Below are 273,062 nucleotides of genomic sequence, written 5' to 3'. Positions count from 1 at the left end.
CATTTGGCTTGCTGGATCCCGGGGCAGGGGTGGATGAACGCATGCAGGGCTCTGGCTGACCCTCACAGGTCTCTGAATTTCAGGGGGTTTCAGCATCCTGATTCCAAGCCCTGGTCGCCCCCCAGCCATGGCTTAAAGACAAATCCTGCCTGCACTAAGAGCATGGGACTTTCCATGACTACGCTGGTGGTGACTGGGGAGCTGTGGGTATGTGCAGGGAAGGGCAATGAACTGTGAGGGGTCTGGAGCACAGGGCTATGAGGAACGGCTGGGGGGCTGGGATTGTTCAGTGTGGGGAAGAGGAGGCTCAGGGGAGACCTCATTGCTCTCTGTAACGACCTGAAGGGGGGTTGTAGTGAGCTGGGGGTCCGCCTCTTCTCTCGTGTAACTGTGATAGGACAAAAGGGAATGGCCTCCAGTTATGCCAGGGGAAGTTCAGACTAGATGTTAGGAAATCCTTCTCCAGATGAGTGGTCAATGCTGGAATGGGCTGTGCAGGGAGGTGGTGGAGCCACCAGCCCTGGTGGTGTTCAAGGAACGTTGAGATGTTGTGTTGAGGGACCTGGTTTGGTGAGAACTGTTGGTGCTAGGTGGACGGTTGGACTGGATGATCTTGTAGGTCATTTCCAACCTATGATTCTGTGAGCAAAGTGGGTCCTGGCTCCAGCAGAACATCAGAAAAGTCTCTGGGCAGGCTGGGCTGCCCTGGGCTGCTCGGTGATCCCAGGGTGGGCTTCCCCTCTTGCCCTTCCAACACACCTCAGCTCAGCTGCTTTTGCTGGTCTTGAGGCACCCAAAGCCACTGATAAAGCTCTGATGTCCATGGGACAGCACTGGGATGCTCCAGACATAATTCTGCTATGTGGTTTCCCACTATTTTTTCCTTTTGTAGGAATGAGGAAGGATCTATCAGGAAATGTGTCCAGTAAAGACGCTGAGGCGGGTCTAAAAAAGGAGGAAGCTGTGTTATTACGCACACGTACACTTTGTTTCTCTGGCGCAGATAATTTCTCTGTGATTTCCTTTCAGAGGAAGAGCATCCCTGCCACTGTCACTGCCCACTCCTGGAGAGCACTTGGCACGCCCTTTCCCTGAGTAGCTTGTTTTCCACTGTGTAGATGATGGAGTTGAACATGGGCAGAAGGAGAACACAGAGGTTGGCCAATGGGGGGCGGACGCGGTGGGGGATGCTGTGGCCGAAGGGAAGAGCGAAAAATGAGAAAAGTGTGAAAATGAGAAAAGTGCTGGTGTGTAGAATGTTAATACGCACTTTTTTCAGAGCTGCAGGTGCCAACTGCCTTGACCCGGGCTGCCTTGGAGGAGAGCCTGAAGATGGCCCTGAGGATGAGGCTGTAGGACACCACGATGAGCATCGTGTCCCTCCCCTGGAGATGTCAGCTCAGGGCAGGCAGGCGATGTGCTCACAGTAGGTGTGTGGCACAACACTGTGCCTACAGAACAGGGCTCTGGAGGAGGAATATGGTTGGGAACCTCACACAAGGGCTCTGGGATAGGGCAGCCAGCCCAATCTTGGCTCTCACCCCATGTATGAACACAGTGGTGTACGGCAGGGCGTTGCAGATGTCGGTGTAGAGGTGCAACACAACAGCAAGCAGAATGGTGACTCTGTATGTGTGAGAAGGACATCTGAGTGAGGCAGACATGGAAAAGCATCTCCTTGGAAAGGGACTGGAATATGCTCAGGGCTTTGGGCAGCGTGGAGGAGGACGACGTGAGATCAGACACCACCAGCATGGCCAGGAAGAAGCACATTGGCTTCTCTCCATAATGATGGAATACAGAAGGATGCTGAGGAGTGCCACAGAGGCAGAAGAGGATGGAGCACCTGGCATGCAGCTCCTGGCTGCCATGCCCAGCAGCAGGGAGGAGGCAGGCTGCATGCTGTGGTTGGCAGCTGCCGTGCTGGGGTGGTGTCTGGGCTCCCTGCCCTGTGAGCAGGAGCAGGGAGGGTGGGAAGTGCAGCTCTCCAAGTGTGAAAACACACCTGGGGTTTGCTGGAGCAGTTTGTTTCTCCAGATCCTGATGCTGTTTGAAAATATTATTCCCCTCACGCACTGGAGGAGCGTTCTTCGGGTACTGACTCCAAATCAAGCGATAAATTAAATTAAAAAGTGTGTCTCATAGACCAGGTGCTGAAATCCAGCAGAGGGATTTGCTGGCAGTCAGAAGTCAGTGCCAGGCTTGGCCGAGCACCCAGGAACCCACACCCCCAGGCTCTCATTGCCATTATTTATTGTGTTTTTGCTCTGTCGCACCCAGAAGACATGAGGCAGGGGACAGGTCCGACGGACTGATGCTGATTTCATGCAGCCCGCTGCTTTTTTCTGCTCCTCCCTCACCTCTCTCTCATTCCACTCTTTGCACGATGGCAGCCAGTGGTCCCTGCACGGCACAGTGCCCGGGGCAGCACGGTGTTTGCTGATGGCTGATCCAAGAGCCAGAGCAGAACAAAGCAGCGTGGAAGTGGAGCTCCACGAGTGCGTGATCTCAGGGAGCAGCTGCGTGCTGGGAGGCAGAGCCGCAGCTGGGCATGAAAGCAAACTTCAGAAGGAAAGGTCTGAGGCAGAGCAAGGCACTGCTCAGCATCCGCGACGTTTGCTCAAGTCGGTGCCCAAGGGCTGCCCCACGGAGCAGTATTTACAGAGCCCAGAGGGCGGCAATGCCCCAGTGCAACGCGTCCTGTGCTGCACCGCATCCTCTGCGTGGCCTCAGCTGTGCACCCTCCCAGCCCGGACCCTCCAGCAGCCAGATGTGTAGGGCCGATGTGTGCACGTTCCTCTCCATACAGAGTCCTCTCCGTGCACACCAGGTGCTGCTGCAGTTTTTCTCCTGGGTGCTGCCCTGGCACTGTGCTCCCACCTCCCCTGCAAGGGGTTGGCCTCAGAGCCTAAATCTGCTGTGTGATGGGGGGGGGGGTTCTACCTTCTGGCTCAAAGCAGGTCCCTCAGCAGCAGCAGTGTGCCCAGCAGCACGCAACCCACCCACTCTGTGACCGTGCAGAGGGCATCGCCCACGGAGGGACACGGGGTGGGGAGGCAGCAACATTTCTCATCTGCGTGCTGCTAGATGAAAACCGTGATGAAAAGCACGGCCAGAGTGAGGAGATTTGGGCTGGAACTCCTTCTGTGTGGCATACCTGGGGATTTCAGCTCGGGACAATGGCTCTGGGGCACAGGGACAGGGGGAGCAGGGTGGGACGGGATGGTGTGGGCACACACACATGAGCGGCGCTGACATCTTCCAGCCAAACCTACAGAGCTGTGCTCACTGCCTCCCTCTGCCCCCGAGGTGATTAATGCAGCGAATGTGTCTGCTCTGCATCAGGCTGCAGTTCCTGGCCTGAGCACTCAGCACTCTGCGAGGGCCCTCTTTGGGGACATAAAAAGGAAATGCAATATTAACAGAGAGCGGGGATGGGAAACAGGTGGGTGAGGAGAGAGGGGCTGTGGGGGAATGGAAAGTAATAAGAGTTACAAACCTGGGTGTCTTAAATTAAGCAGTAAATCTAGATTTAGTGGCTGAAATGAAACCCGATAGATTCTCTTAACTTACGTATTTTCTTTTCCCTTTCTTTGAGTTGGAAAAATTGTGGTCTGACATCATGGGAATGAACGTTTCAAAATTAGATTTTCAAGCTCCCCAAAATTGGATATTTGCAAGAATTCATTGTTGTCAGCTGTTGGCATGTGCACATCCAGCCCCAGCACAGGCACTGCAGCACTCAGCCCCTGGCTCTGGGGGAATCTAATACAGGAACACATGTGGTTAATTAAACAAGGACCTCGTGTCTCTTTCACCCCCCTGAGATGTATGCCTAACAGTTATTCTGATGCCTGAAAATCAGTTTTTGTTTGGTTAAACTGGCATTACCTGTCCCACACCTACCCTGGTGTGTGCTGAGCTCCATGCTGGGGGTTGGGGGGAGGCTCTTGCCCCCCAGCCTCGTGCTGGCAGGGCAGTGTGAGAAGCTGAAACATCCTTGGCTTGTGTAAGCGTCCGCAGGGAGCAGGGCTTGTGGCACTGCCCAGCACTGGGGGTTGGGCTCGATGATGTCTGGAGATCCCTTCCAATCCCTACAATTCTGTGATTTCAGGAGTTCCCTGTCCCTCCAGCTCAGGCCTCAGAAGTGGGCTCATGCTTCAGGTTCCGCAGCTGTTGGCTTTTCAGCCCAAAACACGCAGGCACACACAGCCTCAAACCCACGGATGCGCTCGTGGGCTGGGACACGGCTCCGTGCCCGGCATCCTTCAACCCACAGCCCCTCCTCTGCAAAACACCTCCAGGACACCACCCGGCCGAGCACCCTCACACGGAGACCTCGCTTAGAGCCTCGGAAAAATGCGGAAAGGAGGAAGAAAAGAAGGAGCGGCCTTTCTGGGAAGGTCCTGGCAGGGGACGCAGAGCCCACGGGGCATCTCTGGCGCGGGGCACCCGTGGACCCGCACCCCCCGGGGCTGTACCTGCCCCTCGCCACCGCCAGGGGGCAGCAGAGAGCCGCCCGGGGCTCCGCACCGCGCCGCAGTGTCCCCCCCTCCCACCCCCCTTCCCTCGCCCGACCCCCCCCGCAATACCCCCGCAAACCCCCCCGCAAACCCCCCGCAAACCCCCCAGCCCGGAGCCCGCAGCGTGCGGAGCAGCCCGGGCACGGGGAAGGCGGTAAGGGATCACTTTCTTCTGAACGCATCCCGCTGCTGTTTGAGCCTGCAGAAATCTTTTGGAGGGGAGGGGGTGTACAGGGGGAAAAGGCTTTAAGCTGAACGACATGTTTAGGTTCGGGGTTAGGAGGAAATTCCTCACCGTGAGGATGGAGCTGTGGAGCCCCCGGCATGCTAATTAGTGCAGCGTAATCAGGGAGTCGTGGTCATTTCCAGAAACCTGACGCTGCAGTCTGACCCGGGGAAATCGCTCCAGGCACAATAAAACGAAATAAAACAAAACAAGTGAGGGAAGCCCGCAGCTTTTAAAGAGAAGGCAGCGATTTTTCTTAATGTGTGGGAGATCTGTGTGTGTTTAACCCCAGGGGTGCACTGGCCACCACTTGCTGACACTTGGTCAGCACTTCATCTTTCCCTTCTGCATACATTTTACTTTCCACATATCCCTGCGCTGGCAGAAGTGCTGGGCACGTTCCCCTCTCCTGACTGCTGTTCCTGGGGTTGAACCTGGCAGGAGGCATTGGCAGTGACCTTCCTGTTGGCTTTAAGTGGCAGCCCTGGGCTTGCAGACCCTCCGTTGGCAGAGGGCCTCAGTACCTGTCTTCAGATCACTTTGGTTTCCACACTGCAAACAATGGGGTCAGGATGGGTGAAGTGGGGAAACTGAGTTGGCCGTGAAAGTGTTGGCCTGGGGTGACATGTTTGCCAAACCAGTGCAGCATGGAGAAGCAGATCTTGGGGATAAGGAAGAGCAGGACAGCACGGACATGGGAGAGGTGCTGAGGGCTCTGAGATGCTCTCTCCATGTCACAGTGCTCAGATCAGTCTTAAATATCAGAAGATAGGAGAAAAGGACAAGGAGATAGTCCAAATCCAGCGTGGAGAGGAGCACAAAAAGGCCACAGATGCTGCTGATCCTCGTGTCCAAGCCTGCATGTTTGATGGTGTCTGCATGCAGCAGGGATGGAAGAGCTGGCTGCTCTGGAGGAATTTAGCTGGAAAATGAAGGCTGGAAAAGCCCTCCAGGACCCCGATCCCAACCCCAACCCATCCACCATGCCCACTGACCGTGTCCTCTGTGCCACATCCCCATGGCTGTGTAACACCTCCAGGGATGGTGACCCTCCCACCTCCATGGGCAGCTGTGCTCATCTCTCCGGCTCCAGCCACAGCACCCTCAGTGTGGTTGGGAAAGCAGATGTGGACCACCCCAGGAGGAGTAGGTACATGGGTGAGTGCAGGCTCTGCTCTGCCTTAGTGCCAACAAGGACCATGCAGTTCCCCAGCAGCAGCAGGAGGTGCAAAGAGGAGATGACATCTGAGTGGTTTTCCATGGTGCAAAGACGCCCGGGAGGGATATCAGCACCCTGGTCTGACTGCTGTTGGTCCCAGGTGGGGTGAGACAGGGATGCTCCATCCCCTCCTTGAATGGCTGAGGGTCACAAACCACAAACAGACAGTGAGAAACACAAGGAGCCCTGAAATCCTTTGTCCTGAAGTGCTTCAGTCGGAGGCATCACCATCACCTGCAGCACTGTGACACAGTAGAGCCTGCCAGGATGAGTGTGCTCACCTCCCTGCGTGCACACACCAACACAGAAAGCAGGCAGTGAGAGGAAAGGACTGATATTGGGTCGGGCACTGAAATAGTGCAGCTTAGGAGCAGAGATGAGGAGATCTTGATTCTTTTAAACCAGTGAAACAACGTGCTGTGTACAAACCCACGGAGGGAAAGGTCTTCCTGAGCTGAAAGTGATTATTGACAAAGCGCCCTCTGGAAATTGACCGTGGGTAGAAGTGAACTGGAAATGATGGAATGATTTTCCTATTTTCCAATAGGAAAGCACCCGAGTGCTTGTGCCCACGGCTGATATCCACTGAAAAGAGGTGTGAGTAGGTGCTGCTGTGGACATGTGCATGTGAGCAGCTTCCCCTCGGAATGATGGCGTGACTCACGTGGCACCCATGGGTGCCTGCAGGGAGCAAGAGTTACAGTCAGGGTTAGGGTTAGGGCCAGCCTGGCCTCCCTCTTTCTGTTTTCCTTTTCTTCCCCCTCCCTCTTCCTTAAACCTGTGCCTCAGTTTCCTTTCCTGGAGAAGAGTGTTTGCTTTCATTTGCACCACGCTGGGATGGAGCGGGTCTGGGACCACTTGCAGCCTGAGCACTACTGGAAGTCCTCTAAAGAGGAGTGCATCTTGCTGTATGGCTCCTGTTGGAGATGAGTGTGGTTTGGCAGCAGTCAGCCACTCTGGGATCCCTTTCCTGCTGGGGACCTTGCCCTGCCTGGAGCATTCTGAGACCCTTGGGGTGAGTGATTGCCCTGCCTCAGTTTCCCCACAGCTGAACACCAGCCCCTAGCTGATCTGATGATGGATCAGGAGCTCTGCCAGCATGGGGAAGCAGGGGGCTCCCTGAGCTCCTGGGAGCTTTCCTGTGTGCAGGGAAGCAAAGTTTTGTGCAACAGAAATAGGAGAGATTCCAAAAGCAGCTGCCACGTTTCAGTCCTCTCCCCAGCACACAGGGTCATAGAATCATTGAGTCATGGAGGTTAGAAAAGCCCTCCGAGATCCCCAGCTCCAATCCCAACCCACCCCATCACACCTACTGACCACGTCCCTCAGTGCCACTGTTCTTAAACGTTTCCATCCCCAGTGACTCCCCCACCTCCCTGGAGAAGAGGGGTTGGCTGTCAGGACATGTCCCACTGTCACTCTGGGATATGGTCACTGGTGAGTGCCCTGGGATGGAGGACAGGACACGTGTCCGACCCTTGCTGAGTAACCAGGGGCCATGCCCTCTCCCAGCCCTGCTGGAAACTGCAAATACATAAAAGCAAAGCACTACGTGTTTTTTCAGTCTGCTGCTGCACTGCCTCAGCAGAAATATTTTCTGCTGCCTCAGAATTCTGACGCAGCACAAAAATTGAGCCAAGGGCCTTATCACTGCCCAGCCGTGCTCTGCCCCAGCTGTTATCACCCCATGGCAACCACGCACAACCGTGACTCAGCACGGAGCTCCTTGCACCAAAGATGAAAGCATCCTCCTGCAGAAAGAGGACTCGAGAGCCCAGCCGAGTGCCCTGCTGCGGGGCAGCACTGCGGTCCTCGAGGTGGGGGAGCCACCATTTGTGGGTGTTCCCTGTCCTCGGGTCAGCTCAGCCCCACGGTGCTGTGTGGGGTGAAAGGTGTCGTGCTGTGCAGTGGTGTCGTGTTGGGCAGTGGTCCCAGGCTGTGCCAGGGAAGGTTTAGATGGGCCATGGAAAAGAATTCCTTCGTGGAGGGGGTGGTCAAGAGAGGAATGCCCATGGCAGTGGTGGAGTCCCCATCCCTGGGGGTATTTAAAAGATGTGTGGACGTGGCATAAGGGTTTAGTGGTGGGACCTGGCAGGTCAGGTCGGGCTTGGTGATCCTGAAGGTCTTTTCTGACCTCAATGGTTCTATGATTCTGTGAGCTGAGAAAAATTTGTGACCGACTTCGGGTCCATCCCTGGTCCACTGCCAGCATTCACTGCTTCAGTGGCATCAGGGGAACATAACCTGTACAGAAAGTGCATTCCTCACCCAGCTGGTCCCATGCTGCAGGAGGAGGAGGAAGACCCTGCTCTGAGCACAGCAATGCACCTTCCTGGCCCCACAGGAACCTTTCATGGCCAGTGCCTGGGGCTGCACTGTCTGGGACACAGCTCTCGCAGTTCCCATTGAGTGCTGGGCGTTTGGGGGTGGGGGTCCTCCCCAGCTCCCTTCTTGCCTGGAGCTGGGGAACACAGTGTCCAGCCCTGGGCAGTGGTCTTGCAGCCACTTTCTGCTCTCCTGAGCTGACAGCTGTGAGTTTGGGCCCTGCACCCATACAACTCCCCAGAGGGAATTCCCATCTGAATGGGCACAAATCATCGTAGGGCACAGTGTGGCATACAGGACGCAGTGTGACCTATAAGACACAGTGGCACCTGTGGGACGCAGTGTTACCTGTAGGACACGACTGTCACATGCAGTCCACAGTGCCACGTGTAGGTCACATTGTGACATATGGGATTCAGTGTCACATATAGGACAGAACATCACCTGTTGGACTCAGTGTCATTTGCAGGAAACAGGGTGGCATTCAGGACACAACGTAATGTGTAGGACACAGCACCTCGTAATGCTTGAAGGCATTTTTGCACTGCTGCTCTCCTGCTCAGAGCACTCTAACTCACAGCACTGCCTCAGTCTGTGGCATTGTGATCATCTGTTTCAGCAGAATGGTCCCAGAAGAGCCCTTCTCCGTGGGTCTGATTCTTCCCCCTCCCTCCTCCCATGCTTACCTCCTGCACAGAGCCCCTGGGGTCACCTTCAGGAGCCCCACACTGCTGAAGGAGCAGAGGGGGCTAGCTCAGCTCCTTCCTGCCCCATCAGCTGTGCTGTGTTCACTTGGCACCCGTGTCAGTGTTTAAGAAGACCCTGAAATGCTCTGCTGCTCCACCTCCCTCCTCTCCCTAAGGAAAGCAATAAGATGAAAACTCAGTTTTCCCATAGATAACACAGCTGCACAGCAGTGTGGTCCTGGGAAGCAACCAGCAGCTGCTGAGGGCGGGCATGCCCATGAGTGCCAGCAGCAGCAGGCCGGACCCCAGCCCACTTTTGCTAAACCCAAGGGGAAAAAGCAGGTGGTGGTGTGGTGGGCGCAGCCTGGTGCTGGATTTATCTCGGGCTGCAGCCAGGGTGGTGAGGAACTATCTGGTGTGGGGCTTGCAGGGCGTGGGGCTGCGGGGGGTGATAGGGGGGCAGTGGGCAGCGGGCTGCATGGCAGCTGATAGGGGGTGTTGTGCTGTGGGGTGCTGCTCCAGGCACGGCAGGAAGGGCTGAGCCTGCTCCAGGACAGAGGTGCTGTGATGAGCCCTGACCCCATCCCTCTGCCCCCCGGGGAGTGCTGTGCTGCCCCTTGCAATGTGCAGCAATACATCCCACCCCACTGTTCCTGGGGCTCGGTTTGCTCCAAGGAAGGGGCTCTGGTGGGAGAACAGGGGCTGGAAGTCTTGGCCAGGGGTCTGCATCCCTGTGCGGATTAGATTGACACCCTGGCAAGGATCCCTGGCGAGGAGCAGCAGTGAGGGCAAACCAGCAGCCTGGTTAGAGGCAGGAAAAACCTTACCCCAAACGACACTGCCTCGGGACAGCTCCTCATCAGTGCAGAGCTGCATTGGTCCATTTCTGCATTGCTTCTGCCCAAGTTCTTGTGCTGAGGGACAACCCAGCAGCTGTGTAATTAAATCGTTCACTTCTCTCTGAATATCCTGGCTCTCACACCACACCTCGTGCCTCACATCCCCTCCCCTCGCTCAGCTCTGAACAGAGCCTGGAGAGTTCCCTTATGGGATATGGGCAGAGGGGTATGTGAATAGGGCTCTGTGCTGCAGTGCCCAGAGGTCCTCTGCATTTCTGTTGTGAACAGCCCCAAACAGCACCCTGAGGCCAACGTTTCAGACTGCTCTCTGCCCCTTGGAGTCAGGGCTAACATGCATGAAGCATTAAGCCTGGATCCCAGGATGAGACATCCAGGCTAGGAGTGGGCCCCTGAGCCCTGATGAATTTCACTGCACTCCTTACATCAACAGGAGATGGAAAGCCAGAACCGGTGCTTTGCTGTGGGTTGTTTGTTTTTTTTTCACTGATGCAGTCAGAAGTTTATTAACCATCTGCAATGCAGAAATGTTGTGTTCCTGACCTCTGCCGCGCTGAGGTGCCTGCAGCAGCATCCAGGCCTCTGTCCTTCACAGACCCAACGCTGGGTACCACCAGACGCTGTGGGAGCAGAGCAGAGCTCATGGAAGCCACAGCTCTATTCCTCCTTAGTTCATTGCACAGAAGCCATTTGAGCTGTGTTTAAGCTGAAGGCAGAGTGCTGAGGGTGATGAGGCAGGGCCCTGTTAGATGACGCTCCTTGCAGCAGTATCGTGGAGCTCTCTGCCTCCCCGCTGTACGGCTGAGATCTGCTCTGACTGCCCTGTGCCATACCTGTACCTCTTCTGAGTCTTTTCTGCCTCCTCTTCCCTCCTAAGGAAATGGCATCCTCAGAAATCCTCGGTGTTTGTGTTCAGGCATGGCAAATGTGTAAGTTATGGTGACTCAGGACAGCTGGTTGCTACTCTCATTTTCCTAAATTTGTCATTAAGTTCGTCCTGAGAGGGCCTGGAGCAGAAGCTCTGCTTGTCCCTTTGGTCTGTGGCTGTTCTGTAAGACTGCTCTGGTTCCCATTTTGGGGTTCGTCTGGGCAGCAGCCTGAACGCTGCTGTTGCCCCTGGAGCAGTTTTTGGCTTTGCATCAGCGTCATGGTAAGGGAAGGTCAGCTCTGCACCAAGTGAGCTTGTCTTGGTACAGCGAAGAGCACCTCTGCCCCTTTCCTCCGATTCCTCCCGCCCATGGCTCTCAGGACCACAGTTATCCACCTCATGGAGATGTGGTCCTGCTCCACAGTGCACCCATGAGAGCAGATCTGAGTGGGTCACGGTGTGGGACGGGGACCTGAGGTTTCTTTCCTCTCTGCCCACTTTTCCACAGAGTACAGAAAATCAGCATTTATTGACCACAGATCCTCATTAAGAGTAATACTGCAGTGCTCTCCTCTGAGCGCTGCATCTGATGTTCCTCCTTGTCCCAGCTTTGCACTCTGCCACCCCTCCCCAAGCTCACATGCAGAAGAAAAACATCATTATCTTTTTTTATTGAGAGTTCAGCTTCAGTGAGCTGAAAATGAGACTCCCATCACAGATGAGGCAAATGCATTGCTAATAATAAACCCAGATGTAGCTTGGATTTTATCCTCAGCGTGGGTCTGCCAGGCAAAGCAGACTGCAGGAAGACAAGTAATAACCAAGCAGTAAATGAGAGGGGCACACCAGGCTGCTCATTGTCCCCCAGCTGTGTGTGCAGCTGTCCTGGCCAGCTCTCTGCTCAGTGCTGTGCTGGCTGACACATGATGAGAATATCTGCGTGTGATTGCGGGTTGCACGTAATGGATTTCATTCTGAGTCTGAGTGAAAACTGAAGGACTTCTGTAGCCTTCAGATCTCCTCAGGAGCCACGGGCATGCAGCTCTGTCTGCTCTTTGGGTCCTTTAGCTCTCTTTAGAGAGCCGCAGCTTGCTGTGGCCACCTGAGTGATACACTTATCTGCACTGAGCAGCCCGTGCCCTGCATGGAGTTATCGGAGCCCTCCGGTGTCCGCCTCGCTGCTGGAAGGGGCCCGAGGGCCTTGCACAGGACTTCAAATAAATAAATACACAAATAAATAAATAGATAACCCAAAGCATTTCTCCTAAGGCGCTGCAGCAAGAACCTGTATCGTGGCTGCATCCATCAGCGATCCCAACTGGATCACGTTGGGATGTCCATGAATCGTAGAATGGTTTCAGGTGGACGGGGCCTTTCAGGACCTTCCAGTCCAATTCCTCTGCACTGAACGAGGACACCCACAACCGGATCAGGTGCTCGGAGTGCCCTGTTTGTGCCGCTGCTCAGAGTCACTCTGTGGAGGTCTGTGGACCAGTATTGATCTGTAACTGGTGCAGCTCAGAGGTCTGGATCATGGAAGCACAGAACCATAGAATCCTAAAGGCTGGAAAAGGCCTCCAGGATCATCAATCCGTCACCGTCATGCCCAGTACTAGAGTCATAGAGTCCCTGGAGTTGGAAGGGACCCTTAGAGGTCATCTAGCTCAGCTACCCTGCAATAGAATCGTTGAGCTTGGAAAAGACCGCTAAGACCAAGTGCAACCATCACCACCGTGCCCACTAACCACCTTCCCATTGGATGAAGCCTCTGGAAAGAGCCAAACCCCAGAGCCATGCAGGGTTCTGCATGCCTCCCACATCCTGTCTTTGTGTGCCCATGCACAGGGGCACTTTTTTGCCTGTGCTCTCTGGTCCAGGGAAAGCAAAAACCCAATTTAAAGGGAGAGTGAGAGGCAGAGCCAAGCAGGAGCCTTCGGTCAGGCTCTGAGCCAGGACGTGGCTGACCTGGTTGTAGAGTGGCTGGTCCTGCCATCTTTATGCAGGGACTTTTACTTTCCAGAAGAGAGAGCACAGTGGAGATTTAGACCGATTATAAGGAAGAAGTTGTTTACAATGAGGGTGAAGCACTGGGACAGGATGTCCAGAGAAGTGGTTGATACCCTGTCCCTGGAGACAGCCAAGCTCAGTCTGGAGGGCACTCCGAGCACCTGCTCGAGCCGTGGCTGTCCCTGTTCACTGTGGGAGAGCTCTACCAGGTGGCTTTTAAAGGTCCCTTCAGTAATTCTATGGTGCTAGGATTCTATGATCCAGACTTGCATAGCTGCAGCATCTCCGGACACTACTGCTGGGCACAAGGGCCAGGGAAGAGCCACCTGTCTGAGAAACACCCCCAGTTTTAGGGAGTAAATGCTGCAGAGGTGCCACCATTTGTGCACTGCAGGTGTGAGGCCATTCGGAGGCATCACACAGAGCAGGGTTTGGTGCCTTCTGTAGGGGGGCTATGAGCAGGGCTGCAGTGAGGGCGGTGAGATAAGGGCTGCTGTGTCCGGAGCTGCCTGTTAAGCTGGTCACTGGCTTTTCATGGAAGACCACGCCTTGTGCACACTGACCACCCCATGGACAGAACCCCCCAACGTGGACCCCCACCCATCCCAGCCAATGACCCCACAGCGTGGGGTGGGGAGGAGCTGTCAGCAGTGGATAAAAGCCCCCGGGCTCTGCAGCTCAGCTCCAAGCTCCGAGTGCTCCTGCAGCCGCACGCCAACCCCATCGCCACCATGGTGCACTGGTCCGCCGAGGAGAAGCAGCTCATCACCAGCGTCTGGGGCAAAGTCAACGTGGAGGAATGCGGTGCCGAAGCCCTGGCCAGGTAGGTGTGCTCCTGGGCACTGCCTCAGCTGCACCCTGGATTCTGAAACCGTTTTAGGAGGGAGCGCTGATGGTGTGTGCTTGTGTCCTCTGTCTCTCTGCAGGCTGCTCATCGTCTACCCCTGGACCCAGAGGTTCTTTGATAACTTTGGGAACCTCTCCAGCCCCACTGCCATCATTGGTAACCCCAAGGTCCGTGCTCATGGCAAGAAAGTGCTGAGCTCCTTTGGGGAAGCCGTGAAGAACCTGGACAACATCAAGAACACCTACGCCAAGCTGTCAGAGCTGCACTGTGAGAAGCTGCACGTGGACCCCGAGAACTTCAGGGTGAGCTGCACTGGGGTTGTCTGTCTGTCCCTCCATCCTGTGGAGCAGCTCATTGCCTGGAGGGTTCTGGGGGAAATGAAGTAGCAGGTATTGTAGGTATCGAAGAGAAAGGGGCTGGATTGGGTGGAAAGTGTGTCTGTAAGAGGGACAGGGAGGGCTGTGCAGATGATAATTTGAAGGAAGGGGCTCCAGGATGTGACAGATCTGGAGACACATAGAGGGAGATGCTCTGAGCTCCGGGAGGCTGGAGAAAAGTGGAAGCAAGGAGGGAGGCTGGGTGGGGCCAAGGGTCAAGGGGATGAGGGCCATGTGCAGCTTCTCCTCAGCATCCTCTTCCCTCAGGAGTGGGAGAACCTCACCCACTCTTCTTCCAAGTCTGACAGATATGGGAGGAAAGGGAAAAGCCAATGTGGGATGGAGACCCAGGGGTCACCAAGGGATGGGTGCTGATGGGGAGGGATCAGTAGGCTGAGATTAAAGACAGAGAGGTCTTAGTGTGGAACAAGGCCAGCAGATGAAGGAGGGGAACAGGAGGGGAGCAAAGGAGAGCAGGGTGCTGGGGCGGGCTGTGGCTGGGGGCTGGATGAGGCTGTTGCCTTCCATTCCTGTCCCTGCTTTGGGGATGCAGCAGGCAGACTTGGTACTGACTTGAGCCCCAGTTCCAGTAGGCATGGGGATTCACAGCAGGAAAAAGAAAGAAACAAAACTCAGAAAAGTTTTGGAAAACGCAGTGTAGAGGTTGGAGAAAGCAGGTGTGAGATAATGCAAGGATGGAGCAGGTGGATCTCGGTGTCTGTGGTGAACAACAGGACTTTTTCCTGCAGAAAGAGCATCTCTGAACCCCTCAGAGCAGTGGGGTTTTGCTGCATTCCCTGGGCCCTGTGCAGGGTGGGGGGTGCTCCACGCCGTGCTGACCCCATGGTTTCCCTTCTCCCCACAGCTCCTGGGGAATATCCTCATCATCGTGCTGGCCGCACACTTCACCAAGGACTTCACCCCGACCTGCCAGGCTGTCTGGCAGAAGCTGGTCAGCGTGGTGGCCCATGCCCTGGCCTACAAATACCACTGAGCGCCCAGAGCAGGATGCAGCTGTGAGAGTCAATAAAAAAGTGCATTTCCTGAACTGTTTGGTGTGCTGGTGTTGTGGGGAGGATGGGGGCGAGGGGAACCAGAGGGGAAAGAGGGCTCAGGGCTGCTGGGAGCCTCGTGGTCCAAAAAGACAGTCAGGTTTGCCAAAGGGGGGGACATCTGGGGACTCGCCCAGCACCTGGCACGTCCCAGCCCACCAAGCAGAGCCTGGAGTCTGCAGAAATGCAGGGAATGTTTCTGACCTATTCCACCCAGGAGGCAGAGCTGCAGGACCAGCTGCTTCTCAGCCTGCAGAGTGTGCAAGGATATGGATTTGGAGAGATACCCTTAAGACAGCTTAGACTGAAAAATGCATCCTCGGGAAGGTGATAAAGAGTGTTTTTTGTATCAGATAAAAATGCTCTTTCCAGGAGCCTTGGGCATTTTGAGCTAAGATGCTCTCTGCAGGAAGATGTAGATGTCTGGGGGGGAGGGGCTGAAGGCTGCTTTCACATAGGATCAGACCACTTTTAACTCAGATTGGTTTACCGAACAATGATTTTTCACTGTAATGGAAGCGTTCTGTCTAAGCACATCTGTCTTATTTATAAGTAACTTAAAAAAAAACCCAAAACAACAGGGAAGGATATGTCTGTCTCAAAATAATGAAATCCCCATTTTGTTTGATTTAGGAATGGGTTTTCTGCCTTCCTGCAGATAAAGCAGGGATTTGCACTCGTGACCCCTCTGTGCTCACATCCTGCCTGTCTGACAGACAGAGGATGCAGGAGGGGAGGGGGGAGGGAGGCAAGACACCAACAGAAACCAGTACATCTTCCCTACAAAGCAACACACTCCTTTCAGGCAGCAAATGGCATTTCAGCATTACTTTGGGAGATGGGACTGTTCCTGGTGTTGTGGATTCACCCTAGTTAGGGTAGAAGTCCAAACCCATGGGAGTTTCCACCAGGGAGAAAAGGTGCTCAGCGCTTGAGGTGGACCCTGGAGCCACACAATGATGTGGATGTGTTTAGCGGGGCGGAGGGACAGAGTAAGAACTCCTAATTGAATCCCTAGGGCTGGAAAAGGCCTCTCAGATCTTCAAGTTCAGCCCAGCCCACCGACCATGGTCCTCATTGCCACACCTCCAGGGATACTGACCCCCACTCCCTGGGCAGCTGTGCTGAAACAAAGTGGGAGCACTCCCAGGACCGACCAGCTTTCAACATAAACCAGTGTGTGTTCGGGAGGAGAGAGGAGAGCGACGGACTGGCGGGGCTCCAGCGGCGGTACACGCGGCACTGCTGCTGATAAGGAAAGCTTGGCGCAGGGTGCTGCTCGCTGCAATCAGAGTGACCAACCCACACTGCTTCTTTTGTGAAGGCCCAGAGCTGCCTCTTGCTGCCAGAGGGATGATTTATTCATAATAGCTTTGATATCTTCATCGGTGACATCGGCAGAGGGGTCGGGTGTGCCCTCAGCAGTTTGACCCCACGCTGTGGGGTGTGGTGACACCGCAGAGGGATGGGATCCAGCCAGGGGGACGTGGGCAGGCCGAGCTGTGGGTCCAGGGGAACCTCATGGGGTTCAACGAATCCAAGTGCAGGGTCTTGCACCTGGGAGGAGGCAACCCCAACTTCCAATGCAAGGTGAGGGATGGAAGGATGGAGTGCAGCCCTGCTGAAATAGACCTGAGGGAACTGATGGATGTGCCCTCACAGCCCAGAAAGCCAAGCACATCCTGGGCTGCATCCAACACAGCGTGGCCAGCAGGGTGAGGGAGGGGATCTGCCCCTCTGCTCTGTGCTGTGAGGCCTCACCTGGAGCACTGCGTCCACACGTGGAGTCCTCAGTGCAGGAGAGACACGGAGCTGTTGGAGAGCATCCAGAGGAGGGACACAGCAATGGTCCCAGGGGTGGAACAGCTCTCCTGCAAGGACAGGCTGAGAGAGCTGGGGCTGTGCAGCGTGGAGAGGAGAAGGCTGCGAGGGGACCTGAGAGCAGCTGTCAGTGTCTACAGGGGAGGGATAGGAAAGGAGGGGACAGACTCTTGAGCAGGGACTGTGGGGACAGAACCGGGGGAATGGCTTCAAGCTGACAGAGGGCAGATTTAGGTTGGATATAAGGAAGAAATCTTTTACAGTGAGTGTGATGAGGCACTGAGCAGGCTGCCCAGAGATGTGGTGGATGTCCCATCCCTGGAGACTTTCACAGTGAGGCTGGATCAGGCCCTGGGCAACCTGAGCTGCATCTTAGGGAGCTGCATGAGATGGAGTCACCCCTGAAGACCTCCAAAGAAGAGTGCAGGGTTGGGGCTGTCTGAGCTGTTCTTCGCTTTTTGCTGAGCATCCCTCCCATTTCACGTTTTGGCAGAAAGAGCTGAGTGCTTCTTGCCAGCCTTGCAGACACCTTCCAGTCTGAATCCACCTCACTGAGCTCTTCGTGGACCAGTGCCCACCTGCTGCAAGGTGCTGCTCAGACCTTCATGTGGAACTGAAGGATGAGGAGCAAAAGAGAAATCAGGTGAAGCTCAGCAAGCCCCAGGAGCTGATGCTTCTTCTTTTGGTATCTCACATTACACCTGGGTTGGAAATCTGAATCTGCCCTTGTGGGATGAAGCACCTGAGCTGTTCTGGTGCTGAGGGACCGCAGGACAGTGGCCCACATTTCCCATCCCACCCTGTTCACAACAAATCTGCAAGATGCTTCTCCAAGAGGGATTTGTTGTCATTACAGCCTCCTCATTTCGTGTTTGTACCAAATGAGAAAGCACATGCAGGAGCAAATTGCACACGCATCATTAGCATAACTGGAGCTGCCGTTGGTAACAGAGTGGAGTTTGTGGCCAGGTGATCACTGCAGCTGAAGCCACCAGGCAGGGCTCAGATCCTCACTGCCACAGGATACTTGCATATCTGAGTCCAGCAGTGCATCATTGCAATGTGACACTCGAAAGAGGGCTTTTCCTGGGTTTTGACAGCCTCCCCTGTTAGTAGGAGACACTTTGAATCAGTGGACAGCAACTATGGACAGTAACCATGGAGAACTACTAAGGACAACTATGGAGAACCACTGTGGGCAACACAAAGAACTATGGAGACCTCCTGTGGGCAGCAACTATGGACAAAAGCAAGGGACGACAGCTATGAAATTTTGTGAGTACTGTCAAGAAATGAGAACCTTGCAGTCAAAGGATGAGGCCTACATTTGGGATAAGCACTGAGCTCTTGTTTCCCAGAAAGCCCCCGATCCTTCAGTATGGGGCTGACGGTGCCTAGAGCGGCTCACGATGATTTCCCAGGAGTGCAGGCACCATCAAGAGTGAAAGAACAGCCAAGGCAGAGACTGCGAGCTCTTTGACATCACTACCCATCTCACTGGATCTCCTACATGAGTTCAGTCTCCAACCACTGGCAGTGATACTGGAAACCAATGGCCACGGAGTGGCCGTGCAGGCAGCTCCACCTGCACTTGGGGCTGCGGCTGTGAGAGCACGGCTGTGAGATGAAGCTGGTCCACTCAAAGGCAGAGGGGGAATGGGCCTCTTTTCCCCTTGGACAGCATCCAAATTTGCTATCTTTCCTTCTGCAGCTCATCTCCCTCCCCAGTCCCAACCAATGGCAATGTCAACTGAGATTAGGGCAAGCTGTTACTAGTGTATAAAAATCCATGGGTAGACTTTGTCCCCATTTCCAACTCATTGTTCAGGGAAGCCCAAAGCAAGCCCTTCCAACCCCATCGCCGCCATGGTGCACTGGTCTGCTGAGGAAAAGCAGCTCATCACCGGCCTCTGGGGCAAGGTCAACGTGGCCGACTGCGGGGCCGAAGCCCTGGCCAGGTAGGTCCAGCTCCTGGGCACCGGCTCAGCTGCACCCTGGGTAGAGAAATGGCTGCAATTGGAGGTGTGTGCTTGTGTCCTCTGTCTCTCTTCAGGCTGCTGATTGTCTACCCCTGGACCCAGAGGTTCTTCGCGTCCTTTGGGAACCTCTCCAGCCCCACTGCCATCATGGGCAACCCCATGGTCCGTGCCCATGGCAAGAAAGTGCTGAGCTCCTTTGGGGAGGCTGTGAAGAACCTGGACAACATCAAGAAGAGCTTTGCCCAGCTGAGCAAGCTGCACTGTGAGAAGCTGCATGTGGACCCCGAGAACTTCAGGGTGAGCTGTGCTCTGGGGAGAATAGGCAGGAGTCATAGGAGTGAGGTGCGGGAGAGGAGGGATGCAAGCTGGTGATCGGATGGGCACAAGATGTGGAGCAATTTATGTGCAATCTGCAGAGTGAATGGAGAGACATAGTGCCAGCCTGGAGCAGCAAGGGAGCAGAAGAGAAGAAACAAAGGCAGGATTTGAGGGGAGTAGAGCTTGGACATGAGGGAGTGGTTAATCCAGGAGAGGAAACAGACACAGCCATTTCAACTCAATGAGGGGATCTAAGCCAAAGGAGAGCCAGGGGAAACAGAGGGAGAGAATCAACCCACCCAGAGCTGAGAGGTGTCACTGGCACAGCTGGAGTATGGGTGGTGTTTGAGGAGGGGAATTCAGTGTGTTCTGATATCCCTATGAGTGCAGAGATGCAGGAACAGTGCTGTGTACGGGCTGCAGTAGGTCAGCTCTGTGCGTGGTGATGGATCTGTGTCACTGCCCCGGGCTGGCTGCACGGTGGGAAGGGACAGGGACAGCACCAACTGATGGCTTCCCTTCTTCCTCTTTTTCAAGCTCCTGGGGGACATCCTTATTGTCGTTCTGGCCTCCCACTTTGGCAAGGACTTCACTCCTGCCAGCCAGGCTGCCTGGCAGAAGATGGTGCGCGTGGTGGCCCATGCGCTGGCCCATGAGTACCACTGAGCCCCACAGGCACTTGGAGATGCTCCCGGTGTCCTCAGGGTCTGCTGGGCTGTAACTGCCAAATAAACACCACTGCTGCAGCCAGGACGGAGTCTCTGCCTCTCTGTGGGGTTGGGGTGGGGGTTGCCCTGGGGGCTGGGAAGGGAATGAGGTGCTCGCATACATGGTGCTGCAGGATGTGTCTCGTTTCCATACATTACTGCAGGTGAGATTTGTCTAAGCTGGGGAATAGAGGGAGCATTCAAGACCTGAACAAATAAACGTATTGCAAAATACAAATAGAAACACTTTGGTTCTGCACTGAGGCATCAGCCAGCATCCCTGCATTTAATGTTGTAACCTTCCACAGTTTGGGTAGAACAAATCTTTGGACAAAAATGTGCAATTGCAGTGAGCTGAGGTGTGCTGTTTGTAACGCCTGTGATGGGAGGAAGCATGCCATGGAGCCAGGAGTCGGACCCTATGGTCATTGTGGTCCCTTTTAACTCAGGATATTCTGTGATTTTCTGCCCTTGTCTAAATTGTTATCATTCTCAAATTATTAAAGGCGTTATGTAATAGTCACAGGAATCTATTACAGCAAAAAATATTCCAAGAATGATCATTCCACATTCAGAAAGGACAGCACTTGGTTTCACTGCCCCTACATCTAATTTCTCAGCAGCGAAATTCCCTGAGGTCCCCGTCCCCGCACTGCACAGAGGGCCATGGTGCTCACCGAGCTCCCATTCCCATTTTAGCCTGGCTGTGGCTCACAGTGTCACAGAGCAGCCCAGGGACCGCTCTGGATTCTGGAATAGTGAATTCCTGCCTGCACCCTCCTGTTCTGTTATCAGGGGGAAGGCAGAGGTCACAGCTGCAGCGCAGACGTACACTGAGCTCAGCTCTTCTCAGCATGGCCCAACCACCAAGCCCTTTCCAAAGCGAGTGTGCAGGGGAGAACTGGTGCAGCTTTGAGCACAAGCGTCACACAGCCCATGGCCAATGCCAGCGTCTTGCTCCATGGCCACCTGGACCACCCTGGGCCAGCGGGTGCTCTGTGAGCAGCAAGGTCCTGGCCCCGTTACATCCATCCCAGCTCCAGCCCCTGCTTGCTGGCACAGCCAGGCACCTCTCCCAGCATGCTGCCATGTCACTGGGTCAGGTGCTGCCATCCTGCTGCCAGCGAGGCTGTCCCTGGTGTACCCAGTGTGTCCCACCTCTCCTAGAGCATCTGTGAGCTGATGCCGTGCAGGCGATCCCTGCGTTCTGTGTTTCGAGCCTGCCTTGCTTCCCTCTGCCAGCAGGCACTTAGAGGCAAGAGCTCTGCAGCCCACTGCCTGTCGTTCACTTAACGCTACCCTGAAGTCAGCAAACTGCTAAATAGCCAGTGGGAAAGAACAAGGAGAACCCAAGCCTGGCAGGCCCTTCAGGAAGGGGAAGAGAGAGAAACCACATGCACGCAGCTGGTGTGTTGGGAGGAAGGACCCAACAGACCCAGGCTGCGGTCTCCTGCATCACGGCCATGCAGAGTGCTGTGCTTTGCACCGGGCGGGGGGCACCCAGCCTGGCAGGAGCTCTGCTGGCAGCACTGGGGTGTGCACACAGTGCCATGCCTGTACCGAGCACGGGGTTGTGTGGCACACTCCGGTATAGAGCTCCAGAACTGGGAACCGGGGCCGGGGGGGGAGCAGACAGTGGTGTGGCCACGGATCTGGGCACCTTGCCCTGTGCCCCACCCTGACACCGCGTCCCCTCCCCTGGGGTGCCAAGGATAGGGGCCCCTCCCGGGGTTCAGCCAATTGCGGGGTGCATGGGGAAGAGGAGGGGCCCGGCGGAGCGGATAAAAGTGGGGGCACAGACGCCCGCTCATCAGCGTGCGATCCCCGCGGGAGCAAGAGCCCAGACCTCCTCCGTACCTGCAGCCACACGCTACCCTCCAACCGCCGCCATGGTGCACTGGTCTGCTGAGGAGAAGCAGCTCATCACCGGCCTCTGGGGCAAGGTCAACGTGGCCGACTGCGGGGCCGAAGCCCTGGCCAGGTAGGTCCAGCTCCTGGGCACCGGCTCAGCTGCACCCTGGGTAGAGAAATGGCTGCAATTGGAGGTGTGTGCTTGTGTCCTCTGTCTCTCTTCAGGCTGCTGATTGTCTACCCCTGGACCCAGAGGTTCTTTGCGTCCTTTGGGAACCTCTCCAGCCCCACTGCCATCATGGGCAACCCCATGGTCCGTGCCCATGGCAAGAAAGTGCTCACCTCCTTTGGGGATGCTGTGAAGAACCTGGACAACATCAAGAACACCTTCTCCCAACTGTCCGAGCTGCACTGCGACAAGCTGCATGTGGACCCCGAGAACTTCAGGGTGAGCCGTGCTCCTGGTCGGGTCCCATCCCAATAAGTCTCCAAGGGGAGCTCCTCCCCGTGCCCCCCAGCACCCACGTGTGGGTGCTCCCTGTAGGTTTCCCCGTGCTGTTGGTGGAGTTAGGGGCTGGGGTCATGGTCAGAGGTGGGCGACACAAGGAAGGAAGGGAGCAACCTGCAGCATGGTGAGAAAGGAACAAAGGGGCTGGAGGGGCTGATGGGTGGGTGACAGTGAGGGTGCAAGGGAGAAGGGAGAGCAGGGAGGAGGTGGCTGCAGTGCAGAAATGCAGGGAAGAGCAAAGCAAAAGCTGTTGCTGGAGTGGGAAGAGGTCTGAGCCAAGGGGAAAGGGAAGGAGCAAGAGTGCAACGTGGCATGGAGAAGGGACAGATGGGTGAGGAGCAAGGGGCAGTGGCTGGATGCTGAGAGCCAAGGAGTGAGACGGGGAGTGTGGTGGATGATTTCCTGAGTGACATCAGGGGTGTGGATGTGCTGCCTGCTCCCAGGAGCTCCCACCTGCAGCCAAATGGAGGACTTCTGGCTGCTCTTCCCATAGCAGTAGCAGAGGGAGGAAGCATAGCCTGAGTGGGTGAGATGGAAAGCTGTGGGCCCGGTGGCCCAGGCCAGACAGGAGCTGGTGTGTGTTTTGCACACTGTCCATTTTGATGTTTAGAATGAACAAAAGGATTAATGAGTTGAAGTTACATCTTAAACAAAGCTCTAGTTTATAGGGTCATTTTTAAACCTCAGTAGGTTTCCCTGGCGCTGGTGCAAGCACTGGCACTGGGATGGGCCGGCTTCAGGGCACGGCTAACAGAGGGTGCTCCTGTCCCCACAGCTCCTGGGTGACATCCTCATCATCGTCCTGGCTGCCCACTTCAGCAAGGACTTCACTCCCGAATGCCAGGCTGCCTGGCAGAAGCTGGTCCGCGTGGTGGCCCACGCCCTGGCTCGCAAGTACCACTAAGCACCAGCAGCAAAATCCTGGAGCACCCTACAGCTATTGCATGCACCTGCAGAAATGCTCCGGAGCTGACAGCTTGTGACAGACAAATAAAGTTCATTCAGTGACACTCATCTGCTGTCTGTGTGTCCCTGTGCAGCTGGGGGCTGGGGGCACGGGCACTGTGGGAGCTCGGTGGGGCTTTGCGGAGCACTTTGTGGGGTCTTACGGGGTGCTATGGGATCTGTGAACCTGCAAGCTGCTGTCTGGGCAGGCACAGCGCTGGGAGGTTTGTGCTGGGGCTGTGTCTGTAGAAATGAGTTTCCTTGCAGACGCAGAGGGGTCATATATTTAAGAGGGAATAAACAAAGTGAAGGCTTTAATCCTCCCTGGCTCATTTCTGGCGTTCAGCCTCCCCAAAAGGAGCTGACTCATGCTAGCCAAGCAGCCAGCTGGGTGGGGGCAGGCTGCAGATAAACATTTTGCTATCAAGACTTGCACAGACCTTGTTTATGCACTTCCTCCCCCTGCACTGCCCATTCTGCTGTTCTGGGTCGGGGGAGGGAGGGGGTTAATCCTGCCAGCAGTGGTAGCTATTAATAATTAAACTCAATTGATGTCATTTGCACGCAAAGCTATAGAGGCATCCATGCACAGCACAGGGCTCCATAGGGCAGGGATTGCTCTTGGCATGGGAGAAACACTCACCCCATTGAGATGGGCACGGGGCAGCAGAAGCAGCTGCTGCTGGAAGGATGTGCTGCTCTTTAAGGGGAAACAGAGGGGACAAACCAAGAACCTCTCACAGTGCTCTCTTCCTTGCAGGTGTCTGGGCAGGCACATGGAGTCTTGTTCAGGTATCGCCATAAAAATGCAGACTGAGGAAGCTCTAATTCATGATTCAAACCTCCTCCGTGGTGAAAAAGAATGTATACAGCCAGAAGGGGAAAGGCTGTTAAAAGGCTGAAGGTCTCCCTCAGCATATATCTATTTTTTTCATTGTTTTTTCTCCCATTCCTTTGCTTTTGTGCGAGGCTGGGAGGACACTGAACAGGTGGTGCTCAGTGGGGTTGGATTTGATCTTTGTGATCTTTTCCAACCTTAATGATTCTATGCTTCTGTGAAGGAAGGCAAGCACCGGGCTCTGGGGAAGAGCTCAGTCCCTTTCCAGGTCTGCTGCAGCCACGTGAGCACTCTCCCCTTCTGCTGCTGCCTCAACAAGGCCCTGTGGCTCCTGGTTACCCCAGACCCCCTTGCAAGGAGAACTATTGGAGGGCAGCAGATTGCCCCGGGTGCCTCGGGATCGGGTCCGTAGCCCCTGCTCTGTCAGCAGGGATGCTGTTTCTTGGTTTGTTTTCCAGAGCTGCCTTGTTGTCTGAAGAGTGGATTCATCACCTGGTGTGCAGGAAGTCAATCATCACACACTCAGGAGAGGCACTGCTCATTTATTTCGGGATTATGCAAGCCTGGGTGCTCAGTGCTTTTGCACAAACACATCACGAAACCTCCATGCATTATCTGCAAGCAGAAGTGACAAAGTTTGTGACTTTCCAGTCCATTCTCCCCCCCGTGATTGATTAGGAATTCTCACTCTGTTAGAGGGATTCAGGGACCTTGATTAGTTTCTCCTCGAGGCCTCCTGTCTCTGAAAGATCCTTGTTAAGGAGGTGAAGTATTTGTTCTTCTGACATCTCCTACAATTATAATTCACTCTACTGGCTCTTGAGTGGATGTCACTGGTTAAGGATATGAAGAATTTGTTCTTCTGATACGTCATACCATGGTAGCTCCATTTGTTTAGAATTAGCCTTCAGTACTCTCATGCAGGGACGTTGCTCCTGGGGAGGGCACCCCAGCACCGTGATCTCAGGGCTATCACAGGAGAGCACTTCATGTGCAGTCCGAACAGCTCCTGAACTCGTTGCAGATGCAGTTCATGTCAGCTTGGTCATAGAATCATGGGATCATTTAGACTGAAAAAGTCCTCCAAGATCCCCATCCCAGCCCACTCCCACCATGCGCACTGCCCATGTCCCTCAGTGCTGCATCCCAACAGCTCTGGAACACCCCCAGGGATGGGGATGCCACCACCACCCTGGGCAGCTGTGCCACTTCATCACCGCTCTCTGGGAGAATAGATGTTTCCTAATATCCAGTCTGAACTCTCTTTGTTGGGTCAGGACCCAAAATGAAACCCCTGGGTCCCTGCTGTACACCCCAGAGCTGAGCTTTTATTACTTTCTGAGCCCACGTCAGGTGATGCAGAGACAACTCTGGAGTTCAAAGGATGTTTCTCCTGTCCTCTGTGGATGTGAATGTAAGCAGAGCTGGGGTAAAAGCGGTGGTCTTGTTCAATTCCTGTGCAGCAGCTCGGCATGTGGCCTGTCACCTTACAGCTGACGGGAGATCACTGGGGTGAGCTTTCCAAAATGGAAAGTGAATGGCCCAGGTCATGTTTTGTCACAGTGTGCGACGATGGGGTTACAGTCCATTACGGTGTTCGTGGTGCCTGTGGTGCCCCTGCTGCTGGAGCTCCCCTGGGCTGCATGGCCGCAAGCTGCACGTTGTCATATGCCATGGGGCAGCCCTGGGCACAGGGCACGCACCATGGAGCCCCACACACGTGATGTAAATGGAGGCACAGTGGCACATGCAGCCCTTCCTCTGAAAAGAGGCCCAGGTCTGGGCAGTGCTGGGGGAAGAGTCACTGCAGGGATGAGTGGAGGCCCCTTGGCTGCTGCCACACCCTGACCGCCCTCTCCTGCCCCCCCAGCGTGGACCCCCACCCATCCCAGCCAATGACCCCACAGCGTGGGGTGGGGAGGAGCTGTCAGCAGTGGATAAAAGCCCCCGGGCTCTGCAGCTCAGCTCCAAGCTCCAAGTGCTCCTGCAGCCGCACGCCAACCCCATCGCCACCATGGTGCACTGGTCCGCCGAGGAGAAGCAGCTCATCACCAGCGTCTGGGGCAAAGTCAACGTGGAGGAATGCGGTGCCGAAGCCCTGGCCAGGTAGGTGTGCTCCTGGGCACTGCCTCAGCTGCACCCTGGATTCTGAAACCGTTTTAGGAGGGAGCGCTGATGGTGTGTGCTTGTGTCCTCTGTCTCTCTGCAGGCTGCTCATCGTCTACCCCTGGACCCAGAGGTTCTTTGCATCTTTTGGGAACCTCTCCAGCCCCACCGCCATCATGGGCAACCCCAGGGTCCGTGCTCATGGCAAGAAAGTGCTGAGCTCCTTTGGGGAAGCCGTGAGGAACCTGGACAACATCAAGAACACCTACGCCAAGCTGTCAGAGCTGCACTGTGACAAGCTGCACGTGGACCCCGAGAACTTCAGGGTGAGATGTTGGCAGCCTGAACCCTTTCCCTGCATTTAGAAATGGGGGGGGGGGGGCTGCCCTGGCCATGCTGGCTGGGTACTTTCTGTCTGGTGGAGTCTGGGTCCCTGCATAATACACAGTAGAACTCTTTGCGGGTGGCTTTCAGGCTGAGTCTTTCCATTTTTTGTGCCAGCGTTGCAATGGGAAGGATAAAGTATTGTGAGACTGTAAGCTAAAGGAGGGACTTGGGTTGAGGAGAAATGAAAGCACACCCAGAGAAAGGTGGAGTCTGGGCTGGAGGAAGCAGAGGTGGACGGATGCTCAGCAGAGCAGTGAAGGAAGTCACACGTCCTATAGAATTGTATGAGCAGTTGTGAAATGACAGAGCAGGTTTCTGGTTTGTGCAGCGTGAGCTGCCTGTCTGGATCGGGGAATCAGAGAGCCACAGAATGGCTCAGGTTGGGAGGGACCTCGAAGTTCGTAGAACCATAGAATAGTTGGGTGGAAGGGACCTTAAAGCACCCCCAGCCCCACCCCCTGTGTTTTGCTGGGTGCCCCCAGCAGCTCAGGCTGCCCAAGGCCATGCCTGGGGCCTCCAGGGATGGGGCTCCCACAGCTTCTCTGGGGCAGAGTGAGCAGCCTCTCTTTCCTAAACACTTATAAATAAAAATGGGTAGATTCCCTAACTTACCAAAAGAACAAATAAATTGCAAGTGACATTTTGCGAAGTGGATGTCAGGCCACGTCCCAGGAATGGAGGAAAATAGTCTCAAGGCTTTTTCTCCACCCACTCTCCGTTTTTTTTTCTAAGGATGAAGCACACAACTCTTTTTTCCCCCCAGACTCAGTGCTTTCTAGGCAAGGAGTGAGCATTCAGCCCCAGCAGCCCCAGCAGCAAGCACTGAGGCTGTGCTGGGAGGGAAGAGGGGATGCTCCCCAGCCATTCCAGCAGCACTAACCCTTCCTGTTCTCCTCTTTCTCCTGCAGCTCCTGGGGGACATCCTGATCATCGTCCTGGCCTCCCACTTTGCGAGGGATTTCACCCCTGCCTGCCAGTTTGCCTGGCAGAAGCTGGTCAACGTCGTGGCTCACGCTCTGGCCCGCAAGTACCACTGAGCTGCAGCACAGCCGTGGCCACAGCCCCCAATAAATGCCTGGAATGCACAAAGTCTGCCTGTCTGTGTTGGGGGGGTACGGGGAGAGCGTCACGGGACTGCTGAGGTCGCATGCTCATCACTCTGGGGTCCACCCTCGTGTGTGCTCTGCCTTGGCATGCACATGGGGATGGGGGGGGGGGAACCCACACGAAGTGCTGGAGCACAGCAGCAGGAGGGCAGCATTAGGAGGGCGTCAGAGAGGGCTGCAGGAGGAACCGGGGATGGGGAAGAAATGCAAGCCTGTTCTGCTGACTCTACGTTTCTCAGAAAGGAGGTGAATCTGTGATCCCATGAGTCTAAGCAGTGCCTGGGCACTCAGCTCCCTGCTCCAGCCCACACCCTGCGGTCCCTGTGCTGCTCAGTGCTGGGCTACACGTCAGCCTCAGTTGTTCGTTCTTTGGGATGAGGGTTACAAGGTTGGCTTTCATCTGCTATTTTATTGCCCCCGAATGGAAGAAGTATAAAAGCATCCAGGACTCTCTTTATCTCCTTCCTACATCTCAGAATCATAGAATCTTTAGAGTTGTTGGGGACCTCTGAGGGCCATCTAGTCCAACCCCCCCGCAGTGCACAGGGACAGCACAGCTCCATCAGGTTGCCCAGGGCCTGATCCAGCCTCACTGTGAAAGTCTCCAGGGATGGGACATCCACCACATCTCTGGGCAGCCTGCTCAGTGCCTCATCACACTCACTGTAAAAGATTTTTTCCTTATATCCAACCTAAATCTGCCCTCTATCAGCTTGAAGCCATTCCCCCTGTTCTGTCCCCACAGTCCCTGCTCAAGAGTCTGTCCCCTCCTTTCCTATCCCTCCCCTGTAGACACTGACAGCTGCTCTCAGGTCCCCTCGCAGTCTTCTCCTCTCCACGCTGCACAGCCCCAGCTCTCTCAGCCTGTCCCTGTAGGACACCAGACCATCCTCATTCTTGGGGGCACTGATGAGAGGTATCCTGAGGACCTCGATGGAGGATGGCAGAGTGATAAGAGCTCAGAAGATGGTGGAGAAAATGTGGTTCAGGGCATAGCTGCTGCTGAACTCTGCCTCTGGAGGGCTGTGAGGCTGTGGGGGGATGGAGACACAGGGGATGGGGTGATCCAGAGTGAGGGGACATGCTTTGCACCTTCCATCAGGAAGGTCAACCTGGGGTTGGTTGTGCACATACCCCAAGACGTGTTTTGGTGCTCCTTCACTTCAGAGGAACCACAGCCCAGACTTGTCCAGGTCTTGCTTTAAAATGATGGGAAGACCCCGAGCCCCTGTGAGCTGCTGCACTGAATTGCTGGGAAGCTCTTCTCATCTTCTCTAGCAGGTTGATGGATGGCTCTCCTCACCCACAGCAGCTCCTCTCAGTCCTGAGGCAGAGCTGCCAACCTCTGATGAATGAACACACCACGCTGCTTCAGAGAGGAGTAAGGGAATTTCCACTGTGACAGCAGAGGAACAACTAAATAGACTGTGTGAGAGGACTGCTAAATTAGTTGGAAAAGACATCAGAAAGTAATAGAAACCAGTGAACAGGCCTGAGCTGTGGATGCAGTCTCTCTTTGCGTGATGTCCAACTCCAGGAGCTGCCCTCTGCAGACCCACCACGCACAGCTGTGCAAACACGGCGTGGAAGGGGAAGATCCCTGCTTGTCTCATAACAGCATGCACAGCTCTAGTAGGGGTTGAGGGAAAGGAGCAATCAAATGTCAGTGCTAGGATAGCTGATCGAGTGGGTGCCATAAAAAAGTTGTGGTGGCATTTTGATGCTGATGGGAGGAACGTCTGTGTTTGCTCCATGGGAACCTCCTGTAGGTGCTCAGCCCTGCTGGCTGCTTTGCACGAGCCAGGCTGTGCCAGGAGCAGGGCCACCATTTCTTTTCTGTGTTGCTGTCAAACTCTGATGTCACCGCAGCAGCAGCACTGCTGCAAAGAGCTGGAGAAACATGATTTGCATGTGAAGAGATTTTTGATCCGTTCCCTTCTGGTAACTTCGGAGGAATGGAGGTCTGAAGCCCCAGCGTGACTCCTCTTGATGGCTCTGCCTCATTTTTCTTCACCATTCCTTTTTTTTCACCCCCTCTGCTTCTCCCACCTCTGTTTAGTGCCCTTGTAGCCCAGATTTGCTCTAGTAGGAGAACCAGAGACATGCTTCTTTTCCATCCCAGAGCAGAAGCGGAAGGATATCACCACTAAGATGGTGATGTAGGAGTTTCTTTTCTGTATGCCAAGGACTCCTTTGGACAGAAGGACATGAATTAAACTCACAACCCAAGTTACTGTTCTTTCCATTAGGCAGTCTGTTTTCATGTCTCCCTGAACCTTTCTTTGTCAGCATAGCAGCTGTGCAGACACCCCATTGAAATGAGGCACTCCTGCACAGGGACCCAGTATTCACTACACATAAAACAGCAGCTGAGGACACTGATGTGATTCCGATGTGCCCACACCATCAAACAAGGTCTGGAGCAGCACCACCTTTGCCCATACAGAAGATGTGGCACCGTCTCACCATGCAGTGTATTCCTTCTGCTACTTGAGAGAAGGCAAATGAGGCAAGAATCTCCTGGGTGCTGCCCAGCCTCACTGTGGAGCTCTGCAGGTGCTGCAGGTGGACATTGTGCCCTCCCTCACCCACCCAGCTCTGGTACTGCTTCCTCCAGGCACAGCCACACACTGCTCGTGTGCCTCAACCCCCCATCCAGAGAGCTCCTGCTCCTGCTTTGCCCCATCTCTTCCTCCAGGGCAGAACTTCCAGTCACAGAGGGGAGAAATTCATTATGGAGACGTTTTCTGTGGGACATTTCAATGTGTTTTATTGACACCCTTTATTTTATGCATATGAAGTTTTCATATGTGTTTGGCAAGATGTTTGGCAAGATGACAGAGAAAGAAACACTTCCAGTGAGAAAGAAGGGCAAGATTACTGGTCTTGGCTCTTTCTTTGAGTTTCAGCCTATGTCTCAGATAGTTAACTTAGCTGAGATGAATGAATGTGAAACACAAGCATTGCCAGGCATGCTCTGGGCTGAAAACACTGCTGGATCATTTTCCATTGGCATCTTAGGACCATGTTCCAACAGAGTACTCCGTAGATACCAGCCCTGACCTTAACTTCTTCTGTTTTGCTTCTTTGCTTTGGTTACCCTGTCCATAACTTGGAGAAAAGAAAATGTACGTATCTTTAAAAGGATGCACTGGGATTCCCCTCCTGATGTTCGAAAAATGATGCGTATGTCACCACATGAACGTGCTTTTGCACAGCCAAAATGTAGGCTCAGCCACAGATCTCAAACATGGGGAGAAAGAATGAGACACCACTTCTGCCCTACAAGGCTTGGCAGGGATGTGTGTGTTTTTCCAGGGACACAAATACCTAAAGATGCACTATATTTTATCCCGAATTCAGGGACAAATCTAAGCAGTGTTTCCTGAGTCCCAGGTGACTCTCAGAGCTGCTGGGATTTCTTGTGAGTGTTATAAAAACAGGCAGCTTCTCCTACATGTGAAACAGCCAGGCAGCAGTGAGCCCCTCCCCCTCTGCCTTGTGTGCCAAAGGATTTCAGTCAAACAGAGGTAAGAGGGTCTGAGCCAGCCGTGTGTTTCCATGTCAGTCTCACTTTATCACTGATGACTTAATTTTGCAAATGTCATTTTCCATTCAGATTCCACAAGGGGAGTTCGTTTTGTTTCACAGCTTGCATATCTATCACTGAGGTTTCCTGCAGCACTTCCATACTTCCATATTTATCAGTTCCTCTGCAAAACTCTCACTTAGCCATCAGACAGCTACTGCCATCACACCCCTTGACTGCCTGCTTGCCCGTCTTTCCATTCATTCATACATCCATCCATTCACCCATCCATCTGTCCATCCATGCATCCTTTCCTTCCTTCCATTCATCCATCCATCCGTTCATCCACACATTCATCCATTCGTCATCAGAGTCACAGAACGGTGGGGGTTGGAAAGGACCTCGAGGATCATGAATTTCCAACCCCTCTGCCACAGACAGGACCACCGATCTCCCCATTTAATACTAGACCAGGCTGCCCAGGGCCCCATCCAAACTGGCCTTGAACACCTCCAAGGACGGAGCATCCACGACCTCTCCAGACAGCACGTTCCAGCAGCTCACCACTCGCACTGTAAATAATTTCCCTCTGACATCCATCCCTCCATCCATCCCTCCATCCCTCCATCCATCCCTCCATCCATCCCTCCATCCATCCATCCCTCCATCCCTCCCTCCCTCCATCCCTCCATCCATTCATCCATCCATTCATCCATCCCTCCCTCCATCCCTCCATCCGTCTCTCCATCCCTCCATCCATCCATCCATCCCTCCATCCCTCCATCCATCCCTCCATCCATCCCTCCATCCCTCCATCCATCCCTCCATCCATTCATCCATCCCTCCCTCCATCCCTCCCTCCATCCCTCCATCCCTCCCTCCATCCCTCCATCCGTCTCTCCATCCGTCTCTCCCTCCCTCCCTCCCTCCCTCCCTCCCTCCCTCCCTCCCTCCACGCAGATTTTCATCCCCTCTTCCCCTGCCTCCCCTCTGCTCTCTGCTGTCCCTGTGCCTCTTGCTGTGCTGGAGGAGCGCTGCAGGGATTCCGGTGCTGATATCCGCTGGAAGAGGGTGCGGACATTTCTGCAGCGCTCAATCCCCAGTCCTCTGATTGCGTATTTCAGACACGATTTAGGACTCTGAGAAGTGTGCTTTCTTCGTGAGATCTTTCACAAAACGCCGATTATGCCCCATCTGCTGGTGGGATGGTGCCTGCTCCTGCCTCCAAAGCCGCAGCTGCTTGGAGACGGGACAGCGCAGTAGGTGAAGCAGCCCTTCTGATCCTTGCATACCGTGAGCCTGGCGGATGGTGCTGCGAGACGCAGCCGAGCAGGCATTTCTCCCTGCTGGCAGCCTCTGTCCTCGGCCTTCTGGGCACAGGGCTATGCATCCCCCTGGGGATGCACCCACACCTCCCCCAGCACAGCGCTGAGCTGCTCAGCACAAACCCACCCCTCAGAACACAGACACAGCTCGCGTCTTCACCGAGGATAAAAGCTGAAGGAGGCTGGGAGGAGGGACAGGGAGATTCCTGCCCCAGGATCACCGTGGGGCAATCATGCTGAATAGCTTAGTGGGGCACAGGGTGCAGGATGGGACACGCAGGCTCTGGGTGCAGGGCTCCATCTGTGTCACGGTGCTATCGGGAAAGGGAAGCCTCTTTTCTCTCCCTTTTTTTGTGAATATTCACCCAGGACACCGCAGCTGACGATGCACAGAAGGAACAATGCAACCTTTCCATTTCTGTAGCCCGGAGCACGTTTCCAGAGGGATGATGAAAGTTAGGAACACGTTCAAGTCTGACCACGCAGATTCAAGTACCTAAATCTATATTTTCATGTCAAGGATAATTATAACGTCCTGGAAAGCTGAGTGCTCATTTAGCTAATTATTTATCTGGCAGAGCAAAGTGTGGAGGCACAGATGTCTGGGGCCTTGTCTGAGGCGTGGGGCAGTTGGAAATAGACTGCTTTTCATGGAATGTTAATGAATTTAGCCACATGCCCTCCAATTAAATAGCATCACACTCCTTGTTCACACAGGCAGATGGAGTGTGAGTTCCTTGAGTGCTGAGGGCTGGGAAATTTCTGCTCCTTTCTCATCAGCCACAGCAGCCCCTGGTGAGAGAGAGGCAGAGAAGCCAAGCAAGTGATCTGCACAGGATGCAGTGGTATTTTACATCCTTCTGTTTTACCTGCAACCCCAAAGTGTGCCCGTGCTGTATTCAGAGTTTAACCTTTTCAAGTTTTTGTGATTCTGCTTCACAAAGCACTGCATTTCCCTGAGGCGGCTGTGGGCTGTGGCTTGGGAGCTCTGAGCTGACAGTTCTGCAGAAGAAATGAGAGCTGGGTTTGAGCACGCACTGCTCAATCTCACCTGTACCTCTTTGCTTTTGAGGACATTCCTGCTAAGAATGAGAGGTGCTGTACGTATTGTTATTGCCTTGAATAGTTTAATCAGCTGTCACTAAGAATGACAACCAAAGCTGGAATGGTGGATCGTCTCGGAAGTGAAGGGAAACAATAACATTCTAAATTTGCCATTGCATTAATGAAGTTAGACTTATGGGAGCGACTGTGTCCCCTTCGGGGTCAGGACAGGCAACTTTCAGTAATTCCTTCTGTTTCTGTGGCTTCCAGGCACCCTCATGAAGGAATTATGGAATTCCAGGCTGGTTTGGGTGGGAAGGGTCCTTAAAGCCCACCCAGACCAACACCTCCATGGGCAGGGACACCTCCCCATAGCTCAGTGCCCACAGCCCCATCCACGGACTTGGGCACTTGAATACAGGAGCCCAGCCCTATTGATGCTGGTACTATATGGGCACAACACAGAGAAAAGAGCAGCCTTTTCTTCTTTCCCTTCAGCTTATGGGAAGGGTGAAGACAGCAAAGGGTGCAGGTGGAGGACAGGGGGACAAGCAAGACCACATCTCCCAGGAGCCTGGCCATGGTGGAAGCTCAGCAGCTGGGTGGAGGGCAGTGGCTGCTGCAGACAAGGCATCCTGCACTAGATGAAAGGCAAAAAATCTGAAAATCCAGCACAGAAGCTGAGAACTGGCTGGGAAAGTGTGCCTCTAAGCCAGGCCAGGGAGAGGGCTGGGAACACGGCCTGGGAGGGAGAACCCCACGAGGAGAGCCTGAGGGGGACCCTAATGGAGATGGGGATGATGGCATGTGGGTGCAGGAGAGCAGTGTCATCCATGGGGATCAGGAGAAGAGGCTGCAGCAGTGTCCTGGGAGGGATGTAGCCTTGCTGCAATAGATAATGTTATTTTCTGTCGTACAGGTGAGGAGCTGGTGGAAATGAAGCAGGACCAAGAGCTGAGCCAGGACTGCTCCGTGCGAGTTCCTGCTCTGATCCACCTTCGAGGGGAGCAGAATTGAGACCTGAATTCACAATGAGCCTTAGACCGTGTCCAGGCACTGGTTGATTTTCATTGCCCTCAAAATCTCATCCTCACTACCTTCGAACTGTTCATGAGAGTGGGATCTTTAGCCCAGGCTGGATATGTACCCCAGGAACAGTAGCCAAGCTTTGCCTTTCCTGCTGGCAGGCCTTCCTGGGATGGCTCAGTTCCACCCCTGGGTGCTCCTCCCTTTTGGTTTCTTGTATCTGGTTGCAGTGCTGGGAAATGGCACCATCCTGCTGGTTGTGGGAGTGCATCGCCAGCTCCACCAGCCCATGTACTATTTCCTGGGCCTGACTCTGTCCACCCTGCCCACTGTGCTGCGTGTCTTCTGGTCGGGTGCCATGGAAATCAGCCTCCCTGCCTGCCTCATCCAGATGTTCTGCATCCACATCTTTTCCTTCATGGAGTCTTCAGTGCTCCTGGCCACGGCCTTTGATCGCTACACGGCCTTCTGCTGCCCGCTGAGGTACTCCTCCATCCTCACTGGTGCCAGGGTTGCACAGATCGGACTGGGGATCATCTGCCGATGCACACTGCTGCTTCTCCCCCTGATCCGCCTCCTGACATGGCTGCCTTTCTGCAGGTCACATGTGCTTTCTCACCCCTACTCTCTGCACCAGGGCATTATACGGCTGGCGTGCACAGATGCCACCCTGAACAGCCTGTATGGCTTCACCTTGGTGCTGGTCGTGGTCCTGGACTCCGTGCTCATCATGTTGTCCTACGTCATGATCATTAGGACTGTGCTAGGCATCACCTCCAGAGAGGAGCAGGCCAAAGCCCTAAACACTCGTGTGTCTCACTTCTGTGCTGTCCTGATCTTCTACATCCTTTTGGCTGGCCTGTCCATTATACACCGATACGGAAGGAATCTTCCACCTATTAGCCACACTGTCATAGCCAATGTCTATCTCTTTGTCCCACCTATATTGAACCCAATCCTCCACAGCATGAGAAGCAAGGCCATTTGCAAAGGCCTCCTGGGGTTCCTAGGTCAGAGAGCAGCCTGGCCTGGCCGTGCCCAGAACTGTTAGAATCACAGAATGGTTTCAGTTGGAAGGGAGCCTTAAAGGCCAACTGGTCCCACTCCCTGAGATGAACAGGGACACTCATGGCTCCATCAGGTGCTCAGAGCCCCATCCCCTGATCTGGGGTGTCTCCATGGGCAGAGCACCCACCACCTCTCTGGGCAACCTGTGCCAGTGCCTCACCACCCTTATTGTGAACAACTTCTTCCTTATATCCAAACTAAATCTCCCCTGCTTTAGCTTGAAATCATTTCCCTTTGTCCTATCACACAGGCACTGTTAAAGTCTGCCCCCATCTTTCTTACTGCCCCTGTCGTCACTGAAGGTCACTCTCATCTCTCCTGATTAGGTGGGAATCTTGCCCACACGAAACTCCCAGAGGTGCCAGCCCAAACAGAAGCAGGAGGTTATGAGATCTGTAAGTCAACAGGAGTATGTTGCAGAGGGTGCTCAGAAAGCTGAATGTTCATCAAATGCATGAAAAACAGGAGTCCAGCTAGGAAATGGGTGGAGTGCTTGGTGACAGAGGATGAGAGCTGTACTTTGCAGCAGACAGCTCATAAGATAGTGATCAGTTTGAAGCTGGTACGGAGAGATTCCACCAACAAATGTCACTTCCATACATTACCTCCAGTACCAGGTGTTGCTCATGAGTCTGGAACAAAATTGAATGTGAAATTGCAGAGCTGCTGGGGGGTGGCATCACTATTTCAGATGGTCACCGTGCTGGAGGACAGGTGATTATCAATATTCCTTCACCTGCAATGGGGTTTCCATGGGATTCTCCCTGAGACCTACTGATCAGTGGTGCATGATTTCCACTCCTGATGAGATGACAGAGGTTTTGAGGGAATATTGTGAATAAGCGTACGAGTAAGCACATGTTTATCATCTACCAGGACCCCCAGGTCCTTCCCTGCAGGACCGCTCTCCAGGAGTTCCTCTCCCAGTCTGTACATGTACCTGGGGTTACTCCGACCCAGGCATAAAACCTTGCACTTTGCTATGCTGAGGCCAGGTGAGGCCTCCTGAGGAGACGAAATGGTTTAAAACTGGAAGAGGGTAGATTTAGGCTAGACATTAGGAAGAAATTTTTTACTGTGAGGGTCGTGAGGCACTGCATCAGGTTGCCCATAGAGTTTGTGTATGCCCCCCTCATGGAAGCATTCGATACCAGGCTGGATGGGGCTCAGAGAAACGTGGTCTAGAGGGAGGTGTCCCTGCCTATAGCAGGTGGGAGTGGAATTAAATGATCTTAAATGTCATTTCCAACCTAAACCATTCTATGATTCAATGATTCTTTGACTCATTGGGCACGTCTGCTTCTGCTTATTTTGGCCAATCCATAAATTCAAAGGAAATCATGCAACCATTTTCCCCTCAGTTCAAGAAAGACATTGAGGCAGTGGAGCATGTCCAGAAAAGAGCAACAAAGCTGTGAAGGGTCTGGAAATCAAGTCTTACAGGGAGTAACTGAGAGAACTGAGATAAGGAGGCTCAGGAGAGACCTTACATCTCTCTCCAACTCCCTGAAACATGGTTGTGGAGAGGTGGGGATCAGCCTCTGCTCCCAGGTAACAGCGATAGAACGAGAGGGAATGGCCTCAAGAAGTAACAGGTTAGATATTAGGAGAAATTTCTTCTCGGAAAGTCATCAGCCACTGGGACAGGCCTCACAGGGAGGTAGCTGACTCTCCATCCCTGGAGGTGTTCAGGGAAAGGGGAATGTAGTAATTCGGATGGAGTTTAGTGGGAAATATTGGTGATAGGTGGATGGTTGGACTAGACCATCTTAGAGTTTTTTTCCAACCTTAATACTTAAATCGTTCTACAATTAATACTAGTGGAAGTGAAATTCAGAGGCTACCATGGAGTTGCTTTAGGTTGGCACAAGGAAATAAGACAAACTAGAAATGTGGTCTGCAGTCAGGCAGAATGTGTTGTTCGGGAGACAGAAAGAACATTTGCAGGGATCCTCTCTGTGGGAGCAGTGAGATATGATCCTAATGAGAGGAGAGAGAGATGCTGGGAAGAACCCTCTGTCATGGCAGGATTGACCTCAGGAGATTGCCCCCTGAAAGCACTGAGCTGCCAACCCATCTATTCAGCTTTGTCCCTTTTCAGTCATGAGACCTTTTTTTCATTTTTAGTCTCAAAGCATCATCTAAAATTATATCCCTCTGTGAAACTGTGCTTAGTCCCTGGTTTTGGTACAGACTTCCGTGGCATTCCCACCACTTTGTCCTGCCGACTCACAAGAAGGGGCAGCACTTACTGCATAGATTCACGTCCCCTTCTCTCCCCAGGAACCACCCCACCCCTGCAGCACAATGATACAGATTTGAAAGCCAGCTCTATTTATTAACAGAGAAGAGAATCTGAGAGTAGGACCCTAAGTACTTGATACTCTCTGATACTATTCGATGGTGATGGCACTTGTGCACGTCATAGGTTGCAAGAAGTGATATGAATGACGAAGCCCCTTGACATGTATTTGGTCAACAAAGATCTGCTAGTGTCCTTTCAAGACCTTTTCCACTTCCACTGAATGATACAGGATGGTGGACATTGACCTGAGAAAAGGACAGCTCCCATGTGATCAATGAACATGAAAATAACCAGGGATTGGGGAAAAATGGGGAACATGCCTCACCAGAGAGGGTGTGGGTGGGCACCATCCCACGAGGAGCAGCGCAGCTCTGCTTTAGGGCAGCAGTGCTCTCAGAATGGCTTTTAGACAAACTGCAGTTGTGTCTCTGCTCCTGCCTTTCCCTGACTCTCACCTTTAATCTGAGAAGCACTGCTTCTGCACTGCCTGAAGAAAAGAATGAAGGGAGGAAAAAATTGAGTATTCTACAGAAATAGATCAGACAATATTTTGACTTCTTCTATCTGCTTCATTTCCCTATTGAGGCCCATCTCCTGCCTCTCCACTGATATCCAGCTTAGAGAGAGAGAGCAGGAATCAGAACCTCCCCGTGGGCAATGCCCATTGCCAGCACTGCTGCAGAGACAGAGAGCACTGAGGAGTGCCAGTCCAGGATGAAGATGTCCTCGACACAGCATAAACAGTTCAAATTTGTGGAGGTCTTCAGTAGATCATGAGAACCATTTGTGGCACATCGAGATGGGTCAGATTCCCTTCCTCTGGAAGAGGACAACTATCTTGTCCTTGAGTTGCTTGGTTCTCACCCCGTAAACAATGGGGTTTAATGTTGGGGGCACCACCATGTAGAGGTTGGCCACCAATATATGGATGTGCTGAGGGATGCTGTGTCCAAACCGGTGCGTGAGGAATGAGAAGAGGCCAGAGACATAAAAGGGAAGGATGACACAGATGTGGGATACACATGTGTTAAAGGCCTTGTGCTGAGATTCAGAGGATGACAGCCTCAGTACTACTCGTAGGATCATAGTGTAGGACACAACAATCACAGTAATGTCAAACACTGTCACTGCAAATGCCACAAAGATGCCATAGGCGGCATTGACTCTGGTGTCCTCACATACCAGCTTCACCACGGCCATGTGTTCACAGTAGGAATGGGAGATGACACGATGCTGGCAGAAAGCCTTCCTATGGAGCAGGAAGCATCCAGGAGCCACAAGGAGGACACCACGAAGCAGCACCAGGCTCCCGAGAGCGGTCACCACGGGCATGGAGAGGATGCTGGAGTGCCGCAGGGGATAGCAAATGGCAAAATAGCGATCCAAGGCCATGGCCATGAGCACACCCGACTCCACTGCTGAGAAGTTGTGGACGAAGAACAACTGAACAAGGCAGGAAACAAAGCCAATCTCCCCGGAGCCCCACCAGAAGATGGCCAGCATTTTGGGTAGCATGGATGTAGAGAGGACCAGGTCAGTGAAGGCCAGCATGGCCAGGAAGAGGTACATGGGCTCGTGCAGGCTGGACTCTGTCTTGATGATGATGAGAAGGATGATGTTCCCCAGCACAGCGATGGCGTACATGATGCAGAAGGGGAAGGCAATCCAGAACTGCTCCTTCTCCAGCCCAGGAATGCCAAGCAGGAGGAAAGAGGGAGGGTGGGACTGGGTGGTAGAGTTCAGAGAAGACATGGGTCCCTTCTTGTCTCTTGCCTTTTCAGATAGCTCTTGCGTCCTGTAAAAAAGCACCAAACAGCCTTGAGATGATGTGTTCAGCAGCAAACACAGGCTGCAGAGAGATGTGGTTTCAGAAGGGCAAGAGAGCCAGCCCAAAGTGAAGCTGCTTGCACTGGTTCAAGAGAGCACCTCTCCCACAAGTGTCCTGTCAGTTCCCACACACAAGCGTCCCTGTGTGTCCCCCTCCACCCACTGCTCGTGGAGCATGCAAAGCGGATTGCTCCTGGACTCATCTGAGCTGGGAGAGTGCTCCATGACATGCTCCCATCTCCAAAGCACGTTCAGCCCAGCACGCCAGAGGAGAACCAGCCCAAAGTGAAGCTGTCAGTGGGCACAGAGGCAATGCAAAGTCATTGCCAGCAACCGTCCCGCCCTGCAGAAGCTTTGTTCTGAAGCACGCTGCCTGCTCCTGTAAGCAGAGGCACGGGCTGTTTGCCATGGGCAAGGCACGTGCATGGTGAGTGAAAGCCTCAAGACCTGAAAAGCTCTGCACAAACCCCAAACACTCACCCGCCTTCTGCAGCTTTCCTGGCAGGGACTGGGAATTGCATGGACCAGGAGATATTTATAAGCTACCAGGCAATTCTTAGCAGAGTTCTGAGTTTCCCCTGACAATTAATATGCAATTAAGGTGAGAATAATAATAAACAATAGAAGTTAACTTTTAATCACCTCAGTGCTGGTGACATCACAGTCTGTGGCACACTTTGGTTAGTTTTATGTCTGTTTTCTTGCAGTATCTTGCAGAGTTATTTGAGTTACTTGCTCTACGGTGGCACACACTGTACCTCCCTGTGCTGTTGTAGTGGTGTCCATGCAATATAGCATCATTGCGTGGTGTGGGTTGGAAGGGACGTGTAGAGATCATCAGTGTCATGCCTCCCTGGCGCCATATCTGGGCTCCTGCAACTTTCTGTCCTCTCCCCACCAGTGTGCAACTTGTCCTCACATCCTTCCCTCCCTTGCCTCTCTCCTTATCCCACCCCTTCCCCTTTCTTCAGCCTCTCACATGTGTACCGAGTACTTTCCCCTTTCTCCTGAAGCCAGATGTTGCTCAGAGAGCCACATCCAACCCTGTCCATATTTTCTCACTATAGCACGGGGTTCTCCCTGAGTCCTACTGACCCATGCACCTATTTTCCTCTTTTGTTACCGTGGCAGAGGTTTTGAGAAAGAGTAGTGTGAACAAACAAATGTGAATACCTGCATGGTTTGTGACTCCTACTGAGTCAGCTGGGCTGCTACAAGGGGAAATCCTCCTACAGCAGCTGGGCTTCTCTGTGCTGGCTCCAGCTGGAGGGATCTGGGTGATATAAGACACCTGGATGTCACCAAGTGTTTGATTAAATGTTTTTAAAGCAATCCCTTTGTGAGGCTGTTGGAGGAAAGCCTCACCTTGGGATGGGAAGCTGATGAGTGAAGGGCAGGTCATTTTCAGCCCAGAGAGGAGTCAGTGGGATTTCCCCAGTGGATGTGTCCTTGAACATATTCTGTTCTACATTTCTACTGGCACTTTAGTCAAGGCAGGGAAGAGTAAATAGCAGGGTTCCTTGGTTTTCCTTGCTTCTACCATCATTGTCAGAAGGGAAAAGAGGAGCCACAGTGGTTCTTGGTCCTTCTCATTTGGGAGGGGACAGAACAGAGGCAGGTGACCCAAACTGACCAAAGAGATTCTCCACCCCATATGGCGACATGCTGAACAGTGAAACTGTTGGAACCTTCTGGTTGGAGCCTCACTGCTCCAGATCTCCCTGGGCGTCAGTCATCATATTCTGTGCAACTGCTTTGTGCATCACTTGCTTTGCGTGTACTATTACTATTATTGTTTCCAACAGCATTCCCTTCTTTCCCATGCAATTGAACAATCCATGTCTGAAGCTATGAGTTTTTCCTTTGTCTTTTTCTCATCTCCATCCACCTGAGGCAGGAGTGAGCAATCTGCTGTGTGGTACTGAGCTGCCTGCCAGGCTCAGCTACCTCGTCTTGTTGATGCCCAGCATGGAGCCGAAAGGGTTGAGAGTCAACAGAACCGACCAGAGCATGTCAAAACTAATTTGTTATAAGCTACGTAGGAGATGTTCCAGGCCAGGTTAGTTGGGGCCTGGGCAACCTGATCTGGTGTCTGGTGTAGTGGTTGGCAGCCCTGCCTGCGGCAGCAGGAATAAAGCAAGGTTACCTCTGAGATCTCTTCCAACCCGAAACAGTCTGTGCTTCTGTGATTCTATGATTAATAGTGTCTGGACACAGTACTGTTCTTTTGTTCTTGATGAGGTTTTCTTTGCTTTCAAGGTTGTATTTCTTCATCTCTTTCCTGTTCAGCACTTCTGAGAGCTGGCCTCAGCTTTTTCTATGGATTTTGAGTTTGTATTCAGTGTGTACTTCTGTTGCATAGATTGAGGACAGAGAATACAGCTGGGATGTTCAAACCTGCATGAATCTGTTGCTATGCCTCCTGTCTGTGTTTCTGGTTTTGTCTATAGTTAAAGAGCAATTAAAAAATACCACATAGAGGTTCTCCAGGATGGTTCCAGGTGGCAAGGTGTGTGGTAGGATATGGTGGGTATCCATCACAGTTGTCACTTCTGATGGGTTTTAATTTTCATCACACATCAACAAGTGTGGAATCCTAAAAATCCAATAGAATGTTTCTGAAAGGTATGGCCTGATCCTGTAAATTTTGGGGATTTATAACTCCTGCACCATGCTGGGGATGGGCATGTGCCTATCGAGTCTTATTCAAGGCTACTCAGCACCCTTAAAAGGAAGAAAACACCTCTGAATCTGATTCAGTTCCTGTGCCAGGCCCTGGAGGTGGCCCAACTCGTTTCACAGGCCCAGCTGCTGAAGCAGAGAATCAAATCATGCTCATACTCATGGCTTCTGTCCCCAACAGAAGGAAAGGATGCAAATATCAGCTTGCTAAGTAGGGGAAGAAACTCCTAGGGGGAAGGAAGAAGAGGACGATGAAGGCTACTGCAAAGCAGGGCCATTCACAAGGTAGAGGAAGAGAACAAGAAGAGTAGGCAGACTTCATAAAAGAGTTGGTAAAAATCCTATACCTATCCCTGACTGAGCCACAATTTATGTGACAAGACATCCATGTGCGGTGTCGTGGTTTTGTGAGTTTTGTTATTAGTATTCCACATCATAACATCATGTAGAGCAGTGGGAGTTAAAGAGTGAATGCTCCAGTTCCATGCACTGCTGAATTTATGGGTCCCTGGTTCTCAGAAGAGAACTCCATACCCCAGAGGACTTTGTGCTCCTGTTATGTGCTCAGAGAGAAAGATCAAACTGCTCACAAGTCACGAGATTGCCCTGCTCTCACTGGTCATCTCCATTGTGTGTGCTCCCTGACCATCTCAGCTTCAGCACTGTAGTAAGGCCTTTGGTTTTGGACACACACTCTCTCAATTCATTTGATTCATTACTTCATCCAATTGTATTGTATTATACTGTGTTATCTCACATTCCTCTGTCATATTTAGTAAATCAGTTTTCACCCTTAGTTTGTTGCCATTGTTTTGTGCTTAGGCACATCTCCCCACTTTTCCCCTCTTCCCTTTCTCCCTCTCCTGGGATGTGGGTCTGTGGTCCCTCTGCCCCATTAGTCCCGGAATCAGGCTGAACCAGCCCAAAAACCATGACACATGAGTTCTGTGAGAAGTGGTGGATGAAGCTGCCAAGCCGCTCTCCATCATACCTGAAAGGTCATGGCAGTCAGGTCAGGTTCTTGCTGACTGGAAAAAGTGAAACACAATCCCATGTTCAAGAAGGGAAGGAAAGACTACCCAGGAAACTACAGGCTGGTCAGCCTCACCTGTGTGCCTGGCAAGATCATGGAGCAGATCCTCCTGAAGGCCCTACTAAGGCGCATGGAAAATGGAGCTGAGGTGACTGATGGTCACCAGCACGGCTTCACCAAGGGCAAGCCATACCTGATGAACCAGGTGGCCTTCTGTGGTGGAATGACAGTGTAAGCAGACAAAGAAAGACTGGAAGGCATCTGCCTGGACTTGTGCAAAGCATTTGTGCCACACAACATCACGGCCACCAAGCTGGAGAAAAATGGATTTGATGGATGGACCACTCACTGGGCAAGGAATTGGCTGGATGGCTGCTCTCAGAGTATTGCAATCACTGACTCAGTGTCCAAGTAGAGGCTGGTGGTGAGTGGTACTCCTCAGGGATCGGTGATATTTAACATCTCTGTAGGCAGCAAAGACAGTGGGATCGAGTGCAATCTCAGCAAGCTTTCAGATGACTCCAAGCTGAGTGATGCAGCTGACATGCTAGAGGGAAGGGATGCTAGCCAGATGCATCTGGACAGGCTTGAGTGATGGGCCTGTGCCAACCTCATGAAGTTCAACAAGGCCAACAGCAAGGTCCTGCATCTGGGTCAGGGCAATCTCAAGCACGGTTGCAGAGTTGCAGGCTGGGAGAGCGTGGCTTGAGAGCAGACTTGAGGAGAAGGATTTGGGGCTGTTGGTGGATGAAAGACTCAACATGAGCCAGCAACGTGCACTTGCAGCCCAGAGGGCCAACTATACACTTGCATCAAGAGTAGCAGTTTGAGTTCACCAAAGTTGGAAAAGACCTTCAAGATCATCCAGTCCAACCATCCACCTACCACTCATATTTCTACTCTAAACCACATCCCTCAGCACAACATCAAAATGTTTCTTGAACAACTTCAGAGACGGTGATTCAACCCCCTCCCTGGGCAGCCCGTTCCCACACCTGACCACTTGTTGGGAGAAATAATTTTCCTGATATCCTACCTGAACCTCCCCTGGTGCAAATTGAGGCCATTCCATCTTATCCTATTACTACTTAAGAGGGAGAAGAGGCTGACCCCAAACTTTCCACAACCTCGTTTTGAAGAGCTGTAGAGAGTTTAAGGTCTTCCCTGAGACTCCTGCAGACTGAACAATCCCAGTTCGCATAGCCACTCATCATAAGACCATTCAGATCCACCATCAGCTCTGTTGCCCTTCTTTGGACACACTCCAGGACCTCGGTGTCTTTCCTGTAGTGAGGAGCCCAAAACTGAACACAGTAGTCGACATGTGGTCTCACCAAAGCTGAATATGGGGAGACAATGACCTCCTGATCCTGTTGGCTGCACAATTTCTGATATGTCTCTATAGCGTTGACCTTCTTGGACAACTGGACATGCTGCTGGCTCATATTTAACCAAATGTTGTACAGTATTCCCAAGTCCATTTCTTCTACACAGTCATAGAGTCACTCTGCCCCAAGCTTGTAGCATTGTCTGGGGTTGTTTTAACCACAGCATAGGACCAGGCACTTGCTCTTGTGGAGATCCCATCCCATTGGCCTCAGCCCAGTTGCCCAGCCTGTGCAGGTCCCTTTGCAGAGCCTTCCCACCCCAAGGCAGATCAACACTTCCTCCCAACCAGGTGTCATCTGTAAACTTACTGTGTGTGCACTCAGTGCCCTCATTGAGGACATCAGTGAAGATTTTTAAGAGGACAGGCCTCAGTATCAACCCCTGGGAACACCATTGGGTGAACGGCCAGCAGCTGCATGTGACTCCATTCACCACCACTCTTATCCAGTTCTTTAGTCAGTAAAGAGCATGCCTGTCCAAGCCAAGGACTATGTTTTCACCAGGAGAACACCGAGGGAGACAGTGGCAAAAGCTCTGTTGAAGTCCAGGTAGACTATGCCAACAGCCTTTCAGTCTTGTGCCAGGTGGGTCACTCGATCATGGAAGAAGACATTGAGCAGGTAGGGACACCTTTAATAAGCCCATGCTGGCTGGGCCTGAACCCAGGGTTGTCTCTCAAACATAGTATGTACCAGACAGCCAAATGGCCCCAACGGGGAGAGGTATCCAGAACCTGAGGCAATGAGTTGAGCTGAGGGTGTTCATGGAGCACAGTCTTGTCAGGATTGCCAGAATGGAGATACTCCTTGGTCCGCCTCGTACTACTAATATATCTGTAAGAGTTTCATTTTCCCTTTTACCCCAGCAGCCAATTTGAGTTCAAGCTGGGCTTTTGGTTTTCTAATTTTCAATAAATAACATATGGATATAATATAATAGATTATATAACGTAATATAGAGCACAACAACCAATTTTCTCAATTCCCTGTGCAAGGGTGGCTGTCATTCACATCTGAGTGCATTCACACAGCCCAGAGAACACTCTGCCTGATAGGGGCTGCTAGAGGGAAATCTTTTGGAGACACTCAGTCTTACAGTCAGACTGAAAACATTTGTAAATGTTTGCCAGCTCATGTTAAACGAATATTTATTTGCCCAATAGTGAAGGCATTTTAACACTGAGGAGGGTAAGTTGTGATGGATGCGAGTTCTACGTCGCCTAACAGTGTAAAAGCCAGAGTGAAAGTTGTTCTGACAACCTTACAAACACAGTACTAGGAAAAGAAACCCAAGCAAGAATGCTCACCATGTACTCCATGAAGGTAGGAAGGGCATTTCCTGGAACAAAGAGTGACAGCATTAACAGTTCCAATTTATGGAAGTCATCAGTAGATCATGAGAACCATTTGTGGCACATCGAGATGGGTCAGATTCCCTTCCTCTGGAAGAAGACAACTATCTTGTCCTTGAGTTGCTTGGTTCTCACCCCATAAATGATGGGGTTTAACGTGGGGGGCACCACCATGTAGAGGTTAGCCACCAATATATGGAAGTGCTGAGGGATGCTGTGTCCAAACCGGTGCGTGAGAGATGTGAACAGGGCAGGAACATAAAATGTAAGGATGACACAGACGTGGGATACACATGTGTTAAAGGCCTTGTGCTGAGTGTCAGAGGATGGCAGCCTCAGTACTACTCGTAGGATCATAGTGTAGGACACAACAATCACGGTAAGGTCAAACGTTGCCACAGCAAATGCCACAAAGATGCCATAGGTGGCATTGACTCTGGTGTCCTCACATACCAGCTTCACCACGGCCATGTGTTCACAGTAGGAATGGGAGATGACACGGTGCTGGCAGAAAGCCTTCCTATGGAGCAGGAAGCACGTGGGACTCACCATGAGGACTCCCCGCAGCAGCACCAGGCTCCCGAGAGCGGTCACCACGGGCATGGAGAGGATGCTGGAGTGCCGCAGGGGATAGCAAATGGCAAAATAGCGATCCAAGGCCATGGCCATGAGCACACCCGACTCCACTGCTGTGAAGTTGTGGATGAAAAACAACTGAACAAGGCAGGAAACAAAGCCAATCTCCCCGGAGCCCCACCAGAAGATGGCCAGCATTTTGGGTAGCATGGATGTAGAGAGGACCAGGTCAGTGAAGGCCAGCATGGCCAGGAAGAGGTACATGGGCTCGTGCAGGCTGGACTCTGTCTTGATGATGATGAGAAGGATGATGTTCCCCAGCACAGCGATGGCGTACATGATGCAGAAGGGGAAGGCAATCCAGAACTGCTCCTTCTCCAGCCCAGGAATGCCAAGCAGGAGGAAAGAGGGAGGGTGGGACTGGGTGGTGGAGTTCAGAGAAGACATGAGTCCCTTCTTGTCTCTTGCCTTTTCAGATAGCTCTTGCATCCTGTAAAAAAGCACCAAACAACTTTGAGATGATATGATCAACATCATCAAAGCGGATTGCTCCTGGGCCCGGCTGACCTGGGAGAGTGTTCCACTGACACCCTCTCATCTCCAAAGCACGTTCAGCCCAGCACGCCAGAGGAGAACCAGCCCAAAGTGAAGCTGTCAGTGGGCACAGAGGCAATGCAAAGTCATTGCCAGCAACCGTCCCGCCCTGCAGAAGCTTTGTTCTGAAGCACGCTGCCTGCTCCTGTAAGCAGAGGCACGGGCTGTTTGCCATGGGCAAGGCACGTGCATGGTGAGTGAGAGCCTCAAGACCTGAAAAGCTCTGCACAAACCCCAAATACTCACCCGCCTTCTGCAGCTTTCCTGGCAGGGACTGGGAACTGCACGGACCAGGAGATATTTATAAGCTACCAGGCAATTCTTAGCAGAGTTCTGAATTTCCCTTGACAATTAATGAGCAATTATGGTGATAATAATAATAAACAATAGAAGTTAACTTTTAATCACCTCAGTGCTGGTGACATCACAGTCTGCAGCATGCTTGGGTCAGTTTTATGTCTGTTTTCTTGCAGTATCTTGCAGAGTTATTTGAGTTACTTGCTGTATAGTGGCACACACTGTACCTCCCTGTGCTGTTGTAGTGTTGTCCATGCAATAGAGAATCATTGTGTGGTGTGGGTTGGAAATGATACGTAGTGTGGGTTAAAGATCATCAGAGTCGTGTCCCCTTGGTGCCATATGTGCCTCCTACGACTTTCTGTCCTCTCCCCACCTGTCTGCAAACCATTCACCCATGCTTCCCTCCCCTGCCTCTCTCTCCTTATCCCACCCCTTCTCTTTTTTCTGCCTCTTGCATGTGAACTGAGTATGTTCCCCTTCCTCCTGAAGCCAGCTGTGGCCCAAAGAGTGTACATCCAACCCTGCCCATATTTTTCTCAATACTGCATGGGGTTCTCCGTGAGACCTACTGACCTGTGTGCCCGATTTCTGCTCCTGGTAAATGCTATTGGACTTTATGGAGCACCAATCAGCACACTGTAGAGCACCCTGAAAAGTATGAAAACTCCCGTGGATCTCATTTTGTTCTTGTGAGTTGTGACACCCAACTCCTGGGCCTGAGCCATGCTGCCAGGACGTGCCAGCATTCATCGCCCATGTCCCCAAGAAGAAGCAACGGATGCAAATGTCAGCTGGCTTAGTAGGGGAAGAAATTCCTACTAGCAAGGAGGAAGACAATGAATGTTGTGTTTTTTTGGTTTTGACACCGTTATTCCACATCAGAGCATCATGCAGCAGTTAAGGAGTTAATGCTGCTGGGGAGCATCAGAGGGCTGGAGCTCCACACTGGACACCAGGATGCTCTCTCTTGGCAGCAGAGTGGAGATTCAGCACGTGTGCTTCCCCTGCAGTTCTTCCCTAACGTAAGCTCTCAGATTTGCTTTGGAAACTTCCTCTCTCAATTGTTTGATTTTATTAGACTTAGTAAAGTTACCCTTCCTTCTCAAATCATGCAGTTGTTGTTTTTATTTTTTTTGTAGACCCATCTATTTCCTTCGTTTCTCCCCCCGGAGCCCACGGCTCTGCTCGGATGGGGGGACACTGATGGCTCAGTTGTTTTTTTTTCTCTCTCTCTCCCTTCTCTTTTTCCCTTGTGTCACTGTCACAGATAACACCGTGTCAATGAAGAAGTCTACTTCATCACAGGGCCATTCACAAGGGAAAGAAGGAGGGCAACAAGAAGAGGAAGACAACGTAAAAGGGTCAGTAACCATCCAATACTTATCCCTGATGCAGCTGCAAATTTTGTGCAAAGATTTCAGCCAGTATTCCGGCGAGCCCCGTGTCTCCTGGCTGCTCCAGTGTTGGGAACATGGGGCCAACAGAGTGGATCGAGAAGGAAGAAGCCAGGCAGCTGGGATCCCTCTCTAGGATAGGGAATGTTGTCGGTACCACGGGACAAAGGGGACAGTCCCTCTCTACCTGGCAGAGTGAAGGAGAGGTGTCCTCATGAGGAAATTGTGTGGCAGCCAGGCCATCGGACAGCTGTGGAGAGAGATACTGGAGGAAATGAGCTCTCATGGCGGTAGTATATAGCACGCGGACAAGGAGCACTTATCTCAAAGTCCAGACAGCACCAAGCACACGTGTTCCATGAGGTGGAAGTTTGATGTGGAGTGCAATGCTGACAAGTGCCAGCACAGTGGCAGAAATGACGTGCAGTGTTTTAGAGCAGGGAGTCCTACTTTCAGCCTGGGCTGTACTGAGTGAGGAGGAATTGTCTCGGGCTGATGTTTTGGCTGTGGCTGAGTGATGGATGTGCACCCAGAGCCACGTGACAGGAGAGAGCTGCTGTCATGTTGGCTTGGCATCAGGGAATGAACCTAAGTTCTACCTTGTATAGGGCAAATGCAGTCAGCAGTCTACGGGTTGGCCTTGCCTGATGTAAAGGAAGAAATGGTGGATGAATTTGCTGACCTGCTCTGGCAATATTCCTGCCTCTCCACTGGTATTCTGCTCAGGGAGAGAGAGCAGTGACCGGAGCCTCCTCGTGGGCTGCCCCTGTTGTCAAGGACAGCTCTGAGAACTGCCAACCCAGGTTGGAGATGCCGTCTGCACCTGATAATACTGCTCACATTGCAAACAGTATAGGTCTGGAACAAGTTAGAGATTGAACACCTAAATGTGGGACCCCATCCGACCTTCACCACATACAACCTCCTTCCTTTCTCAAATACAGAGCAGTGATTAGGTAAATTGTGTTTCACGTCAACAGGGAGAAATTCTGCTATTTTTCCAAGGGTTTATTTTCACATAGTGCAGAGAACACCCTGAACATGAGACATACTGCTGCAGCTCCTTCTGAGATACTCAGGAACAGAGAAGGAAAAGAAAATCTAGCAATCTCTGCAAGAATGCCTTCCATGTGCTCCACGTATTAAAGTCAAGTTTCTCCCAGAACAAAGAGTCACAGCAATAACATGGTAAAATTACCAGGGTTCCCTATAAAACATGAGCACAGATTGTGGCATAGAGGCACAGGTCAGATTCCCTTCCTCTGGAAGAGGACAACTATCTTGTCCTTGAGTTGCTTGGTTCTCACCCCATAAATGATGGGGTTTAATGTGGGAGGCACCACCATGTAGAGATGGGCCACCAATATATGGATGTGCTGAGGGATGCTGTGTCCAAAACGGTGGGTGAGAGATGTGAACAGGACAGGGACATAGAATGTAAGGATGACACAGACGTGGGATACACATGTGTTAAAGGCCTTGTGCTGAGTGTCAGAGGATGACAGCCTCAGTACAGCCCGCAGGATCATAGTGTAGGACACAACAATCACGGTAATGTCAAACACTGTCACTGCAAATGCCACAAAGATGCCATAGGCGGCATTGACTCTGGTGTCCTCACATACCAGCTTCACCACGGCCATGTGTTCACAGTAGGAATGGGAGATGACACGATGCTGGCAGAAAGCCTGCCTATGGAGCAGGAAGCATCCAGGAGCCACAAGGAGGACACCACGAAGCAGCACCAGGCTCCCGAGAGCGGTCACCACGGGCATGGAGAGGATGCTGGAGTGCCGCAGGGGATAGCAAATGGCAAAATAGCGATCCAAGGCCATGGCCATGAGCACACCCGACTCCACTGCTGAGAAGCTGTGGATGAAAAACAACTGAACAAGGCAGGAAACAAAGCCAATCTCCCCGGAGCCCCACCAGAAGATGGCCAGCATTTTGGGTAGCATGGATGTAGAGAGGACCAGGTCAGTGAAGGCCAGCATGGCCAGGAAGAGGTACATGGGCTCGTGCAGGCTGGACTCTGTCTTGATGATGATGAGAAGGATGATGTTCCCCAGCACAGCGATGGCGTACATGATGCAGAAGGGGAAGGCAATCCAGAACTGCTCCTTCTCCAGCCCAGGAATGCCAAGCAGGAGGAAAGAGGGAGGGTGGGAGAGTGAGGTGGAGTTCAGAGAAGACATGAGTCCCTTCTTGTCTCTTGCCTTTTCCGATGGCACTTACATCCTGTAAAAAAGCACCAAACAGCCTTGGGGTGATGTGGTTATCAGCAAACACTCATCTGAGCTGGGAGAGTGCTCCATGACATGCTCCCATCTCCAAAGCACGTTCAGCCCAGCACGCCAGAGGAGAACCAGCCCAAAGTGAAGCTGTCAGTGGGCACAGAGGCAATGCAAAGTCATTGCCAGCAACCGTCCCGCCCTGCAGAAGCTTTGTTCTGAAGCACGCTGCCTGCTCCTGTAAGCAGAGGCACGGGCTGTTTGCCATGGGCAAGGCACGTGCATGGTGAGTGAGAGCCTCAAGACCTGAAAAGCTCTGCACAAACCCCAAACACTCACCCGCCTTCTGCAGCTTTCCTGGCAGGGACTGGGAACTGCACGGACCAGGAGATATTTATAAGCTACCAGGCAATTCTTAGCTGAGAGATCTTAATTTCCCTTGACAATTAACATGCAATTAGGGAGAGAAAAATAATAAATAACAGAAGTCAGCTTTTAATCACCTCAGTGCTGGTGACCTCATAGTCTGTGGCATACTTCAGTCAGTTTTATACTTGTTTTCTTGCATTATCTTCCAGAGTTATTTGAGTTACTTGCTCTATGGTGGCACACACTGTACCTCCGTTTGCTGCTGTAGTGGTATCCACACAATATAGCATCATTTCATGGTGTGGGATGGAAAGAAATCATAAAGATCATCACAGTCATGCCCCCCTGTTTCCATATCTGGGCTCCTGCCACTTTCTGTCCTCTCCCCCCCTTTGTACAATACGTCCTCACATCCTTTCCCTTCCTTTCCCTTCCTTTCCCTTCCTTTCCCTTCCTTTCCCTTCCTTTCCCTTCCTTTCCCTTCCTTTCCTTTCCTTTCCCTTCCTTTCCCTTCCTTTCCCTTCCTTTCCCTTCCTTTCCCTTCCTTTCCCTTCCTTTCCCTTCCCTTCCCTTCCCTTTCCTTCCCTTCCCTTCCCTTCCCTTCCCTTCCCTTCCCTTCCCTTCCCTTCCCTTCCCTTCCCTTCCCTTCCCTTCCCTTCCCTTCCCTTCCCTTCCCTTCCCTTCCCTTCCCTTCCCTTCCCTTCCCTTCCCTTCCCTTCCCTTCCCTTCCCTTCCCTTCCCTTCCCTTCCCTTCCCTTCCCTTCCCTTCCCTTCCCTTCCCTTCCCTTCCCTTCCCTTCCCTTCCCTTCCCTTCCCTTCCCTTCCCATCCATTCCCTTCCCATCCATTCCCTTCCTTCCCTTCCCACCCCTGCCTCTCTCTCCTTATCCTACCCCTTCCCTTTCTTCCCTTGTCCCCCTCTGCTCAACTTTGCTGAGGACTCATCTGGAGTACTGCGTCCAGACTTGGGCTCCCAGCACTAGAAAAACGTAGAGTCCTTTGAATGGATCCAGAGGAGGGCAACTAAAATGATCAGAGGGCTGGAGCACCTCTCCTATGAGGATTGGTTGAAGGAATAGGGCTAATTTAGCCTGGAGAAGAGAAGGCTCTGGGAGACCTCTCTGTGACCTTCCAGGATTTGAAGGGAGTGTATGAACGGGAGTGGGAATGACGGTTTTCATGGGTTGATAGTGACAGGACAAGAGCAATGGTTTTAAACTGAGATAGGGGAGAGTGAGGTTGGATGTGAGGCGGAAGTTTCTCACTTAGAGGTCGGTGTCGCACTGGAACAGGTTGCCCAGAGAGGTTGTGGATACCCATCCCTGGAGGCACTCAGGGCAGGGCTGGGTGTGGCTCTGGGCAGCCTGCTCTGGTGGTTGGTGACCTTACCCACGGCACGAGGCTGAAAGTCAATGATCTGTGAGGTCCTTTTCAGCCCAGGCTGTTCTGTGATTCTGTGACTCAGGGAGAGGGTGCAGGGACCAGAGGGTCTCCGTGGGCAGTGCCCATTGCCAGCACTGCTGCGGAGACAGAGAGGTCTGAGAAGTGCCAGCCCAGGTTGGAGATGTCCACTGCACCTGGTAACGCTGCTCTCGTTGCACACAGAGTAAAGATTTGGAACAAGTTAGAGATTGAACACGTGAATGTGGGTTCTCATCAGGCCTTCACGGCATTCAGCTTCCTTCCTTTCTCACGTGCAGAGCAGTGGTTTGGTAAACGTTTTCTGTTTTTGTGCACAGAAGTAGAGCATAATCCTGTGAGCAATTACCTCACAGAATCACAGAATCACAGAACTGTTAGGGGTTGGAAGTGACCTCTACTGATCATCAAGTCCAACCCCCCTGCCAAAGCAGGTTCCCTACACCAGGTCGCACAGGTAGGCGTCCAGGAGGGTCTTGAATATCTCCACAGAAGGAGACCCTACACCCCCCCTGAGCAGCCTGTGCCAGTGCTCCATCACCCTCACCGTAAAGAAGTTCTTGTGCACACTCGTGCAGAACCTCCTGCGCTGCAGTTTCTGTCCGTTCCCCCTTGTCCTGTCTCCACACACTGCCGAAAAGAGTCTGGCCTCGCCACTTTGTCCCCCACACCTCAGATATTTATAAACCTGGATCGGGTCCTCTCTCAGTCTTCTTTTCTCAAAGCCAAACAGATCCAGTTGACTTAGCCTTTCTTCATAGGGGAGATCCTCCAGGCCCTTCACCATCTTTGTGGCCCTGCGCTGGACTCTTTCCAAGAGATCCCTGTCTTTTTTGTACTGGAGAGCCCAGAACTGGACACAGTACTCCAGATGTGGACTCACCAGGGCAGAATAGAAGGGGAGGATCACCTCCCTTGACCTGCTGGCCACGCTCTTTTTAATGCATCCCAGAATGCCATTGGCCCTCTTGGCCACGAGGGCACACTGCTGGCTCATGGTCAACCTGTCGTCCACCAGGACACCCAGGTCCCTCTCTGCAGAGCTCCTCTCCAGCAGCTCATCCCCCAGCCTGTACTGGTGCATGCAATTGTTCCTCCCTAGGTGCAAGACTCTACACTTGCTTTTGTTAAATTTCATCCGGTTTCTGACTGCCCAGCTCTCCAGCCTGTCCAGGTCTTGTTGAATGGCAGCACAGCCACCAGGCGTGTCAGCCAATCCTCCCAGCTTCGGATCCTCAGCAAACTTGCTGAGGGTGGCCACTATCCCCTCATCAAGGTCATTGATGGAGATGTTGAACAAGACTGGACCCAGCACGGACCCCAGGGGGACACCGCTGGTCACAGGCCTCCAACCGGACTCTGCACCGCCAACGACAACCCTCTGTGCTCTGCCAGTCAGCCAGTTCTCAACCCACTGCACTGTCCACTCATCTATCCCACACTTCCTCAGCTTAGTTACAAGGATGTCATCGGAGACAGGATCAAATGCCTTGCTGAAATCAAGGTAGACTACATCCAGCGCCCTCCCCCCATCCACCCAGTCAGTGACGACATCATAGAAGGCCACCAGGTTGGTCGAGCATGACCTCCCCTTGGTGAAACCATGCCGACTACCCCTGATAACTTCCTTTTCTTCCTATTCTCTGGAGATGGCATCCAGAACAGGCTGTTCCATCACCTTTCCAGGGACAGAGGTGCGGCTGACCAGCCTATAATTGCCCAGATCTTCCTTCTTGCCCTTTTCAAAGACCGAAGCGACACTGACTATCTTCCAGTCTTCAGGTGGATCTCCCATTCTCCAAGACCTCTCAAAGATGATAGAGAGTGGTTCAGCAAACAGCTCCGCCAGCTCCCTCAGCACCCATGGATGCAATCCATCGGGTCCCATGGATTTATGAACATTAGCATTGCCTAGGCACTCACAGACCACCTCTTCCCTGACTAAAGGAAAGTCTCCCATTCCCCAGACCCTCTCAGTAACTTCCAGGGCCTGTGATTCCTAAGGGAGAGCTGTGATGGGTCACTAAAATTAATCTCATCAGTTAGAATGTTTGATTTTCATAAAGCGTTTACATTTACAAAGAACTTGATGAATTGGCTCATCTAGGAATACTTTGGATTTGTCTCCCACTCAAACACAAAATAAAAGGCGAAATATAGTGCATGAGATACAAGATTCCCCATGTCCTGTGCAAGGACAGCTGTCATTCACATCTGAGCACATTCACACAGCACAGAGAACACTCTGCCTGATGAGGGATGCTAGAGGGAGATCTTTTGGAGGCACTCAGTCTTACAGTCAGAATGAAAACATTTGGATATGATGAGTATTTATTTGCCCAATAGTGAAGGCATTTTAACACTGAGGAGTGTAAGTTGTGGTGGATGTGAGCTCTGTCACCCAACAGTGTAAAAGCCAGAATGAAAGTCATTCTGACAACCTTACCAACACAGTGCTAGGAAAGGAAAACCAAGCAAGAATGCTCACCATGTACTCCATGTAGTGGGTAAGGGCATTTCCTGGGACAAAGAGTGACAGCATTAACAGATCAAATTTATGGAAGTCACCAGTAGATCATGAGAACCATTTGTGGCACTTTGAAATGAGTCAGATTCCCTTCCTCTGGAAGAGGACAGCTATCTTGTGCCGGAGTTGCTTGGTTCTCATCCCATAAATGATGGGGTTTACTGTTGGGGGCACCAGGAGATAGAGATTGGCCACCAATATATGGATGTGCTGAGGGATGCTGTGTCCAAACCAGTGGGTGAGATATGTGAATAGTGCAGAGACGTAAAAGGGAAGGATGACACAGATGTGGGATACACATGTGTTAAAGGCCTTGTGCTGAGATTCAGAGGATGACAGCCTCAGTACTACTCGTAGGATCATAGTGTAGGACACAACAATCACAGTAATGTCAAATGTTGCCACAGCAAATGCCCCAAGGATGCAATAAATGGCATTGACTCTGGTGTCCTCACATACCAGCTTCACCACGGCCATGTGTTCACAGTAGGAATGGGAGATGACACGATGCTGGCAGAAAGCCTTCCTATGGAGCAGGAAGCACATGGGACTTACTATGAGGACTCCCCGCAGCAGCACCAGGCTCCCGAGAGCGGTCACCACGGGCATGGAGAGGATGCTGGAGTGCCGCAGGGGATAGCAAATGGCAAAATAGCGATCCAAGGCCATGGCCATGAGCACACCCGACTCCACTGCTGAGAAGTTGTGGACGAAGAACAACTGAACAAGGCAGGAAACAAAGCCAATCTCCCCGGAGCCCCACCAGAAGATGGCCAGCATTTTGGGTAGCATGGATGTAGAGAGGACCAGGTCAGTGAAGGCCAGCATGGCCAGGAAGAGGTACATGGGCTCGTGCAGGCTGGACTCTGTCTTGATGATGATGAGAAGGATGATGTTCCCCAGCACAGCGATGGCGTACATGATGCAGAAGGGGAAGGCAATCCAGAACTGCTCCTTCTCCAGCCCAGGAATGCCAAGCAGGAGGAAAGAGGGAGGGTGGGAGAGTGAGGTGGAGTTCAGAGAAGACATGAGTCCCTTCTTGTCTCTTGCCTTTTCCGATGGCACTTACATCCTGTAAAAAAGCACCAAACAGCCTTGGGGTGATGTGGTTATCAGCAAACACTCATCTGAGCTGGGAGAGTGCTCCATGACATGCTCCCATCTCCAAAGCACGTTCAGCCCAGCACGCCAGAGGAGAACCAGCCCAAAGTGAAGCTGTCAGTGGGCACAGAGGCAATGCAAAGTCATTGCCAGCAACCGTCCCGCCCTGCAGAAGCTTTGTTCTGAAGCACGCTGCCTGCTCCTGTAAGCAGAGGCACGGGCTGTTTGCCATGGGCAAGGCACGTGCATGGTGAGTGAGAGCCTCAAGACCTGAAAAGCTCTGCACAAACCCCAAACACTCACCCGCCTTCTGCAGCTTTCCTGGCAGGGACTGGGAACTGCACGGACCAGGAGATATTTATAAGCTACCAGGCAATTCTTAGCTGAGAGATCTTAATTTCCCTTGACAATTAACATGCAATTAGGGATAAAAAATAATAAACAATGGAAGTCAGCTTTTAATCACCTCAGTGCTGGTGATCTCATTGTCTGTAGCATGCTTTTGTCATTTTTATATGTTTTCTTACAGTATCTTCCAGAGTTTTTTCATAGGTTCATAGGTGCATTAGGTTGGAAAGGACCTACAAGATCATCTAGTCCAACCATCCTCCTATCACTATCCCTACCCAACTACTAAATTAAGTCCTTAAGCACCTCATCTAAACGCTTCTTGAACAGCGCTAGGGATGGTGCCTCACCCACCTCCCTAGGCAGGCCATCCCAGTGCCTGACCACTCTTTCAGAGAAAAAATCTTTCCTCAGGTCTAATCTAAATCTTCCCCGGCGCAACTCGTGGCCATTCCCTCTCGTCCTGTCGTTATTTATCAGGGAGAAGAGGCCTACCCCCTCCTCACCACAACCCCCCTTCAGGAAGTGGGAGAGTGCAATAAAGTCTCCTCTGAGCCTCCTCTTCTCCAGACTGAACAATCCCAGCTCCCTCAGCCGCTCCTCATAAGACTTGTGCTCCAGACCCCTCCCCAGTTTTGTTGCCCTTCTCTGAACACGCTCCAGGGCCTCAATGTCCTTCTTGCAGTGAGGGGCCCAAAACTGAACACAGTACTCGAGGTGCGGCCGTATCAGAGCTGAGTACAGGGGGATGATCACCTCCCTGCTCCTGCTGGCTACACTATTTCTAATACAGGCCAGGATGCTGTTGGCCTTCTTGGCCACCTGGGCACACTGCCGGCTCATGTTGAGCCGAGCATCAACCAACACCCCCAGGTCCTTTTCCTCTCTACATTCTTCAAGCCATTCTGCCCCAAGCCTATCGCTATATTTGACTTATTTGCTCTGTGGTGGCACATACTGTAACTTCCTGTGCTGTTGTAGTGGTGTCCACACCATACAGGATCACTGCATGGTGTGGGATGGAAAGAAATCTTTAAGATCATCAAAGCCATGTCCCCCTGGTGCCTTGTGTACCTCATGCAGTTTTCTGTCTGCTCCCCAAATCTGTGCAACCCGTTAACTCAAACGTACCTCCCCTGCCTCTCTCTCCTTATCCTACCCCTTCCCTTTCTTCTGCCTCTCGCATGTGAACTGAGTACTTTCCCCTTCCTCCTGATGTCTGTGTCACAAAGATTACACATCCACCCCAGTCCATAGCTTCACAACATTATATGGCAGAAATGACGTGCAGTGTTTTAGAGCAGGGAGTCCTACTTTCAGCCTGGGCTGTACTGAGTGAGGAGGAATTGTCTCGGGCTGATGTTTTGGCTGTGGCTGAGTGATGGATGTGCACCCAGAGCCACGTGACAGGAGAGAGCTGCTGTCATGTTGGCTTGGCATCAGGGAATGAACCTAATTGCTGCCTTGAAAAGAGCAAACGCAGTCTGCAGGCTATGGACTGGTCTTGCCTGATGTAAAGGAACAAATGGTTGGTGAATTTGCTGACCTGCTCTGGCAATATTCCTGCCTCTCCACTGGTATCCAGATCATCTACAAGAACTTCTACAAGCTTTTTTCATGATCCCTTAGCGCATCTTTCTCTTTGAATCAGAGAGGTATGGATTTGAAGGATGGACTGATGGATGAAGAACTGGTTGTCTGGTGACACTCAAAGAGTTGTTATCAACAGTTCAATGCCTGGGTGGTGGCCAGCCACAAGCGGTTGGTCTTGGGACCAGTGCTCATCAGCATCTTCATCAGTAACACAGACAATGGAACTGAGTGCACCCTCAGCAGGTTTAAGGACGACACTGAGCTGAGCAGTGTAGTTGATAGTTTGGAGGGACAGGAAGCCATCCAGAGGGACCTGGACAGGTTGGAGAGAAGGGCCCCTGAGAACCTAATGAGGTTCAAGAAGAACAAGTTCAAGGTGTTTCCCTTGAGCTGGGGCAACCCCAGGTATTGATACAGACTGGGGGAAGTCAGCACTATCACTTGCAGCCCTGAGCACCGAAGATATTCTGGTCTGCATTAAAAAAGGGATGGCCAGCAGAGAAAGGAAGGGGATTGTCCCCCTCTGCTCAACTTTGCTGAGGACTCATCTGGAGTACTGTGTCCAGACCTGGGCTCCCAGCACTAGAAAAACGTAGAGTCCTTTGAATGGATCCAGAGGAGGGCAACTAAAATGATCAGAGGGCTGGAGCACCTCTCCTATGAGGAATGGTTGAAGGAATAGGGCTAATTTAGCCTGGAGAAGGCTCTGGGAGACCTCTCTGTGGCCTTCCAGGACTTGAAGGGAGTGTATGAACGGGAGTGGGAATGACGGTTTTCATGGGTTGATAGTGACAGGACAAGAGCAATGGTTTTAAACTGAGATAGGGGAGAGTGAGGTTGGATGTGAGGAGGAAGTTTCTCACTTAGAGGTCGGTGTCGTACTGGAACAGGTTGCCCAGAGAGGTTGTGGATACCCATCCCTGGAGGCACTCAGGGCAGGGCTGGCTGTGGCTCTGGGCAGCCTGCTCTGGTGGTTGGTGACCTTACCCGAGGCTGAAAGTCAATGATCTGTGAGGTCCTTTTCAGCCCAGGCTGTTCTGTGATTCTGTGACTCAGGGAGAGGGTGCAGGGACCAGAGGGTCTCCGTGGGCAGTGCCCATTGCCAGCACTGCTGCGGAGACAGAGAGGTCTGAGAAGTGCCAGCCCAGGTTGGAGATGTCCACTGCACCTGGTAACGCTGCTCTCGTTGCACACAGAGTAAAGATTTGGAACAAGTTAGAGATTGAACACGTGAATGTGGGTTCTCATCAGGCCTTCACGGCATTCAGCTTCCTTCCTTTCTCACGTGCAGAGCAGTGGTTTGGTAAATGTTTACTTGTTTGGTGCACAGAAGTAGAGCACAAACCTTTGAGCAATTACCTCGCACTGACTGGTCACTACAAATAATCTCATCAGTTAGAATGTTTGATTTTCATAAAGCGTTTACATTTACAAAGAACTTGATGAATTGGCTCATCTAGGAATACTTTGGATTTGTCTCCCACTCAAACACAAAATAAAAGGCGAAATATAGTGCATGAGATACAAGATTCCCCATGTCCTGTGCAAGGACAGCTGTCATTCACATCTGAGCACATTCACACAGCACAGAGAACACTCTGCCTGATGAGGGCTGCTAGAGGGAGATCGTTTGGAGGCACTCAGTCTTACAGTCAGAATGAAAACATTTGGATATGATGAGTATTTATTTGCCCAATAGTGAAGGCATTTTAACACTGAGGAGTGTAAGTTGTGGTGGATGTGAGCTCTGTCACCCAACAGTGTAAAAGCCAGAATGAAAGTCGTTCTGACAACCTTACCAACACAGTGCTAGGAAAAGAAAACCAAGCAAGAATGCTCACCATGTACTCCATGTAGTGGGTAAGGGCATTTCCTGGGACAAAGAGTGACAGCATTAACAGATCAAATTTATGGAAGTCATCAGTAGATCATGAGAACCATTTGTGGCACTTAGAAATGAGTCAGATTCCCTTCCTCTGAAAGAAGACAACTATCCTGTGCCTGAGTTGCTTGGTTCTCATCCCATAAATGATGGGGTTTAATGTTGGGGGCACCAGGAGATAGAGATTGGCCACCAATATATGGATGTGCTGAGGGATGCTGTGTCCAAACCGGTGCGTGAGGAATGAGAAGAGGCCAGAGATGTAACAGGGAAGGATGACACAGACGTGGGATACACATGTGTTAAAGGCCTTGTGCTGAGATTCAGAGGATGTCATCCTCAGTACTACTCGTAGGATCATAGTGTAGGACACAACAATCACAGTAATGTCAAACACTGTCACTGCAAATGCCACAAGGATGCCATAGGTGGCATTGACTCTGGTGTCCTCACATACCAGCTTCACCACGGCCATGTGTTCACAGTAGGAATGGGAGATGACACGATGCTGGCAGAAAGCCTTCCTATGGAGCAGGAAGCACATGGGACTCACCATGAGGACTCCCCGCAGCAGCACCAGGCTCCCGAGAGCGGTCACCACGGGCATGGAGAGGATGCTGGAGTGCCGCAGGGGATAGCAAATGGCAAAATAGCGATCCAAGGCCATGGCCATGAGCACACCCGACTCCACTGCTGTGAAGTTGTGGATGAAAAACAACTGAACAAGGCAGGAAACAAAGCCAATCTCCCCGGAGCCCCACCAGAAGATGGCCAGCATTTTGGGTAGCATGGATGTAGAGAGGACCAGGTCAGTGAAGGCCAGCATGGCCAGGAAGAGGTACATGGGCTCGTGCAGGCTGGACTCTGTCTTGATGATGATGAGAAGGATGATGTTCCCCAGCACAGCGATGGCGTACATGATGCAGAAGGGGAAGGCAATCCAGAACTGCTCCTTCTCCAGCCCAGGAATGCCAAGCAGGAGGAAAGAGGGAGGGTGGGAGAGTGAGGTGGAGTTCAGAGAAGACATGAGTCCCTTCTTGTCTCTTGCCTTTTCAGATAGCTCTTGCGTCCTGTAAAAAAGCACCAAACAGCCTTGGGGTGATGTGGTTATCAGCAAACACTCATCTGAGCTGGGAGAGTGCTCCATGACATGCTCCCATCTCCAAAGCACGTTCAGCCCAGCACGCCAGAGGAGAACCAGCCCAAAGTGAAGCTGTCAGTGGGCACAGAGGCAATGCAAAGTCATTGCCAGCAACCGTCCCGCCCTGCAGAAGCTTTGTTCTGAAGCACGCTGCCTGCTCCTGTAAGCAGAGGCACGGGCTGTTTGCCATGGGCAAGGCACGTGCATGGTGAGTGAGAGCCTCAAGACCTGAAAAGCTCTGCACAAACCCCAAACACTCACCCGCCTTCTGCAGCTTTCCTGGCAGGGACTGGGAACTGCACGGACCAGGAGATATTTATAAGCTACCAGGCAAATCTTAGCTGAGAGATCTGAAGTTCCCTTGACAATTAACATGCAATCAGGGAGAGAAAACTAGTAAACAATAGAAGTCAGCTTTTAATCACCTCATTGCTGGTAATCTCATAGTCTGTAGCACGCTTGTGTCATTTTTATAGGTTTTCTTGCAGTAGCTTTCAGAGTTATTTCAGTTACTTGCTCTATAGTGGCACACACTGTTCCTCCCTGTGCTGTTGTAGTGGTGTCCACACAATACAGGATCACTGCATGGTGTGGGATGGAAAGAAATCTTTAAGATCATCAAAGCCATGTCCCCCTGGTGCCTTGTGTACCTCATGCAGTTTTCTGTCTGCTCCCCAAATCTGTGCAACCCGTTAACTCAAACGTACCTCCCCTGCCTGTCTCTCCTTATCCCACCCCTTCCCTTTCTTCTGCCTCTCGCATGTGAACTGAGTACTTTCCCCTTCCTCCTGATGTCTGTGTCCCAAAGATTACACATCCAACCCAGTCCATAGCCTCACAACATTATATGGCAGAAATGACGTGCAGTGTTTTAGAGCAGGGAGTCCTACTTTCAGCCTGGGCTGTACTGAGTGAGGAGGAATTGTCTCGGGCTGATGTTTTGGCTGTGGCTGAGTGATGGATGTGCACCCAGAGCCATGTGACAGGAGAGAGCTGCTGTCATGTTGGCTTGGCATCAGGGAATGAACCTAATTGCTGCCTTGAAAAGAGCAAACGCAGTCTGCAGGCTATGGGTTGGCCTTGCCTGATGTAAAGGAAGAAATGGTTGGATGAATTTGCAAACCAGCTCTCATGGTATTCATGCCTTTCCACTTGTACTAAACTCAGGGTGAGAGAACAGGGACCAGAGTATCCTCATGGGCAGTGTCCATCGCCAGTACTGCTGCGGAGACAGAGAGGTCTGAGAAGTGCCAGCCCTGGTTGGAGATGTCCACTGCGCCTGGTAACGCTGCTCCCGTTGCACACAGAGCAATGGTTCATAACAAGTTAGAGACTGAACACCTGAATATGGTCCCCATGTGACCTCCACTGCATTCAGCCTCATTCCTTACTCACATACAAAGCAGTGATTTGGTAAAGCATGTTTCACGTCAACAGTGAGAAATTCTGATTTTTTTAAAAGTTTTCATTTTCCAAATGTCAGAGAACACCCTTGTCAGCAGCTTATGGGCTGCTTTGGCCCAGTTTCGTGATGATTGATGCGGGGGACCAACAGACCCACACCCCAGGAAAGGGGTAGGGGGGAAGGGGAGATGGGCATAAAACAAAACAGTGGCAACGATCTGAGGAGGAAAGCTAATTTACTAAATAAGGTTTCGGAAAGCAAAATAACACAATAGGGTACAATATAATTGCAATTAAAGCTAATAAATCAAATAAAATGAGCAAGAGAGAGTGTCCGATGAACCGAAGGACTTATGCTAAATGTTGAAGTTGAGACGGCTGCGAGCACCCACTGCTGGGTCGATCCCAAAGGAAAGAGCATCTCTCGTGACATGCAAACAGTTTTTATCCTACCCTCTGAGTGGAAATACGTAAAAATACAAAGCAACACAAAGTCCTCTGGGGAACGTAGTCCTTCTGAGACAGGTACACCCATAAGTATCGATGATCCACGGAGCTGGAGCATTAACTCTTTAATTCTTAATGCACTACATGATGTGATGATGTGGAATACCAGCACCAAAAATCATAAAACCATGACATTTTACCCCTTTTTCCACATCACCGCATCATGCTTGAAAAATACAGAGGAACAATGATTAACATGCATTAAACACACACACACACAACATATAGACATGTATATACATGGAATTACTGACTGCACTCCCCCAACATCAAATTCCCTTGTGGTATGCAATGAACATCCCCATTCTTCTTCATCACCCACCAAGTAGACCCAGGTCCCTGAGCAAAGACAGTTCCCCAGAGAGGTTTGCCCTTTCCAGAAGCTGGAAGGACCCAAACTGCTTTTCCCTACAAGTTCTTCACATGTACTACAGGGACCTTATCTCCCTCTACAGTAGGTAGAGAGCTGGATTGGGCAGGACCATCGCGATTGATGGATCCTCGAGTGTTGACCAACCAGGTGACTTTTGCCAAATGCTTCACCCAGTGCTTAAATGTTCCGCCACCCATTGCTTTCAACATCGTTTTTCACAACCCATTGTAACTTTTAATTTTACCAGAAGCTGGTGCGTGATAGGGGATATGATAGATCCATTCAATGCCATGATCTTTGGCCCAAATAACCACAAGTGAATTTTTGAAACGAGTCCCATTATCACTCAATTCTCTCTGGAGTGCCATGTCACCACAGAACTTGTTTCTCGAGCCCTAAGATGGTGTTCCGGGCGGTAGCATGGGGTACTGCGTATGTTTCAAGCCACCCAGTGGTCGCCTTCACCATGGTGAGCACATAACACTTACCATTGTGAGATCGTGGCAAGGTGATATAATCAACCTGCCACACTTCCCCATATTTATACTTTTGCCATTGTCCTTCCTGCCAAGGTGGTTTCATCCTCTTGGCCTGTTTAATTATGGCACATGTGTCACAGTCATGGATAACCTGTGCAACGGCACCCATAGTTAAGTAAGTCCACCCCTCGGTCTCTAGCCCACTTATATGTTGCATCTCTTCCATGATGACCCGAGGTCTCATGGGCCCACTGAGACAAAAATAATTCACCCTTGTGTTGTCAGTCCAAGTCTACTTGAGCCACCTTAACTTCGGCAGCTCAATCTACCTGATGGTTGTTTTGTTGTTCTTCAGTAGCCCAACTCTTGGGCACATGAGCATCTACATGGTGCACCTTTACAACCATATTCTTTATTCGGGCAGCAATGTCTCTCCACAGTTCAGCAGCCCAAATAGGTTTACCCCTCCATTGCCAGCCATTTTGTTCCTATTGCTGTAGCCACCACCATAAAACATTTGCCACCATCCAATAGTCAGTGTAAAGATAAAGCACTGGCCACCTCTCTCGTTCAGCAATATCTAAGGCCAGCTGGACAGCCTTTACCTCTGCAAATTGATTTGATTCTCCTTTTCCTTCAGTGGCCTCTGCAACTCATCGTGTGGAGCTCTACACAGCAGTTTCCATCTGCAGTGCTTACCCACAATGCGACAGGATCCATCTGTGAACAGGGCATATCTCTTTTCGTTGTCTGGTAGTTCATTATATGGTGGGACCTCTTTAGCTCTTGATACCTCCTCTGCTGATGGTGTTCCAAACTTTTTTCATTCAGGCCAGTCCATGATCACCTCCAGGATTCCTGGATGACTGAGGTTCCCCATCCGAGCTCGCTGTGCAATCAGTGCAATCCACTTACTCCAAGTAGCATCAGTAGCATGATGGGTGGAGGGAGCTGTCCCTTTGAACATCCAGCTCAGCACTGGCAGTCGAGGTGCCAGGAGGAGCTGCGTTTCAGTACCGATTACTTCGGAAGCAGCTCGAACCCCCTCGTACGCGGCTAAGATCTCCTTCTCAGTTGGAGTGTAGTGCTCCTCAGACCCCCTGTACGCCCGACTCCAGAATCCAAGGGGTCGGCCTCGGGTCTCTCCAGGAGCTCTTTGCCACAAACTCCAAGTGGGACCTTCCTTTCCAGCAGCAGTGTAGAGGATGTTCTTTACATCCTGTCCCGTCCGCACTGGCCCCAGGGCCACGGCGCGGGCTATCTCCTGCTTAATTTGTTCAAAAGTCTGCTGCTGCTCAGGGCCCCACACAAAATCATTCTTCTTCCGCGTCACCCGATAGAGAGGGCTCACAATGAGACTGTAGTTTGGAACATGCATTCTCCAAAAGCCCACTACACCCAAAAAAGCTTGGGTCTCTGTCTTACTGGTGGGTGGAGACGTGGCAGTGATCTTGTCAATTGCGTCTGTTGGGATGTGACAACGTCCATCTTGCCACTTTATACCTAGGAGCTGGACTTTCTGTGCAGGCCCTTTCACTTTGTATTGCTTATTAGCAAAGCCAGCTCTCTGGAGGATCTGGATTATTCTCTCTCTTGGGAATTCTTGGGAACCCCCAGTCACCCCAGAAATACAGATTAACTCTGTCCCTTGGTGACTTGAGGGCATTAGAGTTCACTGTGCACCAGTGTCCACCAGTGCCTTATAGTTTTGTGGTTCTCATGTGCCAGGCCATCGAATCCACACAGTCCAACACACTCTGTTATCCCTTTACCCACCCTGGCTGGGGGCAGGGGCTATTGTGGCTGGTGGGCACCTCGCTCAGTTCCGTTCAGACAGGAGGACGTCTCACTCGGACTGGAGGGAGTCTCTTTCAGATTGGAGGGAGTCTCTTTCAGATTGGAGGGCATCTTGCTCAGATTGGAGACCATCTTGTTGAGACTGAGGGTTGTTGAGTGTGGACTGGAGGGCATCTTGCTCAGTTTGGAGGACATCTCTTTCAGTCTGGAGGACATCTTTCTCAAACTGGAAAGCAATTCGCTTGATCTGGAGGGTGTCCACGTTGGATTGGAGAGTGTCTTGGTCAGACTGGAGGCTGCCTAAACTGGACTGGAGAGTTTGCTAGCTAAAAGACTCTCCTTCTGGATCTGGACACTGTCCCTTTTGGCTCGGAGACTCTCTCGCTCTATTTCAAAAACTATGCTTCTCTTGGATAGTACTGAATAAGGTCTGATTGGCATAAGTCACACCCCAAATAATTTGGGCCTACTCAGATCTGTCGGAGCCCCAACATCCCTGTCTGAAATATCTGCTTAGGTTCTCAGGATCTTGCAGGTGTTCAGGAGAAAAGTCCCATGACGCCTGTGATGCCCGTTTCTCTAAAATCTCTTCTAAGTCCCAGTATGTTTTGAGCATTAAAAGGGAAAAGACAACGAAATGCAGTCCCGTCAAGAGCAGTTTTAAAAGAGAAAGCTTTTTAGCTTTTTGTTTTATTTTGTTTTCTTTACTAAAACAAGATGGCAGCACCCAAAAAAGTTGACAAATATCCCAGAACATCTGGCAGTACGCCTGGACTTCAAGGCCATGTTTCGTAGTACAGCACCTGCAGTACAGATCAGTTTGCTAACAAGAGACAGAGATCCACTCTAAAAGTATGTCTCTACTCAGCTAAGGCAGCCAGCTTGCCCCACGTTGGGCACCAGAAATGTCAATGGTTTACGGGCAGGTTCGGCCCGGTTCTGTGACAATCGGTGTGGGGGACACATGGACCCACGCCCCAGGAAAGGAGAAGGGGGAAAGGAAAAAGGGAAAAGGGATGGCCCTAGAAACAAAACAGCAATGCAAAGTCCTCTGGGGAACGGAGTTCTCTTCTGAGACAGGTATACCCATAACTATTGATCCACAGAGCTGGAGCATTAACTCTGTAACTCCCAATACACCACACGATGTGATGATGTGGAATACCAATACCAAAAATCATACAACCATGACAACTCTGCACTTGAGTCATACTGCTGCAGCTCCTTCTGAGATACTCAGGAACAGAGAAGGAAAAGAAAATCTAGCAATCTCTGCAAGAATGCCCTTCGTGTGCTGCATGCATTAAAGTCGAGTTACTCCCTGAACAAAGAGTCACAGCAATAACATGGTAAAATTACCAGGGTTCCCTATAAAACATGAGCAAAGTTTGTGGCATAGAGGCACAGGTCAGATTCCCTTCCTCTGGAAGAAGACAGCTATCTTGTGCCTGAGTTGCTTGGTTCTCATCCCATAAATGATGGGGTTTAACGTGGGGGGCAACAGGAGATAGAGGTTGGCCACCAATATATGGATGTGCTGAGGGATGCTGTGTCCAAACCGGTGCGCGAGGAATGAGAAGAGGCCAGAGGCGTAAAAGGGAAGGATGACACAGACGTGGGATACACATGTGTTAAAGGCCTTGTGCTGAGTGTCAGAGGATGACAGCCTCAGTACTACTCGTAGGATCACAGTGTAGGACACAACAATCACAGTAATGTCAAACACTGTCACTGCAAATGCCACAAAGATGCCATAGGCGGCATTGACTCTGGTGTCCTCACATACCAGCTTCACCACGGCCATGTGTTCACAGTAGGAATGGGAGATGACACGGTGCTGGCAGAAAGCCTTCCTATGGAGCAGGAAGCACGTGGGACTCACCATGAGGACTCCCCGCAGCAGCACCAGGCTCCCGAGAGCGGTCACCACGGGCATGGAGAGGATGCTGGAGTGCCGCAGGGGATAGCAAATGGCAAAATAGCGATCCAAGGCCATGGCCATGAGCACACCCGACTCCACTGCTGTGAAGTTGTGGATGAAAAACAACTGAACAAGGCAGGAAACAAAGCCAATCTCCCCGGAGCCCCACCAGAAGATGGCCAGCATTTTGGGTAGCATGGATGTAGAGAGGACCAGGTCAGTGAAGGCCAGCATGGCCAGGAAGAGGTACATGGGCTCGTGCAGGCTGGACTCTGTCTTGATGATGATGAGAAGGATGATGTTCCCCAGCACAGCGATGGCGTACATGATGCAGAAGGGGAAGGCAATCCAGAACTGCTCCTTCTCCAGCCCAGGAATGCCAAGCAGGAGGAAAGAGGGAGGGTGGGAGAGTGAGGTGGAGTTCAGAGAAGACATGAGTCCCTTCTTGTCTCTTGCCTTTTCCGATGGCACTTGCATCCTGTAAAAAACACCAAACAGCCTTGGGGTGATGTGGTTATCAGCAAACACTCATCTGAGCTGGGAGAGTGCTCCATGACATGCTCCCATCTCCAAAGCACGTTCAGCCCAGCACACCAGAGGAGAACCAGCCCAAAGTGAAGCTGTCAGTGGGCACAGAGGCAATGCAAAGTCATTGCCAGCAACCGTCCCGCCCTGCAGAAGCTTTGTTCTGAAGCACGCTGCCTGCTCCTGTAAGCAGAGGCACGGGCTGTTTGCCATGGGCAAGGCACGTGCATGGTGAGTGAGAGCCTCAAGACCTGAAAAGCTCTGCACAAACCCCAAACACTCACCCGCCTTCTGCAGCTTTCCTGGCAGGGACTGGGAACTGCATGGACCAGGAGATATTTATAAGCTACCAGGCAATTCTTAGCTGAGAGATCTTAATTTCCCTTGACAATTAACATGCAATTAGGGAGAGAAAAATAATAAATAACAGAAGTCAGCTTTTAATCACCTCCATGCTGGTGACCTCATAGTCTGTGGCATACTTCAGTCAGTTTTATACTTGTTTTCTTGCATTATCTTCCAGAGTTATTTGAGTTACTTGCTCTATGGTGGCACACACTGTACCTCCGTTTGCTGCTGTAGTGGTATCCACACAATATAGCATCATTTCATGGTGTGGGATGGAAAGAAATCATAAAGATCATCACAGTCATGCTCCCCTGTTTCCATATCTGGGCTCCTGCCACTTTCTGTCCTCTCCCCCCCTTTGTACAATACGTCCTCACATCCTTCCCTTCCCTTCCCTTCCCTTCCCTTCCCTTCCCTTCCCTTCCCTTCCCTTCCCTTCCCTTCCCTTCCCTTCCCTTCCCTTCCCTTCCCTTCCCTTCCCTTCCCTTCCCTTCCCTTCCCTTCCCTTCCCTTCCCTTCCCTTCCCTTCCCTTCCCTTCCCTTCCCTTCCCTTCCCTTCCCTTCCCTTCCCTTCCCTTCCCTTCCCTTCCCTTCCCTTCCCTTCTTCCCTTCCTTCCCACCCCTGCCTCTCTCTCCTTATCCTACCCCTTCCCTTTCTTCCCTTGTCCCCCTCTGCTCAACTTTGCTGAGGACTCATCTGGAGTACTGCATCCAGACTTGGGCTCCCAGCACTAGAAAAACGTAGAGTCCTTTGAATGGATCCAGAGGAGGAGGGCAACTAAAATGATCAGAGGGCTGGAGCACCTCTCCTATGAGGATTGGTTGAAGGAATAGGGCTAATTTAGCCTGGAGAAGGGAAGGCTCTGGGAGACCTCTCTGTGGCCTTCCAGGACTTGAAGGGAGTGTATGAACGGGAGTGGGAATGACGGTTTTCATGGGTTGATAGTGACAGGACAAGAGCAATGGTTTTAAACTGAGATAGGGGAGAGTGAGGTTGGATGTGAGGAGGAAGTTTCTCACTTAGAGGTTGGTGTTGCACTGGAACAGGTTGCCCAGAGAGGTTGTGGATACCCATCCCTGGAGGCACTCAGGGCAGGGCTGGCTGTGGCTCTGGGCAGCCTGCTCTGGTGGTTGGTGACCTTACCCGCGGCACGAGGCTGAAAGTCAATGATCTGTGAGGTCCTTTTCAGCCCAGGCTGTTCTGTGATTCTGTGACTCAGGGGGAGGGTGCAGGGACCAGAGGGTCTCTGTGGGCAGTGCCCATTGCCAGCACTGCTGCGGAGACAGAGAGGTCTGAGAAGTGCCAGCCCAGGTTGGAGATGTCCACTGCACCTGGTAACGCTGCTCTCGTTGCACACAGAGTAAAGATTTGGAACAAGTTAGAGATTGAACACGTGAATGTGGGTTCTCATCAGGCCTTCACGGCATTCAGCTTCCTTCCTTTCTCACGTGCAGAGCAGTGGTTTGGTAAACGTTTTCTGTTTTTGTGCACAGAAGTAGAGCATAATCCTGTGAGCAATTACCTCACAGAATCACAGAATCACAGAACTGTTAGGGGTTGGAAGTGACCTCTACTGATCATCAAGTCCAACCCCCTGCCAAAGCAGGTTCCCTACACCAGGTCGCACAGGTAGGCGTCCAGGAGGGTCTTGAATGTCTCCACAGAAGGAGACCCTACACCCCCCCTGGGCAGCCTGTGCCAGTGCTCCATCACCCTCACCGTAAAGAAGTTCTTGTGCACACTCGTGCAGAACCTCCTGCACTGCAGTTTCTGTCCGTTCCCCCTTGTCCTGTCTCCACACACTGCCGAAAAGAGTCTGGCCTCGCCACTTTGTCCCCCACACCTCAGATATTTATAAACCTGGATCGGGTCCTCTCTCAGTCTTCTTTTCTCAAAGCTAAACAGATCCAGTTGACTTAGCCTTTCTTCATAGGGGAGATCCTCCAGGCCCTTCACCATCTTTGTGGCTCTGCGCTGGACTCTTTCCAAGAGATCCCTGTCTTTTTTGTACTGGAGAGCCCAGAACTGGACACAGTACTCCAGATGTGGACTCACCAGGGCAGAATAGAAGGGGAGGATCACCTCCCTTGACCTGCTGGCCACGCTCTTTTTAATGCATCCCAGAATGCCATTGGCCCTCTTGGCCACGAGGGCACACTGCTGGCTCATGGTCAACCTGTCGTCCACCAGGACACCCAGGTCCCTCTCTGCAGAGCTCCTCTCCAGCAGCTCATCCCCCAGCCTGTACTGGTGCATGCAATTGTTCCTCCCTAGGTGCAAGACTCTACACTTGCTTTTGTTAAATTTCATCCGGTTTCTTACTGCCCAGCTCTCCAGCCTGTCCAGGTCTTGTTGAATGGCAGCACAGCCACCAGGCGTGTCAGCCAATCCTCCCAACTTCGGATCCTCAGCAAACTTGCTGAGGGTGGCCACTATCCCCTCATCAAGGTCATTGATGGAGATGTTGAACAAGACTGGACCCAGCATGGACCCCAGGGGGACACCGCTGGTCACAGGCCTCCAACCGGACTGCACTGCCAACAACAACCCTCTGTGCTCTGCCAGTCAGCCAGTTCTCAACCCACTGCACTGTCCACTCATCTATCCCACACTTCCTCAGCTTAGTTACAAGGATGTCATCGGAGACAGGATCAAATGCCTTGCTGAAATCAAGGTAGACTACATCCACTGCCCTCCCCCCATCCACCCAGCCAGTGACGACATCATAGAAGGCCACCAGGTTGGTCGAGCATGACCTCCCCTTGGTGAAACCATGCCGACTACCCCTGATAACTTCCTTTTCTTCCTATTCTCTGGAGATGGCATCCAGAACAGGCTGTTCCATCACCTTTCCAGGGACAGAGGTGCGGCTGACCGGCCTATAATTGCCCAGATCTTCCTTCTTGCCCTTTTCAAAGACCGAAGCGACACTGACTATCTTCCAGTCTTCAGGTGGATCTCCCATTCTCCAAGACCTCTCAAAGATGATAGAGAGTGGTTCAGCAAACAGCTCCGCCAGCTCCCTCAGCACCCATGGATGCAACCCATCGGGTCCCATGGATTTATGAACATTAGCATTGCCTAGGCACTCACAGACCACCTCTTCCCTGACTAAAGGAAAGTCTCCCATTCCCCAGACCCTCTCAGTAACTTCCAGGGCCTGTGATTCCTAAGGGAGAGCTGTGATGGGTCACTAAAATTAATCTCATCAGTTAGAATGTTTGATTTTCATAAAGCGTTTACATTTACAAAGAACTTGATGAATTGGCTCATCTAGGAATACTTTGGATTTGTCTCCCACTCAAACACAAAATAAAAGGCGAAATATAGTGCATGAGATACAAGATTCCCCATGTCCTGTGCAAGGACAGCTGTCATTCACATCTGAGCGCATTCACACAGCACAGAGAACACTCTGCCTGATGAGGGCTGCTAGAGGGAGATCGTTTGGAAGCACTCAGTCTTACAGTCAGAATGAAAACATTTGGATATGACGAGTATTTATTTGCCCAATAGTGAAGGCATTTTAACACTGAGGAGTGTAAGTTGTGGTGGATGTGAGCTCTGTCACCCAACAGTGTAAAAGCCAGAATGAAAGTTGTTCTGACAACCTTACCAACACAGTGCTAGGAAAGGAAAACCAAGCAAGAATGCTCACCATGTACTCCATGTAGTGGGTAAGGGCATTTCCTGGGACAAAGAGTGACAGCATTAACAGATCAAATTTATGGAAGTCATCAGTAGATCATGAGAACCATTGGTGGCACTTTGAAATGAGTCAGATTCCCTTCCTCTGGAAGAGGACAGCTATCTTGTGCCGGAGTTGCTTGGTTCTCATCCCATAAATGATGGGGTTTACTGTTGGGGGCACCAGGAGATAGAGATTGGCCACCAATATATGGATGTGCTGAGGGATGCTGTGTCCAAACCAGTGGGTGAGATATGTGAATAGTGCAGAGACGTAAAAGGGAAGGATGACACAGACATGGGATACACACGTGTTAAAGGCTTTGTGCTGAGATTCAGAGGATGGCAGCCTCAGTACTACTCGTAGGATCTTAGTGTAGGACACAACAATCACAGTAATGTCAAATGTTGCCACAGCAAATGCCCCAAGGATGCAATAAATGGCATTGACTCTGGTGTCCTCACATACCAGCTTCACCACGGCCATGTGTTCACAGTAGGAATGGGAGATGACACGATGCTGGCAGAAAGCCTTCCTATGGAGCAGGAAGCAAATGGGACTTACTATGAGGACTCCCCGCAGCAGCACCAGGCTCCCGAGAGCGGTCACCACGGGCATGGAGAGGATGCTGGAGTGCCGCAGGGGATAGCAAATGGCAAAATAGCGATCCAAGGCCATGGCCATGAGCACACCCGACTCCACTGCTGTGAAATTGTGGATGAAAAACAACTGAACAAGGCAGGAAACAAAGCCAATCTCCCCGGAGCCCCACCAGAAGATGGCCAGCATTTTGGGTAGCATGGATGTAGAGAGGACCAGGTCAGTGAAGGCCAGCATGGCCAGGAAGAGGTACATGGGCTCGTGCAGGCTGGACTCTGTCTTGATGATGATGAGAAGGATGATGTTCCCCAGCACAGCGATGGCGTACATGATGCAGAAGGGGAAGGCAATCCAGAACTGCTCCTTCTCCAGCCCAGGAATGCCAAGCAGGAGGAAAGAGGGAGGGTGGGAGAGTGAGGTGGAGTTCAGAGAAGACATGAGTCCCTTCTTGTCTCTTGCCTTTTCCGATGGCACTTGCATCCTGTAAAAAACACCAAACAACTTTGAGATGATGTGGTTATCAGCAAACACTCATCTGAGCTGGGAGAGTGCTCCATGACATGCTCCCATCTCCAAAGCACGTTCAGCCCAGCACGCCAGAGGAGAACCAGCCCAAAGTGAAGCTGTCAGTGGGCACAGAGGCAATGCAAAGTCATTGCCAGCAACCGTCCCGCCCTGCAGAAGCTTTGTTCTGAAGCACGCTGCCTGCTCCTGTAAGCAGAGGCACGGGCTGTTTGCCATGGGCAAGGCACGTGCATGGTGAGTGAGAGCCTCAAGACCTGAAAAGCTCTGCACAAACCCCAAACACTCACCCGCCTTCTGCAGCTTTCCTGGCAGGGACTGGGAACTGCACGGACCATGAGATATTTATAAGCTACCAGGCAATTCTTAGCTGAGAGATCTTAATTTCCCTTGACAATTAACATGCAATTAGGGATAAAAAATAATAAACAATGGAAGTCAGCTTTTAATCACCTCAGTGCTGGTGATCTCATTGTCTGTGGCATGCTTTTGTCATTTTTATATGTTTTCTTACAGTATCTTCCAGAGTTTTTTCATAGGTTCATAGGTGCATTAGGTTGGAAAGGACCTACAAGATCATCTAGTCCAACCATCCTCCTATCACTATCCCTACACAACTACTAAATCCAATCCCTTAGCACCTCATCTAAACGCTTCTTGAACAGCGCTAGGGATGGTGCCTCACCCACCTCCCTAGGCAGGCCATCCCAGTGCCTGACCACTCTTTCAGAGAAAAAATCTTTCCTCAGGTCTAATCTAAATCTTCCCCGGCGCAACTGGTGGCCATTCCCTCTCGTCCTGTCGTTATTTATCAGGGAGAAGAGGCCCACCCCCTCCTCACCACAACCCCCCTTCAGGAAGTGGGAGAGTGCAATAAGGTCTCCTCTGAGCCTCCTCTTCTCCAGACTGAACAATCCCAGCTCCCTCAGCCGCTCCTCATAAGACTTGTGCTCCAGACCCCTCCCCAGTTTTGTTGCCCTTCTCTGAACACGCTCCAGGGCCTCAATGTCCTTCTTGCAGTGAGGGGCCCAAAACTGAACACAGTACTCGAGGTGCGGCCGTATCAGAGCTGAGTACAGGGGGATGATCACCTCCCTGCTCCTGCTGGCTGCACTATTTCTAATACAGGCCAGGATGCCGTTGGCCTTCTTGGCCACCTGGGCACACTGCCGGCTCATGTTGAGCCGAGCATCAACCAACACCCCCAGGTCCTTTTCCTCTCTACATTCTTCAAGCCATTCTGCCCCAAGCCTATCGCTATATTTGACTTATTTGCTCTGTGGTGGCACATACTGTAACTTCCTGTGCTGTTGTAGTGGTGTCCACACCATACAGGATCACTGCATGGTGTGGGATGGAAAGAAATCTTTAAGATCATCAAAGCCATGTCCCCCTGGTGCCTTGTGTACCTCATGCAGTTTTCTGTCTGCTCCCCAAATCTGTGCAACCCGTTAACTCAAACGTACCTCCCCTGCCTCTCTCTCCTTATCCTACCCCTTCCCTTTCTTCTGCCTCTCGCATGTGAACTGAGTACTTTCCCCTTCCTCCTGATGTCTGTGTCTCAAAGATTACACATCCACCCCAGTCCATAGCTTCACAACATTATATGGCAGAAATGACGTGCAGTGTTTTAGAGCAGGGAGTCCTACTTTCAGCCTGGGCTGTACTGAGTGAGGAGGAATTGTCTCGGGCTGATGTTTTGGCTGTGGCTGAGTGATGGATGTGCACCCAGAGCCACGTGACAGGAGAGAGCTGCTGTCATGTTGGCTTGGCATCAGGGAATGAACCTAATTGCTGCCTTGAAAAGAGCAAACGCAGTCTGCAGGCTATGGGTTGGTCTTGCCTGATGTAAAGGAACAAATGGTTGGTGAATTTGCTGACCTGCTCTGGCAATATTCCTGCCTCTCCACTGGTATCCAGATCATCTACAAGAACTTCTACAAGCTTTTTTCATGATCCCTTAGTGCATCTTTCTCTTTGAATCAGAGAGGTATGGATTTGAAGGATGGACTGATGGATGAAGAACTGGTTGTCTGGTGACACTCAAAGAGTTGTTATCAACAGTTCAATGCCTGGGTGGTGGCCAGCCACAAGCGGTTGGTCTTGGGACCAGTGCTCATCAGCATCTTCATCAGTAACACAGACAATGGAACTGAGTGCACCCTCAGCAGGTTTAAGGACGACACTGAGCTGAGCAGTGTAGTTGATAGTTTGGAGGGACAGGAAGCCATCCAGAGGGACCTGGACAGGTTGGAGAGAAGGGCCCCTGAGAACCTAATGAGGTTCAAGAAGAACAAGTTCAAGGTGTTTCCCTTGAGCTGGGGCAACCCCAGGTATTGATACAGACTGGGGGAAGTCAGCACTATCACTTGCAGCCCTGAGCACCGAAGATATTCTGGTCTGCATTAAAAAAGGGATGGCCAGCAGAGAAAGGAAGGGGATTGTCCCCCTCTGCTCAACTTTGCTGAGGACTCATCTGGAGTACTGTGTCCAGACCTGGGCTCCCAGCACTAGAAAAACGTAGAGTCCTTTGAATGGATCCAGAGGAGGGCAACTAAAATGATCAGAGGGCTGGAGCACCTCTCCTATGAGGAATGGTTGAAGGAATAGGGCTAATTTAGCCTGGAGAAGGCTCTGGGAGACCTCTCTGTGGCCTTCCAGGACTTGAAGGGAGTGTATGAACGGGAGTGGGAATGACGGTTTTCATGGGTTGATAGTGACAGGACAAGAGCAATGGTTTTAAACTGAGATAGGGGAGAGTGAGGTTGGATGTGAGGAGGAAGTTTCTCACTTAGAGGTCGGTGTCGTACTGGAACAGGTTGCCCAGAGAGGTTGTGGATACCCATCCCTGGAGGCACTCAGGGCAGGGCTGGCTGTGGCTCTGGGCAGCCTGCTCTGGTGGTTGGTGACCTTACCCGAGGCTGAAAGTCAATGATCTGTGAGGTCCTTTTCAGCCCAGGCTGTTCTGTGATTCTGTGACTCAGGGAGAGGGTGCAGGGACCAGAGGGTCTCCGTGGGCAGTGCCCATTGCCAGCACTGCTGCGGAGACAGAGAGGTCTGAGAAGTGCCAGCCCAGGTTGGAGATGTCCACTGCACCTGGTAACGCTGCTCTCGTTGCACACAGAGTAAAGATTTGGAACAAGTTAGAGATTGAACACGTGAATGTGGGTTCTCATCAGGCCTTCACGGCATTCAGCTTCCTTCCTTTCTCACGTGCAGAGCAGTGGTTTGGTAAATGTTTACTTGTTTGGTGCACAGAAGTAGAGCACAAACCTTTGAGCAATTACCTCGCACTGACTGGTCACTACAAATAATCTCATCAGTTAGAATGTTTGATTTTCATAAAGCGTTTACATTTACAAAGAACTTGATGAATTGGCTCATCTAGGAATACTTTGGATTTGTCTCCCACTCAAACACAAAATAAAAGGCGAAATATAGTGCATGAGATACAAGATTCCCCATGTCCTGTGCAAGGACAGCTGTCATTCACATCTGAGCACATTCACACAGCACAGAGAACACTCTGCCTGATGAGGGCTGCTAGAGGGAGATCGTTTGGAGGCACTCAGTCTTACAGTCAGAATGAAAACATTTGGATATGATGAGTATTTATTTGCCCAATAGTGAAGGCATTTTAACACTGAGGAGTGTAAGTTGTGGTGGATGTGAGCTCTGTCACCCAACAGTGTAAAAGCCAGAATGAAAGTCGTTCTGACAACCTTACCAACACAGTGCTAGGAAAAGAAAACCAAGCAAGAATGCTCACCATGTACTCCATGAAGTGGGTAAGGGCATTTCCTGGGACAAAGAGTGACAGCATTAACAGATCAAATTTATGGAAGTCATCAGTAGATCATGAGAACCATTTGTGGCACTTTGAAATGAGTCAGATTCCCTTCCTCTGAAAGAAGACAACTATCCTGTGCCTGAGTTGCTTGGTTCTCATCCCATAAATGATGGGGTTTAATGTTGGGGGCACGAGGAGATAGAGATTGGCCACCAATATATGGATGTGCTGAGGGATGCTGTGTCCAAAACGGTGCGTGAGGAATGAGAAGAGGCCAGAGATGTAACAGGGAAGGATGACACAGACGTGGGATACACATGTGTTAAAGGCCTTGTGCTGAGTGTCAGAGGATGACAGCCTCAGTACTACTCGTAGGATCATAGTGTATGACACAACAATCACAGTAATGTCAAACACTGTCACTGCAAATGCCACAAGGATGCCATAAATGGCATTGACTCTGGTGTCCTCACATACCAGCTTCACCACGGCCATGTGTTCACAGTAGGAATGGGAGATGACACGATGCTGGCAGAAAGCCTTCCTATGGAGCAGGAAGCACATGGGACTCACCATGAGGACTCCCCGCAGCAGCACCAGGCTCCCGAGAGCGGTCACCACGGGCATGGAGAGGATGCTGGAGTGCCGCAGGGGATAGCAAATGGCAAAATAGCGATCCAAGGCCATGGCCATGAGCACACCCGACTCCACTGCTGAGAAGCTGTGGATGAAAAACAACTGAACAAGGCAGGAAACAAAGCCAATCTCCCCGGAGCCCCACCAGAAGATGGCCAGCATTTTGGGTAGCATGGATGTAGAGAGGACCAGGTCAGTGAAGGCCAGCATGGCCAGGAAGAGGTACATGGGCTCGTGCAGGCTGGACTCTGTCTTGATGATGATGAGAAGGATGATGTTCCCCAGCACAGCGATGGCGTACATGATGCAGAAGGGGAAGGCAATCCAGAACTGCTCCTTCTCCAGCCCAGGAATGCCAAGCAGGAGGAAAGAGGGAGGGTGGGAGAGTGAGGTGGAGTTCAGAGAAGACATGAGTCCCTTCTTGTCTCTTGCCTTTTCCGATGGCACTTGCATCCTGTAAAAAACACCAAACAGCCTTGGGGTGATGTGGTTATCAGCAAACACTCATCTGAGCTGGGAGAGTGCTCCATGACATGCTCCCATCTCCAAAGCACGTTCAGCCCAGCACGCCAGAGGAGAACCAGCCCAAAGTGAAGCTGTCAGTGGGCACAGAGGCAATGCAAAGTCATTGCCAGCAACCGTCCCGCCCTGCAGAAGCTTTGTTCTGAAGCACGCTGCCTGCTCCTGTAAGCAGAGGCACGGGCTGTTTGCCATGGGCAAGGCACGTGCATGGTGAGTGAGAGCCTCAAGACCTGAAAAGCTCTGCACAAACCCCAAACACTCACCCGCCTTCTGCAGCTTTCCTGGCAGGGACTGGGAACTGCACGGACCAGGAGATATTTATAAGCTACCAGGGAAATCTTAGCTGAGAGATCTGAAGTTCCCTTGACAATTAGCATGCAATCAGGGAGACAAAACTAGTAAACAATAGAAGTCAGCTTTTAATCACCTCATTGCTGGTAATCTCATAGTCTGTAGCACGCTTGTGTCATTTTTATATGTTTTCTTGCAGTAGCTTTCAGAGTTATTTGAGTTACTTACTCTATAGGGGCACACACTGTTCCTCCCTGTGCTGTTGTAGTGGTGTCCACACCATACAGGATCACTGCATGGTGTGGGATGGAAAGAAATCTTTAAGATCATCAAAGCCATGTCCCCCTGGTGCCTTGTGTACCTCCTGCAACATTCTGTACACTCCCCACCTGTGTGCAACCCGTTAACCCATGCTTCCTTCCCCTGCCTCTCTCTCCTTATCCCACCCCTTCCCTTCCTTCTGCCTCTCGCATGTGAACTGAGTACTTTCCCCTTCCTCCTGATGTCTGTGTCCCAAAGATTACACATCCAACCCAGTCCATAGCCTCACAACATTATATGGCAGAAATGACGTGCAGTGTTTTAGAGCAGGGAGTCCTACTTTCAGCCTGGGCTGTACTGAGTGAGGAGGAATTGTCTCGGGCTGATGTTTTGGCTGTGGCTGAGTGATGGATGTGCACCCAGAGCCACGTGACAGGAGAGAGCTGCTGTCATGTTGGCTTGGCATCAGGGAATGAACCTAATTGCTGCCTTGAAAAGAGCAAACGCAGTCTGCAGGCTATGGGTTGGTCTTGCCTGATGTAAAGGAAGAAATGGTTGGATGAATTTGCAAACCAGCTCTCATGGTATTCATGCCTTTCCACTTGTACTAAACTCAGGGTGAGAGAACAGGGACCAGAGTATCCTCATGGGCAGTGTCCATCGCCAGTACTGCTGCGGAGACAGAGAGGTCTGAGAAGTGCCAGCCCTGGTTGGAGATGTCCACTGCGCCTGGTAACGCTGCTCCCGTTGCACACAGAGCAATGGTTCATAACAAGTTAGAGACTGAACACCTGAATATGGTCCCCATGTGACCTCCACTGCATTCAGCCTCATTCCTTTCTCACATACAAAGCAGTGATTTGGTAAAGCATGTTTCATGTCAACAGTGAGAAATTCTGATTTTTTTTAAAGTTTTCATTTTCCAAATGTCAGGGAACACCCTTGTCAGCAGCTTACGGGCTGCTTCGGCCCAGTTTTGTGATGATTGATGCGGAGGACCAACAGACCCACACCCCAGGAAAGGGGTAGGGGGGAAGGGGAGATGGGCATAAAACAAAACAGTGGCAACGATCTGAGGAGGAAAGCTAATTTACTAAATAAGGTGTCGGAAAGCAAAATAACACAATAGGGTACAATATAATTGCAATTAAAGCTAATAAATCAAATAAAATGAGCAAGAGAGAGTGTCCGATGAACCGAAGGACTTATGCTAAATGTTGAAGTTGAGACGGCTGCGAGCACCCACTGCTGGGTCGATCCCAAAGGAAAGAGCATCTCTCGTGACATGCAAACATTTTTATCCTACCCTCTGAGTGGAAATACGTAAAAATACAAAGCAACACAAAGTCCTCTGGGGAACGTAGTCCTTCTGAGACAGGTACACCCATAAGTATCGATGATCCACGGAGCTGGAGCATTAACTCTTTAATTCTTAATGCACTACATGATGTGATGATGTGGAATACCAGCACCAAAAATCATAAAACCATGACATTTTACCCCTTTTTCCACATCACCACATCATGCTTGAAAAATACAGAGGAACAATGATTAACATGCATTAAACACACACACACACAACATATAGACATGTATATACATGGAATTACTGACTGCATTCCCCCAACATCAAATTCCCTTGTGGTACGCAATGAACATCCCCATTCTTCTTCATCACCCACCAAGTAGACCCAGGTCCCTGAGCAAAGACAGTACCCCGGAGAGGTTTGCCCTTTCCAGAAGCTGGAAGGACCCAAACTGCTTTTCCCAACAAGTTCTTCACATGTACTACAGGGACCTTATCTCCCTCTACAGTAGGTAGAGATCTGGATTGGGCAGGACCATCATGATTGATGGATCCTCGAGTGTTGACCAACCAGGTGACTTCTGCCAAATGCTTCTCCCAGTGCTTAAATGTTCCGCCACCCATTGCTTTCAACATCATTTTTAACAACCCATTGTAACTTTTAATTTTACCAGAAGCTGGTGCGTGATAGGGGATATGATAGATCCATTCAATGCCATGATCTTTGGCCCAAATAACCACAAGTGAATTTTTGAAACGAGTCCCATTATCACTCAATTCTCTCTGGAGTGCCATGTCACCACAGAACTTGTTTCTCGAGCCCTAAGATGGTGTTCCGGGCGGTAGCATGGGGTACTGCATATGTTTCAAGCCACCCAGTGGTCGCCTTCACCATGGTGAGCACATAACACTTACCATTGTGAGATCGTGGCAAGGTGATATAATCAACCTGCCACGCCTCCCCAAATTTATACTTTTGCCATTGTCCTTCCTGCCAAGGTGGTTTCATCCTCTTGGCCTGTTTAATTATGGCACATGTGTCACAGTCATGGATAACCTGTGCAACGGCACCCCTAGTTAAGTAAGTCCACCCCTCGGTCTCTAGCCCACTTATATGTTGCATCTCTTCCATGATGACCCGAGGTCTCATGGGCCCACTGAGACAAAAATAATTCACCCTTGTGTTGTCAGTCCAAGTCTACTTGAGCCACCTTAACTTTGGCAGCTCGATCTACCTGATGGTTGTTTTGTTGTTCTTCAGTAGCCCAACTCTTGGGCACATGAGCATCTACATGGTGCACCTTTACAACCATATTCTTTATTCGGGCAGCAATGTCTCTCCACAGTTCAGCAGCCCAAATAGGTTTACCCCTCCATTGCCAGCCATTTTGTTCCTATTGCTGTAGCCACCACCATAAAGCATTTGCCACCATCCAATAGTCAGTGTAAAGATAAAGCACTGGCCACCTCTCTCGTTCAGCAATATCTAAGGCCAGCTGGACAGCCTTTACCTCTGCAAATTGACTTGATTCTCCTTTTCCTTCAGCGGCCTCTGCAACTCATCGTGTGGAGCTCTACACAGCAGATTTCCATCTGCGGTGCTTACCCACAATGCGACAGGATCCATCTGTGAACAGAGCATATCTCTTTTCGTTGTCTGGTAGTTCATTATATGGTGGGACCTCTTTAGCTCTTGATACCTCCTCTGCTGATGGTGTTCCAAACTTTTTTCATTCAGGCCAGTCCATGATCACCTCCAGGATTCCTGGATGACTGAGGTTCCCCATCCGAGCTCGCTGTGCAATCAGTGCAATCCACTTACTCCAAGTAGCATCAGTAGCATGATGGGTGGAGGGAGCTGTCCCTTTGAACATCCAGCTCAGCACTGGCAGTCGAGGTGCCAGGAGGAGCTGCGTTTCAGTACCGATTACTTCGGAAGCAGCTCGAACCCCCTCGTACGCAGCTAAGATCTCCTTCTCAGTTGGAGTGTAGCGCTCCTCAGACCCCCTGTACGCCCGACTCCAGAATCCAAGGGGTCGGCCTCGGGTCTCTCCAGGAGCTCTTTGCCACAAACTCCAAGTGGGACCTTCCTTTCCAGCAGCAGCAATGTAGAGGATGTTCTTTACATCCTGTCCCGTCCGCACTGGCCCCAGGGCCACGGCACGGGCTATCTCCTGCTTAATTTGCTCAAAAGCCTGCTGCTGCTCAGGGCCCCACACAAAATCATTCTTCTTCCGCGTCACCCGATAGAGAGGGCTCACAATGAGACTGTAGTTTGGAACATGCATTCTCCAAAAGCCCAAAAAAGCTTGGGTCTCTGTCTTACTGGTGGGTGGAGACATGGCAGTGATCCTGTCAATTGCGTCTATTGGGATGTGACAACAAACTCTGTCCCTTGGTGACTCGAGGGCATTAGAGTGCACTGTGCACCAGTGTCCACCAGTGCCTTATAGTTTTGTGGTTCTCATGTGCCAGGCCATCGAATCCACACAGTCCAACACACTCTGTTATCCCTTTACCCACCCTGGCTGGGGGCAGGGGCTATTGTGGCTGGTGGGCACCTCACTCAGTTCCGTTCAGACAGGAGGACGTCTCACTCGGACTGGAGGGAGTCTCTTTCAGATTGGAGGGAGTCTCTTTCAGATTGGAGGGAGTCTCTTTCAGATTGGAGGGCATCTTGCTCAGATTGGAGACCATCTTGTTGAGACTGAGGGTTGTTGAGTGTGGACTGGAGGGCATCTTGCTCAGTTTGGAGGACATCTCTTTCAGTCTGGAGGACATCTTTCTCAAACCGGAAAGCATCTCACTTGATCTGGAGGGTGTCCACGTTGGATTGGAGAGTGTCTTGGTCAGACTGGAGGCTGCCTAAACTGGACTGGAGAGTTTGCTAGCTAAAAGACTCTCCTTCTGGATCTGGACACTGTCCCTTTTGGCTCGGAGACTCTCTCGCTCTATTTCAAAAACTATGCTTCTCTTGGATAGTACTGAATAAGGTCTGATTGGCATAAGTCACACCCCAAATAATTTGGGCCTACTCAGATCTGTCGGAGCCCCAACATCCCGGTCTGAAATATCTGCTTAGGTTCTCAGGATGTTGCAGGTGTTCAAGAGAAAAGTCCCATGACGCCTGTGATGCCCGTTTCTCTAAAATCTCTTCTAAGTCCCAGTATGTTTTGAGCATTAAAAGGGAAAAGACAACGAAATGCAGTCCCGTCAAGAGCAGTTTTAAAAGAGAAAGCTTTTTAGCTTTTTGTTTTATTTTGTTTTCTTTACTAAAACAAGATGGCAGCACCCAAAAAAGTTGACAAATATCCCAGAACATCTGGCAGTACGCCTGGACTTCAAGGCCATGTTTCGTAGTACAGCACCTGCAGTACAGATCAGTTTGCAAACAAGAGACAGAGATCCACTCTAAAAGTATGTCTCTACTCAGCTAAGGCAGCCAGCTTGCCCCACGTTGGGCACCAGAAATGTCAATGGTTTACGGGCAGGTTCGGCCCGGTTCTGTGACAATCGGTGTGGGGGACACATGGACCCACACCCCAGGAAAGGAGAAGGGGGAAAGGAAAAAGGGAAAAGAGATGGCCCTAGAAACAAAACAGCAATGCAAAGTCCTCTGGGGAACGGAGTTCTCTTCTGAGACAGGTATACCCATAACTATTGATCCACAGAGCTGGAGCATTAACTCTGTAACTCCCAATACACCACACGATGTGATGATGTGGAATACCAATACCAAAAATCATACAACCATGACAACTCTGCACTTGAGACATACTGCTGCAGCTCCTTCTGAGATACTCAGGAACAGAGAAGGAAAAGAAAATCTAGCAATCTCTGCAAGAATGCCCTTCGTGTGCTGCATGCATTAAAGTCGAGTTACTCCCTGAACAAAGAGTCACAGCAATAACATGGTAAAATTACCAGGGTTCCCTATAAAACATGAGCACAGTTTGTGGCATAGAGGCACAGGTCAGATTCCCTTCCTCTGGAAGAAGACAACTATCTTGTGCCTGAGTTGCTTGGTTCTCATCCCATAAATGATGGGGTTTAACGTGGGGGGCAACAGGAGATAGAGGTTGGCCACCAATATATGGATGTGCTGAGGGATGCTGTGTCCAAACCGGTGCGTGAGGAATGAGAAGAGGCCAGAGACATAAAAGGGAAGGATGACACAGACGTGGGATACACATGTGTTAAAGGCCTTGTGCTGAGATTCAGAGGATGACAGCCTCAGTACTACTCGTAGGATCATAGTGTAGGACACAACAATCACAGTAATGTCAAACACTGTCACTGCAAATGCCACAAAGATGCCATAGGTGGCATTGACTCTGGTGTCCTCACATACCAGCTTCACCACGGCCATGTGTTCACAGTAGGAATGGGAGATGACACGATGCTGGCAGAAAGCCTTCCTATGGAGCAGGAAGCACATGGGACTCACCATGAGGACTCCCCGCAGCAGCACCAGGCTCCCGAGAGCGGTCACCACGGGCATGGAGAGGATGCTGGAGTGCCGCAGGGGATAGCAAATGGCAAAATAGCGATCCAAGGCCATGGCCATGAGCACACCCGACTCCACTGCTGAGAAGTTGTGGATGAAAAACAACTGAACAAGGCAGGAAACAAAGCCAATCTCCCCGGAGCCCCACCAGAAGATGGCCAGCATTTTGGGTAGCATGGATGTAGAGAGGACCAGGTCAGTGAAGGCCAGCATGGCCAGGAAGAGGTACATGGGCTCGTGCAGGCTGGACTCTGTCTTGATGATGATGAGAAGGATGATGTTCCCCAGCACAGCGATGGCGTACATGATGCAGAAGGGGAAGGCAATCCAGAACTGCTCCTTCTCCAGCCCAGGAATGCCAAGCAGGAGGAAAGAGGGAGGGTGGGAGAGTGAGGTGGAGTTCAGAGAAGACATGGGTCCCTTCTTGTCTCTTGCCTTTTCCGATGGCACTTGCATCCTGTAAAAAACACCAAACAGCCTTGGGGTGATGTGGTTATCAGCAAACACTCATCTGAGCTGGGAGAGTGCTCCATGACATGCTCCCATCTCCAAAGCACGTTCAGCCCAGCACGCCAGAGGAGAACCAGCCCAAAGTGAAGCTGTCAGTGGGCACAGAGGCAATGCAAAGTCATTGCCAGCAACCGTCCCGCCCTGCAGAAGCTTTGTTCTGAAGCACGCTGCCTGCTCCTGTAAGCAGAGGCACGGGCTGTTTGCCATGGGCAAGGCACGTGCATGGTGAGTGAGAGCCTCAAGACCTGAAAAGCTCTGCACAAACCCCAAACACTCACCCGCCTTCTGCAGCTTTCCTGGCAGGGACTGGGAATTGCACGGACCAGGAGATATTTATAAGCTACCAGGGAAATCTTAGCTGGGAGATCTGAATTTCCCCTGCCAATTAACGTAGAGAAAAATAATTAGGTAAAGAAAAATAGTAAACACTGGAAGTCAGGTTTTAATCACCTCAGTGCTGGTGATCTCACAGTCTGCAGCATGCTTGGGTCAGTTTTATGTCTGTTTTCTTGCAGTATCTTCCAGAGTTATTTGAGTTACTTACTATATAGAGGCACACACTGTACCTCCCTGTGCTGTTGTGGTGGTGTTCTCACAGTATTGCATGACAGAATGATGTGTGTTGGTAGGGGTCCTTAAAACTCGTCTGAGCCATGGCCTCTGTCGTTGATACTCACATTTTCCTCTTGAAGTTTCCTATTACTTCTCTGCAGCACATCTTTGGCCATGTCAGTTATGTCAATTTCCATGAGTCTTGCAGGTAATAAACCCTTCCTTCTTTTTTCTTTTTCTTTACTTTTCTTATTTTATCTCCTCCAATTATATCAATCCCATGAGTTAGTGGATAGATCGACACCACTTTTTCATTTCCTGCCACTGCACAGGTCTCACATCACTCCATGCTGACTCCTGTGCCAGTTCTATGCTACTGTGACTTCCTGTTCTCTCTCCATTAGAATGCCAAACCTTCCTCTCATTCCACTTTCCCTTCCTTCTCTCTCCTTCTCCCTCCTTTCCCTTTTCTCTCCCTTTTGCTAGTGATTTTGTTTCTTTCCTCTTCCTCTGTGAGCTAGCTGTGGCTGAATGAAGGCCAGCAAGCTCTGCACATCCCCACCTCTGGCACTCATGGAGGAGAGAAGGACTCAGACCCCTTGTGCTCTGGGTGGGGCCTTTATTGCATCTGGATAGTGTTGACAGGGGGACTGCACAATGGACAAGTGTGTTGGGGACCCAAATTCCCCTGACCACAGAATGATTTCAGACGGAACCAAGTATTCTGACAGTTTCAAGGGAGGGCTATAGCCACAAATATTAGTTTTGTAGAGAGAGCTGACCTTGCTAGTTCATCTTGTTTTTTTGCAAAGACTTTTTTTATGAGCAGGTGTTCCACTTGGGTCTGCATCGCACATTGGCCACATGAGTGCTGTGTGTAAGTGGAACAAACCCTGAAAACCCTGGGGAGAATCAAAGCTGGAGAGAGGTGGAGGGGGAGAGAGGAAAAGTGCACCTTGAAGCCCTGCTGGCACTGCCTACTGCATCCACCGCCGACATCTTCCTTCTTCCCCTCCTTTTCAGCATTTTGCCACCTCCCAAGGGTCGGTAAATGACAGTGCATGGTTTTGGGGGTTTCTGCTTGCCTCCTAGTGGGATTATTTATCAATGGATGCCTGTATGTGAGTGAGGGTGTGTATGCTGAACAGAACTGGTAACGCTCTGTGCTGCTCTCAGTGCGCAGTCTGCTTGCCTCTGCTCCTGAGACATCCCGTCTCTTGGATCCAAACACACCCTGAAACAAACAGGTCAACTAGGAAATGACTGCTCGACTGCTGCAGTCATCCACACGCTTCCTGAGGAAGAACACATCCCTTCTCCAGAAAAACGACATCCCATGTTTTGACAAGGAGATTGGAAGCAAAAATCCCACGTAACCAACAGAAATTCATCATAGCTCTCTGCTCTGCAGCTTTATCAGCAGTCGTTCTACAAAACACAGCATTTTCAGGGTGGTTCATTCATTTTCCTTTATTAATTGTTCTCTCAGTACAAAAGGAAACAAAATAAGGAACATATGGAGAACGAGCAGGAGCCGTTTCTCAATGTCACAGCCATCTGAGAAGTGTTTGGATCCATAGTGCGTCTCTGAAAAAGTCATTCACACTTCTCGAATCACATTAGGCAGGTACAGATTGTTTTCCTTTTTATGAAAATGTGCTGCCCTTCAAGCTCTAATAAAAGAGGATACGACAGAAATGACTAGGGATGAAATTGCTTTTTAGCCCCAGCTGGCAGCTACTTGTAACTTGCTTAAATGGAAGTATTTATTTTGAAATAAAATGGGCTTTAATTTATTCCTGAAGCTACAGGAATACAGACTACAAAAGGACACCCCTTTTACTCGCAGTGTTTGCTGGCAATCAGAAGAAACCACACCAGACTCCAATGTATTGTCTGCCACCTGAAGGCCCCGGAGCAAAGCAGCATGTGTCCTGGGTGAGCATCCTCTGTCAGCAAAACTGGATGCTATGGACAAGAAGTAAGACGTCCTTGGTGCAGCACAAAACCCATGCTAAAGAGGAGGACAGACAGGCATGAAATTCCCTCTGGAATTTAGTACCCCACAGATGCAATCCCACACACTTCCCGTGCATCATTAGAACTGGCAGTGGTGTATATACACGGTGCCACACTGATAAACCAATGCCACGCGTCACAGGCAACATGATAGTGGAAGATTCAAGCACGAGCAGGGCTCCCTGATCTGCTGGACAAGATCTGCAGCTGCTTCTGTGTGCCCACTCCTGGCAGCAGTGAGGGAGGAGAGCTCTTGACCCTCTGCACTTCTGGGGTGTGTGCTTGCTTTCCTTTGCTTCCATTCTCTCTGATGGAAATAGTACATTTTGCTTACGTTGTTTTCCAAAATACTCTATTTTTCATAGCTAAACCTAAATCTATGGGCTTTCCCCATGTATTCTGATCCATTTAACACCAAATAAAAGTTCACTCTACAACTCTATGTCTCTAACACATCATTCACTGTTGTGAACCAGTGCAGATTTACACCTCCTGTCATCTTTGTTTTGCTCTTTTCTCCTTCTTTTACTTCCTCCCAGTGTTCATCGTGTTGGGCTCTGGGCTGACCTTTCCAGTCAGTCGTAGCTCACGGATTACCTGGCACTTGTTAAACTCCATCTAGATAGCAAATCCAGTTTTGGGACCCAGCACGAACAAAGGCATTGACAAGGGGGAGCATGTCCATCTGAGAGCTAGTAGGGTGGCTGGGTCTAGATCAGTGCTACTTGAGGAGGAAAATGGGCTTGTTCATCTTCAGAAGAACAGGCTTTGGCTCTTCCCAAGTGCAGAAGAGCACAAAGAGCCTTCCTCTACCCATGAGGATATCATCAGGAAGATGAAGCCAGGTTCCTAACAGTGTGGTGAGCTAGAGGATGAGGGGCACAAGTGTGAGTTGAAATTAGAGGTTCAAGCCAGATTAAAAGAGAAAGTCTTACACAGTAAAAACAGTCAGACATTGTAATAAGGGCCCAAAGATGTTCTACATCTGTCCTTGGAGGCTTTCAGCACCTGACTGGATAAACAGCTCTGCTACTTTGTGTGAGCCTGAACCTGACCCTGCTTTGATCAGTACTTTGGACTGGAGATGTCTTGAGCTCCCTTCCAACCCAAATTACCCTATAGGTTCTTTGATAATATTCTGTTGATGGAGACAACTGTGTTCAAGAGCTCCTGGACCTCCTACAGGAGCACAGATCAGCCATCATGAGAGTACCCAGTACCTCTAATCATCTGCGAGATGTCCTGACATGAAAGGTTGTGCACCCAAACGACTTCATGCCTTCCTCTTTGTTACTCACCTGTGTACTGACAGCCAGCTACAGACCACCCAGCCCTCTCACCAGAGGAATTCCAAGGGCTGCTCCAGAGTCCATCTGTGGGAACAGGAAACACATTCCTGCCCATGGCAATGCAGCCCAGACAGCTTCTGTAGATCTCCAAGGAGGAAGACTTCACAGCTAGCTCAGGGATGAAGAGCACAGTTTAAGATAGCCAACAAACAACAAGGTGGGAGTATAAACCAAGAGGGAAAAGAAGCGATTGCTTGGTTCCTTTTCTATTTATGAAGAAAAAAAATAATTTTTTTAATTAAAAAAATGATCATTTTTATTAAAAAAAAATGACAAAGTACATAAAGATTTTCAATGGATTGGGGAAATAGAAGATACAAGAACATCTTTAAATCAGTATGCTTCGCAGTAAAGTCCCATTGTACAACATCCCTTCCCAAGATCTTCAGCCTTTGGCCAAAATACAAAATAATGTCAATGAAAATGTTTTGTACACTGTTTTTTGTTTGTTTGTTTGTTTGTTAGTTTTCATTTCCATTCCCCTCCCAAGAAATATCATTGTTAAGCTGCATTTTGAGATGTGTGCCTGTGGACTGGGGAAGGCCAGCCAAGACAAATGCACTTTGAACCACGAAATCATTTGGGTAATCTTTCACATCCCCACTGACCCCAAGACTCATAGGCTTCCATCATCCATCACACTGAAGGAGTTTTACAGCTTCCCACTGAGAGGGAAGGCTATGAGGTGCTCTGGTTTCATCCAGAATATCTTGGAATTATAATGAAAATCTGAAAGATGGAAATTCATGCATGCGTGGAGTCAAAGTGATAAGACACCTTCTGCTTGGAAATAGTGATTCCTTCAGCTGGGGAGTATCCCTGACATTTATACCTTCCTAATTTTTCTCTTGATAGACTGCTTTTCTAGAGTATAATTATTGATGAAAATTATTGTCACAACCTCTGTCCGTAGCTCTGGGCTGTGAGGTGTCAGAGCTGCCTTAACTGAACACACAGTAGATCAGAACAGGACTACAGAGGTGGAGCACTTTTAAAGTGCATTTCTGCACTTATAATGTCACTTGCAATTATTTTACTTAAAGGTAAATTTTAGCCAAAAACTGCTAAAATTTTACTGGAAAGTGAGCACATCACAAGCACAAACCATGAATTCACTAAATCACTCAAAAACCACTGTGGCATTCACTCAGCTGTGCAAATGCTAGAGAGGAGATGGGAACAAAGAAGTGCAACATCAGGACACTGTTAGTTTGCTGAGTCTCTTTTCCTTCCCATATCTGCTGGATCAGGGTTTGATTTGGATCATCATAATGGATTCACTCTGAGTTTGGTGGAGTAAGCACTCTTGGAAAGAGTTTACAATTGCTATTTCCTTTTTACCCTGTGATAGCCCCTTGGAGTCTCCCACCGTGTGCTGAGTGCTGCACAGAGGAATCCCAGCTCCAAGGACTCTGAGTGTAACACATGTTGAGACACTGAGAAGAAACAGGAGACAACATCCAAGCACAAGTCACTGGGCAGTTCTGTTGTTGTATATGTGAAGGAAATTCAGGATCCTCCTCTGAATCTGTTTAGTTCTCACCCCGTAGATGATGGGGTTGAGCACAGCGGGCACAAGGATGTAGATGTTCCCCATGGTGATGTGGACCAGCGGAGCCAGGTCCCTCCCAAACCGGTGCACCACGGACAGCCCAATCAGTGGCACGTAGAAGGCCAAGACCACGCAGATATGGGCAATGCAGGTGCTGAACACCTTGAGCCTCTCCTTCCACGATGCCAGCCGCAGGACAGCCTTGAGGATCAGGAGGTAGGAGATGCAGATGAGGAGGGCATCCAGCCCCATGACCAGCAGGATGGCGGTGAGGCCGTACACCACACTGGGAGTGGTGTTGGCACAGGCCAGGTTCATCACGTCCTGGTGCAGGCAGAAGGAGTGTGACAGCACCCGTGAGCTGCAGAAGGGAAGGGGCAGGAGGAGCAAAGGCAAGGGCAGGAAGAAGAGGACTCCCCTGGCCATGGCTGCCAGCCCAATTTTTGCTGTCGTGGCGTTGGTGAGGATGGCAGCGTGTCTCAGGGGGTGGCAGATGGCCACATAGCGGTCCACAGCCATGGCCAGGAGGATGGTGGACTCGATGGCCGAGAGCGTGTGTATGAAGAACATCTGGACGAGGCAGGCACCGAAGCTGATCTCCCTGGTGTCGAACCAGTAGAAGGAGAGGACACGTGGCACTGTGGAAGTGGACAAGGCCAGGTCGATGGCAGCCAGCATGCAGAGGAAGAAGTACATGGGGACGTGCAGGCTGGGCTCCGTCTTGACGATGAACAGCACCATGCAGTTGCCTGCTATGGCCATGATGTACATGGAGCACAAGGGGATGGCCATCCAGAAATGGGCAGCCTCCAGCCCTGGGATACTGGCCAAGATGAAGGACGGGCTGAGGTCAGAGCTGTTGGGGAAGGGCATGGCATGCGGGATGAAGAGCAGTCATGCTATGACGTGGCACGTCCTCCGCTGCGGGGCAAAATCGAATAAAGAAAACAGATTTGTATTGCTCCTGCCCGGCTCCAATTCTGCTTGAGCTATACGGCCCGGTCAGAAATACACACTTTAAACTGCTATTCTGATCACATGGATCAGATTTTTAAAAATACTGGGATTTAAGTGTGTCGGGATGAAGCACCAATTGCCAAAACAACATCAGTGTCACCACCACAGAGATGAACATCCCCAGTTGCCTGGGCAGCCTGGGAGGGCTTGAACAGACACAGACCCTGCGTGACTGCCCAGCATGGCTGTCTGTCTGCAGAACTGCTGAGCTTTCTGACAATGAATTCCTCACCCTACCCCTGTAAAGCAGGGACACAGCACGTTTTTACTGCAGGTTATTACCATTACAATGACGTGGTCATTATACAGATGATTTGAAAAGTAGCATTTGGTTGCACAAAATCTGCTTTTACTTCACAACTGTGGTGAAGCACTCACCCTAAAACAGCAATCAGAGCTTATTTTCCCTGATGGGAGGTGATTCTGCCCTGACCTCTGATATTCAGAACTCACGTGCTAGCTTTTCAATTTACAAACACTGCAGGCAGACTGTTGCTATCAAGTTGTTTGAAAGCTATTCTAGCAAAAACACATGCAGCAAACCACTTACCCTAAGATGCAAGCAGAATGCACGGAGCACTTTAGTGTCTGCATCAGCTTACCTGCCACCACTGGAGTGGAAGGACAGCATTATTCTCACTGCTAGAAATCTGCCATTCTATTCATTTCTTGTGAGAAAATGCAACTGGGAGAGACGCTCACAGTAAGTCAGTGCTCCCTGGACTCTTCAGTTGACCTTTAGTTCTTCAGCCCTGAGGAATGTACCAACGTTTTCAGAAGTGACTAATGATTTTGGACTGCTGGTGTGAGGAACGCCATCCATAGAAGGAGCTCACTTTATGCAGAGCAGAGAACTGGGTCCATACCTTTAGAAACACCAGAGAGCACAGACTCGTTTTCGCTGTCTGATCCTTGTCCCAGTGGCTGCATTTGGCAGGAGGTGAGCACAGACAGTGAAGCCATCCGAGCCAGAGGACCACCAGCAGCAATCCCTGTGGCTGATCTCAACAAAGACTCACAGGCACTGGCCAGATTTGTCCCATGGAGAACGACTTCCCAGGACAATGCAGGTGGTGGAACACTCCTCACCACTGAGCAGTCCTCTCTGCTTCTCCCATCCCACGCAGCTGTGGGAGGGGAATATGTGTTTGGTTTCCTGAAGCTTTAAATTCTAGAAAGCCACACTGACCGCGTGTTCGTGTGATTATTATTCCTTTCATTAGAAGAACAGGAATGCATCAAGTCGAAATATTACTTCAGAGGGAAAAGAGAAAGCAAACCTTGCAAATGTGATGTTGTTCATAATCGGTGCATATCTGAGCTGAAGTTAAAATTTTGCCTTAACCGATGGCTTGATGAAATGCTGAAGGCTTTTTCCCTAACTGGTTGTCATCACTTGCAAGCAGAAAAGCTGTACCTGCTTGTGTTATCAGCTGCTGCTGGTTTTACAGATGCACCAGGTCCTGGCTAAGCTCTGGGCAGGAGGTGCTCACACTGCCTGCAGTCAGACCAGTGCTGCCTGTGTTGTTCTAGGCAGGACGTGGCTTGAGCCTCGTGCCACCACCAGCCTTGCTGCCAGCTCTGCTCAGGCAGAGGTGAGGGGATAGCACTGTCCTGGGCTGAGGTCTGGGCAGAGAAGCAAAGCCAACCCGCTTAGGGGAGGGAGGAAGGACAGATGTGGATGTGGCCAACAGATTTCCAGGACAGAGATTTGTCCTTATTCCTCTTTCAGTTACAGTGTAGACAAAGGCTCAGTGAGGCTCTGCAAACAAATGTGCCTTTCCTTCCCCTCCTTCCTCCTCCTTGTAAAATTTCCTCTTTCTCTTCTCTTTTGTCTCCCCCTCCCCTTTTTCTTCCACTTCCCCCTCTCTTCTTTTTTCCTCTCCCTTTCCACTCCTCCTCCCCTTCCATCTGTTCTCCTGCTCCTCCTCCATCTCCTCTCCTCTCTTTTTCCTCATTAAGCCATGCCTGTGATGTGTCTCGCACTGCTCTCTTGATTCATAGGAAATAAACCCATCAGCAAGTACTGTACGTGGTCCCATGGTACAAAGTGCAGAGCTCAGAGCACCACAGAATAGGAATTAGCATGTTTAAGTGGCTCATCTATCTGTTTTTTCACTCACACAGATGTCAAACCACAATTCACTTCCCCATTCCCAGAAGCAGCCACTACGATCAGTGAATGTATGTTATTAATAGACAGTACCTTGTGGAGGTGCTCAGATCCCAGACATCTGCTGGTGCCCTCCAGCTACTCCACTTGGGGAGGAAATGTGGAGGCAGATGAAGCTCTGCAGAACTGGGTGATGGAGGTGGATCAGATGCACTGCAGCCTCACTGCAGCACGGTTTCCAGCTGTGCTAATACACATCCCGCACATTTCCTGCCTCACCATCACTATCCAAATGCACATGTCCTTGCTGGATCACGGCTGGATCACGAGCCCCTCTGCCTTTTGTTGCTTCTGAGAACAGTCTGCAAGTTTTCGATGTGGGAGCAGTGCTGTGTGATCCTGCAAGCTGAGCAAGCTCTTTTTGTCACGTCAGAAGATACACTTGTTCTCCTACTCTTCTGATAGCAGCTGGCTACCAGCAGCCGGATGGACCGTAGGTATTCTGAGCAAAGAGCTCCCACCAGGTGCTACTCAATGCAAGGACAGAAGTCCTTGCAGTGTTCTGCTGAACAGTATTTCACCCTCTGTGAGGACCCACGGGGGCACTCAGCAAAATAACTAGCACAACACAATGAGATGAGAGTCCTGGGAGTCCTCCCCTCGGGAATCTGCCCTTCTCTCTTCCCATTTTCTTATGGAGAGATACTCTCATTATTCTTCTATGTATTTATTCTATGTGCAGGTATGAACAGACAAAAGACACCAGTCCTGGTTTAGTCTGAAGTGGGAGAAGCTTAGCAACATCGCAGTGCTGGTATGCAACCCTGTCCCACCACCTCTGCTACTTCACCCTCGCAAGGTAAATGATGACCATTCCTTCCTACTTTGCACAAAGGTCCAGGCTGCCCCAAACGTGGCTTAAAACCAATGAAAATACGTCACAGGAGGTATGAAAGATTAGGGGCAGTTTCGTTTTGTCTGTGGGAGGAAGCAAGCCAAGAGGGTCCTGAAAACATTCTGCTTGTCTGGCTGAGATCCATCTTGTAGAAGAGCAAGAAGATGCTTGGGGACACCTTCGTAAGTGACGTGACCCCGGAGATCCCCATTCCCCTCTGAGGGGGGCACTTGGTGCCTGGTGGATCTTAGCTGGAAGGTTGCAGGACGTGGTCTGTAAGGTCAGGAGGATTAGCCACTCCTACTTTAGATTTTGAACCTCTCTTCAGCAAGAGAGCTATCCACACCCCACCCCTGAATACCATCCTGATGCATACCTGATTCATGTAGTACTGCACTCATGTACAGCAAATCCCAAAGATTTTAAACAACTCCAACCTATTATTTCTGCACTATATAAACAGAAAAAAACGGTTTTGTCTTTATTTTTAATTTCCATTCAGTGATGTGTATTTTATTTGAATATATGATACGTACTTTACATTCAATGCAAAAAAAACCCAACCAAACAAACAAAAAAAAACCAATGGCTTGAACATAAGACTTGGTAGGATAGTAAGGTTCAATGAAAGCAAAAGGAGGTGCAGAAACAGCACTGCAAATGTGTATGGCAATTACACGATTAGAAATACAGATGAAGATTAAGGCTGAGCCATAGTTGTCAAACTAAGTGCTGTGGGTGCACTTAAAATGATGTAATCTTCCGAAAATGCTCTGTGCTCGGCCTCTGGATATGATCTCCATCTTGTGGGATGTTTCCAGTTGAACAAATTACTCTGATGTTGAATGACTTCAGACTCTTTTGGCCTCCATTCTGTCCTATGGAGTTGGTGGTCTTGGTTGGCTATGCAGTAACCTGAAATGAGGGAGCAATGATCCTGTGCAAGGGAGCCCAGGTGAAGCTCACATACTATTATCTGACTGCTGGATGCCATAAAACATATTGCAGAGGTTCCTTGCTCCACTCTGTTGTGTTACTCGGAAGGAGAAGCTAATTTTCCTGTAATTGTTTCCCATGAGTGGGGCTGTGCATGCAGGCTGTTGGACAGGAACAAGTGCCGTGCTAGGACAAGATATGAAAGATCACAGCTCTGGGTTGAGGGACAATGTCTGAGTGGATCTGCAGTCCCTTTGCCTGGCAGTGACACCCATGGATGCAGAACTAAGAAACCGGTCCACTAGTTCTGACCACAAAAAAGGTCCACAAGCATTTTCTGGGAGAACTGGTGAGTGAATCTACCACTCAGAATCACACTTCCTCCTCAGTGCCCGGAACAAAGCCTCACGAATGTGGCTGGATTTTATGCTGTAGATAATGGGGTTGAGAGCAGGGGGAATTATAAGGTAGACGTAGGCCACCAAAGTGTTAACCAGAGGAGGCAAATTCTTCCCAAAACGATGAATCATGGACAGTCCGATCATTGGGATGAAGAATATGAGGACGGCGCAGATGTGGGAGACACACGTGTTCAAAGCCTTGAGGCACTCCTCCTTAGTTGCAAGGCTGATAACAGTTTTAATGATCAGGATGTAGGACAGCACAATGCAGATAAAGTCCATCCCTACCGTTGAAAACAAAGCAATCATACCATAGAAGACATTGACTTTTATATCTGCACACGCTAGGTTCATGATATCAGGATGGAAGCAAAAAGAATGAGAAAGCTCAGTCTTCCCACAATAGGTTAATCTCTTGAGCAAGAAGGGTATTGGAAGAAGGGAGACCGTACCCCTCAGTACTATTGTCAGACCTATTTTTATGACAGTAGTCTTGGTCAGTATGGACGGGTATCTGAGCGGGTGGGAGATAGCAATGAAGCGATCAAACGCCATTGCCAGGAGCACAGAGGATTCAATGAAGGACAGTATGTGGATGAAGTACATCTGAGTGAGACAAACATCAAAGCCAATCCTTCGGATATTGAACCAAAAAATGCCCAGAGTAGTAGGCAGCGTACATAAAACCAGCCCCAGGTCAGTGACTGCTAGCATGGAGAGAAAGTAGTACATGGGTTCATGAAGACTTTGGGTCTTCTTTATGATGAATAGAATCATGCAATTTCCCAAGAGAGCAGTGAGGTAGAGTACGCAAAAAGGGATGGAGATCCAGTGATGAAAGGCTTCCAGGCCTGGGATGCCCATCATGAGGAAAGCTGAAGGCTGATAGAAGGAGCCATTGAATTCCCACGTGGTATGTGAGTCATGCTCCATCCCAGCTCAGATCTCACATGACCTATACCTAAAACAAATCAACAACAGAAACTCTGCATAATTGGACTCTCCACTGCATATAGAACGGGGTAACGACAAGCCCCACATCCTTCCACCTCCCCACTATACAGGTGCCTCTGTGTTGTTTGGGACACTAAACTTTAGTGTTGCTTGTAACTACACTCAGCTGACCACGAAACTACAAAACGAAAAAGAGAAGAATTCACGTATTTTCTTAAAAATAAAACCCAAAATATCTTCTTTTTCCTTCTGAAAATTGAAATTCAAACATTCCTGGTGACTGCAACTACTGCAACGACTTATTTTTGTCCACAAATTCCACGTTATGTTGCTCTTTTGAGTAAGCAAATGCTTTTTCCACAGTCATCCCAACCAAGACTGAGCTGCTAAGAAACTGACTTATTTTTGGTGCTAACTGGAAGGACCCGAGGATGGCAAAAATTACATCCTGATGTCTCAGTGAAGCTATCAGCGTTGGAAACAGATAAGAAACACAAACAGAGAACTGGTCTGACACCACTGCTCTCAACTCAGAAGACAGCCACCACAGGAAGGTGGATTTCCATCTGTTCTCATATCAAAGTCATTCCTCATTTCATAATCCACCTCACTACCAGGTGAAGGAAAATAAATAAGCAACATATTTGTTTAACATCCGCATCAATGACCTGGATGAAGGGATGGATTCTCCCATAAGCAGATTTGCTTGTGGTACGAAGCTGGGAGGATTGGCTGGCACACCTGAAGGCTGTGCTGCCATTCAGTGAGACCTGGACAGGCTGGAGAGCTGGGCAGGGAGGAACCTGATGAGGTTTAACGATAGCAAGTGTACGGTCCTGAACCTGGGGAGGAACAACAGCAGCATCAGTACAGGCTGGGGGATGAGCTGCTGGAGGGGAGCTCTGTGGAGGAGGAGCTGGGGGTCCTGGTGGCCAACAGGGGAACACGAGCAGTGTGCACTGTGGCCAAGAAGGGCGATGGGACGTGGGGTGCATTGCACAGAGCATGGCCAGCAGGGCGAGGGAGGGGATCCTCCCCCTCTGCTCTGCTCTGATGAGGACACATTTAGAATGCTGTGTCCAGTGCTGGGCTCCTTAGTTCAGAGATCCCCTGGAAGGAGTCCATTGAGGGCCACAAAGATGATGAAGGGCTTGGAGCATCTCCCATATGAGGAAAGGCTGAGAGACCTGGGGCTGTTCAGCCTGGGGAAAAGACCGAGGGGAGATCTGATTAATGTTTATGAATACCTGAAGGGAGGTGGGAGGCAAAAGGATGAGGCCGAGCTCTTCTCAGTGGTGTGTAGTGATAGGACAAGGAGTAATGGCTTGGTACAGGAAGTCCTGTACTAACACACAGAGGAACTTTACATGCAGGCGACGGAGCACTAGAGCAGGTTGCACAGAGAGGTGGCGGAGTCTCCTTCTCTGGAGACATTCCAGACCGACCTGGATGCTGAGCTGTGCAACCTGGGCTGGGGAACCTGCTTTGTCATAGGGGTTGGACTTGATGAGGTCCCTTCCAACCCTGGTTTCTGATATAGTGCCCTGCTCGTATAGTGTCTGTGTTTTCTATCAAGAACAGAGAAAAGAATTTACAGATTCAGAGGCACATGGGAGAGGTCCATGGGAAGTCTCTGAGTGAGGATCAGAGGTAAAGAACGCAGGGGATGTGGTGACCTTTTAACACAGGGTAAAAGAATATGAGGAGGGTGAGGCTTTTACAGGAACCTATCAGGAGCCTGATGTAGTGAGTTCAGCATAAAGCCAATAAGGGGATTGGAGGTCCCACAATGAGAGGAAAAAAAAGAGGCTTGCTCAGCCTGTTGGAGAGAAGGCTTCACAGGGATGTGACATCAGTCTGCTACACACAGGGAGGCTCTAAGGAAGGCTCCTGTAGCAATGAGTGGCAGAAGGATAAGAAACAAAAGGTATAAGTCAAAATAAGGTAATTTTGAACTGGATATGAGAAGAACCGTTTCTCCATGATGATGGCCAAACACTGGAGAACATTGCATGAAGAACTGGTACTATGTCCATTCTTGGAAATCCAGCTCTAGCTGGATAAAGCTATGAGCAACCTCATCGGCAGGGTGTTGTACTAGAGATCTTCTGGAGTCTCTCCAGCCTGAATTTTCCAATGAGCTATGATCTTACCAAAGGTTTCAGTCCTCCTGTAGGACTCAACCACCTCAACACTGTCCATACTGCATGAGAAACAATACACCCAAAGCTGGAGAAGCTAATGGTGCTCCTGAGCTCTCTCTGTGCCTTCTGTGACTGAAAGGCCGTTGGTGTGGGTGAGGAAAAACAGTGGAGGTGGAAAACAAGAGCTGATTAATGAAAATAAATATCTGTGGCTTCAGTCTTAAAATACTTTCAGTAGGATAAAAAGCAAGCAGGTCAAAAAGTACCTGAGGGTATTTTATGAGCAAGAGTTTACTGTAACACGGTTCATTTTTGAATAAACACACATACCCTCCATTATGAATCTATTTATGTTCCTAATATGATTTAGCTCCATTAAACTCTCAACCTGCTTACAATTGTGGCAATGAATCCCAAAGCTGAGCAAGGATAAACATCCTCCTGCTGTGGGACAAAAGCCACGTGTAACTGATGGGAAGTGAGGAAGAGCCCCAAAGACATTTCCTTTCCCCCAGGGAGGGCAACTAGGTTTTCTCTGCAGCCACACGCCCTCGTGACTTGCCTTGTCCATCAGGCAGCCCTGCATTCAGCTGCCAAAGGGAGGAAGAAGGCAGAGCCACACTTCAGAGGGGTTGGAGTTAAATCACTGTTAAGGTCTCTTCCAACCTATGCCACACTCTGTGATCCTGTGATTCGGGAGGACCCTGTCAGTGCAAGGGGCAGCTTCAGCCACGTGTGGCCAAGGGCAGCTGGTGCTTTCCCTGTCCCATGGATAGCAGCCCATGTTGGCAAAGAAAGAGCAGCAGAGGGACGTGGTGTCCCAGCTGACAGCGTGGTGCTCCCTTTGGTAAGAGCCACGACTCTCAGAGTTGTTGGAATTCAGCTCTTTTCCAGAATTATGGAAGTGGATAAAATGAAAGACAGAGTCCACTGGGAAAGGACTGGGCATGGGCAAACTGTGGTTTGTCACGGATTCTCCTTCTGCAAGAAAGGCCTTGTGCAAAACTGGCTTTCTCAGACACTGGGAACTCCTACTGAGCTACACAACACTAAAAGAAATGGGCTTTCCTGACTCTGCTGCTCTCAGAGCTGCTGTGATTTATGGTGTGCTCCTTTGGGTTTCAGAGAGGGATCTCCTTCCAGGCCATCTTTGCTCTCCACGTTTTATGTGTGTATATGTGCACGTACAAAAATAATGCAAATACATCTACATAAGTGTACAAAACGCTTAGAATATATAAAACGTATAAGCACACATCTATGCTTTTGTGCATCTATAATACACGCATTACACTTTAATACATACTACATAACACAGTACATGCATCCATGTCCCAGCTGACCGTCGTGGGACAGTGCTTACATCACTCACACTGTGGCTGAGCCCCGATGAGGAAACCAACACCCACTTACGGGACATGAATTGAAAGATTAATGGCAGCACCCGAGCAGTGTTCCTGGCCAGCCCAGCAAGATGTGTACTGCAACAGGAGGCTGTGCTCCTGCTCAGCACCCCGGAGCCCAGGGAAGGGGGTGGAGGGCATGCAGACTCCTCGTGGAGGGCACGAACCAGCTGTGCTGCCCTCCTCCCCTCTCCATCGTTCACAGGTCACCCCCTTGCCTGTCTCTGACCTCAGTTTTTGCCAGTTGCTTCAGCAAAGTTCTGGTGCTTTAGGGGCACCTCAGCATCGGGGAGTGCAGGGGCTAGGGAAGGGTGAGCCCAAGAAATCTGTGTGGGTTTTTTTTTCCTCAAGAGGAGAGTTTATTATTTTCACAACTGCCTCCAGCTCAAGCATCCAAGCTGGGGCTCAGCCCCTATGTGAAGTGATGCACAAAGGGACTCCAGGGAAGCAGCACCCGTAAAGCCCAAGTCCTCCTGGCTCTCGAGGCAAGAACAGGAGCGTGCCATTCCCACCAACCAAACTGGGCCACAGACCATGGGAGCACAGCACAGCAGCACCGTGGCACCCACCCCACCCAGCACTCCCAGCCCCACACATCCCCCCCCAGCAGCACTGGGATGCACAACCCCACCCATCTCAGCGTGCACCCAAACTCAATGAGCAGGAGGAGAGGTTCCTCATCGCTCAGGTACTCACCAGGCTCTGCGCTGGGGGCCTGGGTGCTGTATGAGCCTGGATGCAGAGGGGAAGAGCCCAGGTCGAGGCGTGGGGAGGGCAGATTTATAAGGCACCCCGGGGACAGTCCTGGCCTGGCCTCGCAGCCAATCAATCCGAGCCACCAGAGCCCAACTCCCCGTGCGTAAACAGCGTGAGACTGACGATGGAAAATAGTATGTGAAGTAAATGATCTTTCCCATTTATGATGCTCTCCCAGCAGGCCCTTTTTTTTTTTTTTTTTTTTCTGATAGTTTATTGGGCGACGTGTTTATAGCTCCCTGTGATTTATGCCTGGCAGTGCTGCTGCACGCTGGCAATACACACCATTTTTATTGTGAGAATGGATCTGTAATGCAAATAATAATAAATTTTGCAAGAAGTGTGCTTGCAGCATCTCTCCAGGGGAATAACAGAGGTGAAATGGTGTTGGCTGTCCTTCTTCCATAACCGGCGAGACATGAAATGTTTAATTAAAATCATAATGTGTTGCACAATAAAAACAAACTCAATATTACAAAGCCAAACACAGACAGATTAGCAGATATCCTCTCCGATGTCCCAAAGCCTGTTACATCTAAACGACTCATGGCAATAAATTTACCTTTACCACCTCAGCTGTGAGGTGGAAATCACTGTTAACCCCTATTTCTTCGCCTGACAGACCAAGGCTTGTCAGAGTTAATCTAATAGTTTCCCCCCTTCCTGTATGAGATATCTGTTGTAAAAATAGGCACCGGACCTAAGAGACACTTCTGGAATAGGAGATGTGGCTGTGCTGCAGCACTGCCCACTGTTGAGCACTACAGCATCAACATGGGCAGTGGGACCAAGCACATCCTCGGTGATGCACAAGGTCCTGCAGATGAGCTGGGGCAACCCCAAAGGAAAGTGTAAATGAACGCTCTGAGAGCCATCCTGCAGAGGCAGACTGATGGGTGTGGGCTGATGGAAAGCTTTACATGAGCTGACAACGAGCACTCACAGCCCAGGGGGCTGCCCGTGCCCTGGGCTGCCCCACAGCAGCGTGGTGGTGGGTCTGGGGGGGACTGCCCTCTCTGCTCAGCTCCACTCTCTGACCCCCATGCATTTCTGTGCTCAGCTGTGGGCCCAGCAGACACAGAGTGGTTGGAACAAGGTCAGAGGAGGCCATGGGGATGCTCAGGGGATGGAGCAGCTCTGCTACGGAGTCAGGATGAAAGCCAGGGTTTTTGGATCTGGGGAGAGCTCATTGCAGCCCTCCAGTGCCCAAAGGGGCTGTGGGAAAGGTGGGGAGGGTCTGAGATGTGGTGGCAGGACAAGAGGTAGCAGCTTCAAGTGAGAGGAAATTAGATTTAGGTTAGATATAGGGATGAAATTCTTTACCCAGAGGTGCTGAGGCCCTGGCATCGCTGCACAGAGCAGTGCTGCCCCATCCCTGGAGGTGCCCGAGGCTGTGGATGGACTATGGGCTATGAGATGGTCCCTTCCCATGCAGGGGTTAGGACTGCATGTTCTTTAAGTGTCCTTCCAACCCAAACCATCCTCTGAGTCTATGATTCTCTGATGGTTCCAGTGCCAGAGAACAGACAAGTACAAGCTAAAGGCAGTTTTCTGCTCCTACCTGGCTGCTTGCGACTGAGTGCATCGAGTCCTTGTGTCACTCACCCAGCTGGCCTTGGTGTACTTTGCTATCTCTAGATGTGTCACATGCAAAGAAAAAATACAGAGGCACTATCGAAGCCATCCGATGTCTTGAAGGTCAGAGGCGTGGCACGGAAATGGAGTCATCACACAATGGCTCTTCAGCCCTGAGAAGTGACAACAGAGCAATACAAGAATGGTCCGTAAGATGGTGAAAAGGAAAGAGAAGATATTTACAGAATGCTTCTGTCCTTTGCCACCGGGTGCTGTGGGAGATGGAAGCGCATGCATGTACAAAACGGTGTTAGAAAATTCACGCATGATGGATTCATCCATTTCTACGGAATGTGATGGCCAAGCTGTGGTCTCCTGTTCAGGAAACCTCTATGCTGATTACGAGCCTCTGGGATACGTGCTGTGGGAAGGACCAACTGTAAATAACCTCCTGAAGGCCATTAATGGCCGTTCTTCATCAGGTTCATCTAGTAGAAGAGTTCTCATGGTCGTCAGTGCCAACAAGCCTTCACCAGGGAACATCTTTACATCAGAAAGTGGAAGCTGAATGGCACATGGCCATAGGGAGCACAGCAGTGAAACGTGGTGTGCTGGGTTCAGAGCAGCTGAGATACTGCAGTGTGGTCTCAGAGGCATCAGGGAGAGAGCGTCCTGCAGCAAAGCAGAGATACTGCAAGGAGATGGGAATAACCATGCCCACGGGGCTGACACACCGCCTTGGGCTGCAGTGCTGGGAAGACAAGCCGAGGTTTGGCAAGGGTGGGTGCAGGGACAGGGGCAGAGGGGTGCAGGGCACGGAGTCACCGTCAGGGATGGTGTTTCTGAATATCTCTCAGCAACGGTTTGAGCTGAGCTGAGCCTGTCTTGGGGCAAAGACACAGAAGAGGTATCCTCCCAGGGTCCTTCCAGACCTATTTTTCCATGGGTGTCTGGAAAAGGCAGAATCTGGAGTCTGAAAGACATACGCTGGAATCAATTTGGACTGATCCAAACTGAGGGAACAGCACGGTTTCTCTTCCTCTGCTTTCCTTGTAGCCCAAGCTGCATGTATGTGCTCATGTTTCGTGCACCCTGGCACCTCTGGTTTCTTTCCCTTGGGATTCTGACATCCTTTGCCCTACATGCCAGGCAGTTTCCAGCACTGCTAGTTCAGCCTCCTGTGCTGGGAGGACGCAAACAAACTGCACTGAGCAAGGAGGAAGCAATGATCTGCTCTGCTAACTTCAGTGCCATCCCTGGATACAGCCAAGGAGAACACTTCTCCTCCTTGCTCACCCTGCACATGCTGAGATGATGACCCCACTGAGTGTACGTTGGATGTATATGAGTGTACAGCCTGGGGGTTCTCCCAAGGCCACTGTGCTGAGCAGTACAGCATGGGCACATGGAAGGGGTTGCACGGCGTCCTCTGGAGAGGTCCTGGAAATGCTCGGGATCACCAGAATCAAAGTAACTCTATAATATGCCAGCCTCGCAGTGTAAGGTCGATTTATCTCGCACCAGAAGCACTCTGAATCTTGTATTTCCCTCTGATTTGTGTCTTGAGTCACCCAAGTGCGTGGAGCTGCCAGCAGTATTTTTGCATAGTGCGTTCTCACAGAGCTGAGGTTTCTGGTTTCCTGCTTAATTCATTTTCCCAGAAGCACAGAACATGTACATATATATGTATATATAGGAAAGGATGTGAGGTATCCATCAATTTTCCCATTAAAAAAAAACCAACTTTCCCAGAACCACACATGAGGGGGAATGCAGCTGCCACTTGGCACAACTTCAGTCTGTTTGCTGGAAATGTTTATGGTCTGAGCCTAAGCCAGCCCTAATCCTATTTCCTGCATGGGGCAGAGGTCAGCACTTGATATCTGATAGACTGTGAGAAAGGATGGTGAGGAGGAGAGGGAGAGACGAAGGCTTGGTCCTCCCATGAAAAACCTATATAAACTGTTCAAAACAACGTTCATTTGAGATAGGCAGAGGAATGAGGAAAGCTCAGCCAGATCCAGGAGAGCAGGAGCACCGTGGCTACCTGAAATCATGCTGCTGGCACTGCTTTGGGCTTTACTCCTCTATCCTGGTGAGGGACTCTTCAGAGCTGGGTGATGGTGTGGCAGCGAGCCCTGTCCACGCACAGATGTGAACTGAGAGGTGAGGATGCACTGCAGGGCAGAGCCTGGGGCAGGGAGAGGGATGGGATGGGGGTAGGGGTGGGGATGTGGAGGTGTGTCTGTCTGCTCCCTGCAGTACTGGGCACGGTGCAGCTGGGACACGGCTCTCAAAGCAGGAGCGAACTGTGCTGCTGCCAAGGTTTTGTGTCTTTCCATCCATGGGTTGAAGATTGCTGCAGACCGTGGAGATCTGCTTGCACAGGGGGAGGAAGAAAAGCAGCACATGTCCCTCGACCTTCTCTGCTTCAGAAAGCTTCAGATATGCACAGGCTGTTTGATCGTGTTTGTTTGATCGTGCTTGCCTTGGCTACGGTGGCTGAGCTGAGCTGGACAGAACTATCCCTGCTGCCTGGACAGAGGGGCTGCAGCACAGAAGGGATGTCCTCTCCTTGTCAGGATGTCCTCTGCCTCCTGTGATGCAACATTTTTCCTCATCATCCACCTGCTGAGGCCCACAAGTAGCTCTGGGGAGGAAAGCTCAGCAGGACCGGGGCTCAGAGCAGCTGCACTAGTGAGGGATCGCCCAGAGGAGCGGGCAGCCCTCCTGCTTTGGGGTCCTCCTTGCTTGGGTTGCAGTGAGCATGTGGGGGCAGGATTCAGGTGGGGGGCAGCTGTTAGGGATGGAGTTTTATGAGTACTTGGATCAGGACGTGGAGAAGGGTTTTGCTGCAGACGCTGTCTGCGTGATCCCGTGTGAATGTCACCTCTTCACACCCGGGGGTCTGAACATCACTGACTGGGGAAAGGAGGTCCCCCTGCTGTGCTCAGCACCTCACTGCTGTGCCTGGTGCTGCACCACATCCGAGCTTCCCCTTCTCCTGACCCCTTGGCAGTTCGTGCTGCACAAGTCCAGCAGCCACTTGAGATATCTCAGGCATTTCAGCCAGGGCATCTGGGCAACTTCCGAGCTGCAGAAACCCTGCTGGCTCCGACCCTGTGCTGAGTGCCCTGCAGGAAAGCACTGTGCAGAGCTGTGATCAAAGCCCCCAGACCCCCCCCAGGTTCTGCTGTACAACTGCATTTCTCTATGTAGTGTTTATCTTCTTGTTCAGCCATGATTCCCAGTGATTGCTCATTTCTGTGAGTTCATACCCACAGTGTCAGCTCGGATCTCTTGGGGACACAGTGGGCACGGTAGGATGGGTTTTGGGATCAAGGAGGGCTTTTCCAACCCTAAGAGTTCTGTGATTCAGTGATTCAGGGACTCGGTGCTGGCTGTGTGTGAAACCAGAGGTGTGCGAAAAGGAAACCTTCATTCAGTTCTGCTGATAAAAGTCAGGTGTCTGCTGGGGCCCTGAAGTCTCCAACTGCATTCTCCATTCCAACCCATCCCATTTTAACTCCCCCACCCGCTGAACAAGTGGGTGACATCAGCACAGAGCCTGGGAGGGACTGCAGGGCCACACAGTGCCTTTCGGCACCTCTTTCTGCAGGGAACGAAGAGTTAAAGCCCTCCAGATCTCCTCCAAGGCCGTGCTCCAGAGGCCGAACCACCTGGACTTTTCAGCAGAAAAATAGCATCTTTAATTGAAACCACCACAAAAGCGCTGGGCGAAGCGGAGTGGTGTCAGCCAATTTCCTGTGCTGCCGTGAGTGGCACAGATGAGCACAGATCAGCCACGGGTGCCCCATCCCGCAGCAGTGACCGAGCGCTCGCATGGGCAAACATTGACATATTTAATGCCTGGCTGACTGCGGCAGGCAAACAATTCATTGAGGGGATTCGGAAAGCGCAGGAGGGACAGGGAGTTCTGTGCAAAGAAAGCAAACCCTCTGCTTTTAGTGTGTGGGGTGGAAAATCAAACAAGCCGAGAGAAATCTGCAAACACCGCGAAGCCCTCCGTCTCATTTTCCTATTTAAGTGGAGCTGCTGGACAGAGGTGAGTCAGAGCAGCAGAGAGGTGCATGTGGGTCAGCACGACCCGCGGGTGAAGTGCAAGCTGGAGCAGCACTGTGCACAGCACGTCCCAAACCTCCTCCAGCAGAATGGCACTCCCTGAGGGCTGCAAACAGGAGCTGGGATGCTGCGAGCCCGCCCTGACCTGAAGGAGAGCTGAGGAACTTGCTGCTCTGAGCATCACCTCTGTGTCGTCCCAGTGAGCAGTGCCTGATCCTGGCACCCAGTGTGTGCCCTGTGGGACTGGCAGGCAGTGGGAATGGCCAGCAGCAGGAGGGGCACTGCAGGGGGACGTGGCCAGGGGGTGTGGTGGGGATGGGATGGGGCTGCACTTGCTCATCTTTGATGTCTTTTCCAACCGTAACAATTCTGAGAGTGGTAGAGACCATTCAACTGCCCAGGCAGCATGGAAAGCACCTACAGATATTAGGACAGCAAAACTCAAAGAAATAAAAACAAGATCAGTGTGGGGAAGTTTGTTCTGTGCGCCAGCATCATCCCAGCTAGGAATGCAGTTTTTGCCTTCCCTTGTGTCTCCAGTAGAGAGGGAAATGTCTTCTACTGTTAGACGTGAGCTGCTCTTTTCTTGCTAGAGGTGACAGAGGGAGGCTCACACTCCTATGGGAAACCTTCACTGGGTGCATAAAATGTGGAGCAATGACCCTGAGCAGTTGCTGGGGGCAGGAACACACATGACCTGCTCTGCAGGAGTGTCTCCTCAGAAAGAGAGAAATGGTACAAATCGATTAACACATGGGGTCTCCAGTTCGTTGGGTCCCATCTCAATCAAGGTGGATGAGAGTCATGGCCTCCAGTTGCACTGCAGGAGGGTCAGGTTGGACATCAGGGAAAATCCCTTCTCCGAAGGATGTCACCATCTCCAAGGGTCACCGTCCCTGAGGGTGTTGCAGAGCTGTGGGGATGTGGAACTGAGGGATGAGGTCAGTGGGCACGATGGGGTGGGGTGGGTTGGGCTGCTGATGGAGGGCTCTTCCAACCTTAACAATTCCCTGCTCACCATGAATCACGGTGCACAGCAACTCCACGTTTGTCTTTGCAAGGTGTAGATAGATCAAAATTCCAAAACATCGTTCTACAAAAGTGGAAAAGATTTTGGGTTTCGGTCTCATCGACGCTTTTCATATTCTCAAGGTTGAAATAGTGTCCGATAAGGTCAAATGTGCTGATCCACCTTTATTGGTCTGCTGTCACCTCTGTGCCACGGACAGCCCCGTGCAGGAGCAGAAGGACCTCTGCTCTGCGCTGTGTCTGCATCCCAGAGTTTTGCTGAAGGGAAGGTGTCCCTGGCCGGGAGGGTGGGCACACTGCCTCAGAGAGCAGAGCGGCAGTCGGGCTTACACTGTGATTTTAAGCAGTTATCACCACTGGGAACAGAGCTATGAGGTGGGGAAGTAACGACATCGCTCTGCCAAACTGCTATTGCTTTCCAAAATAAATTGCCATGACATCACCAAGCTGGTGGAAATTCAGTCTGGTGGTTGAGAGATGTTATCAGATGCTGCTGTTAAAAGGGAGCGGGATAAGGGCTGAGCAGATCTGATAATTGAAATATGAGTTACTGCTGTCGAGTGAAGGCATAATCTCATTGCTGCTAACAAAATTACTTTTTTTTTCTAACTCATTAGGGTGGATGACTGATGATTAATGACACTTGTTGCTGGGCAATAGTTTCTGGCACCACAGCCCAGAGACAGTAATGCAGTGCCCTGCAATAGAAGCAGAAATGAACGCCCATCAGCCGCCTTAGATCATCAAAGCCATGATGCTACAGTCGTGTGCCGCCCGTCATGGAGACCATAGACAGAAGAGAGCTGAAGGGGTCATCTGGGCCACCCCTCACATGGAGGCGGCATTAACTCTCTGTAAGACCCTGACACAACAGAATGGCCAAACTCAACCAAGCTGTCATGAGGAGGAGGAGGGCACGGGACAGATGAGCCCTGGGGACAGGCATGGGCTGGCCACGTCCCCTCGCAGTCAGGGGCACTGGCACACATGGAGCCTCACTTCCCTCCCACGGCTGGAGATTAGGATTATCCTGCAAATCCTGGGGCCTGCCCAGCACAGCCCAACACTGATTCATGAACTGGAGCTTCTTGAGAGATACCAATGGGCCAAAAGCAGACACAAAACCCAGGAGCCCTCAGGCACCTCCAATGGGTCACACTCACGGGGTGAGATGTAAGATGAAGGGTTCCCTATGGAGGATGTAGTTTCAAGGAGGGGGATTCGCTTTGAAGTTTATTTGCCTGAGAGTGCAGAGCAGCTCAGCCCACCGCAGAGGAGTGATGCTCCGGTGATAGCATTGGCCCATCACCTCTGATGGCCGTAGGAGCACACATGTGGTCCCGAATTTGGGCTGCCAAATGCAGAAGAAACTCAGACTTCATTAAAAGAAAGTGAACTTCTAGAATCTTTCTGAAAAGCTGTATCCTCTTTTAGGTGCCCCTACGTTCTGTACTTAAAACATCCAACAATTCACTCTCAGCCATGACCTACTTGGTGCCCGAGGCTGATATTGACGTGTGAAATCTGTTTGCACAGAGCTAAAAGCTGCTCCGCATGGTGATGGGCAAACATGCAGATGTGGAGCTGTACACAGAGGATTCTGTGGTTTAAAACCAGGTCAGAAGGGGAGGGAGCTCACGTCCAACTCCAGAGAAAAACCAAACTGATTCCCAGTGAACGTCACCCCTCTCAGGATCACTCCATTTGTGTTGATTCACTGCAAGGTCCCCAAAACTAAAAAGAAACTCCTGACCGTGAAATCCCATGGTATATCCATAGAGGAGTTAAATGGTTGCTGTAAAAATAAGAAAAATAAGAAAAATATCCCGGATATCTCAGTGAAATGCACCAGCGTGTCCCAGAACTGACCTGGATTGTTTCTGGTCTGCAACTCCATCAGCACTGTCTGGGCAGAGCAGGTGAAGCTGTGCTGGTGGGCGAGCTGTGCTGCTGCACTGCGCCTTCCCTCTTGGAAGGAAACCTTTGTGCCATTTGTTGATAAAACATTATCTGAAACCATTGTGAGGGCGATGCTCTTCCAGGAGGAAATTGGCACCAATTACAATGTGAGATGATGGGAAAAAAATACAAATATTGATGAGAATAAGGAGTAAGTGAGGCAGGGCTTGGACATGGTTTATTTTTACATCCCTTTATGGCATTGTCAGAGCTCCTGGACAGTCCTGGCTGCAGTGCTGCTGCTGTGCAGCTGACAATTCACACTTCTTATTGGCAAGAGAGGATTGGGTGAACTTGCAAACATAATGCACAGGCAGAGGGCTGAGCAAGTGCATAAAGAAGAAGGGATCAAGAGGAGGAAAGCATCTGTAGAAAATCTGGAATGTACGTTATTACTTTCGGCGCCACTGACGGAAAGTCAAACACTGGAAAGCAAACAGTGCACGTTTGGAAGGCACGTGGTCCCCAGTTATCGCAGGAAGACAAACGGCTGTGACTCAGAGGCAGAACTGAGGGTCTGGGGGCTCCCACCACACACCTGCATTCCCAGCAGTGGGAGGGCATGGACACCTTACTCCAGGAGGGGTGAGATGGTTTTAAAGCAAATGCAGACATATAAATAAATTAACATCACGATATCATCACACAGAGTGTGAGTGAAAGGGAGGGCTGGGGTCTTGGTTTGTCCACCATTGGGCTGTGGGTGGCAATGGGGAGGTGTGGGCTGCCTGGGGGTGGTGGCTCCGAGCCCCACTGTCACCCAGCACTGCTGTCTGCAACGAATGGAGCGCTCCCCAGTGAGCTCCACTGTGGATTCTGCCTGTAGGGAAGTGGTTAAATCCGCCACCAGAGCTGTCAGCAGTTGATGGGCATCAGTTGCACTGATCCCGAAGCAGCCCAGGGAATCGCTTCGCACTCAGGCTGCAAACAGCAGCCTTCCTCTTCCCCTCAGCACCCACAGTCTGAGTCACTGCAATTAGCAGAGCCCTCAAACTCATGACAGATTGCCCATCCGCAGTAACACTGTGATGCTCGCACAGTGCCACACTGCTGGGAGCTCATGGGAAGGTGCCCAGCACCCAACCTCTTGCACATCAAAGCAACTTGGGAACCTGAGCAGGAGGATGGAGACACCCCACGCACAGCTCACAGTTTGTCCGGGTGATGACTCTGTGGGGATACTGATGACGAAGGCTTGCTCCTCTGTCACCCAAACCTCGGCCATTGGAGCTGCAGCCAGCCCAGACCACTGTGCATCCCCTTGGTCCTTCCCTTGGTGCAGCTGCACGCCGAGCTGGGACTGCTGAGCAGGAGAGCAGTGCAGTGAGATGCAGCAAAGGGACGCAAGGAAAGGTGATGCTCAGCAGATCTCATGGCCACCTGAGGGCTCTGTCCCCCATTAGTTCTCTTGTTAGCAAAGGTTGGAGTTAAAACTCACTGAAAATGCTGCTGCTGGACAACGGGAAGGGCCGGGGTCTTCCAGAAGTCTGAAGCCTGGTGCACAGCTTCGGCAAGCCAGCACTCAGTGGAGAAATGCAGGTTCCCATCAGCTGTGCTCCTGGCACCACACGGACGCACACATTCCCTCTCTTCAGAACATCTGCTTTACAAACCCTGGGAGAAATCACAGGAAAGATTTCTGGCAGTTTCCCACCTTCGCATTTCCCTGCAGCCACCTTTATTTCTGCTGCAACTTTGCAGCATCTGATGGACACGACCCTTTGCAGCACGCACAGGAGCAATGCCTGCTGCTTTTGCACCTAACTCCCTTTCACCTCAATGATCCTTGCCGTGTGTTCTCTATAGCAGCTCTATAACAGCTGGGGAAGCTCCAGTCCTGACCTTGCAGCTCCTTGCTCAGCTGCACACCCTCCTGCCATGTGCCTGTGCTGAAGTCTGTGCTCTCCTCTGCTCCATCCCTCAGCATCGGCGCTGCCCGTCCTGCCCATTAGTGAGGCAGAAGAAAATGGAGAAGATATTTCGCTGTGATCGGCAGGCAGGATGAGGACATGGGGATTTGGCTTGCAGGGAGGTTTATTTTACACAGCCAAAGGGAGTTTGGCAGCAGGTGGATGGCCTTGGGACAGGGTGGGGGCTCCTGTAGTGCGAGGGGCAGCTTGCGTCATGGTGTACCATGATGTCACTAACACAGCATGAAGGAAATATGGGAATGTAGCTGCAGACAGCAGCATGTCACTGGATGTGCTGGAGCGCACACTGCACCCCACGCCAACCTACCTTCACTGAACTGCAGGCAGAGCAGGGGGTGGCATGGGACAGCAAGCAGCAAATGCTCCCCTCGCAGACCCTGCGAGGAGATGGGGCTCAGCCCCCTGGCTTCGTGTCCTCGGCCACTGGGTCCTGTCTGTTCCTCATAAGAGCCAAGCTGTGAATGGTATGACTCATTTAATGAACGCTGCTGAGTCTCGTGTGATTGCATAGCCCTGGGAGCCAGTTCTGTACCACGGGGGGATGAGGGGATGCTCCTGATTAAAAACACAAGTGTGGCAACAGTGTTTGTAGCTCTTCTGAGCCTGAATCTGCCGTCAGAGTGATCCCCCTGGCTGCTCCCAGCAGCCTCCTCCCAAACCTGCAGGGAGGAGAGCACTGCAGTGCACCCCAGCTCTGCCCTCCTGCAGGCTGGCTGAGAAGTGGGGCTTCTGAAAACAGGAGGTGGAATGAAGTGCAGTGCAGTCACCCATTCCTCTGTGGGGAGGAAAAGAGCTGTGTGGCAAAAGGGGTTTCTCCTGGAGTGTTTTTTTTTCTCCAGGATAAGGCATTGCCTATAAGCAACTCATCTGGAGAGGGAAGGAAGGAGTCCTCCCCAGCACTAGGTGTGCTGCTGGGCCCCCTCTGGCTGAGCAGGATGAGGATCTGCCCGTTCCTCCAGCTCTACACCAGCAGGTTCAGCACAGGCAGCACCAGGAGACATGCACCAGCCATGAGAATGGGACCGGGGTGGCAGGGGCCTTCTGGATCTGTGGGTGACAGACAGGGCGATGAGCATGGTGTGAGACACTGGGGTGGCACTGAGCTGGGAGACACGTGTGCTCAAGGCTTTGGCTTGTGTGTCCCAGGGGACGATGCTCAGAGTGGCCCTGGTGATCATGGTGCAGGACAGGAGGATGCTCAGGGAGCACCGTGGCCATCAGCCCACTCAGGCTGTTCGCCCAGACATCCCCACACACCAACCTCAGCATGTGCTGATGCAGGCAGGAGTGGGACTGCACACAGGACCCGCAGGAGGGCATCTTCTTGGTGAAAACAGCAGCATGGTGAGCAGGGCAGAGAGAGACAAGCCCAGGTCTGCCATGGGCAGCGTGGAGAGGAAATAGCACATGGGTGTACAGAGGCTGTGGTCAGTCTTTATCACGCAGAGTAAGGTGCTTGTTCCCCAGGAGCATGAGGAGGCAGAGGCAGCAAAGAGGCAATGCCATCCAGTGGCTGCTCAGTGGCATGCCAGGAATCCCAGTGAAGGTCAGGGAACTGGACTTGGGCCTGCTGGAAGCCAGCATCCCATGTGCTGAGGGTCCAGGGGTCAGGAGATAACAGAGCATCCCAGAATGAGAGCCCTGCTGTGAGACAGCCCACATACCCCACTGCAACAGTACGGGGAGGAACAGCTCCTGAGAGCCAAGAGCTGTTGCCCTCATGCACAACGTAAAATCAGAATGGTTTGAGTTGGAAGGAACCTTTAAGGGTCATCTAGTGTAACCCCCCTGTAATGAACAGGGACAACCAGAGCTTGGTCAGGTGCTCAGAGCCCCGTGCAGCCTGACCTTGGCTGTTTCCATACACTCACCACCTCCCTGGGCAATCTGTGCCAGTGCCTCACCACCCATATCATAAAAAACTGTCTTCTCATACCCAATCTAAACCTCCCCTCTTTCGGTATGAAACCGTTTCCTCACCCATCATGTCAGTCAAGGGAAATCCACTGGGCCGGCCCTAGGATCACGGTCTGGGCTGTGCACAGCAGCAGACCATGAAGAAAGAGCAGTGTGGCATCCAACATAACTCCCTTGGTTGTAGCCCCAGACTTCAGGTACCACCAGCTTCAGAGGTTGGGTGCTCAGCCCTCTGAGAGGAGCCTGAAAGCCACACAGCAGTGTGGGGCAGGAATAGGGATGGGATGGGATGGGGATGGGATGGGGATGGGGATGGGGATGGGGATGGGGATGGGATGGGATGGGGATGGGATGGGGATGGGGATGGGATGGGGATGGGGATGGGGATGGGGATGGGGATGGGGATGGGATGGGATGGGGATGGGGATGGGGATGGGGATGGGGATGGGGATGGAGATGGAATGGGGATGGGGATGGGATGGGGATGGGGATGGGGATGGGGATGGGGATGAGGATGGGGATGGAGTTGGGGATGGGATGGGGATGGGGATGGGATGGGGATGGGGATGGGGATGGGGATGAGGATGGGGATGGAGTTGGGGATGGGATGGGGATGGGGATGGGATGGGGATGGGGATGGGGATGGGAATGGGGATGGAGATGGGGATGGGGATGGGGATGGGGATGGGGATGGGGATGGGGATGGGGATGGGGATGGGATGGGGATGGGGATGGGAAGGTCAGTGTGTCTGGCTGCTCGCTGCAGTGGTGGGCACTGGGCAGCTGGTGCACAGCTCTGCAGCCCTAGCTATACAGTCCCTGCAGTATAGAAAAGGGAGATGGAGTGGGTGGGAATCATAGAATTGTGGAATCCTTAAGGTGGGAAAAGACCTCTAGGATCCCCAGGCCCAACCCAACCCCCACCATGCCCACTGATCATGTCTCTCAGTGCCATATCCCCAAATTCTGTACACCTCCAGGGGTGGTGACCTCCCACCTCCCTGGGCAGCTGTGCCAGTGCCCAGCTGCTCTTTGGAGAAGAAACGTTCCCTAATATACAGGTGTATGAAGGCAGAGGAGGATCACTGTGTGCCCTGAACCCAGTTCAGAACCTCAGAAGAGGCAATGCCTCACTCAGAGATAAGGATTATCTCTGTTAGGGATTGGATTTAGTAGTTGGGTAGGGATAGTGATAGGAGGATGGTTGGACTAGATGATCTTGTAGGTCCTTTCCAACCTTATGAACCTATGAACCTATGATTGTATCTGTATGGATCTCTTCCCTTTTTTGTTTAAGCATGGCAGAATGAGTGGTGCTTTAGGGACCTTCATCAGCAAACCCGCAGGACGTTTAACCAAAGTGACCCTGGTGGAAGGAAAATGGATTTCTGCTTTACAGCTGACAAAAAAGATTAAGTGGAAAGGAAGAAATTCAGAGGCTCAGCTACATCCTGAAGTGGTGCTTCCTCTGCCCGAGGCCGTTATAAAACCTGATGGCAAACACTGTGAGAGCAGACAGTAAACACCGCATCTCCATTTGGTGCTATGGCCCAGCTGGTCCCTCCACCGGATGCTCAGACACCTCCTGGGGCAGGGAGGAAGACACAGAGGTGAGCATCAGTGCTCACTGCCCTGGGGAGGAGGGAGGGTTAGGGTTAGGACAGCTCTCCGAAACCAAACTGAGCACTGTGAGGGAGGCAGACTGGAGCAGTGAAGGGGCTGAAGGAGTAAGGGACTTAAAGCCAAGGATGTGAAGACCTCTCTCGGCTTCTGGTGGGGGCAAAGCCGTCGTAAAAATGGCTTACATGTCCTGTTCACATGGAACTTAAGGAAAATTCCTAAAGAACTTGTCATGGGGAGGGACACTTCCCATAGGGCAGAGCCCCTCCAGGCTGGCTGTCAGGGATCGGGTCTTGTGTAGGAAATGGAAGTGTTAAAAAGGCAGAATCACCCTCCTGCACATGCAGCAGCAGTTCTCCAGGGGTGTTTGGCCACTGAATCATAACGCGATAGAACTGTAAAATCATGGAGTCATAGAATCACAAAGGCTGAAAAAGACCCCCAGGATCCCAAGCCCAACCCCAGCCCACCCCCACCATGCCCACTGCCCACAGCCCTCAGTGCCACATTCGGGACCTCCTCCAGGGATGGTGACCTCCCCACACCCTGGGCAGTCTGCGTCAGTGCCCGGTGGCTCTTTGGAGAAGGATTTTTTCCTAAGACCCACCCTGAATGCCTTCTGAAGCAACACAGAATAGCTCCAGTCCCTCTGCCCCGGGCAGAAGTTGCACCGACCGTGCTGTGCAAACAGGGTTTGCAAAAAGCAGAGTGCTCTGAGGCTCATCTGCTGGTTCTGATATGGGGTAGGAGCCCCATTTTAGAAAAATGAGAGCCAGAGTGTTGTGAAAGGAAGGGGAATTGTTTCCCCCTTTCGCCGTAGGGGAGCACACAGCCATAGGTCAGTACACTGAGGAAGGAATGAAGTGTTCACATCGGGGCATTCAGCAAAGTGGGCAATGCCCCCGTTAGCAAAAATCGAGTACAGAAAGCACCATTCTGTCTGCGTTTGGGGTTCCCTGCTGGTTCTGAATGATCTCCTTCAGCTCCGGGGAGCAGTCCTGGGCCAGGGCAGGTTGGAGCAGCAGCTCAGAGCACTGCTGTGTGCATGGGATGTGAGTGTGACTCTCAGGGACATCGCCTGCTGGGAGCACTCCCTGCTCCACGCACAACGATGAGCTCATCGGTCCTCAGGGCTTGAGTTTATCCCACGCTGGCAGACGATGGAGCTGATCAGTGCTTCAGCAGCCTTCCCGTTGCCTCTGGATGGATCCTGGTGTCACTTAGCTCTGGTAACTGACAGTTCCCTTCAGCCCCTTAAGTGAAGTCCCCAAAGGGCTCCCAGTAGAAAAAGAAAAATAGCTCAAACTGAAATCTCCAGCCGACATGATCATCATCGTATGATATCGTGTTATAACCATAAAGATAAGTTGGAGCTGGAGCACGGAGCAGGGTTGTGTGGTTCCCTGGCCCCTTGTCCCTGTACAAACTGGGATGCTGCTGCCCGGTGGGGGCTGTGGTGTGGCTGTGTGAGTGTCCAGGACAGGAGAACCAACATCTGCACCCCCACAGGCAGCCCTGGGCAGCGCTCCCAGCTCCATGCCCACACTGTGCATCCCTCAGCCCTGTGACAGCTCCAGACCCCGATGTGGGTCAGCTCTGCCCCCCACCCACTGTGACAGGGACCCACCAGTGCTCTCTGTCCCTCGCCCGTCCCGCTGCTGTGGTTTAACCCATCGGGCAGCTCAGCCCCATGGGGATGTTGGTTCACTGTTCTTCCCTATGGGGAGAGTGTGGGAAGGGAATTAGGAAAAGAAACCAAAGTAGAATCAGTGCATCGCGATCAGATCTATTTAGGAAGAAAAAAGAAGAGAAAAATAATTGTAATTATATACATATATACTATAACATAACAGTATTATAGTAATTACATATATACACCTGGAGGTACCCAAGGAACATCGAGATGTTGTGTTGAGGGACATGGCTTAGTGAGAACTGCTGGTGGTCGGTCGGACTGGGTGATCTTGGAGGTCATTTCCAACCTCGGGGATGCTATGATTCAATATAAATAACAACATAATTACATATATATAATCATACACACATCTATCATTTATTATGATCACAGTATCACAGCACGTTTATTTTTGAAACGAACGATGCGCAGCGCAGCTGCTCTCTGCCTCCTGACACACTGCAAGAGCAGCAAGGCAGCAAGTGCACCAGGAGAGACGTGGAGGAGCCCGGGAGCTGACTGAGGGAGGGGGATGGCAGCACAGAGAACAGCTCAGCACACTGATGCTTCACCCTGGACTGATGCTTCACCCTGGGAGGAGCTGCAGAGTGCAAAGGGTGCGGGTCTGCAGACCACCTGGGGACTGCAGAGGGCTGTGGCTTTGCTCTGCCTCGTGCAGAGCAGCAGCCAGAGTCTGCCACGTGGAGCTGGTGGTGGGGAGGCTCTGACCAAATGAGCCTTGGATCAGAGGAGCTCCCTCCTGAAAGCTGATGTAGGTCTGAATTATTTACACCGAGTTCAAAAGGAGAGAGCCTTCAAAGAGGCACTGCTGAGGGCTGCCTGAAACAGGGAACCCCCTCGTGAAATGAAAGCTGCAGGAGGCTGGAGGAGTGCTAAGGGTGTGATCAGCATCTTCCCCAGTCCTGTACCATCTGGAGTCCTTAGGTTAAGCAGCATCATTCCCTGTGCTGACCCCTGGGGTACTGCGGCGGTGTCACGGCGTGGAGACGTGCAGAAGCCAAGTCACCTCCAGCAGCTGGGCTGACCCAGCACGGAGCAGTGCCCCGGGGGGCAGGTGGGGTCCCACAGTGCAGAGCAACCCGGGGATGCCCTGTGTTACCAGGGCTCTGTTACACCGCTCTGTGCCGCGGCTGTGCCTGGGAGGCGCAGGTCTAACGGTGCCTCTGGAACTTGTTGGGTTTTGCTCTCCTCCATCATCAACGCATGACCTCCTCCCGCAATCTGCTTTCATCTGCAGCTCCCTCTGCCATCTGTGACTGCCAGGATTTGTCCCAGAGCTGTGTCTGTGAGCAGCAGGAGCCTGAGCTCAGGCCCCGAGCTGCTACAGCATCATGAGCTGCGGGTGTCAGATGAGCACTGCTGTTCCTCAGGGGCTGTCACCTCTCAGACATGATGTGGCTCAGCTCGCAGTGAGCAAAGCCAGAGCTGAGCAGAAGTTCCCCGTGGTTTCTGGGGGCTGGAGCAAGCGCTCCAGCAGCTCCGAGAAAGGCTCTGACTGCCTTGCTCATCACCAAGCACCTTCAGGGAGGAAAGGAGCTGTTCCCAGATGGCATTTTGCGAATTGATTCCAGTTTCAGGTTTTCTTATTGGTGACATGACGCATCTTGTGCCCTGGTGTGCATCGCAGCGATGGGAGATGTCCAAATTCCCAAGCTGTACGATGAACACAAAACCTGCAAATCTCGGAGCAACCAGAAGTGTTTTCTTTGGACTTGGCCAGGCACTTCCTTGCCCTTCCCTTCACAGTTCCCTGCAGCTTAAATTTGAGGTCCTTAGTCCTTTCCTGGGACTTCTGCGTTGAGTCAGACGTTTGCTTGCCATGGGACAGAGCCATTTGCTGCCTTCATCCTCCAGCACCACCTCTTTGTGTCTGTCCTTCAGGAGCACAGATGTTTGTGGCAGTGTGGACTTTTAGCCGCCAGCAGCTCGGCATAAAGTGCTGTGAGTTTTACTGCAGGTGGTAACAGTGCAACTCGCTCAATGGTTGTCCCGGGAACATGAAATATAAAGGTATTATTCCTTTCTTGCAAGAGTCAGTGGGAATATTTCCACTTTTTTTTTCAGTGAAGTGGGGCTGAATCTATGGGATCGTAGGATCACAGACTCATCTGAGTTGGAAGGGACCCCTAAAGGCCGTGTGGTCCCACTCCCTGCAATGCTCAGGGACACCCACAGCTCCGTCAGTGCTCACTGCCCTGTCAGCCCGGCACTGGGTGTCTCCAGGGATGGGGCACCACCACCTCTGGGCAACCTATTGGAAACACCACCCCTATTGGAAACAGCTTCTTCCTTTATGTTCAAAACCATTTCGCCTTGTCCTGTCGCACAGACTCTGCTACAGTCCCCTCCTTTCTTGCAAACCCTGCAGACTGAAGGCTGCTCTCAGCTCTCCCTGCAGCCTTTTCTTCTGGTGCACTGCCCCAGCCCTCCGCCCATTCTCGTAGGAGAGGTGTTCCACTCTCTCTCTTTCATTTTGCCCTATAATCCTTGTTGCCAGCTGCAACAGCATGTTTAATAAACACCATTCTTCACTTCAAGGCTTAGGAGCACAAGCAAAGCTGCACGGACTTCACATCAGCATTCAAGAACGTCAGGGCTGCATTTCTCCCCTGACGTCTTTCCCTCAGTGGGAACTTCTCACCTCTGCTCCATCTGTTTCACTGTGATCCACCTCATCCTCTATGCAGTGTGAAAGGTCTGGAGCCCACATGCTTTTTCTTGGTCACGTTGCCCATGACTCTGTCTTCGGGATGTATTGTGTTGGACATACTGTGCTTGGAATAGGTTGCAGCACTTGTTTTGCTCATCCTTTCTTCATCCAATCCCTATTTCTCACGGAGACACCCATGCTCCTGCTGCCAGCCCTGGGTGGCTTTGTGGCAAACCAGAGCCTCCTGCAGCACAGCTTGCAGGAGGGCTGGTGTTTGTGTCCCCTCAGAAGAGAAAGCTGCTACAAGTCCCAGACTGGATGCTTAGAACGCTGCAGAGAGGTTGAGCTGAAAAAAAATAAAATAAAATAAAAGATTTTTATTTTTAAAATTCATACATGCTACGTTCAGATCATCATTTTGATCCACTGTGATGTGTAGTGGTAAATGCAGAGCACTTCCATGGGGGCCTGACTGTACCCTGGGCTCCTTCAGAGGTTTCAGAGGGCACCTGCAAGAGCGCAGCCAGCGTTACGCAGTCTGCATTGCAATTTTGAGATCAGCTTTGTGGTTTTAGTTAAAAGAAAAAATAGCAGGATTGTTGGGTGAACAGCAGAAGAACTGTCCCCTCACTGCAGGGCAGTGATATCAAGGGCTGCACCTCTCTGGCCACGATCCTGGCCATGATTCCGGGCATGGTGCAGGATAAGAGCTGGGTGTGGTGCTGGGTATGGCTCTGACCATGGTGCTGGACGCCATCCTCAGTGCCGCTCCGATCTCCTGGCTCTCAAGGCTGTCGTTGAGGAAGGAGAGGCCCGAGGTGTTCAGCACCTGCATTGCCCGTATCTGCGTGGTCTTGGTTTTCTGTGTGCCACTGATTGGGCTGCCTGCGATGCAGCGGTTTGGGAAGGACCTGGATCCACTGGGCCCTGTCACCATGGGGAGCATTTACATCCCGAAGGTGCATCATCATCCATGGGGCGGGGATGGATGAAGAAGAGGTTCACAGATAATAATCCACGGCTGCAAACCGTAGAGCAAATACACTTTGTGCAACAAGAGCTGGTGCTGTGAGGGGTTGCACAAGCCCTGCAGGTGAGCGGCTCTGTGGCTGCAGCCAGAGTCCTTCAGCAGGAACCTCTCCCAGGAACTCATTCCTTTCCCTGCAGTAATCTCAGTGCACCCCAAAAAGCAGCAGCAGAGATAGACACTGCGAAAATATTTTCATCCAATATTAATATTTCTGTTGTGGTTTTTTTGGAGAGGTTGTATTTTTCTTATTTTATTTTTTTGCATTCATTCACTGCCTACCGTTTAGGAATCTGTTTTGGGGAGAGACAGGGAAGTACCACTGTCTGGAAGCAGAAGTTTCTGGGAGAACTCTTATTAAGATCTTCATTTCCTGAGCTGGGAACGAAGTAACTTCCCTCGTCCTCCGCATGACACAGTTTGCAAACGCAGCTCCAGAACTCTGTGGGGAGGTGTGTGGGCAGGATGGGCTGAGTGTGGGACTGCAGGGGGGATGCCAGGGGATCCCCTGTGCTGGGAACAAATGGGTGCGATGTGGGAACAGAGCATCGTGCACCCAGTGTGAGCCCGGAGAAGATAAAGAGGGCCTTGTTGGGAGTGAGGGTTTCTTACATCCTGGTCTGCAGTTGCAAATGCAAGGTCAGGGATTCATCAGTTCCAGACACACCATGGAAACTGGCGAGGATTTGTCCCTGTGCCCCATAAATTCTCTTCACACTGCCAACAGGGATCTCCTCTTTTAATAGCCCACATTTATAAGTATGCCAGATATGCAGAAAAACACATTTCTCGTTCTAGGACTTGGGGGAAATAAACGAAGTCGAGGCACTCGTTCCACAGACAGATGATGGATCCTGTGGGTTGGCGGTCGGCTGCTTCTCCGTGCGCTGTGTTTGAAGCTCTGACCTATGAATCAGATCTGCGGCAGCCTCGCACATCAATAAATAACTCGTGTCTGTGTTGTCTGAGGAGAATCATGAGCAAAAAGACAGCAAAAGACCCCGAAGGTCACCCACCCCCCACGCCCCGTCCCCGCTGCCTGCCACAGCCCCCGCTCCCCCCAAGCAGCAGCTCTTTGGAGGGACCCGTGTTTTCTTAGCACACAGAAAGGAACGAAAAGCAGCCGACGAGAGCTCGAACAAGAACGTTATTTACATCCAGTTCACTATCAGCACTGTGACGTCAAAGCTGAGCGCTGCTCTGAGTATTTTCCAGCTCTCTGGATTTAGCACCCCGCTCCGTCTGCCAGGCAGGCTCCGCTGCTCCGAGGAGGAATCGGTCGGATGGTCACACTCCAAGAGCCCACATTTCAGTGGACAGGGGAGAGCAGTGCCGAGTGGCAGCTGCAATGCTACGTGACATCCTTGTCTGCAAATCGGGGATATGGATTTGTTGGAGGGACCGCTCTGTGGGTGAGGAGTTGGCCGCACTCGAAGGATCGAGGCCGATGGCCCGGTGTCCAGGTGCAGAGCAGTAACAAGCGGTGTTCCTCGAGGCTCAGGACTGGGACTGGCATTATTCAGTGCCCTTGTCAGCAACATGGGCAGCAGGGTTGAGTGTGCCATCAGCGGGTTTGTGGCTGACACTGAATGATGAGTGATGTTTTAGACGACCTCTAAGATCACCATGTCCGACCCCAGTTCATCCCCACCACTCCCACCAACCGTGTTCCCAAGTGCCACATCTTCACAGTTCCCAATCACCTCCAGGGATGACTCCCCCACCTCCCTGGGCAGCCTGGCCACTTGTTCCTGATATCCAACCTGAACCTCCCCTGGCAGAACTTAAGGCCATTGTCTCTCATCCTCTCCCCGTTATCTGGGAGCAGAAGCCGACTCCCACCTGGCCACAGCCTCCTTTCAGGACTTTTGGAAAGCTGTAAGGTATTTCCTGAGCCTCTTCTTCAGACAAAGATGAAACCTTTCATCTTTAAGGACCATTCTCTAAGTAATCCGTTCATCACTGCCTGAATGCTGACACAGAGACGACCCGAGCAGTGAGGAGTAGGAGCGCATTTGTTGACAAACCATTGTCGTTCCTGGCTACTTCCAGGCAGCAGTTTCTTGTTCTTGTCTAATCTTCTGTGATGATACAGTCTCTTTGGACCCAGTGGTGAGCAATTAGGACGGTCGAGTTCCTTAAGATGCATAAACATTTGCATGAGGGTCCTTTTAGCAAGTAGAGTTGTTTAGTGAGACACAAACAGTCCTTGAGGGTGACATAGGCAGAGCCACTCCAAAGCACCGTGGTGAGCTGGGCAGGTTTCATGTAACCTGGGGCTATGCCAGTATTTGTAAGCATAGAGCCAAGCTCGGAGCCCTCAGCCCTCAGCCAGACCAAGGTGAGTATAGAGCAATCCGTCCCAAAAGCCACCAGATAGGCCAGTATACATAAGTGAACTTTGTCTCTTATTGGGTTAATGACCTACATTATTACTTCCAGGTATCATCAATTAAGTGAACATCGTGGTGGGGAACTGTGACCTCAGTTAACTTTCTTGTATGAATTTATTACATCAGTGCTAATTATTTGGCTGCAGGGTTTTCCTCGGTGAAGCCGACTTCAAACAAGCTGTGGACACGCAGGTTGAACGCCTTGTGATCCACTCATCTGAGCTCCACCATTATCTGATCTGGGGAAAGTGTCTGCAGGGAATGACCAGAACCACAGAGCTGTGGGGGTGGGAAGGGACCTCCAGAGATCATGGAGTCCAACCCCCTGCCAAAGCAGCTCCAGCCCGGGGTGCACAGGGAGGCATCCAGGCAGGTCCTGGACGTCTGCAGAGAAGGAGACCCCACCACCTCACCGGGCAGTCTGTTCAGGCTGTACATTTATCTATCAGAAATGACTGGTTCTTATACTGGGGATACGACGGGAGCTGGATGGTTTCTTCAAATCAAAATTGAAGACCCCTTGGACTCACGCTGGTCAGGAACGCTGGGTGACCATTAGTTGGTCGCACCAGCAGTCGGCTCTGTGCCTTTTCTGGACTCAGACGGCAAGGCTGACAGATGGACCACGACTGAAAACTGCGCAGAAATGTTACGTCCATCACAGCTGGTAAATGCAATGATCACAATTCAGATGCAGAGCGGATCTGAAAAGAATGGGTGAGGAGAGAGTTAAAATCTCAGCTTCACAAACTGAGATCTGTGGATCTATTCAGACCTCAGAAGTTCAGGAACACTTTGCCAGTCTGCAAGCAACCAAACATGGCAGATCCCGTGGGGCCCAGGGCAGCACATGGGATTTGCAGATTACCTCTGAGTGAGAGCAGGGAAAAGCACTGGCTTCCATCAAGCAAAGGATTTTAGGATCTTGCATGTATTTGCCCTTTTCAGATAAACCATTCTGGCAGGAGGCACGTGCCCTGCCAACCTGGCTCACGCCATCTCTGGCTCTGCCTCCCTGGATCAATGGCCAAGGTGGCTGAGTGCATGTTATGAGCCCTTATGGTCAGCACCATCTTGGCAGTGCTCCCACAGTGGGTGGCTTCACTGAATTTGGCATTGCACTGCAAAAAGCAGTGACAGGAAACAGACCCACGAGGTTGCTGCCTTGTGTCACGTGGACGGCTCAGAGCAGTTTGACGGAGACAGAACTATGTAGAGGTCAGGAAGCTCAAATGTCTGCAACATCAGGGAGATAAAGCCTGCCCCCTTGTACACTGGGAAAACAGAAGGGACACGTGCCTGAGAAACATATATCACATTCAGGTTAATTTCAGCTTCTGTGCAACGATTTTCTCTGAAAACAGAGAGAAGTGCCAGAAAGTACCAATAATTTGTGAAACCCCTTCACTGATGGCATAAATGATAAAATTCGTACCAAAAAATAGGCTGGATGGATTTCTGGGGTGGGCTTAATACAAACGGAGAAAACGCATCCAGAGGAGGAAATCCCTGAGCTTCAAATTGTTGGAAGATGGGAGGGCACTCAAGGGAACTGTGACGGGATTCAGTTCTTCCTCCGTCCTTACTGTCGGCTCCACACAACTGCAGCATTCACATTTAACTCCCAGTGCACTCCATGATGTTATGATGTGGAATACCCATAACTAAAATCACAACACCGTGACAGTGCCCTTATAAAATGTCCCTCCCCAGCTTTGCCGTTGGCCCCCTGAGGTCCTGGCAGGTCACTCCGAGGTCCTCTCATCACAGCATTCTCTTCTCCAGGCTGAAGAAGTCCAGCTCTCTCAGCCCATCCCCGCAGGGGAAGTGCTGAAGGCCTCTGATCATCCTTGTAGCCTCCTCTGAACCTGTTCCAACAGCTCCATCACAGCATCACAGAACTGTAGGGGTTGGGTGGGACCTCCAGAGATCATGGAGTCCAACCCCACTGCCAAAGCAGCTCCAGCCCAGGGTGCACAGCTCGGCGTCCTGTTAAACCTCATCAGGTCCCTCCCTGCCCAACTCTGCAGCCTGTCCAGGTCTCGCTGAATGGCAGCACAGTCTCCAAGTGTGTCAGTCCCCTCTCCTAGCTTTGTTTCATCACCAAACTTGCTGGGGGAGGGGGGGAACCTCTATCCCTTCATCCTGCTCTTTGATGGAGACGCTGAGCAAGGCCGGACCCAGCACCAACCCCTGCAGAGCCCCGCTAGGTACAGACTGCAGCCCGACCCCGGGCTCACCATCACAGCCCCCTGAGCTCTGCCAGCCTGCTCTCACTGCTCCTCCCCATCCACTCTTCCATCCCACACTTGCTAAGTTTCATAGCAAGGATGTGTGGGAGATGCTGTCAATATCGCACATTGCTGGAGTCACAAGAAACTCCACGCCCACGACGCTCCCCCCATCTCCTCATCCAGTGCTGGCATGACGTGACAGCGACGGTAAGACACGTGAACTTGCTGCCGTACGCTGAGTGGAACGACTGTGTCTGTCTGCCAGGAGATCACACAGCTCCACGTCAGGATGGCATTCCTCCTGTACTGCAGCGCTGCTCCTCCACACCTCCAAATTTCTTCTCTGAAAGAGAGCTCAGGCATTGGAAGGGCTGCCCAGGGAGGTGGGGGAGGAACGGACCTGGAGGTGGTCAAGAAACGTGGAGATGCTGCACTAAGGAACACGGTGTAGTGGGGAAATATTGGTGGTAGGAGGATGGCTGGAAAACACACAGCTCCGTGACAGTGCTCCTTGGGTACACAAGCTGGAAATGCAGGGAAGAATCATTCCCAAATGAGCGAGCAACACGATAATGATCCTTAAAGTGAAACTTCGGTATGGATGGCATGAGTGATAAAATCCACACCAAAATAAAATGGGCTGGATGGGTTTCTGGGGTGGGGGTAATAAAAAATAATGTGGAGAAACCACATCCGGACTAGGAAGTCCCTGAGCTTCAAATTGTTGGAAGACGGGAGGGCACTCAAGGGAACTATGACAGGATTCAGATCTTTCTCCTTCCCTACGGTCTGCTATTGCTGATGGACATTGGGCCTCAGGATGGGTGGAGCAGAGCTGTAGAATCATTAAGGTTGGGTAAGATAAGGTAGGAACATCACCAGGCTGCCATGATCCTTCAAACACAGGGGACAGTGCTTTAGCCACCCGTTAATGACCCTTAAAGGCCTCGTGCTGGAGCCGTGCCACCACAGGGATTCTGTACGTGTGCCCCGTGGGCACTGCCCCCCCCACACCCGCACGGTGCTGTCAGGGCTCAGGGCTGATGGGATCCCAGCTCCCTGCCCGTGGTGGGGCACAGACTCCTCTGGGGGACTCCGCAGACCATGGAGATGGCTGTCGTGCTTCTGAGTGGAGAGAAGAATGCAAAGGTGGAGTTCCCAAACCGTCTTGCTCTCTCGGACAAAACCAAAGGTATTTTTCTCCCCTTCAAAGCACTTCCTTGTTTACTTCTGGTGCACGGGTCTCCTGAGCACCAGGCTGGGGACTGCTGTGCCCCCCAGCACCCAATGGCACGGCACTGCCACGGGGAGCCAATGGCAGGAGCTGAAGCAGCCCTGAACATCCCCTCCTCCTCGCAGCACAGAGCTCATCCTCACCCGGGGGCTCTCGGGGGGCTTTCCAGAGGACAGATAACACCCGGCCCTTCTGCTCCGTGCCATGCAGACGCAGCGCTCTGCCTTCCAGGTGCCAGCCCCTCTGTGCTGCCATGAGAGCACAGCCTTAGCTTGGGCTGCACAGCTCTGCCACGCCGCTTTCCCCCAGCCAGGCTGAGCAGCCCCACGGGTCGGGGTCTGCAGCACTGCTGCGATCCCCATCGTAACTCTGTGCTTGTGCCAGGCACCGGCGGTGGGAGGCAGCCCCGGGCAGCACATCCCTTCTGGGCTGGGATCCGTGCAGCCGGGGACCCAGCTCCGCATCCAGATGCACGGCAGCCCCAGGTAGGTGTCCGTGAGTGCTTGGTGTCTGGTGGCTGCCTACAGCCCCCGCTCGGCCCAGGGCAGAGCCCCGCACGGGGGGAGGGAGGGAGCTGCAGTCCGTGCTCCGCGATGGAGCTCTTCTCTGCACCCGGGGCTCGGACCCGTGGGCTGTCGTCCCTCTGCCCCTCCCCTGGGGGCACACAGCCCGGTACCCACGGCACCCCGGCTTCAAGCTGCTCCTGCCTGAGGAACACCTCGCCGTGCAGGCTCCCCTCGCGAGTGAGAATGTCCCAGAGCATCTCCTGAGAGCAGATTTGGATGTGCACCTTGGGAGGAACTCTTGGTGCAGGGAAGCCAGGAGCACCGGGCAGCAGTGCCCCGAGGGAAGCAGTGTGTGCTCACCATCCCCTCCTCTTGCAGCTGACTGTGGGATCTCGGCCCAGCACTGCTGAGCAGACAACGAAGAAACATCACGAGCAATGGACTGAAGGACACTCTCGGGGAGCCGCGGCGGTGTGGTCTGAAACGTCAGCTCCACTGGAGTTCCTTGCCATCCTACAGCCCCATTTCATCCACGTTTTCACTCCGTTCCCTCTCCCAGTCATACTCCGCCATAGAGCTCCCATCTCACCCATGCTGAGAGCAGCCTGGGTTCCCTATTTGGCACGTGCATCAGCACACTGCCCTTGGCTTTGCACCCTCAGCTCCGGGCACCCCAGGGATCCTGCTCTGCCGTCTTCTTCGTGTTCTTAAGCACAGAAGCACGATCCTCCCGCATGGCTTCTGGTGCCTTCAGCCACCCCAACAGCAGCTCCTCCTCTTTCATCCTCTTGGGGGTCCCCACCCTGGAAGCGTTCCCCATCTGCCTGGGCATCCTTTTCTGCTCGGCATACGTCCTCGCCCTGGTAGGAAATAGTTTGGTTCTGCTCGTCATCGCGCTGGACAAGTCCCTGCGGGACCCCATGCACTGCTTCCTGGCCATGCTGGCACTCGTCGACGTGGTGATGGTGACGTCCGTGGTCCCCAAGCTGCTGGGCATCTTCTGGCTCAACTCCAAGCGCATCGGTTACACCGCCTGTTTGCTCCAGATGTTCTTTGTTCACTCCACCACGTCAGAGGAGTCCGGGGTGCTCTTGGCCATGGCTTTCGACCGCTACGTCGCCATCTGTCACCCCCTCAGGTACAGAATGATCCTCAGTCGACAAACAGTTGCCCGGATGTGCCTGGCCATCGTGGCCAGAGGGCTCCTTTTCATGGTCCCGTTGACCGGCATGGTGACAAAGCTCCCCTTCTGCCGCTCCCTCGTGGTCCCCCACTCGTACTGCGAGCACATGGCCGTCACCAGCCTTGCCTGCGCAGACCCCAGCCCCAGCAGGCTGTACAGCGTCTCCGTGTCCTCCCTCATCGTAGGGACGGACACAGCTCTCATTGCTGCGTCCTACGTGCTGATCCTGAGGGCTGTCCTGGGGAAGGGATCTCGCAGCAGGGCCTTCAGCACCTGCGGGTGCCACATCTGCGTGATGCTGCTGTACTACATCCCGGGCATGGGCTCCATATACGTGCAGCAGTTCGGCCGCGCGGTGTCCGTGCGTGCACAGGTTCTGCTGGCCGACCTCTACCTCACCCTCCCCACCGTGCTGAACCCCATCATCTACAGCGTGAGGAGCAGGCGGATCCGGGACGCAATGCTCCACATGCTGTTTCCCAGGAAGGCTCACGCCCCTCACAGCACTCAGTGACCTTCCAGCTCCGCTCACCCACACAAACACAGCGCCCGTTTCATCCCCAGGGGACACAGAACTGTCTTTCTTCCTGACTTTCATCCCCAGCACAGTGAGAACTGAAGCCACGAGGGAACGGGGCAGCGATCGATGGCTTTAATGACTGCGTGAGACCCTCCACTGAGACAAGAGGTGTTTGGGACCGGGATGGTGAGCAAATCTCGGGGTCCCATCTCCCTTCCTTCTCTCCGGGAGTCAGAGGGGTAGCGCCGCCAGCTTTCAGCTTTGAGATGTTCTCAGTGCTGTGAAGGTCCCTGTGAGCATTTAGGATTCGCAGCTCCACACGTATTTGTGTCAATAAACAAATATCTTCTGTGTGACTCAGTGCAAAACTACTGGTGCTGGCAGCAGGAGGCTGTCACACCTTGCAGGGACTCCAGTGACCGTTCCTGTTCAGATGTGTAAGGCATATGAGTGAGAGATCATCATCGAATCACGAAGGTTGGAAAAGAGCTCCAATATCCCTAGCCCAACCCTATCCTTAGCCCCAACCCTAACCTTAACCCTAACCCAACTCACCTCCCTTCCACCTTCCATTGGCCACGTCCCTTGGTGTCCCAACTCCCTGTTTCCAGAATGCCCCCAGGGACATGCACTCCAGCACATAGCTGATAGAGTCATAGAGCATCCCGATAGCCAACCTCACACTCCTCTGCTGCTGCTTCATGCCATTCCATCTGGTTCTGTTGTTGCCTCCTTCTCGTAAGGTAGCCACAGGCTGCCGTAAAGATCTGTGGAGCCATGAGGGGCTGTAGGGCCATGATGCTCCCCTCAGCCTCCTCTGCTCTGGGTGAAACAACCCAAGGAACCTCAGCACTCCACACCCGTTGCCCTCAGACCCTTCCCCATCTCCATAGCACTTCTTTGGGCCATGTCCCATAACTTTATGTGCTTTTCATACTGTGGTGCCCAGAAGTGCACTCAGTGCCCGAGGTGGGGCTGCACAGCAGAGCAGAGGGGACAGCCCTGCACTTGCCCGGTGCCATTCCCGGGCCTGGTGCCCCAAGTTTGCAGGGAGGAATGGCTGACAGCCCACAATGTTGTGTTGCCATTCAGTGAGAGCTGAGCAGAGGGGACCCAGTGAGGCTCAGCAAGGATGAGCGCAGGGTCCTGCACCTGGGGGGGAACAATGCAGCATGGGTACGGGTTGGGGCTGAGCTGACGGAGGGGAGCTCTGCGGAGCAGGACCTGGGGGTCCTGGTGGCCGACAGAGGACCACGAGCAGTGTGCCCTGTGGCCAAGGAGGGCAATGGGCCGTGGGCTGCACCGCACAGAGCGTGGCCAGCAGGATCCGGGGGGATCCATCCACGCTGCTCTGCCCTGGGGAGGGCACAGCTGCAGCACTGCTCCGCGTTTCCAGGCAGACGGGGAAGCGCTGGGAGAGCCTTTAACAAAATGAGTTCCTCTGAATTTGTGTCCTGTTAAACGGAAATGCGGAGAGGCCTTGGGTCAAAAAGAGCAAACAAATAAATACCAAGATCTTAACTCAAACCAGAGACTGTTCACTGGAAAACAAACAAACCAAAAAGTTGGTTTCTATTTCCATAAACCATCTTATAATGAGCTCAGCACAGCCCGCACCGCCCCAGGGGCTCTGAGCTGGGGAGGGGGGGAGGGAGAGTCGGGGTGAGGACAGCAGTGTCTGGAAGGTGTGATAAAGTGTCGTGGGAGAGCACAGGGCCCATGTGATCCAGGCCAGGGCTCTGCATCCAGCGCCATGGAGCAGCACAGGGAGCTGTGCTGCGAGGAGGAAGAGCTGTGCTGTGAGGAGGAAGAGCTGTGCTGCAGGAAGGGAGGTTGGTGGTGCCCGGGGTGGTGGCAGTGCTCTGAATGTGTTTCAGCTGTGGCACTGATTTTCTGTTCCGTGCATTTCCAGAACTGACAGCACTTAAAGGCAGAGGGGAATCAGAATGGGAAGTGCAGGGAGCACTGAGCTGGGTGGGTCGGTCCGGCTGATGGGAATCCCCACACGGCCACGATGGGGATGCAGGAGCTGCAGCCACAACACCAAGTGGGGCAAAAGAGCAGAGGGGGAACTGGACAGGATCTCGTGCACGTTGGGAGCTATTGAGTCAGGAAATCAAAGCAGATGGGGCCACGCACCCCTCTGCGTGAGGGACAGAGGGCTGTGCCTGAAAAGGAGGGAGAGGAGATCAGAGAAATGCATCTTTTTTAACGTAGCTGGATGATGGGTGGCTGTGCGCAGTGCACACGCGTCCCCATCCATCCATCCCGGCCCGGTGCTGCCCTGGATGGATGCCACACAGTGCTGTTATCCACACAGCACTCAGCCCCACGTCAGCACCGATGGGAGATGGGGCCAAAGGAGACTCGCAGGACCGCAATCAAATTAAGCCTAACGAAATTAACGGCGATCGGCGTGGCTCTGTGGGAAACAGCCCTCGCCAAACAGAACCTGGTTGTGTTTTTCCTGGTGAGATGGGAGGTCCAGTTCTGTGCGCACAGGGTCCGGGGGGGATGCACTGTGCTGAGCGATTTCGGGAGAGTGAGGGTGGAGTGGGATGAGCTGGAGTGGAGCTGCCAGGCCCAGCATCACGGGTGGGGTTGCACGGGTGCTCCGTGTCCTTCGGCTTTAGCAGAGGAGCTGCTCTGTGACCAGCAGACACGAGAAGAACCGCCCGCCCCGAGCTGCACATGGGGGCTGTGTGTCACAGAGCTGAGTGCAGCTGGCACTGCCCCAGGGACCCAAAGGGCAGTGCAACTTCGGATGCATGGGAGGGAAACAGAGGTTATATTAAATAATAGTAAATTGAAATCGTCTCTCTGGCTGCGGCTTCTCTCTCAGCTCAGTTCTGCCATGGACACAGCATCCAAGTGGAGCTTGTGCACGACCCCAGGGGACCAGCTCCAGTCCTCTGTCTGAGCACAGATCCTAGCAGATGGTCATCAAGCCCTCCCCATCGCACTGCCCATGACGGCTGGGCAGGGGGCAAAGAGCCCGAGGCCGTCACGGCCCAGTTCAACCCACTGACCCCTGCAGTGGTGACTGGGAGCCATGGCCAGGCAGGACAGCAGGGTGCCAGACACGGAGCTCGAGGTTAAGCAGAGCGGCTGGGAGGGAGGCAGAAGGGCAAGGTGGTTCCCAACAGGATGGGATCGACCTTCCAGTGATGCAACCTCTGGGAAACCCTGACTGTGGATAACGGGTTCTGAAAGGTTTTCCCTTTGTTGTTTTACGTTTTATGACCAAATGGCAGCAAAACCCCAAACTTTCCATCACTGTGTTGCAGGGAACTAAAGGCAGGAGCAAGTAGGTGACACGGTCCACCCGTGCCATGGCAGTCCCCGACCAACGCAACAGCAGCTCTTTGCCTTTCCTCCTGATGGGGATCCCTGGCCTGGAAGATGTCCACGCATGGATTTCCATCCCGTTTTGCTTTACGTACATCGTGGCCCTGCTGGGAAACAGCACGGTCCTGCTTGCTGTGAGGCTGGACAGAACTCTCCACGAGCCCATGTACTATTTCATTTCCATGTTGGCCGCCATTGACCTCATTTTCACCACGGCTGTAGTTCCCAAGATGCTGGCCGTACTCTGGCTGGGCTCCAGATTGCTTTCGAGGCCTGCTTCGCCCAGATGTTCTTCATCCACACGTTCACCGCCGTGGAGTCGGGGGTGCTCCTGGCCATGTCCTTTGACCGCTACGTGGCCATCTGCAACCCTCTGAGATACACCACCATCCTAACGAGCTGGCGGGCCGTGCAGATAGGGCTGCTCTGCCTGGCCCGGGGGGCTGCTGTCATGACCCCTCTAATGTGCCTCCTCACCAGCTTGCCCTACTGCGGGGACAGGGCCATCCCTCATTCCTACTGCGAGCACATGGCCGTGGTGGAGTTGGCCTGCGCTGACCCGTCCGTCAGCGACCTCTACAGCATCGTCGTGGCAACGCTGCTGGTCGGGACGGACTCCGTGTTCATCACTTTGTCCTACGGGATGATCCTCAGGTCGGTGCTGGGCCTGCCATCCCACGCAGCACGTCTCAAGTCCCTCAGCACCTGCAGCTCCCACGTGTCCGTCATGCTGCTCTTCTATGCGGGCGGGCTCCTCTCCATGTACCTGCAGATGTTCTCTCCGGGCTCGGCCCCTCGCACCCAAGTCCTGGTGGCTGATTTCTATCTGACGGTGCCCCCCATGCTCAACCCACTCATTTATGGCATGAAGATGAAGCAGATCCGGGATGGGATTTCCCGACTGCTGCAGCAGCTGCCAGGACTCGGGTTCTCAGACGCCCACTGAGGGAGTCCAGATGCTAGGACAGCACAGCACGGCCGGAAACTGCTTATCCCAGCCCAGACTAAGCAGGACAGCAAAATGAACTGACCCCAGAAACGTTCCTCTTCCTCCACGGACTGGAAAGGGAACCTGGACCACATGCTGGGAACGGGCACAGCACGGTTCACAGCATACCACCACGCAGAGGCAACAGTGGGCCGTCCCAGTGCTGCTGGTTTGCCCCCCATGCTCCCAGCTCCCCCAGCCCAGGGGTCTGTCTGCCCCGAGAGCCCCATTCCTCCTCCTCCTGCAGTCTGCAGGATGAGCTGTCAGCACCAGCAGCCATTGATGGGTCCCTCGTGGCTTCAGTTACCCCCCAGGGCGTTTCCAACCTTTAATCACACGTCACACATTCACTTCTCACTTCACAGAACTGTAAGGGGTTGGAGACCTCCAGAAATCACCGAGCCCAACCCCCTGCAAAGCAGCTCCCAGCCCGGGGTGCACAGACAAGACCGGGTTGCACATCCTTTGCACGAGGTGTCCAAAGCCAATGGCAACTTAACCCCGTGTCTGCTGGAGCTGTTATGGGGGCGGACGGGACCCGGGGGGGCTTCGCTGCTCCCAGCAGCACCTGAACCAGCACCCAGCACGGCTCTGTCCCTCGAGCCCAGCCCAAAGGACAGCTTCCAGCAGCACATCCTACACCAACTCAGCCCCCGGGGGGAGGTGCAGAGCTCTGCGGTGCTGTCTGTGCTGGGGCTGCGGGCACTCAGGGCTGGATGTGACACCAAAGGGGTTTTCTCCCTTCGGCTCTGTGTTTTCAGCCCCTGGCCGTGCCCCAGTGGCCTTAAATCTTTACAGACCTCTGAGAAGCTCGGGCTCAGCTGTTATTTGTCACACACAGCAGCAGGGTGGCAGGGGACAGCCCCAAAACACGCATCCCTCTGCAGGAGGGACAAAGTGCCACCAGTGAACCCTGCAGAGCTGGGGCAAAGGAGCAGGGGGAGCAACGGGGGCTGGCAGTGGGTCCAGCCGGGGCTGGGGGGCGTGGGCTGCCCCCCCACGCAGAGCCACTGCTCTCAGCTCTCTCCAAGAGAGTAACACAGGATCCCCAGCGCAGCGCAGCGATGGCAGCGCCATTAATTGGCCCTCAGCAGCCGCCGGTAATCAGCCCTCCTGCGGCCGACCCGCGCTGTAATTACCGTCCAGCTCGTTAGCACTAATTGGGCTACTCCAGGGAAAGAAACCTAATGGGGAAAAAAAAAAAAAATAAAGACAAACAAAGTTTAGTCGTGTTTTAACTTCGACTTTGTTCTGGAGTCTGGAAGGAAAACTGGGATGCCCGGGGGGACGCTGCTGTCCCCGGGGCACGTGTCCTTCCGCAGGCAGAGCCAGCCCGGGCCCCCAGCGGGCCGAGCTCAGCTCACAGCAGCACAGCCACGTGCACTGATGCTCCAGAGCAAAACCCCATTCCTGGGGCAGCTGCTGACGGTGGGGCTGAAACACGCTGCCCCCCAGGGGAGCAATCGTGTGCCCCCCCCCGCCCCCCAGTCCTGTGCATCCAGCTCAGTGCTGCTGGGAGCGTAGGTGCACAGCACTCAGCGTGGAGTGAGGGAGGCACCTCCTGGATGGATGGCAGCACTGCCACCTCCCTGCACGGCCACAGCCCTGCACTGCCACCTGCCTGCAATGCCACAGGGCCACACTGCCACCTCCCTGCACTGCCACAGCCCTGCACTGCCACCTGCCTGCAATGCCACAGGGCCACACTGCCACCTCCCTGCACTGCCACAGCCCTGCACTGCCACCTGCCTGCAATGCCACAGGGCCACACTGCCACCTCCATGCACTGCCACAGCCCTGCACTGCCACCTGCCTGCAGTGCCTCCTCCCGTGGCAGTGATGGGGATGCTGCAGGTTTGCAGCACAGGAGGCGTTCCCAGGCAGTGGCAGCGATGAGAGGTGATGTGCAGGGAAGCAGCAGTGCACATGAGGGGTCAGCTCCGGGCAGGGGGTGTGCTGGGGGGCAGGGGAGGGCAGAGAGATGGGACCCATGGGCCAAGAGGAGCCCAGCGAGGCCGTGCACAGAGCTGTGGGGGAGCTGCCTGCTGCCACATCGTGCCCACCCCATCCTATGGGGTACAGCACGAAGGGTTTAACACACACAGGGCAGAGCTACACCGAAAAGAAGCGTGCAGAAAAGCACCTCAGCTTCCATGGAAACGCAGAGGGTTTGGGCTCCCTAAAGGCAATGGGGCAGACTGTGCTGAGGTGGGGGCAGGATGTGTCCCAGCCCCCCACCCAGCGCTGTGCCCGAAGCACAGCACTTGTGGCAGCGTCCTGCTTGGGGTCTCTGCTCTCATCCGTGGGGCTGACTGTGCCAGCGATGCTGTGTGGGGTGCAGCACCTCGATGGGCTCTGCGGGTGCACGTGGTGGGCACGCAGCCATCTGCCAGCACAGGAACAGCTCGCAGGGAGCTGGCAGTGCTGGGGTCCTGCTCACCCCGCTATCCAGGCCTGGCAGGACCCCAGCACTTCTCATCTTCCAGGCTTTGGGCCACAACCTCCCCCCCCAAAACACACAGGAGGAGAAGCAGGAGGGCATGGCCGCTTTCAGACCCTGCGGCCCCATGGGCTGTAGGGCAGTGCCAGCTTCTCCCCAACCTCATCTCCCTTTTCAGCAGCAGTTTCCCCACCACGAGAGCACTGCTCTGCACTGACTGCTGATCATCTCCCTAAGGAACATCACCACGTTGCTTTTTCCCCCCCCCAGACCTCACCCCACAGCCAGTGTCCTTCCCTGAGGGCTCTGGGTTTCCCATCATTTCCACACTCTGCATTCACTCCCCTGCCACGCTGTCGGTGCAGCAGGCAGAGGGGCAGGGGCACATCCCTGCCCCACCACGACCCGCTTTCGGCCCAAGCTGTGCTCCAATGTCACTCATCCAGTAAAGGATTGCCAGCAGAGCAGATGGGCTGTAACCCACCAAGGGTTGACCCCAATGGCTGCGGGAACCAGTGCTCCAGGGCAGCTCAGGAGGAGCTGGGACCTTCCAAGGAGCGAGGGACACAGCACGCAGCATGGGCACCTGCGCACACCGAGGGCCCCATCACACCCTGCAGGGGCTGATGAGCCCTGCCCACAGCCCAGGGCTGGGAGGTGGCACTGGGGGGCATCCACACCTCCTCCCAGCACCCAGATCGCCCTCACTGCGGCGGGGAAGGAGTGGAAGCCCTTGCTGGGAACAGCCTCGAGGTGCCCTGATTAATAGTGCTGCCTGGAGCATCCTGAGTGAGTCACAGCCTCAGCAGTGCTGGCAGAAGCCCTGAAGGATCCCACCTGGGGCCAAACCCACACGCGGCCACGGAGGAACACATAATCCTGCAGGAAACGCGGCCACTTCCCCTGCCAAAACCCCAAACGTGCCTGCTGTGCAGCTGAGCTGCAGGCTGGGGCTGTATTTTTAGTGCTGGCACAACCCCCAGTGAACTCCTTCCCCGTTCCTGGGGCACAGCCCGGGGCTCTGTGTCCCCAGGGAGCAGGTCTGGGCTCTGTCCCTCTTCATAAATCCCGAAGCCACCTCTGCCAGGAGGACCCATCCCCTCCGGACCCCCATCAGGGCTGTGCCTTGCACACACGCACACCCTGCTCGGACACCATCAGCCACGCGGGCACCAAGGGCTCATTTTGGGGACCTCTACAGAGAGAGAACTTGAGCACAGCACAGCCCCGGGGCCACTGCAGCTCAGGTGATGAATGCCCGGTGCTGGAGCTGCAGCCTTTTCCCTATCCCTGCCCGATCTGCAGGCACTTCTCATACCCCCCGTGCTCAGAATCAGCTCCGACCAGAGCAGCCACACTAAGGCTGCCCTCACAGCCCCAGAGCTGAGCCCAGGACGTGCTCTGATCATCGTCAGAGCACAGCAGGGACTGCACCCACAGCACAACACTGCAGGCAGCCCACCGGGAACAGCCAGGGCACGGGCTGTGAGTCCACGTGGAGCCAGCAGCCAGCAGCACGTGCCGGGGAGCCCTCTGTGAAGGTAGCACATCCCTGCGGGGATGGCATCTCCTGCAGCAGCTCATTGCCATGGAAATGGAGCCCTGAACACGTTCTAACAGAGGAGGAGAGCACACTCTGCTGACACGCCACCCAAGTTAATTGCAAGGGCAGGTCAGAGGGAAGGGAAGCATTAAGAAGAGACTGGATGTACCCAAACACACAATTTCCAGCTTCTCTGGGCCAGGTGAAAGCTGTCAAGCTCTGCTCTTTCCTCTCTGTGCTCAAACTGCTCCTGTAAGCATCCAACAGTCACACACACTGAAGAGGAAGGACTCGGGCTGCCCCAAAACCAGCTTCCCTGCTCAGGGGGGGAACAGCACAGAGCTGGTGACCCGGAGCAAACCGCCTGCGAGCAGCTGGACGGGGCAGCACAGGGCTGCGAGCTGCGGGTGCATCTCACAGCTTTCTCTGTCCCAGCCCTCAGCCCAACTCACAGCGGACACAAACCCGAGTTCCCAAGTGACACGAGGGGGTGAGGGCAGCAGGAGCAGAGGGACACAGTGCTGCAGGAAGGGAGGTCCTGGAAGGGAGATCACAGAGAGCAGGGGTTGGAAGGCACTTCTAGAGATCACTGAGTCCAAGGTCGGAAAAGCCCCCCAAGACCCCCAAATCCAACACCACCCCACCAGGCCCCACACCCCCACGGCTCCTGCACACCCCCAGAGATGGTGAACCCCCACTCCCAGGGCAGCCTATGCCACTCTTGCCAAGAATAAATTGTTCCCAATGCCCAACGCGGGGCTTCCTATTCAAGCAAGTGGAAACCAGCAGAGGGATCAGACTGGAGGTACACAGAGCTGGCTGCAGCTTCAGAGCCTTTGGGATCTTGCTGAGTGCCGTTCTTCCTTTTGAAGGAAACATTCGGGTATTTCTAACCTAACAGAACAAGTCAGAGCCCCAGGACCCACAGCTGGGTCACAGCGTAGCCCCCAGCCCCAAGAGCCACAGGGCTGCAGGGTGTGCATCCAATCTGGGCAGCAAGCTCTGCCAACAAAACCCACCACCACCACACAGTGCCCTACAGCAGAGAAAGCAGAGCTCCTCACTGCACTCGGGGAAACTCTGACCAAGCAGGGGGACGTGGGAAGGAGCAGGGGCACAGGGCTGGAGGAGGGGAAACACCATCCTCAGCCTCTCCCGAAGAAATAAACCCAGACACTGTGCCTGGCAGAAAACAAAATACAAATGAGCACGCTGGGAATAAAACACACTCCTTTTGGCTCCAGGCTGTCGGATGGACACTGCACCACCTCCCAGGGAGAGCAGAAGGAATCCAAAGAAAACACTTTGAAGAGAGCACACGCTCAAGAAGCGCAGTCAGTGCCAGTCGTACCCTGTGACGGCACAGGACGAGCACCCCAGGCCCCCTGCCAGCTCCAAGGTCTGCCCCACAGAACCTCCCACGGGTCTCCAAACGTCAGCAGAGCACCTCGTGGGGTCGGGTGGGATTTGTCCTCCAGCTTCCCTCTGGGTCAGAGCAATTCAGCTGCAAAGCGAACCCTGGGAAACGAGATCCTCTCAGCAGCAGTGCTCCGGGGTGTATTTTACACCAAGTTCTGCAGAGGTTTTGCTAATGCAGAGGAATGGGGCTCACAGCAGCGCGAGGAGCAGGCCTGGCTTTGCTGCCATCGTGTGGGACTGCGGTGTGGGCACCTCTGGGTCTGACTCGCGTGGATTTTACCCCTGGGGGCTCTGCCCCTTATTACAAGAGGTGTGCTTTCGCTCTCCCATCATCCGGAGCTGTTTGCTAGAGATCAGCAGCACTCTGCTATTGAGTGGGGAGATGCTGAAGAGGGAAACAGACTCCTCAGTGTTGCTCCCGCTCAGCTGTGGCTGAGTTAACAGAAACCCGTGTCAGTAAAAAGGACTGAGCAAATCTAACCCCAGTGAAGCAGTGACAGATGGCTCTGCCGGGTAGGGAAGCAGTTTGGGAGATGAAGCACTCCTCCTGCAGATCAGCTCAGCTTCCCAGTGCTGATTTCAGCAGCTCTCACTTTCAGGAGCACCACGGAGAGGTGGCAGCAAACAGCAAACTCCAAGAGCAGGGGAAGTGCAGCCTGCAGGGCCCACTGGGAGCTACTCCTGCTTCCACAGCACACAGCAGCGTACAGACCACCCCAGGGTTGCAAACCTCAGCCCTGGCACAGCCACAGCTTCACTGCCAACTCAGCCCTCCTCCCCTGCACACGACTGCCACGTGGACACAGCACTTCCCCACGCTCACCTTCAGCCCAAGCCTTCTAGCACTGAGCCCAGCAGGGCAGCCCCAGCAAACACAGGATGCTGGGAGCACACCTCACACAGCAGCCACCCTCAGACTCACAAGACAAGCTTCCCGTTCCCGAGATTCCCTTCATTCCTCTGACATACCTCGTTTTATTGAGCTCTGTGGACTGAAGAGTTGGCTGCATGGCACACGCAAATTCAATAAATACTTGAGAACTGGGTGACGGAGCCCCACGGCATTAAGGCAGGGATTTGAGTACAGGGAGAAGTAAAAACACGTTTCTGAAATTCCTAGTATTGAGCTGGGGTGGGGAATGCAGAGCTTCAGAAGGCTTCCTGCCCAAGGACAGTGTGGGATCCTATTACCAGCAAGCTGGCAGAACCTTGAGTGGGTTTCTGATGCAGAATAGAGCACATTGCAGCAATTCTGCCATTTCCTGTTCAGAGATGGAAAGCAGAGCCGTGCCCTTCCTGCAGGCTGACAAGGAAACCAAGCCTCCAAGCAGCAAGGCTCCCGCCTCCACTCTGCATCTTTGGACATTTCTTTGGAAGGGGGAGAGAGTTAGGGACAAGGACAAAGGGTGGGAGATGGGCATAGCAGGCACACCACACACACAGCCCAGGCTTCTTTTCCTGGTGTTTTATCATGGCAAAGGAGAACACGTCAGTCAGGTTCACTGCTGCCTCTGAAGACAGAACACGAGGTCTTTAGTAAGTGAACTGAAGGACCAAGGACAGACCTGCAGGGTCAGCGGCACGAGCACTTCCCCTTTCTGTAGGGTTCAGCCCAAGACCATGCAAGAGCACTTAGGTTTCCAGGAAGCCCAGCTACAAAAGCAATACACAAACTTCTCTACCCATACACGAGCACCATCCCCTGACTTTGCAGATGGGAAGCTACGATACACTACGGGGACCCCCTGTCCTGCCACAGGTCCAGCCAGCTCCTCCTGAAGTCCTGAAGCTCCACTGAATGCACCTCTCCCACACACAACCCACCGGGCAGGACAGCTGTGCCAGCACTGCAGGGCTGACCCGTTAGGAGCCACACATCAGGCACTCCTCACGGTTCTCCAGGGAGCACACCATGGCTGCCTTGTTCCTCTCCTTCTCCTCCTCGGACGCCTTCTCCCGCTCTCTGAGTTTCTCTTTGTTCAACGTGAACTGGATGGGGTTGGCAGCTGGCTTCGTCCTCAGGTAATACATGCCAGTCTTCAGACCCTGTGGATACAAAAGCACGGATGCAGGAGCAGGAATGGGCTCAGAGAGTCACAGGGAGCTGCAGAACGTGCCCTCCTGCAGGCCACACCGCTGTGCCGCTGCCTCACGGCGACGTCCTGTGGTCACAACTGATGGCAGCAATGCCACAGCACCTGCAGCTTCATTGCTCAAGAGGTACTCCACTAACAACACCGGGTACCTGGGAGGAAACGGCCGTTCACCCTTCCAACAGTCAGCGAGACCCACTTTTCGTGGAAGCACCGATCAAGCCCCATCTGCTCCCCTGCTCTGAACTCCCACCTGCCCCCCAGTACCTGCTTCCACCCATAGAAGTGCATGCTGGTGAGTTTGCCATAGTTGGGCTCTGCGATGTGGATGTTGAGAGACTGGCTCTGATCGATGAAAGCTCCTCTGTCTGCTGCCATCTTCAGGATAGTTTTCTGGGAGATCTCCCACACCGTCTTATAGAGCTGCTTCAAGTCACCAGGAATCTCCGATATATTCTGGAAGAAAGAGCTCTGTGCTGCAGCACAACCAGAGGCTGCTCGGATTTTCACATCCCTGCATACAAATCCTTCACACGTTACTGATTTCACCACCTTAGGATTCCTGCAGCTGGAACCCCATCACCAAACCCAACCATTGTGCTCAAGTGCTGTCAGATACAAAAAGAAACCTTACTTGCTCTCAGAGGGCAGACTACGCTGGGGAGTTTCTGAGAAGAAAAAGCTGTTTTCAGGTAGGACTTTTCAGACAGGACATTCATGTCTTGCCCTAAATAGCTGTGAGGCTTTACAGAGAGCACTCCAGCACCCCCACACTTGTCCAACTGCACTCTTTTTAGCACGTGTGACTCCAAGCACAGTGACATTTCAGCCCCCAGAGCATAAATAATGCATCCCACACGGAGTGCACACACACCTGCCAGAGCAGGATGCCACGTGCCCAGCTCCTGTCTCAAATCAACACTGTGACACAATTACCCCTTCACAACCTCTGCAATAAATGGGAATCCAAACATCTGTGGAACCTGCTAAGGCAAAGCAGCTCAACTCCTTACTTGTCCTACCAGTAATTAATGGCACCTTTCCATTGCAACTCTCTGCTCCATGGGCAAGCTCCAGCAGGAACAAGTTACCACTCAGATCAAGGCAGTTTCCTCATCTTTCTAATGGAAATGCCCCATTTAAGGCTTTTCCTCCCCAGGCTGTTACAGTCACTCACACACAGCAGACCTCACCATCACTGCGTGGCAAACCACCTCCCCGCCAGCATCACTGGGACGGGTGGGAGTCCCAGCCCCCCCTCGTGTCCATGCGTACCTGGATGGAGCCATTGTGGGCAATGATTTGGTTCTTCATCTCCTCGTTCCACAGACCCCTCTCTGTGAGATCTTTCAACAAGTGTGGATTCACAACCTGTAAACAGCCAAGGCCTGAAAGCACTGTATGCTCTGCTCTATGTGCCCCACCTTACAGCACAGATACATCTCCTAGAGGAGAAAAATCCACACCAACATGCACGGAGATTTCCTACAATTCACACAGGACCGTGAGCAGTACTGCCAAACTCTCATTGCCCAGTCAGCACTCAGAGCTCTTCAAATTTTTTCCTACACGACAATCACCTCTGAATTTCTGCACATACAGCTTTAATGTGACCCCTTCAGGTCTGTTCAGTGCTCTACATACAGTTCTTCCCTCAGAACTGTGCCCAGCAGCACTGTGGGCTCGGTTATATTTCCCATAGATGTATATGGGGGTTGGACTCTATGATCTCTAGAGGTCTTTTCCAACCCCTTCAACTCTGTGATACATCTTCATTAATTTCACTAATCATCACTAACTTAACAAATACACGGGTCAGTGGTGATAGGATAAGGGGGAATGGTTTTAAACTCAGATTGAGGTTGGGTGTGAGGAGGAAGCTTTTCCCTCAGAGGGCGGTGATGCGCTGGAACAGGTTGCCCAGAGAGGCTGTGGGTGCCCCATCCCTGGAGGGGCTCAGGGCAGGGCTGGCTGTGGCTCTGGGCAGCCTGCTCTGGTGGCTGGTGGCCCTGCCCATGGCAGGGGGGCCGAAAGGAGATGGTCTTTGAGGCCCTCTTCGACCCAGGCCATCCTATGACTCTGTGAAATACTCCTGCAGGCAACGTGAAGCTCTAAGGAAGGGTTACACGTCCTCCTTAGCATCTCTGGCCTGTGACATAAGCATTTGACTGAACTGGTGATCAGTAAGTAGCCCCCTTTTTGCCTTTTCTAAGGGTGAAAGCCATGGAAACTACAACTACAGAAAAGCTCTTTGGTAAATCTACCTCAGGTGCTTACCTGAAACTCTCCTGAAAGGACTCTGCGTGTGTAGATGTTACTGGTGTAGGGCTCAATGGATTCGTTGTTGCCCAGGATCTGAGCAGTGGAAGCAGTTGGCATAGGGGAAAGGAGAAGGCTGTTTCTGACACCATACCTGGCAATGACAGCCACGAGTTAGAAAGCTTCAACCAGGCAAGAAAGGAGAGAAAAGAGCCAGGAACAAATCAGGAATGCTCCGCTCACACACACAGACATCTCACCCTCTCAAGGTCACCTGAAAAGCCTCTGCCCACCTGCAGAAAAAGTGCAGCTCAGGTCTTTGATATTTCCATGCACCTTGATATTTCCATCTTTAATGAGTCTTTTCTAAACTGTTTAGTCATAGGAAAGGGTGCACAGAAGTCTGCCGTGCTCAGGCAAAAAACAAAACAAAAGCCCATGAGAAACCTGAGACCTCCCCGTAGCCAGATATACTGCATTTGAAAACGAAACCCATACAAACGGAACAAATTCATTACAGGCACTCCAACAGCTGCTGCCTCCGGGACATTCAAGGCTCAGTGCTTTGTCCTGCCAGCTCAGGAAAGCTCCCCATCGCAGACGACCCTGTCTCATCACGGCTTTGTTAAACAGCAACACAAAGCACTCTGCTGATGCCTCTGAGATGAAACAGCTCAGCCAGAACAGAGCCTATGGCGTGGGCACACCCTGGTATGTAACCACACAAAGGACGGCCATCCACAAAGACAAACCCACGAGGGGAAGGAAATAACAGGAAATCGTACAGGGCCATTTTTAATCCTCGCAGTCAGCCTTTTGTTTGCAGTCAGTTGTGACATAGGCAATGCCATTTCCATTTAAAACGAGATCACTCACTTGGCAATCTTCTCCTTTAAAGCCTTCCAGTCCCACAGATCAGATGGGGTGACGTTCCACATGTCATACTGAAGAATCTGCAGAACACGAAGTTTTCTCTGTACTCCATAAATCACGCTATAACCTCACAGTCTCAGCTAAGCTCCTGTATCACAATCTCACACTCAGCCTCCTGACAGCCCCCCCAGCATAGGCTGCAGCTTGCTTTTCTTTTACCCTCCTCTTCACCCCAATTTAACTTGTGAGCTTCAACAGCTGAACGATGGAAGGCACACAGCAGCCATCGCACCGGTGCACGGCTGTCAGATTACAAAGTTTCAGCCACACTTCTGTACCAAAGACCACAGGCAGTCACACAACCTGGATTTCAAAGCCTTGGCCCTGAGGCAGGACCCTCCCCAGCACTCACCCCTCTGCTGACAGGAGAACCCTCGTACGTTTCATACGGTCCTTCCTGCTCAGCGAGTTCACAGCTGGCTTCCAAAGCACCGTAATAAATGGTCTCAAATATCTGCTGGTTCAGGTGCTGGGCCTCGGGGCTTTCGAAGGGATACCTCATCAGGATGAAGGCATCAGCCAGGCCCTGCACGCCAATGCCGATGGGACGGTGCCGTCTGTTGGAGCGCTCCGCCTGCACAGCATCAAACACAGGGAACAGTGACTGCAGCAGTGCTACATGGCAACAGAGTTGAAAAGGAGCCCTGGAAGGAGCTCTGACCTCCCCCAGTCGCTGCCTTCCACTTTTACTGGCTGCCCATTCTGCTGCAGCTTCGTGCTGCCCAGTCCCTGCTGCTCAGTGTTTGCTGGGGCAGGAATCTGAGGATCCACGTTAGGTTTGAAGCAGTCACTAATTCCAACTGCTCAGCCTGACACGACAAAGGTGCGATGAGAAACAAACACTACACACTCCTCGAAAAACAGGTCCACGAGGATACTGGAGTTCAAGTATTCCAATTGCACGTGCTCGAAATAAAAAGTGATCTTCGTCAGGTTGGGCACCTGGGACTGCAGAGAGCAGCAGGGCCTCTGTCACAGCCCCCAGCTCAGCTTCAGCTCGGCAGCACTGCACTCACCTCTGGCACGGGGTAGTAGTTGATATCAATGATTTTGTTCAGGTTTCGGACGATGACTTTGGTGACCTCAGCCAGCTTCTGGAAGTCGTACGTGTGCTCGGAGGTGACGTACATGTTCAGGGCTATGGAAGCCAAGTTACAAACTGCAACCTGCAGAGAAGGAAAGGTTGCGAACGGATGTGTCAGCCAACACCCCATGCAAAACACAGGCTACCTCAACCCCACAGAACAATCTCGTTCCAAACAAAGCACCAAGCAAGCTAGAAGGCCACAGAGTCGCCGTCCTCACGTGGGTGCTTTTACAAGCTGGAAAAAGGATAATAACAATTCAATAAATCACAGAACTGTCGGGGTTGGAAGGGACCTCTAGAGATCATCAAGTCCAACCCCCTGCCCAAGCAGCTCCTAGCCCAGGGAGCTAGTTGGTGTCAGTGCCACCATAAGAACTCAGCCCTCCAGCCTGTAAGCTTTCCTTCCAGAAACTAAGCCCAACCACTTCTTCTGAGAAGCAGCAGATGATCTCTGTGAGATGCAGAACACATCAGAGCACTGCACTCGTTTCTCAGCAGTCATTTCATTTCCAACCCCAGGATAATCAACTCAGCTCAGCTCGGCCAGTAGAAGCTGATACTTTCAGTTCTAACAGTCTCAGGAGCACTACAAATACCCCATGCTGCATTAGCACTAACTCATTCCTACACCCTTTCTTTACTTCCGTTAGCAGTGATGCAGCCCAAGCATAGCAGCTCTGCAGTGCACCTAAAGGAGACTGAGAACTCAGAGACAATTGTTACTGAAATTAAAATCTGGAGCCAAGAGATGCTTCTACCACCAGCCTGCAAGCCACGAGGCTCACTCATCTCTGAAGCTGCCACAGGTTCACCTCGATGGGTACCTTGTTTTTACACCAAACCCTCAACAGGAGATGGAAAGGGGGGGGGGATACCTCCACACCTCCCCACACACAGATGCAATGGAAGAGCTGTACACATCCGACTGAAAACATCCCATGATTTCCTTGGCTTCCTGCTCCCCTCCCCAGCTAAGGCCACATTCCAAAGCATTGCAACGAGCACATTTACAGCCTTCCTAAAGCACTGCATGCTCCTGCTCCCCACTTACCTCGTCTTTGCTGGTATACTCCACTATTTCTGTGCACAGATTGCTGCATTTGATGGTCCCCAAGTTCTGCTGATTGCTCTTCCTGTTGCAAGAGTCTTTGTACAGCATGTAAGGCGTGCCAGTCTCTGTCTGCGACTCGATGATGGCGTACCAGAGCTGCTGGGCCTTCACCACTCTGCGGACACGACCTTGCTTCTCATAGCTGCAACAGGGCACACGTTGCTCAGGGATCCCCAAGCTCTCCAGGAACAGCACAGGAATCAGTTCTGTGATCCTAAGATCAACTGCTCCTAACACCAGGCTCCCAAGAAGGCAGCACCCCGCTCAAGGTGAAATCAGCCAGCAGAGCCCTAACAGCAAAGTATCCAGACTGCCCTGGATAAAGGGCTTTTGCTAAAGCACACGACTCAGTGAGCTCAAAACAGAGCCACCTTCTGCTTTAAGCAGGGATCACTGCAGAACTTCACTCCAAAACATCTTCCATACGTACCCTGTGCTGAGCAGCCCACAATGTGAAGCAGCAGTAGCTAGACAGCCCCATCTGTGCCACTGTGATCACCAAACTGAGCAGCCCCTCCTAAGCCAGCACTGCTGAGCTGTGCTTTGGCTCCCAGGTAGCACACGAGGGCAGTTCTGCAATCACGTGGCTGCTGTACAAAAGCCTGCTCACTTTCCTTACCTCTCATACAGTTTCTCAAATTCCTCTCCCCACACCTCATCTAGGCCAGGGCACTCATTAGGGCACATCAGGGACCAGTCCTGTGAGGAGAAAACACCCAGGATCTGTAGGTACCTCGTTAATTAACAGCATTCGACTTCAGCAGCAGATCCTGCTGTGAACAGAAAGGTGGAAGCTCCCATTTCACAGCCTGGAGGAGCTGGAGCCAGCTGTTCCAGCACACACAGGAGGCGTTTACCAGAGCAGTCTGATCTATTTAAAAATCAGTCATACAAATGTTTATCACAAACTGAACTTCTAAGCCCAAAAGGACTGATTCTCAGGATGTAACCCATTTCCAAGGAAAAACAAGCAGTCGTGGGAGGATCTGATGACTGAGAAGATTCTGATGCTAGAAGGAAACCGCAGTCAAAATCTGGCGTAGAGGTACACAAAGGATTAAGCCCTGAAGCAAAATATTCCACGGGAGTTCTCCACTTGCACAACCTAGTGTGCAACTGGGGTACAGCAGCTTCCTCGGGAAGATGCTCTGCTGCAAGGAGGGCAGCTCTGCAGCACCGCCTCTCCACCAGCACGCCAACCTGCACCAAACAAGCTCCTTACCTGGTTGCTTTCAACTCTCTTCATAAAGAGATCAGGAATCCAGAGAGCAAAGAAAAGGTCTCTGGCACGCTGCTCTTCCTTCCCAGTGTTCTTCTTTAAGTCAAGAAACTCAAAGATGTCCAGGTGCCACGGCTCCAGGTAGATGGCAAAAGCCCCAGGTCTCTGATGCATACAACAGCCAAGATCAGAACAAAGTGTCCTGAAAATAACCCCCCCCACACTGCTGCTGTGTGATGCAATGCCTCCAACTAAGTACAGGTCAGCTTTAGAGTCTCCTCATGGCAACTTCCATGTACTTTTCTGTGTTGCTGTTGCTCTCACTTACTGGAGCTAGGCCATGCTACTAGCTCCAGATTCTTAATGAAAACATTTTCCTCTGTGTCAGCAGAGGAGCTCCACAACTCCTCGATTCACCCACTGAGTCACACTGACCTCTGGGCTACCTGAATACAAAGGATGCACAACAAGAAACTTTCTGCAGCCTTACAGCTTAATTCAACCCAAGGAGTGATTGATAACCTCAGCAAGAGATCACCTCACGTGTACGTATCACGCAGCACACGTGTACCAGAAGATACACACTGGTGAACAATGGCCTACCACCAAGGAGGGGAAAAAGTCCTTTCTCTAATCACGTGCCAACTGGCACAGCATCACTGATGTCACTGCTCCAACCCACCTGACGTGGGTGCCCTCCTTCACCCCAATTTATTGGAAAGCCATTACCTTGTTGCCACCTTGATCCACGTAGCGAGCGGTGTTGTTGTAGACCCTCAGCATAGGAACGAGTCCATTGGAGTTCCCATTTGTCTGCAGAAGCACAGGAAAACCACTGTCACCACCCTTCAGTCATCAGCAAAACTCCCACCTCGAGAGCTGGAAAACGGGCATCTCAGTGCTTTGGTGGCACCCCCACCCACCCCGGGACCCTCCCACACTCTCCTTTAAATCAGAGAAATCCATCACCTTAACTCATTTCCTCAACACGAGGCAACCTAGAGTCCCGCAGAGGTTATGCAGACAGTGACCAAAAACCACATCAAAACTCCACATATGCCCACTGAATACCTTAAGTGGTTGAACTATAAAAAGGAGAAGGGCCTTCAGCCTCCGTGCATATTCCTAGGCTGCTGCCACATCAGTAAGTTGGAACTGCCTGATCAGGCAGCAGAATGGGATCTGCCTGCTGGGAAGGGCTTCTCTAAGGAAGCCCAAGCGCCAAGGAAAAGCAACCTCTCTGTTTCAGAGCATATGGAAAGGACTACAGAGCTGGAGCAGCTGCTGCACGCAGCTGACTCCAGGGAAGCAGTGCTGGGTTGGCAGCTGGACTTCACAGCCCTCCCCACAGCAGGTTTCCCTCTGCTGGGTGCACTCACCCCAGCAATGTAGCTGCCCGTGGCTCGGATGCAGCTCACAGCCAGCCCGATGCCACCCGCAGACTTGGAGATCAGGGCACACTGCTTGAGAGTGTCATAGATTCCCTCGATGCTGTCATCCTTCATGCACAGCAGGAAACAACTAGCCAAAACAAGCAGCTTTAGCACGTAGGTACGAAAATAAAACCAACAGGAAAAGGGAAGCATTTCTCTAGGGCTGCAGAAAAACGACGGCACGCACCGTATCCCTAAGGTGCCATGCAAAGCAATGAGGTGAAGCAAACCATGGATTGCAAAGTGGAATAAAGAACAGTTTTAGAAGACACCACAAGCGATCACTGATGCCTTTGTTGACAGAGCAAAGCATTTTTTAAATCAGATCTGATTCATGACAGCTGCTGCTCCGAGCCTACGTTAAAAAAACAATTGCCAGGATTCATTTTGCAACCCCTAAGGCCGTGAATACAAGAAACCTTCAAATAACCAACAGCCACGTGCAGATCTCCATCAGCTTCACACGCTTATTGACACATCTGTTCCCTCTCCCAGAGGCTGCACGAGATAGATATCAAATTCAATCCCACAGCAGCTTCTCCAAGCATTCAGAAAGGAATCCCAGCAACGCAGCTCCTCGATCCACACGCTGTGGCAGCACTTGATGTGAACAGACCCAGCCCCCAGGACCCTACCTGCCCCCAGTCGTGCACCGAGCGAGCACGGGAGCCCGAGGTACCTGGAGAGCTGTGGGCGGTTGGTGCCCGCGTTGAACAGCGTGGGGGAGGCGTGGGTAAACCACCTTTCTGACAGCAGATTGTACGTTTCGATTGCAGCATCGATGTTGTTCTTGTGGATCCCCACTGCCACCCTCATCAGCATGTGCTGAGGACGCTCAGCAACTGGACAGGACGAGGCAAGGGGAGAAAAGAATGGCAGTTACACCGCAGTGAGTGCAGGCTGAGGGGATGAGTTGTGATGGGACACTCCGGAGCTGTGTTTCCCATGAGCCCACAAGGAAGGAAGCTCAGCAGGTCTGCAGTTCAGGACCCAGCTCAGAGGATCAGATCAGCACGCTGTCTTGAAAAGCTCCGGGGCTGAGAGGGTACGGTCCCTCTCTCCACAACCTGCTCCACTGCTCAGATGCTCCCGTGAGGGGGAAAACAATCTCTATTAACAGTTAAAATGCCACCCGATATCCAAGCCAGCATCCAACTGCTCTCTGTACTTATTGTATTACAACTAACATCTCCATCTCTGGTGTCCCAGCATCATCAGGCTAAAGGTCTGCAGTGACAGCACAGCAGCCTCTTCCACTTACAGTTATTTACGAGGGCCTAGCATTAGGGAAGAAGTAGTCAGACAGAAACCAGCTCATCCCAGACAACCAGAGCTTTCAAAGCACTGGGGTCCTTCTAACAGGCAGGTGAAGCACAGCTGCCCGGGCCAGGCTGGCATTATTTGAAACACTGCTGTAAACGGTGCTGCTTTTCAGTGATCATCTGTTTCTCACACGAGCACAGCACTGCCACCAGGATAGCAGACTCTTAGCCAAGAGAGGCTGCACGTGCTCAGGGAGCAGCTGCAACAAGCACGTTGCTTGGCTGAAGTCAGAACTCGGTGCTTTTGGTGGACTGCTGTATGGAGAGCTATGAGACAGCCTACCCACCTCCCCACCCCCTGCTCCGTGCCATGGCTCTGACTTCTGCGTTATGCATTAAGCTGATACAGGTGGTTCTTACCTTTGCAGTTGATTTTCAACAAGTAGGAGCGCTCTAAAGTCTACAAAGAAAGAACATTTTAGTGGTCACACACATTTTCAGCTTAAAAACGTCCCGTTAATAGAGAGCTCCAATCCCAAGCAACGTCGTGCTCTGCGTTCCAGGGCAGCACCAGCCCCACACTGCACTGCTCCTCTGGTCAATGGCACAGGATCTTGGGTGGCTAACAGCTGGAAAAGAAATCCGTGACACGATTCCAGCCCTGAGGATTGTCAGGGATCTGTTTTGGGTGATGGGAGTGGTGGTGGAGCACGGAGCAGCAAGGTTCATCCCTGCCTTTCAACCCCCAGAGAATTAGGACTGCATAACATGAGTGTTTGTTCTCCATAATGCCACCCCTCAGCGCTGTTAATTACACTGTGATAATGCTTTCTGGACAGCCTGTATCACAATCTGCTGTGCCGGGTGCTGAACACAAAAACCAACAAATGAGGTAAGCCCACACTTTGAGCAGATGCCTTCTATACTCGTGGCTAACGAATTACAGCACTAATTACAGGAGGGAAGGTCAGAAATTGCACATCTACGCACATACAGAACCTCACAGACATGCCCTCGAGGTCCCCTCTTCCCACCCTTGCCTGCTCTGACCTACACACTGCATCCTGCTCCCCCCACACTGAGTGCACCACATCACACGTGTGGTGGAAGAAGCCCCCACACACAGCTGGACCACCAGTTCCAGTGGGACCCACCGTGGCCAGCGAGGCACCAGAAGCACTAAATGCTATGGAAAAGCCAAGTGCTCCCCAGCTAACCCCCCAGAGCCCGCTGTATCACACCCCAAACCCGTTCAGCACGGAGCTGTGTGCTGGGAGGGGAGCAGCAGATGGAGGGGGCACAGCAGACTGGTCCAGCTGAGGGGGAGATGTTCCAGCAGCATGGAAGAAGACAAAGGCGTAGGTTGGCACACTGAGAACTGTTACACAAAGCAATGACAGAAGAAAACCAACCCCCAAATCCCTTCTTTGGGTTCATAAGAATCGGATTATTTTCCTTGAGGAGCTGCACGAGCTGGGATGCTTCCAGCAACATTCAGCACCAGTGGCTGTGGGAGCTTCAAGCACGAAGTGCTGCAGCAGCCAAGGGCATGCTGCAAAGCCAAGGAGAAAGCACGTGAGTCATGCAGTTGGGCAATCTCATGGTGCAGGTACTCTGTTTTTACCAACCCACCGATGTCCTTCTTGCTCAAACCTAACGATGCCACAAGGATTGCCACCCCTCCCAGATGAGTCAGCTCCGGGAGAGCATCAAAACAGCAGACTGAGTTACCTTGAGTGAAGTGATCAGGTGCTCTTACCTTAAAGCCAAAATAGTTGTAGGAGAAGTCTCTGTCATAGATAATTGCAGAATTCAGGCGCTGAGAGGAAACAACAGAGAAAAATTTACATTCCCCTTTTCGTGGCCTCATTCAGGTCTAACAACGCTGCTGTTGTTTGACATTTCCAGCCTCAAAAATCTGGTGAAACAGAACCCACACCAGAGGGCACGGAGGAGGGGACAACAGGCAGGTTCAAACAGACACACAGTGTCCACCATTTCTTTCAGTGCAGCACACAATCGTTGGCTACCCCACGAAATGCAAGATACAATCAAAACAGGAGAGCAACTTCCCCATGAAAACACGAGGCTGGAACAGCTTGAAACGAGACACTGAGCCTCACCTCTCCCTCCTGCACGCACAGCGTGATCGCATCGCTGCACCGAGAAGTGCACCCCCAAAATGAAGTCACACGAGGACCTCCAAGAAAACACCCCTACACGAAGCAAATTCCTACACCCTCCTTTAAAATCCCCAGAGTGTTGGTCGTCGGTATTCATTTCTATACTGGCTCCACGTCCTCAGACAAACAGCTTACTTAAGAATAAGGAAAACAAATCATCTTAACGAGCTCGCAGTGTTTCCAAGACTCAGGCCTGGAAAAGCATTACGCACATCTTTGTTGGCCAGGACTATGTCCAACGTTTCCTTGGAGATCATCGGCGAGTGCTTCCCGTTGTGAGGGTTTATGTAGCTGTACAGATCGTCCATCACATCTACAACAGAAACATATTTGAAAAGAGGTGTGTCTGCAGAGCTGTCCGTACACAAGGGCAAGGATTTAGCAGACACGACGACCCAGCCCCAGAAATAACCCCTTCCAGGTCCACACAAATACCACCCCTCCTCTGCCTGCTCAGTGCTACCACGGTTCTGCCAACCTCAGCACTTGCCAGTGATGTTTCTTGATACAATAATGAAATGAATGGGAAAGATGGTGGGTGCACCCTAACTTCAGTCACTCGCACTCCTCACCAATCTGTTCTCATCTCTGGCATTTTCAGCTATCCTGGGTACTCAGTAACCTCTGCTGAAGAAACACCTGTGTACTCACACCCCCTACAACTCCCTCTCCCCTTCTGACTGATTACTGAATGCCCCCCAGGCGGACCTACCACTGAATACTTTCTTGGTTTCTTTGTGCAGGTTGGACACTGCAATCCGGGCAGCCAGGATGGCGTAGTCAGGGTGCTTGGTGGTCAGTGTTGCAGCAGTCTCAGCAGCCAGGGTGTCCAGCTCCACGGTTGTGACACCGCTGTACAGCCCCTGGATCACTTTCATGGTGATCTGGGCCTGAAAAAGGAAAACACACCTGTTAAAAAATCCCTTCTTTTGGCCTTTTGGGGTATAAGATGCTCTCCACTCTGAGCAATGCCTTTTACACTCCTTAATTAGGATAGGAAATCAGAACACCGAAAGCTTTGGGTGAAATGCTGGCTCCTAAGATTTGAAACCAAGAGACAGCGGGGCAGGAGGGAGAGCAGGAAAAGAGCAAAGAAGCAGGGACACCACTAACCCAGAATCATTAATGAGCTCTTCTATGCAGACTCCTCCCTGAAGACTAGAATGAAATACCAGAAAAAGATAGATAAATGTCAGTTTAAAAGAGTGCTCACTTGGAAGGTTGGAAACTCCAGATGAAGCTTGACTGTAAAATGCCTAACGAGGTTTGGAGGTACTGAACTTACAATGATTTCATAGCAAGAGAGAAAAAAACTCAGGCCTGGAGGGGATAGGCTGGCTTTCACACCACGGTGTAGCACAACCTGCCAGCTGGGGCCCCTCCTGGGAAAAGCCCTCTGTATCTGCCACCTCTGAAGCAGTTTCTGAGTTCACATCAAGTAGCTAGCACTGATCACTACCAAAGAGATCACACTCTCCACTGGAGAGCAGAGGTCTGAGCTAATGTGGTCATTGTCACATACATCTCAAGTGCCAACAGCTTCACAAAAGCAGAACCTGTGATCTTCAAACCTTCTCTGTAAGTAAGCACTTGGCACTAAGAAACTCTCTATCTGGTTTGAGAAGCATCTGGCACAAGATTCGTACCCAACAGAAGCACAGAGCTGCAGACAGAAAAACCTTACACACTACTGCAGAGTACATAAGCATGCAGCACTTGGTGTGAAATTAGCCCTGTCGTTAAGGTGGGAGCACTAAGCCAGGAGGCACAGGAATCTTGCTTTTGTCCTCATCCCCACATCCTTCCCACTGAGATCACAGCAGCACACTCCATGTTTCAGCACCCCCAAGATGACAGCAGGTCACTGCTGCTCCTCCTCCACTGCTACGGCTGAAGAGCACTACACTGACTGGTGAAGGTCAGGTATTGAACAGCTGCAGATTAAGGCACAAAGACACACTGGTAGATCTCAGAGCCCGACACGGTAACTCCAAATGGTTCTGCACATCTGCAGAACACATCTCCTAGCTGTGAATGAGGGAGTCACCCTCTGCATCCTGTTCTGTGGGAAGAGGAGCTTACGTGGGTGGGGTCAACAGGCCCACAAAATCCTACACAGCTCCGAAGAAAGAGAGATATTACAGTGACGGGGGGTTCTGACACACAGGCAGGGCACCTTCTTTTAAGAGAGGTTCAAAGTCTGATTTCCATATGGTATTGCTCAAGCTTTGCAGGTTGGAAATGGGAGCAATACGCCACAACCAATGTTTGTGAGCCAGAGCAACGGAGCACTCTTCCTAAGCACAAGCAGCTCAGTCACTCCAACAGAGTTTGGGCCATATATCCAGAGCAGTTTACGACAGGTAAAGCAGAGACCTTCCCACAGTTCAACCCCACACTCTGCACCTGTGAAACAGAAAGCATCACAACACAAACAGAAGAAATGTGCTACAAATGTATTTGCCAGCAGCTCCTGCACGGGTTGCTGTGCTTGGACTTTGCCACGGTGAGCGAGCAGACAGCAATCCCTCCCTGCTCACAGCTGCTGGCTTTTGGCAGAGACCCCCACCAGGGGGGCAGAACAGGCCAGCAGGAAAACAAGCACTCACTGGATCCACAAAGTCGGCGTTGAGCCCATAGCAGAGCTTCTGGATGCGCGACGTGATCTTGTCGAACATGACCCGCTCCTGGCGCCCATCTGTGGGGGAATCACAGAACCATCGGGGTTGGAAGGGACCTCGACATCACCGGGTCCAACCTCCCTGCCAGAGCTCTCTGCAGAGCTCCTCTCCAGCAGCTCATCCCCCAGCCTGTACTGCTGCATGCAGTTATTCCTCCCTAGGTGCAAGACCCTACACTTGCTTTTGTTAAATTTCATCAGGTTTCTGACTGCCCAGCTCTCCAGCCTGTCCAGGTCTTGCTGAATGGCAGTGTCAGCCGATCCTCCCAATTTTGTATCATCAGCAAATTGCTGAGGGTGGCCACCATCCCCCCCTCCTCAAGGTCACTGAACAAAGAGGTCAACGCATTCGGCTCCACTGGATCCTTAAGGCTTTAACAGGCCTCTAAGACCCCACACCGCACCGCGCCCGCTGGCCACGCGTGCTCAGGAACGGCCCAGTGGGGTCACAGTGGGGGCTGGGCGAGCCGGGAGCTCCCTGCCGACCCCGGTGCCGCCCTCCCACCCCGGGCACTGCTGTTCCCCAGGCACGGCATCCCCTCGGGGCCGGACGGGCTGAGCGGGGAACGCGCTCCGGTCGCACAGCGGCCCCCCGGGACAAGGAGCCCGTTCCCTGAGCACCGACGCCGTGGGGCTGGGGGGGGTCCTCGGCCTAACCCGCGTGGGATCCCGGCGCTCCCCCCGCTCACCGCGCTTCACGACGTGCATGGCGGCGCCGCTGCTCCCAACGGCCGCCGAGCGCCGATTCCCGCTCCCGCCAACGGCGCTGACCCCGCCGCGCCGCCGTACGCTCCCGCCCCTTCCGGCTGAGGCCGCGGGAGACATCTTGGAGCCGGGCACCTCCTCATTCTTACCGCAGCCGCTTCGTGCCGTCTCTCGCCCTCAGCGGAGCTCACCCCTTGCACTACCCCCAAGCTCCCCTCGTGTCCCTCCCCCCACTCGGGAAGCATCACCCCCGAGGGCAGAGCGGGCCGCGTGCCCGCTTCCAAGATGGCGTCCGCGCCCCCCTCCCGACCACTGGGCTGTTCGCTGCCGCGCGAGGGCGCGACGTACGGGGGCCGCGAAGGGCCACAACACCCTCGTTCGCGATACGTGTCACCACAGCGCAGTGGTGATTTCACTAAACAATACTTCAACTTCATACTCCTTGCAGCTCTCCACACCATCCTCCCACAGCCCTCCCTCCACTTCCAAAGCACACCAAAACCCTGAGGCACACGGCAGCTGATGTGCCACCATGGCGGGCTGCGTGCAGCCACAGCCGCCGGCCCACGTCCCGCTGCGAGGGGCTTCTCCCCACCTCGAGATGGGGACAGGCGGCCCCACAGAGCTCTGGGAGACATTGTGGGGACGTGGCACCGAGGGACGTGCTCAGTGGGTCGAGCCTGGGGACCTTGGACATCTTTTCCAACCTTAAGGATTCCGTAATCCTAAGACTCTACGATCCAGCGTAGCTCCCTCCCGGAGCAGCACCCGGCGTTTTCCTTTCTTGCTCTTTATCCCTGTGCACGTCCCCGCAGACAGCCACCAGCACCTGGCAGCACAGCGTCATCGCCCAAACCTGCCGAGGACGCATCGAACTCCGGCCTCCAGGTCGTCGATGGACATGCTGAACAGGACCGGCCCTACAGGGGAGCCCCCAGTGACCGTCCCCAGGCAGACGTAGCCCCATTTCATCGAGTCATGGGGTCACAAGGGCTGGAAAAGCCCTCCGAGATCCCCAACCCACCCCACTGTGCCCACTGTGCCCACTGTGCCCGTGTCCCTCAGTGCCACATCCCCACGGCGCTGGAGCACCCCCAGGGACGGTGACCCCACCACCACCCTGGGCAGCCGTGCCATGGACTCCAGCCCTTTATTTCTGGCTGTGTCTCTGCCCCATATGAGGGTGCTGGTTCCATCAGTGCTCAGCAGACGCTGACCCCTGAGCACCGAGCCTGGCTCTGAAGATGCTGTGCCTCAGCTGCTCAGCCTGGGAGCACCACACACCAAGGCAGAGAGCTCTCGTTTCTGAGAGGTGATGCAAGGAATATCCAGAACCGGTCAGGAAATGGAAATAAATTGGGGGGTTGTTTCTCTACGTGGTTGGAAAAAGGCCTACAGGAGGAAAAAACACTGCGACGTGGCTGGTTTGGAGCCTGAGCTGTGCTCTCAGAGGTCTCCCAGATCTTTGCCCTCGGGTGCTTTGGGTTTTCTTTGCTCTTTTTGGAAAAAAAAATACAATAGCAGGTGGAGCAGCTGCTTCGTGTTATGAGGATGTGAGCATGCGTCATGGGTTAAACTGCTGCAGAGGAGCATCAGCCTCCTCCCCTCCTGTGGCAAGATCAGAGCAACCACGATCAACGCCCTGCAGGCAAGCTTGGAAGGAAACATAACAGCAAAACCCAAACTTCCTGAGGCTGCACAGCGCTTTATCTCCACCCAACCCCGGGGCAGCTGTGGTTGGAGTGGAGCTCCTGTGCTGACGGGTTCCTGTTGGTATGGGTTTGTATGGCAGGATGGAGCAGGCCACCCCAGCTGTGTGACCGAATGGCACCGAGCTGGGGCAGCACCCAGAGCTGAACCGAGGTGCTTTCACCTCCGAGTCCCACAGTAGAAGCTACAGAACAGCAGCTCTGATTCTGCTGCTGTGGGTCGGGGTGACAGCCCTACCCAGGAGCCTCACAGAGTCATCCTGTCATGAAACACGTTAAAGACAACAGATTGTCACGTCCCACCGTGCACCTTTTGCCTACGGCTCGTGTCTGAGCTGGAGTGAACGCAGCTGGAGCCCGGCACAGTCTGCAGCCAGCGATGATGCACCGAGAGGGAGATGCAGGGCTTCGCATCCCACCCCACTCCAGAGCTGGCACACGTTGTGGTGTCCGAATGCGGAGCCCTCTCCGGACCGTGGGGGTCTGAATACCTCTTGGCTACAGGGGAAGTCGTGAGCACCTTATCTCTTGTGGGGTTTCCTATGGGATCCGCTCTAGGAGGAGAAAATAGGATGGAAAATTCTAATCCTCCACTTCTTGGTTGTACTGTGCATCTCCAAGCACGCTGCTCATGTCCCAGCTCTGATAACGTGTCCCTCAGGGCAACTTTTTGCGAGGCAGTGCAATAAACAAGGCCGCCAAAACGACCCAGGCTAAAAATACCCCTTCATTCCCCTCGTTTGGATGGAATTACATTTAATTCCTTGGCCCAGAACCATCTGTAGAGATGCTGCTCCGTTGCTCCTGCAGGCTGCAGGACACAGTGCTGCCCCGGCAGCGCAGCAGTCCCTGGGACGAAGGCACCCACCCTCCCTGGCTGAGGCTCCATCTTTGGTTTCCTTTTCCTCGCGTGAGTTCAGCTGCTGAGAGTTTCTGTGCTCCTTCAGAGGGTCACCAGCACAGCAGGCAGCTGGCAGCGGGGCGACAGCGATGGGTGTTTTGGGGGATGCCACCAGCAAACGTCACCTGGGATGGGAGGTTCCCGACACAGCTCCTTCCTCACGCTGTGCTGCTGTCCGGCCTGGGGGGCACGGCGGATCCCTGTGTCCTTTAGTGCTGCTCTGCTCTCCTCCTCGTGCCCTCTCGCCTGCAGCACAGCGTGGGAGCTCATCACCTCTCCTCTGCACTGGGTCGGGGCTTTGCAGTGCCCCGGTGCTCTCGTTCTGCCACGGCCCGGGGATGCTCCAGCTGCACGGCTCAGCCCTGGTGCACCAGGAGCGCAGTGTCAAACCACGGCCCCACAGAGGCTCGGAGCTGCAGCGGGCCAGCCCAGCACACACCTTGGCTCACAGCTATGGGGTGAGGAGTGTGGGGGGACCCCGCAGCCCATGGCTGCGGAGGGCTGGCAGGACCTGGGTGTGCAGCGGACCGGGGCGGGGCCACACCTGGCACAGGTGAGCACACCCTGCAGAAGGAAATGCTGCACAGCGGACACCACGACGCAATGGGGCTCCCGGCCCCCGCCGCACCGACAGAGCCCACGGTAGGACCGGGGCCCTGGGGGCATCCTTGCGTTGTCCTGACCCTGCTCCCAGCGCTGGGGGGGGGGGGGGGCACTGGGTGCATGTCCCCCCCCTCCCCAGCCCCGCAGCAGCTGCGTGCCCCCGCTGAGTTCTGCTGGGAGCAGTGCTGGGGACACCCAGATTGCGTGGGGGGTCTGCAGCGCGTTGTCCCCCGGTGGTGGGAAGCCCTTGGGGCTCTGATCCCAACAGGCAGTGCCCCATCCCCATCCCCATCCCCATCCCCATCCTCATCCCATCCCCATCCCCGTGGGCAGAGGTGCTGAATGCACAGAGCTGGGTGTCGTGCAGGGCTCCCACCCCCCCCCAGCAGGCCGTGCCCGCTGTGCCCAGCTCTCCCATCCCAGGGTGGGGGGCTGATGCACGGCAGAGCTCTGAGTATCTGCAGAGGGCTGAAGTGCCCCATCACTGCTTCCCCCGCTTTCTTTGCCCGACGGCTCGTGCTGTGACCCCAGGGCTGGGACGTGGGCACATGGGGTGGGTGAGCAGTGGGCAGGAGCAGCACCCCGGGCTCAGACACCCCCTGGGCTTTGTGTTGGGGCTGCCTCCTGTAATCACACGGGGCATTCCCACGCCGTGCTTCCCGGACGCAGTGCCAGGCAGAGGGCAGAGCCCTTCGCGTGGCCTTGTCCCCGTGGCACAGTTCCTGCAATCTGCAGTTTGTTTGTGTCTCCCCAGGCAGTCAGCTCAGCTCTCTGTTATCAGGGCACAGAGGCAGCTCTGCCGTGGGGCACAGCCCCCTGCAGGTGCTGGCACTGCGGGGAAGTGCCCACGGACTTTGCACCAGAGCAGCCAGGAGCGCTCTGCAGTGACTGTGAGCAGCCCAAAGCCCGGGGCAGCGTGCAGCATCGCCCCGCAGCACTGCACGATGCCACACACACAGCTGCTGTGCTGCCCCGGGTCTGGGGGTTCCTGCAGAGCTGGAGGAGCCCCTTCCATCCAGCAGCGTGCAGACCCCTCTCCCTCTGGCTCGTCGCACTGTTAGGAGTGCTGCAGACCCGCTGCGTGCTCAGCATCCTCCTCCCCCCATCCTCCTCTGCTCCGATGTGACGCTGCCCGTGCTCTGCCTGCAGGTGAACATCTTCCAGACGCAGGCTCCCATCGCCCCGCAGCATGGGGCAGAGCCCCCGGCCCCACTGGGGAGCCCGACCCCCAGCCCTCCCCGCCACACCTGGGCCGGGAAGCACACGTTCCTGCTCTCCTGCCTGGGCTACTGCGTGGGGCTGGGCAACGTCTGGCGCTTCCCCTACCTGTGCTACCGCAACGGAGGAGGTGGGTGCTGCCCCAGCCCCGGGGCTCTGCGTGCTCGGGGGGCTTTGGGCGGTGCTGTGGGGCCCGAGGTCCCCTGCCCCACTGCTTTAACCCCGCTGCGAGGTGCAGGGTGCCCAGGTTGAACGGGGCCGTGCCAGCGCTGCAGTGGGGTGGATGCACACAGGCTGAGCTTTGCACCTTCCTTTCACCGAGGAATTTGGCCCCGGGGCAGGGCTGTGCGCGCTGCTCTGATTTGGGGTGTGGGTGTGGGGTTCAGTCTGCCTGTCCCTGTGTTCACCCGTCACTGCCAGCACTCCGTGTGGTGCGGAGGGGAAGGAGCGGTGCGCACAGCCGGGCACGACCTGGGGCTGGGATGGGCTGCAGGAGCCCACGCCGCCCTTCGGGTGTGACCTGGGCTGGGTGGGAAGGGACCTCGATCACCGCCCGCCCCTCCATGGGCAGGAACACCTCCCATAGACCTGGGAGCCCCACCCACGGACTCGTGCGCTGCCAGGGATGGGGCTCAGCTCCCCGGGCAGCCCGGGGACGTGCCCTGCTCCGTGCCCATCTCCTGCCCAGCTGCAGGACCTGCCGTGTCCTCTGGCTGTCCCCTGGCCCGCTGCCCCTCTCCTGGTACCCGAAGGGAGCGTATCAGCAGGAGGGGGAACGGCTGCTGACACAGATCAGTGGTGACAGGACAAGAGGAATGGTTTTAAACTCAGACAGGGGAGACTGAGGGTGGATGTGAGGAGGAAGCTTTTCCCTCAGAGGTTGGTGATGCGCTGGAACAGGTTGCCCAGAGGGGCTGTGGGTGCCCCATCCCTGGAGGGGCTCAGGGCAGGGCTGGCTGTGGCTCCGGGCAGCCCGCTCTGGTGGTGCCCACTGCAGGGGTGGGGTGAAACTCAATGATCTGCGAGGTCCTTTCCAACCCAGGCCGTTCTGTGATGCTATGATTCCTCCCAGGCGTTTTCCTCATCCCCTACTTCCTCATGCTGCTCCTGGTGGGGCTGCCCCTCTTCCTGATGGAGCTGAGCCTGGGGCAGTACGGGGCCGCGGGGCCCATCGCTGTCTGGAAGTGCTGCCCCATCCTACAAGGTAGGCCCGGCACCGGGGGCACCTCGCCCCTCTCAGCTCCCAGCCCCAGAAGCACGCACGGAGCAGCCCCTCTGCCCGATGCAGGCGTTGGCGTGGGCATGCTGGTCGTGTCCTCCCTGGTGTCCATCTACTACACCGTCATCATCGCTTGGGCGTTCTACTACCTGGGCTCATCCTTCCAGAGCCCCCTGCCCTGGTCCTGTGATGCTCCCCAGAACGCAGAGCTCTGCCAGGTCGGTGGCCCCACACGCGGACTGCTGCCCGGGATGGATGGGGGAGGGGATCCAGGGACGTGGGTCACTCGGGGTTGGGCTTCACCTGTGGGCTGGGAGGGGGCAGAGGGGCAGGCTGGGGCTGGGAGGGGCTGGAGGGGGGGATGGTGATGGTGGTGGTGGTGGTGGCAACGATAACGAAGGTGACAGTGGTGGTGGTGATGATGGGGATGACGATGACGATCACGGTGGCAACGATAATGATGGTGATGATGATGATAGTGGTGATGGTGATGAAGATGGTGGTGGTCTCTTGCAGAACACATCGGGGAGTGCCACCCACGCCAGTGCCAGTGAGGCTTTCTGGAAGTAAGTTGGCAGAACAAGCTGGCTCTGTCCCCCCGCTCCCATGGTGTGGGGGGCTCCGGGATTCTGCACCCCCATCCCGCTGACCCCCGTCCCCACACCTCAGCGAGCAGGTGCTGGGGGTGGCACACAGCTCTGGCCTCGAGGACCCCGGCCCTGTGCAGTGGCGTCTTGCTCTGTGTCTGCTGGCAGCCTGGGTCGTGGTCTTCCTCTGCATGCTCGGGGGCATCCGCAGCTCAGGCAAGGTGAGTGTGGGCCCGGCCGGGGCTCGGGGCTGCTGCACCAACACGGAGGGGCTGAGCTGTGCCCTGTGCAGGTGGTGTATGTCACGGCCACCTTCCCCTACCTCATCCTCCTCATCCTCCTCGTCCGTGGGGCCACGCTGCCCGGCTCCCTCGATGGCGTCCGCTTCTACCTCGCCTCGGATTGGAGCAAGCTGATGAGCGCACAGGTGAAGGGCCGGGCACTGCGAGAACATCGGGCGCCCCGAGAGGGGGGCAGGGGGGGTTGGGTGGGACCCAGCAGCCCCCACACGGCCTCGTGCCCCCAGGTGTGGAGTGATGCAGCCTCGCAGATCTTCTACTCGCTGGGCATCGGCTTCGGGGGGCTGCTCTCCATGGCCTCCTACAACAAGCTCGACAACAACGTCATCCGGTGAGAGCTGGGGGGGTGGGGGCGACAGGGGGGCAGCAATGGGGTGCGCAGTCCCCGTGGACGTGGGGTGGTGATGCTCTCCCCGGCAGGGACACCCTGCTCATCGCCATCGGGAACTGCTGCACCAGTTTCTTCGCTGGCTTCGCCATCTTCTCGGTGCTGGGACACATGGCCTTGAAGAAGGACGTCCCCGTGGGCAGCGTTGCTGACTCTGGTATGGGTTTGGAGACGTGGGGGAAGGGGGGGGGGGGGATGCACGTGGTGTCCTCCCCACTTCTGATGCCCCCGCTCTGCAGGCCCCGGGCTGGCGTTCGTGGCGTACCCCGAGGCACTCTCCCTGCTGCCCGGTTCCCCGTTCTGGTCCATCCTCTTCTTCCTCATGCTCTTCATGCTGGGAGTGGACACTTTGGTGATTGTCACACTGGGAAGCCCCATGTCCTGCCCTGTGCCTGGCCTTGGGGTGCCAGGTACACCCCGACCTCGGCATGCAGACGGTGAAAACGTGCCCAGAACGTGGGGCTGGGGGGCTCTGCGTGTGGGGTGGGACGCAACCACGTCCCCACGGTTGGGGGTCTGCCCAGGGAGGTGGATATGCACCCCCAGTGGGGAGGCAGCCAGGGTTATGGGGCAGGGATGCAGCCACCTCCCGCTGGCTCCGGGCACGGGCCACGTGCCCACAGTGTCACGGGGACGAGGACGCTGTGGGGACCGTCCTGGTGGAGGTGGGGTTCATGCCACCCCCTGACATCCCTGCCCTTCAGTTTGGGAACATTGAGGCCATCACCACCGCCATTGTGGATGAGTTCCCAGCGCTGCACGAGCGGAGGAAGAAGACGACGCTCCTGGGCGTGCTCTGCTTCTCCTTCTTTCTCCTGGGGCTCCTCCTCGTCACCCAGGTGCGTGGGGCCCGTCCTGGCTGGGGGCACAGAGGGACCCCCTGGCGCTGACCCACACCTTGCCCCGCTCCCAGGGAGGCATCTTCTGGTTCACGCTGGTTGACACCTACAGCACCGGCTTCGGCCTCATCATCATCACCCTCCTCATGTGCGTTGGCATCGACTTATGCTACGGTGAGAAGAGCTGGGGGGCTCCGTGGGGCAGAGCTGGGGGGCTCCGTGGGGCAGAGCTGGGCTTCCCCTCACCCTGGGAAGACAGCACCCAGCAGCATCCCGGTGTCCTGGGGGGCACGAGGGCAGTGGGTGCCCGGGTGTTAGGGTGGGTACCTTGAATGGAAAGCACCCACACAACGTAATGAAGATGGACAGCGAATTTTGGGATGGATTATCCAGGTGGTACGAAGACCACCACTGAATTAGGAAGGGCTCACCTGGAACTCCACACAGGAGGGACCTCCAGAAGGAGACCCCTCCCCAGGGGTGGTCAGCCCTTAATTGGGGTCTGGGAGAGGTGGGCTCAGACCCCACCCCTTCTGCTCACACCGTGCACTGCCTTCAGCTGTGCTCACCTCAGGTGATCCATCGGTGCTCCAGGCCGTGATTCAGCAGTTCCCATACACCGGGACAGATCCTTGCTGGGGATGGGTGGTGTAGGGATGGCTGTGACCCCGTATATCCCCCAGGCACTGAGCGGTTCTGCCAGGACATCGTGACCATGATCAGCCGCTGCCCGCCCTGCTACGGCCGCACGCTGTGCTTCTTCAAGGCGTGCTGGGTCTTCTTCACCCCCTGCCTGCTGCTGGTGAGTGCAGGGCGCAGCCTGAGCTCCTCTCCCCTCGCTGGGGGGGGGGGGGGGGGGGGGGGGACGACAGCCCGGGTGTCCGTGGGGTCCCCACGGCGCCGTCGCGTCAGCTCTGCCCGCTGCGCCCTCGCAGTTCACGCTCATCTACACGTTCCTGGAGATGTACGGCGCTCCCCTGCACTACGGCACCTACGCGCTCCCGGCGTGGGGCACCAGCCTGGGTGTCTGCATGGGCGTCCTCAGCTGCGTGCACATCCCCCTCTGCGCTGCTGCCGCCGTGTGCAGCCACACCGGGACGCTGAGAGACGTGAGCGGGACCGGGCTGCGATGGGGTGGGAGCAGAGCAGGGGCGGGGATGGGGGGGGGGGGGGTGGAGTGGGGGGGATGCTCTGCCTTCACTGGGAGAGAAAAGGGGCAGAACCGGCGGGGCCTGGGCTGAGTTTGGGGCAGAACCACCCCTCCGCTTCCCCCGCAGCGCTTCCACAAAGCCACGCGGCCCCTCCGCTCCTGGGGGGCGGGCACGGCCAGCGCCGGGACCGAGGACGTCGTCGAGGTGCCCTTCACCATCACCCTGACGGGCAGCGACTTCACCGCACCGCAACACAGCGAGAGCTGAGCGGGGGCAGGATCCCGGGGGGGGGACACCACCGCCCACTGCTCCGATTCTCATTCCTCCTTCCCAGAAACGTTCCGTGCGCCCCAAAAAGGACTCCCCACGCGCGGGGTGGGCGGTCTGGGCTGTGCTGCAGTCCTCTGCTGGCCCACGGGAGCCATCCCATCCGAGCCGTGTGGGGCGGCTGCGGGTACCCCCACCCCAACGCAGTGGGGCTGGCAGCACCCCGCTCTTCGCAGGGCACTGTGTGCATCCCGAGCCCGGGACTGGGACGGCCCGGGGCTCCAAGGGCCGCAGGGGCACTGATGCAATGATTTATCCAGCCCTCCATCCCCACGCGCCGCGGGGCAGCTCGGGTGGGGGTGAGTCCACGAGGCAGAGCCCACGCGGTGCCGTCCTCAATGTGGTCCACCCCACGGGGCCTCCCAGTCGGGACCCACATCCTCGGGGCGGGAAGAGAGCACAGCAGGCTCCTGCTCGTAAAATAGACTACATGCTTTATTGGATCGAAAAGTTTTATGAAATGACCGAAAAATAAAATAAAATTAAAATAAAATAAAACCGAGAGATGGATGGCAGAGGCGTCACCAGCACCAGTCCCACTCCGTGCGTTTCGGACCCCCCCCACCCCCCCCCCCCCCCTCCTCCGGGGCCGTCCCCGCGCAGCGCTGGGAGCTGCAGGCACTTATGGAGAGGAAACTGTCACTTAGAGCAGCATCGCTGTCACACCACCACCTACGAACCCAAGAACACCTTCCCAGCCCCATGGGCAACGTATATGTGTACGTTACTCCGGAACAAAGCACGGCCCCGGGGACCCCCCCTCCCCTCTGCCCTCGGTGGGTCTGGGGGCAGCAGTTACCCCCCCCCGGCCGGTGCTGTGGTTGGGGTCGCTGGGTACAGACAGGGCAGAACCGGACTGTGGCACCGCTCACCCCGTGCCCACACTTGTGGGGCACACTGCCCACCCCATGGCACCCCGAGCCCGGCCCCGCTCACCGGGCAGAGCACACGACCCCGGGTGGGCTGCGGGCACAGCACCGTGGGACGGGGGCTCAGTGCTCCGTGCCCACGGGGAGCTGGGAGGGGCGGGGGGGGGGGGATGGGGGGGGGGCAGAGGCAGAAGAACCGAAGAATCAAAGGTAAAAAAAACCCAACAACCGTTAACAAACAACAAACGGAACAAAACGAGACGAAAACCGCGTGGAAACCAAAACCCAAATGCCGTGCGGCCGAGCAGAGCCGGGATAACTGGAAGCCATGCACAGCAAAGCCGGGGACTACAGCGGTGGGGGGTGGGGTGGGGGGGTGTGGGGGGTGTGGGGGGTGATGCGGGCGGCCGTCGCCCCCGGGGAGCGGTGTCCCTTCGCTTCTCGGACCGGGCAATAAATAAACGGGAGCATCTCCTCCCGCCGCGGGGACGCGTCTCCCAGCGCCCGGGGCCGGGCGCGCTGCCCCGGTGGCGGCGGGGGTCTCCGTGGGGTCCCTCCGCCCTCCTCCTCTATTTCCTGGGCTTCTTGAAGATCTTGAGGGGGAACTTTTTCTTGCTTTGGCCCGGGTCGACCTCGTCGCCCGTCAGGCTGCCGTCCTCGTCCCCTGCGCTCTTCTTGGCAGCCAGCTGCGGGATGCGGGTGCTCTTGGAGCTGTTGGGCCGGCAGTCAGAGGTGGGGGACGGGGTGTCGGGGTCGGTGGAGCTGGGGCTGTGCGACCGCGACGAATCCGAGTGGCTGTGCCTGGCGGCCGCGGGGTGCCCCATCTCCCCCAGGCTGGAGGACTTCTCCATGCCGTGGTTCACCGTCATCGTCTTCTTCGTGGCCGAAGGGCTCTCGGACGGCCGCTCCGGGCCGGGGTGCTCCGCGTGCCGCCCGCCGCCGTTGGGGGTGTGCCCGGGGGCCGCGTCCTCGACGGAGCGGGTGAGCAGCGCGGGCCGGGCGGGCAGCAGCTTGGACGCGGGGCCGGGCGGGCGCGGGGGCTCGCTCAGGTGCGGGATGGACGACTCGGAGTCGCAGCGAGTCAGGTCTCTGCGTGGAGAGAGCAGAGGGACGGTCAGCGGACGGGGGTCCTGCCCTCGCCACCCCCCTCCCAAATAACGCACAGCTCCCGCGCGGCCCCGCCACCCACGGGGGCTCCCCACGGCCCGCACGGAGACCCCAAGCCCCGAGATCCCCAGCAGGGGGCTGTGGGTGAGGCCGTGCCCCCCGCCCTGAGCCCCCCGCAGCCCTTCCCCTGCTGCGCAGCGGTTTGTGCCCCCGCACGGTGCCTTCCTCCTGCGGTGCCCAACGCATCGCGACGCATCTAATGCCCTGAGCAGCCCCAGCCCCTTCCGAAGAGGAGGGGGGGAACGCTGAGGGGGCCCTCCCGATGTCCCCCTCCCGATGTCCCCTCCCTCTGCAGGACAGAGCCACGCGACTGCTGACCCCACACCCTCTGCCCCTCGGGGTGTGTTGGGACGCGGTGTCCCGTGTCCCACGAGATAACACAGCACCCACGAGGGGACGCAGCACCCACGAGGGGACACACAGCCTTCCCGTGGGGCCCGTGGGGCTGCCACCGGTGGAGAAGTGACAATGGCACACGGGAACGTCCGCTGAGAGAGCACGGATGGAAACCCGATCCGGGGCAGCTGCTCTGTGCTCACAGCGGGGGCGATGCCGAGGACATGGAGGGAGGGATGTCACCTCGGGATGTCACCTCGGGATGTCACCTCGGGATGTCACCTCCACTCAGGGGAAGGTACTGCTGTGGTTCCTCCATGGGGTGGCCCCCAACCCCACTCCCCCTCCCCCCCTGACCCCAACCACTGGGTTGAGAAGCACGGGCAGGAGGAGGGAGCCCAGCACTGTGCAGTGCTGCTGGGGAAATGTCACTGCTGTGCGTGGGGCTGTGACATCAGTGCTGTCTGTGGGGATGTGACACTGGGGCCATCCATGGGGGTGGGACACCAGAGCTATCCATGGGGCTGTGGCTCCAGGCACACGCTGCTCTGCTGAGGAGGAGGAGGACCGTCCCAAAGGACAGAGGGCTGAGGCTCAGCCAAGGGGGCTGCGTGGTGCCCACTGCCCCATAGGAGCTTCCTCCTCCTCCTCCTCCTCCTCCCCCTCTGCCTGCAGCCGTTGCCAGTGCTGAGCACAGGGGTACAGTGGGGGCTGTTTCTGGAAGGTGCTACTGCTGCACTACAGAGCTACCACCTGCACCCCATGCCCCCCCAAACTCAGTCCTGAGCACGAAGCAGAGACCCAGGGGCACCTCCGCCCCATCTCACAGCGGTGGGAGGGGGGCCTGGGGGCACTGCCCCACACAACCTGCCCTCCCTGCCCCAACCTGAGCTCCCCCCCTCCCAGCTCCGGGGATCCGAACCACCGTGGGGGGAACAGGAGCGCAGGGATGTGGATGTGCTGCATCGGGTGAGCAAAGAAAGCAGAGAGCAAACCATGGTGGAAGGAAGGAGGGAAGGAAGGAAGGAAGGAAGGACGGGCAGCGGTGGAGGGGGGAGGGACAGGAGGACAGGAGGGGAGAAGGACCCACTCCTCCTGAGCTCTGCGCTCCGTGGGGGGATCCCCTGCAGCGGGCTCCTCGGCCGCCCCAGTCCTCGTTGGAGGAGGGTCAGCAGTGATGCGTGGGGTCGGGGTCCCACATTCCCCCCCCCCCCCAACCCCATCCCCCACTGCTACCGCGGAGAGCGGGCACCGGGGAGCACAAACCCCTGCACACGCAGCCCCCGCTGCCCCTCGGAGCCGTCCACGGACCCACATCAGCCTTCAAAACCACACCAGCTCTGACCTTATCCGCACCGGATCCTCTGAAGCCGATTGCAAAAGAGAAGTGAACAGTGAGTGCTCCCCTGTGCCCAACCCCCCCCGGGGCAGCTCTGCTTTGCTCTACGGCCACGATCCCACACTGCTCCCCTCCCCAGCTCGGATCCCCCTGGGGAGGGGGCAGCAGGGGGTGCGAGGGGCTCTGCTATGGGGCGCACAGCGATGGGGAGCGATGCACGGGGATGCACCTCCGTGCACACACGTGAGGAACGCAATATCTGCATCCAGTTCCTCATCTCTGCTTTCTGCAGCACAGCGCGGACCTGGGGCTGAGGGAATGGGAGGAGCCAAAGGCCGTGAGCCCCTCCTAACGCTCCTAATGAGCTCTCCTAATTAGGGTCCTGGTGCCCACGCAGAGCTCCACGTGCAGAGCAATGCAGGGTGGCTGTGACTGCTCCCGTGGCACTCCTCCCTGCACCTCTCCGGCCCCGGAGAGCCCGAGCTGTTAATTGCAATGTTAATTACACTGCTTCTCCAGCAGAATGCTGCCCAGAGAACCGAGGTGCACCCATGCTCCAACACTGAGAGGAACAGCCCAGGGCTCAGAGCCCGATGCTGTGCAGCACCCCACCCCACAGCACCCCACACTGTGCCACGCTGCCTGGCACACAGACAGCACTCGCTGACATGGGGGGGCTGTCTGCAGGGTCGGGTCAGTGGGAGCCCCCCCAGGAGCCCCCATCCCACTCCCACCAGCTCGCTGCCCGAGGCCCGCAGCATCCCTGACATCACCACGGAGAAAGCAGAGCGATGTGGGGCAGCCCCGGGTGGGCTTTCCATATGGGGACCCCAACGAGCCCCTGCTCCTCGGCCTGAGATCTGGGGAGCACTGACGCAGCAGGACGCCAGGTCCTGGCAGCACCGAGCTCACCCGTGCTTCCTTTCCCAAGACCCCGACCCCGAGCACACGAGGGCTGCCTGGGGCAAACCCGACCCCCTTCCATGTCCTGATGGAAACGGGACCACACAGAGCAACCTGGGGTCTCTGGAGAGGGGAGAGGGGGAGGAAATGCAGCTATGGGGAGACCACAAAAGACAGCGGCCCCGAAGGAAAGGGAGGGAGGAATCCAGCAGGGAGAGCACCCCAGCAAGCAGGCGGGGGGGGGGGTGGGGGAGAAAAGAAACAGCATATACCCAAAGCTCTCAGTGCCACAGCGAGCTCCAGAGGTGACATCAGGAGGGGGCAGGTCGGGGGTGGAGTCCATCTGGAGGAAATAAGAGGTGGTGTGATGGTGATAGAGAGGGTGGACATGGGAAGCGGGTGCAGGAGCTGCGGATGAGGAGCAAGAGGTGGCGGAGGATGACGGAGCGGTGCCAGGAAGGTCAGAACCCAAAGACTGTCCGGAGGAGAGGCTGTGCATTCGACGGAGCGACGCTCTGCCCGCCAGCTGCTGGGCGGGCTGCCCCGGCTCATGGCCGTGCACGTAACTCTCTACCAACCTCTGAGATCCGTGGCCGTGCTGGGGGTCCACCAGGCGCTGGCGAACGGCGCTGGGCAAAGCGGGAGCTGCAACGACAGAAGGGACAGAGCTGAGCTGCAGGGCTGAGCTGCAGGGCTGCCCGGGCCCCACGCCCCGTGGGGCGATGCGGGACGCGTGCCGTGGGCACCGTGGGCAAAGCGGCCGTGCAGTGGAAGCAGCGCCGCTGCTCAGCACGATGCGTGATCCGGCGCTCTGCATCCCCACTGCTCTCTGAGCACCTCATCTGCCCGCCCTGCTCACAGCACAGTGCGGCTGCACACCTCACCCCGAGCCAGCCCTGCACACCTCACCCCGAGCCAGCCCTGCACACCTCACCCCGAGCCAGCCCTGCTCCTCACCCCGAGCCAGCCCTGCACACCTCACCCCGAGCCAGCCCTACACACCTCACCCCGAGCCAGCCCTGCACACCTCACCCCGAGCCAGCCCTGCTCCTCACCCCGAGCCAGCCCTGCACACCTCACCCCGAGCCAGCCCTGCTCTGCAGCAAACGTGGGCACATCAGAGCACTCCGGGCATGATCCTGATCCCCAGCATGGGAACCAAGCTGGCCCCGTGCCCTACACCCAGCAGGACCCCTTCCCCCGCAGCCTGGGGGTGGCACAGGGGTGCAGGTGCTGCTCTGCCCCGTGCCCCCCTGTTATGGTTTTACCCCCTCTGCAGAGGAGGGAGATGTGTAGGAACGGAGCACGGATGGGGCTGACACCACGTGCCATCACACCTGGAACTACAGGGCTGGTCCCAAAGGGGATAGGTGATATAGGACTGGTCCTAAAGGGGATAGATAGGTATTACAGGGCTGGTCCCAAAGGGGATAGATACTACAGGGCTGATCCTAAAGGGAAAAGGTATTACAGGGCTGGTCCTAAAGGGGATAAGATACTACAGGGCTGATCCTAAAGGGAAAAGGTATTTCAGGGCTGGTCTTATAGGGGTAGATGCTCCAGGGCTGGCCCCGAAGCAGTAGGATTTAGGTAGCATGGGCCAGGGAGCTCAGCCCCTCAGCAGTGCCCAAAGCCTCGGCTGCAGAGCCCGGAGCAGAGCTGGCTGCCCCCCCCACGAGGGTCCCCTGTTTGCAGATGAGGTGTTCAGGACGCGAGGGGTAAACGTGGCGTTGGTTAAGGAGGCGAGGAAAGCTCCACGCGAGGCAGGAGGAGAGCTCCTTGGGGAATCAAAGAACCAGCACATCACTGCTCCGGACATGCAAGGGAAGCAGATCGCCCCCTGCCCCACGGGCACAGCGTGGGGTCCCTGCTGGGGCACCTCGAGTGGGGGCAGGAACAGGAGAGGACCCCCCCGGGCACCTCTGTTAGCCTGGCATTGCCGAGGTCGATGGCAGCCTCGCTGAGGCTCTCGCTGTTCAGCCTTGCTCCTTTCCTGCTTTCTATTTCAGATTTCTTTCTCTGAACACCATCAGAGCTGAAAGGAAACGAAGCCACGTGGATTGCAGGCGGAAACCAATGTCCTGACTGCCAGAAATCAAACCCCAGGGGGGAGCAGCACCCAGCAGCACCCAGCAGCACCCAGCAGCCCCGGGCTGGGGTCAAACTGCCCACGCTGGGGGTAACGGGCTCTGCAGAACAGCCACTGAGGCTGCAGGCCGTGCTGAGATGTGGCACTGAAGCACGGCCGGGGGGGACGGGCTGAGGTTGGACCCCCCCACCCTAACAGCTCTGTGCTTCTATGGCCCACCCTGGGGTGCATCATTTCCCCACGGGGTCTCTTTGCTGTCACGGCCTCGCTCCCCACTTCCACGCAGCCCTCAGCCCCGTGGCATTTCTGCTTCCTAAATCCAAAGCCCCGAAGGGCAGCGAGCTGTGGTTCTTCCTCATCCCCCCCCCGGGCTCCTGGCAGGGGGTTAGTTCGTGCGGGTGGTGCAGAGGACAGAGGGATGCTCATTAGTTGTCCGTGCCAGAAAGTTGGAAAATCCGTGTAGGTATTTTTAGTCCAGAAAAAGGGCAGAGTGTAGAATGGAAAAAAAAATATATATATATATGTAATAACGTGGATATAATTAAAAAGAACCAAACCAGGGTATTTCCAGAGGGACTGATCCTCCGAGGACAGAGACGAGCGGTCGCTGAACCTGCGCCCAAAGAGCCAGGCTGCGTCTGGGGAGGGGGGAACGGGGGGAGGGGGAGAAAGAGAGGTGACTGCGGGAGCATCCCCCTCCTGCTGCTGGTGGGGTGCAGGGATGCTGAGCACCTCCCCCCTCCTGACGAGGATCTGCCCAGCAGCTCACCTACAGCAGGTGAACTAGAAAGCTCCCTGCGCCTGACACTGCTGCCACGGGCTGCTCTGCTCCCAGCCTGGCTCCTGCCAAGGCTTCCCTTTCCCTTTTGCAGCTACAGACAGGATAGCCGTGTCCCCTCGTCCTGTCACTGTGAGCAGGGGGCAGAGCCCAGCCCCGCTCTCGCTGCCATCACCTCTTCCAACAGAGGGCACCGAGGTCTCCCCTCACCTCCAGTTCCCTCGTTGCTGCTCACAGGGCACATCATCTGGACCTTCCCAGCCTCGCTGCCCTTCCCTGCCCTGCTCCAGCACCTCCATGTCCTTTCTGCACTGAGGTGCCCAACGCTGAGCACAGCACTCGAGGTGAGGCCTCAGCAGTGCCGAGCACAGGGGCAGGATGACTTCCCAGTGCTGCTCAGCACCCCATTCCTGATCCAGGCCAGGATGCCATCGGCCTTCTTGGCCACCTGGGCACACTGCTGGCTCACATTCACCCCCTGTCCACCAGCACGCCGAGCTCCCTTTCCACCAGGCATCTCCATCCCCTCCTCCCCACGCCCATAGGGTTCCCTGGGGTCATCGCGCCCAAAGTTCAGGACCCCACACTCGGCCCTACTGAAACTCACACAGCTCCCCCTGGCTCCCCGGGTGCTCCTGCAGCTCCTGTGTGCCCGGGGCAGATCAGCACGGTGCTGCCATCCCCTCCCCCCATCGCTACGTACATTGCATGGACACGGGCGACACGATTTCCTCGTCCAGGTCGTCCACGTCGTCGGTCATGATGAAGTGTGAGGGGTTGGGTCTGGGGGTGCCCATCCAACCGGGGTCGATGTTGAGGGCGGATGCCAGCGTGTGGATGCCAGGGTTGTTGACGATCTGGAAGCCGCAGAGCAGCTCGATCTGCTGCCAGCGATGCAGGCGCTCCCGCAGGGCTGCTGTCACCTCGCTCAGTGCCTGCCTGCAAGCAGGGAGCACACGGGATGGGTGCTGGGTGCTGCAGCACTGGAGCACACGGGATGGGTGCTGGGTGCTGGGTGCTGCAGCACTGGAGCACACGGGATGGGTGCTGGGTGCTGGGTGCTGCAGCTCAGCCTCCTGCATCCCCCCCCCCCTTGCACCGAACCCCAATATCTGGGAGGAGCTGAATGCTGCGCTGCTTCTGTGGGGTCAGACCCACACTGAGGGCGCTGGGAATGCAGGGAGGGGGGCAGGGCACAGCTGGGGTGCAGGAGGGCCGGGCAGGACCTGAGGGGACACTCACTTTGCTGTTAAGATCTTATGGTCGACGTCGTCCAGAGAGGAGCTGTGGGCGACGTGAAATGTCCCGAACAGAGTGTTGCGTTTCTTCTTAATCTTTTCAGCCTGGGAGGTTCAGAGAAAGAAAGGTCGGAGGGAGAAGGACATCTCACCCTTCCTCCTGGAGTTGAAGGGACGGAAACAGCAGTGCAGCTGCTGGCACGCTGCAGACAGGGGGACACGTGTCTGTACCCACAGCCCAGGGGGCTCTGTGCCCCACAGCCCCGTGGCTCTGCAGGAGCCGGGGGGAACCACAGCAGTGTAAGCCCTGCCTGCTGTACACATGCACAGGGAGCGAGGCGTGTCACAGCAGGTCCCCGTGTCTCTCAGCTCCTCGGCTGGCACAGAAATCTGGGAGCGGGGCTATGGAGGCGGTGATTCACCGCTACGTGTGCACCACAAACGGTGCCGCCCGAGCATGCAGGATGGCAGCAGCGGGGACGACGCCCAGGGGATGATGCAGGGGTGCTGCGCCCCAAACCTTCACCCTGGGCGGCGAGGACGAGCTGCTCACCCCTTCCTTGGCCACCAGGAGCTGCTTCTCTGCGTTTTGCTTCTTGATGTTGTAGTACTGCACCTCCACCTCGTGGGTCAGCTGCAGCCACTTCTGCAGGGCCTCGGGTGCAGCCCAGCTGCAGTGAGACTCCAGCTCCTTCTCGGCGTTCTTGAGAGCCATGCGGACCTGCAGAGAGGGAACGGGGTGCTGTTAGGGCCGGGAGATGGCTGCCAGGGGATCCGGGGCTGACCCTGAGCCAGCAGCGTGCCCAGGAGGACAAGAAGCCCAACAGCATCCTGGCTGCAGGAGCAGGAGGTGGCCGTCCCTCTGTAGGGCACTGCGGGGCCACAGCTCCGTGCTGAGCTCAGTGTTGGGCCCCTCACTGCCACGAAGACCCTACAGAGTGTCCAGAGAAGGGGACGGAGCCGTGGGGGTCTGCAGCACAGTGCTGTGGGAGGGGGTGGGGGATGGGATGGGGCAGAGGAGCTCAGGGGAGACCTCGTAGCACTACAGCTCCTGGAGGGAGGCTGTGGTGAGGGGGGGTTGGCTTCTGCTCCTGGGTGATAGTGGGGTCAGGTTGGGAATTAGGAACCATTTCTTCCTGGAAGGGGTGGCACGGCTGCCCTGGGAGATGGGGGGGTCACTGTCCCTGGAGGCGTTCAGGAACCATAGGGATGTGACGCTGTGGGCACAGTGGGGTGGGCTGGAGATGCTGGACCCCTTTTCCAGCCTCAAGGGTGGTTTCCTGATAACCCGCACAGCTCTGGTGGTCTGACATGGAGCAGCAGCTGGCAACACGGGGCTGGGGGCACCACGAAACCACTCCACAGCCCTCAGCCTCACTCACAGCCACAGCTGTGCTCAGCAGGGCAGGAGCAGGTCCTGGCAGGGAGCAGGCAGCACCGAGAGGAGTGGGGCAGGAAGCTGTCCCAGGCACTCATAGCATCCTGCAGCACTGCCCTCCCCCCCCACCACCCCTGCATGACTGCAATGCCTGCAGCACTCTGCTTGCATCCCAAAGGGGAGATCCGTGCAGCTTTAAATCCTCCCCAGGATGCCAGCTGGTGCTGCTGGCCGCTCCTGTGCCCCACAGCGGCTGCAATCCCTGCAGCTGACAGAGCCGTGTGCTCCCAGGGAAGCTGAGAGCTACGGTCAGTGCTGTGCTGGGCCTGAGTGCCTGCATCCCGCTGTGTGCTGCCCGCTGCTGCTGCGTGCTGCAGCCCTGCGCAGCCCACGTCCCCTCCTTCGCCCGCTCTGAGCAGAGGCAATCTGTCAGAGCACAGCTTTGCTCGTGGGCTGAGCCCTGCCTTGGAGGCACTGCAGACCCCACTGCTCCTCACGCTCTGTGTGAGCTCAGGCACAGCACCAAAGCCGCTCCCCGAGCCCCAGCCCTGCTTGCTGCAGAGCTGTGCTCACACAGCACACCCGTAACGAGGAATGAGCACAGAGGTGATGTGGTGCACACTCCCCCATGACGACCCCTCCGGTCCCAATCCCACCACGCGGTGACAGTCCACCAAGCCCAGCCCGGCCCCACTGCTCCCAGCACCCACAGGAGCTCCCAACCCCGTTTTAGTGGTAAGAACTGATGGGTGCAAGGGAAGGTCCGGTGGGATCGCAATGCCACGCGACCCACGGTCAGTGGGGGTGAGGGGTTACTGTGTGTGGGGGTCACCGGGGCGGTGGCTGTTACAGGCACGCGGCGGGGCAGGAGGATGAAGCCAGTACTCACCCTCCTGAGGCATCCCTCCTGAAGGCCTCTGAGAAACAAGAGAGGTTAAATCACCTCTGGCGTGCAGCTCTCCTAATGGGTGCCAAGGGCAGGGCTGGAGGAGTGGAGGAGACCGCCCTCAAACAGTGGGGCAGGAGGGCTGGGGGCTGTGGGGCAGAGCTCAGTGCCCCATGGCTGAGCACAGAGCCCCGAGGGCTGCTCTGAAAGGGAGCTCAGTGTGTTTGGGGAGAGGCTTTGGATAAAGGAGTTCGCATCGAGAGAGAGCAAAGTCAGCCACGGGAGCCCTCGGTGCCACGAGGAGGAGGAGGCTTCCTCTCCTTCCTCCTCCATGGAGGTGGAGTGGATGGGACGTGGCAGAGCCCAGGAGCTGTGGGGTACCCGGGTTAGGGTTAGGCTCTGCCTCACCCCGATCCACGTGAAACCCACGTGTAAGGCAGGGTCAGAGCCTGCGTGGCAGCAGGATCTGCACTTTGGGCTTTAGAGCTGTGCGGGTTTGTGGGGCACAGCTCCCACCCCTCTCTTTGCCCCCTATCCCTGAGGCGCCCTCAGCAATGCCATTTACCCCCACCCCTTCCTTCCAGCCTCGCCGGGGCCGTGTGGGTCTGCAGATGTTGCACTGGAAACCCTTTTCCTGCCCCGTGCTGAATTCCCCCTGCAGTGCCCTCTGCCCGCACACCGCTGCCGTCAGCACTGCACACAAACCCCAGCTCCACGCCTCAGCGCGAGAAGGACCACCTCCACAAATGGAAAGGCCAGAAACCCGAGGGCTGACGGACTGGAGGGGGTCAGGGGCTGCTGGCAGGGCACAGTCCTGCCCCGTGGGGCAGCCCCACATCCACCACCTCTGCAGGGATGTGACGGACGGGGCTCCGAGTGCTGACAGAGCTGGAGGTGTCCGTGCTCACTGCAGGGCCGTGCGATTCCCTGCTCTTTCCCTGCACAAAGTGCTAAAAGCAGAGGTGCTGGGCTGCTCCAGGCCGTGCTGTGCACCTCGGGCTGCCCCTCACCTGCTCCAGCTCCTGCTCAGCATACTTCTGCCTGCTCAGCTCGTTCTCGGTGCCCTCCCGCAGCTCCCGCAGCCGGTGTGCCTCCTGCTTGGCAATGCTGATCTCATCCTGCAGCTTCTTCTCCAGGTGCACCTTCTCCACCTCCACGGAGCGATGCTCCTCCTGAGCCTTCTGCAGCCTGCAGGACAGGGACGTGGGAGCTGTGAGGAGCAGGGCCCGGCCCCACCAGCACTGCTCCTCCTCACAGCAGCTGAAGGTCGAGGAGAAAGGAAAGGAAAGGGGCAGCTGGATGCACTGAGCACACGAGCAGGGAGCAAGGATGCACAGAGCAAGGATGCAGAGCTCGGGAGCTGAGCACGAAGACAGGATGCACAGAGCCCACGAGCAGAGCAGGGAGCAAGGATGCAGAGCCCAAGCTGCCTGCTCCACAGGCTCATCCTTGGCACCCAGACAGCAATTCACAACAAGTGTGTGTGTTCTCTCAGCAGCCACGATGTTGGCTCTCTTCTCGGAAAAGCTTCATTTTCAATTTACAGCTCTGTTGAGAAACTCCAGTGTTTTTGTTCCCGATTCACAGAGGTTTCTGCCGAGGCGTTCCAAGTTCCCACATAACCCCACGCTCTCTGCCCTGAGCTCTGTGCTACAGCTCTCCCATACTTGGGCTGAAAGAATTCCAAACCGCCCAAACCTCTCTATTTAAAGGAGAATTTTCCCCGTGCTGCCGCGCACAATTCCTTCCGTGTGAGTTTTATCCCCAAGACCTGGGGTGGGGAGGAAGCTGAGGGTGTCCTGCACCCAGAGAGGAGCAACACAGCATCGGTACGGGGCCGAGCTGATGGAGGGGAGCTCTGTGGAGGAGGGCCTGGGGGTCCTGGTGGCCAACGGGGACCACGAGCAGCGTGCCCTGTGGCCAAGGAGGGCAACGGGCCGTGGGGTGGCCGTGGGGTGCAGAGCACAGAGCGTGGCCAGCAGGGTGAGGGAGGTTTTTCCACCCCTTGTGCTCCTGTGCTGAGGTTGGTGCCTCCTCACCTGGTCCTGAGCTCACATGAAGCTCCCCACACCCATCTGCTGCTTTGCCCCCAGCACAGCCCTGGCTGTGTGCTGCCCTGCACGGTGCCATGGGTGCACAGACAGCTCCCAGGGCAGGGCAGCATCCTTCCCAGGGCACTGTGCTCTGAGCCCCAGCGCTGCCTGCAGTGCTCAGCAGAGCACGGTGCCAGGGACGTCGTGGGGAGCGTCACCGATGCCAAGCTTCGGTGTTTCCCTTTGAACTGCTTCAAAGCAGCTGGAGGCCAAGCCTACCGTGCCCTGCTACTTGTTAAAGTGCTGTTTCTGCCCTTGGAGATCTCCTTGCCAAAGACAGGAGCTGCAGCCTTCCCTGGAGCCCTCCTGCCTGGGCTGCCAACGGGCGCAGGGTTTGGCCTGAGTGCCCGCAGCTCAGTTTCACTCCCAACTCTTCCCGTTCTTGAAGTATGAGGATGGGAAGGAGCTGTGTGAGGAGGCAACGTGCTCCAAACAGCGCTGGCAATGCAGCACCAGGAGCAGTGTGAGCGCCCGGGTGGGGTTTCTGTGCTCAGCTCGCTGCTTTACCCCCATGCACGGAGCTCCCACGTGCTGCTGGCACCGAGTCCAGCTCTCCCAAAGCCCAGAATGACTTTTCAGAAGCAGTGATGGCAGCTGGAGAAGAACAGGAACCACGCACGCAGGCAGATAAGAGGAAAACAGCACAGAAAGGAAACAGAAGTGCACACGGGCAGCCCCTGGGCTCGGGGTACTGAGGGGAGCTGCAAAGCAAACCTCTGGAACAGGCTGCCCACAGAGGCTGTGGATGCCCCATCCCTGGGGGCACTCAAAGCAAGGCTGGATGAGGACAGCCTGCTCTGCTGGTTGCTGACCCTGCCCACGTCAGGGGGCTGAAACTCAATGATCTATGAAGTCCTTTTCAACCCAGGCCATCCTATGATGCTGCGAAACGCGACGTGAGATCCCAATGAGCAGCAGCCCACGGGGACGCACGGCCCTCACCTCTCCTGCAGGTCGTGCAGGGACTGCTCGGCCCTGTGAAGGCCCTCCAGGTCCTTCATCATCTTCTTCATGTGCTCCTTGGAGTAGCGGTTCTGGATGTAGGCGAACCAGCAGCCGCCCACCCCGATGACGATGGACACCACCAGCATGAAGTCCTTCAGGTGGTTGTGCCGTGTCACTGCAAGAGAAGGACAGCACTGAGAGCCCCACGGGCTCACCCCTCTCCCCTCTCATCCCTTGGTCTTCCTGCTGGGACCTTCACAACAGCTCTCAAGGCAAACTCAACCTCTCCATCCCCTCCCTTCTGTAAAACACAAGCTTTGGTTCTGGGGAAAAATAGAAACCGAAAGCAGAAAGCATCCTCCCTCGAAGGAACAAGCACAGGGCTTCTGCCTCCCCTCCTTCCATTGGTGGGAGTGCTTCGGGGACACCTCTGGGTCCCACAGAAATGTCCTTTGGAGCCACGAGGCACTGCTGGTATTTATAGCCCCCAGAAATCCCGGGGGAGGGCCAGCTCGGGTGTTAGGAACAATCCCTCCTGCAAAGAGCACTGCACAGCTGCCAGGAGGGGGGGTCACCGTCCCTGGGGGTGTCCCAGAGCCGTGGGGACGTGGGCACGGTGGGGTGGGCTGTGCAGGGGCTCTTCCACCCTTCGAGGTTTTGTGGGATCCTATGAAATCCCCGCGTGTCCCATTGGGATGGAGGAGCAGTGCCTGTGACAATGACACCCATAAGCAGGGCTGGGAAGTCCCCGCTGCAGCTCAAGGCTCAGGAGCATCCCTGCTGAGGGAGAAAAGCCCTAAGGAGACAGAATCTGGAGCAACCCTGGCCGTGCAGCTCGAGGTGAGGCCGTGATGCCACGAAGGGAGCCCCGAAATGCAGCCAGGAAAGCGGATGCGTGGTGGCAATATGCACACTAAATCTGCTGCGAGGAAAAAAAGAGGCCTTGTGCTTGACCTTGGCTCTCGGGTGCATTTCTCTTCTAAGCCAACAACAACTGCCATGTGCCCTAAGTGGGAAACGATGAGGCTGCTGAAGGCTGGCAGCCCCCCAGCAGCACATGACACACACGGGCCCTGACCCCTCCCTGCATCCCAATTACACCGACTTAATTACCACTGACATCCTCTGCCTTCACTGTGCCTCGTCCAAGAGTTGCAGCCTGACCCTGCGTGCTGTCACTGCCTCTCCCACGGCCCTGCCTGCTCCGGATCCCATCCCTGCTCCTGATCCCATCCCTGCTCCTGATCCCATCCCTGCTCCTGATCCCATCCCTGCTCCTGATCCCATCCCTGCTCCTGATCCCATCCCTGCTCCAGATCCCATCCCTGCTCCTCCTCCTAATCTCACCCCTGCTCCTGATCCTGACCCCATTCCTGCTCCTGATTCTGATCCAATTCCTGCTCCCAGCCCTTCTCAGCTCCTGCTCCCAACTCTGCTCCCAGCCCAGCCCTCTTCCCAGCCCAGCTCCCAACCCTGCTCCTGGTCCTGCTCCCAGCCCTGCTCAGCTCCCGATCCCAACTCTGTTCCCAGCCCCGCTCCAGGTCCTGCTCCCAGTCCTACCTGCTCCCAGCCCTGCTTGCTCCCAGCCCTGCTCAGCTCCCAGCACAGCCAGGCCCACGGACATGGTGCTGGCTCCTGTGGTTGGCAGTAACCACAGCTCTGGTGGTGGTGAAGCCAAGAACCAGAGAGCACATGAGCATGAGAGCACATGTGAAGAAACAGAGCATCCCGAGTTTCCAGAAACGCAGTGACACGATGGAGCAGGCGCCCAGCATGTCCGGACGGAGATGCTCTGCAGCCTGAGGAATGCAGGGACGTGTACCCTCAGCTGCTGCTGAGCAGTGAATCCCTGCTGCAGCTGCTCCCAGCTGACGTGTGAGGCCGTGCCACCCATCACTGCGAGCGCTCCTTCCCCCCCTCAGCCTGCAGCGTCCTGCACGGGGCTGCAGGGACAAGGGAGCACATCCCTGCCCTGCGGTGCAAATTCAACCCTAACATCACCACCACCACCCACCCCGGCCCCACTTGCCTCTCTGAGCCTGCCCTCCTCTCTGTAACCCTCCGAGCAGTGAATGAAACCCAGATGAAGCCGCCCTGCCCTGCCTGCACGCTCTGCTGCTCGCTGTCACCCGCGGCTGTGCCATGCTCTGTGCATGCTGCAGCACAGCGTGTCCCGGGAGGGGAAAGACAAAGAGGAGGCAGAAAGCACAAGGAGCAGCTGTTACATCTTGTACCAAACCCAACGGAATAGTGTTTGCCACCAAGTGTGGGCACTGCTCCACAAAAGGCAGCTCTCCGCACTATTAACTCGCTCAGAAATGAACCTCCTGCCGCGTTTCTGGGAGGTCAGAGCAGCTGCAGCTCAGCCCAAGGACACAGCAGGGGTGCAGGTGGCAGCAGGACAGCATGCAGCACAGCTACACAGCCCTGCAGCTCAGCCCTGCAGCTCAGCCCAGCTGCACTACCAAGGCCAGATGCAGTTTCAGGCATGGGAAGAGATGCTCAGAGCACGGCTGAGCACAGATCTGGGATAGGCACAGCTCTGGGATGATGAATCTCTGGGATGGGCTCAGCTCTGGGTACCAGAGCACCTCTGTGAGCAGAAAACCCTTCAGTCCCACACCTGTGCCCCCACAGTGCTGCTGGGAGCTTTGCTCTCACCTTCAGTGACCCCACGAGAGCGATGCATCTGACACCGCTGCATCTGTCACTGAGCAGAAGCTGCTCCTGCAGCCCTAAAGTTCACCAGCACTGCAACCACGGGGAACCAGTGCCGTGTAGCTGAGCTCCCACCACGACAAGCTGGAGAGAAACCCATTCTGGCAGCTCCCACGTCCCAAAAATGCCCTTGTAGGATCCCTGGGGAAAGCCACGAAGGGCTGCAGAGCAGCACCGCACTGCTGGGCACCAGGACCCAGCAGCTCCTGGACTGCCTCAAACAGAAGAGCACCCATTAATCCGAAGCCATTAAAAGCAATTAACTTTGCCATGACAGAGCCTGCGAGGCTGCCAACCAAATTCCTCTTCAGTGCCGTGCCAGAGGGAACCGGGCAGGATTTAACCCTCAGTGCAGGAGCCCTGAGCAGCTCCGTGGGAAGAGGAAAGCACCCCGAGCCCCTCGTGGCCCTGCCCCCGATGTCCCCGTGGCTCTCGTGTGCCCTGAGCTCTGCAGCACTACTCACAGAGTGGAGGCCCAAAGAGCACGGTGTCGAGAGCCTTCAGCTGCAGCTTCTGCCTGTGGCTGCGGTCGGTCATCTTCAGGACGGTCCCCATCATGGTTGCATTGTTCACTGCGAGCCTGGGGAACACAGCGAGGGCACGGTGACATCCAGCAGCCACAGCAGGCAGTGAACCCCGTGGGGAGCGGAGGGGGGGGGGGAAGGAAAGCCCCAGGTGATGGCTCTGGTGTGGATCTGCATCCATGCGAGCCCAGGGAACCCTATGGGCGTGGGGAGGAGGGGATGGAGATGCCTGGTGGAAAGGGAGCTCGGCATGCTGGTGGACAGGGGGTGAATGTGAGCCAGCAGTGTGCCCAGGTGGCCAAGAAGGCCGATGGCATCCTGGCCTGGATCAGGAATGGGGTGCTGAGCAGCACTGGGAAGTCATCCTGCCCCTGTGCTCGGCACTGCTGAGGCCTCACCTCGAGTGCTGTGCTCAGCGTTGGGCACCTCAGTACAGAAAGGACATGGAGGTGCTGGAGCAGCTCCAAAGAAGGGCAGCGAGGCTGTGAAGGGATTGGAGAGTGTGCCCTACGAGGAGAGACTGAAGGAACTGGGGCTGTGTGGTGTGGGGAAGAGGAGGCTGAGGGGAGACCTCACTGCTCTCTTCCAGTGTCTGAAAGGTGCTCACAGTGAGAGCGGGGTTGGGCTCTGCTCACTGGTGACAGTGACAGGACGAGGGGAGATGGCCTTAAGTTGCACCAGGGTAAGTTTAGGTTGGATGTAAGGAACCACTTCTGTACAGAAAGGGTCGTTCAGCACTGGGATGGGCTCTGCAGGGAGGTGGTGCAGTCACCATCCCTGGGTGTGTTTAAATCCATCAGCATGTGCTGCTCAGGCCCATGGTTTAGCAGTGGGCTGCCAGAGGTAGGACCCCCTGATCTCAAAGGTCTTCTCCAACTGAGCACTGCTATGACTCCATGACACCTGCAGTGTCTTACACCGGCACAGCCCCAATGATGCCCACAGCATCCCTGCAGCAGCACAGCCACACTCCGGGGTGGGGCAGGAATCACTGGCCCCGTGCACAGGGATGGATGGCACATGCTGCCTCCTCAGCCCTGCTGCTGCCCCAGCACCGACCCCCCGAGCTGAGCACTGACCTGGGCATGGCGTGGCCACTCAGCTGCAGCTTTCGGAAGGTCTCCTCGTACTGGGGCAGCTCCACGTAGGTGATGAGCCACTGCACCACCTCGTCCACTGTCCAGTTGTACACTGCAGGCAGAAGCACACGAGCAGCTCAGCGTGGCTGCTGCAGCCACGCAGCCAGCAGCTCCAGCACGGGCAGCTCTGTGCCCTCAGCAAAGGGAAAGCATCCGTGGATTGGAATTGGAACGGTGGCATCTCTGGGAAAGGCAGAGGGTCTGAGCGTGGGGACGCCCCACAGACACAGAGAGCATCCCCACAGACACAGAGAGCATCCCCCACTCCCAGTGCCTCCAGCAGAGCGGGCAGGACGAGAGCACAGTGGGCAGGACCAGGGCTGGCATTTTGGCTTCAAAGGAAGGAATCACCTCCCAGCAAACTTGGGAGCTGACTCATGGGTGAGTGTTAGCAAAGTGCCCCAGCTTAAGGAAACTCCCTGCGCGTCCCATCCCTGCAGGTCCCATCCCTGCAGCCTGCAGGAAACTCGGGAGGTGCTGGGGTGGAAGCTGGGAGGGGCCCCCAGCCATGCAGACAGGGCCTGCAGGAGCTCTGCCAGGGCCTCTGCTCCTCGCTGGGAGCCACACAACGCCTGGGATGAGCTAGCAGAGATCCCAGAAGCGTGTTCTGACAACCCCAGGTCCTGCTGATCTGGGTACAGGCACTGCCCTGGCTCTGGGCACCCTGCTCACCATCCTGCTCTGACCCCACGCAGCCCCACTGCCACCCCCATGGGAAGGGCCCGCTCCTCCTGCTCAGCATCCCACCCACAGACGCTCTGCTTGTGAGATCCACGTGCACTGGGACGTTTACCCATGGCACGAGCACACACGGACAGGAGGGCAGGCACGAGGAGCAACACACGTGTGCCCTGTGTGCACCCCCAGAGCCAGCATAGCTCCACACAGAGCCCCTGCCCCCCACGAGGGGATCCTACAGCTCAGGCTGAGCTGCCCAAACCGGGCTCTGGATGTTCTCAGCACAGAAACTCTGACATCCTGCCTGGGGAGAAAGTGAAACTGTGCCACGGAGCGGCAGCGGACACGAAAGTTTCTTCAGCAGTGTCGGAGTTTCCCACCAGGGACTGAACTTCCCCATCCCTGGGCGAGCTGCTGTACAGACACGCTGCCATGGCACCTGACCCGCGCTGCAGGGCTGCTCGTGTTGGGGGCTTGGGGGGCTGCCGGGTTTGGGTTGGGTTCGTTGGTCAAGCTGGTTGACTGGGTGGGGTGGGTCGGTTGGTCAGGTGTGCTGGTTGGGTTTGTTGGCTGAGTGGTTTTGTGGGTTAGTTCGGTGGGCTGGTTGGGTTGATTCAGTTGGGTTCTTTGGTTGGTTGATTGGTTGGGTGGGTTGGCTGGTTGGGTTGATTGTGTTGAGTTGGTTGGTTGGATTCATTGGCTGATTGGTTGGGTGGGTTAGTTCAGTTGGGTTGGTTGACTAGATTGGTTGGTTGGATTGGTTGGGTTTGTTGGTTGATTGGGTGGATAGTTCACTGGGTTGGTTGGTCAGGTTGGCTCAGCTGGGTTGCTTGGTTGGTTGACTGGGTTGAGTTGGTTGGTTGGGTTGGTTCAGTTGGCTGTTTGATTGGGTTGGCTGGGTGGGATAGTTCAGTGGGTTGGTTGGCTGGCTTAGTTCAGCTGTGTTGGCTGTTTGGTTGTTTCTTTGGGTTGGTTGGTTGAGTTGGTTGATTCGTTTTGTGGGGTATTTTTTTCTTTTACCTTCAGAAGTTTTCCAGGCCTTCCAAAGATCTTCCACACTGATGAGCTTGTCTTCGCCATGGAAGGTGCTGTGCTTGACAGTGGGGTCATGGTAGTTGAGGTCCTCTCTCAAGAACTAGGAGAAGAAACAGCAGCAGCACTTGATCAACCCTTCTGGCAGCAGAAGCACTGCAGAGCATCCCACCCGTAGCCCTCCCTGTGATCCCCACACTGCCAGCTTGTCACTGCACTGCGGTGGCACAGCCCCATCTAGGAACAACCCGACACGCACACACCCTCATACAGCGGGCGTGGGCTGCGGGTTGGACTTGATCTTGGGGAGGATGTGCCAACCTTAATAATTCTGTGGCCAGGGGAAGCAGCGAGGCTAGCAGGAACCTGTACAACAAATACACAAACCCAGAGGTGCTGGGAAGGAAGGCTGGTCCTCGTGCCTACTGCAGCTGCACGAAGCAAAAGCAGAGCTGCTTCTGAAGAGGAAGCAGCAAGAGGAGATGTGGGAGCTCCTGCCCCGCACCCCTGGGGGCAGAACGCCGCACGGAGCCTGCGGGAAGCGCTGCACCACGCGCTGCAGGGAGCACGGTGGGAAGCGTTTCAGGGAGCGCTGCTGCTCCAGCAGCTCCATGCATGCAAGCCCAGTGACCTCAGCAAAAGAAAATGCAGCCTGCAGTGCTCGCTCCCCGAGGCCCCACGCTGCTGAGCAGCAGCAGGCAGCAAGGGCTGAGCACCCAGACAGCCACTGCCAGCTGTCCCCGTGCTGCAGCAGCTCCGTGTCCTGCAGCCCTGACCTATGGGAGGCAGCAATGGCAGCAGCTGCCTGGTATATTTAGCTTGGGGAGCGTGGAGGGAAAGTGGAGCTCAGCGTCCGGGCGGCAGTGGGCTGTGGGGGACGTGGGGATGGGGATCGTGGCCAACAGGAGCCAGCACAGGGTCCCACACCCCACCCCATGCAGCTGTGGGGCTGGGAGGGTTGGCCGACGCACCTGAAGGCCGTGCTGCCTTTCAATGGGGCCTGCGTGGTCGGGCAGAGGGAAAGCTGGTGAGGTTTAACAAGAGCACGGCCGGAGTCCTGCAGCTGGGGGGGAATAACTGCGTGCAGTACAGCTCCGTGCTGAGCTGCTGGGAGAGCTCTGCAGAGAGGGAGTTGGGGTCCTGGTGGGGAACAGAGCCTTGGGATGTCCCTCGTCTGCTTGGGAAATGGGGCTGGCAGCATCTGAGCTGCCCCATCCGAGCACTGCAGCACCACAGCCGCCTTCTGAGCGAGCAGGGGGAGCAGAAATAGCTCGCTAATTAGAAGCTCTCCCACCAGGGACAGCGCCTGCGCTTTAATTGAGGTCACTGATGTCACAGCATCACAGAACTGGAGGGCTTGGAAGGGACCTCCAGAGATCGTGGAGTCCAACCCCACTGCCAAAGCAGCTCCAGCCCAGGGTGCACAGCTCGGCGTCCAGGAGGACAGAGCACTGCTAAGTAGAGGCCCTCGCCACCCTCAGAGCCCTGCCAGCTCTCGTCCCACCTCACCATCCACTCGCCCACCCCACGCTTCACCTCCAGCTTCACTGAGAACCCTTCCTCCCAGCAACTGAAGCGAGGGCTGAAGGGCACAGCCCAGCACGGCTCCAGCAGCACAGGCAGAGCTGTAGTGCCACCCCAGGGGTGAACAGGAGAAGTATGACAGCCAGAACTAAGTGCCACCAGCACGGAATGAACGTACAGTCGCCCACCCCATCTGGTACCCCCAGAGCAGGCTGCCCACAGCCACATCCAGCCCTGTCCTGAGTGCCTCCAGGGATGGGGCACCCACCACCTCCGTGGGCAGCTCTTACAGCAAGGCACTCCCAAGCAGATCTCAGGATGCTTCATCGCCCATCCTGGGAGAGCCCGCTGAATGCCATGACCATGCCCTAACAGCAGCCCTGGCAAGCTGTAGCTCAGCGCCTTACACTCATAAAAAGACAACCATCCAACAGCACCGATGCCCAAGTGAGCTAACCAAACCGCCCCACCTGCCCTAGTCCTGCTCACCCTGCCCTCCCTGCAGATCCTTCACATCACAGGTGAAAGCAACGAGCCCGATCTCACCCTAAGAGCCACCAGTGATCGTGGACCCATAAACAGGCAGACTTTAACGACCCCTACACGACTCCAACAGCAGGCCTCCACAGCACTGGGACCCCACAGGATCACGGCCGGGGGTGACGTCCTCCCCTCCTGAGCCGTTCCCACTCTGGGCATAAAAACAGTCGCAGTCCCAGAGCACTGAATCAAAGCTCCTTTGTTATGGCCCCGACCAGGAGCACTGCGTGGAGATCCGCGGGGCTGAGCACGGCCTTGCACCCAAAGCAGCAGAATCAACGCCAACCCTCATCCTCTCACCATGAGGACGCCGTGAACCCCGCTTGGAAGCCACACCAAGAGGACCCCCCCCCCTCCTCGGTGGGAAAAGCCGAGAGCTTTGCACTCTGCTCCAGCACAGTGCTGCTGCTCTGTGTTTGTGCCGGGTCCCCATCGGCTTCTGTTACCCCACAGAGTGCAATTTCAGGCACAGGAACGGTGCTGCCGGGTGGGAACGCATCTCACGGGCGCTGCCCACGTGTGGGGTGGCCCCACTGCCCCAATCCCAGCATCCCCACACCCAGCCCACTACAGAGTGAGAACAGAGACCCTGGGGCCCAGTGGCCCTCAGCTCAGCCCCCTGTTCTGCGTTATCCCGACCCTTCCCAGCGTTGCCCCCATTTGTCTGCTCAGAGGAGAGCACCCCTCACCCTGCGCCCCTCCGACGGGTGCCTGCTGCAGCTGAGGAGCTGTTCGAGCACCAGCAAGCTTCCCCAGCTCCAGCAGTCGCCACGCAGGAAAGCAACAACTGCCATCCTCTTTCACAAAGCTATCAGCTGAAACTCCGAAGGCCGAGATGACCAAGAGGGCTTTTTCTCATCCCCCAGCGGGCACTGAGAGCATCCCAGGAGGGCCGGGGGTCGCAGCAGGGCTGAGGGCAGAGCTCAGGCAGCGATGGCACGGCGTTGCCCAGCCAGGTGAGCACCAACCTCATCGCTCTCCTCCACGTCCACGTTGCCGTTGGCGTCGTCGTCCATCTGCTTGTGGATGTTGCGCACGGCCTCGAAGCTGAGCTGCTCGTCCTCATCGTGGCACAGCGGCCTGTCGATGCGGCAGAACTCTGCTGGGGGAGAGAGTGAGTAAAGCATGGCAGAAGGAAGCTGCAAACCAGGGAACGGAGGAACAAAATCCCCCCCCAGCGGCGGGCGGCCCCGCAACGGGGTCTGGGAGAGGCGGACTCAGACCCCCAGCCCGTCTGGTCACACAGGTGCATTGCCTTCCCCCCGTGCTCCTGTGGGATCCACTGCAGTGCACCAGCTGAGAGCAGTCCCACCTGAGCACCAAGTGCCCTTTCCTGGCTTGCTGTCACACGGCTTTCTCCATCTCAGGGATAACACTGTCAATCCCCACTGCGTGCCCGAGTCCCCACGAGCACCGTCCATCCTCATCCTCATCCCCAGTGAGACCCCACAGCCCGGAGCCCACAGCACAGGCACTAACAGCACCCCACCGAAGGCACCGTGATGTCAGCAGCAAGCAGAGGCAGAGCTGGGCTCACTGCAGGCAGGGACGGATTCTGAGCCCCCCAGCAGTGACAGATCCACGGGAAAGGAGCCCAGCAGCCACCAGCACGAAGCTCCACATCACTGAAGGGTGTCCCTGCAGCCAGGGGCGATCCTCCTGGACGAGGTGAGGTTGTTTTGAGTGAAGTGTGGGACTTGCTGCTGCATGCACTGCACGAGCACTGAGCAAAGCAGCGCTGACTGCTGCCACGGGCACTGCAACGCACAGCAGTGTGCAGCACAGGCACGGAGCTGGAGCTCTTAGGGAATGCTTTTAGGACCCTGAGATCACCGTTTTGCAGTCCTGAGTGCTGCAGGGATCCACTTCCAGGCCCAGACCCGGCCTAACCCGGGCTCTCATCACTGCTTAATGCCCAGCTCCCTCCGCTGCCATGCCCTGCCGCTGCTCAGCCCCAACACCACTGCTGGTATGGCAGCCCTGGTGCTGGTGACTAATTAAGTGCACCTCGGGTGCTGGTGACTAATTGATTGCAGCCTGGCCTGGAGAAGTCAGTGTGACTGCAAAAGCACTCACCGTGGCAGCCAGAAGGAGCCACAAAGCACGCTGATAAGGCAATGTGATAAGGATGGGACCCCCAGGTGCCCCCCCAGGCACGGCCATCTCCCACCCTGAGAAGAAGGGCTGTAAAAATACCCCAAAGAGGGGAACAAAGGGCCGGGAGAGCAGCCCCACCCAGGAGATGGGAGGTGAAGCAGCACTGAATATCACAAACTGATGGCAACAGCCCTGATGCTGAAGGCCATCACCCCCAGGCTGAGTCCCTGCCCCCCATGTCACACCAGCAGCCCTTCCCAGGAGGTTTAATGGGAGTGAGCATTGAGTTCTGCTCCTGGGAAGGAGCAACACAGCATCAGCACGGGGCAGAGCTGATGGAGGGGAGCTCTGTGGAGCAGGACCTGGGGGTCCCGGTGGCCAACAGGGACCATGAGCAGTGTGCCCTGTGGCCAAGAAGGGCAATGGGCCGTGGGGTGGATGTGGGGTGCAGTGCACAGAGCGTGGCCAGCAGGATCCAGGGGGATCCCTCCCCTCTGCTCTGCCCTGGGGAGGACACATTTAGAACACCGTGTCCAGTGCTGGGCTCCCCAGTCCAGAAAGGACAAGGGGGTTGAACCCCAAAGAGGGCCACAAAGACACAGGACCTGACTCCTGTGCCTCTTATCACCTCATCCACCCTCATCTCCCTGCTACCCCCCCCAGCCCAGTCCCACCACCACCACCCTGCTCCCCTGGGGCTCCCCCCCACACCCCACCCCTTGCTGTGCACGGAGCTGGGTCCCTACGGAGCAGGACGGGTGCTGTGTGTGTCCCTGTGGAGCAGGACGGGTGCTGTGTGTGTCCCTACGGAGCAGGACGGGTGCTGTGTGAGTCCCTACGGAGCAGGATGGGTGCTGTGTGTGTCCCTGTGGAGCAGGACGGGTGCTGTGCCCTCCTCCATCACCACCCAGCAATCCACGTTGTGCACCCTTCCACGAAACCCATTGCACAATGCAGGAAAAAAAACACAAAACCCAACACAGGCAGCATAGATAAGATGTAAATAAAGGCCAGGATTGCATCGTTTGATCTTTGATACACTCAGCGACGCCCTCGGGTGCCTCTGCCAGGAGGGGCAGCCCGAAATGAGGGCAAGATGCCCATCGGTGGGCACAGAGAGCAGCCACGCTGCCCTGAGCTGTGGGGCACCAGCACCCCAATGCCCCAGCACCCCCAGTTCCTCAGCAGCCCAGTACACTGGCACCCCAATGCCCCCACACACCAGCACCCCATTACAGCACAGCTCAGCATCTCAGCACCCCAATACGTCAGCAGCCCAGGAGCTCAGCACCCCAATACCCCAACACCCAATCACACCAACACCCAGGCACCCCAATACATTGACAGCCCAGCACCTCAGCACCCCAATATCCTGGTACCCCAGTACACAAGCAGCCCAGCATGTCAGCACCCCAATACACCGACAGCACAGCATCTCAGCACCCCAACACCCCAATAGCACAGCATCTCAGCACCCCAATGCACCAGCAGTCCAGCATCTCAGCACCCCAATATGTCAGCACCCCAATGCCCTGGCATCCCAGCACCCCCATACACCAGCATCCCAACACCCCAGCACCCTGGCAGCCCAGCATCTGAGCACCCCAATACACCAGCACTCCAATACTCCAGTACCCCAATACTCCAGTACCCCAATGCTGGCAGCCCAGCATCTCAGCACCCCAACATCCCAATACCCCAGAACCCGAGTACACCCCAACACCCCAATGCAGAGCACCATTGGAGCCCCGGGGGTGAGTGCAGCCCCATAACCCCCTGCCCCCCCCCCCCCCATCACACCCTGCCAGGCACGGATGCTGCTCAGAAGTCACACGCAGAGCCAAGGGCAGCGGAGGGCTCTGAGCACCAGACGGGGTCGTGGGGTAACACCAGGGCCAACAACGCCACAGCTCAGGGCACTCCTCCCTCCTGAACCCATCCAAACCCTGCAGACCCAGCGGGGACAGCCCTTGGGATTTAAGGCGTTCCTCCGCCGCGTCCCGCAGGAACGATCCGGATGGGGATGAACGGGCGGGCAGCAAGAGCAGGGCAGGAGCAACAGGGCACGGGCGGCAAGCAGGCAGAAACCACAAGCAGCCAGGCCAGCAAAAGCAACACAGCCACCATAAGCAGCCCCAAGGAGCCCCCCCATCAGCAGCCCCCCACCAGCAGGACCGCAGGATGCTCCGGAGCAGCAGTGCGTGCAGCTCATCCCTGCTGGGTGCTGCTGCTCTGCAGACCAACACCGAAGGGCAGCACAGCACAGCACAGCACAGCACAGCACAGCACAGCACAGCACACACGTGGCAGTGCAAGAGCAGAGCTCTGCTCGCTGCTGCTGTTCGGGCTTTCCTGCCCTCCTCCTGCAGCCTCAGCAGCTCCGGGGCTGCAGAGCTGAGAGGGAGGAAGTGGTGGAACCAGTCCTCCATAGAAACCACCCCTTCCTCCTCTCTTATCTCTCTCTCATTTACAAGATAAGAGAAGCAGCCCCCAGGGCTGTGCACCTGCAGGTGGAGGTGCGGCTGGAGCGGAGGGGTAAGGCCCCGCAGCCCTTTATGGCCCCGCAGCCCTTTATGGCCCCGCAGCCCCACACACACTGCTTCCCCCCCCCTCGCACAACCATTAGGAACTGGGAACATCCCAGGCCCCCCGTGCAGCATCGTTACCCCGAGGTATCCGCACCATCCCCACGCTGCCATACAAGGGCGTCTTTCCGCCCCGCTGTAACCTCATTTATCCCTCTTTGTCACCGGTTTTGTTTCACACCAAAGCTCCCGAGGGTGCGGTGACAGCAGTCCGTGTCCCTCGGGGTGCAACACCACCGCCTGCAGCAACGGCAGGAGCTGATGGAGGGACAGCCCCCACCACGGGACCCCTCTCACCCCGTGGGGACAGCCCCCACCACGGGACCCCTCTCACCCCGTGGGGACAGCCCCCACCACGGGACCCCTCTCACCCCGTGGGGACAGCCCCCTCCACGGGACCCCTCTCACCCCGTGGGGACAGCCCCCTCCACGGGACCCCTCTCACCCCGTGGGGACAGCCCCCTCCACGGGACCCCTCTCACCCCGTGGGGACAGCCCCCACCACGGGACCCCTCTCACCCCGTGGGGACAGCCCACCTCGCTCACTTTGGCTCAGCCCTTTTCAGACTGTGGGCAGCACGTGCACCGAAAGGAGGAACATCTCGCAGGGATCACGCAGGCTGGCACTTAATTAGTGCTTAATGAACGGCTGCCAACGACAGCACGGGGTGTGCTCCCAAACCTCCCAGCACAGCCCTGGGGTGGGGGTCCCGACCCACGACTCTGTGGCTTCACGATCCGTGGGACCCCACCCCCATCCAAACCGATCGTACCCCTACCAGAAGAGACCCCCAGCATCATTTGGGGGTTTGAATCGGACGACTTCGGAGCCACCCTATGATCCCCCCCATTGCACCGTGGGGCCGGGATGGACCCGGAGCCGCGGCCTTTCCTAAGCGGGAAAAAAAGTAGGTTGCTTAAAAATAGGTCTGGAAGCCAAAGCAGCAGGAACCCTGAGCTACGTCCCGACCATAAACACACGGGGAGGGTTTGTGTACGAAACCCACGGCCAGGGTAACGCGATGCCCCTAACGGCTTCCTTCTGCTCCTCCTGCGATCCCGAACCTCCTGGAGACGCAGCCCGCGGCTGCCACGGCCCCACACCGCACCCCATCACCGCCCCACACCGCCCCACACCGCTCCAGCAGTGAGCACCGCTCCGGCGCAGCTCGGCCCCGACGGGAGGGGCACAGCCCGGCTCCACTCGGACCGGGGTCCGGGGGCAGCGGGAGGCGGCACCGAGGGGCGGTGCGGGTCCCGGCGGAGGGGCACAGCCCCAAACGCTCGGTTCAACGACGAGCCGACCCAACCTCTGCCCCCCCATCCCCCCCCGGAGGAGGAGCGGAGCTTCCTGCTGCGGCCCGCACGCGTTCCGGGCACTGAGCGCCCGCTGCTCCGCTGCGGCCCCATAGGAGAACCGACGGCCCCGAACGAAGCGGGACAGAGCCCGGCGGCCGTCGGGCACCGAGCCGGCACCGCCCGGGCTCCGTACACGGGGGTGGGGGGGGGGGGGGCTGCGGTCCCGCCGGGCACCGCGTCCGGTTCAGAAGAGCCCGGAACGCGGAGGGCCGAGAGCGGCGGTGCCCGTTTGGATCCGGGCCCGGCTCCGTTCCCGGCCCGCCGTCCTCCTCCAAAAATAACCGTCCCGATGAATTCCTCCCGGGCACAAACGCGACCGCGGGGCCGCGCAGATCCGGTTTCCCCAACGGAGCGGGGTGGGACGGCAGCCGGCGGGGCCCAGCGGTACCCGAGCACCGCAGCGGTGCCCGGTGCGCTGCGGACGGGGCCGCCCCGACCCTCGGTCCCGGACCCACCCCAACCCCGAACCCCCTCCGCCGCCCCGGCCCGGCCCGGCCGTACCTGCGATGGCGGTCTCGTCCAGGTGGGAGCCCGGCGGCCGCTCGGCCTTCCCCGGCTGCAGAAGGAGCCCGCACAGCACCCACAGCGTCGCCGCCGCCGCCGCCCGCAGCTCCATGCCCGCTCAGCTCCGGCTCCGCATCGGGGCCTCCACGCGCTGCGGGGCGGAACCGGGTCAGCGCCGGACCGAGATCCGAACCGACGCACTCCGCGCTGCCGGTCTGGGCGGGGCCACGCGGAGACACGCCCTCTGGTGCCAGGCTACGTCCCCTGAGCAACAACAACGCCCCCCGGCGGCAGACCACGCCCCCTGGGCACAGACAATGCATTCCGTTGCCAGGCCACGCTCCCTTGACCTAAACCCCGCCCCCTGGCGCTGAGCCACGCCCTTTGACACCAAACCGCGCCCCTTATCGTCAGACCACGCCCACCGATCCCAAGCCACGCCCCTCAACGCCAAGCCACGCCCCCCCGCCGGCCCGGCGCCGCTCCCCGCCCCGCCCCGCTCCCCCTCCCGGCCTCACCCCGCCCGCCGCTCCCGCACCGCCCCCACGCGCGTCGCTGCCCCACAGCCCCGCCCCCTCCTCCTCCTCCTCCTCCTCCTCCTCCTCCTCCTCCTCCTCCTCCTCCTCCTCCTCCTCCTCCTCCTCCTCCTCCTCCTCCTCCTCCTCCTCCTCCTCCTCCTCCTCCTCCTCCTCCTCCTCCCCGTTCTCCCCCGTTTCCCCCGTGGCCTCCCCGCCCGCCGCACCGCCCGCGCCGCTGCCGCAAGTCGCTGACAGGGGGGGGCGGGACCTCCGCCGCGCCTCGCTCGGCCAATCGGAGAGCGAGATTTTGACCACGTCCCTCCGCTCGGCCCCGCCCACCTCTCACCTCCGCTGCGCCGCAGCGCCACCTGCTGGACGCACGGGGAAAGCGCAAGCTGAGCGCGCCGGGACGCCGGCGCGGCGAGGAAGCTAAGCAGGAGGGAATGCGTGCGGCGCTCGGATGGGTGAACAGAGATGCGCTTCGGGTGCGAGGACCGCCAAAGGGACAACGGCGGCAAAAGCACCGCCCCTCCCCCACCCCGGGGAAATGGGGGTTGGGGTGGGGTGAGGATGGGATAGGATGGGGACTGGGATGGGATGGGGGTGGGATGGAAATGGGATGAGATGAGGATGGGAATGGGATGTGACCCGGAGATGGAGACGTGACCCGGGCCTGGAAATGGGGATGGGGGCAAAGAAAGGGTTGGGGATGGGATGGGGTGAGGATGGAGGAGGGATTGGGATGAAATAAGGTGAGGTGGGATAGGATGGGATGGGGTGGGGATGGGGTGGGGATGGGAATTGGTGTGAGGGTGAGGATGGTCCTGGAAGTGGAGATGGGAACAGAGATGAAATAGGATGGGAGAGGAACCGGGATAGGAGGAAGGACAGGAATTGGGGTGGGGATGAGTGGGGGACACGGACCAGGACAGGGACGGGAAGGAACTGAGGTGACAGCCGGAAGGTGACAGCGATGGGGGGCGACCCCCACAGTGCACCACTGCCGGGCTCCTGCCCCGACCACTGCCCGGGGACACCCATCCCTTCCGTGGGGCGCTCGGTGGGGTTTGGGGGCGACGCCTTTGGGGGACGATTGCGGCACCCCCAGAGGAAATTCCCACCCGCGTTCCCACGCTCCCCCCCCTTCCCCTTCCTCCCCCAAACCCTCCACTTCCCCACGCCCCCCCCCCGCCCTATGACACCCCCCCACTCCGGGCCGAGGCAGGAAGGAAGCGGCGGGGGCGGGCCGGGCTCGGCGGGAGGAACAGTGGGGTCGGGACGGACGGAGCGGAGCGGAGCGGAGAGGAGGACCCCCACCCCATCCCCTGCACCATGGCCCGGGGTGAGCGCGGGGGTCGCGGGGTGCGGTGGGAGGACGGGGTCCGGTGGGAGGGGAAGGGCGGCCCTCGGACCCGCGGAGCCCCCCCATGTGGGTCCGGGATGCGGGGAAGCGGAGGTCCGCGCCCGGTTGTACCCAGCGCTCGGGGTGGAGGAGCTGAGGCTGCTGGCCCGGAGCTCTGTGCTGCCCTTCCTCCGCTGGAGCTCTTCTCATCCTCTTCCTCCCATAGATGGGGGGGGTTTGGTGCGCGCCGGGTGGGGTGCGCGGGATGCTGCTGCCCCACGGGGACGTCCTGAGCTGCGGGGGGACCCACGTAGGGCTGTCCCCATCCCCACCTCCATCCGCATCATCCCATCCCGGGGCCATCCCCGTCTCCACGCTGGTCCCCATTTCCATCATCTCCACCTCCGCCGTCCCCACTCCCATCCCCACCTCTGTACCTCCGTCTCCATCCCCCCCCCCCCATCCCGACCCCATCCCCATCCCCACACCTCCGCCACTTAGCTGCCCCCCCGGGACCTCCGTCCCCATTCCCGGTCCCCATTATCTCCATCCCCGCGCTCCGAGGGGGGCAGAGCACGGCCACGTCCCCACCGCTGTCCCCTGAGCTGCGTCTCCGAAGTGCCCCCGGTCCACGCGTGGGGCGGGGTGTGCCCGTGGGGCCGTGTGTGTCAGTGTCAGTGCCCCGGAGCTGCCGAGGCGCAGTTCAGGCTCCGCCGACGGCCGTGCAGCGACGGGTGACCCCGTCCCGGGGGGGGGAGCGGGGTCCCCACGCGTGGGGCGCGCGGTGCGGGCTGTGCCCCACGGAAAGCCCCAGGTGCTGGGGGGGGGGATGCCCCGGGAGCTCGGACGGGGGAGGTTTTGCTTCCCCTTTCTGCTCGGCCCCAGCTGCTCCGTCCCCCCCCCCCCGCTCCGCTGATGCGTGAATCACCCCGCGCCCGCACCCACTGCAGCGCGGAAGGACCGCGGCTCTTCCTCTTCCTCTTCCTCCTCCTCTTCCACTCCTCCTGCGGGGCTGTGGGGCACGGCTTTGCCCCCATATCGCCTCCGCTGGGGACGGAGTGGGGCGGGCGGAGGGAGACGCCCCCAACCCCCCCCCCCCACACACACACAGAGCCGCGGTGGGGGTGGGGTCACCCCGGGATGCGCCGCGGGGATCCGTGTGCCCCTCATCACCGCCGGGAAAGAAGGGGTTAACGGGGGGGGGGAACTGATGGGATACGTGGGGGGGAAACGTGCGTGGGGTGGGGCACGGTGCGGCTGCGCCCCACGGTGGGGACGGTGGCACTGCAGCGCAGGGTGACACAGCACTGGGGGTGGTGACACAGCACCGCGTGGGGCACTGCAGCCCCTGAGCAATCGGTGCCCGTGGGCAGTGGCACTGTGCCCCCATGTCCCCCCCTGACCCCACATCCCCCCCCGACCCCATGTCTTCCTGACCCCACATCTCACCCCAACCCCACATCACAACCCCTGACCCCACCATGTCCTCCCCTGACACTGCATCCCCCCTGACCCCATGTCCCCCCTGATCCCACATCCCCCCGTGACCCCACGTCCCCCCGACCCCATGTGCCCTCCTGACCCCATGTCCCCTCTCTAACCCCATGTCCCCCCATTACCCCATCCCCCCTCTAACCCCACGTCCCCTCCTGACCCCACATCTCCCCTAACCCCACGTCCCCCCCTGACCCCACGTCCCCTCCTGACCCCATATCTCCCCCTAACCCCATGTCCCCTCTTGACCCCACATCTCCCCCTAACCCCACGTCCCCCCCTGACCCCACTTCCCCCCCTAACCCCACATCCCCCCGACCCCACGTCCCCCCCTGACCCCATGTCCCTCCATGACCCCACATCCCTCCCTAACCCCATGTCTCCCCTGACCCCACATCTCCCCCTGACCCCATATCCCCCCCTGACCCCACGTCCCCTCCTGACCCCATATCCCCCCTGACCCCACGTCCCCTCCTGACCCCATGTCCCCTCTCTAACCCCATGTCCTCCCATTACCCCATCCCCCCTCTAGCCCCATGTCCCCCCCTAACCCCACGTCCCCCCGACCCCACGTCCCCCCCTGACCCCACATCCCCCTAACCCCACGTCCCCCCGACCCCACATCCCCCCCTGACCCCACATCCCCCTGACCCCACGTCCCCCCTGACCCCATGTCCCCCCCTGACCCCACATCCCCCTAACCCCACGTCCCCCCGACCCCACATCCCCCCCTAACCCCACGTCCCCCCTGACCCCACATCCCCCTGACCCCACGTCCCCCCTGACCCCATGTTGCCTCCTGACCCCACGTCCCCCCCTAACCCCACATCCCCCCCTGACCCCATATCCCCCCCCCAGGCCTCTGAAGCGGACGGCGCGCGGCGATGCAGAGCATCAAGTGCGTGGTGGTGGGCGACGGCGCGGTGGGCAAGACGTGCCTGCTCATCTGCTACACCACCAACGCCTTCCCCAAGGAGTACATCCCCACCGTCTTCGACAACTACAGCGCCCAGAACACGGTGGACGGGCGGACTATAAACCTCAACCTGTGGGACACGGCCGGGCAGGAGGAGTACGACCGCCTGCGGACGCTCTCCTACCCCCAGACCAACGTCTTCATCATCTGCTTCTCCATCGCCAGCCCTCCGTCCTACGAGAACGTCAAGCACAAGTGGTACCCCGAGGTGTGCCACCACTGCCCCAGCGTGCCCGTGCTGCTGGTGGGCACCAAGAAGGACCTGCGCACGCACCCCCGACACCGCGCGCCGCCTGAAGGAGCAGAACCAGGCTCCCATCAGCACGCAGCAGGGCCTCAGCCTGTGCCGCCAGATCCGCGCTGTCAAATACCTCGAGTGCTCAGCGCTGCAGCAGGAGGGGCATCAAGGAGGTGTTCACCGAGGCCGTGCGCGCCGTGCTGCACCGGCACCTGCCAAGGCCAAGCGGCACTGCGTGCTGCTCTAGGGCCCACGGACACCGCACCCCCGGCACCCCCGGCACCCACACCGCACCCCCGGCACCCACACCGCACCCCCGGCACCCACACACCGCACCCCCGGCACCCCCACAGCTCCGGCCCCACCCCACGGCTCTCAGCGTTCACGTTCTGGATGATGCCTGTCCATCTCTCGGCATCACCTCCTGAGACGGGGCTGCCCCATGGGGCCGACCCCCCCCCCCCCCCCCCCAGCTCCTTCCTGAGCTCCCCCCACCCCCTGGGGACCCATTGCTACCGCTGTTGTGCCCCTTGGGGACCCCCAACCCCCCTTGGGGACCCACCAGCCCCCCACACTCCACTGTCCCCCCGGCACAGTGTCACCCCTCAAAGTGCTGTGGAGGGGTTTGTCCCATAGGATCCCTGTGGCACTGCCCCCCCCCCCCCGGCTCTCCCTGAGATGCTTTCAATAAAGACCCCCCCCCTCACCCCTGTGCTCTCCTGTGTGCCCCCATCCCCGGAGCTGCTGCTGGGACACGAGTGGGTCCCTGGGACGGAGGGGTGGGGACCCGCACCCCTGGGTGACACCAGCTCAGCGCCAGGCTGCTCTGCGGGGTCACGGGGACGGGGGGACACTCACAGGAGCACACTGCAGGGATGGGGATGTGGCAGAAACAGACACGGCAGGGATGGGCATGGGGGCAACGTGGGGATGGGGGCAACATGGGGATGGGGGCAACGTGGGGATGGGGGCAACGTGGGGGTGGGGACACAGCAGGGATGATTGCTGGGATCTGCAGGAGAAGGGTCTCCATCCCAAAAGACCCCGAAGCTTGGGCTCTGCCCCTCCTGGCAGCCCCACTGCAGCCCCACGAATGTCCCCACGGCAGCCCCAGGATGGGGGGGTATGGGGGGTCCGGGTGCTGCAGCCCCCCATGGGTTGGGGTCAGCTCAGGGGTTGGAGCTGTGCACAGGGGCCCCTTGTGCGGCCCCACAGGCGGCCCCAGCCCCACACAAACGCCCTTTGTTCCCCGCAGCCGCCCGCTGGGGGGGGCCCCGGGGGGGTGGTGGTGTGGGTGGTGGTGCCCCATCCCCACCCGTCCCCATCCCATCCCGGGTGGAGGGGGCTGGGATGAGGTGGGGACGGGGCCCTGCCCTGGGATGAGCTCACGGGTTCCTCTTCCCCACGGCATGAGGTCAGGGGGTGTGGGCAGCACCGGGGGGTGCTGCACCCATGGGACCCCAAAGGGTGGGGGCACGGAGCGGCCCCACGCGCTGCAGCTTGGGGTGGGGGGGAGGAGGAGGAGGGCAGCGAAGGGCACAGAGAGCCGACAAAAAATACTCAGTGCTTTATTCCATCCTCCAAACCCACGAGGACGCGCTGCAGGGGACGGGGGGCACACACGGATGGGGCCACGGGACCCCCCCCCCACCCCCCCATAACCCAGCTCAGCCCCCAGCCCGGCCCCACAGCCAAGTGCCCACGGTGTGGGGGCTCTGCGGTGACATCAGGACCCCCACCAAACCCCACCAGCCCCGGCAGTGGGGAACGACACCGGGGCAGCGACCGGCGGCACCCGTGTCCTGGGAGCAGGGCTCAGCCCCCACGGGAGCGACCCCAGCCCCACAGCACGGGCTCAGCCCCCACGGGAGCGACCCCGGCCCCACAGCACCCGGCTAGAAGTGCTTGTCCTCCAGCACGGAGCTCACCAGCAGCTCCTTGTTGCCGAAGTCCCACAAGGCCGTCATGTGGAAGGCCATGTTGGAGAACACCACCACGTACTCCAGGAAGGCGAAGATGGTGTACACTGCGGGGGGGGAAGCACAGGGGCTATAGGGCTATAGGGTTACAGGGCTATAGGGCAGCAGTGGGGCCCCGTGGGCGCCCCACAGCCGGCGGTGCCGCGTACCTCCAGGTCTGCAGTACCAGTTGTGGTGGAAGTAGACGCAGACGGAGATGGAGAAGGTGATGAAGGTGATGAAGAAGAGCAGCTGCTTCCATTTGTACGACTTGCGCTCCTGGGGGAGACAGAGGGCACGGCCCCACGAGCTGTGATCCCGACCCCACAGCGTTGCCCCACGGCACGCGGGTGGGTGTGGGGAACCCACAGCACGGGAGGGATGCTGCCCACAAAGCCGACCCGGCTGTGATCCCCACGTGTGAGTGGGAGGGGAACTTCCCCCTCTGTCTGACGGTGCACGTGAGACACAACCCCCCCACCCCCCTCCTCTTCCTCCTGCTGAGGAGGAGGAAAATGTCAATGTCCCCATCACATTTTCCGTGACCCCACGCGGCCCCGGCACACGTGGGAAAACCCAGAGAGGAAGGGCAGCCCCACAGTGCCCCATCACACTGTGCCACACCGCTGTGCATCGCTCACACGGCCCCACATCGCAGCGTGCAGGGCATGGGGGTGGGGGGCATGGGGATAGGGGGCATGGGGATGGGGGGCATGGGGATGGGGGGCATGGGGATGGGGGGCATGGGGCTGCAGGGCATAGAGATGGGGGTCATGGGGGTGGGGGGCATAGGAGGGGCATAGGGATGGGGGCATGGGGATGCAGGGTATGGGGATGGAGGCATGGGGATAGGGGCCATGGGGCTGCAAGGCATGGGGATGGGGGGCATGGGGCTGCAGGGCATAGGGATGGGGGTCATGGGGGTGGGGGGCATGGAGCTGCAGGGCATGGGGATGGGGGGCATGGGGCTGCAGGGCATGGGGTTAAAGTACATGGGGTTGCAGTGAATGGGGCTGGGGGGCATGGGAATGGAGTGAATGGGGCTGCCACGCATGGCACTACAATGCATAGGGTTGCAGTGTATGGGGCTGGAGCATACCAAGCTGCATTACATGGGGCTGCAGTGCGTGGGGCTGCAGTGCGTGGGGCTGGCTCTGCGAGGTGCTGATGCCCACCCCTGCCTCAGGCCAGCTGTCTGCGCGGGGATGGGGGGCCTCCCCCCCGCCCTCAGGGTGCACCCAGGTTTTACTGCAGGGGACGCAGCGCTGGGGCTCCCGGCTTCGGTCCACCCCCCCCCCTCAGCCGCAGAGCGCTGTGTTTGGATGTGGCTGAGTCCTGGCCGACCACAGCTTGGTGCTGAAGCACGTCTCCCCGTGCACACCGAGGTGTGGAGGAGCACTGCAGCTGCACAGTGCTGTGCTGGACCCCAACCCCCCCCCCCCCCGCAGCGCTGCAATGGGGCAGCGGTGCAGCGGCCCTGCTGCTCTGCTGTGGGGTTTTTTTTGGGGTGTATGGGCTCACCCCGAGCACGCTGCTGCGATCTGCAGAGACAGGGGGTGGGGGACACCCAGCCCGGCTCCAGAGCCAGGCTGGGTGCTCGTGTGTTGAACGTGTGCAGGGACTGCAGCGTGAGCTCGGCCACGCCGCACCGACTGCAGAGGGCTCGAGCCCCACAGCTGTGGGGTGAGGAGTGCAGGGACATCAACAGGGCTAAGAGGTTTGCCAACGAGAAGCGAAACCTCCCACCCCACCGGGCGCTGCTGCCCCTCCCCATGCCACGCACACACCCAGGCCTCTCCCCCTGCACCCCCTCTGCCCCACCACCTCCACTGCCCCCCTCCCCTCCTGCCCCAAACCCGCTTCCCCTTCCCCCCCCCCACACCCACAGGGCTTTGTTTTCCTTTCTGTCTGCCTCTCTCTCTCCCCCCCGTTTGCCACCTTGCAACTGGAAACTATCTGCACTTCCCCATTGTGAGCAAGTTCCCCAGCGCCCTCCTGCCCCCCCCCAGCGCCCTCCTGCCCCCCCCCAGCGCCCTCCTGCCCCCCCCCAGCGCCCTCCTGCCCCCCCCCAGCGCCCTCCTGCCCCCCCCCAGCGCCCTCCTGCCCCCCCCCAGCGCCCTCCTGCCCCCCCCCAGCGCCCTCCTGCCCCCCCCAGCGCCCTCCTGCCCCCCCCAGCGCCCTCCTGCCCCCCCCCAGCGCCCTCCTGCCCCCCCCAGCGCCCTCCTGCCCCCCCCAGCGCCCTCCTGCCCCCCCCAGCACCCTCCTGCCCCCCCCCAGCACCCTCCTGCCCCCCCCAGCACCCTCCTGCCCCCCCCAGCACCCTCCTGCCCCCCCCCAGCACCCTCCTGCCCCCGCAGTGGGGGCCGTTGCAACACCCATCCCAGAGAGCACGAGGCTTGTGCAAGAGCAACCCGTGTCACACACACACAGTGCACAAAGCAGGGCCTGGGAGCAGGCGTCCTCGTGCCCAGGCTCCCCTGCCACCCCACTGCATGACCTGGTCACAGAGAAGGGGTTCCCAAAGATGGCCCTCCCCTCATAGGGCCGTGGCTCATGGGGCTGGGAGAGCCCATCCCGCTCCTCGTGGGCACACACAGCACCCATCCTGCTCCTCGTGGGCACACACAGCACCCATCCTGCTCCACGTGGGCACACACAGCACCCATCCCGCTCCACGTGGGCACACACAGCACCCATCCCGCTCCACGTGGGCACACACAGCACCCGTCCTGCTCCACAGGGACACACACAGCACCCATCCTGCTCCACGTGGGCACACACAGCACCCATCCCCCTCCACGTGGGCACACACAGCCTTATCTTTAACCCTTTGCCAGCCAGGTGTGGTCAGTGCAGAAGCCACAGGGGAAGCCCTTCCACCACCAGCCCCAACCGCAGCACCCCGAGAAGAAAGGAAAGCGTCTGTACCTCGGGACTTACTGTGTGTTTCTTAGTCATCCTCCAGAGGATGCACGTCAGGAGCATGTGGCCCAGGGCTGACGTGATGAAGATGATGAAGGCGTTTTCGTGGATTGCTGAATCGACGAGACAAAGGTTTCCTGTTAAATCCGGGCACGGAAGCGAGCCAGGAGTAGCAGGGGAGGCTGCGGGGGCAAAGGACGGCGGGCACGGCCCCACCAGCAGCCCCACCGTGCACAGCAGGGGAAGGCAGAGCCAAGGGCAGCTCTCTGCCCCCCCCTTGTGCCTTCCCCTCGGGCTGGGGGTGCACAGGGAGCTTTTGCTCGCCCTCCAGCATCCAGCCCAGGAGCCCCAGCGGCTGCACACCACGAGCAGCCTTGGGAGCAGCTCCTGGGATGGATGGGGAAACTGAGGCAGGGCGGGCAGCCCCCTCCCATGCCATGGGGCCCAAACTCGGCCCTCCTGTCCTCCTTGGCACTGTCAGCTCATGCTCGGCAGAGCATGGACCAGCACCCCCGGGTCCTTTCCTCTTGGCAGTCAGCAGCAAGGCCATGCTGCACGCTGCTGGCCCCACAGCAGGGAGGGCTGGGAGCTGAAGCACGGCTGCTCCCAGCACACAGAGCTGCACCCACAGCCCGTCCCGATTCGGGTGAAACACTTTCCTCTCCACTCGGAGCACTTATTCGCAGAGCACTCCCCAGGTTTTTCTCCAGGAACGGAACCCACGGCCACGACACCCGACCCTAAGAACCACACTTCCCTCCCTTCTTTCTCTTCCCCATTCCAGGGCAAGGAGGACAGCCCCAGGCACGGAGCAGCTCTGACTGCTGGGGAGGTGGAGGACCCGAGCCCTCCTCCTGCAGCTGAGGGCGCCCATGGGGGTCCCAGATCCAGCCCACCCCACGCTGTGGCATCAGCACGGGGCTCAGGGAGCACAGCCCGTTCCCATAGGCTCACAATCCACGCTGCAGCTCTGCTCACCTATGCCAGCTCCAGCCCCACCTCACCCTTCCTGACACACAAACCCGCTCCTCCCAGCTCGGGCCCTGCTCTCCCTGCAGCCCTCTGTGAGGACAAGCCCTGCATCCCAGCAGGGACCCAGCACCCAACACCACAGCCTCGTGCCCCCTGCAGCAGCACCGCCTGCTGACTCCTGCTGCCACGGCTGCCCTGCCCCACTCGGCTCAGGGGGACCCACGGGTGAGAGGCACCTCGGAGCCCAGCATCCACATGCTTTCATAGTCAAAGAATCACAAGGGTGGAAAGGACCTACAAGATGTTCCAGTCCACCCCCCCCACCCATTCCCATTGCTCCCACCGACTGCTAAACCGTATCTCGTAGCTCCTCATCCAGACTCCTCTTCAACAACTCCACCACATCCTTTGTCTCTATGGGGTCACTTAGGGGCTCATTTGGGCCACCGTATATCTCTATGGAGCCCTCAAGGGCTCTCTTGTCCCTATGGGTCCCTGTGGGTTGACCTGTCCTCCCGCTGCTCTCTATGGGGCTCTACGAGCTCTTCTGTGGATGTTGTGGGGCCCAAAGGTTGAACTACTCTCCTATGGGTCTCCATGGGCACACTACAGGGCTCAATGGGGTCACTACGGGTTGACCTGTCCTCCCATCACTCTCTGGGGCTCTGTGGACTCTTCTGTGGATGCTATGGGGCCCAAACTCGGCCGGTGCGGGACGGGAGGGAGCCACGCACCATAGTTCTCCGAGGAGGACACGTAGGTGAGGAGGAGGAGGGCGAAGTTCTCGAGCAGGTTGAGCAGCAGGTTGAAGTGGCACAGGCGCAGGTAGCGGGGGTGGGAGCAGTGGCAGCTCACGTAGTGGTTCCAGTAGGCCACGGCCACCAGGAAGCGTGGGGCTGAGTGCAGCCCAATGCAGAGCCTCCAGACGTAGCGCTGCGGGGTCTCACCTCCGATGGCAGCACTGATGGAGGGCAGGTAGTTCGGCACCTGGAAGAGATGGATTGGTGGGGAGGGGCTGCCTCAGAAGGCACGAAGTGTCCAGGGGGGATCCTCCCCTCCGTTCCGCCCTGGGGAGGGCACGGCTGCAGCGCTGCTCCAGCTGAGCCGAGGGGGGCAGAGATGGGAGGGGGCTCCTGCACCCAAACCCACCTGGGTGCTGTCCCGTGCAGTGGCTGTAGGGAACTGCTTCAGGGGTAGGGCTGGACAGGGATCTCGAGGTCCCTTCTAACCCCTGTGATGCATCCTGCAGGGCTACCCAGCACTGCCTCAGCCTGCTGAGGAGGCTCAGGGAGCTGGGAATGCTGCCCAGGTTTCTCAGCTCAACGTGCACAACCCTCACTCCTTCCCTTCGCTCAGCTGTTGGACGCTGCATGTCCCCCCAGTGGATGGGACAGGCTGCCTTGGAAGCAGTGAGGTGTGCAGGATAACACACAGACGTGGCACTGGGGGGTGGGGTTCACTGAGCATGGTGGGTTTGCTAACCATCTAAAACTCCTGTTCCCCCTGCTTATTTCCCAGTGTCCGACCCCGTTCCTGACTCCAGGCTTCGATTGCTGATGCTGGCCATGAACCTGTAAGAGAGGCGTGGACGGAGGCCTCCCTTGCCCAGAGCTTCACTTGGAAGCTCTCTCTCTACCATCCTGTAGTTGACGCTCTCCTCCTGCTCTCAGGGATGGGCTCTCTCAGTCCTCAGCAGACCAAAGAGTTCAGTGGTCCAAAGAGCCAAAACCAGCACCACAACCAAGTGCCAGTGTGGATGTGACTGGTTCCTTCAGAGATGTCTCCTCTGATTGAAGCCAAGGCCACCTGGTGCCCCAGAGGCTCTCAGAGCTGCTCCAAGGGCTCTGCTGTCCTCGATGCAGCTTGGTCTGCTCTTGAAAGCACTGAGGGTGGCCACGTGCAGTAACAGCCTGGAGTCCAAAGCTCCTCGGACCAGCTGCTCTTTGCCTGAGGAACCAGCTCCTTTCCACTTGTTTCAAACACACTGCCTTCACCATGCCCCCTGCTCCCCACAGTGCCACAGGAGACAGTGGGACCCTGCCTGCCCCCCCATCCAGCCAGCACCGCGGAGGCCTGCACCTCCCTGCTCTCATCCCAGCATCTCTGCAGGCTGAAGCTGACGAGCTCTGACTCCACATCTGGAGCTGCAGGACACCTCAGAGCACCCCTGCTGCACTGTTCTGTGAGGAGAGGGCAACGTGCACACATCATTTCTCTAAATCCATCACTGCTGGGATCCCACTGCTCTGTAGTTGCCTTCGGGAGGCTGCAGACAGTCCTTGGCAGCCCACATCACTCCTCCAGCTCCAGGAGCTCACTACCACCACTCACCTTCAGCACCCCACCACGTCTGGGCAGGAGGAGCGGCACGGACCCTGTACAACCCCAGGGTGACCTCCTCTCCTAGCTCTGCACTAGCTGCTCACTGATGCTCATGCCGTGGCTGAGGAACTTGACCTAAAGCATTCTGAAAACCCAGCTGGTCCTTCTCAGCCAGAGCTTCCAGGCACGTGCTTGTGTCTGCTCCAATGCAAGCAGCAGTGTCTCCCCTTTGTAAGAGTAACTCATCTGCAGGACAGTATACTTATCTCTGGCCTTCTCAGCTTTATTCTTTATTGCAATCAACACCAGCCTGCTCAGTGCTCCTTTTAAAGAAGCAAAACCTCACCTGCTCATTCAGGGGTATCACAAGTCAAAGCAAACAAGTTATTCAAGGCTGGTTGGAGAGGATTCCTGCTGCCTGCTCCTGCCCCGCTGCACAGCCAGCACCCAGAGCTCAGCACACTGCAGGCAAAGTCACTTACCCCACAGTGGGTGGCTGTCGTCTCCTGGAAGTGGAAGAGCAGAGACCAGATCACGCAGAAAAGGAAACCAAACAAGGGGCAAAACACGGTCCCCACGGCCAGAGTGGTGAACCGGAGCCGGAACAGGACCCCATCACGATCCAGGGGCAGTGGCACCTGGAGCATGCTGATGGACCTGAAAGCAAAGGGCAAGTGTTGGAAAGGATTCTCTGCCCCTCAGCAGCTCTCCGCATGGATGCATCAAGCTATAAGCTGCAAAGAGAGAAACCTGGGCACGGCTGGTGTTTCACAGCAGCCTGAGGGCTGGCTGCAGGCACTCACAGCTGAAAGCAGCATCAGCTGGGGGGACATGCCTCCAGCTCTGCACCACGGGGTTGGGAGACATGCGACTGCATTTCTGCTGGGCAGAGCCATCCAGATGCTTCCTCGGCTGAGCTGCCGTGCTGACACTGCAGCGTGCTGCCCCAGGCAGGGCCCCCTGAGCACAGCACAGCCAACACCTGCAGGAAGCTGCAGGACCACAGCCTTCAGCTTGCAGGATGAAGGCATTGCTCAACAACTCAGACAGGACAGGTCAGGCCAGTTTTCAAGCCTGGCAGCTTGCTCCTGACTCCATGCCCAGCCTCAGCCAGGTGTGCTCCAGTTTGTCCTGCATGCCTCAGGACGTGGCAGACAGAGCTGCAGCCTCCAGCACTGCACACACGTTACTTTGGCCCCAAAACATTGCTCTGCCGTGCATGGCCCAAATCTCTGCCATCCACACGGGCTCCCTCCACCTGGGCACAAGGGACAAAGGGCTGTGATGCTGAGCACCGGCTTCCTCCCTCACCTCCTCGGGCTCTGGGACAAATCCTCCTCGCAGACAATCCGTGTGGAAGCCAATTATCAGCAGGACCAAGGGCAACACAGGGTCACGTCCTGCAGTGCCTACCTCAGGCTGCAGCCCGAGGAGCTGACACCGAGGGGCACAGGGCAGGAGCCTTCCCATGCAGCAGCGAAGGTGACATCAAACCACGTGGCAGCCTCAGGGTCTGCTGCACTGCTTGGGATCACTTACTGCAGGGTGGAAGCTTTAGGGGTGCAGCTGCAGCCATGGAGCCGAGGACAGAGCAGGACCCCCGGCCAGCCCTGCTGCTGAAGCTCTGACTGAAGGATGGGGCGGCTCAATGCAGCAGCCAGGGCCAGCGCTGGGCTGTGGGGAGGCAAAGCAGGGACCCACCGGCCCTGTGAGCACTCAGGCATCGCCGTCCCATCGGAGTCAGAGGGCACAATGGGGCTGCAGCATCCCTACGTCCCTGCTCGTTGGGGCGCACCCAAACGGGGCATGTAACCCACCGAGCACCCCGGAACCCTTTTCCTTCCCTCCAGGACCCCCCCCCCCGCCCCGCACCCTCACACCCACAGGGCTGCTCCCCCAGCATCGCCCCCAAGGCCCGGTGTCCTCGTTGTCCCAGCGTCCCCCCCCGGTGCCCCTCTTATCCCGGTGCCTCCCAGGACCGCCCCGCACCCACCGGCCCCGCGCGGCTCACACCGTTCCGCGCTTCTCCATGCCCGCCCCGCCCCGGGCCGCCCCCGCCCCTTCCTGCTCCGCCAGGCCGCTGCCCGCACCTGCTCATCCCTCCTCCCCTTCGCCCCACCCCGTTCCCGCCCCCCCTGCCGTCCTCAGGTCCTCCCCAGGACCCCCACGGCCCCGGCCGCAGAGCACCGCCGCGGTCCCCGCTCGGGGACGCTCCTCAGGGCCCCACCGTGCCCAGGCCTGGGCCGGGCGCTGAGGCCCGAAGCCTCCCCGCAGGGCGCCCCCTGGCGGCCTGGCGGACTCAGACAGCCGAAGAGCATTCTGATTGGGCGAGCCGCGAGAAGCCCCGCCCCCGGCGGCCCGGATGCTGGTCGCTGCGTGTTGTTCTGGACTCTTCCGCAGCATCAGCCCCGCCCCTTCCCGGGCCGGACCAACCGGTGCTCTGCTCCCTTTTAACCAATAGCAAAGCAGAACCAAACGGAGTGGGTGGGACGCCGCCGAGCGGCAGCCAATGAGCTGAGGGCTCTCGGGGCGGGGCAGAGCAGTAGAGAGGCCGTTGGGCGGGGCGTTGCGTGCACTGTGACGCAGCTTCCTGTGTGTGAGGCGGCGGCGCGAGAGTGGTGGGGCCGCGCCGCTCCGCACCGCTCCGTCCGCATCGCAGCGTTCCTCGCCGCTCCTCTCCGCTCTTCAGCGGTGAGTTCCGCGTCCCTCTCTCCCTCCGTTCGCGTCTCCCGGCCGCTCGGGGTCTCCGCGTCGCGGGGCCGCCTTGGGAACCGGGCCGGCCGCGGGAGTTGGGCCGCTGCGGCCTTCCGGCGGGGGGGGGACGGGCGGGAGGGGGCGGGGGGGAGCACGGGGACGCGGTTGGTGTGTGCGCGCGCGAACCCCGTGTGGCCGCGGGGTGGTTGGGCTCCGTGATCTGCTGAGGTCTTTCCCGACCCCCGCGGTTGCGCGGTCAGTTTGGTTCGTGGTGGAGCGTTGTGCTTGTATTGGGAGGCAGCGGTGCGGGTAGTGCGGCTAAATCTTCCCTAAGGTAAAGCAGGACGGGGGGGGGAGGGGTCCATCGCAGCCCCGAGCCGGTCAACGGCTGCGTAGGAGCGTTCGGAAAGTTGAACGCGGGTGCCGAGGCCGGCGTTGGATCGTGGGGTGGCAAAGCAGGGACCCAACCGGCACTGTCAGCACCCAGGCATCGCTGTCCCATTGGAGACAGAGGGCACAACGGTGCTGGGGGTGCAGCATCTCTACATCCCTGCTTGTCAGGGCGCACTCAAACGGGGCGTGTAACCAACTGAGCACCCCAGGGTCCCTTTCCTTCTCTCCAGGGCCCCCCAGCACTCTCACACCCAAGGGCTGCCCCCCAATCCATGCATTGCCCTGGCATCACCCCAGGGCCCGGTACCCCCCTTGTTCAGGTGTCCCCTCCATCAGTGCCCTCCTTGTCCTAGTGAGCCCAGCGAGCAATGTAAACCGCAGAGCTGGAGGAAGATGTTGGGCTTGTTGGAGAAACACCTGCGCTCCATCCCTGTGTGTGTTCTGGTGGGCTGCAAGTGTGCAACGCACGTGGTTCAAATGTGGGAAGGAAAGGTAGGGAGTGCTGTTTGAGCTAGATGTTTGAGGGGCGGTTGAGAGGACAGATCTGGGGAGTAGAGCTGCATCGATGAATGATTTCAGCACGTGAGATGTGGAGCAAATGTTGTTAAAGATGGAAGGAAGCCTACGTGTGGTGCTGCTGAAGTGCTGAAGAGCTCTTGTCTCGCGAGGGGTTCTGGCTGTTTGAAATTTAGCATGACTTAAATCGTGCTGTCACACATCCAGTGGCTTTGGTACTCAGTTTGCTTATCTCTGTCAGTAGCAAGGAAGGTGAAAAATGTCATTTAAAGCTTTCACTCTGAAAGCTGAACTGAACTCTTCTTTCCATGTCTAAGGAAGGAAAACTGATACGTATTGAAAATGTTTAACAAATCCTTTGGAACTCCCTTTGGAGGAAATACTGGCTTTGGAACGACATCGACTTTTGGACAAAGTAAGTGATAACATCTACATCTGTAGTCTTGATTTCTCTGCTGCTTGCTGTGGGCTTTTTTCATGGCAGTGCAGCTTGAGAACCACACAGAGGTGGAGTTTCTCTGTGTGCTCCTGTAGGCCATCCAGCTCTTGTGCTTGGCTGTGATGAGGAGCAGAGCTGTGTTAGCAGAGGATCAGTGTTCCTTTCACACACAGCTGACAAAGCTTCCATTTGTACAAGGAGAGGAAACGTGGGTGCTTTGCTGAAGGTATCTTTGCCTGGGCTGGGAGGAACTTTCAGTTGGGGCTGGAATATGGGAAGGGGAAAGCACGTAATGTGAGTGTTCTGCAGAGGTGCAGTTGTGAATACCACAGTGAGGTTCCTGAGCAGTACAGCAGAGCATACCTCGGTGTGTACGCTCTGCTTGTTAGGAGGGAAGCACAGCATTCCTCTCATCCCCTCCCAGACTGAGGTGGGTGAGGAGCAGCTTCCAGGTGGTGGAGGCCTTGCAGCTGGATGTGGGACTGAGCATCCTCGCCAGCTGTGCATGGTTCTGCTTTGCATCTTGCAGGCGTTGGGGTGTAGCTGGGCACGCACAGGCTCCTGTTAGGAAGTGAGAAAGGCAGTGGCAGTGTTTAGCCCCTAGTGCACGTGTTCAGGATATGCTGTTGTCTCATCTGTGGTGCTTTTTTTCCAGATGCTGGCTTCGGTACGACCAGTGGAGGAGCGTTTGGCACATCCGCCTTCGGGGCGAACAGCAGTACTGGAGGCCTCTTTGGGAACACCCAGGCAAAGCCAGGTACTGCAGTGCCACAGCTGTGGGCAGAAATCTGTCCTGAAAGAAGCTACCACAAACTCACACCCTGCACTCAAACGGTCACAAATAACTCATAGCTCGTTTCTGTCTCCAGGAGGGCTGTTCAGCTCCAACGCGTTTAATCAGCCAGCCACCTCCTCCACGAGCACTGGCTTTGGGTTTGGGACATCCACTGGGACGTCCAACAGTTTGTTTGGTACCACCAGCACTGGGGGAGGTCTCTTCTCATCCCAAAACAATGCCTTCGCACAGAATAAGCCTGCTGGCTTCGGAAGTGAGTACAGCCCTGGCATCTCCTGAGTACTGCTTATTTAGCTTGACTTAAGAGCACAAGGTTGGGCGTGTGCATTGTTGTCAGAAGGATGAAATTGGCTGCTGAGGTTACTCTGGTGTTTCCTGGGAGGGATCTGCACTGCGATAGCAGACTGCAGCTTTCCAGCACGGCTCTATCTATTTTCTTCCCTTTGCAGTTTGTTTCATTTCCAAACTGTTTTCCAATTCAGACGGAGGATTTGGCTTTAAGTTTGAAGTCAGCGTTTGTTTTAGTGCTGATCTCTCTGATCCTGTTTTCCTCCTTTTTTTCCTTTAAGACTTTGGCACAAGTACCAGCAGTGGAGGTCTCTTTGGAACCACTAATACCACCTCCAATCCTTTTGGGAATACATCTGGGTCTCTCTTTGGCCCAACCAGTTTTACTGCTACCCCGACGGGCACCACCATTAAGTTCAATGTGAGTTCTGTTTCACCTCTTCACTGTAGGAAAAGTGAAGCACTGTCTTAGATCACTGAGCTTGAAAAAGCATTTAATGCACGAGTATGCAGTGTTCAAAATTGCTCGAAAGTATGGTTAGTCAGAGTGCTGCAGTGGAAATGGAGTGTGTAATTAACTCCAAAGAGCAAGACTTCCTTTTTGTTCTAACGAAACACCCCGGAGTAAGTCCCTGTCCAGCTCCTGTGCAGCTGCACTACGTGCTGAGCCTTCCTGGGCAGGCAGGATGGGTGCCACAAAGCTTGAGGTGATCACAGCTGAGTGTATTTTGGAATGGGGGTCAAAATAAATGCCCGTGGCATTGGAAATGTAAAGTGAAATTTGGACTGTGATTCCCTGGGTGTTTTTTGGATAAGTTCCCTTTAAGGGGGGGGGGGGGGGGGGGGGGTTATGGCAGTTAAAAATGGAGGACGGCCTGGAGAAAGAGCTGTTGGAAATGGGGTAACTGATACCTGCCAGAAGAGACTTCTTTCTCCCCAATGTGTGCTCAGTTTAGGAGTGAAGGGAGCTGGGGATTAACTGGTCTAATAATAGAGCTGGGCTTTGCTTGTTGTTTCTGGTTGAAGACACAGCTGTGGTGGTCGGCCTGGGCAGTGTTAGAGGGGCACTGTGTACTCCTTCCCAGCACAGTGAGATGGAAACAGAGCTGAAAAACGTCAGGGGCAGCTGATCCCTGAGTGCATTTGTACCCTGAGCTCAAGTAAACTGCTTTACAAAGTGAAACTGCAACCTGATGACGCTGTGTTGTTCTGAGTGTTAGTGGGGTAAATTCCTCTAATGATTGCCACTGAGCACACTTCCTTACTGCTGTAGGATAACAGGCATGTGCTGCTTCAGTTCCTGCACTGAATTTAGGTTTTAACAGTATCTGCTCAGAAACAGCTGAACCTGTGGGTGAGAACCTCTCTGCATTTTGAATCTGATGGCTTAACCTCTTCTCTTACAGCCACCAACTGGGACGGATAGCATGGTCAAATCCGGAGTCAGCACTACCATCAATACTAAGCACCAATGCATTACTGCTATGAAGGAGTATGAAAGCAAGTCTCTTGAGGTCAGTCAGTGTTCAAATGTGTTTATTTGGTATGCTGTTCATTAGTACTGTTCTAGCAGTGCTCTGATAAATATCGTGTGTGCCTGCTAAAATTCTGTGGCTGTGTGTCAGGAGGGATCCTGCTGGGAGCTGGCTTGGTAAGATAATGGCAGAGGCTGAGACACAACTCAGTTCTTAACCACAAACTGATGCTCCCAGGGATTTAGCCATGAAGCCCTTCTGTCGTGCTTCACTTAGTTGATACTTGAAAACTGTTTCACTCTGAAAAAGCCCTTAGAAATGAAATTGAAGCCCAAGCATGGGCTGCAGTGATGTGTCTAAGCTCAGGTCTTGTTAACGCAGTTCTTTTACTAAGAAAGTGGAGCTGCTCCCAGCTTTTCTTACCTTCCTCCTGGAGCAGGCTGCAAGCTGTGTAAGCATACTGACAGTGTGGTTTTAACCTTATTTTGTGTAAGGATAACCTGTGAAGAGAAGTGTGTTTTCCTTGACTAGGAATTGCGTTTAGAGGACTACATGGCGAATAGGAAGGGACCCTCAAATCCTGTGGGTGCAGGAGCAACTACAGGTTTGTTTGGGACTTCTACTGCTACTTCAAGTACAGCCACGGGACTTTTCGGCTCTTCTACCACTAACACAGGCTTCTCCTATGGACAGAATAAAACTGCTTTTGGAACTAGTGAGTAACGCTAAGTAAATCCTGAATGTGTGAGTGTAAATCTTATTGTCGGGTGAAGAGGTCAGCTTCTTGCTGGAAGCTTAAATGTAAGCAGGTGTGTTTGCACTCGTGGAGTTAGACTGTAAGCACATCAAAACCCTGTGCTTGCTGGGAGCAGAAGCAATTATCTGCTGCTTCTCAGGTTGGAAGGTGTCCGTCCTTGATGGCAGGCACTGCTGGCTTTATCTCTGGGCTTGCTGTGGGAGCCTGCAGGAGGCTGTGCAGCCTGCCTGGTGAGGCAGTCCTCCTGGGCTTTGTATGTTCCCATTGCTATCAGCTCTGAAGAAGACTGCAGAGATAGCAATGAGAGCCCTCTTACAGAGTGCTGTTAGCAGTGTAGAGAATGCTGCCTGCCTCCATCCAGCTGGTTCTTTTCACCTACAGGTGGCACAGCTTTCCATGTCCTGTGAGTAATAAGTGGACTGTACAAAAACTGGTGTCTTTTTGGTCAGATCTGTCTACCAGATTAAATTTGCTGGTAATTGTGGGTGTTAAATTCACACTGACTTCAGGGCAAGGAACACACAACAAAGAACACACCTGCTTCCATCTGAGTGGAGATGCTGTGCTGTGTTGACCTTGTGTGTTTCACTTCTCCATTGAGCTGAGGTGTCTCTTTTTCATTGTTTGAATGTACTGAGTGTGGGTTTGGATAAATACTCGAGGGTTTCATGAAACCAACTTCTTTTTGTTGCAGGTACAACTGGCTTTGGGACAGGAACAACAGGAGGCCTCTTCGGTCAGCAGACTCAAACTACAAGTCTGTTTAACAAACCATTTGGTCAGGCCACAACAACGCAGAACACAGGCTTTCCCTTTGGGAATACCAGCACACTAGGACAGCCAAACACGAGCACAATGGTGAGTTTGATTGCTTAAACCCTAAATATGTTGTGCTAGGCCTTTTCCAGCAGTGCAGGAGAGGCTGTGCTACAGTGATCCTGGTCTGCCTCGGGTTATAACACAGCTTCCTTAGAGCTCAAATGCAGAGCACTGAGCAGTGCTGTGGAGGAGCTTCCTACCAGTCAAAACTTCACTTATGGTACAAGCTTACAGCTTTACTATAAAAGCCTGCAGCTTTTTGCATGTAGCTTTCTCTGTTCTCCTGAAGATGTCTGCTCTCACCAACTCAGGTGTTTCCAATCATATTCATGCAGGTGATAAAACTCCATTCATTGTTACGGATTGTTAATGTTCTGTGGAAATTTATTAACCATTCTATGCCTTCTGGTGGCTGATGAGCATGATTTTTGTGCTCATCTGATAGAGAGACACTACATGGCTGTAACTTAGAAGCACAGAGTCACTCAGGTTGGAAAAGACCTCAAAGATCATCCAGTCCAACCACGACCCAACCATACTGCCCTCACTCTAACAGCCCTCTGCTAAACCGTGGCCCTGAGCACCACATCCAAATGGATTTAAACACACCCAGGGATGGTGACTGCACCACCTCCCTGCAGAGCCCATCCCAGTGCTGAACGACCCTTTCTGTACAGAAGTGGTTCCTTACATCCAACCTAAACTTACCCTGGTGCAACTTAAGGCCATCTCCCCTCGTCCTGTCACTGTCACCAGTGAGCAGAGCCCAACCCCGCTCTCACTGTGAGCACCTTTCAGACACTGGAAGAGAGCAGTGAGGTCTCCCCTCACCTCCTCTTCCCCACACCACACAGCCCCAGTTCCTTCAGTCTCTCCTCGTAGGGCACACTCTCCAAGCCCTTCACAGCCTCGTTGCCCTTCTTTGGAGCTGCTCCAGCACCTCCATGTCCTTTCTGTACTGAGGTGCCCAACGCTGAGCACAGCACTTGAGGTGAGGCCTCAGCAGTGCCGAGCACATCTTGTTGCACAGCCAGATGCTTTGGCTGCAGATGTGCTCTGTTTCTTCTTGGTATGCCGTGGCATCAGTCAGAAACCCCTTGGGATGGTTATTTCACAGTGATGAGGAGATGAAATGCTTTTCATCTGTTTTTTTTCCCCCCATCAGAAGGGAGAATAGCGTGTTATCAACATCATAACCCCCCTGTTGTCCTTGGGCACTGATGATGGGAGAATGACTTCAGAAAGCTCTGTGGCATTGCCTTAACACAGTTCCTTTTTGCAGGGGCTCTTCGGGGCCACACAGCCCTCACAGCCTGGAGGTCTGTTTGGGACAGCAGCCAGCACAAATGCTGGCACTGCGTTCGGGACGGGCACGGGACTTTTCGGACAGGCTAACACAGGATTTGGCGTTGGCAGTTCGGTATGTCTATGTTTGAGGGAGTAAAGCTACCTCAGATGGCATCTGGAGCCCTCTTACTGCGTGCTGACCTCACCCCAAGTAGTGTCGTCCAAGTTAAGAAGCTTGGGGTGCAAAAATAGTGTGGTTTCTTCTAAATGGGAACTAATCAGTGGAGCTGGTGATGCTGGGTGATGCCAGGCACACTGAACTGCTTCTGTGTGCAGTTGGGGATGCCTCAGCACTCTGCCAGAAGCACAGACCTTTACGTTTTGAGGTCCCCTTGCTGAAAGTGGACTTGATTCTCCATAGCCAGTTATGTGGCTTTTAATGTGTCCTCTGTGGAAGTGGGTGGAGGAGTGACAGACTTGTTTCCAGAGGGTGGTGGCTGTGTGCTGGTGTGTGTGGCTTGCACGTATCAGCACTGCTGGGAGCTGGGGCTGTGTGCTTGGGGTTGTGCTTGGCTTCAGCTCTGTTTCCTTGCCTGCAGTGAAACCCTCAGGCACTTCAGGTTTCCAAACTCATGTTTTCTTCCTTCCAGACCCTGTTTGGTAGCAAGCCTGCTGGATTTGGAACCACCACGACCAGTACCTCGTTTGGTACAACCACTGGCGGCGGGCTCTTTGGTAACAAACCAACCCTGACTTTAGGAACCAATACAAACACTTCCAATTTTGGTACATATAAAAAAAAGTGGGATTCAATCACTTAAAACTATACTGCATATACCACACACCTGGCTGCTGAGTGTCGCATGCTGAGTGCTTGGGTGGTAGAGTCCTCAGGTAAGCCATCTTCTGATGGGTGCTGCTGCAGAGGAGAGTCCTGGATCCTGTTTTGCACCTTTCCTCTGTACTGCTTCCTGACTTATGACCTAGGTAGTTAAGTAGAAGTGCCACTTTTCCAATCAGTGCTTAGGAAGGTGTAATCTGTAGTTAAGAGCTGTTGAAAGCCAGTAACTTGATGCATCTGCAGCCTGTTACACACCTGTGGTTGTGTCCTCAAGGACGTAGGGTAAAAATGGTGACATCTGTGGTTTGATGGCAGGTCTAGGAAATATTTATATGTATGTGACATGAGAAACAGCTTCACTGGTGGCTGCTGTGTTTCACACTGTAATCTGTAGCTCTGAGGGCCGGGCTCCTGAGTTAATGTTGGTCACTGATGTTGTGTTTGGTGTTCGGTGTGTGATCAGGCACAAGTGCTCAAGTAAGTGTCAGTTTTCCTTTGTCTCCTGATGCTGAGAGCAGCTAAATTGTAGTACTGAAAGGGAGCAGGGCTGTTTTTAGGATGTTGGAGATTCTGGCATCTTTTTTTTTATTATTATTCTTTTTGTCTACAAGAACAGATGGAAAAAATGATTATTCTGCCATATCAGCCCTCCAGAAGCAGGGAGGAAGTTGCCAAGCTCTTAGGCTGCTGGGCAGCACCGTAGCAGGCTCAGCTCTGTGGTGGTGGCTTGGGGATTGCTTGGAGTTTGCATCCAAGTCCTTGGTTGTACTGCCTGCTGAGAGCTGGACAGCCACATTTGTTAGGGAACTGGATGCTGTGTAGTAGAGATCTTTAGCAGTTGCAGTGTTTGTGTTAATTTCCCTGTGTTATTTACAGTAATACAGTGTACAGGGAAAGTGGAGTTTGGGTGTCAGTTTGTGGCTGTTTTCTAGCTTAATTCTGTCCTTACACTAATTAATAGTCACGGAATTAACCATGGTTTTGCAGCCTTCAGTTTAAATCTAACCTGTCTGGTGCTGGCTTTGGGTTACATGTAGGGATGTGTTTTTGAGCTGTGTGCTCTTCTGAATGGGAGCTATTGCTTGCTTTGCCAGTAAGAATCACAAGTGTGTGTGTGGTATAGACAGTATAGAGCGGGTCTGTGCCTTGCAGGCAGTTAAAGTTACATGTGCTTTATCCTGTTGCCTGTTACAGCATCATCGTGTCCTTTCTGACTTTGTAAAATACTGAATTTCATAACAAAAAGCTTAAGAAAGCAGGGCAGTGAGCTCCTGTACTAATGTTTGTAGTTGTACATCTGAAGCTCGTGTGTTTTTTACCACTCCAGTCCCTCCTTGCTGCCTGTTGAACGTGCATTTCTGGGAGCGGTGTGCTCAGTTTGACCTTAGCTGTGGCAGAGCTGTCTTTGAGTGCCTGATGCTTGTTGGTGTTTGAAGTTTCGTTGCTGATAGCTTTAGACTGATGAGCTGCTGTTTGTGTCCTTGAAGGTTTTGGTGCCAACAATGCTGGAAATAGCTTGTTTGGAAATAAGCCTGCAACGGGGACCCTGGGAACTGGACTTGGGACAGGGTTTGGAACAGGTAAGCAATGTTCTGCTCTGTTTTGTGTCAGCTTAAGCACAGCCCTCCATCCTCATCATAAAGTCTTTGTGTCACTGTGAGCTCTGGTAGTACAGCAGTGGCTGTAGAAGCTTTGGCTTGAAGTCATGATCCTCCCAGATCAGAACTGAGCACGGCTCATGGCTCAGTAGCATGCCTTGAAGTCTGTGCTGGTCTGGCTGTGTGACTCTGGAGTGCCTGTATCATTCGTGGACGTGTTCAGTCCTTCTAGCAATGTGATGATGGATTCTTTATGAAGTTTTTCAAAGCGTTACAGTAAGTTTTTTCTCCTGCTGTAGCTCTTGGGGCAGGACAGACTTCTTTGTTTGGAAACACCCAGCCCAAACTCGGTGGGACGCTGGGAACAGGGGCGTTTGGAGCACCAGGATTCAATACATCGACTGCTACTCTAGGCTTTGGTGCCCCTCAGCCTGCTGTTGGTGAGTGTATGTGAGCCTGAGTTCCTCCCTGCTTTCAGACACGTCTGTGCATGGAAACACGGCCTCCTCAAGTACTGCCATTCCCTCTTGTCTTTATCACTAATTACAAGAGTGAAGAGGCTGACCCCCTCCTCACTACAACCTCCCTTCAGGAGTTACAGAGAGCAGTAAGGTCTCCCCTGAGCCTCCTCTTCACACTGAACAATCCCAGCTCCCTCAGCCATTCCTCATAGCCCTGTGCTGCAGACCCCTCACAGCTCAGTCGTCCTTCTCTGGACACACTCCAGGGCCTCCAATGCCTTCCTTGCAGTGAAAAGGAGTGGGAGGAGCAGTTGTCTTTTTCTGTCTACCTTGACGCTGTTAATAAATGTGGCTGCTAAAAACTGTTCTCACAGCCCTGACAGATCCGAACGCGGCGGCGGCCCAGCAGGCAATCCTCCAGCAGCACCTCAACAGTCTGACTTACTCACCCTTTGGAGATTCTCCGCTTTTCAGAAACCCCATGTCAGACCCAAAGAAGAAAGAAGAGGTGAGTGTACGGAGCTCAGTTTTCTGGGAGAGGTTTGAAACGAGTTCAGTATATGCACTGTACTCTGTGTTCACTCGAGCGTGCAGTGAGCAGCGTGGTGACTTGCTGTCCGTGTGCTCGTACTGATGCAGGGTTGGCTTCCTTTTTTTCTCAGTGCTATCCAGGACAGACTGCTCGTGCTGGGGCTTTTCTTGCTTCTGATACATCACTGCTTTGAGTTTAGAGTTCCTGCTGTGAGCTGTGTGTGTGACAGGCTGTGCTTGGCCTGTTGTTAGTGTTTTGCTCCAGCTTTGCTTGCGGTGATCTCGCTGGTTGGTTTAAAAAACCAACAAAATGCACTTCTCAGACTTCTGAGGGTTAAGGGATGTTGTAAGTGGCTGCTGTCCTTCCTGTTCTGGAGGGTGAGCGTTCCTGCTTAGTTGGTAGATCCCATTACCCTGAAAGGGCTAAGAAGGAGTATCCATAGGATGCACGGCATGGGAACTGCAATTCTCCTTCTCTTGCAGAGGCTCAAACCCACGAACCCCGCGGCTCAGAAGGCCCTGACAACGCCCACCCACTACAAACTGACCCCACGTCCAGCCACCAGGGTGCGCCCCAAGGCGCTGCAGTCCGTTGGCTCCGCCAGATCTCAGCTCTTCGATGGCCTCGATGACGACGAGCCCGCCCTGACCAACGGCACCTTCGTGCCCAAGTGAGTTCTCCTTCTCACACGTGGGAGGGAGGAGATGTGTGGAGAACTGGAGCTTTGGTTCTGGTCCGATGAAGTCCCCAGTTCCCTCGCTTCTCGTGTCCTCAAATAGGAATAGCACTAGCAGGGTTTGTTACACTTGGGAGATTGATATTTTCTATAGAGGGGATAAAAACGGTCGTCGTAAACTGTTAACTGCAATTAAGCCCTAAAGTGAGGTGATAATTGGAGTGAAGCTTTGATGCAGTCAGAAATTATACAGGGGAAGTTTGTACAGCGTGTAGCTCCATGCAGCTGAAATAGGGGAGCCATTAGGTTTGCTTATGCTGTCAGCTAGAAGGAAGGTTGGTGATTTCATGGCCTGATGCTGGTTCCCAGTCAGATTCACAGCTGTTTCTGTTGGAGTGGAGTAGTAATGCTGTGGATGTGTCCTAACGTGGCTTTTGGTTTCAGTCTTCAGGAGCACTGGTGGCAGTCAAACTGAAAGGGGCTGCGGACAGTTTTTAATCAAACAGAAATACTTTGGGGACAGATGAGTCAGTCAGTGAAAGACCCTCGAAGCTCAAACTTAAAATAGAAAAAGCAGTTTTTGAACTTGAAGCTTTCAGTGTCTTTATATTTACTCACAAGCCAAAGCCTGGAGTGAGGTTCCAGAAGAGGCTTCTCCAGTGCCTTTGTGATTCTGTGTATCCTGATGTGGGAGCAGGTCTTACACAGCTGTTCCCAACCCCTGGAGAACTCAAAGCAAAAAATGTTTGTGTGTGGTAAACGTAGCCCTCTTAGCTCTTTTTTTTTTTCCTCCTTTCTTAGGAAGAACATCAAGAGGTTGGTTTTGAAGAACCTCAGTTGCAGCAGTGTGTTCTCACCTGTCAGTCGTGAGCACAGTGACCTGGCGTCCCCATCCGAGTATCCAGAGAACGGTGACAGGTATGGCAGTGGGTCGTGTGTGTGCCTAAACTTGAAAGGAGTGCAGACTGGTTCTTCCTGTCTCTAAATTATTGCTAAAGAAGTAGGTAGTTATTTGTAGGGATGTCATAATAGCTGTCTGTGGGGATCAGGTTGGCCTTCGAGGAGGCTGACCTGCCCTCAGGCTGCCTGTGTGGTTACATGGAGCTTACTGCACCTGGAATCAGGAGTTCAGAGGGATGACTTTAGTGGGTGATGTCTCCCAGGAGCATTTGTCAGCTGTGTTGCCAGCAGGCAGCTCTGAAGCTGTTGTTTTAGGATGACTGCAACAGTAACGTCTTTATTGTTTGATCTGATCACGGTGTCTGCGAGACTTGATCGATCCACACTTGTGTATTTGGGGCAGAGAAGTCTGTACAGGTATGATTCCTTGGAAGCACTGAATCCTTGGGGTTGGAAGTGACCTTTGGAGCTGTATCTGTTGAGCAGAGTCAGTGCTGAATTCAGTCTGGGTTGATGGAGGCTTTATCCAGTGTGGATCTCCGTGGATGGTGATTCCACAGCCTCTCAGCATCCCGGTCCCAATGCTTGGCTGTCCTCATTCCTTTCCTTCTTTTAGTTTGACCAACTCACCTTCCTGCTGTGCCCATCTGTGGAGATCCCAGCTGTTGTCTGTTGCTGCTGTTACGTTTTCTCCAGGCTGAGCAGCCCGTTTTCCTCAGCCTCCCCTGTGGGGCACATGCCCCTGAGGGCATTATGCTCTGCCTGCATTGAATACGTCACTATCTTTTTTGCATTGGGAGGCCCAGATGAGATGCGGAATGCCAGGGTGCTTTTTGTACAAGGGGACACCAGAGTTCTGATGGTGACACGGGCCTGCTAGAGCTCAGTAATGCACTTCTCTGTTCACTTCTGTAGGTTCTTCGTGTCGGTGCCCCCCGATGAAAACCACAGGCAGGATGGTGAACGCGAGGAGGAGGATCACCACGAAGTGACCAAGTTTTACACCAACCCCATTGCCAAGCCCATCCCACAGAGCCCTGAGAGCAGCACAGTGCACAAGCACCAGAACAACGTGGACGACACCATCGTGGCTCTGAACCCACGGGCAGCGCTGCGCAACGGCCTCGAGGGCAGCAGCGAGGATGCCTCGTTCCGTGATGATTCCCTTCAGGATGAACGTGAGGTGGAGGCTGAGATGGTGCACCACGTGCACCCTGCAGGTGAGGTTGTGGGCTGTGTCGGATCCTCAGCTCCTTGTTTCCCTCCCTTCTGTCTTCTCCAGGGTACAGATCGTGGGTTTCGCTCTCGCGTCTCGCACGTGATTTCTTTTTGATGAGTTACTGAGCAGATGCACTCTATGACCCAGCTTAGTGTGTGTAGTGAGATGTATGGAGGGGAGAAGGAAGAAGCCAGGAAGCCCCAGTCAGTAATTCTACTGTAGCAGGCTGTTGTCTGCAATCCAGGCAAAAGAATTGGGAGTGTTAAACCCATGTGGTGTTGTGGTTCACACCAACGTTGCAAAGAGCACTTGAGAAGTTTCCAGTGCAGGAGTGGGCCATGTGGGTATGCCTCTCCATGGATCTGTGTTACCTCTGTTCAGTGCTTTCAGTTCTGGTTCAGCATGGAAGTAAAGCTGGAAAATGCAGGGGAGGCTGAGGGACCTCAGGGCACTTCCACTTGACTGAGACATCCCAGCTGCACAGGGGGAGGGTTGTGTTGGCTTTGTAAACTTGTGAGTGGCCTGGAGAAGCCTGCATATCTGCTGCTGACCTGATAAAGCTGGGCTGTAAGGCAGGAAGAGCCTGCTGTGGCAGCTGGCTCAGGCTTGCTCTGCAGGATGTGGAAGTGAGGCATTTCTCTGCTGCTGTTGCACTGATTCTCAGTTTGTTTGGAACCGTCCTCCCGTTTCTTCCCGAGCCTGGACAGCTGGGACACGAGCAGCTGAAGCTGATGCTTTTGCCATCAGCAGTTCTGTGTTCTTCTCATTGTAGGCATTGTTCTAAGAAGAGCTGGCTATTACACCATCCCATCCATGGAGGAGCTGGCTAGGTTTACCAATGACAGGAATGAATGTATCGTGACAGACTTCACCATTGGCCGTAAAGGTAAGCACCTGAGGGTTTTCTCCTTACTTAATTGAAGAGCTGACAGTGAAGTTGATGACATCTTCAGTATTTTTATGCTGGGTGGTGAGCTGGGGACAGCAGAAGTACAGCAGGGACTGAAGCTGCCAGTCAGGAGGTGTTATCCAAGGGCAAACCTTGATGCTTGGCATCTTTGTTGTGCTTTCCAGGCTACGGATCAATTTTCTTTGAAGGAGAAGTCAATCTGACTAACCTAAACCTGGATGACATCGTACATATCCGCAGAAAGGAAGTGATTGTGTACCCAGACGATGACATAAAACCGCCCATCGGCGAAGGCCTCAACAGGTAACAACACCGAGTGGCTGCTGAGTATCTGCAGGCTTCTTAACCAGGAGTTTGGTTATGAGCGTGTTAATGAAGGGGAGCAGAGCTCAGCTGCTGTGTGTGCTTCAGTAGCTGTGCAGGAAAAAGCTCGTTGCCTCTTACACTCTTGTCTGTCTCTAACAGGCGAGCTGAGGTTACGTTAGATGGAGTTTGGCCTACTGATAAGACTACTCGTAGCTTGATAAAAAGCCCAAAACGACTTGCAGAGATGAACTATGAGGGCAGGCTGGAGTCTGTGTCGAGGAAGCAGGGTGCTCGGTTCATGGAGTACCGCCCTGAGACCGGATCTTGGGTGTTCAAGGTAAGGTTTGTCCTCCCTGTGACTCGAGCTTCAGGCGTAGTCTGAAGTTACAAGCTTCTGAGAGCTGAATTCAGCCTGTGCTAAACTCTCCCTGCAGCATAAACTGTCCTCACTGAGCTGGCCAAAACTTCTCTGTGTGGCTGAAGCAGAAACAGTTCCCTTTGTAGTGGGGATTGAGTGCTGGCAGTGGCACTCGGGTTGAGGAGTCTCCTCCAGAGAGCACTGCAGAAGCTGCTTGGGCACGGTGCTGGGCACCCTGCTTCCAGGGTCTGACCTGTTTGTTCTTTGCCTTACACAGGTGGCACACTTCTCCAAGTATGGCTTGCAAGACTCGGATGAGGAAGAGGAAGAGCATCCTTTAAAAGTGGATGCCAAGAAGTTAAAAACCACACCAGTGCCACCTCCAGGGCATCCGCCACTTCAGCAAATGGCCTTAAATGGCAAGCCAGCACCTCCAGCTCAGGTAGAAGGAGCACAGAGGCAAAAAGGGAATTGAAAAAATGAATTTTGAAGATTTATCTGGTGCCTGGGGAGGGGTTGTTGGAGTGAGAAGTAGCTTGGAAACCAAAGAGCAGAACAGTATACAGACTCTGATAAACTCGGGAGCTCTTTGGACCTTTCAATGAGTGTTCGCTTGGTTTTTTTTCGTTGATACTTGGCACTTCTACTGAGGATGCAGGGGGCAGAGAGGGTGTTCAGCCCTTGTTTCTTGGTCTAGGCTGAACTTGGTGTATTTGCCACCTATGAAAGAAAAGCTAAGTCTTGTAAATATTGATTCCACTCTCATTATAATGCCTAGAATGACACTGTGCATTGATCTGACTCGGCTGTCACTTAGTAAGCGAGACTGTATGCTTTATAGTCTAAGAATGTGCCCTGTTTTTATTAAAGTACTTTCTGAGGCTGACCACACTGTATGTTTGAGCATGCTGCAGTTGGATGTGATGGCACATGGAGCTTTGCAGTACATCCTCAGTTGGTGCTGAGCTGAGGGCAGTGTTTGCTCCCGTTACTCATCACCTCTAGGTTCTCGTGGCCTGGCTGTGGGGCAGGAAGCCCCCTTCAGCAGTTAGGGGTGGGACAGCTGAGCAGCAGTGTCTCCAGGAGCTGGGCAGGACTTGCTGGGAGGCTCTCATGGCTCTGCCAAAGCCAGCTTTGTTTTCCCTTCAGTTATCTGTGACTGACCACAGTGAAAGGAGATCTCTGAGCTTGCAGCTTGCTGAGGCACAGATCCTGTGCCAAGGGGCGTGTGGCTGGTGCTCCTGAGCACAGGAGTTTTATTTCTGGGTCTCTGAAGTCAAAACACGGGAGCAGCTTCAGAGGCAGCAGTGTCAAATAGGGTGAACACTCATCTTCTGGGCGATCTCTTTGTTGAGCAGTGGCTTTGGGGACTGGAGCAGATGTGAGAAATTTAGCTACAGATTGACACGGAATGGGCTAGGAAAACACAGGTGATGAATCATTGGCTGAGAGGTTGGTGTAGAGACAGACACTTGGGGTTTTTGACCATGGGGCAGTTTACTCGGCTCCTGGCCTGTTATCTGTTGATGGGACACACCTATCCCAAAGGGGGAAACGAATCCTAGCACAGGAGCTAGCTGGACTCATTGAGAGAGCTTGAAACTAGCTGTGACGGGGGAAGGGGATAAAACAGGGCTCACCAGTAAAGAGCCTAAGGAGGCTGTGCTGGAGGAAGGGGTGAGGCAGATGTCTCAGCTGAAGTGCATCTACACCAACGCACGCAGCATGGGCAATAAACAAGAAGAGCTTGAAGCCATTGTGAGGCAGGCTAACTATGACCTTGTGGCTATTACAGAAACACGGTGGGACCCCTCCCACAACTGGAGGACTGGGATTGATGGCTGCAAGCTCTTCAGAAGGGACAGACAGGGAAGAAAGGGTGGTGGCATAGCTCTCTGTATCAAAGAGTGTTTTGATGTTGAAGAGCTTGAGGTTGGAAATGACAAAGTAGAGTGTCTATGGATAAGGATCAGGGGGATGGTCTGTAGGGGTGACATCGTGGTGGGGGTCTGTTATAGACCACCTAGTCAGGATGAAGAAATAGACGAGGTGTTCTATAAACAACTTGTAGATGTTGCACGATGGCCAGCACTCGTTCTCATGGGGGACTTCAACTTCCCTGACATATGCTGGAAATACAATACTGCGCAGAGGAAGCAGTCCTTGAGATTTCTGAATGTGTGGATGATTGCTTCCTGACACAGCTGGTGCAAGAGCCTACCAGGGGAGATGCCTTGCTTGACCTGCTCTTCACTAACAGGGAAGGACTAGTAGGAGATGTGAAGGTTGGAGATTGTCTCGGCCAGAGTGAGCATGAAATGGTGGAGTTTGCTATTCTGGGTGCCGTCAAGAGCGTGACTAGCAAAACTATTACCTTGGACTTCCAGAGGGCAGACTTTGAACTGTTCAGGACACTTGTTGCAAGGGTCCCTTGGGACTTGCTCCTGAAGGGTAAAGGGGTCCAGGAAGCCTGGATGCTCCTCAAGATGGAAATCTTCAAGGCACAGGAGCAGGCAGTCCCGGAGTCCCGTAGGTCGAGCTGGAGGGGAAGAAGACCAGTGTGGATGAACCGGGATCTTTTGTTGAGACTCCGAGAGAAAAAGAGAGTCTGTGTCCTCTGGAAGATGGGTCAGGCTCCTTGGGGTGACTACAGGGAACTGGCCAAGATCTGCAGGCAGAAAGAAATGCTAAAGCCCAGCTTGAAATTAGACTGGCTACTGCAGTAAAGGAGGGCAGACAATCCCTTTACAAATATATTAACAGTAAGAGAAAAACGAAGGAAAATTTCTCTCCTTTACTCGACGAGGCAGGGAATGTAACCACAGAGGATAAGGAAAAGGCTGAGGTTCTCAATGCCTTCTTCACATCTGTCTTTAATAGACAGGACAGTTATCCACATGGTACTTGCCCTGACCTGGAAGTCTGGGACGGGGTGCATAATGCACCCCCTGTGATTCAAGCAGAGACGGTCAGAGATCTTCTCCTCCATCTGAACTGCCACAAGTCCATGGGGCCAGATGGGATCCACCCAAGGGTGCTGAGGGAGCTGGCAGAGGTGATTGCCGAGCCACTTTCTGCCATCTATCAGCATTCCTGGTTATCTGGAGAGGTCCCACAAGATTGGAGGCTTGCCGATGTGACTCCCATCTACAAGAAAGGCCGTAAGGAAGACCCGGGGAACTACAGGCCTGTCAGCCTGACCTCGGTATCAGGGAAAGTTATGGAGCAGATGATCTTGAGGGAGATCACACGACACGTGCATGGCAACCAGGGGATCAGACCCAGCCAGCACGGGTTCACCAGGGGCAGGTCGTGCTTGTCCAACCTCATCTCCTTCTATGACTGGGTGACCAGGCAGGTAGATGAGGGAAAGGCTGTTGATGTAGTCTACCTGGACTTCAGCAAGGCCTTTGACACGGTCTCCCACAGTATTCTCCTGAGGAAACTGGCAGCCCGTGGTGTGGACAGGTTCACTCTTCTCTGGGTGGAGAACTGGCTGGAGGGCCGTGCCCAGAGGGTAGTGGTTAATGGAGTTAAGTCCAGCTGGCGTCCTGTTACGAGTGGTGTCCCCCAAGGGTCAGTTTTGGGGCCCATCTTGTTTAATATCTTTATTGATGACCTAGACGAGGGAATTGAGTGTAAGCTCAGTAAGTTTGCAGATGACACAAAGCTGGGAGGATGTGTCAAACTGCCTGAGGGTAGGGAGGCCCTTCAGAGGGATTTGGATAGGCTGAACAGCTGGGCTGAGCTCAATGGGATGAGGTTCAATAAGACCAAGTGCCGGGTCCTGCACTTTGGCCACAATAACCCCATGCAATGCTTTAGGCTTGGGGCAGAATGGCTTGAAGAATGTAGAGAGGAAAAGGAGCTGGGGGTGTTGGTTGATGCTCGGCTCAACATGAGCCGGCAGTGTGCCCAGGTGGCCAAGAAGGCCAACAGCATCCTGGCCTGTATTAGAAATAGTGCAGCCAGCAGGAGCAGGGAGGTGATCATCCCCCTGTACTCAGCTCTGGTACGGCCGCACCTCGAGTACTGTGTTCAGTTTTGGGCCCCTCACTGCAAGAAGGACATTGAGGCCCTGGAGCGTGTTCAGAGAAGGGCAACAAAACTGGTGAGGGGTCTGGAGCACAAGTCTTATGAGGAGCGGCTGAGGGAGCTGGGATTGTTCAGTCTGGAGAAGAGGAGGCTCAGAGGAGACCTTATTGCACTCTACCACTTCCTGAAGGGGGGTTGTGGTGAGGAGGGGGTGGGTCTCTTCTCCCTGATAAGTAATGACAGGACGAGAGGGAATGGCCACAAGTTGCGCCGGGGAAGATTTAGATTAGACCTGAGGAAGCATTTCTTTTCTGAAAGAGTGGTCAGGCACTGGGATGGCCTGCCTAGGGAGGTGGGTGAGGCACCATCCCTAGCGCTGTTCAAGAAGCGCTTAGATGAGGTGCTAAGGGATTGGATTTAGTAGTTGGGTAGGGATAGTGATAGGAGGATGGTTGGACTAGATGATCTTGTAGGTCCTTCCCAACCTTATGAACCTATGGCAGTTTGCCTCTCCCATCCAGTGGCACGTGTCCTGGTTTGCAATATCAAAATGCACGTGTACTCTGTGAGCCAGGATTGTGCAACCATGAAGGTTATTGTGCCTGCCTGTGGAACATGAACCCACATCGTACTGCATCACACTGGGCAGACAAAGCAGCTGTGACAGAGTTGCTCATCACCCACTGTGGGCAGTGCCAGCCAGTGCAGGACCATCCCCGTTTCTAAGCTGGCTATAAACTGTCCCAGGTTGAACTGTGGCCCAGGAAACTTCTTTGTGCCATAGTGTGGTGAGGGAGAAGGGGATGCCCGAGCTCTGCTTTCTTTCTGGTCCCATGGGAATGCAAAGCTGAAGACCTTCTTGCACTGAATGGCAGAAACTGGTAAAGCTTCAGGAGGACCCAACTAAACTGTGACTTCTCCTTCGCTGTAACTTGCGCTGTTATGTTACAGCTCTGAAGAAAATGGGAACAGGTTATATATTCCCCCTAAACTTAAATTGGAGCCTTGACACAAGCAAGGGAGTGCTCCCCTTCGTGTGCAGGTGATTGCTGAGTGTATCAGGAGCTCGTTCTGAGCGAGCTGTTGCAGTCTGTTGTCTGATGTGACCTGTGTCTGCAGAGCCCCGAGGTGGAGCAGCTGGGCAGGGTCGTGGAGCTGGACAGTGACATGGCAGATGTCACCCAGGAGCCTCCCCAGGAGCCTGCTATGGAGGACAGCATGGCAGAAGAGCAGGAGGCAGTGCCTGCTTCTGCTCACATCGCCTCGGCTCTGGGCATTAACCCCCACGTCCTCCAGGTGAGGCTCTCGTGCTTTTGGTGCTGGCACTGGCTGTTTCTCCCCACGTCTGTGTGCTCCTGCATTTGTGGGGGGGGAGGGAATCTTCAGAGATGCAGGAACACAGAGCATCGTTACAGCGATGATTCAGCTTCCAGAGTTCTCAAGTGGTGAAGTGGCACCAGTTTGGGACCCACCTTGATGGGACAGCTGGCTTTGGTGCTCTGTTGTTTGGGGGGTAGTTGGGATTTTTTGGTTTTGTGTGGTGGGATTTTGTTGTTGTTGTTGGTTGGGGTTTTTGGTTTCTTTTCTGCATGGAAAGATAATACCTTGAACGCTCATGGGCTTCTACCTACATGCTCTGCCCTAGGAAAATGCAGTTGTATTACTTAAGCTGAAATACTGGTACACAGAGCTAAGGTATGGGAAACCATGCTCATCATGGGACCTCATGACCATCCTAACCAGTGCTGTGGCAGTATAACTACCAGCTTGTAAAAGCTCTTCAATAACTGACGAGCTTGCTTTCATTTCTCCTGGGCTGTGGCATGATGTCCTTGCGGTGTTTTTAAACATTAAATTTATCTTTACTGGGAGAGGAGCCAATGAGATCAGATAGCTGCTGCTCACAGAGTGATTGCTGATGTCCAGATTTGACTTCTGCTCTTCTAGATTATGAAAGCTTCCTTGCTTGCTGATGAAGACGACCTGGATTTAATCCTGGATTATCACTCTGGGAAGCAACCTGCAAAAATGGACACTTCTCAGGAGATCTGTTCTCCAAGACTGCCTATTTCAAAATCACACGGACAGAAGAGATGCTCAGGTACTGAGTCTGTTTTTTGGGGGGTGAGACCACGTGTAGTACTGCCTGCTTTGGTTTGGGTGATGGGAGTTTCTCACGCTCGTAGCGATGTCACATCAAGGTGGATGTTTTCTGCCTGGTCAGGAGGGGCTGGAATACCTGATGGAAAGCAAACGCACAGTGCCCTGACTCTCTCCCCTCTTCCCTCCTTCCAGTCGGCGGGTTGCTGCAGTCCAAGTTTGCTGATGTCATTTGCCGAGCACCCAGCACTGCTCTGCATGACCTGAAGGAGCTGAGGGCTTCCCACGGCTCCCCCTCTCCCTCCTGCTGGTCGGTGACCTCACCCTTGGCATCTGCCTTCACCATCCCTCCGTCGCTCCCCGAGGTGCAGATGAGGACCGTGGGCGTCCGCAGGCAGCGGGGGCTGGTTGCCCTGGAGAGCTCCATCACCTACCACAAAGGGAAGCTGCTGATGGATATGGCACTGTTCATGGGGGGCTCGTTCCGTGTGGGCTGGGGGCCCAACTGGGTGCTCATCAACTGCGGGGATCGCTTGAGTGCGTGTGGAGAAGTGGAGGACCCTCAGTGTGAGGCTGTGGAGTATGGATTCCGACCCACCCCCGTGGCTCCGAAGCTGTGAGTGCTGTTTTCTTTCGGGGTGCTTCTGCTGTGCTCTTAATTGTGCATTCACAGAACGGCCTGGGTTGAAAAGGACTTCGTAGATTATTAGTTTCAACCCTCTGCCGTGGGCAGGGTCGCCTACCACCAGAGCAGGCTGCCCAGAGCCACAGCCAGCCTTGCCCTGAGCCCCTCCAGGGATGGGGCATCCACAGCCCCATAGAGAGCCCACAGTAACCCCATAGTGTCATAGAACCCATAGAGCCACATCCAGCCTTACCTTGAGTGCCTCCGGGGATGGGGCATCCACAGCCTCTGTCACACTGAACTCAGGGCAGGCTGTGCCATGAAGCTTCTCTATAGTAGGAGTTGATTCACAAGGAGAACTCAGAATATTGCTTACTTGTGGGTTTTTTTTGCTTTTACTGCAGTCTCCCAGAATCCCCCTTCAAGGTTCATGTGGAGAAGCTGAACTTGGAGCAAAGGAAGATGAGCAGAGACAAACAGCTGTATCTTATCCCTCTGGAGATAAAGCTGAAGCACAGCACTGTCCATCTGGACGAGCAGTGTCCTCTCCTGGCTCCCAATCCTGGAGTTTCTGCTATCCATGACTATGCTGACTGGGTTCGAACAGCCTCTGAGGATCCTGCTGTAATGGAGAGTGAGTAGAGAGTGCTTCTTTCTACGGTGGTGTCCATTTTTGGGTTGCATCGGAGCATTTGAGTGTGAATAAAGCAGAAACTGCCTGTACCTCTGCTTCCTTTGGGAGAGCACAGAGGCATCGGATGGCACCTGGGTGGGTGCAGGCTGTCCTGCAGGATTGCACTTAAACAATGTTAGGGGGCTTTTAAGAAGAGTCTCTCGGTTTTGCTGCCCCTGATGGCATAACTCTCTGTCCTGACAGCTGTTGTGAAGCACTGGTGCTTGACGTGGACTTTATGTGAAGCCATCTGGGGGAACCTGAAGGAGCTGGAGGCCAGCCTGGAGGAGCCCACTGAGTATGTCCTGGCCCTGGAGCGCAGGAGGGCTTTCTCTCGCTGGCTGTCAGAGACTGCTGCAGCACGGATCGACGAGGAGGTGTCCCTGACCCAGCACCACAGTCACGTTGAGGCTGTGTTCAGCTGCCTTACAGGGAGGAGGATTGGCGAGGCTTGCAGGCTGGCACAGCAAGCAGGTGTGAAACGCTTACATCTTTCTTTTTTCTAAGAGAGAAAGACCTATAGGATGGGATCCCCCATCCCATCCGACAGGTGTGAGCTGTAAGCGGACAGGCTGCACGGTTCAGAACCAGGCAGCAGCCGTCCCTCATCTGCCGCTGCTTTTTTCCCCCAACCTGCTGCTTTCTCTTCTTCCAGGCAACCACCGGCTCGCCCTGCTCCTGTCCCAGCTGGTGGGCAGCCAGCCCACGAGGGACCTGCTGACCATGCAGCTGGTGGACTGGCACAGGCTGCAGGCAGACTGCTTCATCCCCGAGGAGCGGCTGCGCATCTTCGCGCTGCTGGCGGGGAAGCCCGTACGTTCTGCTTTCTGCCCTTGCTCCCAGGGAGGGAGTACGGGTTGGGTTGGCCTTGGGGCTTTTGTGTTTGCTTTTCCTGTTGTGTGCTGCCTCCTTTTTGGCCCGTGCTTGCTGACTTCTGTGGTTGTGCAGGTGTGGCAGCTGTCTGAGAGGACCAACATCAACGTGTGCTCGCAGCTGGACTGGAAGCGCTGCGTGGCCGTCCACCTCTGGTACCTCCTTCCTCCCACTGCTCCTATTTCCCAAGCACTTGCCATGTACGAGGCAGCATTTCAGGTAGGTCACTGTGCCTGGCTGGGAGGTGTTACTGGTGCTGCCTGGAGCAGCTGAGTGTGGGTTCAGCTGATCAGCTGTCACGGCATCGGATTCCTTGCCTCCGTTGCCTTTGTGCAGCAGCTCGTGGCGATACGGATCTTCCTTTTCCCTCTGTGGAGTGGAAATAAATCACTGAGGCTGAGCCTCCTGGTAACAGCAGTCACTCTCCTGAGAAGCATAGGACCTCCTCTTGTGGTTGCTGTGACTTGTTTCAAGCACGTCTCCTCCCCATTTCCATTCTGGGACAGGTAGGGAGGTGGGCAGTGGCCACCAGCAGGAAGGCCCCTTGATGCTGGAGGCTGCTCAGCTCTCCTGCTGTGACGATTAACACTCAGCTGTCTGCTGGAGTGCTGGTTGCCAGTCCTGGACTGCAGGATCTTGTAGATCTGTGGCTCTGAACCACTGCTCTGCTACGTCCCCAGTTCCTGCAGGCAGAGCGTGGCTGTGTCTTATCCATCCTGTTGCTTCAAGCTGAAAACTATGGTGTTTGATCATGAAAACTGGAGGTGGCTTGACCCTGAAGACAGCCCTAGCACAGCTCTAGGTCTGCCTTCCTAATTAGGGGCCTAATGCTGCAGGAGGACATAGTGTGAGCTCTGTACATAGTACGCCAGTATGGCACGTGCTGGCTTTAAACTCACTGATGAAACCATTTGTTTAGACCACGTCAGAGTCTGACAAGTATGCGTGCTGCCCCCTGCCTCCCTACCTGGAGGACTCTGGCTGTGACACTGAGGACGAGGACAACGTAGGAAGACCCCTGAGGGATGTCTGCTTCCATCTGCTCAAGCTCTACAGTGACAGGTGAGTGGGGGGATGCTTCAGAAGTGCTTTAGAGAAGCCTTGGTACGGCAGCGACCTCGCAAATGAGATGTTTGTAATGGACTTCGGAGTGCTGAGAAATCTGCCTTGCCAGCAGGTGTCACAGTGGGTGGTGCCTCTGCAGGTGGTTAAACACGAGCTTGGGAACACATTTGTTGTCCCCCTTCTCTTTCGTCCTGCCCTCGCTGTCGGTGAAGGCACAGAGGAGCCTGCAGGGGGAGCACGGGGCACCCAAAGGGCTGCGGCAGCCTGGATGCAGACTGAAAGGGAGAGCAAAAACAGTTGCTCCCTTCTTTAAAAAGGCAGATAGGAAACCAGCCACGCAGCTCACAGCTCGCTTGCTGCCCTGCAGGCACTACGATCTGGACCAGCTCCTGGACCCCAGGAGCATAACCTCTGACCCCGTGGACTATCGCCTCAGCTGGCACCTGTGGGAGGTGCTCCGTGCCCTGAACTACAGCCACCTGTGCAGGCAGGGCCAGGGCGTGCTGAATGCCAGCTATGCTGCACAGCTGGAGAGCGAAGGCCTGTGGGAGTGGGCCGTGTTTGTGGTGCTGCACGAGCCCGATACCTGGTGAGTAAAAACCTTCGGGTTGCTTTTGGCCTCGAGGACGATGCGCTCTCTGTTCTGTGGACCAGAGTTGGCACAGCTCCTGTGCAGGAGCTGCAGGGCTGGGGGAGGTCACGCTGCTTGCAGAGCTGTGTGTCAGGGTTACGGAGCAGCAGGGGCAGATGTAGGAACCGAAGAAGGTGAGGTGGGCTCCTCCGGGGCTCGGGAGGAACATCATCAGTGCAGAGCACTCTGCTTTGGATCTGAGCGGTGGTGGGGAAGCTCCGTCGTTGTTGGCAGGCTGGCTCTGGCTGTTTGTTGCAGGTGCAATGAGTGCATCTTAGCAATCACTTCTCCACCGTGTAGCTGCAGTTAAGGTTTGTGTCTGCCTTCAGGGCCGTGTTGTTCAGCTGCAGTGCTGAAGGTGCAGCAGTGAGAAGTGAGGGGAAGCCCTTCACCCAGCAGCGCTGCCCGAGGCCGTGGGGGGGTGGGACCCCGAGCTGCAGTGGGAGTGGGGCTGGGGGGCTCAAGGATCGTGCTGAGGTGCAGTGTGATGAAGCAGCCCCCCTTCCTCTGCTCCCCCAGCACACGTGAGAGGGCGGTGCGTGAGCTGCTGGGCCGGCACTGTGCCCTGAGTGAGACCCCCGAGTCGTGGGCCAAGGAGACCTTCCTGACGCAGCAGCTCTGCGTCCCCGCTGAGTGGATTCACGAAGCAAAGGCCGTTCGAGCCCGGATGGAGGGAGACAGGCACAAGGAAGCCCTCTTCCTGTTCAAGGCCGGGCACTGGAACCAGTGTCACAAGCTGGTGGTGTGTCACCTCGCCTCGGGTGAGTCCGGAGCCGTTCCTCCCCTTCTGTCCTGGGAGCGGTGCCCACGAGCACCACAGAAGCACAGAGTCACTCAGGTTGGAAAAGACCTCAAAGATCATCCAGTCCAACCACGACCCAACCATACTGCCCTCACTCTAACAGCCCTCTGCTAAACCATGGCCCTGAGCACCACATCCAAATGGATTTAAACACACCCAGGGATGGTGACTGCACCACCTCCCTGCAGAGCCCATCCCAGTGCTGAACGACCCTTTCTGTACAGAAGTGGTTCCTTACATCCAACCTCAACTTACCCTGGTGCAACTTGAGGCCATCTCCCCTCGTCCTGTCACTGTCACCAGTGAGCAGAGCCCAACCCCGCTCTCACTGTGAGCACCTTTCAGATATAGAAGCCCCATTCAGTCTCTCCTCGCAGGGCACACTCTCCAAGCCCTTCACAGCCTCACTGCCCTCCTTTGGACCTTCTTTTGTCCTTTCTGTACTGAGGTGCCCAGCACTCGAGGTGAGGCCTCAGCAGCCCTGAGCACAGGGGCAGGATGACTTCCCAGTGCTGCTCAGCACCCCGTTCCTGAAATAGGATGGGGTCAGGAGCATTGGTGCTGGGAAGGGTTGGGGCTGCTCCTGGCAGGAGGGTGCTTTTGGGAGGGCTGGCTGTTAGGAATTAACGTTTGCTCCGTGGTGCGGTGCTTCTTCACCACAAATGTGTGACCAGAGTGTGTGCAGAAGTCTGAGCAGCACACACTGCAGTGCCTGGGGGGGGGGAAGAGCACTGACCCCATGGGGCTGTGGGGAGCAGAGCAGCCTTGTGCTCCCCCTGTGTGGGTCACAAACCAAGGGAACGCTGCCAGCCCCAGATGTGACAGTCTCATAAGGAACTTGTTTGCTAGCTGCTCGTGTTTGTTCTCCTTAGATGCCATTATTAATGAGAACTACAAGTACCTGAAGGAATTCCTGGAAGACCTCTCCCCCCCGGAGCGCAGTGCTCTCATCCAGGACTGGGAGCTGGCAGGGCTGGTCTACCTGGACTACATTCGTGTCATTGAGATGCTTGATAGGATCCAGCAGGTAACAGCAGCCTGGGATTGCTTTATTTCCTCGTGGCTGAGGCAGAACCTCATCCTTAGGGTGACCCTGTGCCGGCCCGTGCTGTGTTAGTGTATGTCCTGCGACCACGGGTGCCTCTGAGATGCAGAGCTGGAGGATGAGGTGTGCTCCGTGCCCTGGCAGCTCAGTGGAAGAGGAGCTGCATCTCAGTCCCGTTTAACTCCCTTCCCCAGTTCCCCTTTGGGTGCTGAGCTCAGGCTTTGAGGTGTGGGGGCCGTTCCTGCACGGGGCTCTGGGCGCCTTTCAGCTCACGTCTGCCTGCTCTTGCAGCTGGATTGTTCCATGTACGAGCTGGAGCGTCTGCACACCAAAGTGACATCACTGTGCAACAGGATCGAGCAGATCCAGTGCCACAACGCCAGGGACCGCCTGGCACAGTCAGGTACGGGGGCACGGGGTGGGGTGCAGGGCTGGCTGATGGGTGGGGGGCCCAGTGGTGTCCCGGGGTGGGGGTCCGTCCTGGGACTGGTGCTCTTCAGCATCGCTCCCAGTGGCACAGGCAGTGGGATCGGTGCAGCCTCAGCAGTTTGAGGCTGGCACACGGTAGAGGGGGGCAGGGATGGCATCCGGAGGGACCTGGGCGGGCTTGGAAAGTGGGCACACGGGGCCCGGTGAGGTTCCTCGGGGTGGGGGTGGTCCGTGACAGAGGTGGGGGTGCTCAGCCCTCACTCCCTCCTCCCTCTGCTGCTCTTCCCAGACATGGCCAAGCGCGTGGCCAACCTGCTGCGCGTGGTGCTCGGCCTGCAGCACAGCCCGGAGCTGCTGGCAGAGGGCAGCCCTGAGCTGCAGCGTGTGCCCCTACGCCTGCTGGCCCCGCACGTGGGCCGCCTGCCCATGCCTGAGGACTACGCCCTGGAGGAGCTGAGGGGCCTCACCCAGTCCTACCTGAGGGAGCTGACCGTGGTCACCCAGTGAGGGCCCACCCCGTGCTCGGCATTTCCTCGCCCTTGTCCTGGGCTCAGAGCTCCGCTGCAGCCGGGCGCTTTTAGCCGCGCGAGTAAAACAGTTGGGGTCCAGCCGGACCTCGCTGCTCGGCCCTCAGACACTGCAGCTCTTTGCTAGATTCAATTAAAAAATGCCTCTTTGTTGGAACCAGGTGAGACTGTGCCCGTGCAGGGGGCGAGGAGGGGCTCCGTCTCCTGGCAGCTCCGCTCCCGCGGCGGCGCAGAGGGCGAAGCAAAGCCCTGGGCCTGCTGGCTCTAGGCCTCCCCTGGGTGCCACAGTGACCCTCCAGCACCGGGAGGAGCACTGGGGGGGGGGGGGTGTTTGCTTTATGGGTTGGGGGGGGGGGGGGGGAAGGACGTGGGACAGCAGTGTGACCGGGGGAGGTGTCCTGACGTTGGAGCCCCGGGGGTTCCCCTCGTGCCCCGGGGAGCGGGCAGCTCTGCGTGTGCCTTAGGCCGTGCCCACCGCTGCACGGCTCCGGGAGCTCGGTGCTGCCGTGGGGGGAGCAGCTCTCTCAGCTCTGTGCAGTCTTTGTGTTGAGAAAGAAAACAAAACAAAACAAAAAAAAAAAAGACTTATTTTTTTTGGGGTGGGGGGGGATGAAAAAGAGAAAGGAGAACAGGGGCTCTGCGGCGCTGCTCCGCGAGGGTCCTCGGGGCTGAGGGGCGTGCGGAGGTTTTTATGGAGAGGTTATAAAGACGTGATTGCATTATTTTCCTGTCCTTTTGAAAACGAGAAATAAAGTGTTTATAGTACTCCCGTGGGTTTCTTCGCTTCTTCCCAGGGCTGCCGTGCTGCAGTTAGGGATGGGGGGCAGCGCAGCGCAGCTGGAAGGGACCCGCAGCCCCCAGCACCGCCGCCAGGGCACCCTTGGGTGGAGGGAGTGGGGGTCCCAGGGGCAGGAGGGGCTGCCCCAGGGTGGGGGGGCTGTGGTTTTGGGCCCTTCTGTGGAGGGCTGGGAGGAGCTGTGGGTGATGGCTGTCCTGAACGTGACACCTCCCCGCTCGGAGCCGGGTCACGCCGCCTTCCATTACCCTAATTGCTAATTGCCTCTGCGGGAGCGCAGCTGCTCTCCTGGGATGAATAATTCACTGCCTGGAAACAAAACCTGCCACCTTAAAACCGATCGGGGTCTGCTGGGCACCTGCACGGGGATCAGTGTGGGAAGGGGGGGGGTGCCCCCACTAATGCACCCCACCCGCAGTGAACCCCACGAGATGGGTCGGACTCCGTCATCTCTGTAGGGCTCCTCCCGTGGGTCTGCTGCGCTCAGGTTGGTTCCCAGCAGGCAAAAAGGAGCAGCCTCACCCGCTCCCTTCCGAGCTTTCCCTGTGGGTGTGGGGCTGCCCCTCACTGCGTGTGCTGCCCCAGCTCTGCCCCACCCCCAGCACAGCTCTGCCCCATGCCACAGCCATCGCTCCCTGCACTGCCTCTGCATCACCCACATCACCTCCATCACCTCACCCACCACCTCCATCTCTCCCATCGCCGCCTCTCTGTGCTGCTGCAGCCCCACCACCCCCGTGGGCCGCAGAGGACCCATCCCTGGGCTCGGCACGGAGCCCACCCGGGGGGCTCAGCCCCTCTGTGCAGGGCCGTGGGCCGTGTGCCCGCCTCGAGGCCGCCTGACGTCACCCAGCTCCGAGCTCTTAAAGGCCGCCCCGATCCCTCCCGGCCCCGGAGATGCAGTGCAGGTGACTCCGGCGATGTCCTCGGTACCCGACCCCTGACGGCCCCACCGCTATGGGGCGCGCCCCACTGCTCCTGTCCCTGCTGGCACTCGGCCTCGCCGGCATCATCCTGGCCCCAGGTAAGCACCGGGCTCAGTGCTGTGGGTCGGGGCAGGAGGGGCTGTGGCAGTGCCAACCTGGAGGGGACACCGCCCGCAGGGTCCCCATATATAAAACCCGTGGGTAGGGTCTGCCCCGACCCCCCCCACCCCATCCCACCCCATCCCACCCGGCTCCCACGCGGCGCCGCGAGCGAAACGCAATCCCCATCATCAAACATTCAGCAATGTGGGGCGGACACCGATCCCTGCGGCTCCAGGGGGCTGTGGGGGGGTGGGGGGACACCCGAATTGGGGCTGGGGGCTCAGAGACCTCCTCGGGTGCAGGTTGGCACGGAAGCGATGGGGAGAGTGGGAACAGTGGGGCTGGTGGAAACTGGGAGCAGCAGGAAGTGATGGGGTTAACAGGAGTCATGGGATTCGTGGAGGTAATGGGAGCGAGAGGAGTAGGAGAGAGGAACGCATCCCTGGGTCGATGAATATCGTGGACCTGGGGACACGGTGGCACTCGGCCGTGGGGGGGACAGTGGGGGGTCCCACCCACGGGGGTCCCGGTGGTCCCGCAGGCTGTGGGGCCGCGCAGGGCCGGCTCGCCCACAAGCTGCTCCACGACCTCTTCGCCAACTACTCCAGCGCCCTGCGGCCGGCCGAGGACACGGAGCGGGCGCTCAACGTCACGCTGCAGGTCACCCTGTCCCAGATCATCGACATGGTGAGCGCCGTGCCACGTGAGCCCTGCAGCCCCCACGGCCCCCCCAGGCTCCTCAAAACGAGCCCGGCTGCCCCAAACTGCCCAAACTCAAAATCAGCTCAGGCCTCTTAAAAGAAGTCCGGAACCCCACCCCACCCCATCCCACCCCACCCCACCCCACCCCACCCCGCCCCACCCCACCCCACCCCGCCCCACCCCACCCCACCCCATCAGCCTGTGCCCCTCGGAGCCACTCCAGCAGCTCCCACGTCCCATCGGACCCCTCCGGACCCAGATGGGTTCCCTCAGAACCTTTGAAATCTCTCATCAGCTCACGCCCTTCTCAACCAGCTCTCATCCCCCAGCCCCGCTGCAAACCTTTGAACTCAGCTCATACCTCTCGAAGCCTGTTCACATCCACCCCAAAACAGCCCAGATCCCCCCAGAGCACACCACAAAGCCCTGAAAATCAACTCAGAGCTCCCAGAGCAGCTCGGATCCCTCCTAGGACAGCTCAAACCTCTCAACGTCAGCCCCGATCCCGCCCCAACGCGGCTCCAAATCCTCTGCATCACTCAGGCTTCTCAAAACCAGCTCGGATCCCATAAAACCACCCCGTGCCCCCGCAGGACGAGAGGAACCAGGTGCTCACCTCCTACCTGTGGGTCCGCCAGGCCTGGCTGGACGCCCACCTGGCGTGGGACAAGGACGCCTACGGCGGCATCGACAGCATCCGCATCCCCAGCAGCTACGTCTGGAGGCCTGACATCGTCCTCTACAACAAGTGGGTCCTGCTCGCCCCGACTGGGGGGCATGGAGGGGGGGTGGGGTGAAAATAGAGGTCCTGGGGAGGGTGGAGGGATGTCACCTGCGCGGGGGGAACACCAACGGGACAGCCCAAGGGACGTGGTTGGGGCGTCATGGGGTGTTGCAGGGGATGTGGCACGGGGACGTGGTGGGGTTGGTGACATGGGGACGTGGTGGGGGGGGAATAGCACAGGGATGTGATATGGGGACAGGGCATGGAGATACGGTGGGGGATGTGGCGTGGGGACCTGCTGGGGACACGGTGAAGACATGGGGATGTGACACAAGGACGTGGCATGGGGACACGGTGGGGACATGGCATGGAGGGGCACACTGCTGCCAGCCCCCAGCCCCCCATCCCCGTGGGGTTGGGGTCACGGTGGTCTCCCCCACCCGCCCCCCTCCCCTTCCCAGTGCTGACGAGCACTTCGGTGGCTCCATGGACACCAACGTGGTGCTGCGCTCCGACGGACACATCATGTGGGACACGCCCGCCATCACCAAGAGCTCCTGCAAGGTGGACGTCTCCTACTTCCCCTTCGACGGGCAGCAGTGCCACCTCACCTTCGGCTCCTGGACCTACAACGGGAACCAGATCGACCTCCACAACCGCCTGGACACGGGAGACCTGACCGACTTCGTGGAGAACGTGGAGTGGGAGGTGCTGGGCATGCCGGCCACGCGCAACGTGGTCACCTACGGCTGCTGCTCGGAGCCCTACCCCGACGTCACCTACACGCTGCTGCTCCGCCGCCGTGCCTCCTTCTACATCTTCAACCTGCTGCTGCCCTGCGTCATGATCTCCTTCCTGGCGCCTCTGGGCTTCTACCTGCCAGCTGACTCTGGGGAGAAGGTGTCCCTGGGGGTGACGGTGCTGCTGGCGCTCACCGTGTTCCAGCTGCTGGTGGCCGAGAGCATGCCGCCCTCGGAGAGCGTGCCGCTCATCGGTGAGCGTGGGGAGGGGCGGAGAGGGGCATGGAGCGCCTCTCCTGCGAGGAAAGGCCGGAGGGACCGGGCTTGTTGAGCTTGGAGAGGACAAGGATGTGGGGAGAGCCCGCTGTGGCCTTCCAGGACCTGAAGGGGGTGTAGCAACGGGAGGGGGAATGGCTGCTGGAGGCAGGGTACTGGAGCAAGGTGCCCCGTTCCTGGAGGGAGGCACTCAAGGCAAGGTTGGACGTGGCTCTATGAGTTCTCTGACGCTATGGGGTCCCTGTGGGGTCGCTACGGGGCTGTGGATGCCCCATCCCTGGAGGCGCTCAGGGCAAGGCTGGCTGTGGCTCTGGGCAGCCTGCTCTGGTGGTCGCTGACCCTTCCCACATCGAGGGGTTGAAACTCCATGATCTTTGAGATCCTCTTCCACCCGGACCATCCCGTGGCCCCGTGACGATTCCCCGGGGCACCCAACGGTGACGCCCGCGCCCCTTCACTGCCCCCTCTCTCCCCACAGGGAAGTACTACATCGCCACCATGACCATGATCACCGCCTCCACCGCGCTGACCATCTTCATCATGAACATCCACCACTGCGGGCCGGGCGCCCGCCCGGTGCCGCCCTGGGCACGCCGCCTCATCCTGCACCACCTGGCACGCGTCCTCTGCGTCTGCGAGGTGGGAGAGAGCTGCGGCCGCCCCGCGAGAGACAACCCGGGTGGGACGGGGCCACGGGACCCCCCCGGGGACGGCGCAGAGCCGGGGCCGTGCCCCCGTGGCCGCTGTTTTTGCCACCACCACGTGGTGCTGAGCAGCGTGGGGTACATCGCTGGGGTGTTCCGACGGCACCGCGCCGCTCAGCGCCGCGCCGCCGAGTGGAAGAAGGTGGCCAAGGTGATGGACCGCTTCTTCATGTGGGTCTTCTTCCTCATGGTCTTCCTCATGAGCGTGCTGGTGGTCGGCAAAGCCGCCTGACGCCCACCCCGAGCCCCCCGGCTGTGGGCTGAGCTCTGTGCCCCGTGTCCTGAGTGGGGGGAGTGGGGGGGAGTGGGAATAAAGGCGGCAGCGCATCCCCGGCTCCTGCCCCATGGTGTGCCCTTCCCATGTCCTGTGCTTGGGGGCTGTGGGAACGCTGGGGAGGGACCTTTTTTTTGGGGGGGGGTTGGGGTGTAGTGATTGAACAAGGAGGAACGGCTTCAGGCTGAAGGAGGGGAGATTTAGGTTAGATACAGCCCCGGATGGGTGCAGCCCCATCCCTGCACCGCTGGGCTGTTGGACCCTGGGGATGGGAAGTGATCAGCAGCACTCGGGAAGGAGAAACCCTTCAGTGGTCCGAATGGGAAGGAGCGCAGTGGGGCCGTGGAGGTGCTGAGCCCCACACTCAGGCTCTGGGGGTCCCCCTCCCCGTGTAGGACCAATGCTGCCAGAAGAGGTGTGAGCAGCGGTGCTGCCAGCGGTGCCGCACCCATCACCACATCCTGGAGCAGCAATCCTGCAGGCACTGCCCGGCCCAGCACAGCCACGGGTGGGCAGCACCCATGGGTCCCCAGCGGGACCCTGCTGGGCTGGTCCTGCCTGGATCCACGGGGGTGCTTCTGCACGGACCCATAGGGCTGATCCTGCTCTGGTCCAGCTCCTCTGGGGCGTTCCCATCTGTGCCCATGTTCCTATCAGCATCCACGTCCCTGTCCGTGTCCCCCTCCAGCAGCTGCCACCTCCCAGTGCCAAGGGCATCCGTTTGTATGCATAAATGGACCCTGGGGGGGCTCCTGGGGGGTCCCGGCCGCCCCCCACCGCCCCAGCAGCGCTTGGTGGCCACGTGGCTCTCGTGGATGGTGTGGAGCAGCTCCAGGATGAGCTCCGGGTGGGGGCAGTGGGGCAGGGGGTGCTCCGTGGGGCTCTGCTCTCCATCCCTGGGGTGGCTCTGCTCGCTCTGCGGTGGGAAATGGAGGGGGGCTGGGGGAGAGCTGGGGGCTCAGGGCTGGGGCACGGGACCTGCTCCGGCTCCGGGGTGGTCCGGGGGACAAGGGCAGCCAACTCTGCCGGTGTGCCAGGCGAGAGCTCTGGGAAGGAGTGGAGGGAGGAAGAGGAGGAGGAGGAAGAAGCAACCAGAGAGCTCAGGGACAGCGGGGATGCCAGCGGGGCCCGGGGGGGCTCCGTGCTCCATTCCTCTGGGCTCATCCTGCAGGAGGAGATGGGGGGGACCACAGCCTGAGCAGAACCCCACGCCACGTCCCTGACCCCGGGCCCCACAGCAGCAGTGGGGCAGGTCCTGCCCAGCGGTGCACATTCTCCAGGCGGGCAGAGGCATCCCTGCTGCTCCATCCTTCCACCACGCATCTGCCAAAGCCCGCAGCACCGACGGAGCTGTGGATCAAGCAGAGCCCCTCCGTGCCAAGCATGGGGGCTGGGACAAACCCACCGTGAGCCCCCCACCCCGCAATGGTGGCCCTGGAGCTCCCGGGCTGCTGGAACTGCCCTGTGCTGGGTACGGAGGGCAGAGGGCCACCGCAGCACCTCCGGAAAAGGAAAGCAAACAGAAAGCAAACAGACGCTTCTGGTTCTGCCCCTTTCCTGTTTTGCAGCTCTGCTTGCAGGGCCCTCGGCGCCTGCTGGGCAGGGACACGCGTGGGCAGCGACACGCAGCAGTGGGGACAGCACAGCCGGGAACACCGGTGGGACAGGGACACCCCGGGTACGGGGGAACCATGGGGAGGGGGACAGCTCCGGGGACACCAGCACGGCAGCGTGGGGCTGCTGACACCCCCGGGCAGTGGGGAGTGAGGATAGCTCCGTGGATGTCCCATGGGATGAGGGTGATCCTGAGGGGGGGGGAGGGGAGGGGGCTGCCATCGGGGTGACCCTTTGTGGGTCCTTTTTGGAGCTGACAGCCCCCCTGTCCCTGGGGGGTGAGTGGCCCCACGTAGGCACACCCCAAGCTTTCCCTTGCGCCCAGAGCAGCGTGGAGGTTTGGCATCGCCCACCCCCGTGGGACCCGAGGATGCTCCCAACGCTGCGCTGTGGGACCTGGCTGTGCCTCGGGGCTCTGCTGGCTGCCCCCCACGTGAGTGGTGTCATCCCGGGACCCCCATCCCCGCTGCCTTTGGTGGAGATTTCCACTCTGCTTTCACTTCTGCTACGTGTCAGGGCTGCCCTCCCCGTGCTGCGGCTTCTGCGGGGTGCAGGGTCCCCTCCAGCCCCACAGGTTCCTGCCCTCAGCCCCATGGCCACTGCTCGCCCCACCATCGCAATCCCTTTCATAGATTCATAGACACATGAGGTTGGAAAGGACCTACAAGATCGTCTAGTCCAACCACCCTCCTATCATCGTCCCTACCCACTACACTACCAAATCCAATCCCTATTTGATTCCCTAAATCAAATCCCTATCCCTTCCATCGGCCCCGAGCTCCTGCTGAGCCCCACGGCCCCGGGGAGGGGGCAGTGCCCCACAGGCAGGGCACGGGGTCAGCACGGGGACGTGCGGGTGCAGCTCAGCCCCATTGCCTCGTGCAGGAGGGGACCCCACAGCTGCTGATGGACATGAGCCGCGACGCCTTCGACGATCAGTACGAGGGCTGTGAAGAGGCCATGGAGGCAGCGGGGCCGGCGCTGCTGGAGCAGGAGCGGGCGCGGGGCAGATCCCGTCTCTTCCGCAGGGTGTGGGGCAGAGCTGGCGAGCGTTGGCAGTGGGTGAAGGGCACCCTGTCCCCCCACCTGCCCCCCACCTTCAAAGATGAGTACGGCCAAGCGGTGATCGCGTACACCGACAACGACCTGCACCGCGTCTTCAACGCGGCCGTGCGGGCGGCCGGGCGCTCGTGGGATGCCTACAACGCCAGCTTCCCCTTCAAGGCCATGCACTTCTACCTGACCAGAGCCCTGCAGGTGCTGCGGGGGCCCTGCGAGGCCGCCTACGGCACCGCCGTGTACCGGGGCATGGTGCACACCCGCTACCAGCTGCGGGGTGCCAGCCCCTTTAGGTTCGGCTCCTTCGCCTCCTGCTCCTTCAGGAGGGAGAGGGCCGAGAGCTTCGGGCAGGACACGTTCCTCAGCATCCGCAGCTGCTTCGGGGTCCCCATCCACGCCTTCTCCCTCTACACGGAGGAAGAGGAGGTGCTGATCCCCGGCCATGAGATCTTCTGGGTCTTCCCGGATGGTGGGAGCCATCGTTTCGTGCTGCGGAGCACCAACAGGACCTGCAGCCACTTCAACTGCGCCTTCCTGGGATGTGAGTGGGGGCATGGGCACCCCGACAGCTTCTACTGTGCTGTCACCCCACTGCTGTGGGGCTGGTACCGACCCCAGCCTGTCTGCTGACCCCAATTGTTCTGCTCATCCCAACCCTTCTTAGCCCAACCCTTCTGTTGACCCCAACGCTTCTGCTCATCCCAAACTTCTACCAACGCCAACCCTTCTATTGACCCCAACCCCTCTGCCACCCCCAAACCTTCTGCTCACCCCAACTCCTCTATTGAACCCAAACCCTCTGCCAACCCCAACCCTTCTGCTCACCCCAAACTTCTGCCAACCCCAACCCTTCTGCTCACCCCAAACTTCTGCCAACCCCAACCCTTCTGCTCACCCCAACCCTTCTATTGACTCCAACCCTTCTGCTCACCCCAACCCTTCTATTGAACCCCAACCCTTCTGCTCACCCCAACCCTTCTGCCAACCCCAACCCTTCTTCTTCCCGCAGATGAGAAGAGCCCTGAGTGCAGGGGCAGCACAGGTAGGAGCCCTCCGCTGCCCATTAGAAGCGACTGCAGAGCTAATTGCAGTGCTCATTGCTGGGGGCTGATTTAGACCTCTCGCTGCATTTTGGGGTCTCTGTGCAGGGTGGGACGGGGCTCCAGCTTTGGGGGGGTCACGGCAGACCCCGTGCTGGTGCCAGGCTCGGGGTTGGCAGCTGCCTGATGCCCTCCCTCTCACTGCAGCCGTTCCTGGGCACAGAGATGAGCTGTGAGGGGCACAACCCAGCGGCCACACAGCGAGATCCCACCTCCACAGCACTGCAATCCGGAGCTGCACATGCACGAGGGGTGCATCAGGATGAGCCGTCACTGAGGCCGAGCTGCTCAGCGTCACACAGCCCCGAGTCACTCAGCTCCAGGATGGGGCCGGTGCTGGGGAGTGCTGTGGGGTGCAAGAGGGGCACGGGGAGCTCTGCAGGGAGAGCTGCAGGGATGGAGGTGTGAGGGGAGGAGCAGAGGAGGGGGTGGCCTTCTCCATAATGCACTAAAACCCCAATGATCCCCTCAGAAAGGTGTTTGTGCTGTTCGTGGGGCCATGAGGTCTGAGCGGTGCCCACCAAGGGAACCCTCCCCATCCCCATCTGAGCACCGTGCAGCGGGATCGGGGCGGCAGGGCAGCTTGGGGCTGCCCCACAGCTCAGGACCCACACGCTGCCAGGTCCCACCAGGACTGACACACAGCACTGCGACGCACTCAGCCCCAGTGTGCTGACACTCGAGATTTAATGAGAGAAAGAAGAAGAGGGGACGAGCTTTAGCAACGAGGCACGGCCTTGCTGTGACACACACGCTGAGCAGCCCCGTTTCTGCGCACCACCAGCCCTGTGACACACGGCTCTACCCATCGTGACCATCCCACGCTCTGCTTCTGCCTCCGCCCTCCCCCTGCACACCCCCAGGGCTTTGCAAAGCTCTGAGTTACTCAAGCTCCCCACCTCCCTATCCCTCCACTTTCCCACCTCCCCACCACCCCAGCCCCCCACCTCCCCACAGACAGAGATGTTCCCCTCACCACCACTCTCCCATCCCCTTACGGGGCCGCTGGGATGGGGTCACCCTCTCGGTCCCCTGATCCCCACCACCCATGGGCTGAGGATGAGGATGAGGGCTGAGCATGGAGGAGTGCTGGGAGCACAGAGCCCACCCAGGGCTGTGCCCCCTCCCCACCTCCTGCCGCCCCTGACCCCGCTGCCCACCCTTTAGGAGCTCACACGTGTGTCTGCTCTGCGTCCCGTTGGAGTGGAGATGGATGACGTTGCCACTGCTGCCTCTCCTGAACTCGGTGACCTTAAAGACTTCAAAGGGTGGGATGAGGACTTCATCCTCATAGCAGAAGGAGGAGAACTGCTTGAACAGCTTGCTGTCACCTGTGTACGCCAGCAAGGCGATGGCTTGCTCCTGTCTCAGCTGCCTGGGATGAGGGCGGCCGCCCCAGCGCCGCTGCCATTCTGCGGCCGCTGCCCTCCAGCCCTCAGCATAGACACTGCTGTGGGTGAACTCGGTGCAGTTGAGCTCCAGCAGCTCAGCCCACATCTGCTCCACGCAGCCCTCGTAATCGTCGTCGAAGGATTCGAGGGCCATGTCCATCTGGGTGAGGATGAGGTCCCGTGCACTCCGGGCAGGGCCGGTGGCCAACACGCTGAGCAAGGTGCCAGCCAGCAGCACCCAGCATGGGGCGAGCTGCTCCATGGGTGGGAGCTGGCTGTGGGCAGTGGGGCTGCAGGGAGCAAATGCGTAGGGGTCGCCCCCCGAAGCCAGCTGTCCTCCCCCAGAGCCCACAGGGAAGCGTTACCTGCGCTCTGCTCCACGCGGGACACCCACAGCTGCCTGCTCTGACTTCGGGGAGCACCCACAGTCTGCGTGCTCTGTGCGACCTGAGTGTGATCACCCCAAGCTGCCCGCTGGTGGCCACGTGCCTGCAACGCCTCCCACCGGGAAATGTCCCTTTTTAGCCATCCTCCCCCCACCTCGGGGTGCACGTGGGGTCGGTCCCGTGGGCGCAGAGATGAGCAGTGCTGGCACTGCAGCCCTCTGCACGGGGCCCAGGAGCCAACCCCGGGAGCTGTGCTGGTTGAGCTGGGCTGGGATTGGGATGGATGGTCCTCCCAAGAGCTGGAAGGGCACGGCGTGCTCGGATTGGGACGAGCGGTGCTCCCCATGGGTTAAGGACTGCTGTTAAGGACTGAGAGACCACAGTGCTGCTTCTGCTGCTCGGGGCGGGTGCTGGGGGCTGAGGCAACAGCTGCTCGGACCTGAGGCTGTGAGAGCAAAGAATCGCCTTTACACTGTGTTATCACCATCCTTAGCACCCTGGGACATTCATTTGTTTAATCACACACGGCGTGAAGCCCAGCAGGAGCAGTGCCGGGTTCTGTGGCTGGGGATGGGGCTCTGTGCACAGACTGTGGGACGAGGGCTGCAGAGCTGCCCCACGGATGTGGGTCTGGGGGTTCTGCTGTTGGCAAGCCGGGGCTGAGCCAGCACAGTGTTCCCCTGGGGGTATCAGGCCCAGCACTGCCACCGGGCCATAGGAGGGGCTGTCCCCTCTGCTCTGCTCTGCAGCCCCACCTCCAGCACCGCAGTGTCCCAGGGACACAGAGCTGTCGGCGTCCAGAGGAGGGCTGGGAGATGGGGAAGGGTCTGCTGGGGTCCCTCGGGTACAACCCCGAGCTGATGGAGCTCAGGGAGTGCCGGGATACCGCCCTGATGTATCGTTGGGGTTTCAGGGTGCTGAGTGCAGCCCAGGGTCGTGCTCATTGGTCTCTGTGGGTGCTTTTATTTCTCTGGAAGAATTGGGGTCATCCTCTGCTGCTGTTCCAGGACCACTGGTGCAGAATGTGTCCGGAGCAGGAAAGCAGAGCCTGTGGTTTCCACATTCCTGCCCTCCTTTCCATCACGGAGCAGCAGCAGCAGCACGGTGTTGGGCTCAGGGCTCATCCACATCCCCATGGACACCCCAGTGTTCCCATTCCTGGAGCCCAACTCCCATGGAGAAAGGCAGAGGGAGCCGGGGCTGCTCATCCTGGAGAAGGGAAGGATGTGGGGAGACCTCCGTGTGTCCTGGTGGTGCGCAACGGGGGCTTAGGAACCGGAGTTTGACTGACGTGCCCACCCGGCACTGCTCCTGCTGGGCTTCACGCCGTGTGTGATTAAACAAATGAATGTCCCAGGGTGCTAAGGATGGTGATAACACAGTGTAAAGGCGATTCTTTGCTCTCACAGCCTCAGGTCCGAGCAGCTGTTGCCTCAGCCCCCAGCACCCGCCCCGAGCAGCAGAAGCAGCACTGTGGTCTCCCCCTGCAGCAGCTCAGCACCGCTCCGCTTTGTTTGCAGCCCCACTGCGGGACTGAGGACAGCACTGATGTGGGGAGAAGTGTGAGAACGTGGCAGTTCACAGACAGCTCGGTGGGAAAGGAAGATAGGAAAGGAAATAAGGTATGTGATGCACAAAGAAACGTCTCCGCAGCCGCTGTTGGGTTTCCAACCTGTCCCCGGGCAGCAGCAGCCCCCCAGGGCCAACCCCCCAGCTCACTGCTCAGCACGGTGCCCTGCGGCACGGGATCTCCCTTCTTGCAGCCTGGCTCTGTCCCCTGCAGCTCCTGGTGCCGCCCAGACTCCCTGCAGGCACAGCAGTCCACCACTGTGTGCTTCGGACACTTCGCCTCCTCCTCCCTACAGAGGGACATTGCAGAGCAGTTCGGCACTGACACCTTCTTTGAGATCAGAACCTGCCTCGGTGCCCCCATCAAGCACTTCTCCTCCTTCTGCTAGGAGGATGAAGTCCTCATCCCACCCTTTGAAGTCTTTAAGGAGTTCAGGAGAGGCAGCAGTGGCAACGTCATCCATCTCCACTCCAACGGGACGCAGAGCAGACACACCTGGACAGGGGAAGGCTGCGGGGAGATCTCACTGCCCTGCACTCCTGTGGCCTCTCCTCGAGCACTGGGGGTGGGCTTGGGCACCACGGGACAAAGGGGACATGAAACTATGGGGGAGTATCTGGAGGAAGGCTGCAAAGATGATAAAAGTGTCAAAAGGGGAAGATGGATGAGGAGCAGCAGAGGTCCCTCATGGCCATACTGCTTCTCATGGCCCTATAACCCCTCATGGCCCCATAACCCCTCATGGTCCTACAGCCCCTCATGGTCCTACAGCCCCTCATGGTCCTACAGTCCCTCTTGGCCCTACAGCTCCTCATGGCCCTTTCTTATTTCCGTGGATGTTACGTCAAGGTCTAAGAGTGATAACCACTGAATTGTAGAATCATGAAATCCTTCAGGATGGAAAAACCTCCAAAATCCCCAAGCCCAACCCCAGCCCACCCCAACCGTGCCCACTGCCCACATCCCTCAGTGCCACATCCCCACAGTATCTGAACATCCCCAAAGACGGCGACCCCCCCTCTCCCTGTGCAGCTGTGCAGTGCCTGGCTGCTCTTTGGAGAAGGAGCTTTCCCTAATTCCCAACCTGTCCCTCCCCTGGCACAGCGTCTCACTGTACTGAAGAAATGCTGAGCCCCCATGTCCTGTCCTCCAAACACTGCACCGCTCTCCTGCTGGTTCACTGAACAAGACACGTCCCAGGATGCTCAGCAGCCTGGCAACCCGGGACAAACCCATGGCCAGTGTCAGTTTGGCACTACGGATTTGAGCTGAGAAAGCTCGTGTGATGCTGAAGAAAATGGGCAGCAGCTGTAGGCACCTACAGAGAGCTCTGATCAGAGTTCTGAGCCTTGGAGATGTGAGCTGATCTCATCAAAACCGTGATAAGGGGGGGGCTGGGGTCAGCCTTGGGGGTCTTGGAGGGCTTTTCCAGCCTTTATGGCTCTAAGCAACAGCAGAAGAAGGGAAGGGTGCTCAGCTAAAGCGGACGGATGGAGCAGAAAGCAAAGCCCTCATTTCTCAAAGACTGCAAGAACAACTTTATCTGAGCAAGTCTATGGCCAGCAGGAGCCCAGCACAGATAGGGCCACAGAAAAATGCTCAGACAAGAGAGTCCAGCAGGGCCACCTCACACTGCCCCCACCCTCCCAGCAACCTGGGAGCAGCACCTTGAGCTTGGGAAACCAAGCGAAGGCAAAACTGACTGCGAGGTGCCCCTGTGCTCAGAGGGATGCTTGGAACTCACGAGACCAGCGCGTCCTGGGCTGGCACCACGGGCACACGAGCAAAGGAAAGAGCCCTTTTACAAAGCAGGGGGAGGCAGGTGGAAAAGGAGGATGCTCAGCACTGGTTTTGTGTTGGAAGTGAGTTGGCAGGAGTAGGGTGTCCCCTTCCAGCACAGCCAGAAGCTGCGAGGACCTGCTTATCCCACCTGGGGGTCCCACATAGGGACCATACAGTCAAGCACAGCTTTGGCTCGGGACTGTTTTCTCCCCATAAAAAACACAACCACGATGATAATCACTGCAGCACAATCCTATCCGCACACCACCACACCGAAGCAGCCCACTGGTTTTGCCCAAGTTTATTTCTATAGAAATCTGTACAAAAATGGGTACCCCGACACATAACAGTCCCTCCGATGCCCCCGAGGTCGGAGGAGAGGTCCCAGGAGCGCGGAGCACCGTCCGCTGCCGTGGAAGAAAGGCACATTTCAGGACTGGGAACACCATCAGCTGCAGCATTGCAAAGGCAGGCCAGGCCGCACGTGCAAGGAGTGCGGGGCTTCAGCTTCACACACCAACACGCCGTCCTCCGAAGGAGACCCGACTGCCAGCAGCGTTAGCATCCGTGTAAACGTGACAGACACACTTCTAAAATCTGCTCCCCCGGGATCCCGTGCGTGAGAAGGTTGCTCCTTCACATTCACTGCACAGAACCTCTAAAAGCTATCTTAGGGCAGAAGTTACTCCGAGCTCTCCCCCGAGTGCTTTTAGGCTCCAAACCACAGCAGCCCCGCAGCATTTAGCCCAAGCAGCTTCCCCAGGGTCCTCTGCAGCATCCCACTGCTCCTGGCACTCACCCCTGGGGCTTAGTGCCCAGGAAGGGGTCCCTTTTCTCCTGTGCAAGCAGCACTCGGGACAGACCTGCTCCCAAAGGGACATTTCATACACAGCGGTGAAGTGCCAGCCACCAAAGCATCCGATGTGCTGGGCTCTGACCTCCTTGGCATTCCTGCACCTCTCCCCTGGGGTTCTGCTGCTGCTTTCAGGGGGGCTTTTCCAAAGGAGAAAAGCTCCTGTGCCGTGCGAGCGTGGCTCAGCGTGGCCCTTGTGCAACACGTCAGTCACAGTGCTCTCATGATCCACACACCCCACTGCTTGTAGATTGGAAACCAGGCTGGATGCTGCTCTCCCCCCCCCCCAGTAGTGTGCACAGCGGGTGTAGGAATGCTTCTAATCCACCTCTGGCACCATACAGCACATGGCAAAGGCAAGCATTTCCCCCATCCAAATCCTCACCACCGTGGGGGGCTGTGCTCTTTTGGATAGAAAGAGGTTTGCAATGGGATTTATCCAAAGTAAAGCTTTTTTTTTTGTTGTTGTTGCTTTTAACATCAGTTCTTACACGTGGTCTAGCAATACTTTAAATGCTTCCCTTAAGAGGACACGTACACCCACACATGCTTTTGAACACACGATGACAGTTTGGACTCCCGGAGAAGATGCGCTGATTCTGAGAGAAGGAGGTGCTGCCGAGTGCCTTCAGTTGACTTCCAGGACCTCTGTCTCTGGCAAACCAAACCTGCCTTTGTACCTGTCGAACAGCTTGACCAGGGAGTCCACATACACGCTGTGGTAGAAGTCCACTTCCTTCTGAGATGGGTTATCGATTTTGGGGATGGTGATGGGCTCTCCCACTGACCAAAAGAAGAGGAAAGATCCACGCGTTAGGATGAGCGCTTCCACAGACCCTGGAGGTCTGTGCTCTTGCACAACCAGTGTCAGCTCAGCACCTCTGCGATGGCAGAGCACAGCTTGCCCCCCTTGGGGGGGCCCACAGGATTCCCCTCTGCTCCGCTGGGCCCAGCAATACAGCCCTCCACAGTTCCCAGGGCCAAGACCCAAAGCTGCAGTCCTCATACTCTCCACGATGGACAAAGGGGAAGAAGCAGCCTTTTTTATCTCTACAAACCTCATGGCTTTGGGCTGGAAGACTCAGAGGCATGTTTTAGGGTTGGCTTTAAGACTCTGCTACAAGACTGCATAACACCTCTGGCCCTAAGAGCGCAGCGGGGCAGGCTGCTTCCAGTCTTGGTGTCAGTAACCAGGACAGGACAGCGTTTCACCCATTGAGTAAAGCTGCTGGGAGCAGAGTACAACAGGGCTCTTGCAGACTCTGGAAGCTATGGTAGCCCACTCCTGGCTGAGCAGGATGGTCTCATGTAGAAGAAAAACAGACTCATATAGTCAAGACCCCAAGAGCAAGCTAGAGCAAGGGTATGGCAGATTCAGTTACGCTGGTACTGATAGAAACACAAAGTGTATCTACACAAAGACCTCACCAACAGTGGTGATGGGCTTGGAGTATGGCAGCAAGCCCCACGTGTTGGATGAGAAGAGTCCTCGGCCATGGAAGATGCATGGGGCAAAGCCAATGTGCTTCTGAAACTTCTTCTGGACCCATCTTCCCCAGGAACCCTCCTCAAAGATCACCTGCTTGTACACTTCATTCTCCCCAAAGGAGTAGACAGGAACCAAGTCGGCACTAGAAAGATGGAGAGGTGTTGGCCCCCACGTGCCCCGGGCTGCAGCCAGTACCAACAGACATTTAAATACACTTCTAAAGGCAAGAAAAGAACTGCCCTGGCCACGGGCACATGAAACACAAGCCAGTCAGGTAGGGAATACAACCCCTGCACAGTGTCCTTTCAGATCACTGGGTGGACATCCTGCTGCGGGGATGCTGGGGAATGGCTCTCGACATGGGTTGATGGCAACAGGACAAGGGGGAATGGCTTTAAACTAAGACAGGGCACTGGAACGGGTTGCCCAGAGAGGCTGTGGATGCCCCATCCCTGCAGGGGCTCAGGGCAGGGCTGGCTGTGGCTCTGGGCAGCCTGCTCTGGTGGTACCCACGGCCGTGGGGTTGAAATGAGGTGATCTTGGAGGTCCTTTTCAACCCAGGGCACCGTCTGTCCCAGGATGGCAGCCCCTTCCACGCACTGTGGGTGCTGCTCTGCCCTCCGTGCCATCTCTTACCCGTGCTGCAGTGCCAGTTTCACAAATCCCTTCCTGTTTTTCAGTGTCACTGAGTTCTTCCCGGGGGTGCAGTTGAGGGACTCTGCTGCTCCTCCCACCACGATGACGATGGCGTTGCCGCTGCCGTTCTTGGACAAGATGTAGTCTATGCTGTCACGGTTCACAGGACATATACCTGCAATAGTCAGGGGAGAGATGAGGTCATGCTGCTGCCCAAACCCTGCCTGGATGGCCCTGCAGGCACCAGCATCACCTGTGACCTTGATTGAGAGCTGAGCTGCAGTCCCAATGTCTTGGGAAGGGCTGGGTGTAGGGCCAGGCTCCCTGCTCTTTGACCACACGGTTCACAGAGCAGCATTAGATTTGGCCCTGGACGAACTGTACCACCACCAGCTCTCAAGGAGTTGTCTTAACACGCAAGATTTCAGAAAGGGTTTCTTTCTGTGCTCGTTTGAGGCGTCCCCCCTCTATGTGAGCTCCACGGTAGGAGCTGGCTCATCCTCAGGGTGGAAGCAGAGCAGCTGCATCATTTTGATGGCTTCAGAGTTTCTCAGCAGAGCAAGAGGCAAAATAAGCCATCCCACAAGGATATTTTCATCATACAAAGAGCAACTGAAAACCTTCCTGAGGTGGATCCATCCTGGATTAATTTGAGAAAGAACTCATATAATAATGACTCACTTCCCAAGTTCTTGCATGGCCAACACAGTCCTCTGCTCTCAGGAAGGGGCAGCGTGCCAAGGTGGGTCTGTGATCCAGGTCTCCTTCTTTGGAGACGTTCAGGACCCCCCTGGACACCGAGCTGTGCACCCCGGGCTGGAGCTGCCTTGGCTGGGGATTGGACTCCACGATCTCTGGAGGTCCCTTCCAGCCCCCACAGCTCTGTGATGCTGTGAAGGTGCTCTCCCCAGCTGGGGACAGGGCTGTACCACCACCCACTGCAGCCCAACACAGGGAGTGCTCTGCAGAGCTTCAGCCACATGGAAGAGGGGGACCCCTTAACTTCTGCTCTGTTGCTCTAAAATCACAAAGCGGGACCTTCTGACCCCAAAATTCATCATTTTATCCTCTGGGTGTTGTCAGAGGTCGCTCACTCCTCACATGTTTAACCAGTGATACCCTCCAGGTCTGGTATGGGATGGTGAGCTATCCCACGTTGGAAGGGACCCATAAGGAGTGCAATCCCTGGCTCTGCACAGGAGTGCCCCCAAAAAATCAGACCATAACACAGTACGGGATGAGTAAAGACTCCGGGGGAGCCAAGGCAGCCTGGGCAGGGCACACCACGGCCCCGCTGGCTTCCTTCCCCTGCTAACACCAAATGAAGGCAGCAGCACAGGGAACAGCCACACTGAGAAGAGCCACGGCCAGGTGCTGCTACCACGCTCTTCTCAGCCATGAGCCAAGGCTGCAACGAGACACTCGTCTCACCCGACAGCTATTGGTGGCAAGTGGCACTGATTATATATTAACTGCTCCAGGTGCTGGGAACAGATCACTTCGCTGTTCACTTTGCAGCCTTTAAACCTCACTCTGTCGTCTCTTTGTAACTCCTGGGCATCCTCACTGTGAAAGGGAAGCTCAGGCCACAGAGGAGCATCTGCATGAGGTGCTAAGGGATTTGATTTAGTAGTTCAGTGGGTAGGGATGGTGACAGGAGGATGGTTGGGCTAGATGATCTCGTAGGTCCTTTCCAACCTAGTGTTTCTGTATTTCTTCCCTGGAGCTGATCAACATTCTACCCTCCAGCCACAGCCTGAGTCCTTCACCACTCTAACAGTGGAACCCATAAAATACCCATAAAAAGCAAGCCCAACAATTCTGTGATTCTCTGTACGTGTGATGCATTCAGACGCTGCAGCTTCACCCACCACTGCCTCCCGCTGCTAAGACCACTCCCTTCTCACACGGGCAGCTTCAAGTGCCAGGGAGCTTTAACAGGGTCCAAAGGGACATCCTCTGCTCTGAAGGAGAGGCACAGAGCTCTTCCACTTACCACCAGACATTAAATAGTCCCTCAGAATGGGCATCCTGAAGTTCCCGGCCAGGGTCGCGAGGTACGGTCGGATCCCTGGGAACTTCTGGCCCACTCCCGTGGCCTCCGTGCTGAAGTTGCAGAAGGCACCCAGCCCCATGATGCCGTGGGGATGGTAACCGAAAATGTAATTCCTGGTGGTCAGCAGGTTGTGGGTTTTCACCAGCTGGGAGAGAAAGAGCGAGCTCGCATGAAGGCAGACAGAATGCCATTAAAAGAAAAGGAAAAAAAGAAACGATCAACAAACCCACGGTACAGCCCTGCTGCTTCTGCCAAGCAGGAACAGCAGCAGCCTGCGCCCTCTGCTTTTCCACTCCTCCCAGAGGTGTCCTCGCAGCCAACCGAGCTCCTTGCAGAGCTATAACTGCAGCTACACCCCCCTCCCCACCCCTGGGCTCGCTGGCGGCTCACACCCCGGTAAGAAAGGAAAGATCAGCGTCCCACAGCACAAGCACAACCCGTGCCCACGTCCCACAGTGCCAGTGGACGTGGGGTTCGTTTTGCACCATCAGTAACAGCAGCATCCCACACGTCAGAGCATCTTCCTGCAGCTGCACGCGGGCAGCCCTGCTGCCTCATACAGCTTCGGTGGGACCCACGCAGAGCCCCTTCTTCAAAGCCCTCAGAGCAAGGCAGGGGCTCCAAGGAGGAGAGCCCATCCTCTGCCTGCACCAAGCTCTGTGGCTTTAAGAGAAGCTGCCTGCAGCACGGGGGTTGCAAATGTCCCTCTGGAGCATGAGCTGAGCTTGGTCAAGCCAGGGCTGGCTCCCACGCCAGCACGCAGCCACCATGCAGGGCAGCACTGTGCTCCAACCCCACAGCCACGTGAAGGACACACCGTCCCCACGCAGAGCCCTTTGCTCCCATACCCTGCACACACCCAGCCAGGCCATAGCCCTGCAGCCTGACTCCTTCCAAGAGGAGTAGGGTTACACTCCTCTTGGCAAGGGTACCCGGGTAGGGTCAGCCCAGGAGGGAGGCATGCAGGGAGCCAGCTCATCCACGATGAGGACAGGGGGAATATCTGCTGGTAAGACAGGAGAATACATCTTCCTTTTACCCACGGAACCCAGGGCAACAAAACACCACCAACTGCAGATGGCTGTGCAGCATCTGCAAGCTGTGCTTACCATGAAATCACAAAGGCTGGAAAAGACCCCTAAGATGATCCAGCCCAACCCCACAGCCCTCAGTGCCACATCCCCCCGGCTCTGGGCACCCCCAGGGACGGTGACCCCCCCCCTCGCTCCCCGTGCATGCTGTCTGCATTCTGGAGAAGGAAGGGTTCCAGTAAATAACATCTGCTTTCAAAAAAGCCTTTCTCCTCCTGCCCCACTCAGTGCTCCCACAGTGAGATAAAGGCAGTGCATCCCTGCTGCATCCACCCAGCTGAGCACAGCGCTGGGACCGGAGCTGGACCTTCACCCTGCCATGCTAACACACCTGGCCCAGCCCAGGACGGAGCACATCTCACCAGGAGCAAAGGTCCACCCGTGTGCTCTCACTGTTAATTCCAGATTTCTTCCAGCAGATCTAGGCCTGCCCACTGAAGCAGTAAAGCAGTGCAATTATGCTTAAGTAACACCCCACTGTTAAATAGACTGGAGTGCCACACACACTCAGGGAACGGTAGCACCAGTTTTATTTGTGGGAACAGGAAAAGTAAGTGACACAAGCAAGTGTGGAGAAAGAACTGGCACAGATGCTGCTGCTCTGCACCAGGAGCAAGGAGCAGAGTGAAGGGGAGAAGGTTGGGTGGTGCTCCTCCTGCCTGCAAGCTGAGCACAGGACACTGGAGCATCCAGAAAGCAGAAAACCAGAGCTGCTCTGTCCAGATCTGCATGTAAGCTTGCAAAAGGACCGTGGTTAGTGCACCACATCCAGCTGGGCCATGGAAGAAGTTACTCAGCTTCCCAGCAGTGCAGACCAGCACTGTGAGCCCTGCAGGCTCTCCATCCCAGCACTGTGCTCCATCCACAACAACCACCAGCAGAGGCTCCTCCAGGAAGCCAGCCAAGCCACTGCACGCAAGACCAGTGCTGCAAACACGTCCCTGTCCCCGGCTCGTGGAAGGCTGCAGCACCCCTAGCCGTAACCCCACAGCATCATCACACCGAACTGGTGATGTATCAGACCACCCCAATCCCACCCCTGTACCCTCAGGGCTGAGCTCAGAGCGGCCTGGCAGGAGCACAGAGCGCAGCTTGGCTTTTCCCCATAGCCAGCAAGGATGGGATGCTGAGGCCTCGCTCCACATGCAGGGCTCAGTGCCACAGCTGCAGCCCACTGGGTGCTGGTTCCCTGCTCCCGGGAGCCAGCCCGAGCTGCAGGAGATGAGCTGCAGGGCTGCTTCCTAATTCTCTCCTGGAAGAGGGGGTTACACCTGAGCTTGTGGTCCTTGGTGGTACCTGTGCCCACAGCCTGCAGTCAGCACTGCATGCTGGCACCACATCTGCCTCTAAAGCAGCCTCCGTCCCAACGGAAGAGGGATAAACATCCAAGGAACTCTTGTGCCCTCCACGACTTCAAACCCAACGAGTTCAGGTGGTTGGTACCGCTCCCCGCAGCAGATTATAGGGATGCTTCGTTCTGTAGGAGTGGTCCCATAATTGCAGGCAGCACCTCCAGCACCTCCCAGCCCCACAGCCCTGCAGCGAGCGTGCTGTTGCCCCACAGCAGATGCGAGAGCTGCCCCACAGCTCTCACCCCTCAAGCTCTGCCTCCGATCCTCTGGGATCTCCAGAAAGAGACCCTTCCCCAGGGGTGGTCAGCCCTTCAATGGGGTCTGGGAGAGGTGGACTCAGACCCCAGCCCTTCTGCTCACACAGTGCATTGCCTTCAGCTGTGCTCACCTCCGGCGATCCATCAGTGCAGGGAGCAGAGATGGTGCCAGGCACGAAGCAGAACTGCTGCAGCTCAGAAGACGAGCTGGAAGGACAGACAGGGAGCTCCACCGCTACGAGCAAGGCTGCCTCAACTAAACCAGCAACTAAACCACCAGAAGCATCCCCTGCAAGTCATTCTGCCCCACTGCGTGCAGTTCAGCTGTTACTCACTCTGATTGGAAAATAATCCCTGAAGTACCGCCATATAGCCCAGTTTCTCACCCACTGGGATCTTCTTCCACCTGAAGAAGAAAAGCTGTGTTATTAAAGCCATTTCCAGCTGGGTGCCCTGCAGGAAACCCAGGGGGCTGCAGACAGGAGAAGAAGGAGAACAGAAGGAGAAGAAACTCTGGATGATTCCAGCAGCCCAAAGCTGCAGTGACAGTGCTAACCCGGCCCTGAGAAGAGCTGCCAGAGCTCATTGCCATCGCCATCGTGGGTCTCAGAGCTGGTTTCTGCAGGGCCTCTTCCAACATTAAGTTTCCTCCTGTATTTGCAGCAGTACAGACCCCGTGGCAGGGCCACGTCCAAGCTGCCATGCTGTTACCCGGGCTGTGCAAAAGCTGCAGAGGACAGCGGGCTACTGAATCTCAGTGTAGACATTCCCAGTGCACAGTTTGACTCTAAGCCTCACAAATCCACTGCCACAAGCCAGCAACTGCATAACCGAATCTGACCACTGGCACTGCTCCGCCAACAGCACCAACAAAGCCTGTAACCTACACAGTGCTTACAGGAGGAGATCCTGCTGAGTCCAACTAAGAAGGGAACACACCCAGCACAAGGAAGGGCAGCTCTGCCCAAACAGGAGGAGAAGGACACGGATATCAGGGGTCAGGAGGGTGTTATTTACCTTTCTTTGGTGTATTCCAGTCAAACACCAGCCAGGCTAAATACAGAGCAGCGATTGCCCAGCAATCTGTGCACAGGATGTACATGAGGATTAAAGTGCAAGCAATACCTGGGTATGTCAGAGAAGAAAACAAGCTGGTGTCAGGCTGCAGTCTGCAGAGAGCATTCCTGCTTGCACTACGAGCCCCTCGCCTCCTGACCCTTCCACACCAAGCTCTCAGTCTCAACCTGACGCCATTAATCCTCGATCAAGATGGATTCAGCTAAAATAAATCATGGGACTGAGACAGCTTCCCCCTGAGCGGGTACCTGCTGTGATAGTGGGATGGCTGCTCCACCAGCTGCAGGTTGGGGCTGCAGCAGCACCAGGAGCTCTTTGGGGCCGTGCACCATCCCCGGGCACGCAGCCCTGCTGCTGGGTACAGGTCCCAACACCGGCACCCCACCCCACACAGCACTGTGCTGTTCCCACGGGCGAAGCTGGGAAGGAACAGCAAGCCAACAAACCCGAGGGCTCCCTACATCAACCCTGTGCCCTAGGACACAGTTTATGTCTTACACACTAACGTTGTTGAAGAACTTATAAGACAAAAAGCTCTGTTCCAGGGCATTACTTACCCATGACGAGGAAAGTGAGGACCCATTGCAGCACGGAGATGATCTGCAGTTGTTTCTCTACTTTGGATTTAGACAGCCAGAACAAGTCCTGCAGAGCAGAGAGGATGCTCGATCCCGTACCTAAGGACAAAGCAAAAAGCAGATCACACTGAGCACTGACTGTAGAGTGCTGGGGGCTCAAAGATCATGAGCTCCAACCCCCAGCGTGGGCTGGGTACCCCAGGCTCAGGCTGCCCGTGGCCTCAGACACCTCCAGACATTACTTTTAGAGGGGAGTAGTACTAACACATGGCTTCACTTCCAACTGCCAGCTCCTGAGAGCAGCACCCAGCCCAGCCACAAGTTCACTGATAGAGATCAGCCGCCACAGACAGGCACACACCAGGCTGTGCTCTGAGCTACTGCTCACACCCCCATTGCACAAGTGCCATGCATCCGAGCCTGGGCACCCACAGCAAGGGAAACCACGGCTGTTTTCCTATAGCACAGAGGAGGTGAAAGCCAATTCCACATTCCAGTCAAAAAGACAGAACCCAAAGATGGGATTTCCACAAGGAACTGCCTGCTGGGGTTTGCTGATAGGCTCTAATGCCTCCAGAAAGCAGCACTCGCATTGAGGTTTTCCTCTGCATCTCATCATTACTTTTACTACCTGAAAGCACTGTAATTGCAGGCAAGAATGCAAGTCAAGCTGCTGGCCTGAGAACAAATTAGGTGTGTTGACATACTTCCTTCTCCTTTTTAGGATCAGCCTGCTATTAGAAGGGATGCAATGCTGCTGAGCAGCTGTTACGCTGAAAGGGCTCAGCCCTGGCTAACAAGACACACCACTGCTGGAGGAGGATAGCACAGCGAGAGCTCACGCTGGAGAGATTCCACGGAGAAGAGCCTCTAATCATCTGGTACTTTCTACAGGACAAGTTTCATCCCATGCATGCTTGAAATACGCAAAAGCTTTTCTGCTGTGGTTGCTAACCACTGCCTCCACTGACCACAGCAGCAGGACTAACTGCTGCACTGGTCCTGCAGCTCCCCTTCGTGGGCACTGGGCCTGCAGGGTCCACGTCAGGGGTGAAGTTAACACAGTGAGTAATACCAAATGATACTGTGAGCTGATCTATTTTATAGACGGTGCGATTAGAAAAACTATTGGGATGGAAAAGAGACAAGTGAAATAAATAGAAATGCTCACCCACATCCCAGGTACACAACAGGAAACTCCAAAGGAGCAATCTCCAGAAAGAGACCCTTCCCCCGTGGTGGTCAGCCCTTCAATGGGGTCTGGGAGAGATGGAGCCAGGCTCCAGCCCTTCTGGTCACACAGGTGCATTGCCTTTGTCTGTGCTCCCATGGCTGCCTCAGTGCCCACCTCAGATCAGTGGTTCAGGTCCAACAGTTCCCACACAGTCCCCCCAGGGCTGAGCTCATGCTGCCCTGAGCAACTTCTGCTAGGAGAGGACCCCCACAGGCAGCTAGATGGGAGGCAGCAGCACTTACCGTGTGCACTTACAATGCCAGAACACCCATGGATCAAGGGACCCAGCACTCCAGGCCCGGATCAGCTAGATCCAACTCCTTCCCTGGACCAAACAACTGTGTAACCCTCTGAATGGATTTGTACTGCAGCATTTTCTGTATGCTCAGCAAACAGCAGGCATTGCCAACCCTGCAGACAGGCACCGAGCTGCACGACGCGAGCATCCTACGGAGCACCAACCCACGGGGAAAGTACTTGGTGCTCTACAGCACGAGGTTGCTGGTGATGCAGAGCAGAATAGTTTCCATAACTGATCATAAATGTGCTTTTTGGGGGTTACTCTGCTGTGCCCGAGTTCAACACGTGGGTACAACTCTTTAAGAGAAACCCCCCATCCTCCCCAGGGCTCACGTACAGGCCTACATCCAGTGCTGTTCACCTCCTAGAGACTCAGAGGAAAAATAACAGAACACCTTGAGTTGGCACAGACCCACAGCGGACACTGAGCCCAAGCCTCAGCCCCACACAGCACCCTCAAACCCCAACCCTATGTCAGAGTGGTGTCCCAGCACCTTGAGCTCAGGGTTGTGCACACCACCCTCTAGGGCACAGGCTTTCCCTCATCCCCCTGACCCTCCCGTGCTCTAGGGCCACCAAGAGCCTCCTCTCCACCTCCTCTGCTCTGGGCTGAACAGCCCAATGGACCTGAGCTACTCCTCACACCTTTGGCCCTCCAGACTCTTCCCCACCCCTGCAGCCCTCCTCTGGATGCCCCTCAATAGCTTCAGCCCCATGGTTGGGTTTGTAAGGCCTGTCAGGCTTACCCACGATGAAGGATGAGGGGACAGGCTCCGTACACCCCACCCTCTGCCATCCATTTGTCTTTTCCAAAAGGAAGATGTTTAATCCTGCAGAAACAGGGAGCACCCCATTTTCTGCTGCTGACAGTTGCCTACACGTCGGCCACACTGTCCATCCCAGAGTGTTTTCCAGTGTCCTTACGGCCACCGGTTCCAGAACTGAACAACTTTGGGGTCAACATCAACCCACCCCTGTGCAGAAGAGACTCCAACAACTTCCCTTAATTGGCCTTAATTGAGGCACTGAGCCTCTCAACTCATTTCAGCTATCAAGTTGGATATGAGGGACATTTCCTCCCACAAAGAGCAGCGATGCACTGGCACACGCTGCCCAGGGAGGTGGTGGGATCCCCATCCTTGGAGGTGATGAGCAGCCGTGGAGATGTGGCACGGAGGACGTGGCTGGGAGGCACGGTGGGTTGGGAATCTGATGGGAGACGAAGCCATACGTGGCTCGGAAGGATGCTGCTTGGCAAGGTGGCCATAAAAGCATCTTGTCCAGAGGGGACCGTTGCTGCTGCTGAGCAATGCAGCCACCCCCAGCTCCTCCCAGGGTGGCTCAGCAACTGCAGCTCGCTGTCTCCAAGCTTTGTGGCTTCACACACCTCATTCCAGCAGCCAGAGCCAGGCACAGGAGATACCCCACCAGCTCCTGGAGCTGCTGAAGGCTTCGAAGAAGCAGCTGACTCCCAACTGCAACAGCACCCGGTGCTGTTCCAGCAGTTTGTTTCAGGTTTACATAGGTTTACCGTGATTTACGTAGGCAAGGGGGCAGACCCAAAGGCTCCAGGAGCAGAAATAAACAGGACGTCATGCTTGGGCACCAGAAAGCTCAGTCTACAGCACAGCAATAGCAGCCAAATAAAGGAGCCATGAGGAAGTACAAACGTTGCAGAGAGTTACAAGCTGGAAGCTTGCTAAATCAGGCTTTATCTTTCGCATTCACAAGACAGCATGTTCACTCTTGTCAGCACTAACTCGTGGCCAAGAAGCGCACTTCACCACACTCAGTTGTGAAGCAGTTCTCATCAGGTGAGAAGCGATGCTTGCTTAGGTGATGAAAGCTGCAGCACTGGTGGCTGGGCACGGTGATGTTGGATCAGCACTTGGACTGGATGACCTCAGAGGTCTTTTTTCAACCCAAACAACTGCGTGAAGGCTGAGCCCCTCCAGAGCACAAGCTGACACTGGGGGTTGAGCAGAGCTGAGCTGGACAAACACAGCAGCACCAGGATGCCCGGGAGGACTTTGCTGGTGCCCCACGAGGGAAAACCAGCTGCCTTGCACAGCCAGAAACTGGCGGCTTGTGTTAGGTCCTCCAGACTTCACAGCTGCTGGAGGGAGGGGGAAACCTCCCATTGCATCCCGCTGTGCCTGGGGGAGGGAATGGAGGGTCCATCCACAGCAGAATTGAGGTCTGCCAGACCCCAGGCACACAGCAGGACCAACTCCGGGGTACAGCTGAGCAGAGCTGCCCTCCCCACCCCCATGTATTTCACACCGTGCTTCCATACTGCTGCAGTTCAATCTCTCAGCTGAAGCTCTCATCCACAGCTCAGCCAAAGCAGAGGAGCAAAGGGACTTCTCTAAGACGAAATGGGATAAGGAAGGAATCTACAAAGAAGGGCAACCTTTAATGCCTTGACGCCAGCATCCTCCCTGCTGCTGTGCCAGAGAAGCAAGGCAGCACCTCAGCAGCTTATGGCCAAAGTGGGTCAGGTCAAGATAAGACAACAATCCCTCATCGAATCACACAGGTTGGAAAAGCCCTCCAAGACCCCCAGCCCACCCCACCATGCCCACTGCCTGCGTCCCCTCAGTGCCACACACAATCACAGGATGGCTTGGGTTGGAAGGGACCCCAGGGACCACCGGGATCCTGCCGCAGGCTGGGCCAGCATCCTCCAGATCTGCTACTAGCCCAGGTTGCCCAGAGCCCCATCCAACCTGGTCTTGGGCACCCGCATCCTCTCTGCAGCCTGTGCCAGCACCTCACTGCTCTGCGAAGGACTTCCCCCTGACGTCCAATCTAAACCTTCCCTCCTTGAGCTTAAAATCATTCCCCCCTTGTCCTAAGACCATTCCCCCCTTGTCCTATCACTCTCCACCCTTGTGAACACTTCATTCCCCTTCTGGATGCTGGAAGGCTGCGATGAGGGCTCCCCCACACTCCCATGGTTCAGTGTGTGACTCCGCATACACGGGCAGGGATGGGCAGGCGGGGAGACGCCATCCCTGGGGGCTTTCAGTTTGTTGTTGTTTGTCCTGTGGCTGTCTGGGGGAAGGGGCTGCCTCTCCCTGCTCTGTTTTAAGGCTCACCTGACTGTCACACTCCCCCAAATCCAGCCAGGTCGGGACAGATCAGTGCCGACATCCCATGCTTTGGTAACGGGGCAAAGCCAGGGCTGGGGCAGCAGGAAGGCTGGAGCCCGAAGGCAGCTGGATCCCTCCGAACCCCACACCACAAAGGTCAGCAGAGGCCTCTGTCAGGGCAAGGCCTCCCATCTCCAGCCACGTGCAGCGTGCATAAATGGGTAAAGCCACCCAAAATTGCTGCAGGACCCCCGTGAGCCACCCCCGTGCAGAACTGGCCCAAGGAGAGTAAAGAGCTTTCCTCCACTAAGCGGGATTATCTAGAGATGAGGCCAATCACTGTCCCTCACCCACGCTCCATTTTGAATGATGCACGTGTCCCAGATCCATCGCTAACGCGGTGCGGGGTCAGCCCTGCATATTTCATAGGGCTCCTGAATGATTTATTCTCGGCACTTGGCTCGCGGTTAACTCCCAGTTTAACAGCTCTCGTGCTCCTCATTCAAGGGACGCATCTGATCTCAAAACGTGGCTTGGCCTCTGCTCGTTGCACTCAGGTTGCCTGAAGGACCAGAGCTGGGCACGGGGAGCACAGGCAGGCTGGTGTGGGCTCAGCTGGGAGCTGGCAGGGAAGCCAGACCTGCACACACCCACGGGCACCACATCTTTAGTGGAGCTCTACACACAGACCTGGGCTGGAGCAAGGGCACGGGGCTTAACTCACCAGGTTCAGCTCCTCTTTGCTCCACTAATGAGTCACTTAATCAACAAGCCGAGCCATTCCCCATCTTTTCAGCCCAGGAGGAATTGTCAGCTTGCTCTTTTGGGGGCAGGAAGCCTTTGGTGGTACACAGCCACTGCTCAGGGCCCTTCCCAAGGCACGGGGTCGATGCTCTGCACTTCTCTGCGCAGTGCTGTGCTTTCAAGCCCTGACACATCCACAACAGCAGCGGAGGGGGCTGCAAACCTGCACCACGCAAAAACACTGCGCAGCACTGCACCAACCCCCCCCTCGAGCTGCGGGCTCTGCTTCCCACCCATTTCCTACGAGCTCCCTCCAGCATCTCTGCCCTCCCGGCAGCAGGAAGCGGTTGGTGGCTGCACAGTGTCACCACGGTCACCCAACTTGCTCTGCTCACCCAGGAAGTCCCTTCTCAACGTGCAGGGCTGCAGAAGGGAAGGCTGCACAACGCAAACCCCGTCTGATTATCGCATAGAGCCCTCCACTCCCCCGCTGCGGAGGGGTAAGAAACAGCCACTCCTTTTTCCTCTCTTTCTCGTCTTTTTTTCTCCTTCCATCTTCTACCTGTTGCTGGAAGGGTGGGGAATACGGAGTCGCAGAGCTGAGCCGAACCCACCGCCGCGAGCTGAATTCCGTCGGCATGCTGATAACGCTTCCTACCGCCAGAAGGTGGGAGGAGGGGGGGGGGGGGGAACCAAACCCCAAAATAAAGGAGAAAAAGGCTCATTTTTAAGCCCACGTCACGCGCCCACGTCGGCCGCCGCGATCCGCCGGAGCCTCCCGCAGCGGGAGAGCCGTCGAGGAACGAAACCCGCACCCCGAAAAACGCTGCGGCAAAGCCCCTCCGCCGCACCGCGCTCTCCCAGCCCTCCCAATCCCTCCCCACGCGGGATGAAGATGAGGACACACGCTTCAGACCGCGGCCGAAGCCCCGCGGGGCTGCCCCGCATCCTCCCCCCCTCCCCCCCGCCCCCGTTACCTCTCAGCACCCCCGAGTACGCGGCGATGATGGTTTTCATGGTGCAGGGGAAGCGGGGCACGGCCCGGCCAAGCCCACGGGATGCAGGGATGGGGGTCCGGGGTGTGGGGGGGAGGGAGAACGGATGTACGACCCCGGTGCTGTGGATGTGCAGGGCGGGCGGCGAGAGGGCGGCCCTATATACTCCTGCAGGAGGAGGAGGAGGAGGAAGAGGAGGGCAGGGAGAGGCGGGGCTCCACGCCCGGTCCCTCCGCCCCAAGCGGAGCTCTGGGTCCTGGCAGTGCCGTTCGCGTGGCGGGGTACCCCACGCCCGAGGGTTGCAGGATGCAGGGGGACATCCCTATGAGCAGAGCGCTGGGTAGGATGCTGCGCTGCCCTTCTCGCCCACTGGTTCCCGGTGCCCCAGCGGGATGGGGGTGGGGGGGGAAGAGGGTGGGGGTGGGTATGAGTTATTGAATGAGTACTAAGGAGCAAATCCTAGCAATGTGGTTGTCTTCCCGGCTTCATTCAGTGGGATCCAGACCGCAGCTTTTACCCGAACCGCCCCCAAAACCGCAGCGAATTGCGGATCCGCTCCGGTTGGAAAAGAGCCCTGGGATGATCCAGTCCGGCCGTGCCCCCACCGCCAGCGCTGCCCTCGGCACCGCGATCTGCCTCGATTTTTCATCCCAGCTGAGGGTTTCAGAGCTCTGTAGATCTGTAACCACGCAGGTGCCGTTTCGCTTTGCCTCGGGGTGGGAGCTCAGCTCACCAATGTGGGACAGATGGGGACAGGTGGGTCAGCCCCAGCTCCCAGACGTTCTTTATGGTAGGGTCACGTCTGGCCCTGTTGTTGGAGGGGGAGGAGGATCGGGCTGACAGCTCGCCTCGGCCCCATCTTGTCTGTAACTTTGGGGGAATAAAAGGAGTCTCCATCAGAGAAGGGCACTGAGATCCTACAGAGGATACCCCACTGAAAACAGCGAGCGTTTGGGGGATCCCTGTACGTGGAGGAGGGACAGCAACAACCACCTGCAATCCTCGAGTGTGTACCCCTCCAACTCCAGCCTGGCTGCCGGGGTGGGGATGGGGCTGAGCCTTGTGGGGCAGCAGCTCACCCTCAGAGGTGAAAGAGCTTTGTATTTCTTTTTTTTTTGTTGTTGTTTTTAAGATCCCCTCTTTCAGAGCTGAACTGGCACCATCGGGGCCGGAGGACGTCTTCCAGCAGCTGCGGTGGCCTGTCGAAATCCCTACAAAAATGGAAAATTACGAGAGCCCGAGTGAAGAAAGGGCCTTGCCCAACAGCTCTTGGATAAGAGCTGCGAAGGAGAGCCCAGAATAGAAATAGTTATTGCTGAACTACTGCTGTGTGAAAGGGGAACGATCTCCCGCACGTCTGCATCTTCTGACGGCTTGGAGTCCCCCACGAGCAAAGCGTGGGCCGTGCTTCTTAGCCTGAGCAGGCAGAAATTCAGGCTGCGAGGCGGTGGCAGCGTGGGACGGTGGGTTAGCATTGGTTTTCTGCCTGCACCGTCTGTCCTGAGGGTTAGGGGTGGTCTGCAGTGATCCCGTGATGGACACCCACCCTGCTGCACTACTGGGCTGCAAACCGTGTGGATCCCAACCTTGCTCCATCTCCGCAGAGGGGGCCCAGCCTGGGAGCAGAGCTCACAAGCACACCGCAGTGAAGGGCAATAGCAAAACCCTCATTGCCCCACGGAGCAGTGGGGCTCGCAGGGACAGCAGCACTGCCCTGGGAGGAAGGATCGGCGAGGACACTGCTGAGCCGTGGGACGGCGGCTGCCACCCGGCTCTCATTTCACCTCTTTGAACTCTGTGACTCCTTTTCCTTCCCCCCCCCCCCCCCCTTTAGCTCGGGGAAAATCAGAAAGTCATCCCGAGCCACGAGAAGCATCTTGGCTCCGTTCCCCACCGGGATAAGTTTTCCCACCAGGAAGATTCGCTGCAGAGCTCGTTCAAAGCTTGTTTTTGCCGGTGCCCCTGGTTTGTTTTGCTCTCTGCTTACATTCCTCCCTTGGCACAGCAGGCGTGCGACCCTGTCTGTCATTAACCCGCACGTCTAGCAAGGTTACTCTTCAACAATAACATCCTTTCCAACATCCTACTTCTCCTGCACCTGCAAAACACGGGCTGTGCACCGAGGCACAGGGGCAGGAGTCTGCCCGAGCTCCGGGCTCACAAGACATCTCCCAGTGCCTTCACGTCCCTCTGTTCCTGCTTTTGCTCAGCAGCACCCGAACCTCGCAGCGAAGCAGCAGTGCATCCTGCTGGAGTCGTGTTTCCTAGTGCACGTTGCTTTAGGGTTTTGCCTATGGAAAGGTTTGGAGGGTGCTGGTTATTCTTCTCTCCCCACTTCTAGTTGGGGGGGGGGGGTGGGAAACGCGTGCAAGGTGTGCAGTGGGTTCAGTGCTCGGAGCCAGCTGCTGCACAATGCTGCGGTGTTGTTCCTATCTGCCTACTGAGCAGAAGATGCCCTATTTTCAAGCCTAGTGAGGCTCGGAGTTCAGTCTTCATCCAAAGGCCACATGTTTGGGTGCACGGATGACGCTGCCTGAATTTAGCACGTGCTCAAGTGGAGCTTCTCTATCTTAGTAATTTTCCTTCTCTGGCTTAAAACGTAGAGCCATTTCCCTGGCTGTGGCAGCCCTTTGTTGAGGAATTCCTAAATTCTCTCTTTCCAGATGCTCTTATCTCTCATTTCTTATTTCTTTCTCCCCAGGGTGGTGGGCACAGCCCTGAGTTGCCAGGGTCTCATTCTGCCACGGGGTCGGGCTCTGGGGGTGCTGTGTGGGGCCAAGGTTGGGCTCGGTGATCCCTGCGAGTCCCTTCCAACAATGGTTCTGTAGTTAAACACAGAGGGTTTATAGCTGCCAGGTTTTCCCCTCCGCTCTGCCCCCATTTCCCCTTCACAGGCTTCAATCGCAGCATCTGAAAATGTTCCTTTTCCTCAGCTCCCTCCTGTGACCACTGCCATAGCTCAGGCACCAGCCTGGTCTGTGTTTCTTCTGATGCCTACAGTGTGATGAATTTGGGTTGGGAATAAGGGGCTTCTCCAGGTCCCGTTGCAGGAGTGGTGTGTAAGGGGGTGTCAGAATAGAAAGGGAAAGCCTGGCGTTGAGCAGGACTTTGTCGGACATACCCACTGCGTGCGCAGCCAAATCACAGAACCATTAATGTTGGAAAAGACCTCTACGATCCCCAAGCCCAAGCTCAATCCATCCCCACCATCCTCTCTAAACCCTGTCCCTAAATAGGATCATAGACTCATTAAGTTTCATAACAAGGATGTTGTGGGATTAAGGTTGGAAAAGACCTCTCAGATCCCCAGCCCCAGCCCACCCCACAGTGCCTGCTGACTGAGTCCCTCAGTGCCACATCCCCACGGGTCTGAACGCCTGCAGGGACGGTGATCCCCCCTCCCTGGGCAGCTGTGCCAAGGGAAGTCTTATAATCAGCGATGAACCAGGCAATAAGATCTGGGATCTAATGAGGAGTTTGAACCCGAGTCGCCCAGGCAGCAGGACTGACTCCGTCAACTTTCCAAGCCAACACAACAGCAAAAAGACCCCTCCTGAGTCTTACAGTGGTTGCTTTTCCACCTGCCACACATGACTTGGGCTGAGCTCTCCCTTGCAGACCTCGTGTCCTCTTCCTCTACTGGTAAACGTGGGCATGGGGGCCCAGGAACTTCTCCCTGAGTCATAGCCTGAGCCTCCGGGTGAGGGGGTTCATCTTTGCCTCCATCCTTTCTCCTTCCTCGATGGGGAAAGTTCGCAGTCCAGGTGTTACTTGTGGAGGTGTGATGTTGGCTCATACCTTGCCCGAGTTAGGTATGTGAACTTTGAGCCCAGGGCGACAGCTGGGCTGGGGTGAAAGGCTGCGTTCCCAAATCCACACACATCACCTGCTTCTATAGAGCTTCAGATAAGATGCAAAAGCTGTGTGAGACCTCAGTGTGGTGACGTAAAAGCTGCGTAAACCAACTGTGGAGCCGAGCTACCATATCCTTTTGGATACGGTTCTGCAGATCCAGATGGTGGTAGGAACCCCTGACTTATCCTTCATCCCTTTTTTAGTCTCAGGTTCCTCAGCTACAAAGCTCCCTGTGGTCTCCCTTGCTTCCTCACTGTGGCTTGTGGTGTGTTCCTGCAGAACCTGTTTGTTAATCTGTGTTGGGAAATAATTTATCACCCTGAGAGCACGGCAGTGCCTGGATTACCAGTGCTGGGGGTGTTATGGCCTTAGGAGCCTGGGCTGGTCCTTCCCGATGCTCCATCCTCAGATAGCTCTTTTCATATGGGCAGAAACCACCCACATTTCTGTTAGCTGGCACAGGCCGCAGCCAGGAGGCTTGTGACCCCATCAGCAAACTCTGCACATCCCACCCCTCCCTGCACCACCAGCACAAACAGCCACGGATGGTTCACTCCCTGACTGGAGCGTGGTGGAGCGGGCACATCCAGTTGCTCCGGCAAAGTCCATCTGCACGATTCAGCAGTCCCAGATTCAAAGGGGTTCAAAGGCATCGGCACCACGTCTGGAGCTGGAAAGAGCTGAGTGAGCACAGAGCAGCACCTCCCTCCCCAGGAGAGTTGGCCCACATGGCTCAGCACCGCCGCGGTCATTGCACATGCTGACCTTTGCATCTGGAGCAGAATCCACTCAAGCAGCCAAAGACTTGCCCAGACCCCAGCCCAAAGCATTGGTTTTCACACGGAGCTGTTATCTCACAGGTATTTATCAGGTTTATCCCTCCAAGAATGTGCCTGGGAAGGGGATGTTTGCACAGCAGAGCCGTGCAAAGCCGCTTCTCCAGAGCGGTTCCTGAAGGTAGCGTGGGCACCTCGGGCATGTACGAGCACATTCCTGGGCGTTTTCATCCATGATCTCAGGAAAGAGGCAAAGAAATGACAAGCTGTACAGCTTGCATTCATCCACGTTGCACTAAAAGCCAGTCTGGACGAAGAGCAGACTGTTGGTGCCAAGAGGAGAAGGGGGGAAACCCAACGGTGATTCTGCACACCCGGTGCACCGTCCCTGAGTCCTTTCTGAGGGTGAATCACAGAATTGCAGGCTGCACTGACAGCTCCAACGCTGCAACCCGTGGCCCCACGTGTACTATAAACAGCAGCACAGCTTTGGGCAGTGGTAGAACAAAGAGAGCAGCTCACAGGTGAATGCTACGGCCCCATGCACGAGGCAGGAGTCAGCTCTATCCGCAGGCCTCCCTTCTTCTGCTGTGAAGTTAAATTAAGATCTGAAGCTGCGCGTCCACCTCCAAATGGAAGCAAAGTTTGGGCCCAGACTGCAAGAGATACTTCACAGAGAGCTCTGTGCTAGAAGGCATTAAAAAAAGAAAGGGTATGAAAAATAATAGAAGCTCACCACACCCCCTCTTCTCCCCACAAGACAGGAAGATTTATGCAAGTCACTGAGCAAAGCCAGATTTTGGATGCTGGCAGCGAGTCAGGGTCTAGCTGCCTAGCTACAGTCTAAAATTAGAGCACCTAAAAATTAACTGTAAGGCTGAAGAACTTTGGTCCCTGCACTGAATGAGCACTGGAGAATTAGTAATAGATAGAGAACCGGCTCCGCCTGCAACGCACTGCAGCTGGGAGGGTATTTTTCAGAGCCACATCAGGCATGCAAGAAATAGGGGGGGTTGGTGCTTTTTGCAACTGTGTTTGCTTCTTTTATGAAGGGGGACGTGGAGGCACTAGGAATGGCAATGTGGTTAAATACAATGGGGAAAAAATAGCACGTCCTGTTGCTGAAAGTTGGGAGAGCCCCACACCGAGGGCAGCGGTGCTCCTTGTCGCCTTCCTGCCTGCGCCGTGTGATTCAACACCGGGAGAATCCCTGATGAAAGCTTCTTATTCCCTCTGCCCCCAGGGCTCGTCCCTGTAATGCTATTAGCCAAGGCTGCCTGTCCCACGCTGACCTCCTTGCCAGCCCCTCCAGGGCTCACCGTCTCCCTGAACACAACAGCTCCATCCTCGAATCCTTCGTGGGTCCCATCATCCCAAGCTAATGAGAAATAATGGATTAACAAAAAGGAGAAATTGGCCCTATGACCAGAACCTGCATGGACATAGCCAGGAGTCATCCCTCGGGATCCGCCCATTTCTGGTGCTTTCTATCCCTGAAGCATTCTGCCAACTACCATCAAGCAGTTTGGGACCATCAGAGAGGTGTACTCTTGTGATGTGGGCACAGAGGAAAGTTGGGCAAACCCTCCCTTCACCCCAACCTGCTACTCTCTTCCCTTCAGGATCCAGCCCTGCAGAGATGCTGGGGAGATGGCAGTTTGGGAACAACAGGCGTGGCCTTGATGTTGAGACCATTTCCATATCCATATCCACGTCCATATCCACATCCATACCCAGAGATTCGTTTCCATGAGAGGAGAGGAGATGAACTCTGCCCATCAAGGACCAGGTCTGCCTTGTGGTGGTGCC

The 273,062-nt window shown here is 55.3% G+C and overlaps 30 protein-coding genes across 41 annotated transcripts; 12 read left to right on the top strand and 18 right to left on the bottom strand.

Annotated features, from left to right (window-relative positions):
- Window positions 1-1,051: 1,051 nt before the first annotated feature.
- LOC136054455 (olfactory receptor 52B2-like) lies at window positions 1,052-6,010 on the bottom strand. Its single transcript, XM_065745724.1, is given in 6 exon segments — window positions 1,052-1,276; window positions 1,278-1,387; window positions 1,390-1,469; window positions 1,471-1,629; window positions 1,631-1,766; window positions 5,899-6,010. Coding segments are annotated over 6 exon segments (822 nt in total).
- A 7,223-nt stretch (window positions 6,011-13,233) lies between these two features.
- Window positions 13,234-14,983, top strand: LOC136054506 (hemoglobin subunit rho). Its single transcript, XM_065745803.1, has 3 exons — window positions 13,234-13,534; window positions 13,638-13,860; window positions 14,801-14,983. Exons 1-3 carry the CDS (start codon window positions 13,281-13,283, stop codon window positions 14,927-14,929), a joined length of 606 nt encoding a protein of 201 aa, XP_065601875.1. The 5' UTR covers window positions 13,234-13,280; the 3' UTR covers window positions 14,930-14,983.
- A 3,679-nt stretch (window positions 14,984-18,662) lies between these two features.
- LOC136054509 (hemoglobin subunit beta/beta'-like) lies at window positions 18,663-19,786 on the top strand. Its single transcript, XM_065745806.1, has 3 exons — window positions 18,663-18,766; window positions 18,862-19,084; window positions 19,643-19,786. The coding sequence occupies exons 1-3, from the start codon at window positions 18,675-18,677 to the stop codon at window positions 19,769-19,771; spliced, it is 444 nt and encodes a 147-aa protein (XP_065601878.1). The 5' UTR covers window positions 18,663-18,674; the 3' UTR covers window positions 19,772-19,786.
- A 1,826-nt stretch (window positions 19,787-21,612) lies between these two features.
- On the top strand, window positions 21,613-23,181 carry LOC136054503 (hemoglobin subunit beta). Its single transcript, XM_065745800.1, has 3 exons — window positions 21,613-21,793; window positions 21,889-22,111; window positions 22,947-23,181. Exons 1-3 carry the CDS (start codon window positions 21,702-21,704, stop codon window positions 23,073-23,075), a joined length of 444 nt encoding a protein of 147 aa, XP_065601872.1. The 5' UTR covers window positions 21,613-21,701; the 3' UTR covers window positions 23,076-23,181.
- Window positions 23,182-24,816: 1,635 nt separating this feature from the next.
- Window positions 24,817-27,522, top strand: LOC136054501 (hemoglobin subunit epsilon). Its single transcript, XM_065745799.1, has 4 exons — window positions 24,817-24,834; window positions 25,825-26,060; window positions 26,164-26,386; window positions 27,356-27,522. The coding sequence occupies exons 1-4, from the start codon at window positions 24,832-24,834 to the stop codon at window positions 27,482-27,484; spliced, it is 591 nt and encodes a 196-aa protein (XP_065601871.1). The 5' UTR covers window positions 24,817-24,831; the 3' UTR covers window positions 27,485-27,522.
- A 7,070-nt stretch (window positions 27,523-34,592) lies between these two features.
- Window positions 34,593-35,528, top strand: LOC136054490 (olfactory receptor 51M1-like). Its single transcript, XM_065745779.1, has one exon. It carries the CDS (start codon window positions 34,593-34,595, stop codon window positions 35,526-35,528), a length of 936 nt encoding a protein of 311 aa, XP_065601851.1.
- A 3,126-nt stretch (window positions 35,529-38,654) lies between these two features.
- On the bottom strand, window positions 38,655-39,602 carry LOC136054488 (olfactory receptor 52R1-like). The gene has a single exon (XM_065745778.1). It carries the CDS (start codon window positions 39,600-39,602, stop codon window positions 38,655-38,657), a length of 948 nt encoding a protein of 315 aa, XP_065601850.1.
- Window positions 39,603-46,207: 6,605 nt separating this feature from the next.
- LOC136054417 (olfactory receptor 52R1-like) lies at window positions 46,208-47,155 on the bottom strand. The gene has a single exon (XM_065745685.1). The coding sequence runs from the start codon at window positions 47,153-47,155 to the stop codon at window positions 46,208-46,210; it is 948 nt and encodes a 315-aa protein (XP_065601757.1).
- A 3,088-nt stretch (window positions 47,156-50,243) lies between these two features.
- Window positions 50,244-51,242, bottom strand: LOC136054418 (olfactory receptor 52R1-like). Its single transcript, XM_065745686.1, has one exon. The coding sequence runs from the start codon at window positions 51,189-51,191 to the stop codon at window positions 50,244-50,246; it is 948 nt and encodes a 315-aa protein (XP_065601758.1). The 5' UTR covers window positions 51,192-51,242.
- A 4,380-nt stretch (window positions 51,243-55,622) lies between these two features.
- Window positions 55,623-56,621, bottom strand: LOC136054431 (olfactory receptor 52R1-like). The gene has a single exon (XM_065745699.1). The coding sequence runs from the start codon at window positions 56,568-56,570 to the stop codon at window positions 55,623-55,625; it is 948 nt and encodes a 315-aa protein (XP_065601771.1). The 5' UTR covers window positions 56,571-56,621.
- Window positions 56,622-60,544: 3,923 nt separating this feature from the next.
- On the bottom strand, window positions 60,545-61,492 carry LOC136054427 (olfactory receptor 52R1-like). Its single transcript, XM_065745694.1, has one exon. It carries the CDS (start codon window positions 61,490-61,492, stop codon window positions 60,545-60,547), a length of 948 nt encoding a protein of 315 aa, XP_065601766.1.
- Window positions 61,493-67,574: 6,082 nt separating this feature from the next.
- On the bottom strand, window positions 67,575-68,570 carry LOC136054429 (olfactory receptor 52R1-like). Its single transcript, XM_065745696.1, has one exon. It carries the CDS (start codon window positions 68,562-68,564, stop codon window positions 67,575-67,577), a length of 990 nt encoding a protein of 329 aa, XP_065601768.1. The 5' UTR covers window positions 68,565-68,570.
- A 4,169-nt stretch (window positions 68,571-72,739) lies between these two features.
- On the bottom strand, window positions 72,740-73,735 carry LOC136054425 (olfactory receptor 52R1-like). The gene has a single exon (XM_065745693.1). The coding sequence runs from the start codon at window positions 73,727-73,729 to the stop codon at window positions 72,740-72,742; it is 990 nt and encodes a 329-aa protein (XP_065601765.1). The 5' UTR covers window positions 73,730-73,735.
- Window positions 73,736-77,660: 3,925 nt separating this feature from the next.
- On the bottom strand, window positions 77,661-78,656 carry LOC136054428 (olfactory receptor 52R1-like). The gene has a single exon (XM_065745695.1). It carries the CDS (start codon window positions 78,648-78,650, stop codon window positions 77,661-77,663), a length of 990 nt encoding a protein of 329 aa, XP_065601767.1. The 5' UTR covers window positions 78,651-78,656.
- Window positions 78,657-84,550: 5,894 nt separating this feature from the next.
- Window positions 84,551-85,498, bottom strand: LOC136054424 (olfactory receptor 52R1-like). The gene has a single exon (XM_065745692.1). It carries the CDS (start codon window positions 85,496-85,498, stop codon window positions 84,551-84,553), a length of 948 nt encoding a protein of 315 aa, XP_065601764.1.
- Window positions 85,499-90,339: 4,841 nt separating this feature from the next.
- LOC136054420 (olfactory receptor 51E2-like) lies at window positions 90,340-92,721 on the bottom strand. Of its 2 annotated transcripts, XM_065745688.1 has the most exons (3): window positions 92,686-92,721; window positions 91,043-91,987; window positions 90,340-90,494 (listed from the first exon to the last, which is right to left on the bottom strand). In XM_065745688.1, the coding sequence occupies exons 2-3, from the start codon at window positions 91,937-91,939 to the stop codon at window positions 90,456-90,458; spliced, it is 936 nt and encodes a 311-aa protein (XP_065601760.1). In that variant the 5' UTR covers window positions 91,940-91,987; window positions 92,686-92,721; the 3' UTR covers window positions 90,340-90,455. The 2 variants fall into 2 exon arrangements, with proteins under 2 accessions (XP_065601760.1, XP_065601759.1); XM_065745687.1 differs by lacking the exon at window positions 90,340-90,494 and having other exon boundaries at window positions 90,986-91,987.
- A 3,665-nt stretch (window positions 92,722-96,386) lies between these two features.
- Window positions 96,387-97,361, bottom strand: LOC136054430 (olfactory receptor 51G2-like). Its single transcript, XM_065745698.1, has one exon. The coding sequence runs from the start codon at window positions 97,359-97,361 to the stop codon at window positions 96,387-96,389; it is 975 nt and encodes a 324-aa protein (XP_065601770.1).
- Window positions 97,362-112,571: 15,210 nt separating this feature from the next.
- On the bottom strand, window positions 112,572-120,980 carry LOC136054441 (olfactory receptor 51E1-like). Its single transcript, XM_065745709.1, is given in 8 exon segments — window positions 112,572-112,579; window positions 113,115-113,278; window positions 113,280-113,468; window positions 113,470-113,592; window positions 113,595-113,719; window positions 113,721-113,854; window positions 120,624-120,654; window positions 120,885-120,980. Coding segments are annotated over 8 exon segments (870 nt in total).
- Window positions 120,981-128,273: 7,293 nt separating this feature from the next.
- On the top strand, window positions 128,274-129,236 carry LOC136054450 (olfactory receptor 52I2-like). Its single transcript, XM_065745717.1, has one exon. It carries the CDS (start codon window positions 128,274-128,276, stop codon window positions 129,234-129,236), a length of 963 nt encoding a protein of 320 aa, XP_065601789.1.
- Window positions 129,237-132,574: 3,338 nt separating this feature from the next.
- LOC136054422 (olfactory receptor 52K1-like) lies at window positions 132,575-133,536 on the top strand. The gene is given in 2 exon segments (XM_065745690.1): window positions 132,575-132,842; window positions 132,845-133,536. Coding segments are annotated over 2 exon segments (960 nt in total).
- A 7,145-nt stretch (window positions 133,537-140,681) lies between these two features.
- Window positions 140,682-156,001, bottom strand: RRM1 (ribonucleotide reductase catalytic subunit M1). The gene is made up of 19 exons (XM_065745740.1): window positions 155,930-156,001; window positions 155,170-155,258; window positions 153,273-153,450; window positions 152,773-152,873; window positions 152,137-152,196; window positions 150,798-150,837; window positions 149,795-149,957; window positions 149,062-149,203; window positions 148,412-148,495; window positions 147,686-147,847; window positions 147,083-147,162; window positions 146,404-146,605; window positions 145,282-145,431; window positions 144,618-144,839; window positions 144,209-144,285; window positions 143,351-143,486; window positions 142,349-142,444; window positions 141,341-141,529; window positions 140,682-141,026 (listed from the first exon to the last, which is right to left on the bottom strand). The coding sequence occupies exons 1-19, from the start codon at window positions 155,946-155,948 to the stop codon at window positions 140,844-140,846; spliced, it is 2,373 nt and encodes a 790-aa protein (XP_065601812.1). The 5' UTR covers window positions 155,949-156,001; the 3' UTR covers window positions 140,682-140,843.
- Window positions 156,002-159,130: 3,129 nt separating this feature from the next.
- Window positions 159,131-165,131, top strand: LOC136054517 (sodium-dependent proline transporter-like). Its single transcript, XM_065745815.1, has 15 exons — window positions 159,131-159,197; window positions 160,308-160,506; window positions 161,449-161,580; window positions 161,665-161,813; window positions 162,112-162,161; window positions 162,265-162,403; window positions 162,475-162,609; window positions 162,709-162,812; window positions 162,902-163,026; window positions 163,109-163,221; window positions 163,574-163,708; window positions 163,783-163,882; window positions 164,392-164,510; window positions 164,644-164,817; window positions 164,986-165,131. The coding sequence occupies exons 1-15, from the start codon at window positions 159,132-159,134 to the stop codon at window positions 165,124-165,126; spliced, it is 1,881 nt and encodes a 626-aa protein (XP_065601887.1). The 5' UTR covers window position 159,131; the 3' UTR covers window positions 165,127-165,131.
- Window positions 165,132-166,433: 1,302 nt separating this feature from the next.
- STIM1 (stromal interaction molecule 1) lies at window positions 166,434-194,016 on the bottom strand. Of its 5 annotated transcripts, none has more exons than XM_065745735.1 (13): window positions 193,905-194,016; window positions 188,331-188,464; window positions 185,287-185,401; window positions 183,529-183,640; window positions 182,390-182,505; window positions 179,205-179,382; window positions 177,180-177,357; window positions 174,459-174,626; window positions 173,910-174,010; window positions 173,371-173,606; window positions 172,447-172,527; window positions 170,073-170,445; window positions 166,434-167,144 (listed from the first exon to the last, which is right to left on the bottom strand). In XM_065745735.1, the coding sequence occupies exons 2-13, from the start codon at window positions 188,376-188,378 to the stop codon at window positions 166,625-166,627; spliced, it is 2,226 nt and encodes a 741-aa protein (XP_065601807.1). In that variant the 5' UTR covers window positions 188,379-188,464; window positions 193,905-194,016; the 3' UTR covers window positions 166,434-166,624. The 5 variants fall into 5 exon arrangements, with proteins under 5 accessions (XP_065601807.1, XP_065601810.1, XP_065601808.1 ...); XM_065745738.1 differs by having other exon boundaries at window positions 170,379-170,445; window positions 193,905-194,009; XM_065745739.1 differs by lacking the exon at window positions 193,905-194,016 and having other exon boundaries at window positions 167,052-167,144; window positions 170,073-170,143; window positions 170,379-170,445; window positions 188,331-188,459.
- A 4,100-nt stretch (window positions 194,017-198,116) lies between these two features.
- On the top strand, window positions 198,117-198,738 carry RHOG (ras homolog family member G). The gene is given in 4 exon segments (XM_065745726.1): window positions 198,117-198,511; window positions 198,513-198,635; window positions 198,637-198,676; window positions 198,679-198,738. Coding segments are annotated over 4 exon segments (573 nt in total). The 5' UTR covers window positions 198,117-198,145; the 3' UTR covers window positions 198,723-198,738.
- A 1,563-nt stretch (window positions 198,739-200,301) lies between these two features.
- PGAP2 (post-GPI attachment to proteins 2) lies at window positions 200,302-208,694 on the bottom strand. Of its 3 annotated transcripts, none has more exons than XM_065745782.1 (6): window positions 208,643-208,694; window positions 207,132-207,306; window positions 205,062-205,314; window positions 203,362-203,468; window positions 200,604-200,712; window positions 200,302-200,501 (listed from the first exon to the last, which is right to left on the bottom strand). In XM_065745782.1, exons 2-6 carry the CDS (start codon window positions 207,294-207,296, stop codon window positions 200,371-200,373), a joined length of 765 nt encoding a protein of 254 aa, XP_065601854.1. In that variant the 5' UTR covers window positions 207,297-207,306; window positions 208,643-208,694; the 3' UTR covers window positions 200,302-200,370. The 3 variants fall into 3 exon arrangements, with proteins under 3 accessions (XP_065601854.1, XP_065601852.1, XP_065601853.1); XM_065745780.1 differs by lacking the exon at window positions 208,643-208,694 and adding an exon at window positions 207,400-207,562; XM_065745781.1 differs by lacking the exon at window positions 208,643-208,694 and adding an exon at window positions 207,400-207,562 and having other exon boundaries at window positions 203,374-203,468.
- Window positions 208,695-210,533: 1,839 nt separating this feature from the next.
- On the top strand, window positions 210,534-236,710 carry NUP98 (nucleoporin 98 and 96 precursor). Of its 4 annotated transcripts, none has more exons than XM_065745729.1 (32): window positions 210,534-210,667; window positions 211,347-211,448; window positions 211,561-211,740; window positions 212,057-212,196; window positions 213,182-213,289; window positions 213,782-213,965; window positions 214,702-214,865; window positions 216,109-216,246; window positions 216,764-216,848; window positions 218,442-218,534; window positions 218,852-218,992; window positions 219,388-219,521; window positions 220,028-220,215; window positions 221,023-221,139; window positions 222,037-222,341; window positions 223,113-223,226; window positions 223,415-223,553; window positions 223,716-223,893; window positions 224,192-224,356; window positions 229,069-229,245; window positions 229,897-230,050; window positions 230,245-230,665; window positions 231,079-231,308; window positions 231,552-231,821; window positions 232,003-232,160; window positions 232,296-232,439; window positions 233,140-233,282; window positions 233,653-233,874; window positions 234,436-234,677; window positions 235,591-235,745; window positions 236,055-236,166; window positions 236,482-236,710. In XM_065745729.1, exons 1-32 carry the CDS (start codon window positions 210,595-210,597, stop codon window positions 236,697-236,699), a joined length of 5,394 nt encoding a protein of 1,797 aa, XP_065601801.1. In that variant the 5' UTR covers window positions 210,534-210,594; the 3' UTR covers window positions 236,700-236,710. The 4 variants fall into 4 exon arrangements, with proteins under 4 accessions (XP_065601801.1, XP_065601800.1, XP_065601802.1 ...); XM_065745728.1 differs by having other exon boundaries at window positions 216,764-216,899; XM_065745730.1 differs by lacking the exons at window positions 230,245-230,665; window positions 231,079-231,308; window positions 231,552-231,821; ... (6 more) ...; window positions 236,055-236,166; window positions 236,482-236,710 and adding an exon at window positions 228,909-228,991 and having other exon boundaries at window positions 216,764-216,899; window positions 229,897-229,980.
- A 1,762-nt stretch (window positions 236,711-238,472) lies between these two features.
- CHRNA10 (cholinergic receptor nicotinic alpha 10 subunit) lies at window positions 238,473-241,921 on the top strand. Its single transcript, XM_065745767.1, has 5 exons — window positions 238,473-238,539; window positions 239,085-239,230; window positions 239,839-239,993; window positions 240,431-240,963; window positions 241,464-241,921. Exons 1-5 carry the CDS (start codon window positions 238,473-238,475, stop codon window positions 241,919-241,921), a joined length of 1,359 nt encoding a protein of 452 aa, XP_065601839.1.
- Window positions 241,922-243,589: 1,668 nt separating this feature from the next.
- On the top strand, window positions 243,590-246,036 carry ART5 (ADP-ribosyltransferase 5). Of its 2 annotated transcripts, none has more exons than XM_065745788.1 (5): window positions 243,590-243,641; window positions 243,908-244,010; window positions 244,463-245,177; window positions 245,646-245,678; window positions 245,884-246,036. In XM_065745788.1, exons 2-5 carry the CDS (start codon window positions 243,948-243,950, stop codon window positions 245,910-245,912), a joined length of 840 nt encoding a protein of 279 aa, XP_065601860.1. In that variant the 5' UTR covers window positions 243,590-243,641; window positions 243,908-243,947; the 3' UTR covers window positions 245,913-246,036. The 2 variants fall into 2 exon arrangements, with proteins under 2 accessions (XP_065601860.1, XP_065601859.1); XM_065745787.1 differs by having other exon boundaries at window positions 243,903-244,010.
- A 672-nt stretch (window positions 246,037-246,708) lies between these two features.
- ART1 (ADP-ribosyltransferase 1) lies at window positions 246,709-247,389 on the bottom strand. The gene has a single exon (XM_065745707.1). It carries the CDS (start codon window positions 247,387-247,389, stop codon window positions 246,709-246,711), a length of 681 nt encoding a protein of 226 aa, XP_065601779.1.
- A 4,374-nt stretch (window positions 247,390-251,763) lies between these two features.
- DGAT2 (diacylglycerol O-acyltransferase 2) lies at window positions 251,764-266,707 on the bottom strand. The gene is made up of 8 exons (XM_065745774.1): window positions 266,605-266,707; window positions 260,234-260,353; window positions 259,617-259,724; window positions 258,935-259,005; window positions 255,840-256,044; window positions 253,844-254,018; window positions 253,147-253,349; window positions 251,764-252,501 (listed from the first exon to the last, which is right to left on the bottom strand). Exons 1-8 carry the CDS (start codon window positions 266,642-266,644, stop codon window positions 252,347-252,349), a joined length of 1,077 nt encoding a protein of 358 aa, XP_065601846.1. The 5' UTR covers window positions 266,645-266,707; the 3' UTR covers window positions 251,764-252,346.
- Between the last annotated feature and the right edge of the window lie 6,355 nt (window positions 266,708-273,062).

This window comes from Cyrtonyx montezumae, unplaced genomic scaffold, assembly GCF_038088225.1.
Source record: "Cyrtonyx montezumae isolate F1298 unplaced genomic scaffold, pur_monq_1.0 scaffold_37, whole genome shotgun sequence".
Classification (NCBI taxonomy): domain Eukaryota; kingdom Metazoa; phylum Chordata; class Aves; order Galliformes; family Odontophoridae; genus Cyrtonyx; species Cyrtonyx montezumae.
The sequence above is the reverse complement of the archived record's forward strand: the minus strand, read 5'-3'. Positions and strand labels throughout refer to the sequence as shown.

Coding starts and splice junctions, on each gene's coding strand:
- LOC136054506 (XM_065745803.1), top strand. CDS start 13,281: ATGGACAGAACCCCCCAACGTGGACCCCCACCCATCCCAGCCAATGAC. Junction 13,535..13,637: donor GGTGCCGAAGCCCTGGCCAG/GTAGGTGTGCTC, acceptor GTCTCTCTGCAG/GCTGCTCATCGTCTACCCCT. Junction 13,861..14,800: donor TGGACCCCGAGAACTTCAGG/GTGAGCTGCACT, acceptor TTCTCCCCACAG/CTCCTGGGGAATATCCTCAT.
- LOC136054509 (XM_065745806.1), top strand. CDS start 18,675: ATGGTGCACTGGTCTGCTGAGGAAAAGCAGCTCATCACCGGCCTCTGG. Junction 18,767..18,861: donor GGGGCCGAAGCCCTGGCCAG/GTAGGTCCAGCT, acceptor GTCTCTCTTCAG/GCTGCTGATTGTCTACCCCT. Junction 19,085..19,642: donor TGGACCCCGAGAACTTCAGG/GTGAGCTGTGCT, acceptor CTCTTTTTCAAG/CTCCTGGGGGACATCCTTAT.
- LOC136054503 (XM_065745800.1), top strand. CDS start 21,702: ATGGTGCACTGGTCTGCTGAGGAGAAGCAGCTCATCACCGGCCTCTGG. Junction 21,794..21,888: donor GGGGCCGAAGCCCTGGCCAG/GTAGGTCCAGCT, acceptor GTCTCTCTTCAG/GCTGCTGATTGTCTACCCCT. Junction 22,112..22,946: donor TGGACCCCGAGAACTTCAGG/GTGAGCCGTGCT, acceptor CTGTCCCCACAG/CTCCTGGGTGACATCCTCAT.
- LOC136054501 (XM_065745799.1), top strand. Junction 26,061..26,163: donor GGTGCCGAAGCCCTGGCCAG/GTAGGTGTGCTC, acceptor GTCTCTCTGCAG/GCTGCTCATCGTCTACCCCT. Junction 26,387..27,355: donor TGGACCCCGAGAACTTCAGG/GTGAGATGTTGG, acceptor TTTCTCCTGCAG/CTCCTGGGGGACATCCTGAT.
- LOC136054490 (XM_065745779.1), top strand. CDS start 34,593: ATGTACCCCAGGAACAGTAGCCAAGCTTTGCCTTTCCTGCTGGCAGGC.
- LOC136054488 (XM_065745778.1), bottom strand. CDS start 39,602: ATGTCTTCTCTGAACTCTACCACCCAGTCCCACCCTCCCTCTTTCCTC.
- LOC136054417 (XM_065745685.1), bottom strand. CDS start 47,155: ATGTCTTCTCTGAACTCCACCACCCAGTCCCACCCTCCCTCTTTCCTC.
- LOC136054418 (XM_065745686.1), bottom strand. CDS start 51,191: ATGTCTTCTCTGAACTCCACCTCACTCTCCCACCCTCCCTCTTTCCTC.
- LOC136054431 (XM_065745699.1), bottom strand. CDS start 56,570: ATGTCTTCTCTGAACTCCACCTCACTCTCCCACCCTCCCTCTTTCCTC.
- LOC136054427 (XM_065745694.1), bottom strand. CDS start 61,492: ATGTCTTCTCTGAACTCCACCTCACTCTCCCACCCTCCCTCTTTCCTC.
- LOC136054429 (XM_065745696.1), bottom strand. CDS start 68,564: ATGCAAGTGCCATCGGAAAAGGCAAGAGACAAGAAGGGACTCATGTCT.
- LOC136054425 (XM_065745693.1), bottom strand. CDS start 73,729: ATGCAAGTGCCATCGGAAAAGGCAAGAGACAAGAAGGGACTCATGTCT.
- LOC136054428 (XM_065745695.1), bottom strand. CDS start 78,650: ATGCAAGTGCCATCGGAAAAGGCAAGAGACAAGAAGGGACTCATGTCT.
- LOC136054424 (XM_065745692.1), bottom strand. CDS start 85,498: ATGTCTTCTCTGAACTCCACCTCACTCTCCCACCCTCCCTCTTTCCTC.
- LOC136054420 (XM_065745687.1), bottom strand. CDS start 91,939: ATGCCCTTCCCCAACAGCTCTGACCTCAGCCCGTCCTTCATCTTGGCC.
- LOC136054430 (XM_065745698.1), bottom strand. CDS start 97,361: ATGGAGCATGACTCACATACCACGTGGGAATTCAATGGCTCCTTCTAT.
- LOC136054450 (XM_065745717.1), top strand. CDS start 128,274: ATGGCTTCTGGTGCCTTCAGCCACCCCAACAGCAGCTCCTCCTCTTTC.
- RRM1 (XM_065745740.1), bottom strand. Junction 152,874..153,272: donor AACCAAGAAAGTATTCAGTG/GTAGGTCCGCCT, acceptor TTTCTGTTGTAG/ATGTGATGGACGATCTGTAC. Junction 146,606..147,082: donor TTTGAGAAACTGTATGAGAG/GTAAGGAAAGTG, acceptor GCCCTGTTGCAG/CTATGAGAAGCAAGGTCGTG.
- LOC136054517 (XM_065745815.1), top strand. CDS start 159,132: ATGCTGCACAGCGGACACCACGACGCAATGGGGCTCCCGGCCCCCGCC. Junction 161,581..161,664: donor GTGCTGCCCCATCCTACAAG/GTAGGCCCGGCA, acceptor TGCCCGATGCAG/GCGTTGGCGTGGGCATGCTG. Junction 164,818..164,985: donor ACACCGGGACGCTGAGAGAC/GTGAGCGGGACC, acceptor CTTCCCCCGCAG/CGCTTCCACAAAGCCACGCG.
- STIM1 (XM_065745735.1), bottom strand. CDS start 188,378: ATGGACGACGACGCCAACGGCAACGTGGACGTGGAGGAGAGCGATGAG. Junction 177,358..179,204: donor CTGCACGACCTGCAGGAGAG/GTGAGGGCCGTG, acceptor CCTGTCCTGCAG/GCTGCAGAAGGCTCAGGAGG. Junction 174,627..177,179: donor CTGAGCAGGAGCTGGAGCAG/GTGAGGGGCAGC, acceptor CCCTCTCTGCAG/GTCCGCATGGCTCTCAAGAA.
- PGAP2 (XM_065745780.1), bottom strand. CDS start 207,545: ATGGCTCTGCCCAGCAGAAATGCAGTCGCATGTCTCCCAACCCCGTGG. Junction 205,315..207,131: donor CGACAGCCACCCACTGTGGG/GTAAGTGACTTT, acceptor CATCTCTTCCAG/GTGCCGAACTACCTGCCCTC. Junction 200,713..203,361: donor AACACACAGTAAGTCCCGAG/GTACAGACGCTT, acceptor TGTCTCCCCCAG/GAGCGCAAGTCGTACAAATG.
- NUP98 (XM_065745728.1), top strand. CDS start 210,595: ATGTTTAACAAATCCTTTGGAACTCCCTTTGGAGGAAATACTGGCTTT. Junction 222,342..223,112: donor GCACCACGTGCACCCTGCAG/GTGAGGTTGTGG, acceptor TTCTCATTGTAG/GCATTGTTCTAAGAAGAGCT. Junction 234,678..235,590: donor GGTGTGTCACCTCGCCTCGG/GTGAGTCCGGAG, acceptor TGTTCTCCTTAG/ATGCCATTATTAATGAGAAC.
- CHRNA10 (XM_065745767.1), top strand. CDS start 238,473: ATGGGGCGCGCCCCACTGCTCCTGTCCCTGCTGGCACTCGGCCTCGCC. Junction 239,231..239,838: donor TGTCCCAGATCATCGACATG/GTGAGCGCCGTG, acceptor GTGCCCCCGCAG/GACGAGAGGAACCAGGTGCT. Junction 239,994..240,430: donor GACATCGTCCTCTACAACAA/GTGGGTCCTGCT, acceptor TCCCCTTCCCAG/TGCTGACGAGCACTTCGGTG.
- ART5 (XM_065745788.1), top strand. CDS start 243,948: ATGCTCCCAACGCTGCGCTGTGGGACCTGGCTGTGCCTCGGGGCTCTG. Junction 244,011..244,462: donor CTCTGCTGGCTGCCCCCCAC/GTGAGTGGTGTC, acceptor TGCCTCGTGCAG/GAGGGGACCCCACAGCTGCT. Junction 245,679..245,883: donor TGAGTGCAGGGGCAGCACAG/GTAGGAGCCCTC, acceptor CTCTCACTGCAG/CCGTTCCTGGGCACAGAGAT.
- ART1 (XM_065745707.1), bottom strand. CDS start 247,389: ATGGAGCAGCTCGCCCCATGCTGGGTGCTGCTGGCTGGCACCTTGCTC.
- DGAT2 (XM_065745774.1), bottom strand. CDS start 266,644: ATGAAAACCATCATCGCCGCGTACTCGGGGGTGCTGAGAG. Junction 259,725..260,233: donor CCTCACTTTCCTCGTCATGG/GTAAGTAATGCC, acceptor TGACATACCCAG/GTATTGCTTGCACTTTAATC. Junction 259,006..259,616: donor CTGGAATACACCAAAGAAAG/GTAAATAACACC, acceptor TTTCTTCTTCAG/GTGGAAGAAGATCCCAGTGG.